Here is a 250,175-nt window from a genome sequence, read left to right as displayed (position 1 = left end):
AGCAAAACATCTTGAAAACCAGTCAAAAAGTCATTTCTGTCTCTTTTTTCTTTACCCAAAATATACCAAAAATATATTTGACACAAAATAATTGAAAAAAAAAATGAAAACTCACCGTTTTGCAGATCCACTGTAATTAACTAAATTTCTGAGAATCAATGAGGCCGTCAGGCGGATGCTTTTGGTCACTGGACCTTCATTATCATCCTGAAAATTGTAAAAAGGATATTTTTTTCTTACAATCGATCTGATAAGGGTAAAGTGTTTTTGGGACTCACCATAAGTTCCTTGGGATTGACAAATTCCATCGAATGATGTCGTTTAATCGCTTGCATTGCTGCACTTCCTGCTACACTTGGCAGAGCAGAGGTCAAGGAACTGGAAGACGATGTCGAGAGGGCAGGAGAAGCAGTTCCGCCATCTCCACTTGCAGAAGCTGCCGATGAGACGGTATTGGGGCTTCCGGTGTTCTTTATCAGAGTCACCGGATGTGTTTGATGTGTCCCACTATTCTGAACGCCGCATGTTAATCGTCTCTGTACGGCCATTTTGAAGGACTAAGTAAAAAGAATTCCGTTAAGATTCAAAATGGATCTAAATCGGAAAAAATTGTCAATGACAATTGAGGTTATGAGCAATAATTTCTTTTTGATTTCATATTAATTTAATACAGTAGACTCTCGCTCAATAGGCTCTTTTTCAATCGAGCGAAAAATTTTGTTGACAATTTTGACGTTCAATTATGAAGCTAATTTGCTCAAATTCGCTGTAGTTCTTCCTATTTCATCGTGATTCTTTATAATTGAGCGCTTTTTGTGGAATTTACAAAGGCTTTGATGCCCAAATCTATCGATAAACCGGATGACATTTTGCCCCAAATGCCCAATTGAGAGACAGTCTACTGTAATTGAAAATAAACATCTCAATAAAATAAAATTAAGTGAAATCCGGACAAGTTAATCACTCATTCCCTTGTTCGGATAAAAAAAATATTTCTGAAATTGAGGTTATGGACTTAACCTTAATTAACTAATTAAACTTAATATTGGCTATTTTAATGTTAAAATTACCCATTTAACAGGTTATTTACAGAGTTCTTGGTAATAAAAACTTGGAAAGAAACACTTTAAACTGAACACTTGTGACATTAATGTAAATCTTCGTATTATTTAGGTTAGTTCCAATATAACCTCAAGCTTTATTTAAAGTAATCTCTCTGCAAAATAATGTAATGAAAAAATAAGAAAGCACAAACGAAGGACAAATCAAATACTTATTATATTTTCATTATTAAGACATAACTTATTGGAAATAAATAAGAGTGAAGATTTATTAGGTTATGATTTAGGCTTTTAGGACCGCTCGACACATCAGGTTATTTCATCACAATTAATATATCTTCAAATTTAAAGGTTAGACCTAACGTAATCTGAAATTTATTGAATTAATTTATAGTATAATGGCTCCCATTGATCTTTTTTTTTGTAATTTATGTATTTGTGGTTATGTCGAATTATGATTATGTTTGAATTTTGTGGTTAACCTCAAAAATTTAGTTTTAAACAAGAATTCTAAAAATCACAGTGCAAATGTGATTTTTTTTAAAAAATTTTTTACACATTTCACAATTAGGGCAGAATCACATTGACAGTAAAATGCTCACCGTATTTCGTTAATTTACGCATTTTCATTGCAATTCTTACGCAAATTCTCGATTACCGTATTACCTTACCTCATACTCTGTGGCACTAGGTGAAAATAATATAAGAAAATTGAAGAAATAAAACGAAAATTCGATAAACGGTGAACAAAAAAACTAAGAGAAATTAATCGTAGTTTTTTTTTGCTCACCGTTTATCGCATTTTCGTTTCATTTCTTCAATTTTCTTATATTATTTTCACCTAGTGCCACCAAGTATGAGATAAGGTAATACGGTAATGGAAAATTTGCATAAGAATTGCAATGAAAATGCGTAAATTAACGAAATACGGTGAGGCTACGGCGAGCATTTGATTGTCAATATGATTCTGCCCTTAACCAAATTCTAAACCAACCAAAGTCTAACCACAATCAATAAGGAAAAATTGTAAAATAATGAAATTCGAATTCCTAACCTACAAAAAATTGAACAAAACTTCATTTTGTAAACTTTTTGTTAGAACTTTACTCTCAGACAGAATTTTTGATGAAAATGAAAGGACATCTGCTATACAATATTTTTTCTAATTTTTTTTAGGTTATGTTTAAGATAACCAGAATTGACCTTACAATGGCTGGAGCCGTGCAGCTCTTAAAGAAAAAAGAGTATAACCTGAATTTTACAATTAATTTGGTTCTTGATAGTAAACGTCTGAACAGTTCACTCTCAGAAAGAGACAAGTTCATTAGTGGGCCCAGAAGTTAGTCAAAGACTAACCATAATCAAAACAGAGAGAATTGTAAAATAATAAAATTCTAACTAGAAGAATTGATAAAACTTCATTCTGAAAATGTTTTTCACCCAGAATTTTGCGTCCAGCTTTAATTTTTGGTGAGAATGGACGGACATCTGCTGTACAATATTTCTTCTAACTTTTTTTTGAGGTTATGTTTAAATTAAAGGCTTCTACACAAAAATTGAAAATTAAATTGACTTTTTAAAGGAATAGTCTGCAGTCTGCACTGCTGTCGGTAAAATCGTCAAAATTCTATCAAAAATGTTGTTTTTGACGAAAATTACTCCCAATGTGTAGTGACCTTAAGTTAACCTGAATTTTAAAATTAATCTGTCATTTGATAGCGAAAGCAACATCCAAGCAGTTCATTCTTAGGAAGGGAAAGTTCATTAGTCTTCCCAGAAACCAACCAAAGACTAAAAACAATCGAAAACCAATAACGAAAGATTTTTGAAATAATGAAATTGTAATTCTAACCTAAAAAAGTGGTAAAACTTCATCCCGGAAACTTTTTCAGTCAGAACTTTTGTTTTGAGCGATATTTTTAATGAAAATGTAAGGAAATTATTGTCGTACAATATATGGTTCCTTCATTTTTTAAGGTTAAGTTTGAGGCAACCTAAAATGCCAAATAATTTCTTTTGGCATTTAAAAAGGAATTTTGTAGGTTTTTATTTCAATTTATTGAGGTTACATAAACGAAACCAATTTAATTTAACTCATTTTCAAGTTCGTACAATAATTCTAATAAATAATAAAGAAACCATAAAAACTGAGGTTAGATAGTACTGAAAATAAATAATAAGATTTTTAACTTTAACGAAAAAATCTTATAAGATTTATATAATTGATCTTTTGTAGAACTTTTTAAAAAATTCCATTCAAATTTAATTAGAGAGTACCAAAAAAGTGTTGTTTAAAAATGGTTTTTAAGGTTATGTAAACCTTGGATTATTAAAATTTTTAAAATTTTAGGAATATCACGATGAACTTGTAATGAAAAAATATTATAATCAATTTAAAAAAATATGAGATCCTAAAATTCCTGAATAATTAAAATAAATTAATAATAAAGAGTTTTGGAGGTTATGTCAAAAGAACAACCCAGCGAACACAGTTAGCTAAAAAAAAAGGCAGCGTTTTCAGCATATTTTTGCTGAAAACGCAGCTTTTTTTAGCTTACTCACTGAGAAAAAAGAGGGTGCGATTAACATTTTTTCCTCATAACTTTAACACTTTTTAGGTGTAAAAATATATCAACATTTTTTAATGTTAATTTTACACCTTTTTAAGGGTAAAATTAACATGAAGAAGGGTACCTTTAACCCCTAATACACCTAAAAAGGGTAATATTTACACCGATTTCGGATCAATAATGCAGGGTAAAATTAACATTTCCGGAATGTTATTTTAACTTTTTCGGATTTCTCTCAGGGTGTGCTCAATGGGAAAAAGAATTAATTCAACTTACCTCAGTTGTGCAGTGACGATCGAAGAGGTGTGTCATGAGGGAAAATCTCTTCCTAGGCAGATTGTCGCAGAGATTTGGCCCAGGACCCCATTGACAGTAGATCTCGGCAGTTGGATCGAGGCCATTGGGGCAGTGTGCATTGCATGCATGAATGTATACTTCATTGGCTGATCTGAACTTCTTCCTGGGACATCCTCGCCAATCACACACCCAAAGCCAACTGGCTTCAACCTCTTCCTGCTCCGGCTTGACTGATGTGGCAGTTTCCGCAGGCTTGGTCGGTTGGGCAGCTGGTGTGGTGGTTTGTGGGGTGGGAGACGGTCCTTTAGATCCTGCGGAGAGCTGTGGACTTGGCGATTGAGGCGGATTCGCTGGATTCTGCACAGAATTCTGTTGAATATTCGTCGTCACCTGAACCGTCACTTTTCCAGCCTCCTTTGTGGTCACAATTGTGGCCTGAGATTGCGTCGGGGCTGTCGAAACTGGAGCCGGACTCTCAGCCTCAGTCGTCGCTGCCTTCTGTACAATTGTCACATTTGCAGTGTTTGTAGTTGGAGGAGAAGCAATTGCTGAACTCACAGCTGCCAGCGCCGGCTGCTGAGTTGTTACAATGATCTGCTGTGGCGCCTTCTTCTCCACGACAACCCCGGCGGAGGCGCCAGATGGTTGGGCATTGGAGACGACAGTGTTGAGCGTGACACTGGGCTGAATTGTCGGAGTACTCGTAATACTTGTGGTCTGATTGTTGGGCAGTTGATTGACAATGACATGATGCTGCACCGGTCGCTGCATTTGAGTCACCACCATTTGCTGCCCTTGCTGTGTCATGATAATCTTCTGCGGAGTACCAGTGGTCACTGCACCACCTCCTGCTCCACTCGGTTGTTGCAGAATTATGATGGTTTTTGTTCCTGTTCCTGGAGCAAACAGAAATTTTGCGGATTGTTACAAAAACAAAGGGAAACCGTCTGACCGTGTAGAAGAAGTTTGATGTACCAAGAGGACCATTTAAACCAGGACTTTTTTTTGCAAACCGACGACATTACAAGATAATCTTACAGTGAGATTTGCGCAAAATATTGATCTCACTTTTCTATTCCTCTTCAAATTTTCAATATTATTAAATAACATTAAATTTTTTTTTTTAGCCAAGACACAGTCAGGAGATTATAATAGACGGCAAGATTTTATTTCAGAATTGAACCACTAGAAAAGGTTCTTAAAGACTACCCACTGCAGTTTAGAACAGTAAGGATATAGGTATCCTTATTAATTTAACAGCTCCTTAAAGTCTGAAAATCGGCTTAATACGAACATCAGATCTCATTACATTTTGAAAAACCATTAAATTGCATGTTATTTAAGATTTCCAGACACTTGGGAACTGGACTAAAACTTCAATCTGAAAGAATGCGTTCAAGTGAGATCAAGTGCGCTAATCTGGGCGCTTCGCTATGTCAGTCGTTTATGACGTTTTGCGGAATCTTTTGTTTTTTCCATTTTGTTTTTTACAGTTTTGTTTTTCCCAGTTTGTTTTTGGAATCTTTGTCTTCGGTAATTTTCGTTTTTTTTTTGGAAACTTTGTCTTTGAAAATCTTGTCTTTCATATATTTCAAACAAGTATATTTTATTAATTAAAATAATGAAATTACAATGGTGTTTTTTGAAGGTTTAGTTTCGTCCTTCAGGGCAAGGGGAAATTTTCTGTGTCTTGGGAATGTTTTAAGTTTCGTCCTTTGGGCAAAGGGAAATTCTCTGTGTTTTGGGAAGTTTTTAGTTTCGTCCTTTTGGGGCAAATGGAAATTTTCTGAGAAAAGGGAAATTTTTGGAAAGTTATAAAATATACTTGTGCAAAATATGTGACAGACAAAATTTCCGATAATTGTGCAAAATGTATGAAAGAAGATTTCCAAAGACAAAGTTTCCAAAAAACAAAAATTACCGAAGACAAAGATTCCAAAGACAAACTGGGAAAAACAAAAGTGTAAAAAACAAAATAGAAAAAACTAAGATTTCCGATCCCTCTGAAACCATTCCGTGAGATATTCAGCAGTAAACACAGCCCTTTTCAATGAGAAGAACTTTGGCTTGCGCATGCTGAGCTGTGGATGGCTCTCGTTTTAATATGCTTGTAAATTGAGTGATCCAATTAAAAGACCATTTGACCCAATTAGCGAAGAGGCGATCCACTTAGTGAATGCTAACATATTTCATTATTATCATTATTTTATATATTTCCTCTAATATTTTTAATATATTTTTTTTAATATTATGTTTCTGAATGAAACAGTGAATAATTCTATGGATTTAGAAGAAGTAAAAAAGAATTTCATCAGTCCAAAAACAAGCGTTTAAGTAGCACTCTTCGGAAAGCGATCCAATTACCCCACCTTACTATATATTAATCGCTCAATTTAACGGAAACAGATATCGACAAGCGGTTTTCGGCAAAGGTTAAATGTCGATGGGTGGCTAGAAGCAGATGATGTCAGACCCACCATTCATTTTTCTTTTTTATTGCATATAGTAAGGTGAGGTAACTGGATCGTTTTCTAAATCTATAGAATTATTCACTGTTTCAATCAGAAACACAATATAAAAAAAAATTATCAAAAATATTAAAGAAAAAATATAAAATAATGATAATACTGAAATAAGTCAGCATGCTCTAACTGGGTCACCTTTTCGCTAATTCATTTTTAATTAAACCTTTGGATTTAAAATACTTTTTTTCACAAGGAAAAAAAAACAATAAATGTTTTCAATCAACCAGCTGCCATTAGCGAAAATATCACTGCTAGAAAATTTTTAGTGAAAAACCCAGCTGGCACAAGATTAAAATAAGTCGATTACACTCACTTATTTAATGGACAAAAATATAATTTTTGCATTTTCTCAAAATTGAATAGTTATATTATGTTACTGTACTGACTATATTACGGAAATAAAAATAAAAATATTAGCCGTACTCACTATGGCGCTGTTATCTTGTAATATCGTTATCTCGTTATCTCGTTATGTTCTCGTAATGTATTTTATAAATGAAAAATTATAACAAGATAACAGATTACGGAGATTATCCTAGGATATTTTTTGCATGATCCCAATTAACTCCTGAGCTTAGATATTTTTAGTAAAAAATCGTGAATTTTCGATTTTCTGCTTCCTTGCAGATATCCTGACTTTTTTGATATTTCTAGATCAGAATAAGGAAAAACCTCTCGGGGCCAATAAGTATGATAACTAACAATTACAGATTACATAAATACGAAAAACAATTTTTTCTTAAATTTTCAAAAAACTTGTTCAAACTTTATGGGTACTCTCGTCCCCAAAAATCTAGAGGTCAAATGTAAGGTTATCCCGCCAATGCCCGTCATTTGCTTTTTGACACCAACCTTGTAACAAAATTCCAAGCGGGAGTGACATTTTTGCCAATATGGCCGATAATTTTGACATTTGGCATCGCGGGAGATTGCTTTCAGGAAAGTTTTTCCTATTCTTCCTTATTTTGGTGATTTCTTATTATCCAGGAAGTGTCTTTTATGCTTTTGAGAAAGTTTAATGCGTCTACAATAACATCGTGTTGAAAGAAATGTGTTTCAAAGTGTTATGTGTAAAATATTATTAGGAATCTGTTGGCAAGCAGGAATTTGGTGTCTTTTTGACCACTTCCTGGGCATCCCACAAGATACTAGTCAATAATTCTTCTTGTTTTAGTGATCAATATTGCAAAGGAGTCCTTTGACACGCACAAATAGTTTACAAAATCGATAATATTGGCTTTGGGAAAATTGAAGTTTGTATCCTTTGCGTTCTTTTGGGGACGAGAGTACCCATGAGTTTTCCAATTTTCCAGAGGCGGAGAAAATTTTTTCTGTGTAAAAGTATCATATTTGACCACTAGTAAGAGTTACAATAAAGTGAGTTTTACTGAAATTCGTTCGCTGGATATGTTGTGGTCCGGAAAGAGTTAAAACGTTAAAAGGCTCTAGAGAGCGCATTTCTCAACCGAATAGGATCAAGTTTTGGCTCGTTGGAAAAGTCTTGGAATTTCTGATAAAAATGAACCGGTTCCAATCGGTTATGAACCGATAACTATTTTTTCTCTGAAATCAATTTTATTATTCCTGAGCAATTTTTTAGGATCATTTGAGCGATTTCCAAATTGGTTCAAATCGGTTTTGGATCGGTAAACCGTTTAATGATGCGTATGTTCGAGAACTTCGCAAAACATGGGAAAAAATCGATACTAACCTTGCTGTTGGGGCGATTGCAGCAGTAGCGTTTGCAGAGGATGGGATGCTTGAGGAGCTGCCACTACATAGGTCTGCCCCTGTGGATTTGTGGCCAGGACGTACTGCGTCTGTGGCTGAGTAGCCAATTGAACTGGCTGCACCAATTGTCCCGTCTTCGTCAACTGTATCTGATTCGTCCCTCCTGCCGAATGTTGCAGTATCACAGGAACCGTCTGATATCCCGATTCTGTCTTAATCGTCGCCGTCGTTGGAGTGCCCAGACTCGCTGTTCCGCCCTGTGACAGTATCATCTGAGGCTGAGCCCCCGGCGACATAATAATTTGCCTCTGTAGTGGCACCGGAACCGTTATCATTTGCCCCGTAGTCGATGGTCCTTCCACTTTCTTCTCCACAATCACCGTTTTTGTCGGTGCTGCTGGTGTTTGTACTTTAACATCTGCTGCCGTCTCTTCGGTCTGTGGCACAACATCCTCCTCCAAATCTTCATCCTCAAGTGCCGAAGCTGCCAATTCGGCAAATAATTTGGCCGCATTGGCCGACGGGGCAACTGTTACAGCCTCATCTTCTTCCTCATTCGAATCAATTGTAATCACATCACTAGCTGCATTTGTGGAATTTGCCTTTTTAGCTGGCGGTGAAGATTCCTCACTTGAATCCCCACCACCAGAATCTAGTCTCCTCTTTAGGCTATTCTCACCACTGTTGCTATTGCTACCACCACCAAAAAGTGGTGGATCGAGTGATTTTCTCTCCAGCAAATCTGCCAACATTTTATTAGCACTAACAACATGTGATGCCTTATTTAGTGAATCTTTTGAGCTATTTTCATCTTCAGTACTACATGCTGAACTCTGATTATTCTGCACGAGAACCCCTTCGAAACTCGTTAGAGAATTTTCCGCATCATCGACAAAGGCATTCTGATTGATACTCGTGATACTGGATGCCACAGAATTATTACCCGTAGAATCGGAATCATCATCAATCTTCACAGGGGCACTCACAATCACTGCCCGTTGATTCTGAACACCACTTAGTGGTGCTAGAGGCGGAACAGGATCCCAATTATTCATCCCTGCATGATCATCCTGAGGCAATTTCTTCTCCAACAAAATCGGCCCAGAAATCACATTTGTACCAATTGGCCCCTACAAAATCATTTAAATCATTCTCAATCCCTCTCATCCCTAAACCTTTTTCCTACACTGAGAAAAAACGGGGATGCGATTGACTTTTTTTCCTCATAACTTTAACATTTTTTAGGTGTAAAAATCAACATTTTTTAATGTTAATTTTACACCTTTTTAAGGGTAAAATTAACATGAAAAAGGGTAACTTTAACCCCTAATACACCTAAAAAGCATAATATTTACACCGATTTCGGATCAATAGTGCAGGGTCACTGAGAAAAAAGAGGGTGCAATTAACTTTTTTTCCTCATAACTTTGACATTTTTTAGGTGTAAAAATACAATATATCAACATTTTTTAATGTTAACCTTACACCTTTTTAAGGGTAAAATTAACATGAAAAAGGGTAACTTTAACCCCTAATATTCCTAAAAAAACATAATATTTAGGGGAAGGTTTTGAAGGCTCGTATTAAAAAAGGAGTCCAAGATTTAAGATTTTTTACTAAATGCCACACGCACCGAATCAATTATATCACTATATCAAAAAAAATCTCTTACTTATTGGGTTCATAATTCTGCATCACAAAATTCCTGAAATGGGGCAATCATCTTATTGATGAACCCCTAAATATAATTTAAAAAAAAATCCTGGAAGTCCTTGGATTTTCCTCTACTGGAAAATGAAAATGTAGCGGAATTTTTTACGAAGGTGCCCTGGTTAACTCAGCTTCGTACCAATTTTTCCCACCTCTGTAGGCCTCATTTTCCCCGAAAACATTGCACCAGACACAAAAATTTCGGCATCACTACTTAGATGGAACTTGCATCTACCTGTTTTCACCATTTGTAGGAGGTATCACGCATTAAAAATCAATTTTAAGCTATTTTTCTAACACATGTTTTTTGACACTCGGAAAACCATTTTTTTTTCTGCAATCTGACACTCAGTTAAAAGCTTGGTTAGGTATGATTCTCTCATAATCACACTTAATGTAATCCTCAGCTAACACCTACAATGGGTCTTACAGAACATATTTTGGACGTTAGGGTGGAGTAACCACTTATCGCCACTTTTAGGTAAAAGTGAAATTGATTGTATTATAACTTTTGACCCCTTCTTATCAGATAACTCAAATTTGACAAAAAGTTACTTAAATATATTGGCTCTAGATTCGTCAAAACAATTGTCCTACAATTTAACGCGGGAGTACCAAAAAATTTGATTTTTATTAACAATGCAAAAATAACCACTTCGTCGCCACTTTTTACCACTTTTCGCCAGTTTTGTAACCATTTCTCGCCACCCTCTTGAAAACGTCCAAACTCGATTATTTTGAGCAATATTATGCAAAGAATACATTTAGAATTTCCTTTTCCTCATGTTCACCTTATTATTATTCTTATTAAATGATTTTTCTTCACTTTTATTTGAGAAATCAAATTATTAGACTATTGCAGAGAGTAAACAAAGTAGATTTGACAACTGAGAATGTATGAAGTGAAGTTAGCGTCGCCTGTTGAAAAGCAATGGCGACAGGTGGTGAATCAATTTTAAAATATTACCACTTTCCGCCATGGCTCATTTTTACATAAATATAACATAAAATGAAATATTAACTAATTAAATACAAATTTTATGTATTCGCCGAATGTAATTAATGTTCAATAGGCAAATTATTTATTCAAAAATTAAATTTTGTTCGATCAAAGTTTCATGACACTTATTATATTTGGTAAGAAATATTGGATTCGATGCACTTGCTTAAAATATTCCTCTAAAAAATGCTCAAACATTCAAATTCAAAACAAAAAATTAGTGTTTTTCGACTTTATACGTAGCAGCAATAAAAATACAAGTAACTTTGCGGCTCATTTATTTCATAAATCGTGAAAAATAGCGATTTCAATATAAGTGGCGAGAAGTGGGGCACTGGCGAGAAGTGGTTATTCCACCCTACTGATTTTAAAAATGACCAGCCACCAATTTAAAGTGAAATGAAGGGAAGTTCCACTTTAAAAGAAGGAAAATTGAATGAGAAATACTCAAAATACATAGAAGTGGAAATTAAAGAATCACATCTACCATAAGCAGTCTAGTTTCATCACTGCACAAATCAGAAAGTAGTAATCACACCTATTGTAATCCTTATTTTTTTTTTCTAACGTCTTGAATCTGTCTTACAGAACATTTTTTGAAGATCAGTGATTTTTAGAATCACCAGTGATTAATTAAAAGTAAAATGTGAAAAATTCCGCTTGAAAACAAAGCAAATTGGATGAAAAATTCTCAAAACGCACCGCATGGGCAATGAAAGAATCACACCTACCATAAGCAGATTCAGGCTTAATGTTTAATTTGACAGAAGTAAAATAAAAACATCTGATGAAGTCTCATTTTGATGGGAAGTGCGTGTTTTCCTTCGAGATTTTAGTGAAAATTGTTTAATATCTTAAAATTTTCTGGTGAATTTATTCAGTGGAACCTCTGATGAGTAAAATATCCCGAGCGGCGTGCACAGTGTGACCCAAAACAGTGAGGAATTCTCAAAGTCGGTGGCCAATAATTTTGACAGATGTTTTTACGAAGCTGCAGAATTCAATGTTCCTGAGCTGCAAGGGTGGTAATTTTTATGAATTTTCCTCCACCCACAAAAACGACCCCTTCAAGCAAAAGATTTTCACGGTAAATATTAACCCTAATAAACCCTCTATAACTTGGAATAATTGCTTTTTCGCAAAAAACCCTTGCAGTGTGCAAAAATGCATAAAATATTACACATCAGAATTACGATTTTATGCCCATTTTTTATTTTTGCCTTTTGGATCCAAGAAAAAAGGCCTAGACTTCCAAGTTTGTCAGGAAATGTGAGATGTAGAACTAGCTTTTAGATTATATGTCCATGGATGAAATTCATTTAGTAACTCGGAAAAAAATCAACTTTTACGAAGCTGTAACATTACGAAGATGCAAAACCTTCCCCAACACCGATTACGGATCAATAGTGCAGGGTAAAATTAACATTTCCGGAATGGTATTTTAACTTTTTCGGATTTTTCTCAGTGTTTTTTTTTTACATATACAAACTTACCTTAACCGTGATGTTGGCCTTTATCGGTGTCACCGTTGCATTTGAACCTTGATTGATGACAGTTGTTGGAAGTGCTCCATTTCCCGTCTGTTTCTGCTGTGCCAGCTCCTTCTGCTTCTGCAAATGCTGTCGCTGTGCAACCTATTGTTATTCAAATTCAATGCATTTCTTTACAAATTTAATCCTCACATTTAAAAAAATATATTATTTTAATGTTAGACGACACACTTTGCATTATAATCGTGCATGATCTCAGCAAAAACGAGAAATTACTATTGGATTGTTTTTTAAAACAGTATTTTACTCTGGTTGAAATACTTTGGTAATAGAATGTCGAAGTGAACCTTATCAGAATTGGAAAAATGTGAAATAATTATTCAGAGACTTCATTTCTTTCCTTCATTGTTATAGGTAATTATGAAAATACAATTTTACTGTTTATCTTTATTTTTACTGTTTTCTCTATAAAATAAATCTTCTACAATGATCCACAAAAAATAGAAATAAATTTGCTGAATATTTTCAATTTTTCACTGTGGCTTTTCCAATGCAGGTTATTTATTTGGAAATTTATACGAAAAAATGAATAGAAACTGAGGCCTTCGAATAGTATTCTTGATTGAATTTGGCCTAAGTTTTTGACTGAAGCTTCAATAACTTATTTTCTAATTCATAAACAGGAATTAGTAAAATTCAGTAATGATAACCTAGGATAATTATCTCTTAATATTTTGAAAATTTAGAAATACAGTGGGACCTCGATATAGTCAACCCCCGATAGAGTCAATCTCCAATAGAGTCAACAGTTATTTTTTTGCTCTACGGACTCCGATAGAGTCAACTTGGACCAAAATTGACTCCTATAGAGTCAATTTTTCCATTATTACACTATGCAACACGATTTTTGGCACACGGATCTCATATGGTACGTTTGGTAGAGTCGAGTTCCCTGATCAAGAGTCTGTTCTTGGTTTTTCTCCTATACGTCACAATTTTCTTTAATTATTATTTTTTGTTTTTGCTGTTTTGTCACATATTACCAATTATTCCTCCGGTTCTAGTGTACAGAACTTAACAAATGGGCATCCGTTGGAAAGGTAAGTAGTTGTGCTTCAACTTGAAAATTATGTGATATTTTTTCAAAAAATCCTAGGGAGCGGAAAAACAAAATCAAACCAAAATTTCTCAAAAATGACCTAAGAAAGCAACTTTTGAAAAATCATATAAACTAAACTAAACTAAATATCAATGTACTCTCTTCAGCACACAATATATTTCACTTAGGATTACATTTTTACCATAGAAGACATCCTGCTCCGATACCTCTAAATGCCGGGACATTTATATCTATATTTCGTTCAAACATAATTTTTTTGCTCAGATTATGCCATCTGCCCGATTTGGTCGTTTTAGTGTAACAAAAATGATTTTTTTCCCATATTAAAGCTGCGAAAGTGCGCAGCAGCTAATATGACCGCTTTTACTCGGCTAGGGTAAATGTCCTAATTCAAAACTATTTTCAGACGCTTTAACTTTGACAGAAGATTCAACATATTAAGTTCATATTTTTTCTGAAGAGAATTACATAAATTTGCTCCTTGACTCTTCTAAAATGTTACTGTTTAGTGAAAATTCTTTAGATATAATTTGAAAACTTCTTAAATACAAGAAAAATACGCAAGCGTAAAATGCTTCTATTGGAAACATAAATATTAATCCAAATGGAGACAAGGGAAAGTTTCTAATTGGAGACAAACAGTGTAAGTGAAACCGCGACGAAAGGCTTCCAAAACCTTGTTGAGTTGTTCCTGAGCACAGGATTTGTTCTTATTCCTGGTCTTTTCTCCTTTCCCATCTAAAACAATAAGATAAGAGATAAGATTTTGCCAGGGGTCAGTTCTCCATTTCGGATATTCCGATGCATCCAAGCCACCAATTGGGCCCCTTATGCTTCCCCAATCCTATTCCATCTTATCCCCCGATACGGGTAGCCGCTCAATATCGCAGCTCTGTGAGCAGTCAGTGCCGTTACTATATCACAGCATCCCTTCTCGGTGTGTGTTTGGGATCAGTGACAGCGAATATTTGTATCGACTGAGTACCACTTTCATGTCGAAACTCGTTTTCGTACCAGCCTCTATTGTTTAGGCGGTTCACTTTTTTTTGCCAATATGCACCATTGACATTACTATTCATTCATTCACTGGACGAATTCAAAGCCGATATGGCATGAGAAATCTTTTTCTGCTGCTGCTCAGCTTTGAACCCCAGACCTCGCAGTCATAGAGCTACTACTCTATCCACTGACCCACTCGAGGCCCTATCTAAAACAATAAGAAAATCTCTCCAAAAAAATCATGTTTCCGGGGTTTCCTATTGAAGCATTTGCAGACACTTCAGAAAAACTCTTTGTTCACGAAATAGGGAATTATTTCATTTGAAAACTTCACGTACCGTTAACAATAATGATTAGCACTGAATTTAACTAAAATTAGCCAGAAATATGACATAAATGTTAAACAAAACGAATAAACAAGTCACTTTATTGTGTTTTTCATTGGAAAACATGGTCGATCGATGAAAAATTCAATGGTGAAAAGGTACACTTTTTAATTTTTCTGAGAAATTAACAAATTAAAATTTGTGAATATGAATGGATTTTCGCTTTATTTGGAGCAAAATTAATTAAATAATAAAACTGTGGTGTAGAAAATATATAAATATAATAATTTAGTACTGTATTTATCGTGAAAACAATGACGTTTCCATTTAGAATAGCGAAAAATTTCCATTTGGAGCAGGTTTTGAATTAGCCTAATTTACCCTACATTATTTAAAATAAATGTTTAAAAGAAAATTCAATCATTCTTTGATATTGTTGTAGTTCGTCCCATGAACAAAAGATCCCCCAATTGAATTATCTCGGCTACCGAACAAGTGATAAGATCAAGTTTTGAGACAAAATTGTAGAGGAAACTCTGGTCTATATTCCATAATCACCTATCTACCAGTTCATTTACATCCTAGATATTTTTATTTAAATAAAAGTTTGCAATTTTTCAGAAATTTGATTCCAAATTGCTGTATAATATAATATCTCTCATCTTCAGTTCCAAATCGAATTTGCATGCACTCTGTGTTTGCTCACGCTAACACTGAGAAAAAAAGAGGCTACGATTAACTTTTTTCGTCATAACTTTAACACTTTTTGGGTGTAAAAATATATCAACATTTTTTAATGTTAATTTTACACCTTTTTAAGGGTAGAAATAACATGAAAAAGGATAATTTTAACCCATAGTACACCTAAAAAGGGTAGTATTTACACCGATTTCGAATCAATATTGCAGGGTAAAATTAACATTTCCGGAATGTTATTTTAACTTTTTCGGATTTCTCTCAGTGAAGGATTTCACCTACAATAAGCTGTATAATACAATAATAATATTGCCACTTCTCAATTTAATAAAATTATCCCACAAATATTTCTTTTTTTTTTCAGAATAATCATTAATTTTCCCAGATAAAATTCACTTCAACAACTTTTACAATTATACAACATCAAATTGACATTATTATTTAGTCTGTTATCATTAGAAAAATATATCAATCTTTAGTTTTTACATCTTTAAGAGCAAATTCCAAAAGAGAAAAACAAGTTTGTTATTAAATAAAAAATATATATAATCAAATACAAAACGAAAACTATTAAAAGAAACACAACATTGAGTTTCTTTTCAGCAATTGAGTTAATATTAAAAGAATAAGGCAGGTTTATGCATGCCAATTAAATAGTTGTTTTCTTTACATGGAGCATTGTTTGAGTGTTTTGCATTGACCCTAAAAAAGTCACGAGACCGCATTGCACTCACTTCTTTTTTTCTGTTTATACTCTTTTCTATATGCAACGCAGTTGATCTAACGCAATATTTTTCTTTAAATTCATTTTAAAATATTATATAAAATTAATTTATTAATAAGAATGTTAGTATATTTTGGGTTACCTGATGCAGATTCACATTCGGAGCAATCAAACAAGTAGAAACACTACTACCAGCGCTTTGGTCGTTAACAGGGGATGTTACCTTATTGGCCAAGAGACTCTTAATTAAACTACTGCTGGACGTTGATGTCGATGGGACAGTCGATGATACAGTTGTCGATGCAATTTGAGGAACAACCGATGATTGATTTGCATTGATTAGCGGCTTTACAATCGCACTATTGACATTTGTTATCTGCTGTGATTGATTGCCACTGACCACAATTACATGATTTTCCGGATGTTGATGGTTTAAGGCGTGCTGTGGCTTTTGCAGAGTTGACTACAAAAAGGATGAGAGAAAAAGAAGCCCAGAACAATGGGGGCTAATTAATATCCCAAATCCTTTTATCTACCACCAAAAAAAAGTTCGAAGCAAAGGCGAAAAATGATTTTAAGAATTATGTTTTTTTGTGTGTTGTGAAAATGTGAATTGCTCAGAGTAAATGATGAAATATCGTTGCTTACGGGCTTCTTATTAATTACAACACTCTTGCTCTGATTGAGCTGAGCTACCAAAATTGATCCCGGCTGTGTCTGTGGCTGCTTATTCACTGTCACCTTCTGTTGTTGCACCGTTGTTTGATTGCAACTTGTCACCTCGGCCGGAGTTGCAGATGCCGTCTGGGATTAGTTAATTGCAATGTTTTAACCATATCTTCTGCTATTTCTTCTTTTTTTTTTCTTTTCTTGCATTGAAAGACTCTGTTACATGATGATTTGAAAAGCACAACAGCACAGACAGAAAAAGAGCATTCACATTTATACTGTGCCCTCCACCGCATGAAGAAAGTTTGTTTTTTTTCAATACACAGAAATAATATTTTGGAAAATTCTTAGTAAATGTATGTGCATTCCCACTGGGGATTTACGAATTACTCATATACTTCGTAAAATCCCCTGAAAAGTTCGTAAAAGTTTGTACCTTTTACAAACATTTACACAGAAAAAAAATTTGTAAAATTGTTCGTAAATGTTTGTGAAATCCTATGGAGGACTTAGGAAATATGCTCGTGAATCGTATAACCCACAAACAAGTTCGTAAAATTTTGTACTTTTTCACAAACCTTGTTCGTAAAATGATCATTTGACGAACATCTTTTGGACCTTTACAAACATTTGTTCGTAAATGTTCGTAAAGGTCCAAAACACACAAAAAAAATTCGTAAAATTTTGTCATTTGGTCGTATTTGTTCGTACATTTTTGTTTGTCTGGCAAAAATTTACGAACGAGTACGAACAAATTACAAAATTTTACGAACATTTTTTTGTGTGAACATTTACAAATGTTTGTAAAAGTTCAAAAAATGTTCGTCAAATGATCATTTTACGAACAATGTGAAAAAAATACAAAATTTTACGAACTTGTTTGTGAGTTATACGATTCACGAGCATTTCGTAAGTCTGCCATAGGATTTCACAAACATTTACGAACAATTTGACAAAATATTTTTTTTTCTGTGTACATAAGCACTCAATGAGCAGTTTTGATTCTTTTACAAACATTTGTTCATACATTATTGTTTGTCTGACACAATTTTACAAACAAATAACAAAATTTTACATAAATTTTTTATGTGTTTATGAACATTTACGAACAAATGTTTGTAAAATAACAAAAAAATGCTTGTCAATTGATCATGTTACGAACAATGTTTATGAGATATTTACAAACATTTACAAACTTTTTATCGGGTTATACGATTTACAACTATTTTGTAAGTCCCCAATAGGAATCGACAAACATTTACGAACAATTTTACGAAATATTTTTTTCTGTGTAGGACATAATTTCTAAATAAATACATAAAGCCTAAGAAGAGACACTTAGCCTTATTTGAATCTTCGCAGGATTAACCAAATCTTAATTTTAAGATATAAGATCGGATTGGAAATATTCCAGATATGCCTGACGCTAATACAATATTCTCATTAATATGTATTCATATTTTAATATTGAAATAAAAACTTTCAAGTTGAAGAACAACAGTTGAAAAACGGAAAAAAAACTGTTCAAATTATACCAAACAACTCCGCTCTTCTCTGCCTTAATAATTTTCAAAACCAATTTTGATGTTGTTTTAGAAAGTCATAAATAAGATTTTGTTTTTCAAATTCATAGCAATTCCTTTACGATTAGAGATAAGCTTAATTATTTTCATACTGCATTGAAGTAGTCACATTATTCTTTTACTTAACTATAAGCTTCCATATTTTTTCAAGATTAGTTGTATTGCCCAGCTTTAGTAAGCTCCGCCTACAAACAATTTTAGGCCACGCCCTTTGGGCAACTAAAGAAAAATAAAAAACTAATTATTTCAAAAGAATGTGATAATGCCATTTTCGAACGATGAAATTCAAATGAATTTATTATTTTCATAGCGGCTGCCGCTGTCTTACCGCTGTCACTAATAATTGCATTAGAAAACCACTCGTTAGCCCAGATAAGCTTATTGCAGTTGAGGTATTTTACAGGCGACCTCAGAGTGCTTGAAGGTAAAGAACAGCGCCAAGCAAACTAATCTCAGCAGCTGAAGCGAATAAAATTGGCTCGACGACGTGAGTGTTTAGCGCATATATACATATACGAGTGACTTTGCACTCTGAGGGTGACTTAGGATAGGACCCGTGATTTTTGTGAGCTTTTCTTTAATTGTAGCCATTCTAGCACTTAACCCTTTAAGGACTATTGGAACACCGGTGTACCATAAAAAAAAAAATTTTCCTGACTATCTAAAGTTATTTTTTCTTATGTCTGTACATATTTGTAAAGTAGAAGGTTGAAGGAATCTAGGATATTTTTTGCAAGTCTCCAGCTATTTGCTATGTAGTAAATACTAAAGCTCAAAAATGACGAATTTTTAAATTCTCATAATGATAATTAATTTTATTTATTATTTTACACAGTAGGACCTCGATAGAGTTAACTAATTATTTCCAGGTCTTCCAGGTTGAAGCGTAATTTTTATGATCTTTTATCATGTACATTTTTTAAAAAAGTAAGATTCCAAGTTCCAAATACCCCGGATTAACCTGTAAAGAATATCATCTTCCCTAGGCTTATCATTGGTCATTTCTAATCTAAATAGTTTGAGTGCAAAGAAAGAGAAAGTTCATTGATAACGGTTAATAATCATTTGTCAATATTTTTTTCGTTCTCTCTATTCTTCTTCGTTTAATCTATTATTTACAGGTATCATATTCGTGATCCACTTGTCTCAAATGTGTACATACATATTTTCAACCTAATCTGGCGAGGTCGGATTTCTCTTCGGACCTCAAAAATATCAGCTAAAATACCAGCGAATTAAATTTTAAATGCTTTTATTTTATTAGTCCAGCTATTATTGAAAGCTCAAGTTGAATCTAAAAGTTGAACACGCCACGCCTACTGGGAATGAGAAGCCACTCCCACTTTTACCGACATAGTGTTCATCTAAAAAACAGTTTTTGGAGTTCTTGTCGAAAAAATCTCAATAGACCTGCTTGGAAGTTCTCAGTTATAAAATTAGTCATAAATAATTGAATTTTAAGTCTGACAATGACTATTGAGCTTTAATTAAACAAAAGTATTAATCTAGCAAAAAATTTGTAAATTATTTTCATATAATTTCTATTTCTTTCGCTTGGGGATTCACTAAACGCAATTTGTAAAAATCTCTAGGAGGCGTGGCCTAATTTTCATGGGCGAATTCCGTACACTGCCTCTTCATATTGAAATAGAAGAAACTATTTATTTTTAATTACCACTAATTAAACATCATTAAGTCTTTAGTATCCAAAAATATTGCTTTCTTTTCCACTGAGGCTTCTGAAAGGGGCGTGACCTAAAGTCATTTAGAGTTGCAACTTACTCAAAGGGAATATTATAAACCTTTCTGAATGGACTCATTAGTGTTTTGACTTTCATAAAAATCAAAACAATATCTTATAATTCTGTAAAGCAAGCTAAAATTATATCCCATTTTCTCTTGATAAACAATTCTTCCCTTTAACTTCAAAGTAAAGCAGACAAGTTGAAGCACAGATGAAGCTGCAAGACAAATAAAAAGGAAAAACTAACAAGAATCTTTCCACTCACCACAATAATCCCCTTGTGAACCACTGGGAGTGGCTTTGCTCGGATCTTGATGCCCTCATAGTAGAATTGTGGACTCTCCGACGGCATCGAGTCCAGCTTCATGGGATTGGGTCCAACAGAACCACCAAACACCGATCGTACGCATCTGGGAAAGTGAACAGGAGATACAACTCCTCGACGGCCCAGCTTTGAGCTTGCCGTGATGTACATTTTATACAATTCTTGCTGTTCAATTCGCGTATTGAGATTGGCAGCGGGCTCAAAAGTTGCTCTCAACCATGCCAGTGCAAATTGTTCATTCTCCTGAAAGAAAAAAAAAGAAATAAATAAAACACCAGAGATTGAGACAAGAGCAATGAAAGATGAAATATTGCTATTGTCTGATGACAAAGAAACATGGAGAATGTAGTAAAAGAAATGATGAAAAGAATATAATAAAACCGCAATTTGTTCTGAACAAAGGTGAGACATTAGCACAATGTGGTGTACATTTGAATTTTTATTAAAAAAAAATATTTCAAATAATATACTCAATTATATCATTTTGAAGATAGATCTATTACGAAAACCTTTAATATCGTAAAAAATAAAATTAGTAAATGAAAATTTTGTACAAAAAAATAGGGTGTTATTTTAGTAAAAATGCTCAGTAAAAAAATCATTTGGTCAAAATATAAAAGAATTTGATTTCTAATGGCGCTGGCACAGATAAGGAAAATTTTATAAAATCAAAATTCACATCTGCTAGCCGACAACTAGATAACTGCTAACCGGTTAGCATATTTCTCAGCAAAAATATGCTGAAAACGCAGTTTTTTTCCAAATAACTGTGCTCGCTGGGAATGTAGTTTCAATTTAATTTTTAAAATTTATTGGATCAAATTCCTTTGGAATATAATTTTAGAAGCACATAATGAACAATAATTGGTAAGGTCAGAAATCAAAGTATTACTTGCGTCCATTGGCGTCTTAGTGTAGGTGACTAAGCTCCGAAAAAAAGAAAAACAGAAAGGTTTCTAATTAAGCCAATTAAAAGAAGAAAAGAAAAAAAAAGAGTTCCGGCTTGAGAGAAAACGTACTGAAAGAATTTGAATTTGAATCATTATTTCCAAAGTTCCTAGTAGGGTAAATTAAGCTAATTCAAAACCTACTCCAAATGGAAATTTTTCGCTAATCTAAATGGAAACGTCATTGTTTTCATCATAATACAGTACTAAATTATTATATTTATATATTTTCTATACCACAGTTTCATTATTTAGTTAATTTTGCTCCAAATAAAGTGAAAATCCATTCATACTCACAAATTTTAATTTGTTAATTTCTCAGAAAAATTAAAAGTGTACCTTTTCACCATCGAATTTTTCATCGATCGATCATGTTTTCCAATGAAAAACATAATAAAGTGACTGTTGTTTATTCGTTTTGTTTAACATTTATGTCATATTTCTGGCTAATTTTAGTTAAATTAAGTGCTAAACTTTTTGTTAACGGTACGTGAAGTTTTCAAATTAAATAATTACTTATTTCGTGAACAAAAAGGGTTTTTTTAAGTGTCTGCAAATCCTTCAATAGGAAACCCCGGTAATATGATTTTTTGGAGAGATTTTCTTATTGTTTTAGATGAGAATGGAGAAAAGACCAAGAATAAGGCCAAATCCTGCACTCAGGAGCAACTCAACAAGGTTTTGGAAGCCTTTCGTCGTGGTTTCACTTACACTGTCTCCAATTAGAAACTTTCCCTTGTCTCCATTTGGATTAATATTTATGTTTCCAATAGAAGCATTTTACATTCGCGTATATTTCTTGTATTTAATAAGTTTTCAAATTATATCTAAAGAATTTTCACTAAACAGTAACATTTTAGAAGAGTCAAGGAGCAAATTTATGTAATTCTCTTCAGAAAAAATATGAATTTAATGTGTTGAATCTTCCGTCAAAGTTAAAGCCTCTGGAAATGGTTTTGAATTAGAACATTTAGCCTAAATAGATTTTTTACTAATTAAATTTGACTTTTTATTGATTGAAATTGTTTTTTTTACTACCGGAATTAGATATTGTACCGACCAATTTTAATCAACAGATTACTTATCGTACTGTACCCAATATTAAGTTCCATTTCCATTAAAAAAAATAATATTAAATTTAATTATTAATGATAGTAATTGAAATTAAGTGTACACCATCATTCTCACTCTCCTCCATCTTGTATTCTCAATAGCAATAAAAATATTTCTCACCTGTATCAATTGTTGTTGAGCATGTTTAGCTGCCACAGTGGGTGAATTCTGCTGTGAAGCCTGCGAATCCATCGAGGCCACCACAACATTAGTTGCGGTGTTGCTATTTGCATTGACAACGGCAACACTTGGGGTGCTATGGGTCATCTTGGGTGAAGACATGCCAACAGGCACGACTGCAGCATTGGATACCACTTGAGATGGCACTGTGGCCTTAATGGGGCTGCTGTTAGCAACCAGTGGAGGAATTGATGTGCATATTTCTGCAAGAATTGCAACAAAGATCTTATATAGCTGACTCAAAAAAATAACTAGTATTTTATGTACTTTGCAAAATTCCTATTTTTTTTTTCAAAATGAAAAATTAAATTGCTATAAAAACCGTAATTTTTTTTAATTAATTTAACCAAGACTGGATTTATTTGAAAGGTTTTGAAATCCCCATCAAATTTAACTCGGTTAAGGGCAGAATCACATTGACAATAAAATCCTCGCCGTAGCCTCACCGTATTTCGTTAATTTACGCATTTTCATTGCAATTCTTACGCAAATTCTCGATTACCGTATTACCTTATCTCATACTTGGTGGCACTAGGTGAAAATAATATAAGAAAATTGAATAAATAAAACAAAAATTCGATAAACGGTGAGCAAAAAAAACGTACGAATAATTTCTCTTAAAGTTTTTTTGCTCACCGTTTATCGAATTTTCGCTTTATTTCTTCAATTTTCTTATATTATTTTCACCTAGTGCCACCGAGTATGAGATAAGGTAATACGGTAATTGAGAATTTGCGTAAGAATTGCAATGAAAAAGCGTAAATTAGCTTAATACGGTGAGCATGGAAAACTGAATTTGTGAACCAATTTAATGGTCTTTTCTTTTTAAAAATTACCATGTTTTTAACACTTCACTGTTCTCAAGTGCTACTGCATTATCGACTTTTCTTGGTGTTGGTTCCTGTCTCGACTGTTTTCCCGAGTCCTCGGCGTTTTCTAAAACCACCAAATAGTCGTGACACGAACCAACACAAAAAAAGTAGATTATGTAGAAGCATGACAATAAAATCCTAAACCACTGATAAGCCTAGATGAGCTTATAGAGGTGCGATTCCTTCATTGCAAATTTGGATTGTGGCAAACTCGAACGATATTTATACATAAATAATGCAATTTTCGTTAAATAATTCTTAAAGAAATGAAAAAAATTGGATGCAAAATACATAAAAGTATCTGAAAATCTTTTAAGTCGATTTTCTCGGAAATTATGAAAAATAGAGGCCTCAAACTTGAAGTTACATTAGAGTCTCCTTTAGGCTTGAGAAATGCAAAATTTCACTTGAAAACGAGGAAAATTGGAAGAGTAATGCATAAAAATGTCTAAAAAAAAACTTTAAAGTCGATTTTCTCAGAAACTATGAGAGATAGAGGTCTTTAACTTGACATCACATTAGAGTTTCATTTAGGCTTAAGAAATGCAAGATCTGCGAACAATTTCGCGACATGCGAAAAATTTCGCAACCCGCGAAAAACCGCTAAAAATTTCGCGAGCCACGAAAATCCGTGAAAAAGTTTACGACCCACGAAAAATTTCGCGACCCGCTAAAATCCGCGAAAAATTTTGTGAGCCGAGAAAATCCGCGAAAAAGTTCACGATCCGCGAAATATAATATATATACAGAGCCTACTCTATATACTACATATACTCTATATATATATACATACAGTCAGGGGCATGACATTTCTTATGTTTCCCAAATGTTTCTAGCGTGCCGAAAAAACTTTTGGGTTTATTAGCAGTTTTCTGTCATTGTATAATGAATTAGCAAAAAATATAAATGCGAAATAAAAGCCAATTTAATAACGAAGAGGCAACCGAAAACCCCAAATTGGCAACCTACTTAGTTTTGAAGGTATCTCGTGAAATGTGTACGAAAACAGGAAGAACTTTACACTAAAACTGGTCGCATTTTGTAGAGACAATGTCACCCCCCTGTATACAGTGGTGGAAATAAGTATAATTCCACCCACTAATCCTAAAAGAAACTCAACAAAAAAAAGAAATGTCGTAAAAAACTCATACGTAGACCATAACGTCCTTTCGTGCCAACATAAAAAATCGACATTTTGATTTTTTATTCTAAGTATTTTTAAAAATATAATAGAATTTTTTTTTAGGGTGGAAATATGTATAATTCCACTAAATAAATTGAGCGCTAGGGTTAATATCTTTTAATAATTTCATTTTTAACTATAATTAGTAAATTAAGTTCCATTTTCTAAAGTTCTGCATTAACTTTGAACCGAAATACCGTTGGAAAAATGTTTAACGAAGAAAAATAAGGGAAAAATTAAAGTCTTGGTGGCGTTGGATCTTAGAAACTAAGAGGAAAGGTTCTAAGATCCATCCTAAGGTTCATCTAAGGTTCTATGAGAAAATTGTCAAATTTGTCAATTTATCCGCCATATATGGCTCTTAATGTACCCCAATGGTCAAAAGTCCTCTGTGGCTAGAGGCCAAAAGAGCTTTTTGCCTCTAACAGTGTTGCTTTTCAGTAGAAAAAAGAACTTTTCCACCGAAATTTGAGTGTAAAACAATGGTTTCTGTCCTGATGCTTTTGTCTCAAAATGGCACTCGTTAGTGACCTCGGGTCATCGTCGCATAAAAACTAAAAATTATTGCAAAAAAGGCTTTTAACAGTTTAATCAACATGACATGTTTTACGCTATTTTAAAGCTTCAAAGTTATTTTTTTGCACAAGAATGAATGATAGATCTTGTTTTCACTTGTTTTTACTCGGAAAAACTAATTTTCAAATAGTTCAAATTTGAATAGGTCAATTTCTAGAAAACCTATAAAAATCGGTTTTAAACTGGTTTAGAACCGGTTTTTCAAAAAAAAAAACTAATAACATAGAAATCGTTGAACGCGCGAGTAGATATACTAAAAAAAATCTATGAGGAATATCTCTTTCCAAGCCGGAGATATTGCGTACTACGGACGGCCGGACGGTCGGCCGGACCCGAAAATGGTGGACTACCATTTTCGGCATCAGGGGTCTTCAAAACATATACCCTGTTAATTTCAGCTCGATCGGAGCACTTTGAGAAAATCCGAGGATTACAATAAGTGTGATTATGAAGGAATCACACCTAAAAATATATTCATTTTCACTGGAATAGCCCATTAAATTTTAAATCGCTTATCGTTAAGAAAACAATGACGAAAATTAAGCTGAAAATTTGCATTTTAGAAGAAAAAACGAAAAGACTTACTCTGAGCTTCCTGCTGACTGAGCGTTGTGAGTGAGTGCGTTGATGATCCAGAACTGGAGTGACTGATGAGATTTCCCTGTTGAAGGTTAACCACGGAACTGCTATTGATGATGTGATGTGATGCCAGTGAGGAGAGATTTGCATTTCCTGGCACAGTTTCAACCACTCGCATCAAAATACATCCATCAGCTCCATAACTCTGAGCCTCTACTGTCACCAGTGATACCAATGTGTCCACAACACCTCGCACCTGCACAATGGCATTGCACGATCGTTCCCCCAGAAGACTCAGGGCATAGATGCACTCCAGTGTATACAGCAAGAGCATAATGTCATTGAGACTGAGATACAGACACACTTGCCGATACACCTTTTTGTCCAAACACTTGTGCAGATGGTCCTCATTGGAGGATTTTTGGCATAGTTTGTATAATACTTCCAGGCAGCTAATAATCACTCCACGATCCTGCGACTCCAGGCCCTCTGTGATCGTCGACAGTAGACACCGTGTCAAGTCATCTGTCGACGGATCACTGAGATCCAATTCTAAGGCTAAATTTCCCAGTATATCCAAACCCATATGATGCAAATTGCTCCAGCGAATATTTGCACTCATCACCAGAAATCTCACCAATGTCCTATTTCTCGCCAAAACACCCACATTGTCCTCAATGAAGCTCAAATTCCGGATAATTGTGGAAATTTGCGTTATTCGCTGTCCAACATATTCATGCGTTCCCAAACCCCGACCAAGGCTCAGAAAATTCAATTCAGCCACTTCGAGGCTACAATCCCTGTCAGCCTCCTCATCTACATCCACCACATAATCCGGACGTATTTGCCGGTGGAGATTCTTACTGAGGATCTCAGCAGCACGCACCAATTTATCGTCAGACGACGTAAAATAGTCATCAAAGGACAACTCGAGTATTTGTGGCTTGTCCTGCAGACAATCATTCCAGAAAGTCTGCAATGAGTGCTTCCGAATCTTTGAATAGTATTCCGTAAAGATTTCCCGCATTGTGTCTGTTGAAAGACATTTTATTTATTTTTTGGATTTTATTGTTCATTGAATAAAGCCAACAATAGGCTGTTTTATAAAGCAATTGCAGTTTTTTTTTATATGGCTAGAATATTCTTGAAATTGAGTGGAAATTCTTGATAAACATCTGTTCAAGATAGGGTAAGTGTACCAAATTCCGGCCAGCTTGCAATTTCGGCCACCTTTTTGTTCCTCGCATTTCTATGAATTTTCAGATTTTACGTACTCTAGAGATTATACAAATCAAAAGAATAACAAAAAATGTAGCTTCGATAAACGAGATCACGTGAAAAAGATATTGGAAGAATTCCCGAAAGGCAAGGAACTATGAGAATGAAGGTGGCCGAAATAGGGCACCAAAGCTATGTCTATATTTTTATTCATTTTAAAATGTATTAAGAATGATTTTAGAATAAATAAAGACGGTAAACCTTTACAAGGTTCCAAGCAACACTCTTTCAGAAGAAAGAATAAAAACAATCAATTTGTGTTTAAAATATTACATTTCAAACTTGAGACTTCGACGCTTGCATGCAACTATGCCGAAATTTGGTACACTTACCCTAAATATGTTTTTTAAACCATTTTATCAAATGAACTTGTTTAATTAGGAATTGAAAAGGGAAGAATTTCAAACTAGAAAATTTTTGAAGAAGTAAATCTATTAAGTAGTAAAAGAAGTAAAAACAAAGAAGTAAAATCAATTAAACCAGCTACAGCGGTAAATAAACGGTTGATTACTGGTTCACAACCGATTTGAACCGATTTATAAATCACTCAAAATGTGTCCCAAAATACACCTCAGGAGTAATTTAAATGAATTTCGTATAAAAAATATTTATCGGTTATGAACCGGTTCAGTACCGATTCAAAACCGATTAGAACCTGTTCAGTTTTGTCAGAAATTCCAAGACCTTTCCAACGAGCCCAAATATGACCCCCTTCGCTTGATAAAATACGCTCTCTAGTGTGTTTTTAACCTTTGACCTTGAAAAATCGTTATTAGGAATGATTCAACGGTTATAATCGTCTAAGGATTAAATGTCCACCTGAGTAATCTCTAAAACATATCCAAAAATGAAAAAAATCGCACGACGCGTTTTCGAGCAATCCCAAAAAAAGCCAGTGATAAGCCTAGATCAGCTTATAGAGGTGCGATTCCTTCATTGCAAATTTGAATTGTGGCAAACTCGAACGATATTTATAAATAAATAATGCAAATTTCGTTTAATAATTCTTAACCCTTTAAGGATTGGGTCCTCCGTGACCCATAGAGAAAATAATTTTTCCTGACTACCTGAAGTTATTTCTTTCTAATGTTTGTACATAATCACGAAGTAGAAAGATGTAGGAATCTAGGATATTTTTTGCAAATCTCCAGCTTATTTGCTATATAAAAAATATTTGAGCTCAAAAATAACGAATTTTCAAATTTTCACGTTGGTACTTGAATTTTAATATTTTTAATATTTCTAATTTTTTTAAGCAAACTCCTCTTGGGACTAGAAACTATAATAACTATATATAATATTTCTCAACAAAGTAAAAATTATAGTTTATTGGTATTTTCAAGAAAGCTTCATAATTTCCATGGGTCATATATGACAAAATCGTCCCTAACGGTAAAAAACACCGAATTTGTCTCTAGTGGATTTTCGAAGATTTGAGGTTAGACTGTTTCATGTTTTTGTGTATGTGTGCGCAAAATAGTTGATTTTTCGTGAAATATTGTGCGATATATCAATTAGCTGAGATTTCCCAGTGCAATACTGACTGAAGAAGGTAATATTTTGATAATTTATAAGATACTTCTGGGTATATGTTGTAAATTCATAACTTTTTACTCTTGTACATGACTTCAAAAGTGGAAAAAAAATTTCATGATCAATGAACCCGAAATCATCCACATATTATGCCCGGAAGATAGCGATGATGCCGACAATCTTCTCCTGAACGAAAGAGACATAATATATTTGGAACAAGACATGGATGAAGTGGACTTTAAAGTCTTCATCGAAAACGCATCAACTCCGGAAGAACTCCCAGATCCACAGCAATGTGCAACTGTACGTCTGAAATTCCCAGAAACAAGCAACATTGCACCTACTGCACCTACCCATTACCATCAAACATGTTTCGAAGAAATCTGAGGTGCACATGGTGCTATCAGAAAAAAAGGGTTATAAGACGAATTGTATTTGTGAGGCATGCGACATTTATCTCTGTGTTACCAGTACTCGCAATTGTTTCGATGAATATCATAAAAATTAAAAATGAAGTAAACAATAATACATTTTTTCATAAAAATTATTGTTTTTGTGTACCAGTCTTCAAGATTCTTTGAGACCAAAAATTGAATGAGGTTTTTTAAAATTAATTTTTGATCGTTTTAATTTTTACTCGTACTCTAAATATTTTTTTTTATTATTACAAATATATTTAAGTTATTTATCTTTCAAAAATAACAGAGCAAACGAGTAAACTAGTCGTCTAGAAAATTTTGTGCTTTTTCACCTTTAAGGACGATTAGGTCATATATCACCCATAGTTTTCCAGGACTCCTAGGGATGGGAAAATTTATATTTAACCGTAAATCTCTTATTTAAGCTAAAATATCGAGGGAAACTTGATTTCCTTGAATTTCGCTCAGCGGAAAGCTTCTCGTCCTTAAAGGGTTAAACTGTATGTAACATATTATCGTTATTAATAAGGAAAATTGAATGAGAAATGCATGAAAGTATCTGAAAATCTTTAAAGTCGATTATCTCGGAAACTATGAGAGATAGAGGCCTCAAACTTTACATCCATTTAGAGCCTTTGTCAGACTTGATATGTGCAAAATTTCACTTCAAAATGAAAATTAGCGACAGGCGAAAGTCCGCAAAATTTTTCGCGGCCCTTGAAAATCCGCGAAAAATTTCGCGAACCGCGAAAATCCGTGAAATTTCTCGCGACCCGCGAAAATCCGCGAAATATTTCACGACCCGTGAAATACATAGAATTTAAAACAAATTCATCAACAAACAGTACTCTTTGGCAAGAGTTCTTCAATAAATGGTTAGAATATTTAAAATTTTTACCTTAACAAAAGAAATTAAAGTTTTATGCTGAAAAATAAGCGTAGTGTCGTCAAATTTCTCGCGTCGCAACCTAGTATACATTCAGGCGTATTTCAAAAATGATTTCATAAATTGACTCCCAAAAGTAAACAAATTTGCATAATTGTATGTGAATAATCTCGTCAGGTGTATAATCCCGAAGTGCATAATGCCGGAACTGAGTGTAGTGGTTTATTGAATATTCCTTTTACGGCAGGCTATAACATCCCACTGTCTAATACCATACGTGGATAATTCTGCCCTGGTCTCCCCTATCTAATTTTTATCCGAAATTCCATTGTATTCCTCCCAAGGTGTATTTTGGGCAAGGTTTTGAGTGATTTATAAATCGTTGTAAATGGATTGTGAACCGGTAATGCTCCGGTTATGACGCGAATAGTATTTTTTATCCGAAAATCAATTTTATTACTCTTAAAACAATTTTGGGGGATTTTTTGAGTGATTTTTGGATCGGTTGAAATCGGTTTAGAACCGGTAAACTGTAAGTAATGCAGAAGTACTTTTGATGTAGGGTAAGTGTGCCAAATTCCGGCCAGCTTGCAATTTCGGCCACCTTTTTTGTTCCTCGAATTTCCATGAAGTTTTAGATTTTACGTACTCTAGAGATTATACAATGCAAAAGAATAACAAGAAATGTAGCTTTGACATACGAGATGTCGTGAAAAAGATATTGGAAGAATTCCCTAAGGGCAAGGAACTATGAGAATGAAGGTGGCCAAAATAGGGCACCAAAGCTATGTCTACATTTTTATTCATTTTAAAATGTATTAAGAATGATTTTAGAGTAAATAAAGACGATAAACTGTCTACAAGGTTCTAAGGAACACTCCTTAAGTAAAAGGAATAAAAAAATCAATTTCTATTAAAGATATTACATTTCAAACTTGAGACTGGCGCTTGCATGCAACTATGCCGAAATTTGGCACACTTACCCTATATCATCTAGGTCACAAGTTCGGGCAATTCACATAACTTGGGACGCTTTGCCACCCCTTTATTTTGAAGACATTTGCATAAAGACGTCTACACATTGGGAGCAATTTTCGTCAAAAATTGGATTTTTGACAAAATTTTGACGTTTCCACCTACATCAATGCAAACAATTTCCTTCAAAAAAGTAGTTTTTGACAAAAATTGTTTCCAATCTGCAGAGGTCTTAAAATAATAAAACCATTCAATTTCACAAAATTAAACCTTATAAATGTCGTAGGATTTTTTTCCAAATAAAAAATATGTTTTTTGACAGTGTTTTTCCTAATTAGCTTTAAGAAATTTTTATCGTATACAAAGGGTTGAAATCTTGAAGAATATTTAAAGAATTATTATCGCATTATTTTTTTTATCTAAATTTATGATGTCTATTTTTAGTTTTTTTCTCATTAATGCCCAACGCACAATAATTTTTGTTTAGTAAACATGTTTTTGACATTTCAATGAGAGCGATTGAGATCTAGATCTAGTCATCTCCCTCTCTCTCATAGGAAATTTTGAAAACATGTTTACAAACAAAAGTTATTGTGTATTGGTCATAAAAGGAAATTTTGAAGAAAAAAAAACATAAAATAAAATTACTCACAGTGCTGAAAGAGTCCTGCATGCGCCAGGAGGATGTCAATGAGCTTTGGGCATCTCTCAATTTTCAACGTGTGCTTTCCCTCGTTGGACATCAAAGTGCAAACATTAATGGCAAAATCCTGCTCATTGGGCAATGGCGACATTAGAGAGAGGAAAAGTTTGTCATATTCCGAACTCTTGTACAGATCCGTGGACAATTTGTGCTGAGCCCTCTGAGAATCTGCAAAATTGAGAAATTTGCATTAGCGTTGGATTTTTAAAAAATTTTTGTGGTTTTATTCTCTTTTTCTCTTAACCACAAACCAACCAAAATATCCGGTTGTGTTTGATTATTTTTTAATTGGGAATTATTTTTGTGGGAAAATTGGTTTTGAATGAAAATTTAAGTTTTACTGTGATTCTTTTGTTAACCACAATTTTTTCTATTATTAAAATAACTGCAGGAGGAAAAATGTATTCATGGCCGTACTAAAGTCACACGATACTCAATGAGCCCTTGAATTTCTCTCTGCAATCAATGCAACTTTCCGGAAGTTGCCGGAAAGGCCTGGAGAGTGAAAATTTTCTTTGGATACGGATATTCCTTCCCAATTGGAATTCATTTGTGAAGGAAATTAGGGTAATGAAGGATTTGTAGAAGTGTTAAAGAGGCTGACTTACCTGAGACTGCGTGCTGATGATAATTGTAGGTATTGGGAACATTGTGAAGGAGCCTGGCATTCCATCGTTTGTGCCTATTCTCATCATCTTCATCATCCGCCCGTTCATTCTCTTCCCCGTGGAAATGGAGCTTTTCATAGCGATCGAGATACCTCAGATAGATATACTTGATGGCTACAGGTGCATTGACAATTGAGTTGGGGAAGCCCACCTCCTCCAGCACCTCATCCCAGTCATTGCGTTGATTGACCTAAAAAGCACACGGATTTGTTAAAATCCACCCAGAGTCACGCACAAACTGCTGCTGTACCTTTAGCCAACCACCACGACTGGTCACTTCAACGTATAACTTGTACAAATCCACTTCTTTCCCGCTTATCTTGGGGAATCTGGCGAATGGCGTCCTACAAAGCAAACAAGTGAGGTTATGTGCAAAATCAATCAACTCTGCACCACCCTGACCACTTTTTCCAACCCCATTTGCCCACATTGCCTCCCAGTAGCACTCCCCATAGTCCCAATTACCCTTTATTCTCATGGGAAATCCGTAATTCCTTCACAAACTCCCTCCGATGTCGCTCTTCGTCGTCGCCAGACTTAACATCATCCCCCTTTGTTGGCGTTTTTTCACTCTTGCTGGTGGCATTGCTCTTTGAATTATCATCACCATTTGTTAACTGCGGTATGCTCGCTTGATTTGTTTCGGTTATGGTCATTTTAGATGAAAGGATTTTAGGTAAAAATTATAAAATATATCCCGACATTTCTCCGCGAACACTTTGACAGCGACAACACCAGCACAGACCCTATAACATCTCTCCCAGGCCATCATACGACAATCCATCAGACAAATCCTACATTACATCGGACTTTTCCTACAGCTTCCACTGTAATTTTCCTCTACTAAATTGCCTTTATTACCTTTATCTAATATTTTAGACAAATTACTCTTCCTAATCACTCTTCCTAATCATATAAAAACCCGTACTTATATTAAAATATTTCACAATGCAGACAACTCCTCTGATTTTATATCAGAAACTCGGAAAAAGCGCTCAAATTCATTTCCACGAATAATTGTTATAGGGTAGATCCTACACCAGAGACTCTGGTGGCAGCGCCTCGAAACTAAAGCATAATTTCGGTGAATTTATATGTCGAAAAAATAGATGGCGCTACGTATCAGTACTATAAAATCGTCGACTTGTCTACAAAATTTCCAAGAAATAACGAATTTTCCATAAAAATAGTCGGAAAGCGGGACAAAATCCCACAAAACATAGGAATGGATTTTGGAGAAACAAGGAATTGTCCTACGAAAATTCCAATTTTGTTAAAGGGTGGAGATGCATTTCATCTTTTCAATCTCGCTCAAGTCTTGAAGAAAAAAACAGAATAATGTAATTAACTGAAAATTATTTACATTTTCCCTTGAATTTTTTTAAACCAATCAATGGGTTTGCGAGAAAACAGAATTATCAGTTTTTCAAAATCATTTGCAAAAATTAAAAATTAAGATCTAAAAGAAATTGTTATAGTATTTTTAATATTCTGTTAAAAAAAATATTTGAGGCATTACCGGCAGTACAGTAGACTCTCGCTAATTCGGTTCTTTTAAGATCGGACTACTTTTTAATTCGGGCGGCAGTTAAATTCGAAAAATGTTTGTTGACACTTTTTAAGATTAATTATGATTATCGAAAGAAGCTAATGTTCTTAAATTTACCATGGTTTGACTTAGTTATGATGTGATTTTGCATTATTAAGAATTTGCAATGCAATTCACAATAAGTATGAGTATCTAAACTTAATATATGCATGCAGATGAACAAAAAATCGGTGCATTTCAAACAATTTGACACCCGAATTTCTCTCTGATTAGGGTGATATTTCGGTCCCAAATGCCCGAATTTGAGAGAGTCAGCTGTATTTTTACTACGTACAAATTGTTATACGATTTTTTCCTATATTTCTAAAGGAAACTGGGTTTTAACATAATGTAATTTGGAGAGACAAAACAATTGCGGATCTAAACAAAATAATTGTAAGGACCAGCTTCATTTACAAATAGACAAAAATTCATATATCAATGTAGCTCCACAGCTCAAAGTAGCCCCACCTCCCCTTATCTAGTATTTTTACATGATAATTAATAGATCTCGTTAAAAGCTCCATTTAAATTTATCTCTTCATCATTTAAATGTTTACCATTTAAAATTATAGGTGTAATTACAAAAATGCTCTCTTCATCGCGTATCGTTTTATGAATATAATCAAGTATCGTGGATCACGCACAACGCACAACTGATCTTGTAAATTAAACGTAAACTTATGCAGTGCATCCTTGTAACAGTTAAAAGGTAAAAAGTAGTGAATAAATCGGCGGTTTCATTCCATACTATTCTATCTCAGAATGACAACATTTCAGGAGAGCCATTTGAAGTTGGCAATTTCCTATGCTGCCCGTGTAATTTTTTTTATTCGAAAAAAATGAATATCTCGTTACCCGAACGCCGGATGACCACCAGATTTTCACCAGTTGTAGATCTCGGTCCCAAGAAGAACATATCTCTCGGAGTAATATAATTCTAAGTCGACTTAAAATAGTATGGAATGGAACCTTCGAAATTATAAAATTATATTTTATTTTGGAACAACCATACGAGAATAACATGAGGGTTCAAGGAACACTAAAGAATATTAAAGTATATTGAATATTTGAATAATATAAGTCCAAAATCGCACAGAAATTACAAGATATACAAATACGTTCTTAGAAATCTGGAAGTCGTAGACATTTTCTCACAAATCACAAGATTCCACGTTTTCTTTCTGAATTACAAGATCACTGAAATTTGGTGAGTTTTATTCAGTGCCGAAAATATCCATAACCTCGGGACCGGGACCGCCTAAAATTAACACACGGGATTCCGGGATTATGCACATTTTCAGGGACCGAAAAAACCGCTCGGAAAGGCATTATGCTCATTATACGTTAACAAAATTCGCAAATCGTCAGGAGATTTCTATTGTTTAAGTTGATACAAGAACATATTCCGCGCGGAGTAAATGTAGTCAAATTCAATTGTTCAAAAAAAAAAAAAACAGTAATAAATATGTAGTACTTTTTCACTTAGTTCTTCGATAAATTCTTAGAATATTCAACAATTTTACCCATTTCACGCATTTCACCTTAATAAAAGAAATTAAAGTTTTTTTTTCTGAAAAATGAGCATAAAGACATAGTACACATTAAGGTGTTATTCAAAAATGATTTCACAAATTGAATCACAAATGGTAGGTAAATATACCCAATTGTATGTGAATAATCCCGAAGTGCATAATACCGAGATTAAAAGTTAACATTGCTATTAAAAGTGAGAAATACTAAAAAAAAAAATAAAATTTTACAATTAACCTAAAATATTTTTAATGTGTTGAAATGGTGTCAAATTGGCAGGCAAGTGCAATCTACATATCTCTAAAGCGCTCCTGTTTTTCTTGGATTTTACTCACACCTATCTGTGTTTTTAAGCCAAATATCGGCAAATTTTTCCAGGTGAGGGGGCTCCACGATTCTTCTTTGTGAAGGGCGATTTCTCGTGGATCTCCTGACCCTAATTTCTGGAAGTTTTCATTTTGGTGTTTGGATCTCATTGCCTTGACATCTGCGCGCCATGAATGACAGCATCAGCAAGGTTAACAACACGGACTCCGGCTGGATAAATGTGGCTGGTAAACGTTACAGACAAAGCCCTCCCCGGGCGAATGGACAACCGGCTAAACAGTCGAAGATTAGTGACTACCTAACATCTGCACTGCCCACGGAAAATAAGTTTTCTGAGCTCGTAGTGGAGGATCTTCCGGAAGACACCCAAACCGACGTGACAGTAGACAATGTCGAACAGTCTGGACACAATCAACCGAGGCCTCCTCCAATCATTGTTCATAATGTGGAACAAATCTCAACACTCACAGCACTTTTGAATTCAAGTGCATCTAACGATTTTTCGTTGAAGACATTGGGTAATAACCAAATTAAAATTCAGGTGAACTCTATCGAGTCGTACAGAAACGTTCTCAAGAGATTGAGAGAAAAAGAAATTCCTTTGCATTCATATCAATATAAAGCTGACAAGCCCTTCCGTGTTGTGTTGAGGCATATGCACTCTTCAGCTGATGTGGAGGAAATAAAAGAGGAACTTGCTTCCAAGGGCCATATTGTGCGGGATATATGGAACACGAAGCATCGAATTTCAAAGAGACCGTTACCTATGTTTAATATTAACCTTGCTCCTAAAAGCAATAATAGTGAAATTTATAAAATTGACGTCTTATTGCACATGAAAATTAAATTTGAAGCTCCAAAACCAAAACGCGAAGTTCCCCAATGTACCCGTTGTCAATCTTACAATCATACCAAGTCATACTGCAATAGAGATCCTAAATGTGTTAAGTGTACAGGACTCCATTTATCTAAGGATTGCCCCAGGAAAGAAAGGGATAATAATGTTCAATGCACTAACTGTCAGGAAAATCACCCAGCAAATTACAAGGGATGCAGAATCTATAAGCAAATCCAGAGCAAAATGTTTCCCTCTCTCCGTGGAAGGCTCCAAACAAGACGCGAGCGGTTGGATCCTCCCCCGAATCATATCGTACCCGGCGCCTCCTCTGAGTCTGGACGTGTTGATCCTCGGTTTTCATATGCTGATGTGGCTCGTCGAGAGAATCAGATAAACCAACAGGCCAGCCGTGCCTCACAGCAGGTTCCAGCTCAAGGTGTATCGCCCTCTGAGGATATGAAGGAGCTCAAGTCAATGATGAAAGATCTGATGTCTCAAGTGAGTAGCATGTTAAATGTTATCAACCTTCTTGTCTCGAAGATTAAGTAATGATGGAACTACTAAAAATTGTATGTTGGAATGCCAATGGTCTATGTAGACACATAGACGAGCTCAAAGCCTTTGTTGCTTTAAACAAGGTTGATTTGTTACTAATATCTGAGACTCACTTCACCCAAAAAAGTTATATAAAAATACCTAGATATAAAATATACTTTTCCAATCATCCAAGTGGTAGGGGGCATGGTGGTTCTGCAATCATTATTCGAGATAATTTGCGACACAGTGAAATTCCGCACATATCTGAAACTCATCTACAAGCCACAAATATCCAATTAGATGATTTTATTGGTAAAATTGTGATATCTGCAGTTTACTTCCCACCTAGGCATAACAATAAAGAAGCTCACTTTTCTCACTTGTTCTCTGTATTGGGACCAAGATTTATTGTGGGTGGTGACTTCAACTCGAAGCACACTGAATGGGGGTCGCGACTGGTTACCTCTAAGGGACGAGAACTGCTAAAATCTATTAGAAACAATGACCTAAAGATTCTTTCAACGGGTGAGCCAACCTATTGGCCCACTGATACAAATAAAATTCCTGATGTCATAGATTTCTTTGTGACTAAAGGTATAGATGTCCGCCGCTCTGTTGTAACCACAACTGCAGAATTATCCTCAGACCACTCTCCTGTCTCTCTGTCTTTATTCGCGGATATCCAGAAGACGATAAAAAATCCTTCTCTGCATAGTCGGAGAACGGATTGGGCTGAATTCAGACGTAGGATTGATGAGTGCTTAATGATGAGCGTTCCTTTGAGGGAGCCTATCGAGTTGGAGTCCGCAGTCGAGAGATTCTCTCATGATATACGGGAGGCGGCTTGGGCATCAACTCCAGACTCTGGAGAGTCTACTATAAAGCTTTCGGTTCCACCCAATATTAGGGACAAGATTGCCGAAAAAAGACATCTCAGAAAACGTTGGCAGCAGTTTAGATCACCTGATATCAAAATGGCCCTTAATAAATGCAGTAGAGAACTTAAAATATTGTTGTCTGATCTGAGAGAGAATTCCCTTCGGGAATATCTCTCGGAGCTCACACCTGGCAGGGATTCGGACTACAGCCTGTGGAAGGCGACCAAGAGAATAACAAGACCCATTGTGCCAGTTCCCCCTATTAAGAGTCCTGCTGGTGATTGGGCGAGAGATCCTCAGGAGAAGGCTGAAGTCTTTTCTAGCCATCTCGCGCAAGTCTTCCAACCGTGGCCGAGTCTAGGTTGTACTGGGGGTGATGACGAGGATGACATGACTCAGTTCTTGGAGTGCCCGCATCAGATGTGCTTGCCTGTGAAGCCATTTACGATTCAGGAAATTGAAGAGACTATCCAGAGTTTGAATCCAAAAAAGGCACCCGGTTTCGACCTTATAACAGCAAAGATTCTTCGTGAGCTTCCCTATAAGGGTATTCTTTTTCTCAGGCTTGTGTTCAATGCCATGCTCCGTTTGGAGTATTTCCCTGTGCAGTTTAAGGTTGCTCAAGTCGCCATGTGCCCTAAACCGGGAAAACCTTTGGAGCACTGTTCGTCTTATCGACCCATCAGCTTGCTCCCAGTGCTGTCTAAAGTTTTTGAGAGACTTCTGATGCTAAGACTGGATCCCATAGTATCTAAACAACACCTGATCCCCGATCACCAATTTGGTTTTAGGCGGCACCATTCAACAATAGAGCAGGTACATCGCGTCGTTGACCACGTTGCGGGTGCAATGGAGGGAGGAAAGTATTGCTCTGCTGTCTTCCTTGATGTGCAACAGGCCTTTGACAAGGTTTGGCACGAGGGTCTTTTGTATAAACTAAAATCATGTCTCCCACATCAGCTCTTCTCGATCTTGAAATCCTATCTTGAGGATAGAACATTCTTTGTTAAATTTGAAGATGTTACGTCTGACTTGTGTCCCGTTATGTCGGGGGTGCCTCAGGGAAGTGTCCTGGCTCCACTACTCTACGCTATCTACACAGCGGATTTACCAGTGGTTGAAAACGTGATCGTGGCCACATATGCAGACGATACCCTTCTCATGTCCTCACACAGTGATCCTTGCATTGCCTCTCGGAGACTTCAATTGGGGCTTTTGGCTTTAGAACCATGGCTCAGGAGGTGGAAAGTGAGAGTCTCCGAAGCCAAATCTAGTCATATCACATTTACAACAAAAAATCAGAACTGTCCACCTGTCTCATTACATGGCGAAGTCCTACCCATTCACAAGGATGTCAAATATCTGGGTATGCATTTAGATAGGCGCTTGACTTGGCAAAAGCACATATTTTCAAAGCGCTGCCAATTGAGCCTCAAACTTCGTAAGATGTTTTGGATGCTGGGAAGAAGATCCAATTTGTCCCTTGAAAGCAAAGTACTACTGTACAAAGTCATGTTAAAACCCATATGGACATATGGTATTCAGTTGTGGGGCTCTGCGTCTCACTCAAACATTGAAATCATCCAAAGATTCCAGAACAAAGTTCTGCGTATCATAGTGGACGCCCCCTGGTATGTTCCCAACGAACTTATCAGACATGATCTTCAGGTACCTTCTGTACAGGAGGAGATCTGTAGGCTCAGGGAAACCTATGGACAAAGATTGGTGGCTCATCCAAATAGCCTGGCAAGGGAGTTACTGGGTCCACGTGCCCCCACAAGGTTCAAGCGATCTCGCTTCCCTATTCTGTGATATGACCAGCTGTGATATTTACATTTTTTTTTTCTTTTCATTTATGTTTTTTTATATTGTGAGTAAATCCATACCAAGTTTACCTTGTAAAAAATTATAATGTGGAATTAGTCATTGGGCTTAATTTCCCCTCATGCCATATTGTCATATTTAAACAAAACATTTGCTGAATGTATCTTATACAGATTGCAATAAATTAGGAGTTATAAAAAGAAAAAAATGTGTTGAAATATTTACTTTAGGTGTCAATTATTATTGAAAATCGTTATAAGTAAAATTAAGGAAAATACTTAAAATACCCAAAAATGAATTCTTGAAGTTGATCGAGGAATCTTTTCAATGTGGATTTTTTTTAATACTCTTCCGATTCTTCTGTTCACATTAAAAAAGTAACGTTGATAACAGAGGCACCAATTTACTCAAGCATATTTTCTATTTGTAGTTTACTGAAGAAATTTATTGAAAAATACAAAAATTATTAAAATTGTTTTACAGTGAAAACTACTAATGTGTAATGTTGTAATTATTCATTATAATGAGTTACTATTAGGGCCTTGACAAACCTGAGGATTAGCCGAGAGACGGCTCAGCGTATTTACATTCAAATTAATGGTTAAACCACATTTCAATCATTTTCCACTAAGCAGTCACTGAACTAAGTCCTATGTGTGTCAAGGACTTTACGGTTTAGTTTTTTCCAGTTTTTTTAGTCATGACGATTTTTTGTCTATATTCTCTAACGAGGATTTAAAATATTTAAATCTCCATATTGATTGGTAAAAAAAATTAGAGATAAAAAATATGTATATTATTTTAAAAAAAAAAACAAAAAAATATTTGTTTTAAATATTTTTATCCATTTACCTATTCAATAGCTAATTAAATTTAATTCTACCCTGGCCTTTGTAGCGTTTGTAGATTGACAGATTATTCGTGTACGTGTACACCTCATCATAAAAGGAAAGAATAACTTTCCCTTGTAGTGGACCATAATCGAGCAATCCGCGAATTCACATTGGCTTTTTCCTCGCCAGCCGCCAAATGTCAGTGACAGTCGCGTAATTTCTGCACAGCCAAAATACTCGGGAGTTTTGGCCAATTCTCGCACTCTGCACCAGCTCGCGATGCCGGAAGGTGGCACGGAGTAGTTGAGGAGTCGTGTGGCGTGGATATCCGGGCAGAAAATCGGGGCGTTGTGCGGAAAAAAGGAGCGGTTCTGGAGCATTGTTTGCCAATCGATTTTTTGTCGTGAGCTCAAAGAAATGATAAACAGTGCAAAGTTTTGTGTTATTGTGGTCCTCCTGGGAATTAGGGAGCTGCCCACAGTGGCTGAGGAGGATTACGAAGAGGGCTACTGTGCTCCTTACAATGGCAAGGTGTGCAAATCCTTCATAGGCAGCAGACAAGTATGGTACAGCCGGGAGGATCCCACTGGAGGATGGGAAAATGAGAAAATCACCACAGGATTGTGGGAGGAGATGATCTCCGAACTTCCAACGACCTGTCGGTCAGCTGCTGAGGTAATGCCTATTGAATTAGCCTAAAGAGCAATATCCTGAATGCGTCTGAACTCTTCCAGAAACTCCTCTGCGCCTACGCCTTTCCACAATGCGTTGTGGAAGATGGGTCCACTATAAAGTTGCCCCTGTGCTATGAGGATTGCGTGGCAACGCATTTGCAGTTCTGCTACAATGACTGGGTGCTAATTGAGGAGAAGAAGCTGAAGAAGCACTATTTCAAGTCTCGAGGGCATTTCAGGCTGCCGGTTTGTGAAGAACTGCCTAGGTACGACAAAGATTCCAAACCACTCACCTGCTCCTATGTCGGCCTCACAGAGATGAACATCAATGAAATCACCTGTGAGTATTTTACTTAGCTAATTGCATCATTTTCTGAGTTTCCAGGAAGAAAGTTCTTTAATTCCAATCACTTGAGAAATCCTTGATGTTTTGTCATTTTTCAAAGATTTTTTTTTAAAACAAGCCTACTGCGATTTATCAACATCCCTTGTTTACTCAGCTTAGCTCACAGCTGCTCCAAACCAAAGTTTTAAGAGTACACTCGGCATAAAATATATAAACACACTTATTTTTAGAATTATAAATAGAGATGTTTCAGTTTAGTTTTTTGGTTTAGAAATTGCAATAAGTTTTTAAAATCGCCTTTCACGATTGTTTTATCAAATTTATTACAGTCCAGTTAAAAAATCCTAATTTGATAGTGATTTTTAATTATTATTATTATTACTTTATTTAATCACAAAAATAGCGTCATTCCTTTTACAATTCTGAAAATAAAAAAAATAAAAACAGAAGAAAAGGAACATAAAAATAGAGAATGACAAGAATTCAAAATTAAGAATGTTTAAGAAAAAAATTAATTCCTTCTAGGATACAGCCTGAAGATAGAAATTACGAATAGCAGCCGCATAAATACGGCAATCACTCGGAAGAGAATTAAACAGAATGACGCATTTTACAAAAAATGACCGGTAGAGGCAGTCATCTTGAACTAAGCCTATAGAAAAATATTTGTCCGCAAATATTTTCTCAAACATGGTTAAATTTTAATGTGGCATTATAGTGCTATTTTAATGAAAAATAAAAAGGGCATGGCGCAAACCTTTCTCCTGAATATTTTTTTAATACAGATTTGTTCCCATGTGCTCCAGCATTATCGACTTTTCTTTTGTATTGGTTACCTATCTCGACTGTTTTTCACTGTCATCGCGGTGTTGTAAAACCAGTAGGAACAGGAACCAATACACAAAAGTAGATGAAATTAGCTCGACGCGATTTTTTAAGGCTCGGGCACACCTTTTAGATCAAGAAAATTTCATGAAGTCGAATTTCGGATCCCTTTCTTTCTCACATGTTTTGCATAAGCCTATCTCATTCTCTCGTACTCTTCTTCTTCTCACTGAGAGAAATCCGAAAAAGTTAAAATAACATTCCGGAAATGTTAATTTTACCCTGCAGTATTGATCCGATATCTGTGTAAATATTACCCTTTTTAGGTGTATTGAGGGTTAAAGTGACCCTTTTTCATGTCAATTTTACCCTTAAAAAGGTGTAAAATTAACATTTAAAAATGTTAATATATTTTTACACCTAAAAAGTGTTAAAGTTATGAGGAAAAAAAGTTAATCGCACCCTCGTTTTTTTCTCAGTGTCTCTTAAACATCACTCCAAATTAAATTTAGCTCAATCGAATTTAGTATGCGAAAGAATGAGACAGTCATATGCAAAACATGTGAGAAAGAAAGGGTTTCGAATTTCGACTTCATGAAATTTTCCTGATATGAAAGGTGTACTGGAGCCATTACCCCCAAAATTCAACTCAGAATCGAATCGAAGTATTTCTAAGTTGCAAAGACCCCGATTTGCAAGCACTTTAAAATCACTTGTAACGAATCTCAGCTACCATAAGCTTTGGGCTTATCACTGATCATTTTCTATTTTAAATAGTCTGAATTCAGAAGGCTAATAAAAGAAGAAAAAAGTTTTTTTTGATATCAGTTAATAAACATTAAAGATAGTGTCCGATCCATTTGGATATACTAAGGGTCGGGGTACAGTGGCTTGGAATAAAGACGGATGGGACCAAGCGTTAGGGCCTTGATAAACCTGAGGATCAACCCAGAGACGGCTTAGTGTAATTATATTAGAAACAATAATCAAACTACATTTCCAACATTTTCCACTAAGCCGTCTCTCGGCTTAAATGGTAAGTGTGTCTAGGGCATTAGAAATGTCTCTATCTTAGGTACAAAATATGCTAAAATTTTATCGAAATCGCTTCATAAACACCTAAAATGCAGTCAGGTCAAGACATTTTTGATTATATTATAGCTCAGGTCAGGGAACATCGAAGGAAGAGTGCGACAAAACGTTGGAAAGGTCTTGACGTCAGTTACAATAGATTTTTCAATTAATCGAGCCTTCGATTAATTGATTAATAAAATTGGAGTGTCAGAAGGGTTGTAGTTGTAGCAATCTACGAGAGCTTTTCAAAACACCAAATTTCTTCAAATTCTGATAATTAGAACTGGAGATTATGGTTATTTGAAATTTCAATTTTTGACCCCTTGTAGCTGGTGTCAGGGGGGTCGGGGGACCCAATTTTTTTAATCGAAAGCTTTTAGGCCGAGCTATAACATACTAAAATTTGAGATCGATGGATACCATATATCGACGGCCCCATTCCATACTATGTTAAGTTGACTTAGCCTTTTATTACTCCGAGAGATATGTTGTTCCCGGGACAGAGATCTACAACTGGTAAAAATTTGGTGGTCATCCGACGTCCGGTAACGATATATTCAATTTTTCCGAAAAAAAATTACACAGGCAGCATAGGAAATTGCCAACTTCAAATGTCTCTCTTGAAAATTCTGACATAGCATAGTATGGAATGGAAGCGTCGATATGGGCTCAAGTCACTGAGAAAACAAAATTTCGGGTTTTCCAAAATAGCGGAAGGGAGGGGGAGGTGGGGAGGTGTGTCTAACATCACCAACTTCTAGCCACCCATCGACATTTAACCTTTGCCGAAAACCGCTTGTCGATATCTCTGTTCTGTATCCAGAAGTGCTTATACGACGAACAGAACGGGACGTCCATGAAAATTGATTTTCCAAACATGTAGAGTAGATCCAAAATTTGGGCAAATAGTCATGGATGTTGACTGACGAGGTCGGATTTCATCTGTGATCACAAAAGCAGAGATTCTAACGGCGTTATCACACTTGCACATTAAAATTTTAATGTGATTCACATTAATTGTCGCTTGTGAGCGTCCAAATATGTTATTTGTGTCTTTGAGTCACTTAATATTTGGGGTTTTTCTATTTATTGATAAAGAAGTGGACTTAGCCTGCAAAAATAAGTTTAAATTTACCTAAAGCATAAATATTTTTCACATTAAAAAATTAAAGAGAAAATCGCATTAATTTTTCGCATTAATGCTATAAATCAATTTATATCAAATTTTGCGGGCCAATTCTACCTTTTTATCAACAAATAGATCAAATTTTGAATAAAAAATGATTCAAACACATAAATTACACATTTAGACTCTCACCAGCGGCAATTAATGTGAATCATATTAAAATTTTAATGTGTAAGTGTGATAACACAGTATAGAAACTCAGATAAATTGCTAAAATCAATCAGAATTCAAAGTCCTGAGTTTCAGGACCTAAATAGTCTGAGGCTGATCTTCTAGAATATTTAGCCTATAAAATTTGGCAGTAAAGGAAATCTATGTAAAGGACTTGTAATCGATGATCCTATGCCCTCAATGCATGACAGTTTGGCATAAATCTTTACTGTCAAATTTTAATTTAAAAGGGGATCAATCTGAGTCTATTTGAGCTGTAACGTAGGAAATTTTTTCGTCGTGTGTCTCGGGAGAGTGTCTCGGATTAAAAGAAAATGGTATGTTGTATAGGGTGAATGGTTTAGAATCTATGGTTAATTTTATATTTTTTAGCAAGTAAATGCTGAATTAAATAGACAGTAATAGATATCCAATTTTATCTAGCTGTTCTTGTAAACTATGAACTTCAAATTTCAGGAAGATTAAAAAAAAACATTTAGATTTTAGACAATAAAAATTTCATGTCAATTCAGAAATAAAAACAAATTGAAAACACAAATAAAAGTTTTTAGTGGCAATGCAATTATTTCCACAACTGTTATTCCAAAGTTTTGTATTAGGTGAGATTCTTAACAATCTCACCTACTATAATCCTAACAAAATTTCATGTCGTCCGATCGACCTCAAATTTGGCCAAAATGTGTTTCAGCACTTCCTGATCACGAATATATATGTGGCTAATTTACGTTCCCGGCCGGCCGGCCGGCCGGCCGGCCGCTCTTTGCAGCTTAATAGCTCCTAAACTAAAAAAGATATCGACTTGCGGTTTTCGGCAAAGGTTATATATCGGGTGAAAATTGCAACTTGGTGCATTGACCCCCCACCCCTCCTTCCGCCATTTTGAAGACCCCCCTTTTTTTGTTTTCTCAATAGCTCCGCCCCTATGGCATTCAGCGGACTCAAATTTTAGTATGTTATAGCTGGGCCTTAGAGCTTTCCATCAATACCAAACTTAAGGTCCCCCGACCCCCCTGACCCGAGCTATAAGGGTCCAAAAAAAATTTCTTAAAATGGCCATAGCTCCGGTTCTAATTGTCAGAATTTAAAAAGTGAGGGCTTTTTGGAAAGCTCTCGTGAAATGCCACTTCCCCTTCTAACATCGCAAGTTCATAAAACCACCGCTAGGGGCGCTTTTTTTAAAAAGAAAATTTTTAAATCTTAAAAGTTAAATAACTCAAAAATTCCATTGTGCATCGGGCTGAAAATTTAGTATGTTGTAGCCGTTGATTATACCTATCAAACAAAAAAAAACCTTAAGTCGATCCATAACCCCTGACCCGAGCTATAAGGGGTCAAAGTTCAAACATTGACCGGCCTCTATCTCCGGTTCTAATTAACATAGCGACCTAAATTTTACCTTTTTGGTTTCGTCTCGATGAGCACTTTCAGATGGAAGTTCAAAAAGTCACCACAGGTGGCGCTGTGATAGCGTCAAAATTCATCGCAATTCAAAGTCACTTTTCTCAAAAACAGCATTGTGCAAGTTAATGAAATTTTAGTATGTTGTAGTCCAGTCTAGGACGTTTCCAAAATGGTGCGTATGCGCGCTGTGGTTAAAACAGAACCGGAGATATGAGGGGTCAAAGTTCACGAAATTCAAAAAATCATATCTCCGGTTCTATGTGACCGATTTTGATGAATGAGGGCTTAAACGAAAGATCTCACCAAATGCTACAACTTTCTAGAATGTTTGAACTTCGTGGGACCAACACCAGGGGCGCCACAGTCGAAAAACCAATTTCAATATCACATAACCTCAATTATCTCGACTGTCGCTGAACCGATTTTGATGATTACTTCAACATAATTGTAGAGCACATTTGTCTCTACATTTCGTCCATACATCATTTTCCGCTCAGACTACGCTATCACTCCGATTTTGCCGTTTAAGTGTGAAAAAATTGATTTTTCCAATAATAACGCTTTGAAATCACTCAGATGCCAATTTGACTGCCTCTACTCCACCAAGACACTTAAAATAGGGGTTTAAATGGAAAGTCCCGCAAAATACAACAATTCTTTGATTTAGTTGAAGTTCAACAAATGAACACTTGGGGCACTCTGGATGAAAAAACGAGTTAAGAAACAAAAAACCTCGCTTATCTTGGCTTCTGAGTAATCGATGAGTTCAAGTTCTACGGCAAAATTATAGAGAACATTCTGGTCTACATTTCACCCATATAACACTTTTCTGTCAGTTCATCCAAATCCTTGACATTTTGGTTTAAATACAAAACTTGTATAATTTCACGAATTTGATTCAAGATAACTGAATGGCGTCTCCCTACTTCAGCATCAAATCGAATTTGCATGCACTCCGAGTTAGCTCACGTTAAGAATCTCACCTACATAAGCCGGTTAGGATTATCTGTCCCTTTAGTTCTGAATGGGATAAAATAACGTATTCGGGATATTCGGGAATAAATTATTGAGACAGATTTATCATTGAATGGCCAATTATTCACATAAATTAGTCCAGAGAACATAAATTCAGCAGCAATGGAATTTTCTGCATCGACAATCTCTGAAATTCCTTGCATTGTTCTGCACAGCAATATCTTACCAATGACTATTTGCTAAAATTTCCCTGGACAACATCCAAATTTATATTCTAGTTTTAGGGAGAAAATGTTAATTATTTCCACATGGTTTTTCTGAACATTTAATTTTCCTGAAAAGCAAAAAAGAACACCAAGCATTTTTTTTCGACAATTTGCATCTGGACAATTTGTTTAAATGGTTTAAATTGACCCACATAAATTGTTACTCTTTTGATTTCATTTTGGCATCATTTTCTTTTTGGTCAAATAAAAAATTCTGGGGAATGCACAAGAGATTTATTGCTGAGGGTGGCAAAAATTCAATTAATTTTGCCTCACTTGAATTACTTCCAAGTCAGCGCTTTTGGGAAAATTGCCGCGCTTGGGAGGCCGAAAAGTTGTTGCACTCTTCAAGTGGAAATGTTAATGGGAAAATTTCTCCTGGAAATTCATCGTTTGAAAATGAAAAGTTCATACTGCACAAACTCTTTCTCTCTTCGGGGAGAAGAAAATTGTCCATCTGTTTGCAATTGAGAAGAAAATATGTTGAACTTTGTGGAACTTGTGACTGTTTGCAGATGATTGTCGCATGAGAAATGGTCGGTACTACTTGGGCACTGTGAATGTGACTCAAGCGGGAATTCCGTGTCAACATTGGGACTCTCAATCGCCTCATACTCACATTCAGCCACCAAATGTGTTTCCTGAGGTGAGAAATGCAGAGAATTTCTGTCGCAATGCCGGAGGAAGTGAACCGTATCCCTGGTGTTACACTAGTGATCCATCCACCAGATGGTCCTACTGCGACGTTCCTCTTTGCCGTGAGTATACCCTAATTTTTTTTTAAACAATTTTAATGCTTTTGTAGCTTTTTTTAACACTTGAATTGACTTGGATTAACTTATGTAATTTAGTATCTATTTACTTAAGAAATTTACAACGATTTTTCAAGTATCAAATTTTCCGATTAAATATAACCGATTTATAAATCACTTAAAATTATCATTTAAAATATTTTCGGAATATAATACAATTGATTTTCAGATAAAAATTGGTTATCGGTTTATAATCGATTGGAATTGGTTCAGATTTATCAGATATACCAAGACTTTTTCAATGAATTCAAATATGTTTCCAATGGGTTGAGAAATACGGTCTCTAGATAAATTTTAAAATTCGGAAAATTGTTATAATAAAAACCAGGGTTTTGAAGGAGAAGTGAAGACGTGGAGGGAAATGTGGTGCATATTAATGATGCCGAAGCCGATTTATGGGGAGTCCCCTGAAGATTTCATGTCTTTATCTCTAACCGTTTGGCCTCTAAGCGTGGTAACGGACAACCAGCGTGATGTCATTTCTCAGAAATCCTCTGTAATGTGAAGTTGAAAACGGTGCCAACCAATTTCCCAAACGCCAAAATTCCGAACCCCAAAATCTTAAAAGCCAAAATCCCGAATGATCAAAATCCTGAACGAAATTATACGAAGGATAGTATGTAGAATAATTTCGTAAAAAAATCTTCAGCAAGCATTTACCTTCAGCAAGCACGGGTGCAATCGTGGAAACTTTCGAAGAATTCGGTATTTTGGCCCTTTCGCATTTTTGTAGGTCAAGATTTTAGCGTTCCGGATTTTCGCTTTCGAGATTTAAAATTTTCGGGATTTTGACCCATTCGGGATTTTGTTTTTTTTTTTGATTCTGTCGTTCGAAATTTTGGCTTTCAGGTTTTTCACGTTCGTGATCTTAGTCCTTTCGAGATTTTAGGTCTTTCAGGATTTTAACCCTTTTGGAATTTTATCGCTTTCGGAATTTTAACCCTATTGGAATTTTGACTTTCAAGATTTTGACGTTCGGGATTTTGGCTTTCGCATTTTGGCTTTCAGGATTTTATTCCTTTCTGGATTTTGGCTTTCGGGATTTTACCTCTTCGTGATTTTGGCTTTCGGGATTTTAACGTTCGAAATCTTGCCTTTCGCGTTTTGACTTTCACGATTTTATCCCTTTCTGGATTTTGGTTTTCGGGATTTTATCCCTTTCTGCATTTTGGCTTTCGGGATTTTGGCTTTCGCGTTTTGGCTTTCAGGATTTTATCCCTTTCTGGATTTTGGCTTTCAGGATTTTAGCTCTTTCGGGATTTTGGCTTTCGGGATTTTGACGTTCGGGATCTTGGCTTGCGAGATTTTAGCTCTTTCGGGATTTTGGCTTTCAGAATTTTATCCCTTTCTGGATTTTGGCTTTCAAGATTTTAGCTCTTTCGGGATTTTGGCTTTCGGAATTTTTACGTTCGGGATTTTGGCTTTCGCGTTTTGGCTTTCAGGATTGTATTCCCTTCTGGATTTTTTTTCGGCATTTTAACCCTATCGGAATTTTGGCTTACGAGATTTTGATGTTCGGGATTTTGGCTTTCACGTTTTGGCATTCGGGATTTTACCCCTTTCTGGATTTTAGCTTTCGGGATTTTGGATTTCGAGATTTTGGCTTTCTCGTTTTGGCTTTCAGTATTTTATCCATTTCTGAATTTTGGCTTTCGGGATGATCGGGACCCATTTGGAAAAGTCGTCCTTAGAAGGTGAAAGGCGGAAATTTTAGAAAGTGAAAAAATCGAGGGATTATATCGACTCTCTCTCTGTCTCCTCGTAGTTTGAGCAATCCAATATCGCGACGTGTTTTCAAGAAATCCCAAAAATATGGTTTTGGAGGAAGGATTGAAAAATGATGGTCATGTCATATTAGTTGCCCTTCGATCAAATAATAGTAAGTTTTCTGGGGGTTCCATGTATTCATATACAACCATTTGGCTTGTAGGCCTAACAGCAACCGGATGGATCCTTTGGCACGGCTAGTGTAACCCTAGGAGCCCTAAAAGCTTCCTTATTAACAAAATAGGCCATTCACCATGAACTATGAATGGTAATTACAGGTAAAAATTACCTGGATTATAAAGGGGTAATTAAAGGCTCCGCTAATTCCCTATCATGTTCATAAGTATTGGCTTATTACTTATGTTGAGGCGGTTTCAAAAGCAGGCCGGGCCCTGAGACTATTCGGTCTATTGTACCCAAAAGTATTGGCTTACTTGTCATGCTAACGCGTATGCGTAGCCCTCCCGAAGTATAGGACTTAAGTGTAAAAATTTGGGGGTGGAATCTGTTATAAATATTTCATTACGCCGAGCCACTTTTTTAGGCAAATTTGTCTCAATACCGGTAATTTATTAATTCATTATCGGTTGGAATTGAAGCAACCGGTTTGGAAATTGCTTTAAAGTAACTTACCTTTGAATTTGAAAAAGTCAAAATGGCGAATTTTCTGGTATAAATGTCTATCTATGGACGAATTGTCTACCTGAACTAGTTCCAAAATAGATCCCTAAATTAAAGAAATCATTAAAGCCCTTTCAAAATCAGTTTTAGAGGATCAGAAGGATATTATGGGTACAGAAAAAAAGTCTGGAGATATCACTTTAGGGGGGGGGTCAGCGGTCATGGGCAGTCACTAGCTCCTATTGTTTGGCCTCCAGACGAATGAAAAATTAAAAAATAAAATTAATTGCAGTTACAATTTTTGTAAAATTATACTTTTTTTTCAAGTATTCTAAAAAAATTGCACTTCTGCAATTTGAGTGGCATCTTGATCACTTTTCGTTTATTACAGAATTAGAGAGTTTTGTGAACTATCAGAATACGGTTTTATCTTCAAAAGTTTGTACTTTGTAAAAGAAATGCCACTAAAATCGCGGAAGTGCGAAATCATAGCTACAATGTGCCTTATGTGCAATGAAGCTTGCAATACTTCAATGTATTTGTGATAAAACTTTCTTATGCTTTGCAAAGCTCTGAAGCTTTCCTCAGCAGAAATATTACTCACACTTTTTTTTTCTTTTTATAATTTTATCTTTTCTATTTTACATTTCTCGGAATTTTTTTGTCTATGACGTTTTGGTTAGAAATTCAATTTGTAAAATTAGAAAATAATAATTATTGGTATTTCAGGTTTAAGTGAGGTGGTTCTGTTCTTGAATTGAATTTTTTTTTGCTAACCAAAAACGTTTATTTATTTTTTTTTTTTGTAAAATTAAACACTGCTCTTTTCGCTTTTCTTTTGCAAAATGCAAAGAGATTTTTTTCGCGGAGATAAAAAAATATGATCGCTTGCTTTCTCTAGCCAATTCAACGGATGACTTCACCAAAGTGGACTCATCTCAGATCTCCATGGAGACTTTCTTTACACCTTCCATGATTTTTCTGCTGTCCGGCATTGGCTTTGTGGGCATTGTAATCCTGCATCTGCTAGTGCTGCTTGCGTATCGCATTGTAAAGCATAAGCACAATCGCCAGGCAGCTGGCCAAAGTGGCTACAATCAGGCAGCTACGCATGATTCCCAGAATATTGATCTCAACAAATTGCCAAGTAATTCGGCATATCATCAAACGAGCGCACAGCTAAATCCGATCCTGGAGAAGCTGGAGTATCCGAGAAATAATATAATTTATATTAAGGATTTGGGTCAGGGAGCTTTTGGGAGGGTATTTCAGGCAAAGGCACCGGGCTTGATTGCTGGGGAAGAGTTTACGTTGGTAGCTGTGAAGATGCTAAAAGATGACGCTAGTCAGGATCTTCAGGTGGACTTTGAGAGGGAAGCATGCCTCCTGGCAGAATTTGATCATCCAAATATTGTCAAATTGCTGGGAGTTTGTGCTCTGGGGCGTCCAATGTGCCTCCTGTTTGAGTTCATGGCACGCGGGGATCTCAATGAATTCCTCCGTTCGTGCTCTCCCTATGTCCTCCAGACGCGCATGGAGACAGCTAGGACAGAACTGAGTTTGGGGGATTTATTGAGTACAGCTCAACAAATTGCTGCTGGAATGGTGTATTTGTCCGAGAGGAAATTTGTTCATCGGGATTTGGCCACAAGAAATTGCCTAATAGATGATCATATGATTGTCAAAATAGCCGACTTTGGCCTCTCGCACAAGATTTACCTGCAGGATTACTACAAGGGCAGCGAAAATGATGCAATACCCATTCGCTGGATGCCCTTGGAGAGTATTCTGTACAACAAATACACCATTGAATCGGATGTCTGGGCCTTTGGGGTTTGTCTGTGGGAGATTTTCTCATTTGCTCTGCAGCCCTACTATGGGATGACCCATGAGGAAGTGGTGAAGTACGTCAAGGAGGGCAATATGCTGGCCTGTCCGGAAAATACTCCACTTGCAGTGTACAATCTTATGAGGAAGTGCTGGAGTAAAAAACCATCAGATCGACCAAGCTTCCATTTTCTCTATCAATCGCTGGAGCAAATTAGGGCGGATTATGAGAACAAAACACTCCGTTAGGATTAGTGAAAAATCGATGGAAGAGAGGAGTGATCCTTTTTTTTTTAAAAAACTGAGTGATTTTTTTCTTATTTAATTAATTTTAAAATTTTACAGAAGATAAATAATTGTGCTAAAAATGGTTTTATTTACGAAAAAAGGGGCGTGGCTAAAAAATCGCCTAAATGTCATCTGCAAAGAATTCTAAAAATACTGCCTGACATTTCAATTATCAAAAACATAAATAATCATTTTCTGGAACAAATAATTACCTTCGAGAAAAGGTCAAAAATATTGCCAAAAACTCGTAAAGAACATAAATATTCACGGAATATTTAGGCATTTGCATTTGACAAGTTTTAAAAGCAATGAAGTTGGAGGGTTTCTCTCATTATTAATTTCTCAGAGAGTAATGAGGTAAGATGTGGTAATTCGGTATCGTGTTTATTATGGAATTTTGGGATTTTCTCAGTGTTTCAAATAGTCAAAGAGGAAAAGAAAACCACGAAGAAGTACACTCAGTCCCGGCATTATGTACTTCGGGATTATGCACCTAACGGAATTATGCACATGCAATCATGCAAGTTTGCCTACCATTAGGAGTTAATTTATGAAATCATTTTTGAAATACGCCTGAATGTAGAACTATGTTTCGACGCAGGAAATTTGAAAACATTGTGCTTCTTTTGCAGAATAAAACCTTAATTAATTTTATTAAGGTAAAATTTTTAAATATTCCAATCATTTTTTGAAGAAATCTTGCTAAAAAGTACTGTTAATGCATTTCTATTAAACAGTTGAATCTTTTTTGTTTTGCCTACTTTTACTCCGCGCGAAATCCATTCTACAGCCGAATTATTCGAAAGAAAACCCCTGCGAGTATGCAAATTTTCTCGATCCATAATGCCATTTCGCGCATTTTTTTCGGTCCCAAAAATGTGCATAATCCCGGGACTGAGTGTACAAGACTTTACATTCGAAAGTATACTTCTTCGTTGTTTTTTCCTTTTTCCATCTAAAACTGTTAGGAAATCTCAAAGTTCCAAATTAGACAAGATTTCAGATTACCCCATGTTACCCTATTCTTCAAAAAAAAAAACTAGTCACTTTCTCAAAAATACTAGAAAAGCGCTGAAAAACAAATTCGGTAGACTTTGCAAAATAAGATTGTACAAAAAAGCAACAAAAAATCTGAACAAAATCGGTCCATAAATACAAATAATAAAAGAAAGATTTTATATGAAAAAAATATGTAGGGGAAAGTCGTCTGCCTTCAAACGAAAAATGGAGTTCCAAATTTAAGATTTTTTTCTGAAGAATCCACAAAATGGATTTTATTTTCTATTACACCAAAAAATTCTCTTGTTCATTCGGCGTATATGATTACCTCATTTAGCACTTGCAAGTCCTCAGTTTTTCCTTCTGAGGAAATTAAAAAAGTGATGTCGATTTGTATGAAGGCAGCTGGCATAGTCTGCCTTCAAACGCGAGGCAGCTGCCTTTAAATGTTTTTTTTTTCACTGAGAATATTGAATCAATAAAACTAAATGGGCTATGATTAGATTGAAGCCTAACGCACTCACTAAAATCATCACTGCAGTCAAAAGACATTAAACAATAACTTTTCTTCACATTTTTCTGAAGCACTGTTTTGCACATGAAAATTTGGAAGAAAAAGCCATTGAAGTTGAAAATTGTCAACTTGAAACATCCCGGCCGGAGCAAGAAAGCAGCTTATAAGTATTTGTATGACGTTCGATAGAGAAAAGTAGGAGTTCGATTTCACATGTTTTGATGTATGGAAAGATAGGATTTAAAGGCACACGACATTAGCATTTAAAGGCTGCTGCAGGGTGATATTTTCAAATTTTTGCCACCCACAAAAATTGTGTCATCTGAACCAAAATGTATTAACAGAAATATTAAGCCTGATTAACCTTCTATGTGTCACAATGGAAGATTTATTTGTAAAATGATTTTTACTATGAAAAATCACATGATTTGTGGAACATCAAAATTACAGTTTAGAGCTCATTTTCATTTTTTTTTGATCTAGCATCTAGGAAATAGGAGCTAGGCTCTCCATTTTTTGATGATTTGTGAGGATGATGGATATCTACCTAATAGTTAATAGAATATAATTTATGCTTTTGAGAACAACGAAAAAATCGCAACATTTGAAGGTTGCTGCATTTAAAGGCAGACGACTTTCCCCTAACCGTCGTTGCGGGTGACTTTACACTCTGCTGTTCGTGAGACTTTCATTCACTGAGAAAAAAAAGAGACTGCGATTAACTTTTTTCCGTCATAACTTTAACACTTTTTGGGTGTAAAAATATATCAACATTTTTTAATGTTAATTTTTTACCTTTTAAGGGTAAAATAAACATGAAAGAAGGGTACCTTTAACCCATAATACACATAAAAAGAGTAATATTTACACCATTATCGGATCAATACTACAGGGCAAAATTAACATTTCCGGAATGCTATTTTAACTTTTTCGGATTTCTCTCAGTGTTAATTCTCTCTCTTGACTTCATCCGTTTACTTTTACCAGTCCTGCTTCCGTGTCTCACAGACCTCTTCAACTTTGCTATCACATCTTCTTCCTTCCCACTTACCTGGAAGAAAGCTGTGGTGGTTCCTATCCCTAAGGTGCCTGCCCCCGCTTCTGCCTCTGATTTTAGACCCATTAGTATTCTGCCTGCGCTGTCGAAGCCTCTCGAGATTATTCTTCTGGACCAGATGACTGCACACCTGGAACGTAATAACCTCCTGTGTGATTTTCAGTCTGGGTTTCGTAAGAATCACAGTACTGTCTCGGCTCTCCTTAGGGTCAATCATGACATTGCATTGGCTTTGGATGGAGCCATGTTTAGCATTCTGGTCCTTTTGGACTTCTCTAAAGCTTTTGACAGCATTTCGCACTCGTTGCTTTGCAACAAACTTCAGAGTCTTTTTGGATTTTCTACGGTCTCTATCCGCCTTTTAAAATCCTACCTTGCTTCCAGATCACAGATTGTAAGAGCTGGCGAATCGGTCTCATCTCCTTTGGACCTTACTCATGGTGTTCCTCAGGGCACTATTTTAGGACCCATCCTCTTCTCGCTTTTCATAAATGATCTCCCGCAAGTACTTAGGTATTGCGCTTATCATTTGTACGCAGATGATCTGCAAATTTATTGTTCCGGGGATCCGTCGAATTCGTCCTACGTGTTCGATGCGGTGAATGATGATCTGGAGAGAATCTCTCTTTGGGCTCACAATAATGGTCTTCTGCTGAATGCTAAGAAGTCTCAGGCACTGTTAGTGCATTCGAGGGGTAGAAACCCTACCCCTTTTCCACTTTTCCTCTCGGACGAAGTAATTCCTCTCTCCTCCAGAGTGAAAAACCTCGGTGTTATCTTTAATGATACACTTACTTGGTCCGATCACGTAGCTGAGATTTGTCGCAAGGTTTTTCTTACGCTGCGTACATTGCGACGATATCAATCTCTTACTCCAAGGGAAACCAGATTGCTTTTAGTTAGAGCGCTAATTGTTCCATTTTTCACCTATGGGTGTGAACTGTTCTTCAGAGCACATTGTGAGGTCCAGGATCGTCTGAGACTGGCGTTCAATTCATGTTTGCGTTATGTCTTCGGACTTCGCAAATATGATCACATCTCCGGATATGTTGACTCCGTACTCGGTCTTCCACTGCCCGGTTATCTCGATACCCGTGTGGTGGATTTCATCTCCAGAATTCTTTCAACTGGTAGGCCGCGGTACCTCGCTGAGCTTGTGGTGGCTGGATCATCTTCAAGGTCTTCGTGTCTCCGTGTGCCTGGTTCAGGGAGTCGTAATTTTCGCAACTCCATTTTTGTGGAGGGTGTTATTCTTTGGAATGCTCTGCCCAGAGAGCGAAAGAGGGGGCTTATCCTGAGTCATGTGGCCTCCATTAACGCCTCGTCCTAGCTTTATGTGTAGGGCCATTTTCTGTACAGAGGACAGTTTGTCCTAATAGTTTTTAATAAATTGAATTGAATTGAATTGAATTAATTCTAGCACATATTGATAGTGTTCGCCGATCCGGCCTACCATGTCAAAGTATATAGGGGTATATGTTATGTACCAAATAAGGTACAATGATCATCAAAAGGATCCTTGTAGTTTCAGTAATAGTCAATGAAATGCTAATATAGGTATTTTGTCAAAAAACGGCTCCGTGAAAAAGTTATCTGAAGGTGCAATACCACAATCGATTTCAGAGTAGTAAATTGCACAAATCTATTCAAAATTTATCTGGCTAGAATAATCCACTTAGATTTTGTTCATTATTTTTATTAAAATACTTTTTTTTCGCTATTATGTTCCTAAAAACGCATGATTTATGTTATAAAATTGCATTTAATGCATTTAATGGTCTTTCTAAAGCGTTATTATAGAAGTATTTGGCTAAAAATTATACAATTTTTTGGTAATTTAAGATAAAATGATCGAGATCTACAAGATGGTATGATTGCCATTTTGATTTGACTTTTCTGTCCGCCATTTTGAATAATTGTCAAAACAAAAATCTCATCCTATTATTGTGCTGAAATTTTAGTATGGTCTAGCTGATGTCAAGACCTTTTCAGAACATATATAAAATACGACCTAGGTCAAGCGATTGTCTGGATACAGGGGCTCCAAGTTCAAAATTTTGACATTTTCATGAATACAGAACTACGGGGAGCTTCTATTATCGAAACCATCACAAAAGAGACAGCGCTATCGTTAGACGATGAGATCTAACAAACAAAGAAAAAGAAAAGTAATGTTTTTGTTTATAATTCCATCCATATATCTTTAAGAGGTTTCAAATGATGATAAAATTACTTTTGGACTTTGTAACTTCGGGAATTTCGTTACAACTTGGATTTTCGAGGTTAAGCCAAATATAACCTCAAATTTTGAAACTACCATCTTTAGCAAACAGAAGAAGAATGAACGAAATCTGCTGTTTAAGGTTCTACAATGTTTTTTTTTATTTAAAATTTCAACTTTATTTGATCTAAAGAACTTTTTTATAATTATTTTTCAAAATAAAATTTTTTTAACTGATTATTAAAAGAATAAAAACATACTTTCTGCAAATTCATTCACTGAGAGAAAAAAGAGGGTGCGATTAACTTTTGTTCCTAGAAACTTCAACACTTTTTAGGTCTAAAAATATATCAACATTTTTAATGTTAATTTTACACTTTTTTAAGGGTAAAATTAACATGAAAAGGGTAACTTTAACCCCTAATTCACCTAAAAAGAGTAATATTTACACCGATTTTGGATCAATACTGCAGGGAAAAATAAGCATTTCCGGAGTGTTATTTTTTCGGATTTCTCTCAATGTTAAAATCGATCAATCTATCAGTTTTTATTATCCTTCTTTAATTTTGCAAATCTTTTGTGTTAAACCGAAATAGGGGAAATTGCCCCTTCTTCGTACGATCCCAAGCTTTGTAAAGACTAAATTTTTCCTTTCTCAATAAATATGATTAATCGCACCGATATTTTAAAAACTAGGGAAAATTGTCCTGTTTTGAAAATATATTGCGGAGTCAGTATTTAGTATTCAGAAACATAGGAAAAATTTTGTCATTATGAAGCTTGAAATCGTACGAAGCATGGGCACTTTCCTCTAATTTGACATTTTTCCATTAAAAAAAATCACTCATACTTGGATTAATCCTCTCTTTCCTGTACGGTTACTTATGAATAAATCTTTTAGAGAGTGTCACAAGTAAAAGGAAAGAACAAAAATACGTATTTAAATGAAAAAAAAAGAAGTATTAAATAATTTCCATTCTTTCAACTTTATCACTAGGAAAATGCAACTCAGGAAGCATTTAAAACGAAAGCAACATTTTGCGACATAATTCATTTCCATCCATGAAATCATTCACTTTAGAACTTAAGTTGGCAATCTGTCCTTAAGCATTATTCACACGCCATTAAATTATTTAATTGCATGAAATATTTCAGTTCAATTGTGTTCTATGATTGGCTGGAGCTTGAAAACTTTCAAAGTTTTAGCCAATCGGAGGATGCGATGAAGATAAAAAAAAATCCAATGTCATTAAATATTTAATTAAATGTCGGTTATGCTTTTTACCATAATTTACAGAGACTAATAATTTATTTTATATAGCTATATGATGAATAAAAACTCCAAGACCAAATAATGCCAAAAGAAAATTTTACCAGCAAAGGTTAACTTTGTAAAAAAAAAATGAAAAATACTTATAAAATTGTAAAAATCAGAGAAAGAATCTCAAAGTTTTAACGCAATATTCCTTGTTTAGTTTTTTAAACGAAAATTGTAAATAAGTGTAATGGAAACCCAATCTCTTTATTAGAGTATTGATGGAAAGGCATATAGGACTAAAAAAACAATCTAATTAATTAAAGGTGTGACTTGATATTTTATAAATAGTAATTATACCACGAGAAAAAAGACATTGTGTCGCTGTTGTATTCAGTGTATATTTATTCCACCGAAAAAAAAGAATATTTCAATTGCGTACTGTTTATTGCCCTCTATATTTAATAATCCCTTATCACTTTGCTATAACTCTTCATTAACCTTACTCTTTCTATGAAAAAAAAAAATATATTTAAAAAAAAACGTGTAAGTAAGAAGTGTGTTAAGCTCTTTTGAGATGCAAAAGTCAACAAAGGAGCTGTCAAAAAGATGAATCTCTGTAAAGAACTGATGAAATGTCGAAATAAAACATCAACTTTTAGATAGCGAAAATTTCTATTTCTTGTGCTATACAGAAAATTGATTTTTAGCGTGTTGATTTGATGCAGTCTTTCTTGTGTTTTCCTGGGATTTGGTTGTCATCTTAATACCAGTAGCGGTACTGGGGATAGATGTAAGTGTTGGGGACGAAGGTGTTGGGGTAGTAGTTGTGCACTGGAAGGGAATAGACTGAAGTAAAAAAGAGAAGGTTTGTTTGAGAATCTCCAAAAAATAAAAGATATTTCAGGAGATAAAAATTTCTATAAATAGAAAAATATGGATTGTGTAGAGACTGGGGCAAAAAGTCACAAATCGAAAAATTCAATATCTTCCAAAGTAAAAAAGATAGCGGCTCAAATTTTTTTCTATAGATAGCCTCCATAGACCTTCAAAGTCGCAAGTTTCTTAGAATTCGAACAAGTAATTTAGAAAATAAAAAATATCGAAATTTTTAGTCCTATTTTTGAAATATTTTCCTTGCAGAAGATAACAATTATTACGTACTTATTTTCCAAAATTGATGCACTGGTGAATATTTTCTAAATAATTTGGATTTTTTGAATACTAATCCGCTATCTATTTTTAGAATTTCACAAAAGTTCTTTTCTCCAGAAATCCTTTTATTAAAAATGGCCACTTGGGGTAAAAAGTAACAAAAGGTATAGAGCAAAAAGTAACAAAAAAGCGAAGCAATTTCTGATGTCTCACAGCGAAAAGAAACGTCATTATCATGTCTCGCCGCTTGTTGTTTGCATTGGTCAAACGATTTTCAGTCCTTTTTGTGTGTTTTTTTCTAAAATAGCTTGAAAAGCGCTCTTCTCGTTTTCTCACTTTTCTCGCTGAGAAAACGATGTTTCACAAAGGTGTAGATAAATAAATTTTCTATGAAAATATGTCCTCTAGGTATTTTTACAAATTTACGGAAGCCTGTAATGAAGCGAATCAAAATATGATACTATCCAATAGGGCGTTTCAACTAGGAAAAAAAATTTTTGGCACTATTCTGAGGGTGCTCTACATGATGAGACAAGAAAGCTTTTCTTCGACGACCATATGATCAGACGCTGTTTAGAGGTGGCTGAACGACCCTATCTGTAGAACAAATTTCTGATTTTACCGGATTTTACACCACAGAGAGGGTCGTTCAGCCACCTCTAAACAGCGTCTGATCATATGGTCGTAGAAGAAAAACTTTCTTGTCTCATCATATAGAGCACCCTCAGAATAGCGCCAAAAAATTTTTTTCCTAGTTGAAACGCTCTACTATCTAATGTCTGGTACTATTTGCCCCAGCATTTTTGAGAATAATCACAAAATTACCTTTTTGGAAATTGGCTCGATAAACGTATTCCCTTACAAAATAGAGGAAAATTACTTTCACAAAGTTGTAAAGCGGTAAATTTCCTATAAAATTAATAGCTCGGGTCAGGGGGGTCGGGGGACCTTAAGTTTGGTATTGATGGAAAGCTCTAAGGTCCAGCTATAACATACTAAAATTTGAGTCCGCTGAATGCCATAGGGGCGGAGCTATTGAGAAAACAAAAAAAGGGGGGTCTTCAAAATGGCGGAAGGAGGGGTGGGGGGTGGGGGGTCTATGCACCAAGTTGCAATTTTCACCCGATATATAACCTTTGCCGAAAACCGCAAGTCGATATCTTTTTTAGTTTAGGAGCTATTAAGCTCCAAAGAGCGGCCGGCCGGGAACGTAACTTAGCCACATATATAATTCGGAATCAGGAAGTGGCGAAACACATTTTGGCCAAATTTGAGGTCGATCGGACGACATGAAATTTTGTTAGGATTATAGTAGGTGAGATTGTTAAGAATCTCACCTAATATCCGTTTTGTGAATTTTTGCCCCAGTCTCCCCTACTTGGAAAAAAAGTTTTGTCTATCAAGAAAAGTTTGTCGAGGCATTATATTCCATACAGAATATGGAAAAAATTTGTCAAATCGGCGACCAACTGAATCTTGTCAAAAGGATTTTTTTTTGAGAAAAAGTTTTGTAAAATCGGTGAACAACATCCTTTTGACAAAATTTTGCCCGTTTAACAAAACTTTTTTCAGAGTAGAGGAAAGTTACTATGTTTTGCACGGTCCCAGACTTATATCATCTGAAAATTTATTAAATTGTCTTTCTAAGTGCATTAGAATCTCAAAATCGCTAAAAAGTAAGTTGACCCCTTGTAATTTCCAAGGAGCAATATATAAGGTAGCGAGTGTGTTGAATGCTATGAAGATACAGTAGACTCTCGCTAATTCAGCTCTTTCAAGATCGGGCTACTTTTTAATTCAGGCGGCAGTTAAATTCGAAAAATGTTTGTTGACATTTTTTAAGTTTGATTTTGATCCATCAAATGAAAAAAAAATATGCTCAAATTTGCCATGGTTGGTCTTAGTTATGATGTGATCTTGCACTATTAGGGGATTTTCATGAAATTTACCATAAATATGAATATGTAAACTTATTATATCAGGAACTGGTCAAAATAGGTCTCATGACCTAAAACCTTGGTAAAGGGGGGTTAGAGAAGGGGAGACAAAGAAAAAACCAAGTTAAATTTAGTGTCAAATTTTGAGATCGAAAGAGTGGGATAGACTTTTGCAAATCTTTTGAGAGAGAGAAAGGACCGAACTAAAAAGGTGTGCCGAAGACATGACTTACTGAAAATTAATTTAAAAAAAATCATTTTCTGTCATGAAAAATTAAACTTCAATTGCATTTTCAATTTCAAATTCAATTTTGATTTGGCAAAATAGAAAATGTTATATATTGGCTCGGGCACACCTTTTAGATCAGGAAAATTTCATTAAGTCGAAATTCGAAACCCTGTCTTTCTCACATATTTTGCATATGACTATCTCATTCTTTCACATATCAAATTCGATTGAGCTAAATTGAATTTGGAGTGATGTTTAAGAGAAGAAGAAGAGTGCGAGAAAATGAGAGAGACATATGCAAAACATGCGAGAAAGAAAGGGATCCGAATCTCAACTTCATGAAATTTTCCTGATCTAAAAGGTGTGCCGGAGCCATATGATTTCAATTTAAAATCAGACCTTGAGTGTTTGAAATAATGACAAAGGGTGTGCCATTACCATTAGCATCGAAGTTGTTATGCAAAATTAATTTAAAAGTCATTTTGTTTTAATAAAAACTGCTTAAAACCTTCTGATATGGCAACCCAAACGATAAATCCGGATTTGGAAAGTATTTGGATAAATTCGTTTGTTAAATCAGCATTTGTCGTAACTTCCTTTTGACAACTTTTCAGGAGACGCAATTTTCAGTTCAGCATTATTTTTCTTAAAAATGAGCCCCGAATGCGATACTTTTGAGTCAAAATAATAAAAATGGCACTAATAAACTGTAAGTTAACTTGAGAAGATCTTTTTAAATTGATTTAAAAGCTGAGCTATTGAGATATATGTTAGAAGAAACACATTAATATTTTATCGTAACTGGTATCGTTTATAAAGCCGTAACTTCTAATGTATAGAGATCTTGGAAGTTATGGCCTCTACACATTGGGAGAAATTTTTGTCAAATTTGCTTTTTTGAAGGAAATTCCCTGCAGCGTTGTAGGGGGAAACGTCAAATTTCTGTCAAAAACGCAATTTTTGACGAAAATTGCTCCCAATGTGTAGACACCTTTACGACAATTTTCAAAAACACATTTATATCAATTTTAATTACTCTAGTGATAATGAGTACCTTTATTTCACTAAATTAGTCAATTAAACTGTGGTCCTTGTCACTAAAAGCTTTTATTTCATAAATTTTATTTAATAAATTTTGTGCGCCACGGTCGCTTGTTTTGTTTTGAATTAATGACAGATGGGCAGGGATTTTTTCTCACTTTTTTCTCACAAATATCGAATTAAAATGAGTTAATGTTGCATTATTCGCACTGTCTTTGGATATTTGGAAGAGTTTGTGAACGTTTTATTGATAAATATTACATTTTTGATGCAAATTACAAGCCACGCAAGCGAGCTAAAAAAATTACGGCAAATACTGATTAGAGCAAATTTTGTATGAAAATTTGTCGTAACTTCCCCAAAAATGGAAGTTACGACAAATTCTGATAAATTTTTATTAATTAAGGGCACTTACGATAATTTTTGTTTAAAATAATTTTTAATGGGCCTATAAATGTTTCTTTTTCTCAAGTGAGTTTAATAAACAAAACTACGCCGATTCTAAATATGAGTATATCCCAAAATCGCAAAAATGAAGTTACGACAAATGCTGATTTAACTGACGAATTGTAACTATGCGGTGAGAAATAATTACAGTATACTCTTTCTCAATCGAGCATATGGGGCAAAATGTCATCAAAATTATCGAGAGATTAGGGTATCAAAATAATTGCAAATTCCACAAAAAGCGCTCAAATATAAAATTTTGCGCCCGATTTAAAAAGAGCTGATTGAGCGAGAGTCTACTGTATGTAGTCTATTTTGCCGAAACGTTCTAAAAACGAGTGACATTTAAGCACATTCAGCGCTCTAATCATTTAGTCAGCAAACAAATTCATTTTGTGGAAATTGTAATTTCACTAAATCTAAGTGGTTTGTTAACAGCTTTACTAAAACTGTTAATAGCTTTACGTAGAATACGAATCGTCTTCTTTTACAAAGTGAGTAAGGTGAGTAAAACATTTTAGTTTCTAAAAAAATGATCCAAGAATTAAAGTTCTGGTCGACAAAAAACAAATTTGGTAGTGGGAAGTGGGGCAACTTTGAAATTGGAATTTTTCACCTTTGTTTAAGTGGAAATGAGCCATATCATAATGTAATTTAGCTTCTCAATCTGTTTGTGCAACTAAATTATATCACGATAAAGCTAAATTTTATTTAAAAATAGGTGAAAAATCTCAATTTCAAAGGTGTCCTACTTTCAAAGGTACCCCACTTCCCCCTAAAGACTTTTTTTTTTTGAAAAAACACAATCCACATTTTCTATAAGTATAATATCTATAATATTATACTCACCGTAAGGTCTGTAGTAAGCATAGGCAAAGGAGGAAGAGTCCTTGAGGTCCTTCTTGCCATCGTCCTTCTTCAGTCCAACAACATCATGCTTCATTGGCAGGACATGCTTCACAACGTCTTCCTTAACATGGACACCCTCACCAACTTCCTCGGGGAAGGGGAAACCGTAGGCAACAGCCACGAAAGCCAAAACAACAATAACCTAATCGAAGTTAAATTAATTATTCCATTCTCAAAATGCTCAGAACCTCAAGATTTACCTTGAACATTTTGAGGAGTTTGAATTTGGTTTCTTGAAGAAGAACTTCACGTAAAGTGCACAGAATTGAGAATTGTCGAATACTGATTCTTCCCAGAGATCTCAGGTCCTTATATACAACTTAAAGAGGGAAAACGTGTTCCAATTGGAAGACAATTGTTCTGGTCAGAATGCAGAATAATAATTGGTCAAGGGCATTTCCATGATGCACAGAAAAACAAGATTTTGGAATGTCTGTGGTGGTCAATGATCTGCTGGATTCTTTTTAGAGGCAGGTTTTCTAATTTTATCAGTCTACCGAGAAATTGCGACATAATTGAAGTCTCACGGAAGTTTCAGGTATATTTATTTTTCAATTTTTATAAATGCACATTGAAGAGAATTTACATGAAAAATAAATGGGAGTGTCGGAGGTCTTTTGAGAAATTGGAATACTGGGCCATTTCATGGGAAAGCAATTTTCGACAAGATGGAAATTTCATTAAAAAAATTTCTATCTAAAATGAATTTGTTTAAGGGCTTCTTGAAAACAAACCTTTTCTGCAGAGGTACTGAAAAATAAAAATTAGAAGAAATCTTTAGTGTATTACTTATCAAACTTTTGGTAGAGTGAACAAAATATGATTTATTTCATTTTTACTTTTGACCTTGTCTTTTTTTTAAATTATTAATTCCAAGAATATTTTTTTAATGAAGGTAGTCTTTGACCTCTTGAAAGATTTACGCCCATAAATCGATCACACCTCTTCTCAGTTAAGTAAAAATTTTGGAATTTTTAATATTTGTGTAGAGAAAGGAGAGACAGTGTAACTTCCCCGGAATATATCCCAACTCATTTTATAACTTTTATCTGGATGTGTGCTCGAAAAGACCCGCCCATAGAAGAATAAGCCACGCCTCTCACATCCTTTCTGATTAAGGAATAACAGGAAGTGGAGCAACAATTTAAATCTTTCTTTATTTTATTATATATACTTCTAAAAACTAGGAATTTAATCATCTTATGATCAAATTAAATAGAGCAATGAATTGTGCGGGAAAAATTCCATTCAGGGGGAAAACGGTTACATTGCATTGTTTACCATCAACTCTTGAAACTCTATAAGAATCATAAGAATAAAATAGAAAAGATAAAAAAAGATATTATTTTACTGTCTATTTTCTTAAGGATTTTGTGGTGTGATACTCCAGCGTTGACACGTGACTCAGAAGGCCCGAAATACTTCTGGTCTGGTTCATTAAGAAACCAGACTTATGTCCCAAAAATTATGAACTATATGCCAAGTTCTAAAAGCCTAGATAAAATATTTTTAAAGTCAGTTAAACATCTAATTCCTTTACGCTCTATACGGTATATACGCTTTAACTCTTTCCGGACTGGAACGCTTACAGCAAGCTAATTTGACGATTTTTGATCAAAACTATCTTAACTAAGGAATTAATTAAATTCCTACATAAAAATATCCTAGGTTTGGACATCCTTACAGTTTGTAATCACCAACAAGAACTAGGTTTTAATCCATTGTAAATAATTAAAAAGATTGTTGTTTTGTAATATACTTATAACTTCTTTTATGTACTTATGTCAGAGTCGTAAGAGATGTGACAGATTAAAGCAAGGACTAAATAGGTATGATTAGAAGGAATCACATCTAATAGGTCTGCTACTCATGACTTATTCGCTGACCCTTGGGTAGATAATAAGGGGCTCAAATAGGGCCTAGGTGTCTGCAAGTCCTCAGATCATGCCATGCTCTCTATATACAATCTATCTATTCGTTGACCCTACTAATTTACTACCTGGGTATGAATTCTGAGATGGTGAGTTTTTCACGTGAGAAATTCACGGCTTTGAGATCATCTTTAGTAAACATTTTGTCAAGCTTTAATAAAAGCTTGCATGGGCCCTACACACTAGGAAAATTTATGTCCATATAGTCATTCGAGGAGAGATGGAACAACTTTTTTATATTCAATATTGCGGTTACGTTTTGAATGCGAAAAACGATGAATCTCACCAATCTCACTGGTTTATCATTTGAAGACTAAATTTAAGATATCAATATTAGAAATGCCTAGATGAAAATAGTCACTTAGAAAAATAAGATTTAAAGAAAAGTTGCATTTTGAGGCACTCAAAAAAAGTGCAGGTGAGATGGAACACCCCTAATTTTAGCAAAATATTTATAGTTTATCTTATTAATTTAGAATAGGAGGGAAGTGATTTTAGACATGAACACTATTTCATTGAATTTATTGGAGTTTATTTTAGTTTTTCGGTATAAATGATTTATTTTGTGGGATATGTGGCTCATATACTTCGATGACAATTTCGCTGGAGTGTATCAAGTCAGTCTTACCAGAAATTTTGGGAAAATAATTTCTAAGATTTACTTGAAAAGATTTTGAAGAACACTGACCAAAATTCACACCGGAAATGTTGCCAAAACTATTAAGTTCCATCTCTCCTCAACCCCCAAATACACGTATTTTTATGGCGAAATAAAATTTTTTGAAACTGATTACAATTTCAACGTAAGTTGATAAATAATTTCGCAGCGAATATTCCAAGTCCATTTTGAAAGAAAAAGAAAAAAAATATGAAAGAGAAGAGTGCTCTAATAGGAAAACTATAAATTTACCTACCCTCTTGGTAATCACAACTATCCTTAATTATTTTCACAGCCAGACTTAAGGGTTTTCTTAACCAGAGTGTATGGTTCTGAGGACCATAAATTTAGCCATTTAACCATTAAGTCTGGTTGTGAAAACAATTAATAATGGTTGTAATTACCAAAAGAGTAATAGGTATTGCATCCGATATAGCTTACCTTTTTCAAATAGTTACCAAAACTAAAAAAAATGGATGGGCCTATATTAACCATTTTTTATGGTTCACATAATCATATCTATAGGTTGTGGTATACTATTTTTTCTAAGAGTGTGTATATTGAAGAGTTTATCCTACACAAGCATAGGGAATTTGCTTCAATATGGACATAAATTTCTCTAGTGTGTAGAGGCCATTATATGCTGTAAGTGTTTCACGTGACACTTTTAGTGAAAGCTTAACAAAACGCTTACAGGAAACAATCTAAAAGCCATGAGTTTCTCACGTGAAAAACTCATACATCTCAGAATTCATACCCTAGTTTTAGAAAGGATTTTTGTCCTTAAAGTTTTTATTAACTCATTTTCGATCAACTTAAATTTACTCCCGTTCCAATCGAATGAATTTTGTTGCCTGAATATAATTTTTTCCTCTATTCCCTAAATTACAAGGCAAAACTCTGGGTGATTGAAATATTTATACTAAACCTTTAGTATTCCCAACTTTCATAATAATAGTCGCTTTCGTCAGTTATTATTTCGACCCTCGTTAAAGGTATTTTATGAGATTGAATGTCAGGATTATTTTTAAACTATTCAAAAGAGTGTTCAATTGCCATAATTGCTACTAAACACAATAAGAAACTATTTATTTAAGGCGATGATTTGACGAAACGGTTTCATTGACTTATCAAAAAATAATATATAGTCCTCTTATTTTCATATTTCATTTATTAATGGAACTGTGATATTTCCTGATCTTAATAATTTTAAATATATAAATACTTCTCAGTTGTACCAAAAAAAAGCAAAAAAAAGATGAATTCCAATAAAAACTTTAGTTATAAAATAAATAGAGATTCGACAAAGTATTTATATATTCCCTGCCTATCAAAGTTATATAATTCAAAGGTTTGACGAACGACCCTCAAGTCCTAGATAAAAAAAAGCTTAAAGATTTTAGTTAAATTTTGTTAATGATTTACAATTCCTGCTTTAAAAACTAAGGTATTTAAGACTCTCCGAAATCCTAAACGAGTTTGATATTTTTATTTCGGTTTAGTAATTGTAAGGCTTTTGTAACATTTTTCGTCAAAGGCTTAATGAAATTTGACATAATAAAATTAAAGATATATCTATATCGTCAAATATGAACTAACGTTTAATTAACGATTTACGTTTAAAGGACGAGGTCCTAACAAGAAAATAGTTCATCTCAGTTTTTTTTAACAATAGGGATAAAGTATTCGATCAAAATAGCGTACATAATGTAATTAAGTTGCTGGCAGCAAAACAGTCTATTCCTTTAAAGGACTTACGAAATGCTCGTAAACCGTGTAACCAAAAAGTTTGTACTTTTTCAAAAATATTATTCGTAACACTATGATTTGACAAGCATTTTTTGCTCTTTTATAAACTTTTGTTCGTAAAGGTTCGTAAACGCACGGTTCGTAAAAGTTTTTGTATAATTTTGTCATTTGTTCGTAAAGTTTAAGTACGAATAAATGTTTATGAAAGAACAGAAAATGCTTCTCAAGTGATCATGCTACGAAAAGATTTATGAAGCAATGCAAACTTTTACGAACTGTTGAGTGGGTTATATGATTCCGGTGGCAACCAAAATCCCGAAAGCCAAAATCCCGAATGTTCAAAATCCTGAAAGGGATGAAATTATGTGGAGGAAAATGTTTAGAATAATTTCCCAAGACACAGAAGATTTCCCTTTGCCTCCAAAAAACGCGGATGCAATCGTTGGAGTAGCTATGAAACTTTTAAGAATTCGGGATTTTTGGCTTTCGGGATTTTGACCGGGACCCATATGATTGATTCATTAGAATTTCGTATGTAAGTCTTCAGTAAGAATTCACAAACATTTACGAACACTTTTATGAAATATTTTTTTCTGTGAATCAATTTCCTTACGTATTAAAATATCCTCTTATTCCTCTAGGCGGATCAATACAGTAGACTCTCTCAAATTCGGGCATTTGGGACCGAAATGTCAACCGAATTAGAGAGAAATTCGGGCGTCAAGTTTTTTGTAATTCAACGATTTTTTGTTTATTTGCATACTCATATTGAGTTTACATGCTCATTGATAATCATAATCGAACCTAAAAAATGTCAACATACTATTTTCGAATTTAACTGCCGCCCGAATTAAAAAGTAGCCCGATCTTAAAAGTGCCGAATTAGCGAGAGTCTACTGTATATAAAATGTGAAAAAAAATTATCTAACAAAGTGGCGCAGCTTTAACACAATTATGTTATTATTAAATTTTATTAAACAAAATGCAGAAAATTATGTGAAAACGGAAGTTTCGTGTATCGCAATCTAATATTATTAATTAATATTTATTTTATTAATGACATTCTTTACTATTACATTTCCTTATCATTTTTTACTAATCTTTTTGTATTTGTTCATATTTCTGACTATAATCATTTTACTTAACTAAGGATTGACTGAATTGTATTACAATCCGTAGGGCACTATACAGGGGTTTTCGGAATTATGCACATTTTTTAATATATAGGGGAGACTGGGGTAAAAAGTCACAAAACGGATGTTTTACTTTTTTACAAGCTGCCCCAGAAATTTGTAATTAGCGCAGTATTATAGGAAATTTACTGCTCTACAATTTTATGAAAGTCATTTTCGTCTATTGTGTAAGAAAATACATTTATCGAGATGTTTTATAAAAGGTAATTTTGTGACCATTCTCAAAAATGCTGGGGCAAATAGTACCAGATATGGGATATTATCATATTTTGATTTGCTTTATTATGGGCTTTCGTAAATTTAAAACAATAGCTATTCTCAAAAAAAAAAAAATGTTTTGTTAAACAAACAAATGGATTTTGTTGAAATTTTGTCAAAAGGATGTTATTTACCAATTTGACAAAACTTTTTCTTGAATTTTATATCGAAAAACACCATTTTGACAAACTTTTAACAAGATCCAGTTGGCCGCCGATTTGACAAAACTTTTCCATATTCTGTATGGAAGAACATCCTTTTTACAAACTTGTGATGTTAATTTGACAAAACATTTTTTTCAGACTAGGTGACATATTCTCATAGGAAATTTATTCCTCTACACCTTTTTAAAACCCAGTTTTCTCTATCTAAACGATAAAAACGCTTTTCAAGCTATTTTAGAAAAAAACACACAAAAGACTGCAAATCGTTTGACCAATGCAAAAAACAAGCGGCGAGACATGATAATAACGTTTCTTTTCGCCGTGAGACATCAGAAATTGCTTCGCTTTTTTGTTACTTTTTGCTCTATACCTTTTGTTACTTTTTACCCCAAGTGGCCATTTGTAATAAAAGGATTTCTGGAGAAAAGAACTTTTGTGAAATTCTAAAATATATATAGCGCATTCGTATTCAAAGAATCCAAGTTATTTAGAAAATATTCACCACTGCATCAATTTTGGAAAATAAGTAGGTAATAATTGTTATCTTCTGCAAGGAAAATACAGTAGACTCTTCGATATCCGGCTGACTGGGGGACAAATGACATTTAGGTTTTTTGAATGATCAACGGTTTTTCTATTTTGTGCAGTGTGAATTTATTTTCTGTCTGACAAAGAAAAAGAGAATTTTCTTCATGGTGTGCTTATGTTTCATTTTTTATCACAATTATGTATTAAAAACTTTGATACAATGTTAATAATACTTTAATTCACTCTGGACAAACTTCATGTTTAGTGAAAATAATTTTGAATATATCAACCGCCAGTGTTTGGCAGCTGTCACCCGGATATCGAAGTGCTGGATATCGAAGAGTCTACTGTATTTCAAAAATAGGGCTAAAAATTGCGATATTTTTTTATTTTCTAAATTTCTTGTTCGAATTCTAAGAAACTTACGACATCGAAGAAGGCCTATGGAGGCTATCTATAGAAAAAATTTTGAGCCGCTATCTCTTTTATCTTGGAAGATATTGAATTTTGAATTTTTCGATTTGTCACTTTTTGCCCCAGTCTCCCCTATATATTAAAACGTACTTCAAAAATGATTTCGCAAATTGGTTCCCAACGGTAGACAAACTTACATAATTTCGTGTGCTGTGTTTGGCCTGAACCCCCTTTAACCCATTCCTTACCATGGTATTATACATCATACGCAAATTGAGTGATTTTAGATGATTTATTTCTAGGCAATTGATATTCGAATTGCTGTCGGGAATGGACTTTTAGTTACTTTAGTCCTTCAATTACTTGGAAAAAATAGCCCGACAGAGATGGAAATACATTTTGTTGTTCTTTTCTCGCTTCGCGTGAAGTCATGCAAAATTTTTTCTCAAAATGGCGGACGGAAAATTCGACATCCCGTCGAATTTGTTAAAATTGGCCTTCATCCTCTTTCCTGATTTGAATTCTGGTTGCCAATTTGTTTTCTTGGATAGTTACTTTATCTAAATCAATAGAGTTTGTAATGAATTAATGTACAGAATTTAAATTCAGTGACCGTTAAGACGCATGTTTGAGGGCGGCTCCCCGCGCCCCCATAATGGATAACAATTTTTTCTTTTCAAAAAATTCATCTATTAATCTGTAGGAAACTAATCCCAAAATATGAACATTATATCTCAAGTATTTCTGGTACATTAACTGAATGGGTTAAACTATTTTTCGATTATTCCTAACGATTCTCATTTACTAATCACATCGTTTTTTTTTTACTAAGTTAGAGCGGTCAGGGCCTTTATCATTTAGTTAAAGAATAAATTGTTTCAATATAAATATTACCTATGATCTATTTTAATAAAATAAACTTCCCTTAGATCTATTTTGAAGCTGTAATTAAATTAAATTTGTGTACTCACCTGAATACTAAAGACTTTCCAGAAATTTAAATAACATCCTATTTTTAATTTCAACATATAGTTTTTTCTATTTCTTTCGCTTTTTTTTGTGTTCAGTGAAATTTTCATGAAGTCAGAAACCCAAAATTTATTATAATTTTACCAGAGAGTTAGGAACATGTGAATGAAGAGAATTTGCTTTTTTTAACGCTCTGATGAATCGATTGGGACTTGGTTCTCATTGTGCCGTCCAAGAGACTAACAGTCTTTGCTCAACTCGTGCCCAAGACACTTGTGGACACAAAAACCAGCCTCAAGAATGGATCAGAGTAACGAAGTGTGGAAAATTGTTGGTATATCTGTGGCAGTGATTGTCTCAGTGATACTACTTTTGCTTCTTCTAAGGTGATATTTTGGTGGTAATTATTTAGGGAATCAGTGTTAGCTAAATTGTTGAAATTCCAGGAGATACATGCAGGGCAGGCAGTTTGGGAAGGAAAATGTTCGAATGGATGGAAAAATCGTTGTGATTACTGGTTCAAATACGGGAATAGGGAAGGAAACAGCCTTGGAAATGGCCAAGAGAGGAGCTAAAGTATATTTGGCATGCAGAAATCCTCAGAGAGCTGAAGATGCTCGTCAGGAAATTGTTGAAAAGTCCAATAATGTAAATGTGTTCGCTGCAGAACTCGATCTTGCATCCATGGAATCCATTAGGAAGTTTGTGGAGAAATTTAAGTCTCAGGAACAACGTCTGGATGTTCTGATAAATAATGCTGGACTCTATTGTCCACTGCAGAGAACTAGAGATGGGTTTGAGATGCAAATTGGGGTAAATCACTTGGGACATTTTCTCCTCACGAACTTGCTGCTGGACATTCTCAAAAGTTCAGCTCCCAGTCGGATTGTTACAGTTTCTAGTTTGCTGCATATGTTTGGTGGGATTAAAAAGTACGATCTGAACAGTGAGAAATCATATAGCGCCTATTCAGCCTATTGTCAGAGCAAACTGGCTAATGTCCTCTTTACGAGGGCTCTGGCTAAGAAATTGGAAGGTACTGGAGTGACTGCGAATTGTCTCCATCCGGGTGTTGTCCGAACAGAATTTGCACGATATGATACTCTATTGAGTTTCCTGCTGAAACCCTTTAGCTGGATCTTACTGAGAACCCCCAAAAGTGGAGCTCAAACGTCCATTACGCTGGCAATTGATCCGGACTTGGAAAAGGTATCCGGGAAATACTTCAGGTTAGTATTTGATTTTTTTAAGATCTTTTGGCCACACCTCCTTAGAATTTATGATAAATTTGAGATTTACATAAGACTTGAATATTTATTTAATTACTTAAACTTTAAATCATATCATAAGCAGAGAAAATTCTGGGATTACTACGACGCTAACAGATAAACCACGCCCTGATTTTCAATCTGAGAAAAATAGACCACGCCCCTGGCGTTTCAAAAGTTTTTAGGGAAGGTGGATGAAACATCCAATTTAGACTTGAGGTAATACGTATAAGATAAATCACAAATTTTCACAGAGAGCACGTTTTCACGTCTCACTCAAGCAACTCCCAAAACAGGTTTTACAAGAAGTGCGTACAAGAACAAGAAACCTACGTACAAGAAGTAGGTGAGTTATCTGATAGGGCGTAGCATTATGACATTTTTCTATGCCCACACTTTGATGAGGGTAGCATTCTTAGAAGATGTAACAATTATCTTTTAATAAGCTGTAAAAATTGAACTGCATTTAACCAAAAGCCACTGAAAGGACGTCGATAAAGAAAATATAGGAGGAGCTTATTCGTATCAAAGAAGAAGAAAGTAAGAAATCTTCGAAGAAAGGTATATAAGAAAATTTGCAGTAAACTAAAGGAGCTATAAATGTTACAGATTGTAGCTAAAAATTGAAACTTTGGTAGGAGGCAACACATTCATTAAGTCGACGAGGACTATTAGTGGGCGTGGTCATATAGTGGACGTAATGTTCTTACATTTTCCCGATACTTTCTATCATTAAAATAAAAAAAAGTAGTTTTATCAGGAGGTGTTATAGGGTAAATTAAGCTAATTCAAAACCTGCTCTAAATGGAACTTTTTGCTACTCCAAATGGAAATGTCATTGTTTTCATGATAAATACAGTACTGAATTACTATATTTATATATTTTCTATACCACAGTTTTATTATTAATTTAATTTTGCTCCAAATAAAGCGAAAATCCATTCATATTCACAAATTATAATTTGTTAATTTCTCAGAAAAATTAAAAGTGTATCTTTTCAACATCGAATTTTTCATCGATCGACCATGTTTTCCAATGAAAAACACAATGAGGTGACCGTTGTTTATTCTTTTTGTTTAATATTTATGTCATATTTCTGGATAATTTTAGTTAAATTAAGTGCTAATCTTTATTGTTAACAGTACGTGAAGTTTTCAAATAAAATAATAACCAATTTCGTGAACAAGAAGGGTGTTTCTGAGGTATCTCCAAATGCTTCAATAGGAAACCCCGGAAATATGCTTTTTTGGAGAGACTATATTGTTTTAGATAAGAAAGATGAAAAGACCAGGGATTAGAACAAATCCTGCACTCAAGAGCTACTAAACAAGGTTTTGAAAGCCTTTCGTCGCGGTTTCACTTACACTGTCTCCAATTAGAAAATTTCCCTTGTCTCCATTTAGATTAATATGTTTCCAATAGCAGCATTTTACACTCGCGTATTTTTTCTTGTATTTAAGAAATTTTCAAATTATATCTAAAGAATTTTCTCTAAACAGTAACATTCTAGAAGAGTCAAGGAGCAAATTTATGTAGTTCTCTTCAGAAAAAATATGAACTTATTGTGTTGAATCTTCTGTCAAAATTAAAGCGTCTGAAAATGGTTTTGAATTAGGACATTTACCCTAATTACTCTTTTATTAAATATTGAAAAATAAAAAAGTCTGAAGTGTATAGCCTATGCTATTGAAGGGGGCGTGGCTAAAAGAAACATTTTAAAGAAATCTTGCAATAGAATAAACAAGATTCACCACAATCTAATCTAAGTGATTAGAATTCTCGTGAGTCTCGAAAAAATCAAGGAATTTTTTTACTGTTCCGAAAGATATTTTATGAGTTCCCCCTTGAATAAGGAGCACTGAATGCTTTCCTCTCCAGAAAATCAATCAATATAAAAATACTTTACATATTCCAGTGACTGCAGAGAAGCAAGTCCAGGAAGGAATGCGAGAGATGACGAGTTAGCTGAATGGCTTTGGACAGAAAGTGCTCGATTAGTTGGCATTGAGGCAGTCCAATAGGTGAGAATTCCGTAAGATTACCACACCAACGTGCAAGTCATCATTCAACATCAACAATCTGGCAGTAATTTTGGAGTCATTAGCTGTGAGTCCAGAAAATATTCACACAAAAAATAACTTAAGTGTTCTTCAAGGCCTCCGAAATTCTCGTGGACCTTTTTTTGCTGTCCAAAAACTATGATTAATTCATATTTCACGTGTCACAAGGCAGCATTAAATAGTTCTAAGTGAGAAAAGTAGGAAAAAGAATTTTCTGCGCACTGATGAAGAATCAATAGAGATTGAAATAGAAAGAAATGAGCTATTAACCATTCTTTGTATTTACCAAATAAAATTAAATTGGAAACTTCCAAAATAGTCGTCTGAAATAGGAATAATTTCAATGGAACTTCATTAAGATTTTACGCTGATCTATTGATTTTTTTTTGAGTTCTTCCAACACTAATAAGCCTAATAAGTCATACAAAAAAAAATTCTGAAAACTTTGTCTCCTAATGGAATTATTTGAAGTAAATAATTCTAAAATTTTCCACAATTGCTGCCCATATTGAAGTTGAGGATGTTTCAATAGACAGAGAAAGGGTCAGTTTGTTTGGGGAGAAGAAAGAAGCAACAGGACATCCAGTGTGATATTTGTTCGAGCGTGACGAAGAATCATTACGAATTTAAGGTGAATTAAAATTTCTATGGAATAGTACAATGAAGAATTAGGACAAGCAATTGGGAACATTGATACTGTTTAAATTTTTGATGAGGTGCTCTCTTTTGCAGGAAAATGTGAGAAAATCATTTAAAAGTTCATTACCACTGATTCGAAGAAAAATTGAATCAGACATTTACTAATCGATTCACATGCCCATTGAAGATTTTAATAAAAACGCTGAAGCATTTTTTTTACTGGATTTCTATGTAATTCAATCAAAAGTTAATGTAATAGTGTTTAACATTACAATTGGATTTGTAGGTTGTTTTTGATGAATTTGAAGTATAATGCTTTATAACTTTATTTGATATAGTTCATGAAATAGAATGAGCAAAGGAAGAACTTCTCATGTCTGTTATATCACAACAAAATCCTTTTTTTTCCTTTATTGTACGGAAAACAATGATTAGGGTAAATTCCCATCAGTTTTCTACTAAACCGCTTTTGGGCTTTAGCTGTAAGTCTGTCTATAGCATAGATGAGATTATTTAATAAATTGGTATAGAAATATTTTATGAAACTCAATAGGAGAGATTGGGGCAGTAATAAACGGGATATGGAAATTTCGTATTTTACATTTCGTATTTTACATGTTCGTATTGCACATTTCGTATTGCGGAAACTTCGTATTCTAGTACATTTCGTATTTTACCATTTCGTATTTCATATTTCGTCTTTCATAAATTTTGTGCTACTGATAACTTTCCAAAGCACAGAAAATTTCTCTTTGTCCCAACAGGCGATACTGATATCTTCCAAAAACACAGAAAATTTCCCTTAGCCTCAAATAGGCAATACTGATAATTAGAGCTTGAAATTCGACTTTAAACTCAGACCCGAGGCTTATAGCGCCCTTAACCCCATAAAACTGCAATTCTATTATTTTATTGTTGGATATGCTTGTGTAAAATGTGTAAAATGAAATGTTCAATTTTTGTACAAAATGCATGAAATACGAAATGGTGAAATACGAAATGCACTAGAATACGAAGTTTTCGCAATACGAAATGTGCAATACGAACATGTAAAATACGAAGTTTCCACAAACCGTAATAAACATGGGGTAGCACGAAACACTGATATTTATGTCGACACTACTTGGACTTTTGTCGACCACTTCATCAGTAGACAAAGATCCCTATTGTAGCCATTAATTCATATAGTTCTCGTCTTTTAGAGTCCAATATCTAATATAAAATATTGCAGTGTTTACTGCTACCCCATGTTTACTTCTGCCCCAATTTCCCCTAACGATACAGCTTATAGGGTGTTGCTTGATGAAGAGATATGGGTATCATTTGTTATACAAAATATTTTTATAGTCGTGCTCTACAAATCATCCTTTGACACCAGAACCCTAGATTATATCGTTAAGATAACACAAGTTTCACAAAATATGTCTACCAATTTCATCGTAAGATAATATCAGAAACTCGACGTAATGAACCATAAGTTTCCTTGGGAGAAATTTTCAGAACACGCTGAGTAACAAGAAATTTACGCTACATTTTTGATCCCACATTCGGCTGTAGTAATGCTATTGGTTTTCCGAATCGGTTGCACTAGATTCGGTACAAGTTTGATAAAAATGATCAGTAAAAAACAGTTTAGTCAATGTATATATTTACATTCATCCAAAATAAACACTAGAAAATCAATTTGGTCAGAAAAGAATATTACAATAATTTTGGCTAATAGTAAAATCAAATTAAAGCGGCGATCAATAATAGACTTTCAAAATTAGCTTAACCCTCTAACGGTGTTTTCTTTAATATGCGAAAAAAAAGTTCTAAAACAATGTTTTCTAGGATAATTATGTTCCAATAAAGTCGAAAAAATCATCCATTCTTTATTATCTTTTTTAGTTTAGCCGCTAGGTGAGAAAATATAAAAATTTTTTGAAACTCTTTTTGCTTCTAAAATTCACATTTTTAGTTTTTTCAAAATTTTTTAAATAAAATATACATAGTAGAATGACATATCTTTCAGTAAAAAATAAATTTATTTTAGTCAGATAACTTTAAATCGGTATTTTTATGGAAATTGAAAATGAGTTTTTTTGCACAAATATTTTTTGTTGCTTTTTCTCTGACCTGTCACACAAAACTGGGAATATCAACAAAACGAAGAGTCAAAATGAGTTCAAACTTTCAAGAAATGTTTATAAGACTATTAACAAGGACAATATAGCACTTTTAAATAAATAAAACCTTTATTGTCGCTGTAAATGTGATTTTTGTAAAGACCGCCTGGAGGCGGTCTTACCCGTTAGAGGGTTAAATTGTAAGAGTTGAATGTATTTGACTTCTTTTACTGAAAAAACTTTAATTTTTTGGTTAAAATTAGTTTAGTGACAGTTCTTAATTTTCTCTTATTCGCCTTTTTAATGACATATGTTTTTTTAATTATATTTTTATTTATTTATTGTGTAAGATTTTTCTACAGACCAAAGTTGCTAAAAGTAGGAGAGGTGGGACTACATTGAACTGATACTACATTTTGAAAACGTTATGTTTTCGCATATTTTTAATGGAAACTGGACTTTAATATAATGTAATATAGACTAAACAACTGTGGATCTTAATTAAATTTTGGCGATTATGGCTCTAGTCCAGCTTCCATTAGATAGCGTTTTCAATGAATCCTCAGATCAATGTAGCCTCACCTTCCTTTACATAATAATAATCAAATTTTATTCATTCTTTTCTAGGTTTATTATAAGTTTGAACTTGAACCTCTCAAGAACGTGTATTTCTCAACTAATTTCGTCTATCTTAGATTTATTCGAAAACTTATTATTTTTTTAATAATTGAACAGTTACACCGATTTAGAAAAATATTCAAACGGAAATTGACAAAATCTTGACGTTTTGTATGGCATTTGAGCAATGAAGAATTACAATAGACTCACGCTTATCCGTGGACTCTTTTTCCGGGTGACATAAAAAAAATCCGTGAGGCAGTTGAATTTTCAAAATTTTGATGACACATTGTTCCCGTTTTGGGTTTTTTTTGTTAAGCAAATGTGCTCTATCTACTGTAATTCTTACTCACTGTAACTTTTTTGGACAGTAAGCATGTTTAGAGAGACTGTCGGATTCAGTCAGATCAGGACTCACTCGATAAATTTTCAATGTAAACAAAAAAATCGTTGGATTTCAAACAATTTAATGGGTATTACTCTCAAAATCCGTATGACATTTTGGTCCCGCTTTCATGGATAAGCGAGACTCTACTGTAATTCGATCAACAAGAAACGAATTTGATCACTACTCATCAAAGGAGAATTTTATGCCTGTGGCATAAGTTTTAAGTCCGGAAATTTTCACGAAATCAAAATTCACATCTCTTTCATTCTCCAACATTTTGCATATGTCTATTCACTCTTCCACACTCGAAATTGGATAGAACTAAATTGAAATTATCGTGATGTCCAATAGAAGAAGAGTGGTAAAGAGTCAGATACACGGTAAAAAAATTCGGCACGTATTTGTTCCAAAAATTAGCTCGTCCACGGACACCATAGTTTTTGGCACAATATTGTTCATTTTACGAGACTCAAAAAGATAATCAATATTGGTAACGAATTTGTTCCAAAACGTAGCTCGTCCACAGACACCGAAAATTTTTGGAATAAATTTGTACCTTCTAGGACAAATAATAAGATACCCAATATTAGTAACGAATTTGTTCCAAAAAATAGCTCGTCTAGTATAAAATCGTATCTCTCCTCTCACTCAGTCAGCTGTCACCAACGAAGCGAAGAGGATGCCAAATCTGTGGCAATTCTCGTGCTACATGGTTTCACATTTTTAATTCGAGATTCCCTTCCTCCTCCTCCATGATTTCGTCATGCACGCGTATGTATAAAACACTCTTAAGTTGATTTATATTTGATGTTCCTTATGAACTTTCGCCACCGAAATCCATCTCGACTGAAGTATAAGCCTTAATTGTAAGACGAAATCACTTACACGAATTTGTTCCCGGCAATGGGAAAAAAATTCCCCATATGAGTAACAATTTCGTTCCAAAAATTACCTCGTATTAATTTTACACCTTTTTAAGGGTAAAATTAACATGAAAAAGGGTAACTTTAACCCCTAATACATCTAAAAAACATGATATTTACACCGATTTCGGATCAATACTGCAGGGTAAAATAAACATTTCCGGAATGTTATTTTAACTTTATCGGATTTCTCTCAGTGAAGGATGTTCCAATATTTTGGTCAGTGTAGAAAAGTTTTTACCGTGAGATTTAGATTTTTTTACTGAAGAAACTGTTTGCTCATTCTACGTGTGATAATAAATCTGACTATCAGATTTTCGCGATAAAAAATACCAGAAATACCTTGTCCAAATGCTAATAACATTTTATGATTCAACAATTCATTAAATATTAAAATTTCACGCATTCTCAAATGATAAGAAATCCCATCAGCATAAAAAAACTGTTCGAGCGCTCATAGTGCATTTCTAATTTATATCAATTTAGTAGATTGGGAATGACTTTATTTAAATGTCACCCGAAACTTTTCCACCAAAATACACAGAAAAATAGTATTAGAGTAGAATATAGAATTGTGTCTGAAATAGAAAATTCAATAAATGAGAAATTCCCACTAGACAAAACATTTCAAGCACTTGTTTCATGATCTTTCCACTCGAAAAAATTCATGAATTATTCTAGAGAGACTTCCCCCCTTCAAAAATGTCCAAAACAGATACGCATATCGTGGAAATTTATCTAATTAGCAGTCACGCTCGGGAAAAGGGTCACAGAAGCCCAAACTCAAGTGTTTGGTCACCAATTTGAGGTGCGTCTGCGGCGTTGAGATAACGAGTCATTGGCTTTTGCACTTGAGTGCAATATTTGGTTACGATGGGAACGCCAAATATTTGCCCACTCTCTTGAACCAATTTCTCGAGAGTACGTGCTGATGGTTTCATTCACAGAAAAAACCGTCTCTTTGAGAATGTTTTATATGTATTTGCGCAGCTTTATAGCAGGTGGGTCTCTTTTTTCAAGGTTACTACACGTAACTACCACAACTTGAAGTATCTGCCGAAAGGTAGGCAAGTCTCAGCTGAAAGAGAATAAATTTTCCCAACAAAAAAGAATCAAAAACCTTCTAAAATAGTGCTTTTATTGTTCTTAACAATAAAAACTATTGAGAAATTGATGCTTTCTCTCATTAACTCTTTTACAAAATTATCTATAATCATCTTCTTGCAATATAATACTATACTTTCTTTTAATGTACTCTGATTTTTTTTGTTTTCACCTAAAAATAAATCCTTTTTCTGCAATTTAATTTCTTTTTTTTTGATTTGGCAAAGTCATTCAAATGATTTTTTTTCCACTTATTATAATGCAACTTTTCAAGTACAACTTATTCACATTTAAGATTTCTCTCTATTGAGAAATTAATCAGAAAAAAAAATTAAAACGGTGGATTTTGCTAAAAAAAGAAACTTCTCTAGTACAAGTTTCACTTCCACTGAGTTAGCACTTTTACAAAACTAAAATTAAACACTGAATTTGTGCCACTGACACTAAAACCAAAACAGAGAACAATGTTAAAAAGTTTTTTTGCTACTTTTCTTTTAAGAAAATAAAATATGAGGAAAAATGTCTCTAAAAAAAAACAAATCACAAGCAGTGAAATTTTCAATTTTCCACAATTTTTCACTTACTTCTGTAGTCGTCCAGCTTCATCCCAATCCAACATCGAGACACATCATCACTAGAAAGCCAAAAATTGTGCCCCACGTTGCAAGAAGTCCATTTCCACTGAAAATAGCATGAAATAAAAATAATTAAAAATATTAAGTGAAAGAATCAGTGAGAAACATCGCCTCAAAGTCTATTTGAAATCAGTTAGATTTATATGTTCGTTACTGTGTTATCACACTTGCACATTAAAATTTTAATATGATTCACATTAATTGTCGCTGGTGAGAGTCCAAATGTGTAATTTGTGTGTTTGAATCCTTTTATATTCAAAATTTGATCTATTTGTTGATAAAAAGGTAGACTTGGTCCGCAAAATTTGATGTAAATTGATTTATGGCATTAATGCGAAAAATTAATGCGATTTTCTCTTTAATCTTTTAATGTGAAAAATATTTATGGTTTAGGTAAATTTAAACTTACTTTTGAGGCCAAGTCCACTTCTTTATCAATAAATAGAAAAACCCCAAATATTAAGTGACTCAAAGACACAAATAACATATTTGGACGCTCACAAGCGACAATTAATGTGAATCACATTAAAATTTTAATGTGCAAGTGTGATAACGCCGTTAGAATAATAAATAATTTGTAAGAAGCATATGCCTCATGTAAGTTTTGAACAATTTGACATCAAACAATAAAATGCTTTTTTGGCGACTCTAGTGACGAGAAAACAAACTTCCAAAGTCCCAGAAAGTTGCAGGGCATAAATCTTTAATTTTTAATCTTAAAAAAAAAAACTTTAATAATTTACTTATCACATTTTATCAAATAATTTTTTTTTCTTCTCAAATTTTTTATCAAAATATAAATTGCAGAGACTGTCCCATATTTTTTGATCATTGAAATTTTGATACAAATTTTTCGAATCGGTTAATTTAGTGTTTGATCTACCAAATTGACCAGCAAAAATTGATTTAATTTGGCTTATTAAATAAATATTCAAATCAACTCAAAGGTTTCAGTGATATTTTACACTCATCTTGACAGTTTTTCCAGAAGTAATTACGGACCTTCTAGATCCCGTTTCAACGATGAGGTATCCGACTTTTCGATTATATTGGATGAGATCATATATTCTGTCACTAGAAGAGGTTGAAAGTTTGGAGTGGTATATCTCAGCTCCTGATGAATATAATTGGATGAGTGAACTATTGTTGGAAAGCTTGGTTCATTAGCTTTTAGAATCTGGTATACTTAATCTGCTATGGATAAACCATGGTCATCCAGAACCATTTATGTCGAAGAAAACACATTTTGCAACGTCTTTTTTGGCCATCTACTGCTGGGACCAGAAGTGACCCACTTTTCTCGGACAAGGATTGCTTGTTAGAGGAACTCAAAAGGTACAATTTGTGGAAGAAACTTATTCTTTGGACATCTTACTTTTTTTTATTCATCCACTTTTGCAAGAATTTTAACATTTTACACGCATAGAAAAAAATGACAGAAATCCTTCTATCTCATTTTCTGGACAAACTAATGAAGATATCGACTTGGAATGTTCTAAGTACTCCCCCATAAGTTGATCCAAGGAATCCAAATATCACATCAATTTCATCCCCACGTCTATCCTTCCCCTCCAGAAACCACTCTTTTAGGATTTCTGTAATTTTTTCCTTGCGTTTAACACTTCAAAATTCTTGCAAAAGTCGATGAATAAAAAAAAGTAATATGTCCAAAAAAAAAGTTTCTACCACAAATTGTACCATTTAAGTTCCTCTAACAAACAGTCCTTGTGCGAGAAAAGTGGGTCACTCCTGGTCCCAGAAGTAGATGGCCAAAAAAGACGTTGCAAAATGTGTTTTCTTCGACATAAATGGTTCTGGATGACCATGGTTTATCCATAGCAGATTAAGTATACCAGATTCTAAAAGCTAATGAACCAAGCTTTCCAACAATAGTTCACTCATCCAATTATGTTCATCAGGAGCTGAGATATACCACTCCAAACTTTCAACCTCTTCTAGTGACAGAATATATATGATCTCATCTAATATATTAAATGCCAGTGATAAGCCTAGATCAGCTGATAAAGTTGTGCTTTTATATTGCAAATTCGATTTGTGGGAAAACTTCAAGGTTTTTCTTTTATTTGGAACTAGTGCTAATTTGGTTCAATTTTCACAAAAGTATGTGAAAACATTAAAGTCGATTATCTCGGAAACTATGAGAAATAAAGTTTTCAAACTTTACACCACATTAGAGCCTCATTTAAGCTCAATATGTGCGAAATTTCACTTGAAAATTAAGAAAATTAGATGAGAAATGCAATGAAATGCAGTCCACAAAAGCCCACAAAATATTCCGCAGTTCGCAAAAATCCGCGAAAAATTCCGCGGTTTGCAAAAATCCGCGGAAAATTCCGCGGTTTGCAATAATCCGCGAAAGATTCCGCGGTTCACAAATATCCGCGAAAAATTCGCGGGAGCGTTTCAGACTTTGCGAAGTGATCATGACTTAGATGCTATACCTCAAAAGTACTTTTACATCATATATCGTTTACCGGTTCTCAATCGATTTGAACCGAAATTTACTCAAAATATTGCCTAAAATACCTCGGGAGTAATATAATTGAATTTCGGATAAAAATTAGTTACCGGTTATACTGTCAAGTGCGCTAATCTAAGCGCTTCGCTATGTCGATCATCTATGACTACGCTATCCTAGATAATCCACTTAAAATATTTTTATTTTTATTTCCGTAATATAGTCAATACAGTAACATAATACAGTGGGAGTCAATCTCCAATAGAGTTAACAGCTATTTTTTACTCTACGGACTCCGATAGTGTCAACTTGGACCCAAATTGACTCCGATAGAGTCAACTTTTCTTGTTATTGCACTAATAATATTATATGATTTTAATATGATCTTTTCGAAATAAAAACCAGTCTTATTGTGTATCAACGTAACACCTTTGAACACAAGAAAAAAATAATTATGTAAGGACATGGTAATTTTGTGATAAAATTCGTAGGTGTATTAACCGTGTAATCTTTTTCGAACAAAATAATTTTCTTTACATGATTTTAAGCTTTTTGACTTGTTGAAAGTTCTCTTGTCTTTTCTCTCTTGTCTTAAGATTTTTTTAATTAGGTCTATAATCACAATGTAAGGAATTTTGAGCCATCATTAATTTGTAAGTGAATAGTGAATTTTTTGAGTATAAGTGAAGAAACCTTTCTAAATTTATTCGAGCTTCCTTGAAAAATGTACATGACAAACAATCATAAAAATTTCGCTTCTAAAGAAAAGGTGTAAATTTATTTTATCTTACATTTTTAATTTAAAATATCACTATCTCAAAAGAAAATTTGAATCAAAAACAAAAATAAGCAACAGAATATTAAAATTTTTAAGCAAAAAATTTTTTAAGCAAATTCATTAAAAAGAAATTGCCTGCGAGTATGTCAATTTTCTTGATGTATAATGCCATTTCGCGCGTTTTTACGGTCCCGAAAATGTGCATAATCCCGGGACTGAGTGTATTTACTAATAATAAAAATATTCTTAAAAATCATTCCTTAATCTCCATCTTTTACCTAAACACACGACTTTTTTGGGCCAGAGGATATAGCATTTATGAATTAATTTAATAAAATATTCTACTATCGTGTTGAATGATCTAGTAAAAACATAAAATAATATCCCTTTATATCTAAATTTCACATTTTAATTGATTTTTTCGGACTCCAATAGAGTCAACGAATCTAATGGAGTCAACAGGCCTGGAAATAAATAGTTGACTCTATCGAGGTCCCACTGTATAACTATTCAACTTTGATAAAAAGCAAAAATAATATTTTTATCCATTAAATAAGTGAGTGTAATTGACTCATTTTAATCTTGTGTCAACTGGGTTCTGTACTAAAAATTTTCTAGCAGTGATATTTTCGCTAATGAAGCTGGTTGATTGAAAACATTTATTGTTTTTTCCTTGCGTAAAAAATATTTTATATCCAAAGGTTTAATTAAAAGTGAAGTGCAATAATTTCCCTACAAGGTGAGTAAATCCATTTTCATGAAATAATAATATTTTATACAGAAATTGGTGACTTTGTGGCTGTTTACATTTTGTTCTAAAATGGGCGCTTCGCAAATCAATATTTCTTTCTGGGAATCGCATTGTTCAACACTGTTTTACTGTTTCAGATGCCGAAAGGAACAAAGGAAAAGATTCCTAAGAACAAGGAAGATCTAAAGAATGCCTTCAAAGTGCCTTTTTCTTGACACCAGAAGATGGAAATGTATTGGCCAGGAAAGGTTCACTTTTTGTGGCAGCGCCAGCTCTTAAAAATTCTGGACAGAAGGAATATGCAACAACACTCTTCATGGTGTATGCTACTGGCTAACTTGTTGTTCCAATGGTTGTTCATAAAACTGATATTACATCAAAGATTGCCCAGAAGAATTTCGGTTCGACAGAATGTAGCAGGAAATAGACGGAGACACTGAACCTTTCTTGATTTTCACAATTTTATTCTCTACGACGTTTCGAGGATGGATGTCCTCTTCATCAGGTATCGAATATGGCAGGGAAAATCACGTACAGGTGGGAGTTGTTACACTGCACTTGAACTTTGATCACAAATTGATCTATGATGTTCACCATTCGACTGACCGACACAGACAGACTGTGTCGGTCAGTCGAATGGTGAACATCATAGATCAATTTGTGATCAAAGTTCAAGTGCAGTGTAACAACTCCCACCTGTACGTGATTTTCCCTGCCATATTCGATACCTGATGAAGAGGACATCCATCCTCGAAACGTCGTAGAGAATAAAATTGTGAAAATCAAGAAAGGTTCAGTGTCTCCGTCTATTTCCTGCTTCAAAGATTGCCGTTAACATTAAATAATTAAATGATATAATCCTATAAAAATTTTAAAAATCTAATAAAAAATTATTTTCTCGTTTTAATATGCTTGCAAATTGAGTGATCCAATTAAAAGATCATTTGACCCAATTAGCGAAGAGGCGATCCACTCAGTGACCGCTAACTTATTTCAGTATTATCATTATTTTATAAATTTTTATTTGTCAAAAATCGTCTGGAAAGCAAAGATTTATTGAAAAAAGTGGAAGGTTGCAATTTTGGGGGGTGAAAAAATCAAAAGATTTATACTACTCTCTCTGTGGACTTCGAGCAGTAAAAATTGGTTATGAAGTTCGAGCTTGTGAATTGCGTGACTATTTGAGCTCAATCGTGTTGGTAATTTCTCGGGCATTTAAAAATAGAAAATTTAACTAAATCGTTTGAAAAATAGGTCACACTATTTTTTGAGTTTTTTGACTTCAAAAAACTCGAAATCTCAAATTTTCCGGTCATAAGTAGGGGAAGGCTTTCAAGGCTTCGCTTACACTCTGGCTTCGAACACTTCATATTTTTTCCATATTCCTTTATTGATTCTGATCAATGGCAATATATTTTAATAGCTAGTTTAAAGTCAGACATATTCTGAAAGAAAAGCTTCTAAAAAAGCTCCAGAAAAGCTCATAAAAAGATAAGCCTTTCAAAATTCTGCTAAGAATCGGTTCCAAGAAAAATTTTTAAAAAATCTGTAAAACTTTTGATGCAATATAATCTCTAAAAATCTCCTTAAGGATATAAAACTTACCTTGCATGTGCTTCTGGTAGAATATCATCGGCCACAATGTAGATCATGGCTCCGGCAGCAAAAGACAGAGCATAGGGCAGGACCGCCGATGCAATAGTCACAGCTACGGCCCCTAGAATTCCAAATATCGGCTCAACCATCCCCGATAGCTGCCCATACCAGAAACTCTTCCACATGCTGAAACCCGTGGCGTGCAGCGGAAGGCTCACGGCCAATCCCTCAGGGAAATTCTGAATGCCAATGCCAATGGCGAGATTGCGTGCTGCCTCAAATGTGGCAGATTCTGTGGTCCCAATTGCCCCAAAGCTCACACCCACAGCCAAGCCCTCGGGGATATTATGCACGGTTATAGCCACAACCAGCAGCATGATACGCTTCCACTGCGAGATGGCACTGTGCGGATCTCGCTCGCATCCTGAAACTGAGTATACTGTATGAGGATCCTTCTCTACGCTCACTTTTCGCCGCCGACGCGAAGATGAACTGTGCTGGACACTGATGCAATCCGAGAAACTGTCCATCCCAATGGCTGTTGAGTGTTCATTGATATTCTTCCCTAAAAACAAAATAACTTCTATCTAGAATGCCCTTTTATCTTTTTTCAACTTGTTAGAAAAATAAAATAAAAAATTTCACGTCCTTTTATCATTTGAACGAAGAAAAATATTAGTTTTATTACTTAAATAAGATAAAAGACAGAAAAAAAGTAAGGAAGCAAATTATTACCTTCTTGATTATAGTCATCATAATATAAGTTTCATTTTCAGTGTCACTTCAATTAATAGATTTCTTATCATGCTTAAAGGTAATTATAGCAATTGAAAACTTTTTTTTTTAATTTAAAGTACTTCTAATATTTAATTGGTTTGATAATAATAATAATAATAAAAAAAATTGTTTAGTTTAATCAATAAAAGTATTAGTTGATTTTTCAAATTGATTTCTATATTGACAATAAATATGGAAATTAAATAATAAAACAAAAAAAATATTTTTTTTGTATCCAATTCATAAGCAAAATAACGCTACTGCGACCGATTATATGAAAGTGTCTTGGCTAGAAAAGTAATATTAGATTTGCTCCCAAAATTTTGCATTCCAGAAGATTTGCAGCCAAAAATTAATTTTCAAAAAGTGTCTCGGCTAAAAGGTACAGTACATAGACTCATTCAATCGGCTCTTTTCATTCGGGCGAAAAATTTTGTTGACAATTTTCACGTTTAATTATGAAGCTAATTTACTCAAATTCGCTGTAGTTCTTCCTATTTTATCGTGATTCTTTATAATTGAGCGTTTTTTGTGAAATTTACAAACGTACAAATTTACATTTAACGCCTAAATCTATCGATAAACCGGATGACATTTCGCTCCGAATGCCCAATTGAGAGAGAGCCTACTGTATAGGGGTTCCGCATTGACTGACATTTTCAGGACCGAAAAAAATTCTGCGAGTTACAGAAATGCCGTAATGTATGCAAATCATTTTCGGCTTCAATATATCGCCCTATTTTTAGAGCCAAATAAGACATAAATTTTAAATTAATCGCATTAATTTTATTTTGCATACATTTAGGGCAGAGGTGTGCAAGAACCGTTGGAAACCGGGTAAACGTCAAAATAAGTTTGTTCTGGTAGCGTTTTGACCATTGACGTGCATGTTTTATTTGACGTTTATTCGATTTTAACGGTTCTTGCACGCCTCTGATTTAGGGGCTTTTCAAATTTGATTTTTAGAAATCATCTCCCAATAGTAGGCAAATTATATTAATGTTTTTGAATTTATTATCAATCAATACGAAGGTCCAGGTAAATCGTTCTATATTGCTATATTTGTAAAAAATGACGTTGTTCGAAAAATACAACAAGAATTTCTAATTTTTATACTATACATTCCCGCAAGGTTTTAAAAATTTCTTAAACAGCACACTAAGAAGTTGTGAAAGGAGTTATGTTGCTATTCTAATGAAAAATGAAAAGGAGAAATCTGAAAAGGGGAAAAATGACTGTTCTCATGTGCTTCTACATTATCGACTTTTCCTTATGTGGGTTCCAATCATAACTGTTGCTCCCAGTAATGGTAGTGTTCCCAAAAGACCAAACAGTCGTGACAGGCACCAACATAAGGAAAAGTCGATTACACAGAAGTACATAAGAACAGTTCTTTTTCCCCTTTTCATTATTCATTGGAATAGCACCAGGAGAAATCTTTCTCCTGAATATTTTTTTAGCACTTTATTGTTCTTAAGTGCTGCATTATCGACTGCGTTGGTTCCTGTTTCGACTGTTTTCCCCGGTCCTCGCCGTTTTCTAAAACCACCAAACAGATAGGAACCAACACAAAAAAATCGATTATGTGAAACCTGTGAAACATTTGAGAACAATATATAGTAAGATGGGGTAACTGGATCGTTTTCCGAAGAGTGCTACTTAAATGCTTGTTTTTGGACTGATGAAATTCTTTTTTACTTCTTCTAACTCCATAGAATTATTCATTGTTTCATTCAGAAACATAATATTAAAAAAATTATCAAAAATATTAAAGAAAATTTATAAAATAATGACAATACTGAAATAAGTCAGCATGCACTAAGTGGGTCACTTTTTCGCTAATTCACTTTTAATTAAACCTTTGGATTTAAAATACTTTTTTCACAATGAAAAAAAAAACAATAAATGTTTTCAATCAACCAGCTGTCTTTAGCGAACATATCACTGCTGGAAAATTTTTAGTGAAAAACCCAACTGGCACAAGATTGAAATGAGTCGATTACACTCACTTATTTAATGGATAAAAATATTATTTTTGCTTTTTCTCAAATTTTAATAGTTATTATTATGTTACTGTAGTGACTATATTACGGAAATAAAATAAAAATATTATTTTAAGTGGATTAGTCATAAACGATCCAGATAGCGAAGCGCCCAGATTAGCACATTTGATTATAGTACTAAAAATTGACATTTTTCATTTGAATGGCAATAGCACCATAACTCAATAATGACGAGGGAAATTGTAATGGAATGTAATGGAAAGGAATACAGAGGATTCCCGGATTATGGCATATCGGGATTATGCAATACGCTTATGCATTTTTGCTTGCCATTAGGAGCTTATTTGTGATATCACTTTCAAATACTTTTAAATGCATCTATTTTCTTTTTGAAGCGATAAATTTTAATTGCATAATTCATGAACAATTAGCGCTGAAAGCCTAAGAAATTTATGTTACTAATATTTTACATATAATTATGGTGTTTCTGTAATTTATTCGAAAGAAAACTCTTACGGGTATGCTAATTGTTGTGTACATAAAGCTATTTTGCGCGTTTTTTCGGTCTCGAAAATATGCATAATCGCAGGAACTCCTGTATTGATTGTTTTTTTTTTCAGAATAAAGTGAAGATTTACAGATTTTGACTCTCGAATCACTTCGAAATTCGAACAAGAACCACTTCATCCAAATCGTGAAAATGATCTAATTTATTTTCCAAGCAAGTAATAATTCGATTAGTTTTAGGAGTTTTAGGAAATATAATTTTACAAAAAAAAATCTCGTTTAGATTAGAATATTTAAGATTTTTCAATTTGAATAGTTCACACATTTGCACCAAATTTCAAAGCACTTCCTACAAAGATACACGATACAATTTTCAAGATACAATTTTCACGTTTAATTATGAAGCAAATTTGCTCAAATTGGCTGTAGTTCCTCTTATTTTATCATGATTCTTTATAATTGAGCGCCTTTTGTGGAATTTACAATAACTTTTACGCCCAAATCTATCAATATCGATAATTTGGATGACATTTTGCCCCATATGCCCGATTGAGAGGAAGTCTACTTCCCAGGATATTTAGGGAAATATTTTGAGTGATTTATAAATCGGTTCAAATCGGTTATGAACCGGTTATGAATCCATAAGCAATTTTTGTCCGAAAATCAATTTTATCGCCCTTAAAACTATTTTGTAGGATCTTATGTGTGACTTATGAATCGGTACAAATCGGTTCAAAGGTACTTTTGAGTAATAGCATTTAAGTCACGTGTTCGAGTATTTCGCAATGCCTGTGACACTTCTACCCCAACTGAGAAAAAAGAGGCTGCGATTAACTTTTTTTCGTCCTAACTTTAACACTTTTGGGTGTAAAAATATATCAACATTTTTTAATGTTAATTTCACACCTTTTAAGGGTAAAATCAACATGAAAGAAGGGTAACTTTAACCCATAATACACCTAAAAAGGGTAGTATTTACACCGTTTTCGGATCAATACTGCAGGGTAAAATTAACATTTCCGGAATGTTATTTTGACTTTTTCGGATTTCTCTCAGTGCCTTTTTTAAAGACAACCAATCTTCTTACATTTTTAAAATTGTAGAATCTTTCTTCGAAAAAAACAAATATTACAAAATGGCCGACTAATGTCTGACAAAAATCCTGAACAAGCCTCAGGGAATAAATGTAATGATTTGAATGAGTTGTGAAACAATTAGTATTGACTGGAAAAAATATAATAAACTAGCCCCTTTCCTTTGCTCAAGCCACTAATGGAGGCTTGAAGACAAATCCGAAAGCTCTGGAATGAGTTGATGGGCTTCTCCTAAGTGAGTTTCTCTACGACTTCCGGAATTCCCTATTAAGGTACTAACTACACGTTCGTTGTTCAATTTTCAGTGTGAAATATTAAAAAAAAAAAAAAAAAACAAAGAAAATTAATGAGAATGTTCTTTGGAAAACTTGTGTTAATTAAGCAACGAAATATATTAAATATTCAACATTAAAATATATTTGCTCGTTAAATATGTTTTTGTAAAATGAGTGATATGAAAATGCCGTGAATAGAATTTCCAGAACCCCGCGACAGAAAAATGGAACACAATAACAGAATAATTACAATGATCTTACCTTTCTAAGAATAAATAAATAAAAAGACTTCCCAGGAAGAAAACAAATCTTTCTAAGAACTAAATTATGTACATAGCATAGAATTGGCATTGAAGATGGATAGAACTTAAACAAATGCACTAAATATCTAGTACAACTAATTAATAAAGCAAATTGACAACATTTTTCCCGGACACAATTAAAAATTGGCCTAATTGCTAAAATATTCATTGTATGATATTATGTATTTAAGTATGTATCTCGAAAGAAGTTTCTCAATTTCTTTTGTGACATTTGCTCCATAAAAAAATCATGTCCCTGGAAACTTTTTTCTCATTAACCTAATAAATTTATTATTTAAAAATAAAGTCAATGCATGGGCCAAGAAATGTTAAATTGCTTTAGCATGCAAAAATTTACTGTGTTCTTGCATAAAACAAAAAAAAACTCATTTTGTTGTGAAAGAATTGCACAATTGTAAATTTCTTTTCTTATCATGCAAAAATAAAGTTAGTATAAAAAAATGTGATGTAAGAATATTCACCATATTGTCCTCTGGCGAACTCTTGATTGTTCTGTGTGTCGTCTAGAGCAATTTCAGCTTTGTCTTTGCTCGAGTGTGTTAATGCTGAAACACAAATAGCGACAGCATTAAAGCACCAATTAGGGTGATAAGACATGAAATCAAAGGTATGTCAAGTCCACACTCTCACTCCACTTCCCCACTCCCAATCAGACTCACCTATCATCATTGACGTGCTATTGATGCCCAAATACGATATGATTTTATCAGTGCCGTAGACAAAAATGGATCCAAGAAAGAATCCAGCGGCAACGGGAACGAAGGCAAATTGACCATTGGCCCCATACGTCCCAGACGCCTCGGCCAGCTCAATGGCCGGTGCCAGAAGGGACCAGAAGGAGGCAGCAATCATAACACCAGCTGCAAAGCCCAGACTCACATCGAGTGACTTTCTCTGCAATATACATATTAATTGGAGAAAATATTTACCCATTTTCTTTGCACTTTACGTTCTTATTTGAACAGAGCGTTTATCAAAATCCGCGTGAGACGATAGGGGCAAAAAAAATCAAACGGTGTGATTTACTACACAGAGACGTTATACGTGATAATTCACATTAAAATTCATATTTGTTCTATTTATTACTGAATGAGCTTTCCGACATTTTTTTCTAAAACTTTCTGCCAACAATTTAAACCATTACATTTTTAAAAATTTAGAAAAAGTAATCATATTCATTTTGTCATTCGTTCTTGAACCACTAAAGTAAAAGGGGTGGCAAAGCGTACCGGGCTTTTCGAAATGCTCGAACTGGAGACTTAGATACTATATCTCAAAAGTATTTTCGTATCATATACCGGTTTTCAAATGATTTGAAACGATTCATCACTCAAATGATCCCCAAAATAGTTTTAAAAGTAATATAACTGATTTTTGGATAAAAAAATTAGTTATAGGCTATTTACCGGTTCATTACCGGTTCAAAACCGATTAGAACCGGTTCATTTTTATAGGAAATTCCAAGACCTTTCTATCGAGCCCAAATATAACCCCAAACCCCATTCGCTTGATAAATGCGCTCTCTAGTGTCTTTTTAACTTTTGACCTTGAAAAACCGTTATTAGGAATGATTCAACGGTATTTTCATCTAAGGACGAAATGTCCGCCTGGATAATCTCTAAAACATACCCAAAAATGAAAAAAATCGCACAACGCGTTTTCGAGAAATCCCAAAAAATATGGTTTTGAAGGGGAAGGGGTTGGGTAGGGGGAAAATGAGGGGCATGTTAACGATCCTTGGGTCGACTTATGGGGGGTCCTCCGAAATTTCCAAGTCGCTATCTCCAACCGTTTGGCTTCTAGAGCTGGCGACAGCCGGACGGACAGAAGGACAAACAGCATGACGCCAAAAAACTCGAAACTTCAGATTTCCAAAATTCCACCAAAAAACGACTATTTGGGGGGTAAGGAGTCGAAATATATATATAACTCAAAATCAAGGGATTACTGCTCTCTCCGTGGAGTTCGAGCAGTAAAAGTTATGTGATTTAAAAAGATAAATAGAATGTTCTACAACTTCTTATTAGAGGATACTCCACTGATGCAAATATCCCGGGTTCTAATCGAATTGTATACAGTGAGATTCATTGTATTGATTCCAGGAAAAGGCCTAGTTCCTCATTTATATAGAATATTGTGCCACCATTATTATTTATTATATTATTAATAATACAATTTCTTAGAACATGTTGTAGTATTCTAAACACCAGCTAAATAAGATCAAAAGATACGGAAGATCCAAAAAAAGACATAAGGGAACTGTACCAAATTTCGGACAAATTGCATAGGCAACATTTTAAATTTAAAGCGATATGTTTTTAATAAAAATTGAAAAGTTTAGTTACTTCCTTTTCAGTAGGGTTATGTAGAACCCTGCATATTAGTTTGTATCATCGTTTTCTTTAAATACGTTTCAGTTTGAATAAAAAACATTGCTTTGTGTGAATTTTCGGACACCTTGTTTGGTATTTCGGACATCGAGTCTCTATCGAAATTTCTTGCTCTTCCAGAAGTCTTAAAACGCTATTTCTAGAGCAACTTCTTCGATAGGTACGTAATGAAAATAAAACTAAAGTACAATTATGGAATTTTCAAGTATTCCGAGTTTTACCACCTGTCGTCATTGCTTTTCAATAGGCGACTTTAACTTCACTTCGTTGATTTTTAGTTGTCAAATCTGCTTTGTTCAATTTCTGCAAAAGTCTAATAATTTTATTTCCCAAATAAAATAGAAGAAAATTCATTTAAAATGAGTAATAAAAATGTGGTCATTGGGAAAAAGAAATGCTGAATGTATTCTTTGCATAATATTGCTCAAAATATTTGAGTTTGGACGTTTTGAAGAAGGTGACGAGAAGTGGTTACAAAACTGGCGAAAGGTGGTAAAAAGTGGCGACGAAGTGGTTATTTTTGCATTGTTAATAAAAATCAGTTTTTTAGTTGCCCAGCGTTAAATTGGAGTACTATTTTTTTGACGAATCTGGAGCCAATACATCTCAATAACTTTGTATCAAATTTGTGGTATCTTATAATAAGGGTTCAAAAGTTATAATCAAATTAATTTCATGTTTTCCTAAAAGTGGCGATAAGTGGTTACTCCACCCTATAATATTCGTGATCTACAAGTATCAAAACGTAGAAATCCAAAATTTGGGCCCGATCTGACGAGGTCGGATTTCACCTAGGACCACAAAACCTGAGATTCTAAAAAATCTCACCTAAAATATTTATTTCCCTACTAAGGAATCCTTAACCCTTTTATTTCCTATTAAAGTTTTGGAGTAATATTCCACGCATCTGCAATAACCACTGGCATCATAAAGTTTGATAAGGATCAAAAGTCATCCGGAAAGAATTCAGGGCTATTTTTATTATTTAGAGCACTTGCCAACTTTGGCTTTTCCATTAGACGTCATTTCTTTTTTATTGCTTCTTTTTATTTAATAACCCTGCGTAAGAATTAAAAACCTTCACAGGTAACTAACCACTAACTCCCTGTTACTAAATTATTAATTGAATCTTAAGTAAAAATCACCGCAATGTCTCACACAAATCAATTGAGGTCAAAGAGGTTTTGATCTTGGATGATTTTCACGGTTATTGTGAATGTGATTTTACACACCTGATTGCCCCGCAGGAAGATGACCATTGCCGCACCAGCAGCTGTAAGTCCCCATGTCAGCAAAGTGCCCAGGAGAGCTTGTGTCACTGGCCCGTACCCTTGAATCATGGCCGGTGTCTCCAAATATCTTCCACTTCAGTCGATAGACGCTGCGAGATTCCCTGGAAATCGAGTGAAAAAAAAACACGAAAATCAATCGATTAATCATCAATTTTAAGTGCTATTGATTGACTATTTAGTAATTTTGTTCGAGGGGTCAATGGTACAGTTTTTGTGCCACTCTTAAAATCCGTTTCGACGGTGCTTTATGGAGCTTACAAATCTACGTAGGTAGTTTTTGTTTCTATTGACCGTGTGTAAATTGCTGAGGAATGTTATGGAAATTTTAAGAATGAATCCTCTTATGGCACAGAACCATTCCCAAAAAATATTTCTCGTGCGACTCTTTTTTCTTGCAACTCAGATAACGATGAGTGATTGTGTTTTTCATGAAGCTGAGAAGAAAAAAAAATACTAAGCATAAACGCAGATAAGAGAATAACTGGATCTGAACTTATCAAAGGCAAAGACTTCTGCAGACGACAATGTTTCTGCCAAAAGTAAAAAGATACAGCAAATACAAGCAGACTCATTGGATTTTTTTGAATAAATAGACGAAATGTCACTCATTGCCCTAAAAGAAGTTGTTTGATTTAAACTCAAATAGATCTTCTTGAGCATACCTAAATAAAAACCAAATTATACGGGACTCACACTTCATTAGGGGAAAGTACTGGAACGTTTATGCCTCCGAATAATGTGAATTTAGTTTAATTTTTTCTAAGGGACTTACACATAATGCCCAACGCACAATAACTTTTGTTTAGTAAACATGTTTTTGACATTTCAATGAAAGTGAGTGAGTTCTAGATCTAGTCATCTCGGTCATTCTCATGGAAAATTCTGAAATATGTTTACAAACAAAAGTTATTGTGTGCTAATCATAATTATCACGTAATTATCAAATTGATGAGAAGCGAACTAATATATAAAAGAAATGTGTAAGTCTCTTAGGAAAAATAAAATAAAATTCACACTGTTCGAAGGCATGAACGTTCAAAGGGAGAGTACTTTCCCATACCGGGAGGTGAAGCGGAAAAATTAATCTTGTTTTTGCCAAAAGGATGTTTACCGATTTTACAAAACTTTATCTTACATTATATTTGGGAAAACCTACTTTTGACAAACTTATCTTGATGATTTAAAAAAGCCTTTTTCAGAACATCTAACTCTGTTCTAAACTCTGAGTGATCATTCGCTGAAACCCCATGATTTAATACTCTTTTTTAGTCACCTCTAAGTCTATGACAAAAATATAATCATAAAATTAAAGAAAAACTACGGAAAAACAGACATTAAAATTTCATAAAAGGCATAAGTCGATAAATTTTTAATTAAATTAATTTTACAAAAAAAACAGCATAAAAAGTTAACAGGAAAACAAAGTAAAGGTGTTAATTTTTCTTTCCCATTTATTTGTAATTAAAAATAGAAAAAAACGTTGTTAGCCATAAAATTTTAGTTTTGTTAGGAAAAAATTATAAGTCAAGAAATTTGGACTAAGACACTATCAACTTTTTACTCATATGATCAATACTTTGATTTTATATTTTGCGATTTACGCTATCTGTGACGGGTTTGATATTGCGTCTCCAGGATACTACCGCCAGTGCTGAACGTAGAAAATTTAAATAAATAATTATTAACAAAAAGTCAAAGTTAAAACATCTGTGCTAACATTACTAACTTAACAATCGTGAATACTTGTATAAGAGCACTAGCATCACTAGCATGCTTTTTACTGAACATACTAAAACTGTTTCACTAATCAAAAAAAAAAAAAAATTTACTAAATAAGGTAATGACTTTTGAAAATGTTAATTTATATTTACGGAAATGTGAAGTTGTTTTTCAATTATTCTTGATAAGTATTGCTAGAATAAAAATTTAAAATATTGTTTAAGAGAAAGTTACAATTTCAATTAAAAGTATAACGTATTACCACTAAGAGAAGTCCGAAAAAATTAAAATAACATTCCAGAAATGTTTATTTTACCCTGCAGTATTGATCCGAAATCAGTGTAAATACGCCCCTGGCAAGTTGCCTGAAATTTGAAGCCACTTTCTCATATTTCTATTTAAATTTATATGGAAATTTTTTTGCACTCGCGACCGTTACGCTAACCTAAGCGTAACCTAAGATACCTTTCCGTATGGAGGGATAAATATACTAAATTTTTGTTTAAATACATTTTTTCCTCGGAGCACCGTAAGCTGAGTCCGAGATCAATTTAGGAAATTGGCTTCAAATAGCTCCATATAAAAAAATTAACTTTCCACATGCTTGGGTGTAAATATTATGCTTTTTATGTGTATTAGGGATTAAAGTTACCCTTTTTCATGTTAATTTTACCCTTAAAAAGGTGTAAAATTAACATTAAAAAATGTTGTTTTACACCTAAAAAGTGTTAAAATTATGAGGAAAAAAAGTTAATCACACCCTCTTTTTTTTCTCAGTGAAGTATTTTTAGATCAGCCTTTATTTTATTTACTGACCAAAATTGTTTTTTTGACTGGCCATTTTGATTTATTTAAGCCTCCGGCACATCTTTTAGGTCGAGAAAATTTCATTAAATTGAAATTAACAGCCCTTTAATTCTCAAAAGTTTTGCAAGTATCTACCTGACTCTTTTGCACTCAAAATTCGATTAAACTAAATTTAATTTGATGTAATGTTCATAAGAAGAAAAAGAATCCGAAAGACTGGGATAGATATATGCGAAATGTTTGAGAAATTGAACTTATAATTTTACAGTCGTTTTTCAAAAGTCGACTTATTCTCCGATAGAGATCTCTGATTTTACGTATTAATTTTCCTCCTGCCTTCGATAAAAAGAGAAAATTCTTATACTTATGTTTACACTTCTTTAAGTCCTTATTTTTAATTTAAAAATTTGTTGCAATGGAATCCGGTCAAAATCCTGAATGCCAAAATCCTGAACACCAAAATTCCGAAAAGGCCTGAAATTCTGAAAGCCAAAATTCCGCTTTGGTACAGTGGGGTCTCGCTCAATCGGGCGAAAAATTTTGTAAATTTTAACGTTTAATTTTGAACCAAATTTGCTCAAATTGGCTGGAGTTCCTCTTATTTTATCATGATTCTTAATAATTGAGCGCTTTTTGTGGAATTTACAATGACTTTGACGCCCAAATCTATCGATAATTTGAATGACATTTTGCACCATATGACCAATTGAGAGAGAGTTTACTGTAATACGAGTTAATAAAAAAGGGTAATATTAACCACTAATACACCTAAAAAGCGTAATATTTACACCGATTTTGGATCAATACTGCAGGGTAAAATTAACATATTTCCGGAATGTTATTTTAACTTTTTCGGATTTCTCTCAGTGTTTATATCGAACCAAAAATACATGGAGACTTGTTTACTGTTCCTAATTTTCTCTATAGCTAAAAATATTTCACTATTTTTGGACATTTACAATATAATGCTTTGCGTCTGGCAAATTTTATTTTTTTAGACAATTTTTATCAAAATACTGCACAATCTATTACAGCTCCAAATCCAAGGTTAAAGCTAAACAAATTGAAATGTTATTGGCGTTCTAGAAGATTTCTGTCGGATTAACTATACAGCTATATTCAAAAGGCGTAGAAACTAAATAAAAAATTAATTTGCTTCGTAATGCAAATGTCCTGTATTATGCTGTCTACACACTAGAAGCAATTTTCGTAAAAAAAATGCCTTTTTTTAAATGTGACGTTTCTGCCTACAAGGATAGGGGAAATTTTCTTTAAAAAGGCATTTTTTAAAGAAATTTCTATTAGTGTGTATAGGCCATTAGATTTACACGAACCCTCATCCAATAAAAAGGAAAACCTTTCAATTGTATATTTAAAAAAAACTTTCGAACAGTTTTTTACAATTACAGTAGACTCTCTCAAATTCGGGCATATAGGACCGAAATGTCAGCCGAATTCCACAGAAATTCGGGCGACAAAGTTTTTGAAATGCAACGATTTTTTATTCGTGTTCATATAGATATTGATTTTACACACTCATATATAACGTAAATTGCATGAAAATCCCTCAATAATGCAAAATCACATCGAAACTAAGACAAACTATGCCAAATTTGAGCATATTTGATTCATTTGATAATCATAATCAAACTTGAAAAATGACAACAAACTTTTTTCAAATGTAACCGCTGCCCGAATTAAAAAGTAGCCCGATCTTAAAAGAGCCGAATTTGCGAGAGTCTACTGTAATCTTATACTTCACTCGAATTAATTTAACTGTCTTGAAAGGGATGTAATATTCTATAAAAAAAGCACAGAAGAAGCATTAATAAAAGAAGTTGAACCAATATTCGATAGGAATAATTAAATAATAATAGCACATTTTACCTAAACCGTCAGGAATCTGTTTTGTAATTTGAATAAAAAATTATTCGATTATTTCGATTTCTAGCACAATAATTATCACCCATTTAGCAAGTACACCAAGTAATAAACCCCTTGGCTAAATAGCTGTGAGAGCTCACAGAGAAGTCTCTCTGTCTTTTAAACTTTTGCTTCCGCCTCCGAAAACCACTAAAAACGAATTGACGTTCTTGCGTTTTTGTACACTCAATAAAAGGAAGATTTCTCAAAGACAGGCAGCTCAGAGAAAAAATTATGCTGAGCCTCATTCATCACAGGTAGACAATAAATTCGAGATATCGCAAATATGGTTGTTGATTCTTCAGCTGAAGATTACATTTTGCTTCTTTTATGCGTACAGAACCCAAAGTATCAAAAAAAAAAAAAAGCAGAGCAAATAATTCTACGTGACATTTTTCTGTCTTTCCACGGCTTTACCAGTTGAATTAATTATTTCGGTTGTTTTTCAATTTGCACTTCTCTCCAAAAAAGATTTGATTCCCACTTGAGAGAGGCAACTATTGCAACTTGGAGAGAAACTTATTGAGCATTTTGAGACTTGTTGGAATATTGGAGCTTCAGGGATTGGACACTTGGAGCGCTGTCGTTTGACTAATGAGATGTTGTTTTCTATTTGCGATTTTGAATTATTTTGGAAACCCAGCGAGCACAGTTACACAGTAAAAAAAAATTACAAGGATAATCGTTGGTTTGCTCTCTTACCACGATTATTCTTGTAAAGTTACACAAATTATGTATTTCAACAAAACGTGTAATCTGAAAATGTGTAATTTAAATTTTATGTAATTGTAAACCGTGTAATCAACTGGGAATGATTACACAGTTTTGTATATTTTCTTACATATTTCGTGTAAAATTACACAGTTTTCAATTGAAAGATGTACAAATTACACAGTTTTCAGACAAAATGTGTACAAATTACACAAATGTGTATTAGTACACACGATTACATGTTTAATGTAAAATTTACAATGAAAATCATGGTAAAGCAGCCAAAAATTTTTTATTGTGTAGTTGAAAAGTCGTTTTCAGGGTTTTCAGTATATTTTGCTGAGTCGTTCAGCAAAAATATGCTGACCAGTCAGCAGTTCTTGAACAAAAAGTGCTAACCAAATATATGAAAATGACACTGCCTCGTTAGTGTCGTTTTAATTTTCTGCTCGTTGGGATGTTTTTTTTAGGATCAAAACCTTGAAAAAAATCCAATAGCAGCGCCCTTTGCGTCCAATCCTTAAAACAGCACTATCACAGTAAGTTTAAATCTTTCGATTTTTGATTTCTCTACGTTATCAATGCATCCCAATTTTTGCTATATCTTCTTTCTGTGTTAAACATTAGAATCTTATTACTCTTAAAGCTACTCATGTTTACTGACTTTCTATCTCTGAGACTAAAAGAAATAATGACTTGAAATCCCCAAAAGGTGCTGTAAAGTTCTTTTTGGGCCACAAATGGCTGGAATTTTCGCTAAAAGCCAGAAATATGCATATGAGTCAGCTCGACAATTTTTGGCTTAAGATTGAGAAGAAGTCAACGTGTTCCTCTCCAGCTGCGATTTTCTTTATTCCCTATTGGCTTTTTTATCACTGCGTCATCCCGCCTCTTTAACATTCTTTCCCACTCTCCATCAACTCTCATAAAAATTCTTCCGCGTTTTTTCGCCTCTTGCGAGACACTCCAACAAAAAGTCTCAAATGTGCAATTGATGATTGACTCACTGAGAATTAATTAATCCAATTCCAAATGATTTGCAAGAGAATCTCTTAAATGAATTTTTCTGCGGAATATTGTTCCAAGTGTTTTATGATTCTGCGATAAGAAACCGACTGAAAAACAATTCCCTGGCAATTTTCCTCGCACTCAACACAAATGCCTAATCAATGGAACAATCTCTGACCAATGCTATCTGCCCAACAGCAATCCAGAATCCGCAAGAAAAGCAAGATAAATGAATGGGGAATTATGAATGGAAAATTATATCACGGTTTGTGTTTGTACCTTGCAGCTTCGACTTGAGTTGATTTTAGCACAATTTTTAGCCACTTCCGTACTGGACACCTACTCAGCACAACTTGTGATTGATTGACGATTAACTTGATTGCACATTTTGCACGACATTAAACACAGAAACAACCAATATCAATTGATCTTGGGCGATGATAAATGAACAACACAAACCACCGATTTGCCCATCAGACGTCTCACTGACATAACCACTCGCGATGTTTTCGTGCGGGTTCGGCTGGGTTTTATAGCAACTTTTCGGAAAAGACTGAGCCGTTTAGTTGGAGCGGCTAAATTGAAACAATAACCTTACCGAGCTTACCGATAGCCGGCGGATACTATGTTTCCCGCAAAAATCCAAAATGAATTTAAAATAAATCAATTTTCTCTCAATTCGAAATATTTTGTTATAAGAAAGAAAGAAATGAGAAGGTAGGGGTATTTTGAGTTGTAGAGCTACAGTGATATACGATTTTTTCGCATATTTTTAAGGGAAGATAAGCCTAGCCCAGGGCAGAGCATTCTCATGCCATTTTCCGTACAAAAATGTGGTATATTTTTTCTTAAGTGTTTTTTTTTAGGTTTGGTATAAAACCAAATGCAATCATTTTAAAACTTTTACCCCTTTTACCAAATGAAAGAGTATAATGTTATGTTATTAGCACAAAATTTATAATGATTGCACGAGGATAATAGTTCCTAAAACCTTTATAAAAAAAAGACGTAAAATTCGCAATTTTTTGAATTTTTTTGAAAAATTTTCTATCTGTAACACCAGTAAAATTTTAAATTCAATAAAAATATTTTCTCTGTATATGTGTTATCTTTCGTGTTATATTTGTTTTTGCGGGATCTAAAGCTTAAAAATTATAAAGAATTTAAGAAAAATATACCATTTGTGAATTAAAATGCTCCATCCGTTAGTTATCATCCTAGGCCTAGCCTAACTATTATTTTATTTATGTTCCACTATTGTTTTGTCTACTTAAATTGCATTACGTTAAAGCCCAGTTTCCCTTCTTACGGGCCGAGAATCAAAATTTTACCGATAAGCAAAATCAATGAAACGTCTTATATCTCGTCAGTTAAATCAGCATATTTTTGCGATTTTGAGATATAGGGTAAATGTCCTAATTCGAAACCATTTCCAGACACTTTAACTTTGACATAAGATTCAACACATTAAATACATATTTTTTCTGAAGAGAATTACATAAATTTGCTCCTTGACTCTTCTAGAATGTTACTGTTTAGTGAAAATCCTTTAAATATAATTTGAAAACTGCTTAAATACAAGAAAAACACGCGAGTGTAAAATGCTTCTATTGGAAACAAATTAATCCAAATGGAGACAAGGGAAAGTTTCTAATTGGAGACAAACAGTGTAAGTGAAACCGCGACGAAAGGCTTCCAAAACCTTGTTGAGTTGCTCCTGAGTGCAGGATTTGTTCTTATTCCTGGTCTTTTCTCCTTTCCCAACTAAAACAATAAAAAACTCTCTCCAAAAAATCATATTTCCGGGGTTTCCTATTGAAGCATTTGCAGACCCTTCAGAAAAACCCTTTTTGTTCACAAAATAGGTAATTATTTCATTTGAAAATTTCACGTACCGTTAACAATAAAGATAAGCACTTAATTTAACCAAAATTAGCCAGAAATATGGCATAAATGTTGAACAAAACGAATAAACAACAGTCACCTCATTGTGTTTTTCATTGGAAAACATGGTCAATCGATGAAAAGTTCGATGGTGAAAAGGTACACTTTTAAGTTTTCTGAGAAATTAACAAATTAAAATTTGTGAATATGAATGGTTTTTTGCTTTATTTTGAGCAAAATTAACTAAATAATTAAACTGTGGCATAGAAAATTATATTAATAATAATTAGTACTGTATTTATCATGGAAAAAAATGACGTTTCCATTTGGAGTAGCGAAGTTTCCATTTGGAGCAGGTTTTGAATTAGCTTAATTTACCCTATACATATTTGGAATCAGCGTAATTTTGTTTTTTAAACGCACTTGAGAAAAGAAACTTTTTTAAACCCAATAAATATTATTTTGAACAAAAATTATCGTAAGTGCCCTTAATTAATACAAAATTTATCAGAATTTGTCGTAACTTCCATTTTTGGGGAAGTTACGACAAATTTACATACAAAATTTTCAGTATTATCAACATTTGCCGTAACTTTTTTTGCTCGTTTGCGTGGCTTGCAGTTTGCAGCAAAAATGTAATATTTCTCAGTAAAACGTTCACAAAGTCTTCCAAATATCTAAAGGCAGTGCGAATAATGCAATATTAACTCATTTTAATTCAATATTTGTGAGGAAAAAGTAAGAAAAAATCCCTGCCCATCTGTCATTAATTCAAAACAAAACAAGCGACACGGCGCACAAAATTTATTCAATAAAATTTACGAAATAAAAGCTTTTAGTGACAGGGATAACAGTTTAATTGACTAATTTCGTCAAATAAAGGCGCTTATTATCACTATAATAATTCAAATTGATATAATGCATTTTAGAAAATTGTCGTAACTTCCAAGATTTTCATACATTGGAAGTTACGGCTTTATAAACGATGGAAGTTACGATAAAATATTATTGTGTTTCTTCTAACATATATCTCAATATTTCAGCTTTTAAATAATTTTATAAAGATTTTCTCGAGTTAACTTACAGTTTATTAGTGCCACTTTTATTATTTTGTCTCTAAAGTATTGCATTCGGGGCTCATTTTTAAGAAAAATAAAGCTGAACTGATAGTGTCGTGTCTAATGAAAAGTTGTCAAAAGGAAGTTACGACAAATGCTGATTTAACTAACGATCTGACTTTGGAAAATCCAACAGAGTCGGTGCATTTTTTACCTCTATGAGCGATAGGGACAATAATAGACAAAACATTTAAATAATTTTTCTGACTATACCAATGAGAATAATAATGTTGAGTCGTTTGAGTCTAATATAAAATATTACGTTTGAGTATTGTAGTTTCTTTTTCCAATACGGTTTTGCTTAAAAAAATTGGAAGTATAAAAATAATTAAAATAATTTTTCAATATGAGAATTTAAAAATTCGTCATTTTTAAGCTTAAATATTTACTATATAGCACAGGGGCAAGAATTGAGGTATAATTTACATTTGCAAATGGTTTTTTGAGCTAAATTATATTATAGTACACTCTCCAGGCAGCGCGGGACGTGAGACAAAAGGCTCTAACTATCTTCATAGATCTGAAGAAAGCCTTTGACGCCGTCGATCACTACGTTCTCCTGAGTAAACTAGCGGGTTATGGGTTTCTGGGTACCTCAAAGGACTGGATTGCGGACTACCTTGCAAGAAGAAGTCAAATGGGTACTGACAATGGAATTCAGTCAGATGTAGTTGGCTGTGAGGCAGGAGACCCCCAGGGCAGCCGCCTGGGACCCGTCCTCTTTGTCCTTTTTATCAATGACATAGAAGTGATCGGGCTTGAGGGGCATTTGTTTATGTACGCTGATGACGTGTGCCTTATATACACTGGAAATGATCTACTGCTTCTCAGAGACGCTGCTCAAAGGGATCTTCAGAGAATTGATGATTGGGCCAAACAAAGCAAGGTCACTGTGAACGAAAAACGAAATTCATGATATTCGGCGGAAGTGGTGATGGGTGTGACCTGGCAATGAATAACTCGAAGCTGGAAAGGGTTTTTCAATTTAAATATTTGGGTGTCAATATTGACCATAGCCTGAGTTTTGAGCCTCACATTGAGATGCTCTTGGCGCGTCTTTCGGCCCTTACAGGGGTTATGCGTCGCGATAGGGAACGTGTTTCGCCTGTAGGGGTCCGGATATTGGTGTAACATGGACTGTTCGAGTCAGTGATGAGTTATGCAGCGCTTGTGTGGGGAACAGCACCGAAAGACCTTCTGAAAAAGTTCAAGTAGCTCAAAATAGGTTCTTGAGGGTTATTCTTGGATTTCATTCTAGATGCAGTACAAAAGAAATTTATAATAACAAAATTACAAAAATTACAATCTCAATCAAGTACCAAAAAATTCTCCACATTAGAATACGCTAAACCTAATACGACAAAATTTGGCACCCGTGGATTGACGTACTCTTCCATTAAAGCATTCAATGAATTTGTAGCAACAAATACACAAATAACTGAAAGAAACTTTGTTCAACACTTAATGATATCATCTGCCAATCAAACGCTAAATTAATAATATTAAAGTTTAATTAATTTTTATCCTAACTCTGTAGCACTTCCATTTTTTTGTCTTGTTATACATCTGATTGTATGCTTTTTGTTGTAAATATATCTGTCTTTTTATATTAAAAATATATAATATTGTATAGTTCCAACTTGTTGCATTCAACCGGGGCATTAATCACCAAATAAATATTCTAAAATAAATTAGACAAAAAGTATTTTGAGTTTGTTTATTTTAAGATTATTACTCACGGACCACGGTACATATCAAATTATGTAATATTTTATTCTTACGTAAGTTGTTACGAAAATTGTAAATGTAATAAACCAACTATTATTATTTTTTAGTTACTCATAAAAATTATAAACTGTTTTAATTACTTATTAGCTTGTGTTTTAATTTGGAAGATAATTACAGTGCCCGCTTTGAAATCCGGATGATTGGGAGACAAAATGACAGATGCTCGCTTCGTCCGGATGGATTTTTTGAATTTGTTCAACGTCTCGAAAATATAATACAAGTTTTTTTTTGTAAAATTAGAATAAAACTTTTAAATAAGATTCAAAAGATATAATTGGAGAAGTCTATGCTATTATAATTCATTTATTAAACAAAAACATGACTGGAATTCATTTTCATTGCTGAATACACATGCATACATAACCTCAAAAGTATTTTAAATGTAACCGTCGAGAACTTATCCAGATAGATTACGGCGATCCGGATTGGAAAGCGGGCACTGTATCAGTAATTAAATTTTTTAGCTTTTCCCTTATGCTTTCAATTTTCTAAGAAAAACTTTAAATATATATTTTTTTTAAATAATTTAATTAAATCCACAGGTAAGAAGGCTACGAAGAGAATGTTCTGTGGTGCCGCCCCGGCTAAAACATTTGCCGGCTAGCCGCTTAAAAACCGCCACCGGAATATTATTTGGCTCTTCTTCCGGAGATCCTTCTGTGCAGCTGTGAATATTTTGTGTCGAAGTTTTCAGCCCAAATACTCTGTGATAGTCGCTAGATTTCACCAAAATTGTTTGGAGGAGCATGTAAGGTTTCATTAAGTATCTTTTTCCGATAAGATTACCCACTTCACGCTCTCCGCTGTAGGTTGAAAGTGTTCAGTATCAGTGTTGGAATTTTAAGCAGACACTCCTGTTGTTTAGCGCTGGGAATCAGAAGGATGAGCCACAATATCGCCCCAAATAGGTTGTCCGGGAAGGTGGCAGTCGTAACAGCGTCCTCAGATGGGTAATTAGTGAGAAATATTGCAGGAAAACTCGAAATGACTTGACACATTCGCGGCTTTTGCAGTATCGGTTATGCGATTGCGGAGAGATTGGCCCAAGAGGGAGCAAAGGTCGTCGTGAGCAGCCGAAAAGCCCCAAATGTTGAGAGAGCTGTGGCTCAGTTGAAGGCAAAAAATCTTCAGGTGCACGGAATAAAATGCCATGTTGGAAGTGCTGAGGACAGGAAGAAGCTCTTTGCTGAGGCAGAGAAGCAATTTGGAGGAATTGACATTCTTGTGTCCAATGCAGCTGCAAATCCGGAGATGTCCACGCTCTTTGAGTGCTCAGAAGCAGCCTGGGAGAAGATTTTTGAAATCAACGTTAAGTGTTCTTTCCTGCTGACAAAGGAAGTTGTGCCATTTATGAGGAAAAGAGGCGGTGGAAGTATTGTCTACGTATCCTCAATTGCAGGCTTCAACCCCATGCAACTCCTCTCGGCTTATTCTGTGTCCAAAACTGCCCTCTTCGGCCTCACAAAAGCCGCAGCCATCGATGGAGGATCTGAGAATATTCGGGTTAATTGTGTAGCACCCGGAGTCATTGAGACCAAATTTTCTCAACCGGTAAGACTGTCCGGAAAGATTTCTCTAATCAATTCCTGGATAACTTTTCATTGACCCTTCCAGTTGATTGCTGATTCAAGTTCCAAGGAAGTTGCTGAAAATCAAACACTTCTCAGAAGGTAAATTTCTCTTCTAAATCGTAAAGAAGAATTTTCCCAATATTTTCTTCCACAGGATTGGACAGACTCATGAGATTTCGGGAGTGGTCGCCTTTCTGGTTTCAGATGATGCCAGTTACATCACTGGAGAGAATATTGTCGCAGCTGGTGGAATGCACAGTCGTCTCTAGACTCATTTAAATTGTCAATAAAATTGTTTTTGAGGAAAAAGTGATGGGGCAATATCAAAAGGTGTAGGCAAGAAAAAATACATTTTTATTTGTTACTTTTTATTTGCAGAATGGGTAATTAAAAATTATTAAAAAGACCAAAAAATGTGTATTAAATGAAAAGGGGTGGCAAAGCGTCCCAGGCTTTGCGAAATGCTCGAACTCGTGACTTAGATGCTATACCGCAAAAGTACTTTCGCATCATTTTACCGTTTGCCGATTCTCAACCGATTTGAACCGATTCATAAATCACTCAAAAGATTCCCTAAAACAGTTTTAAAAATAATAAAATTAATTTTCTCATAAAAATTAGTTATCGGTTATGAACCGGTCCATTACCGGTTCAAAACCGATTGGAACCGGTTTAGTTTTGTAGGAAATTCCAAGACCTTTCCAACGACCCCAAACATGACCCCATTTCAGTGGCGTACAAAGAGATTTTGGCGCCCGGGGCCAATATCTTAGCGAGCGCTCCTTGCCTCTTCAGCATGAAATATCTACTAAAATTTTACAACTTATCATTTACCTATGTATTAAATGTTTGTCTATTGACAGACACAGGACATATTTTAGAACTATTCCTGATGCCGAAAATGGACAGCTAAATTTTGAATGATTTTCGCTTTTTATTTTTTTTTTAAATATTTTGCAAAATGTGAAAAAAATCGTTTTTTTAAGTTTACCTCGAAATCTATCTCACCGATTTCGTATATTTTAAGCTTATGTTGTAGAAGAGATATTTCAGTGTAGACCACATTAAAAAAAATCTTTAATCCGTAGAGGAAAGTGCTATCCGTTCGAACGTTCATGCCTTCAAATAATGTGAATTTTCTTTTACTTTGCCTAAGTGACTTACACATTTACATTAAATATTGGTTAGCTCATTGTCAATTATTGTTAATTATGTGATAAATATGTGTAAGACTCTTAGGAAAATAAAAGAAAATTCACATTATTCGAAGGCATAAATGTTCGAAGGGAGAGTACTTTCCCCTATATTAGTTTGCGAGATGTTGAAATTTGAAGCAAAAACAAACATTTTTCAAAAATTTTCTGTTTTTTTTTTTATTTTTTTGCAAAAAAACTAAAAAGCTAATTGAATAAACCAATTTAAAAAAATCCATAACGGTACCATCAGAGACGCTGGTCTAGAAGGGAGGTATTACGTCTGGAATACTTTGGGTTGGCTTTAGCAGAGCATTTATTGTTAATAGGCGAGAAATTTGAGAGCTAAACTTAGTCGAAATGTTAGTGTAAATATTATGTTAAGTATACTATATATGTACTCGAGGAATTCTTTGCGGATCTTTGGGACAACCACGGACTTTCGCGAAATTATTCGCGGACTGTATTTTTTGTTCATAGAATTTTCCTTATTCCCAAGAGGAATTACGCACATTGTAAAACCGTTTCCAGACTAAAAGTTTAGCCTAGTTTTCGAAGGTTTCAAAATCCTAAATAACAACCAATTTAAGTTGTTCCTTTGATTCATATTGATTACTTTCCCTTAAAAGTCCATTTCTAAGTCTAAATTTTCCAAAAATTTTCGATTAATAAGAAATTTGAGAAGTTAAGCCTTGTGACTAAGCTTTAAGTTTGAAGCCCGTATAAGCATAATGGGTGCTCCAAACGGATGTAAAATTCTAGGCTTTCATCTCTTATGGTTTCCGACAAAATTGACTATAAAATTCATTGTAGGGTAGAGTCAGTACTTTTCGCCAGCATTAAGCTTTAGGGGCCTCGTAAGGTGTGACATTTTTGTCAGACTAAAATGAATTTTTGTATAAAGATACTCTGAAGCAATATCTATCTATATATCTAGGATACGTCTCGAGAATTTTTTGAGAATATCATTGAAAAATATGCATTTTCTCCAATTATGCTTGTTTCAGTACTTTTCGCCACCTGTTTTAAAACGAATTTCAATTAATTAAGAGACGTAATAACGTATTGGGATATTAGAACAGAACATATTATGAGTGTTGAAATGCTACTTATTCTTAAATGCCTTAAATTAGTTGTTTTATATTAGGTGGCGAAAAAGTACTTACATGGCGAAAAGGGTTGACTCTACCTTATAACACTGTGCAACAAAGTTTTCTCGTGGTCTTTGAAAGGACTGGTATTTTCGTTTTTATTTTTTTTTGGTGTTTCTTGAGAATATCTGTCAGAGAAACTTATGGTCCATCTAGCAGAGTTTCTGAATTAATTAAAGATGAAAATATTTCAGAAATGGATCGCCTACATATTTCAAAGTCTTAAGTTTTCACCGTCTATCTAGGGTAAAGTGTATAATTTGGAATTAGTGTTATAAGTTGGACAATTCGCCGGTACAAGTTGGACATGGCTTTTTTCTTGATAAATACAGTACAAAATTTATTTTGAAGCACAAGGAACCAAATTATAAAACTAAAGCATTAAAAATATACAAATAAAAGTGAAGTACTAAATTTATCAAGACAAAAAGCGCTGTCCAAATTGTACCATTGTCCAACTTGTACCACTCACTGTCCAACTTGTACCACTTTACCCTAATCCAATTTTTTGGCGACCCTAATTTTTTGGCCGCTCTAAATTTAAATGTCCTAATTTTTAAATACCCCTAATTTTTTGCGATTTTTTTTCTATCTAAAATTCTTGGCGCCTATAGGAGCTCTAATTTTCTAAGTGTTTATTTAACGATCCTTAGGTAGACTTATGGGGGCTCCTCCGTAGGTCCCAAGTCTCTATCTCTAACCGTTTGGCCTCTAGAGCTGATGACAGCCGGACGGATAGACGGACAAACAGCGTGATGACATTTCTTAGAAATCGTCTGAAACGTAAAGATTTGTTGATAAAATTGGTTTCCGGGGGGTGGAAGGTGGAAATTTTGGGGGGGTGAAAAAATAGAGGGATTATAACTGCTCTCTCCGTAGAGTTCGAGCAGTAAAACTCCTAACTTTATAAACATAAGAGCAGGAACAGAAAAACACAAACTTACTTTTGAATAAAAAAGCAATAAAGTTTTGTCCAATTAAAATTAACGAAAACAAGATGGTATATAAAGGTAAGTTCCTTTAAAGTTTGCTTTTAGTTTCATTTTAAATTTTCTTAAGATATTTTGTGAGAATCATGGAGCATCGTTGTGAAAGATTTGTTGGAAAAGTAGCTGTTTTATCAGCATCCACGAATGGGTTAGTTAAACTGCAATATACTCTGTGTTTAGACATTTTATCAAAGTAAAACCTGGTAAAACCAATCATAATGATAAGCTTTTTATCTTATGAAAAAAGCGATTGTTAATGAGAATTCATCAAATTATCGCGAATCTGTGATACAGAGAAGAAATTAGATAAATGTGTCAATAAGATTGAATGGAAATTGTTTTGGCGACTATAGCGCCCCTATTATTTGACTAACTAACTTGAAATGTTCTAGAAAGTTTTAGTGCTCCGTCTCATCTTTTTTTGCGCGAATTTATCAAAATTGGTCAATCAGAATCGGAGATAAAGTACTTCCAGTCCCTAATTTCGAATGTTGGGGTGCAGTTAGTAAACTTCATCAAGCTCATCAAGCTTAGGGGGAGGTGGAGCTCCTTTGAGCTATGGGGCCAAATTCGCATCGTTTGAAGGTTCACTGTGTGCGAACCATGCCTACATTCCCTTAACCCCCTTGACCTTCTAATATCAATTCTTTTGAAATGCAAAAAAGCAATGAGATAATTTTTTTCAGTACGAATTGATCCAATAACCTCAGAATAGCCCATTCTTAATTATCTTAATTAACTTAGACGCTAAGTGCGATAATACAAATGCTTTCTGAGTCTATTTCTTCTTCTAAAACTCACTCTTATTTTTTTTTCAAATTTAATAAGTAAGACATATTTTTCAGTAAAAAAAAAAGTATCTCAATCTCCACAAAACTGAAGAGTAACGAAACAAAGAGTCAAAACGAGTTCAAACATTAAAAATAAATTTCAGTAAAATACTATGAATGAGGGTACTAAAGTAATTTTTAATAATCAAAAACTTTATTGATGCAGTAAATCTTATTTTTTGTGACGCTACTCTTGAGGTATCATTCAGTATCAACCGCCTAAATAAAACGACGGAAAAGCTCCTTTGTGGATTTTAAGAAAAGTTTATTTATATTTTCTTTCTAGGATGGGACTAGCAACCGCAAAGAGATTGGGACAGGAAGGGGCCAAAGTGGTTGTGAGTTCTAGAAATATGGATAATGTTAATAAAGCAGTAGAAAGTCTCAAGAAAGAGAATATCGAAGTGGTCGGAGTAAAGTGCCATATTTCTAATCCTGAAGAGAGGACCAATCTTATTCAGGAAGCCGTAAAACACTTTGGAGGAATTGATATTCTTATGATTAATGCTGGAGTCAATCCTCACGTTGGCAATTTGGTTGACTGTCCTGAAAGTGCATTTGATGAAGCTTTTGATGTTAATGTTAAAGGGCCCTTCCTCTTGGCTAAAGAAGTCATTCCTTTGATGAGAAAACGAGGTGGAGGAAGTATACTCTTTATGACTACGATGTCCGTGTACAAAGATGTACCGGTAAGGAGTAGATTTTATTTAGAAAAGAAATCTTATTAATTATTTTAATATTTTATTGCAACTTTTCAGGGATTTGGATTATACGCTACTTCAAAATCCACTTTAGTACGCCTAACTAAACATTTCGCAATGGAATTAGCCCAAGATAACATCAGAGTGAATTGCGTGGCGCCAGGACCAATAGATACTGCATTTATTAGTAAAGTAATTAACATTGATTAAAATGCTAATAGGAGCAGTACAAGAAAAATATTCACATTTTTTTGCTGTATAATTTCAGTTCTCTAAAACAGAATACTTCAAACGAGGCATAGAAAATGATGTACCCGTTCAGAGAATGGGTCGTCCAGAGGAAGTAGCAGGGACTGCAGCATTCCTTCTATCAGATGATGCTAGCTATATTACAGGAGAAACAATTCCAATTGCAGGTGGAATGCAAAGTCGTTTTTGAGAATCAGTCAAAATTATCATAAGTTATTTTTTATTTAAAAAAATGGAATTTCAAAAGAAAAATTATATTATATTATTCAAATATTACAATTAGTAAAATTTTAAAATATCAAACGAAAGAAATGTTGTGAAAGATTTTCCGGAAAATTTGCTGTTTTATCTGCTTCTACGGATGGGTTAGTTTATCTATACAATATTATAAAATTATTTAAAAATAAAACCGAACTAGATTATTCTTTATTTTAGAATCTGTCTTGCAATCGCAAGGAGATTGGGGCAAGAAAAAGCTAAAGCGGTTGTGAGTTCTAGAAATATGGATATTATTAACAGAGCCGTTGCAATTCTCAAAAAGGAGAATTATTGAAGTGATCCTAGCGAGGTACCATATTTCTAACCCTGAAGAAAGGACTAATCTTATTCAGGACGCTGTGAAACACTTTGGAGGAATTGATATTCTTATGATCAATGCTGGAGTCAATCCTTACGTTGGCAATTTGGTTGACTGTCCTGAAAGTGCCTGGGATAAAGCTTGTGAAATCAACAATAAAGACCCTTCCTCTTAGCTAAGGAAGTCATTCCTTTTATGAGAAAACGCGGTGGAGGAAGTATATGCTTTTCATGTCCACTAGGGTGTTTCAAAAAAAAGGCAAAAGTACTTTTGCATCCTTTAAGTTTAGCAGCTCGCAACCAATTTTACCGAATATATAAAACACTCAAAACATTGTACAAAATATCTTAGGAGTAATATAACCGAATTTCAGATAAAAATATATTTTTCTGGTTAATTTATCGATTCATAACCGATTGGAACCGGTTCATTTTTATTCGAAATTCCAAGACCTTTCGAACGAGCCCAAACATGAACCATTCGGACGAGAAAAGCGCTCTCTAAAGCCTTTTTAACCTTTCACCTTGAAAAACCGTTGTTAGGAATGATTCAACGGTATTTTCGTATAAGGACGAAATATCCACCTGGGTAATCTCTAAAACATGTCCGAAAATGTTGTTTATAGACACAGTATGAAACACTAAGCATACGTCGACTTCAGGGTTCCCTCGATATCCTCACCGCTTGCAGCATAAATCCAGGACCTGGCATTCTCCATTGAGAGCACAGGAAATCTCAATGCCATATTATTGACAATGAGTGGAGCCGAAAAATCCACTGATCGCACAAAACCTGTAGATCTTGGTTGGGACACCACACAAAGCACTCGCTTCCTTCCCGCCGCGACCACTTCCTCTAAAGGAGTCATTGTCAACAATATGGCATTTAGATTTGCTGTGCTCTCAATGGAGAATATCAGGTCCTGGATCTATGTTGCAAGCGATGAGGATATCGAGGGAACCCTGAAGTCGACGTATGCTTAGTGTTTCATACTGTATCTATAAACCAGTGTTTTAAACGTTTCAATCCATGTCAATCCACACCATTAAATTAACTTTTACGTGCTATGCAAGAAGCCAAATAGCCTTTATGACTAGGTTTTCTTTAATTTCTCTCTGTGAGCATAACCCTTTTTCCCATGTAATGTGACCTACGTGCTTATATGTACGGTCGCGAAATATACAACCAATGAAGGGACTTTCTATCGTTTCCGTCCTGGAGGTTGGAATCGACGCTAAGACGGCGATGGCCGCATGGGGGGTGGGACAAAAAAACAGAGATGACAATAAACAAATCATCAATCAATTAAATGAAAAAAAATCGAACGACGCGTTTCGGATCGAACCCAAAAAATGTTTTTGGTGGGGTAGAGGAGGGGTAGGGGCAAAAGGATAAGGATTTTAGCGATCCTTGAGTCGACTTATGGAGGGGTCCCCCGAAGGTCCCAAGTCTCTATCTTTAACCGTTTGGCTTCTAGAACCGTCAACGTCCCTGATAGCATCTTCAAGGCCGATGCGGAACCTCTAGTAGACCACGTTGAATAAATTTCATGTCTATGAAGCATTTTCTTGTCTCATCATATAGAACATTTTGAGGGGTCAGGGAATCGAAAAGAAATTTTTTTTGAAACACCCGAAACACCCTATCCACCGTGTCAGTAGGGTCAGTATATACACTGAGAGAAATCCGAAAAAGTTAAAATAACATTCCGGAAATGTTAATTTTACCCTGCAGTATTGATCCGAAATCGGTGTAAATATTACCCTTTTCAGGTGTATTGGAGTTAAAGTTATCCTTTTTTTCATGTTGATTTTACCCTCAGAAGGTGTAAAATTAACATTAAAAATGTTGATATATTTTTACACCTAAAAAGTATTAAAGTTATGAGGAAAAAAAGTTAATCGCACCCTCTTTTTTTTCTCAGTGTACAAAGACGCACCCGTAGGTTTAAAAAGATAATTAAAAATATACTCGGTCCACAATTATGTTATTAATTTTCCAGGGTCTTGGCCTATATGCTATTTCTAAGTTCTGTTTAACACTCCTAACTAAACATTTTGCAATGGAACTGGCGCAAGATAACATCAGAATTAATTGCGTGGCGCTAGGACCAATAGATACTTCATTTATCAGTAAGGTATTTAGAAAAAAAAACAGCATGGGACAATGTATTAAGTAGAAAATTTCCTAAATTAGTTCTTATCGTCACATTTTGCCCCATAGGAAAATAAAATATTCAATATATCTGTTTTGCAAAATTTCAGTGGAGACATACCGAAGTTTTCAAACGAGGCATAAAAAACGAGAAAAGGGGGTGCGATTAACTTTTTTTCTCATAATTTTAACACTTTTTAGGTGTAAAAATATATAAACATTTTTTAATGTTAATTTTACACCTTTCTAAGGGTAAAATTAACATGAAATAGGGTAATTTTAACCCCTAATAACCTAAAAAGCATAATATTTACACCGATTTCGGATCAATACTGCAAGGTAAAATTAATATTTCGGGAATGTTAATTTAACTTTTTCGGATTTCTCTCAGTGTATGAAGAGAGTAGGACGTCCTGAGGAAGTAGCAGGGATTGCAGCATTCCTCCTATCAGATGATGCCAGCTATATTACTGGAGACACAATTCCAATTGCAGGAAGACTGCAGACCCGTTTTTAATTACACAAGTTTGCAACGTCGATGGGGACTATCAATGTTAATTATATATTTAAAAAAATATATAGAAAATAAGTTAAATATATTACACGAAGTACAAAGTAGACAGTCTAAGTGAACATTAGCTGTCAGATGAATAAAAAAATCTACATCATTTTATTGTAACAACTCAGGGAAAGAACAATAAATTACTCGTATTTGATATGTTTGTAATGTCGGTAATATCAATAAATTTATATGATCTTGAACTTGACGAGCTTCTTGAACTAGCGATAATGGCTAAATTGCAAATTTGTAGTCTTGTCAAAATGTATTAATTACATTTCACAATGCAAGTGTATAAAATTGATAAGATCAAAACTCAAAACCATATCAATCAATATAATTAAAATTACGTATGCTCTACCGATGAAGTCTGTGTTGGTTTAATATATGTTTAGCACATTTCGACTTTATGTAATATATAGATTACATATCAGATCATACATTTGTCGAGAATAAAAACAAAAGCGGAGAGATATAAAAAATTAAATTGATTACAAAGAATTAAAGCATAATGCGATAGATTAGACACTTCTAGTCATACTTATGATTATTTGAGTAAATTATCAGTAAGATCCGTAATAAATTATTTTAATTGATTTATGGAGTTGTACTAAAATTTATGGTACAAGTCAGTGGCGGATACAGGGTGAAAGGCCTAGTTGGCAATTGATAAAGGAGGGCCCCAGGACACCAAGAACAAAATTGTTTTTTTTTTTTGTTTCCCCCCTTACTTACCCCCCTTACCAAGGTCTTAGGCCTTGAGGCCTATTTTGACCAAAATCAAATGTTCAGAGAACCGAAATACATTCAACCATGTATTCAAAAATACCAAATCGTCGATCAGTAAAAAAAAAAATTTTTCCTATATCAACTGGTAAAAATAAGTAATTAAATAAATAAATAACAGATATGAATTAGGACCTTACACATCACTAGCCGTGTTAAGAACAAAATTGTATAAACATAGCTTGAGGTCCCCATCATTCAGGATTAATAAGAGGTTCTATTATAGTGTCAAGGGTGTCAAGATTTTAGTAAAAGGAGTTGTCAAATTGGATAATTATCTCCAAACATTTTTTTTCGAACGCAAAAAAGAGCTCTCAAAAATTCGCAAAAACAAGTCCAATTTGTACGAATTTGAGCTTATTTAAAATCCTTAATAAGGACCTTTAGGAAAACGAAATCAACTCATAGGTACTGATATTAGAGGAAACTGTTTTGTATTCCATTTCTGAGCCAATTTTCACGGAGTTAGATAAAGTGGTACCAAACATTCTCATGAATCTGAATAGCTTTTTCTTGGAGAAAATCGCATTTGAAGCTTTTGATAATAATAATGTCCCAAAACCATACTCTTATACAAAATAGGCTTTTAGGCTCTTTATCGACATGAATTTTATTTCAGTCCAATTTTGATGCTTTTAAATGGTTCAAATAGCTCATGAACAGTCTCCAAATAGTTTTTCAAAAGCAAATATTAGCCAGTTTTAGGATTTCTTTTCTGAAACTCCCTTAGGAAGATATATGCAAGTTTTCCGTTTAAAATTCACCATAAATCCATTTCTGTATCGTTGTTTAAGGCCTCAAATTTTGTTTGAAAAAATGAGAACACTTCCACAAAAAATTCTCTGAAACATCCAAAATATTTTCAAAATGAAATTTTTTTCGGATCGATAAAGAAATGTTTTTTTAATGTCTTTGAAATTAAAAATTAATTTAAATTCTATCTTTCGGCGGATTTTTTAAGCTGAAAGCCTGCTAAAGCCACCAAGAAGAAGAAGTTTGCTTATGGAAAATTTATCAAAATTAAATTGGAAAATGCTCTTTACGACTCCAAAAACCGTTATATTTCATTGATTTTTGTCTTTTATCGATTTTTAAACCAAATTAAATGATTTTTTTTGATCTTATGCTTTTATTTATTTACTTTTTTTATTTTTTGAATACCTTGTAGGAACGGCAACGGATCCTCATGATCCTCAATATTAAAGGGGTCGAATGGTAGAATAGATAAAATTAATGAGTTAATTAATAAAATAAAATTAATAATTATGAGAAAGAAAAAAACATACAAAATACTTAAAAAAAAAGATGTTCAGTGGGGCCCGTCAGCACTGTCTTTTTGGTACCCCCTATATTCGCCACTGCACTGGTACAAGTGGGAAAATTTTGAATTTTATGGAACACTTTATATGAATGATTGATGTTTCTTGTTCATCAGTTCTTTTTCAAAGATCCAGTGAAGACAACGTGTTCCAGGAGTTACCATGTATCATTGTTCAAGATTTGCTGGGAAAGTGGCTGTTTTATCAGCATCTTCGGAAGGGTTAGTTCAATTTCAAATCTTCAATGCACTTTGTTTCTTTTTGGCTAACTACCATCCTGCATTCTATTATTAGTCGCGTGATAAATGTTATTATATTAGGTTTCTGAATTTTCTTTAAGGATGGGATTAGCAATCGCAAGGAGATTAGGGCAAGAAAAGGCTAAAGTGGTTGTGAGTTCTAGAAACATGGATAATGTGAATAAAGCAGTAGAAACTCTCAAGAAAGAGAATATCGAAGTGGTTGGAGTAAAGTGCCATATTTCTAATCCTGAAGAAAGGACCAATCTTATTCAGGAAGCCGTAAAACACTTTGGAGGAATTGATGTTCTTATGATCAATGCTGGAATCAATCCTTACGTTGGCAATATGAGTGATTGCCCTGAAAGTGCCTGGGATAAAGCTTTTGATGTTAATGTTAAAGGACCTTTCCTATTGACTAAGGAAGTCATTCCTTTAATGAAGAAACGAGGTGGAGGTAGTATGCTTTTCATGTCTACGGTGGCAGTATACAAGGATGCAGTCGTAAGTTGATAATTACATTCTCCCCAGTTAAAAAATTGATATGTTATTATAAATTTACAGGGTCTTGGTCTATATGCTTCTTCTAAGATCTCTTTATTACGCCTAACTAAACATCTGGCAATGGAATTGGCGCAAGATAATATCAGAGTAAATTGTGTGGCTCCAGGACCAATAGATACAACATTTATAAGTGAAGTAAGCAATATTAATTAAAGTCCTTGTATTAGCAGTGCAACACTTCAAACAAAATATACAAAATAATCGTTTTTTTAATAATTCCAGTACTCTAAAACAGAGTTCTTCAAACGAAGCATTGTAAATGATGTACCCATGCAGAGAATGGGTCGCACTGAGGAAGTAGCAGGGACTGCAGCATTCCTCCTATCAGATGATGCTAACTATATTACTGGAGAAACAATTCCAATTGCAGGAGGATTACAGACTCGTCTTTAAACATCTAAAAAAAAAAAAACGATGTAGGGGAAAGTGACCTGCCTTTGAATGCGGCAGCCTTTGAATGCTTCAATTTTTTTTCTTATTTCCCAAAGCTAAAATTCCATTTTATTAATCGAAGTTAATAGAAAATGGTTAATAGTATTAACTATAGTTCGCAAAATAGAATTTTTGCTTTGAGAAATAAGAGAAAAATTTAAAGTTCAAAGGCTGCCACATTTAAAGGCAGATCACTTTCCCCTATGTAAATTCTTATTTTCCGCAACAATTCTTCATGTAATTTTTTTTAACACGACTCAACATAGCAAATTATGTTGATAAATCATGTCAAGATTATATTCCTTTGTAAATATAAAGCATAAGAAAAATTGTTATATAATATTTCTGTCGCTTTCCTGACGAAGTCGATGAAGATTAGTGTTTGGGATAAATTTTTGAAATAATCTCTTTACCAAGGAAGTAATACTTTTTGGTAAGAAATGAGATCACAGATTACAGGTTTAGTAAGGTTACACCATTAAGTTTTTAAGTAACTTTTTGTTGATGTGAACAGAATAAAAAGAGGTGCTATCTGCTCCAGGCCCGGTTTGAAAGTGCGGCACTTTACAAATTGTCTAATCTGGTGGGCCCGGTTGGATTGGGATATTCAATGCAGAAAAATAATCTTATCAATTCATACAGTGTTATGCCTAAATTGGTATCACAACACCCGTCCCTTTTTAGGAAAATGCAGAGGACATTGGAAAAAAAATTGATACATTTTTTTTACATTGATACCTACGAGAAAGCGCGCTACTTTCGGACAATTTAAGCTTAGCACAATTCAATTTTTTCAATGTGTTATAAATGAATTTGGCTAATTATAACGGCGTTATCACACTTGCATATTAAAATTTTAATGTGATTCACATTAATTGTCGCTGGTGAGAGTCCAAATGTGTAATTTGTGTCTTTGAGTCACTTAATATTTGGGATTTTTCTATTTATTGATAAAGAAGTGGACTTGGCCTGCAAAAATGAGTTTAAATTTACCTAAAGCATACATATTTTTCACATTAAAAATTTAAAGAGAAAATCGCATTAATTTTTCGCATTAATGCTATAAATCAATTTATATCAAATTTTGCAGGCCAAGTCGACCTTTTTATCAACAAATGGATCAAATTTTGAATATAAAATGATTCAAACACACAAATTACACATTTGGACCTTCACCAGCGACAATTAATGTGAATCACATTAAAATTTTAATGTGCAAGTGTGAGAACATAGTATATTATATTTTAATAGCTAATCCGACGACTCAAATTTTTTTAAAAAATGATTTGGGTGAAATCCATGAGGAACATAGAGAAAAACTTGAATTGACCGAAGCTCGAATCGTCCGAAGGTAGCGTGCTTTCCCCTACTTGGACTATTTTACTACTCGAACTCAAAGAGAGAACAGTTATATAATCCACTTTTTCCAACTTGTGACAAAGCTAGAGATCAAACGGTATGAGATATCGACTGCCGGCCTTCGGCGACAATCTCCCCGCCCCCCCCATAAGTCAACATTATCTAGGACCAGGACAGTCTTTTTTCTTCCCCCCCCCTACTTCCTCACCAAAACCATGTTTTTGGTTTATTTCCAAAACGGCTCATTCAATTTCTTTCATTCTCAAATATATTTTAAAGGTACTCAAAATGAATAGTTCGTCCTTGGACACTCGAAAACCATTTCAGTGAATACAGGGAGAGTGAGTTCGAGCACTCCGCAAAGCTAGGACGCTTTGCCATCTTTTTTTTTAATATTTTTCCTCCTTAATTATAAATTCAATATTCTGTTTTAAATTTCATAATTTATCAAAAAGACTTTAATTTTGTTTTCAATATCTTGTTACAATTTTCTTGACTAATCACATAGATTTCAAGGATTTCAATTTTATTAAATTTTCCATAATATTATTAATTTATTTATTAACATTTTATTTATTAAATTTCCCCATTACAATACAAATAATATTTTATTTCAATGTTGTTTTTCTTATCTATTTATGTATTAATTTTCCTTTGTCAATTAACCCTTTTTATATCTTCATCAATAAAGTTAAAAATGTGCAAATCGGTTTGAAGAGAAGTAATCGCGAAATTAAAGAAGTCATATTACAATTACTCGTGCTGTTTCAAAAGGTCGTTGTGGTAAGTCGTCTTTTGTTATTTATTTTGATAGTATGGTCAGGTCAAGGATGTAGCTATTTTAGTTACGGTACATGAACCTTTACGATGTTCAAGTACTTTAGTTTAAACCTTTTTGCAGATTTTGGGCGCGATTTGTCATATCTCATCAAAAATTGTTTTGCATGAAACATGATACTTATTAGGGAAAGTGCTTATAATTTGGGACAGGGTGCATATAAGAACCAATAACGTCCCAACTTTTAAGTACAATATTTCCAAAACCAATTCAAGTTTTTGTTACCTCCATTTCAAAAGTGTTACTTAAACCTTCACAAGCGGTTTATCGTATTTGCTTTTCCCAAAATTAATCTGTTTAAAAAATGTTTAAAATTTAATAAGAATGTGGACATGAATTTGACTATAATTTTGGACACCTTGCTTGACATTCTGGACACTTTGCTTGAAATTTTGAACAGCTAATCCCCACAATAAGATGCTCATTGTTGTCCATATCAAGAACTAAACTTATCAACACTTTCTATATATAAGTCATTAAAGAATGTCGCGGATTCACGCATTCTCTTGCCTTTCCGGGACTCTTTTAAGGCTTTTGCACTACATTTCGTTTGTCTGTTTCTTTAGCCATTTATACAACCTAGTCATTATAAAAGCTACAAGTCTAAAATTGAGAAAAAAGCACCTGTCCAAAATAATAAGTATCACCCCTCTGACTGGTGAATCTCTGACAAAATTATTCATTTTTTCTTCCGAAAAACGTCACAAGGGAAATTCCAATTCAGGTTTAATGAACAAATCACTATTAATGTGAATTAACACTCAATGAATATTTAATAATATGTATCACTTAAAAATATTAAAGAAAATTTAGTAGTACTTCACCACAACTAAATGATGAAGCAAAAATAAAAAAGATCTGTTATATTTCTCGTAAGAAATTGCTCTCACACTGATGTTTCAACAAAAGCATCTTAATTCAAATCATATTTAAAATTCCACGAATTTGGTATTGAAATTTTCTAAAAAGAATAAATATTTAGATATCACTCATTAAATCTTGTAAGAAAATTCCAAATTTTTTAATCGACCTAGTGTCCAATTAGGTGAGATTCTTAACAATCTCACCTACTATAATCCTAACAAAATTTCATGTCGTCCGATCGACCTCAAATTTGGCCAAAATGTGTTTCGCCACTTCCTGATTCCGAATATATATGTGGCTAAGTTACGTTCCCGGCCGGCCGGCCGGCCGGCCGGCCGCTCTTTGGAGCTTAATAGCTCTTAAACTAAAAAAGATATCGACTTGCGGTTTTCGGCAAAGGTTATATATCGGGTGAAAATTGCAACTTGAAGCATAGACCCCCCACCCCCACCCCTCCTTCCGCCATTTTGAAGACCCCCCTTTTTTTTATTTTCTCAATAGCTCCGCCCCTATGGCATTCAGCGGACTCAAATTTTAGTATGTTATAGCTGGGCCTTAGAGCTTTCCATCAATACCAAACTTAAGGTCCCCCGACCCCCCTGACCCGAGCTATAAGGGTCCAAAAAAAATTTCTTAAAATGGCCATTACTCCGGTTCTAATTGTCAGAATTTAAAAAGTGAGAGCTTTTTGGAAAGCTCTCGTGAAATGCCACTTCCCCTTCTAACATCGCAAGTTCATAAAACCACCGCTAGGGGCGCTTTTTTTAAAAAGAAAATTTTTAAATCTTAAAAGTTAAATAACTCAAAAATTCCATTGTGCATCGGGCTGAAAATTTAGTATGTTGTAGCCGTTGATTATACCTATCAAACAAAAAAAACCTTAAGTCGATCCATAACCCCTGACCCGAGCTATAAGGGGTCAAAGTTCGAACATTGACCGGCCTCTATCTCCGGTTCTAATTAACATATCGACATAAATTTTACCTTTTTGGTTTCGTCTCGATGAGCACTTTCAGATGGAAGTTCAAAAAGTCACTACAGGTGGCGCTGTGATAGCGTCAAAATTCATCGAAATTCAAAGTCACTTTTCTCAAAAACGGCATTGTGCAAGTTAATGAAATTTTAGTATGTTGTAGTCCAGTCTAGGACGTTTCCAAAATGGTGCGTATGTGCGCTGTGGTTTCAATAGAACCGGAGATATGAGGGGTCAAAGTTCACAAAATTTAAAAAATCATATCTCCGGTTCTATGTGACCGATTTTGATGAATGAGGGCTTAAACGAAAGATCTCACCAAATACTACAACTTTCTAGAACATTTGAACTTCGTGGGACCAACACCAGGGGCGCCACAGTCAAAAAACGAATTTCAATATCACATAACCTCAATTATCTCGACTGTCGCTGAACCGATTTTGATGATTACTTCGACATAATTGTAGAGGACATTTGTCTCTACATTTCGTCCATACATCATTTTCCGGTCAGACTACGCTATCACTCCGATTTTGCCGTTTAAGTGTGAAAAAATTGATTTTTCCCATAATAACGCTTTGAAATCACTCAGATGCCAATTTGACTGCCTCTACTCCACCAAGACACTTAAAATAGGGTTTTAAATGGAAAGTCCCACAGAATACAACAATTCTTTGATATAGTTGAAGTTCAACAAATGACTACTTGGGGCACTCTGATGGATGAAAAAACGAGTTAAGAAACAAAAAACCTCGATTATCTTGGCTTCTGAGTAATCGATGAGATCATGTTCTATGGAAAAATTATAGAGAACATTCTGGTCTACATTTCACCCATATAACACTTTTCTGTCAGTTCATCCAAATCCTTGATATTTTGGTTTAAATACAAAATTTGTATAATTTCACGAATTTTATTCAAGATAACTGAATGGCGTCTCCCAACTTCAGCTCTAAATCGAATTTGCATGCACTCCGAGTTAGCTCACGTTAAGAATCTCACCTAAATAAGCCGGTTAGGATTATCTGTCCCTTTCCAAAACCAATTCAAGTTTTTGTTACCTTCATTTCAAATGTGTTACTTAAACCTTTACAAGCGGTTTATCGTATTTGCTTTTCCCAAAATTAATCTGTTTAAAAAATGTTTAAAATTTAATAAGAATGTGGTCATGAATTTGACTATAATTTTGGACACCTTGCTTGACATTCTGGACACTTTGCTTGAAATTTTGAACAGCTAATCCCCACAATAAGATGCTCATTGTTGTCCATATCAAGAACTAAACTTATCAACACTTTCTATATATAAGTCATTAAAGAATGTCGCGGATTCACGCATTCTCTTGCCTTTCCGGGACTCTTTTAAGGCTTTTGCACTACATTTCGTTTGTCTGTTTCTTTAGCCATTTATACAACCTAGTCATTATAAAAGCTACAAGTCTAAAATTGAGAAAAAAGCACCTGTCCAAAATAATAAGTATCACCCCTCTGACTGGTGAATCTCTGACAAAATTATTCATTTTTTCTTCCGAAAAACGTCACAAGGGAAATTCCAATTCAGGTTTAATGAACAAATCACTATTAATGTGAATTAACACTCAATGAATATTTAATAATATGTATCACTTAAAAATATTAAAGAAAATTTAGTAGTACTTCACCACAACTAAATGATGAAGCAAAAATAAAAAAGATCTGTTATATTTCTCGTAAGAAATTGCTCTCACACTGATGTTTCAACAAAAGCATCTTAATTCAAATCATATTTAAAATTCCACGAATTTGGTATTGAAATTTTCTAAAAAGAATAAATATTTAGATATCACTCATTAAATCTTGTAAGAAAATTCCATATTTTTTAATCGACCTAGTGTCCAATTTTTTACCCTCTATGTGTCCAAAATTACAAGCTGTCCCTAAATACAAGCAGTTCTCATATATGCTGTGTGAATTGATATAATATGAGTTATCGTAAAGACGTTTTAAAGGTAATTTTAATAATTCTGTGTTATTGTGTACCTGAAGCAATATTTTACATAATATTGCTAGACATACTTTTTATAACGAATTGAGCAAATTATCAGTTTATCATTTAAAGCCTAACGATAATGTTGTGGTCTGCAGATGGAAGAAGATCTGTAATAAAGAATTTTTATTGATTTATGAAGCAGTACTAAATTTTATGGTGCAAACTATGCAAGTCGATTTTTTTTAATTCAATGGCTCAGTATATATATCAGTGATGTTCGTAATTTCTTGTTCTTCAGTTTTTTTCTAACGATCTAGTGAAGACAACGTGTTTCAGGAGTTACCATGTATCATTGTTCAAGATTTGCTGGGAAAGTGGCTGTTTTATCAGCATCTTCGGAAGGGTTAGTTCAATTTCAAATCTTCAATGCACTTGTTTCTTTTTGGCTAACTACCATCCTGCATTCTATTAGTCGCGTGATAAATGTTAATTATATTAGGTTTCTGAATTTTCTTTAAGGATGGGATTAGCAATCGCAAGGAGATTAGGGCAAGAAAAGGCTAAAGTGGTTGTGAGTTCTAGAAACATGGATAATGTGAATAAAGCAGTAGAAACTCTTAAGAAAGAGAATATCGAAGTGGTTGGAGTAAAGTGCCATATTTCTAATCCTGAAGAGAGGACCAATCTTATTCAGGACGCTGTGAAACACTTTGGAGGAATTGATATTCTTATGATCAATGCTGGAGTCAATCCTCACGTTGGCAATTTGGTTGACTGTCCTGAAAGTGCCTGGGATAAAGCTTTTGATGTTAATGTTAAAGGACCTTTCCTTTTGGCTAAGGAAATAATTCCTTTAATGAAGAAACGAGGTGGAGGTAGTATGCTCTTCATGTCCACTGTATCAGTATACAAGGATGCAGTCGTAAGCAATGATTTTTAATAATTAAATACATTCTCCGCAATTAAGAAATTGGCTATGTCATCATAACTTTTTAGGGCCTTGGTCTATATGCTTCTTCTAAGACCTGTTTATTACGCCTAACTAAACATCTTGCAATGGAATTGGCGCAAGATAATATCAGAGTAAATTGTGTGGCTCCAGGACCAATAGATACAACATTTATAAGTGAAGTAAGCAAAATTAATTAAAGTCGTTGTATTAGCAGTGCAACACTTCAAACAAAATATACAAAATAATCATTTTTTTTATAATTCCAGTACTCTAAAACAGAGTTCTTCAAACGAAGCATTGTAAATGATGTACCCATGCAGAGAGTGGGTCGCACTGAGGAAGTAGCAGGGACTGCAGCATTCCTTCTATCAGACGATGCCAGCTATATTACTGGAGAAACAATTCCAATTGCAGGAGGATTGCAGACTCGTCTTTAAACATCTGATAAACCGATGTGAATCCTTATCTTCCGTAATTTATGTATTTCTTCATGTGACTTTACCAACATGACTCTACACACTCAACATATAGAAATCTATGTAGTGCAGATAGTGATAAAATGTATATTAAACTGGACCCATTATAAACTTATTAAAGCACAAACAAATCGTGATTTAACATTTCTATTTCTTTCCTGATGAAGTCGATAAAGGTGAGTGATTGAGATAATTTTTTGATCTTCTTACCAAGAGGGTAATTCTTTTTGATAAGAAATGAGAGAGAAAATATTTACCGAGGAAGACCGGAGTTTTTAAGATTATTACACCAATTAGTTTTGAAATTAACGAGAGTAAAGTTTTCACTGAAACTTTATTGCGAATGATAAGATTATGGGAACTTAGAGTTTCGACAGAGCAGAAGCTTAAGCCTAGAGTCGCATTAGTATAAATTTATGGACATGTAGTTTAACAATTATTTCGATTAATTACACCAATCCGCCTCTAGGCCAATATACAGGTCCCCACGCAGGCTATTACCTCTAGATCAGTATTACATTGTTTTCAAATTCTGTCTCTAAAACTCACAAATCGCAAAGAGCAAAGAAAAATGTTGAGAAAAGTGTACAAATGAGTGAATTATTTTGCTCTTATGGAACAATAATACTAATTTTAGTCAAGTAATAAAGATTGCGATAATTGTTATCTCTCTTATAACTTTGATATTTTGCCAATTTTGTTTTATTACTCCATAAAATGAAGTATTTATACTCAAAAAAGTTATGTAAGTTGTTTTCTAGAGAAGAGTCAATATCGGGACAAGGTGGCTGAAGCAAATGTAGGATCTTGTCTTGGAAAGTCTCGAGTTCTACCTCTAACGTCTTCCTTAAATTAAATAAGTCAGTCACACCATTGAGGTGTCTTCAGACTAGAGGTTTAGCCCAGTTCCCGAAGGTCTCAATATTCTAAACATGAAGCAATTTTATTGGTTCTCTGAGAGAAATCCGAAAAAGTTAAAATAACATTCCGGAAATGTTAATTTTACCCTGCAATATTGATCCGAAATCGGTGTAAATATTATGCTTTTTAGGTGTATTAGGGGTAAAAGTTACCCTTTTTCATATTAATTTTACCCTTAAAAAGGTGTAAAATTAACATTAAAAAATGTTGATATATTTTACACCCAAAAAGTGTTAAAGTTACGAGGAAAAAAAGTTAATCGCACCCCTTTTTCTCAGTGTTGATCAGAATCTAATGGACCATTTACTCTTATTATCCAATCCTAAGTCAAAATTTTCCAAAAAAATCTTGAGTTATACAGAGAGTGGGGTCGTTCTGAGGAAGTAGCGGGAACTGCAGCATTCCTTCTATCAGATGAAGCCAGCTATATTACTGGAGAAACAATTCCAATTGCAGGTGGAATATGGAGTCGTCTTTAAGAAGGGAAAAGCCTGAATTATGAGGTCAAGTAGCTGTTTTTTCACGATTTTCTTTGAATGAGGAGATAAAGATTAAGCTTCATGACATTTTTAGTTATACATGTTTCAAGTGATTAAATTGTTTTATCTCGAAAAAAATATTGCAATGAGAAGTTGCACTAATCCCGAGTTGCACGCATTTTGAGGTTTCCTGTAGAGAATCTCAGCTACCATGAGCTTATCTGGGCTTCTTACCAATTTTGCATTACTGTTTAGGTAAAATGAAGTAATTAAAAAGTTTTTCAAACATTTTATGATTAAAGAACGATCCAAGACCGACAGATTTCCTGTTGCTTGCAGATGTTTACTAAAAGTAATCACAGTGGGACCTCGATAGAGTCAACTCCCAATAAAGTCAATCTGCAACAGAGTCAACAGCCTTTTTTTACTCTACGGACTCCGTTAGAGTCAACGACCTAAATAGAGTCCCGATAGAGTCAACTTTTCCTTTATTATTGAATTAATAATATTATATATTTTATTATGATTTTTTCGAAATTAAAATCAGTGTTTTGGTGTATCAATATAACGTTTTTAACACAAGAAAAACATTTATGTAAATACATGGTAATATTATGATAAAATTCGTGTCTTAACCATGTAATCATTTTCCAACAAAATAATTTTCTTTTCGTGATTTTAAGCTTTTCGACTGATTGAAAATGCTTTTGTCTTTTCCCTCTTATATATTTAAAAGCAATATAAGGAATTTTGAGCCATTATTAGTTTGGAAGTGAATAATATTATTGCACAAACAAAAAATATGAACTTATCTCCCTAATCTCCAAAGAAAATTTGGATCAAAAACAAAAATAAGCAACATAACATTAAAATTTGTAAGGAAAAAATGGTTAAAACTTCCTTTTTTTGTACACTTAAGATTTAAGTGCTGAATGGTTAAAGATATTGACTTGGAGTCTTTGGACAACCCACCATAAGTCAACTAGAGGATTATCAATACATCCCTCATTTCCACCCCATCTCGTTAACAGGCCTGGAAATAATTATTTGACTCTATCGAGGTCCCACTGTAATTACTTGTTAGGAAGTTTTGCGCTGTTGTACATTATTTATTGAACATACATACTCTCAATATTCCTTTTGTGTAATTATAAAGCTTTTATGCCTTAAGAACGAATTTTATTATCAATTTAATTTTATTAAAGCTCGTGTACTAAAATAAATGAGTAATGAAATGAAAGAAGCAGTATACAGTATAGCTTTTCCTCGATATATTATTCTTAGATAAATAATTAGATAATTTCATTTAATTTATTAAAAAAACAATTGTAGAAAGAGTACTTCGCAGATTGTTCGAAATTTGATGTAATGCCGTGAAGTTTGTTTTGTTTTAAATTATTTAGATTTTTATCACACTCATAAGTTCGAGTATTTCGTAAAGTTTTTTCTACTTTACCATTCTTGCTTTTATATTTTAGCTGAAATTCTTTATTAGTTGGGATTCTTTACAATCTCAGCTTTTGTGGTCAAAGTGAAATCCGACCTCGTCAGATCGGGCCACAAATTTTGGATTTACACGTTTTGATACTCATAGATCACACACTCATAGATCTTCAAAAGTGTCCTAATCAAATGTGCCTCACTTTCCTCTAATTGACAATAATTTTTGAACCGATAAATATCACATTTACCTAAAAGGACATAGTAATACCAGTAATAAATACAATCGATTTCTGAAAATAAAATGAATTACTGATTCATTACTAATTTTGAAAAGCAAACAGTTTCACGTCCGAATTTCTTTATAATTCGGATGACATTTCGCCCCAAATGCCCAATTAACCCTTTAAGGACGATAGAGAAAATAATTTTTCCTGACTACCTGAAGTTATTTCTTTCTAATGTTTGTACATAATCACGAAGTTGAAAGATGTAGGAATCTAGGATATTTTTTGAAAATCTCCAGCTACTTGCTATATAAAAAATATTTAAGCTCAAAAATGATGAATTTTCAAATTTTCACATTGGTGCTTGAATTTTAATATTTTTAATATTTCTAATTTTTTTTTAAGCAAAAACCTCTTGGGACTAGAAATTGCAATAACTATACAAAATATATCTAAACAAAGTAAAAATTATAGTTTGATGGTATTTTCAGGAAAGCTTTATAATTTTCATGGGTCATATATGACCCAATCGTCCATAAAGGTAAAAAAAAATACCGAATGGATTTCCAAGTTTTGAGGTCAGAATGTTTCATGTTTTTGTTTATGTGTGCGCAAAATAGTCAATTATTCGTGTAATATTGTGTGATAATATCAATTAGCTGAGATTTCCCAGTGAAATACTGACTGAAGCAGGTAATATTTTGATAATTTATAAAATACTTCTACGTAAATGTTGTAAATTCATAACTTTTTACTCTTGTAAATGGCTTCAAAAATTAAAAAAAAAATTTCAAGATCAATGACCACGAAATCATCCACATAATGCCCAGACGACAATTTTATCCTGAACGAAAGTGACAAATTATACTTTGAACAAGACGTGGATGAAGTGGACTTTGAATTTTTTATCGAGGACGCATCAACGCCGGAAGAACTCCCGGATTCACAACAATGTGCAACTGTACGTCTGAAATTCGCAGAGACAACTAACATTGCACCTACCCATTACCATGAAACCTGTTTTGAAGAAAACTGAGGAAAGGCGCAGGTGCACATGGTGCTATTAGAAAAAAAAAGGATTATAGGGTAAGTGTGTCAAATTCCGGCCAGCTTGCAATTTCGGCCACCTTTTTTGTTCCTCGAATTTCCATGAATTTTTAGTTTTTACATACTTTAGAGATTATACAATGCAAAAGAATAACAAAAAATGTAGCTTCGACAAACTAGATGACGCGAAAAAGGGATTGGAAGAATTCCCGAAGGGCAAGGAACTATGAGAATGAAGGTGGCCGAAATAAGGCACCAAAGCTATGTCTAAATTTTTATTCATTTTTAAATGTATTAAGAATGATTTTGGAGTAAATAAAGACGATAAACTGTCTACAAAGTTCTAAGCAACACTCCTCAAAAAGATGTAATAAAAAAATATCAATTTCTATCAAAGATATTACATTTCAAACTTGAGACTTTGGCGCTTGCATGCAACTATGCCGAAATTTGGCACACTTACCCTAAGACCAATTGTATTTGTGAGGCATGCGACATTTGTCTCTGTGTTACCAGTACTCGAAATGGTTTCGATTAATATCATAAAGATAAAAATGAAGTAAACATTAATACATTTTTATGATAAAAATTATTATTTTTGTGTACCACTCTTCAAGATTCTTTAAGACCAAAAATTTAATGAGATATTTTTTTAAATTAATTTTTGATTGTTTTCATTTTTACTCGTACTCTAAATAACTCTTTTTATTATTACAAATATATTCAAGTTATTCCTCCTATAAAAATAACAAAGCAAACGAGTAAAATAGTCGTCTGGAAAATTTTGTGCGTTTTTACCTTTACGGACGATTGGGTCATATATGACCCATAGTTTTCCAGAACTTCTAGGGATAGGAAAATTTTTTTCTAACCATAAATCTGTTATTTAGGCTAAAATATCGAGGGAAAATTGATTTCATTGAATTTCGCTTAGCGGAAAGCTTCTCGTCCTTAAAGGAGAAAGGATCTACTGTATGGAGCTGTCGTGGAGGGGCGTGAGGGCTTAATGATGATTTTAGGGTCATGCAAAATTGGTTAAACAGGGAGTGCTCTTGCAGATTGCAAGTCAATATCTCTACCCATTTGGCTGCTAATGTGACTATATACACCTCTACAGCTTAAGCCGAGAGACGGCTTAGCCTTAGTTATTAAGAAACTGATGGAAATTTATTCAAATCATTATTTTGACTATAAGTACGTTGAGCTGTCCCTCGGCATAAGTCGTAAGTGTGTCTACCTAGGGCGTCTGTCTAGGGGGGCATAACGATCTGATAGATAAAAATTATTGCGCTGTTACTGCTCGAACTCAAAGAGAGAGTAGTTATATTATTATTAATCGTCTTTTTTCAACTCGTCACCGTTCTGGAGCTTGGTAAGAGACATCGAATTCCAGTCTTCGATGACTCCCAATAAAAAATCAATATTTCTAGACGTTGTTTTTTCCTACTCCCCACTAATTCCCGGTGCGCTCTATCTCGTTAGTTCGAGCATTCCGCAAAGCTGAGACGATTTGCCATATTTTTTTTTTTTGAATGCCGAAGAGATGTGGAAATAAATTTTGGGGAGTCCGTGAAATCAAGAGATTACATTATTACTCTATGGAATTCGAGTAATAATAAAAACTTAATGAAGAATAAAATTTCTTTTTGCGGATTTAGTGTATAAGTTAAGTGCTCTATAAATACGGTTCATCCTTAGGCTCACGCTTTAGTTTTGCTCTTGTGATCGTTTCTCTAGTAAATTCTCATAAGCTTTACGCGAGAAAATAATGCAATATCTTCCAAGATTTGCTGGAAAAGTTGCTGTTTTATCAGCGTCTACGGATGGGTTAGTTATAAAATTAACAATTTATTATAATAATTAAATTAAGTGTTGTCTGGAAAAATACTATCTCTTCAGAATTGGTCTGGCACTCGCTAGGAGACTAGGGCAAGAGAAGGCTAAAGTTGTTGTGAGTTCTAGAAACATGGATAATGTTAATAAAGCAGTAGAAACTCTCAAGAAAGAGAATATTGAAGTGATCGGAGTAAAGTGTCACATTTCTAATCCCGAAGAGAGATCTAATCTTGTCCAGGAAGCTGTTAAAAATTTTGGCGGGATTGATCTCCTAATGATTAATGCTGGAGTTAGTCCATATATTGGAGATCTTATGGATTGCCCAGAAAGTGCTTGGGATAAAGGTTTCGATGTCAATGTTAAGGGACCCTTCCTCTTGACCAAGGAAGTCATTCCCACAATGAGGAAACGAGGTGCAGGAAGCATTCTTTTCATGGCAACTTCTCTTATTTACAAGGATGTTCCTGTAAATATGAACATTAGTACTAAATGGTTTTTTTTTGGTAAAAAAAAATTATCTTTCAGTATATGGGTGTTTATACTTCTTCGAAATCCAGTTTATTGCGATTAACTAAACAATTTGCAATGGAATTGGCAAAGGATAATATTAGGGTGAATTGTGTAGCTCCAGGACCAGTTAATACTGCTTTTCTAACAGAAGTAGGATTATTTAAAAATTGAAATATATTTATCTAATCTTAATGCACTTTTTTCTCCATTTTTAGATCGCTAAAACAGAACTTTGCCAGAATATAGTGGAAAATGAGATACCTATGAAAAGGATAGGACGTCCTGAAGAAATTGCAGCACCTGCGGCTTTTCTTCTCTCAGATGAAGCCAGTTACATAACTGGAGAAACAATTGTAATTGCAGGTGGATTGCAGAGCCGTCTTTAGTATATAATTTTGAACAAGAAAGGAAATTTCAATTTGAGAGCAAAAAAATTGTTCAGAATAATAAACTTTTTTTTTATTTAAGCATTAATCACTTTTAATTAAATTGGTGACAAAAATGTTCTACCCGTTAATTAATAAACTTTTTGCGTGTGGTAAGTCATTGAAGACACGATAATAAAGTCGGTCTATATTGAAGAGTTTTTCTTACACTAGTAAACGGAATTTATTTCAATATGGACATAAATTTCTCTAGTGTGTTGAGGTCATTACGTAATGGATAAAAATATTATTTTTGCTTTTTCTCAAACTTGAATAGTTACATTATGTTACCGTAGTGATTATAATACGGAAATAAAAATAAAAATATTATTTTAAGTGGATTAGTCATAAACGATCCAGATAGCGAAGCGCCCGGATTAACACACTTGACTGTAACTAAATTAATCATGAATGCTATACACTTTAACCTATTCTTAATAGTTTTGAGTACAAAAGGTTAACCAAAGGAAAAAAGTTCATAGGAATCGGTAAATAAACATTAGAATTAGAGATAGGGAATATAAATGGCGGATACAGGGTAAAAAGCCTAGTCAGCAAACTGTTAAAGAGGCCCCAGGATACCAAGAACAAAATTGGGAACGGGGGAAGCACTAAGCGCTACATCTTGTCTTATGTTCAGTATAGATTGAGGTGCCCATCATTCAGGATTGATAAAGATACTCTATTATTAGTGTCAAGGGTGTACCCAGGATTTTATAAAGAAGGGATGGTGGCAGTATTATTCCCAAAAGAATTTTTTTTCAAACACAAAGAACAAGAACTTTCTCGAAAATGTGCAAACAAAATGCCCAATTTTTATGAATTTGATCTTATTTAAAATGATTGAAAACTTTATTAGGACCTTTTGGAAAAAGAAATCCACTTAGGAACTGTTCTTTGAGAAAATTTAATTTTTATTCCACATCTGTGCCGCTTTAGACAGATTTAAATAAAGCGGTACAAAAACGTTCTCATGAATTTGAGTAGTTTTTTAGTAACGGAAATTACATAGCTTAAGAATGATGTCCCAAAAGGATATTCTTAAAACCAAAAAGGCTTTTATACTTTATAAGGCAGGGGTGTGCAAAAACCGTTTGAAACCGAATAAACGTCAAAATTATGTAGGTTTGTTCAATTTTCATTTTGACATTTTTTCGGTTTCAAACGGTTCTTGCACACCTCTGTTATAATTTGATAAATCTTATTTTAGCCCGATTTTGATGACTTAAAGTGGTTCAGGTAGCTTATAAATATTTTTCAATAGTTTTTCATAAATAAATATTAGGTGAGATTGTTAAGAATCTCACCTAATACATATTAGCTCTTCTTTTTGTTTTACGGGAAAAGATCAAAATTAACTTCAGTTTTCTTTTTAAAACTTCCTTGGGAAGATTACAATACACTTTCTGTTTAATATTCATCATAAATCCGTTTATACTTAATTTTTTATTAATTCAAATTATTTGCTAAGAAGAGAGAACACTTTCACAAATAATCTCAAAAACGTTTAAAATATTTCCAAACTGGCTTTTCTTGGGTCGAAATTCCGATAAATAAAACAAAAATGTTCTCTTAAAATTGAAAATTGAATTTAAATTTCGGCTATTTTCATAAGCTGCAAGATGATTGCTAAAGGCTAAAAAGACTTTTCCTTGAAAAAAAAAAAAAATGGCGGGAAATCGATCAAAAAATGGAACAGAAAATGCTCTTTTTTAGAGTCAGTCTCTTATTAGAGTTTATTTGGTTTCATCTTAAAACCTTATTAAAAACTTTTTTCAAAAATTCAATTCAAACTCTATTTTAATTATTTTTGGACCTTCTCTTAAACGCCTATTTTGAAAATTTTAAGAATTAGAGTTTGCTGAATTTTGCACAACACTTTAAATATCATTAAATGATTCTGGTTTTTTTTTTAAATCCATAAGATCCAACAAAAGGCACTTCAAAATATCAAACACGCCTTAGGCGAAAATGTTCTTCAGGTGAGCTAAATCTTAATATTCCTGAATTATTTTTGGTTGTAAGTATACTTCTATTTATTGATTTTTATTTAATACCGTATTTAATATCGGTTCAATTTTAGAATCGAATAGCAAATTCAAACTTTAAAATCTGCAATACTAAAGAGACCGCATGATTAAAATTAAGTGTCTTACCGTGCTATCTTACTAGGATTTTTACAAATTTGTAAATTCAATTTATTTTTCAGATGAATTATTCATATGCATTATTTTGCATTAAAAATCATTTTAATTGATAGATATTCGCTTATTTATTGATATAAACTAATACTTGGCCCACCAAAACATGTTTAAACATGCTAAAATAGAATAAATGTGGTTGCTCAATTAAATTTGAATTCAGCAAATTAAAATGTTAAAATTGCTCAATAATTTCAATTTTATGCAGTTAAACAAGTATCCTTTTGCACCAAATTGTTCTTATTAAATTTATTCGCTCGTAATTAATTATTATTTTTATTAATTTTATTAATTTTATTAATTAGTAATTAATTAAATTTCTCCAAATCGCAGTTGGGATGACTTCATAAGGCTTTTCAACAAAATGTATGAGAGTCTCTTCATGAGCCCCCTTGCCTACAACTCTTTTTTCTGCCTTTGGGGATCCTTCTGCATAATAGATATAAGTGGACTTACAGATAAGTACTATCATACCTTTTTCGGAGTCATTCACAATCAAAAATCTCGCGGCACTATTTAAAATTGAGCAAATTTCTTGCAAAATGTGTCCTGGCTGTGAGAATTTTCAAGTCAATCTAGAAATTTTTTATTGCTCAATTGGCTCAATTGAATTTAAAATTAAATTGTGAAAATCCTAGTGTGATAGCACCGTTATGAGTTAAAAAAAAATATAAAATGTTTAATTCTATGGGGACACTTCCGGTAATCGCCAGTGGAAATTTATTTCACCTCAAGAAGAAAAACAAATTTTCTGTCTTGCCTAGAGCTTTCGATCCGGATGTGGACCTTCTTCAGTGGTCAACTAGACTATGTTTTTTGATTTCCTGAAGTTCGTTATTTTTGGAAAAAATAGAGGATCATCACCAGCAGTAATCAGTAAAGCAGTAAATCTTCCCAAGTGATTACTGCTGATGATGATCCTCTATTTTTCCAAAAATAACGAACTTCAGGAAATCAAAAAACATAGTCTAGTCGACCACTGAAGAAGGTCCACATTCGGACCGAAAGCTCTAGGCAAGACAGAAAATTTGTTTTTCTTTTTGAGGTGAAATAAATTTCCACTGGCGATTACCGGAAGTGTTCATAGAATATCCATTACGCCAGCTCATTATACAACAATAAAATATTTAAATTAACTGTTCAGGAAGGCCCTTTGAGGTAGAGGCTTTGTCAGCATTGCCTCTTTGCTATTCCATGAATTCAAAAGTGCTCCACTTCCCCTTACGGGTTCTCTACCGACTAAGAATGATGTAGTCGAGTTGGAAATTTCAAGACCTTTCAAAAAATCCAATTTTAACCAAATCGGTTGAAAAATAGGCCCTCTACGCCTTGTTAAACTTTGACCTTCGAAAATTCAAGATGGCGATTTTTTTAAGTCAGGTATGTAATGGACGAAATATTCACTTATATTTTGGATCTTTGCCAAACCATATCCAAAAATAAAAAAAAATCGTAGAAGTCGTTTTTGAAATAAACCAAAAAAATGGTTTTGGAGGAAATGAAGGCGGTAGAATGAAAAAAGAAAAACAGCGGAGATATTTTTTTTATTATTCTGAGTCGCTGATATTTATTTTTGTGCAAAAGTTATTGTGCCCAACGCACAATAACTTTTGTTTAGTAAACACATGTTTTGGACATTTCAATGAGAGTGAGTGAGATTTAGATCTAGTCATCTCGCTCTATCTCATGGGAAATTTTGAAAACATGTTTACAAAACAAAAGTTATTGTGCGCTGAGCTTTATGACCAGCGCACAATAACTTTTGTTTGTAAACATATTTTCAAAATTTCCCATGAGAGTGAGCGAGATAACTAGATCTAGATCTCATTCACTCTCATTGAAATGTCAAAAACATGTTTACAAAACAAAAGTTATTGTGCGTTGGGCATTATAAGTTCAATCAGCAAATCAGCAAAGGAACACTCCCAGCGTTTGCTCCTGAAGTTTGAAATCAACCATAAGACGGCGGTGGACTCATAGGGAACGGAATGATTAAAAATTAAAAGAACATAAAATTGGATTTGTCCAATATTAAAAATTAAAAGAAAATAAAATCTAATCCAATCTAAAAAGGAAAAGAAAAATGCAGTGTTAGTGTAAGATATTAATTTAATAAAAAATCGATATTACAATGAAATTGTTTAGATCTTCACCCAACCATTGTTCTTTTTCTTCCCCGGGCCCGGACTTCTTCATACTTAGCCACTGCAGATTCCGAGTTCTTTCGATTCTCCTCCTTATACGCCCTCATAATTGCTGAAAAGAGCTTTGGGGCTCCACTATGAGTGCTTAGAAGAGCCCTCTCTAAAACATAGAGATCGACTCCTTTCGCTTCGTTGTTGTTGTTCCCTTTAGATAAGCCAAAATCTATCATCACCAGTTCCTTCTGACCATCCTCCCTCGGTACCATTAGCATATTTGAAGTTGTGAGATCACCATGTATTAAATTATTCTCGTGCATTTTGCCCAGAATCTTCCCAATATTCATAGCAAGTTCTTCCAATTTCTTCTCTGCTTCCACTGCATCTTCTTCTGAAGAAATCAACCTATTTATATAGTCTTTAGCAGTTTCAGCCTCTTCGAAGTATTCCATATAGATCTTACGATCATTGAGATCATGCCCAAAGACCTTTGGAGTACGAATACCAAGCCCAGCACACTTTCCTATCGCTTTTACTTCAGCTCTGATTCTCTCCTTCGTCAGCTGTGCATCGAGTTCCGGATGCCGGTATTTCTTCTGGAAGCGTTCTTTCACCAAACATTTCTCCCCTTTATACTCTCCAATGTACAATTTACCTTCCGCACCTTGTTTTATCACCTGACACGACATAATTTCACGAATTTTTGGGCAAAAAACCAAAGTTAAAGAAACGTGTTTTTTGTAAACAAACAAAGTGACAATTAAAGGGGAAGGTCGAAATTCCGGAAAAATTTCCTCAATAAAATGTGCTATAAAATTTAAATTTTCATAGAAAAACACGGTTAAATATTTTTTACTTTCAAAAATTCTAATATTTACCTTCTAAATTAATTTTTCACAATTCACAATCTAAGTTCCTTTAATTCACGTCTGAGTTTCTTTTCATGCCTCAACTTGGGATTTTTCTCCTCTTCAAAGCCTTCTGGTTGATTTTCCCTGAATTGCTTGTAAGGATGTTCTCTGAATTTCCTAAGGATTTCCTCTGTACTTTTGTTTTCTAAGCCATGCTTTGCTTTCCAATTCTCGAGCTTCTTCTGGAACAATTTAAAATCCCGTGTGAAGTAACTGATATCCTTGTGAGGGTTCTAAAAAGAAAAAGATCGAAAAAAGCATATTGAGCTTTTTCCCGGCTGGCCAGATGTACATTTCACAGAATTCATTTTTTTCAACTTCTCTTGCATCATCTGTCGTGTCAGTATTTTGTCAGTTCTTTACGTTCTTTACGCAATATCGTCAGTTAAATCAGCTTTTGTCGTAACTTCTTTTGACAACTTTTCAGGAGACGAAATTTTCAGTTCAGCATTATTTTTCTTAAAAATGAGCCCCAAATGCGATACTTTTGAGTTAAAATAATAAAAGTGGCACTAATAAACTGTAAGTTAACTCGAGAAAATCTTTATAAAATAATTTAAAGCTGAGATATTAAGATATATGTTCGATGAAACACAATAAGATTTTATCGTAACTTCCATCGTTTATATAATAATAATAAACATTTATTCATGCCCCAAGCAAAGCATCTTACAATTAAGGGACTATACAAATACAATGATTATTACTTTAAAATACAATCAGAATAAAGATTAACAAATAAATGAAGATATAAAGCCGTATCTTCAATTATATGGAGATCTTGGAAGTTACGACAATTTTCAAAAAATGCATTATATAAATTTCAATGATTTCAGTGATAATAAGCACCTTTATTTGACTAAATTAATTCATTAAACTCTTATCCCTGTCCCTAAAAGCTTCTATTTCATAAATTTTATTGCATAAATTTTGTGCGCCGTGTCGCTTGTTTTGTTTTGAACTAATGACAGATGGGCAGGGATTTTTTCTTACTTTTTTTCTCACAAATATTGAATTAAAATGAGTTAATGTTGCATTATTCGCACTGTCTTTGGATATTTGGAAGAATATGTGAACGTTTTAATGAGAAATATTACATATTTGCTGCAAATTACATGCCACGAAAACGAGCAAAAAAAGTTACGGCAAATGCTGATAAATTTTTCTTAATTAAGGGCACTTACAATAATTTTTCTTTAAAATAATTTTTAATGGGCTTATAAAAGTTTCTTTTTCTTAAGTGCGTTTAATAAACAAAATTACACCGATTCTAAATATGTATATATCCCAAAATCGCAAAAATGAAGTTACGACAAATGCTGATTTAACTGACGATATAAAATTCTAGTTTGAGATTTATTATATATCAATTTGAGCAATGATTTTTTTTGTCTCCTGAAAAAATGTAAAATGAGACTTTTTTATTCAGAATATTAGTATTCTTTTTTTATTTGTTGGGCCTGCGTATAATAATTTTCGTATCAAACCTTGTTATATACAATTTGTGTGCTTATTTAGTTTAAAAATAAATATGTTTTGCTTTATTTAATATTATGAATTTTAAATTAAAATTAAAAAAATCTGTTCAAACTGAAACTTTCAATAAGCCAATTTACATCAATTTATCAGGAATTATTGAAGTCAGGCAAAAACAGCCAAAATCGATTTCAAATAGTCCTCTCAGAATAATAACTAGGTTCCGCTAAGTGCGAGAGGCGGAAGAGGGGACGGGACAAAATTTGGGGAAACGGATATTTTATTATTCTTTCATGAGCTCTCAGTAAACCTAAACAATTAATAATGAGCATATTTTGATGTCAAATTTATTGCTCTACATCTACAACATTACCGAAGACTATTTTCTCTAGCTCAAAAGAAAATGTGCTTTTCGAACTATTTTCAAAAATCGATTTTGTGGAGATTTTCAAATTTGCTGGGACAAATTTTGTCAGATTTGGAATAATTTGTAAGGTTTTACTCTCGCAAATGCAAAATATATCAAATTGAAATATTTTATAAGAAATTTACTCCTCTACAACTTTTTAGAAAACTATTTTTCTCTATCATAACGAGAAATCTACTATTATTAAGATAATCTGTATTGTTATTTTTTGTAAGGCAAATATTTCAAAAAATAGAGCTCAAAAGTTCATTATTTTTATTTTCCATTATGCTTGCTCGAATCCCTTGAAGCTCTGTACATTTAAGAAGGCTCACAAAGGCCATCTATAATGAACATTTCAAGACTCAAACACTTTTATTTTGGAAAATGTTGTATATTGAAATTTTCGATTTGACAAATTTTGCTCCAGTCTCCTCTTTTACTATTGCGAATTATTACTCAGTCTTGGGACTTTAAGTAGGCCGGGAAACCTATCGGGGCACTGAAGAGCTTGAAAATGTACAAAATTGCGGAAAATGTGAACAGCTCAAGGAATCTGATAATCCTTGGAATATAAGGAACCCGACAAATTAATGATAAACCCCAGAAACCCATAGTAAGCCGAGAAACCGGGCAACCCGGGAGGAATCTGGGAAACGCTTGTGTATCCTAGAAAATCATAGATTTTATTCATAGAGAAAATTGTCAGACAGAAGATAAGGATTATGATGCTTATTTGCCCATTCAAACTTTACTCTGCAAAAATATTGGGAGAATTTCTTATTTTTGGATATTTCATTGGCTGTTGCTTTAAGTTTAAATTTTTATTACATACGAGCTACCCCTTGATTTATGATAATCTTTGCCATTTAATAGAGAAATGAATGGCGAATGATTCCTGAATACGAGAAACAATTAAAAAACTCAAACATTTAAACTCACATTAAACATAATTAGAATCGACGTGGATTTGATTAAGCGTTATGAGTCTGAGAAAATTTCAAACAGAGCAATAAATTGAAAAATATTACTTAGGGAAAAAGTGAAGGTTTAGTAATAATTCGGTTGGTGAACAAGCAATGTTAGAGGTGATTATGACCTGAAAAATTAAATGCTTAACAATCATAACATAAATAAAATATATATTGTTTCTTTATTAGAGGAAAGACACCAAAAATAAGATTTTTTTTTGTAAAGATCCTGATTTTCCTTAAATATTTCAGTTTGTGTTAAGGGACGGGTAATGAATGTGCAATCGTCGCAATGGTGGCAATGGTAATTAAGTTACTCACCCCGCGTTTCTTCCAGTGCTTGCATTTCTTTTCAAATTCCAAGAGATGTTTAACAAACTGCTCATTGGGCTTCACCTGTTCCCATTCGCACAAATCCATGATATACATCACGTAGTTGAAATTAGTTTTTGCACATCCTTGACGCAGCATAGCCCCAAGGATGGCGGTATTGAGCCGAATGGCATTGTTCTTCATCACCATTAGCAATTCTTCAGCTTCTGCCTGAGTCTGACATCCCAGAGCCATGACTCCGTACGTAACAATGTCTGGTAGAAGCTTAGCTGCATGAATCATGCTCAATACTTCCTTCGCACCAACATAATCGAATCTCATGCTGCGCTTTTTAATTAATACGTTGAAGAAGTCAACATCCGCTTGAACATTTTCCTGTTTCATGAATCTCAGAAGGAGTTTCTCAGCAGCTGTTGTTGGCGGGATTACTTCAATGAGTTCTGTGAAGGTTTTTATATCTGGTGTAGCTCTACAGATGCGCATTTCTTCGAGAAATCCTGCGATTCCGCCGAGAAGGAGAAGTCTGTCTTCTGGTTTTTTGACCTCTCCCAAAGCCACTAAACTGCCAAGATGAGGTGCAGTGCAGATTAAATTTGGTACACTTCCTGGATTTTCTGATTCAATTGAAAGTTCTGTGGATGTTGAATCTGGCTGAGTTTCATCTTCTGTTGAAAGTTTAGGATTGTTCAATAATTTCTGGTTACGGGCTATTGATTCAGTAAGAATTTGCTTTATGACACTTTCAGTTGTTTCCAGATCTCCCAAGCCACAATCCCTTACACACCTTAGGAGCAGATTGAAAGAAAATGCATCAGGAATGAGTTTTTTACCGCGCATTTTGTGCCAAAGCAGAAGAGCGTGCCGGAAGCCAAATTCCTTGTCTGAGATGCAAGATTGCAGGAGGAAGTTCATGGTAATGACATCGATTTTGAGTTTTTTACTTCTCATCTCATCCACGAGTTGGAAAGCTGTCATGAGATCCCCGCAGCGTCCATAAGCCTTGATCATGGCATTGTAGTTTGTAACATTGGGCTCGTATCCTTTCTGCAGCATCAAATCTCTGAGATGATTGGCCCTGTTGAGGCCATCTTCTGGCCAATAAGATGTTGCACAGGCATTAAATAAGGCCGTGTAGGTCCCTCCGGTTACCTTTAGATCTCTCTGCTTCATCCTGTTGTACAGCTGAAATGCTTTCTTGGTGTATCCGAGCCTTCCGCATGCCCCAATTAAAAGATTGTAGATGTAATTCTCTGGTTTGACTTTGTCTTCCTTGATCATTCTCACTTCTAGAACATCGATAGCTTCCTTGATCCTTTTGTTCTTAATGTGCGATTTTATCATGTCTGCGTACTGCTTTGTAGTGAGTTGCTGTGACCTGCTGGGTTTGTATGTTATTCTCTCGTGTTCAGCTATATCTCCAGGATCTTCGAAGTCCTCGTAAGTCTCAGAGAGTGTGGGAGGACCGAAAGTATCTGGATCAGACTGTTTCACGACAAAATCCCTTTCGGATTCACTTCTGACCAGGAATGTCGTGTGGAAGCAGGCCGGAAGATTTCTTAGGTTTCCAAGAGAACTACCAATTGGCGCTTTGTGGAGGCACTGGGAAATGGTAGCTGGGCTAGAGATGTATCTCCCAGCTGAAAATTGAGCAATTCTTCTAGCGAATTGCAACATTTTTAAGCACAATTCACTCTTTGTTTACAAAATAGACACTTTCCGAAAACTTCCATGCGGGAATCCGGATAGAGCATAGAGGTGTGAGCCTAGAGCGAATTAACCCGGCGGCAGTGAGGTCTTTGTTATAAAACCCCTTCTATGCGCCATAATTTCCCCTTAAATTTGACAGTGTGCTAAAATTTCCGAGAACCAAAATACAAGCATAGTAAATTTTGTGTGAAATATTTCATCAATTTTCACCTAAAATTCCTGTGAGAAAGTCCTTTTTGGTGCCGTTGTTGTGTCTAGCAGTATTATGTGCGTGCAATTGTGCTGTAATTAGGTGAAAATGATTGTCTGAAGTGGGCTAAAAGTGTATTAAAGAAGTTTGTTTGCGAAGGCAGATATACTATTTTTTTTTGTATGAAAGGAGAAAAAAATGGTGCCCTTGCCGCAGCCTTTTGTGGAATACGATTTCTGGTCTCGCACCGGAAATTCCACAGATCCCATCGAATTGACATGCCTGATGCCCACAGGAGTCCTCATACCACTGGTCACCCTGAGGAATTCTACACTGCAAGACATCAAAGAGGTGGGTATTAGTCGTAGGCGCCTTTCGCAATGCTCAAAAGACGTCACTCAGCCTACTTGATTAGTCACTCTGCACTTGTTTTTCACCAAGATTGTTTGTGCCTGTGGCTCGAGGGTTTTGGGTTTCTAGGCCCCCACTGTTTCTCTGACCTATAGAGGGGTTGGGCACCTTTGCCCGGCACAAATCTCGTCGCTTGTATCAGCAATTGTACTAATTACTTCTTAAATAACATTCAAGAGAAATTATATTGCTTATACTCAGGATTTAATACTCTCTTATTCCATTTGTAATACGAACCTACGGTTGTCACATCCTACTAGGGGGTCATTTGCTAATCTGTTTTGTGAACCTGAACCCCAAAGGGAAAGATAGACCTAAAGTTATCTTGAACATTATATGGACCTTTTCAGATCAGGAACTCGTAGGAAGTCCGGGAAACTTTGGGAATAAAGAAGAGTTTTTGGAAATCAATAGAAAACTATGGGGGAAGCTCAGGCAGAATTCTATGTATGGCCTAGTCTTTACATTAATATTGCCCCCTCAAATACCTATCTATTTATTTTTTTTTAAATATTTTTAGAAAAGAAACACTTCTAAAAGATTCAAAACTGGTTAATCCTTCAGTTTAATCAAGGGCCACTCGACATTCATTTTTCCATATTTTTTTGCATAGAGACATTGAAGACTAGGGTAAGTGTGCTAAATTCCGGCCAGCTTGCAATTTCGGCCACCTTTTTTGTTCCTCGAATTTCCATGAACTTTTAGATTTTACGTACTCTAGAGATTATACAATGCAAAAGAATAACAAAAAATGTAGCTTCGACAAACGAGATGACGTGAAAAAGGCATTGGAATAATTCCCGAAGGGCAAGGAACTATGACAATCAAGGTGGCCGAAATAGGGCACCAAAGGTATGTTTACATAATGTTTACAAGGTTCTAAGCAACACTCCTTAAGTAGAAGGAATGAAAAAAATCAATTTCTATTAAAGATATTACATTTCAAACTTGCATGCAAACTATGCCGAAATTTGGCACACTTACCCTAATGGCAAGTTTTTTCCCAAAACGTATTGACTTATCAGTCTGATGTAATTTGAAATTGTGCGTTAAAAGCTATCTATAAATACATATTTCATAATGTTCGCCGAAATAATACGAGAACTATGAGCAAATTTGTTAAAGTCGCGGTGCAATATCTGCAAAATTTTTAAATGAAAAAGTGAAAAATAGCTTCACTTTTTACTAGGCTTGATGGACCCCTGGTTTAACCCTTTAAGGACGATGGGGTCACCGGTGACCCAAAAATGAAATTTTTCCTACGGCCATCCAAAGTCGTGTTTTGCTCTAAAAAGTCGGAAAAAGTGATTTTTTCTGACCCCCAATTATTGACCCTTTCGTCCTTAAAGGGTTAAAGCTCCCATAAAGCGGTCTTCAGTACAGACTCTTCAAGCTCTATCCCAGTTTTCCAAAAATTCACCAATTTTAGTGAATTTAAAAAAAAGTCTCATATCAATCGTTTTTATATTAAAATTTTAAATTTAAATTTTTACAAAAATCTTGGGGTCGAATGATAATTTTTCGATACTATCGAATCAATAGTATCGATAAATCTGTATCCGTTAAATTAAATGAAGGATTGTGGAACGCATTGTTAGGCTATTAATTGTGGCATTCTGAATAGAATATGACAATGGATGTTGATAAATATTTGTATTAGCTACAAAAAGTACAGATATCGTTTGAAATTTTTAGAATCGATAGTCAATCGATACTATCGAAAAAAAGTTATCATGTTACCCTTGATTTTTGAAATTTTATGCAGCAGGTTAACCTTATTGATAAATCCAGAGTCTGAACTCTGCATAAAGGTTTGGGCAGACTTAACCCTTTAAGAACAGTGACGGTGTCCCATAAAGATATTAATTTTTCCTGACTACCTAAAATTATTTTTTTTTCTTATGTCTGTACATAATTGTAAAGTAGAAGGTTGAAAGAATCTAGAATAATTTTTGAAGGTCTCTAGCGTCTCTAGCTATTCGCTATGTAGTAAATATTTAAGCTAAAAAATGACGAATTTTTAAATTCTCAAATTCATCATTGATTTTATTTATTTTTCATACTTCCAATTTTTTTTAAGCTAAACTGTTTTGGCAATAAAAACTACAATACTCATATGTAATATTTTTCATTAAAGCGAAAAATATGTAATATTTTTCATTAAAACGAAAAATATTATTCATTGGTATTGTCAGAAAAATTACTTAAGCTTTTGGGCTATTTCTGTCCCTATCATTCATAGAAGCACAAAATACATCGAATCAGACTCTGTTGGACTTTGAAAGGTTAGATCTAAGACTTATCATTGATTATGTTTCTCAGTTTAATTTTTATTGTTGATTTTCAGTCCGTAAAAAGTGTCTCGTCGTTAAAGGGTTAACGACCGTTCGACCTAAATAGACTCAGGCTGATCGTTGAGAATATTTAGCCTTTAACTTTTTCGCGTCACACTTTTATTCAGCAGATGAATTCATGTAAAATTGAGTTTTTCCTAATGTTTTATGATCAAATATAATAGTTCAGAGAGGAAAAAAATTTTCCATTGCGTGAAAACTCGGAAAAACCCCGGGTCATATCTGACCCTATTGTCCTCAAGGGAAGTGTACATACCATTTTCAAAATCTATATCACGGGCTTTTTAAGAGTTTTTTTTTGCTTGAAGTTATTAATTTGGCCAAAACCATGACAAACTGGATTCTCTTGATGAACACTGTACTCCTGGTGTTCAAGGAATCTTCCTGGTAATCCCTTGAACAATCATTGTCACAATATTTTGAGTTGTATTTGGCAAAAATAAACTTATCCACATATTTATTCACAAACAATACAATTGCACAATATGGGATGCTTGCAGAATACTCTAAAATATTTCAAAATATGTTATAATTCATCAGATATAAGATGAAATGTGCAGGAGCAAGATGTCCCACCTGCATTTCACAAAGAAAAACAATGTCCCAACTACATTTCGCTATAGGTTTGGGACGAAAACACTGTTACTCTTGCGGACAATAGGGTCATATATGACCCGGAAAATTCTACACGCTTTTCTGGAAAATTGAGAGTAGTTTATTATATCAAAATATGCAATATACAATCTTTGGATATTCTATTTTGTGTTTCTAAAGAACTTTTTGCTCAAAAAAATAAATTAATATCAAAAATTTTGAAAAAGAAAAGTCATTTCACAAAGTTCGTAATGAGTGATTTTTGATCTCAAATATTTTCTTTTCCTGAATATCTGGAGTCTTGAGAAAATTAGCCAAGAATCTTACATCCTTCTATTATGATGTCGTGCACAAACGAATAGATTTCAATTAATGTAAACAGTCAAAAAAAATTGTTTTTTCCCCGGGTCATATATGACCCTAATGACGCGAAAGAGTTAAAATTTGTCAGTAAAGATTTATCCCAAACAGTTATATGTCTAAGGCTTCAGATCATCTATTAGAGGTCCTTTCGAGAGTTTTTTTCGGTCCCAAAAATGTGTATAATCCCGAGATTGAGTGTAGTTGCATACATTTAGGGGCATTTCAAAAATATTTTATAAAGGAACTCCTAATAGTAGGTAATTTGTATCAAATTCTTTCAATCCGTTTTCACTTAAACCGGACTTCCCTGTAACTCCTCACTGTCTAATTCTACCCCTGACTAATTCTATCCCGGTTCCCCCTATACAGGCTAGACCACAAACCGCGAGAAGGCTGCCGGTTTAAGACATAGTTCTGAAAGGACAGACCTTTAAGGGGGTGGCCTGAATTATAAGGTCAAAAAATCGTTTTTTTTTATTGTCTCAATTCTAGAAAAACACCAAAACCAATTCAGACGCCAATTTGAAATATTTTTGCAAGATACAGAGACAAAAAAATATTTTTGGAAGATCTAAATTTAAATATACTGAAAGGAATTAGTATTTCCCAGGATGCTTTACGTTTTCATCAAAGCAATTTGATGAAACTGATGTTTTAGTTAAAGTATAATTTTATTGATCAAATTAAAGGATATCGTGCACCGGATGCTTTCAAAGTTCCATCAGTTTGAAAATTCAAAAAAATTGACGTTTAAGCTTATACTTCGGGAGAGAAACCTATAAATAAATAATAAGGATTAAAGTGCAACTAAAGGCATGAGGGCAATTTCCCAGGGAGCCTTCTTTGAGACACAGAGTCATTATTTTTACCTCATAAAGTTAGCTTAGAAAATAATAACTTTTAAAGCTCCATATGACTTGAAGGTATCGTTCGGTGATAAATTTAAAAAGTTCCTTAAGTGATTTGATATAGGCATAGATAATTGATACTTCGAAGGGCCTGAAAGAACCCTTTTATTTATTTTTTAATAAGAGCTTTGAATTGATTCAAACGTCACCAAAAATATCCCTAAATTGAAAGTAAATTTATTCAAATTTTAACTCTTTCGCGTCTTTAGGGTAATGTCATGACTCGGGGAAAAAAGTTTTTTTGGGTATTTACATTAATTGAAATCTATCTGTTCGTGCACGACATCATAATAGAAGGATGTAAGATTCTTGGCTCATTTTCTCAAGACTCCAGTTAGATTTCAATTAATGTAAATAGCCAAAAAGAAACTTTTTTCCCCGGGTCATATATGACCCTAAAGACGCGAAAGAGTTAATGGAGCTTTTTTATTTGAATTACTAGATCTACAAAGTAAGGCTTACTACCAATTCTAACGGTGCTATCACACTAGGATTTTCGCAATTTAATTTTTAAATTCAATTGAGCCAATTGAGCATTAAAAGATTTCTAGAATTGACTTGAAAATTTTCACAGCCAGGACACATTTTGCAAGAAATTTGCTCAATTTTAAATAATGCCGTGAGAGTTTTGATTGTGAATGACTCTGAAAAATGTCTGATAGTTTTTAAAATGTAATATAAGTCACTTATCTGTTATTCAGAAGGATCCACAAAGCCAGAAGAAAGAGTTGTAGGGAATGAAAAGACTCTCAAACAGTCTTATTAAAAATCTGTGTGAAGTCGTACAAACAGCAGATTTCTTGGCACAATAATTTCTTTTGAATGGTTTTGGATAAACTTAGCAATTTGCTCATAATACTGAAGCTTCACTCCCGTACAAATTTATCACTATATCACTATTCTTATCTTATTTTTTGGCCACAAATAATATTAATTACTAGTAAATAAATTTAATAAGAACAATTTTCTCCAAAAGACTACTTGTTTAACTGCAATAAAATCGAAATTAATGAGCAATTTTAACATTTTAATTTGCTAAATTCAAATTTATTTGAGCAACCACATTTATGCTATTTTAACATATTTAAACAGGTTTTTGTGGACCAAGTATTAGTTTATATTAATAAATAAGTAAAGATCTATCAGTTTAATTTGTTTTTAATGCAAAATAACGCATAAGATCAATTCATCTGAAAATTAAATTGAATATACAAATTGAAAAAATCCTAGTGTGATAGCACGGTAAGACCATCCAAACGAATGCAATATTGATAAAGTCGAATAATAAATTCGACAATAATTTTAAAATACCAAAAATTATCTTAGAATAATTGCTGATACAAGCGATGCGTCTTTACACTGAGAGAAATCCGAAAAAGTTAAAATAAGATTCCGAAAATATTAATTTTACCCTGCAGTATTTATTGATCCAAACTCGGTGTAAATATTACCCTTTTTAGGTGTATTAGGGGTTAAAGTTACCCTTCTTTCATGTTATTTTTCACCCTTAAAAAGGTGTAAAATTAACATTAAAAAATGTTGATATATTTTTACACCTAAAAAGTGTTAAAGTTATGAGGAAAAAAAGTTAATTGCACCCCCGTTTTTTCTCAGTGTACATATTTAATATTTTCTTTTCAGGAATTATGGGAAAAGGCAGAAAAATATCCTCTTTTTGGGCATCTGAGGGATAAATCCATGTATGTTCTCTATGCACTGTCGGAATTCTCAAAGCCCGATGAATTATCAGATGAATCCAAGAGGATTTGTGATGTAAAGCCCTACTTCTGTATACTAAAAATATCGGAAAAGCAAATTTCCACCAATAACACTCTCAATAAGAACATTAACTATCTCATTGGCAAAGTTCCTCATGAGTTTTCCATGAAAAATCCCGAACTCAATGACTTTCGCTACAAAATGAGCCTTTTGTGTGATCAAATATCTCAGAAAAGACAGAAAATGACATGGACAGATAAGGTTCTGTATCAATTTCCTCCGCGATTGGCATCAACAAGAGAAATTCCGGAGACTGTTCGGGTGCGTTTTCGCAATGATCACTTTGTTCTTGTGGCAAAATTTGAGAATCAAGAAGCTGAGACATCATTTACGTTTAGTGTGAGATATGACATGACTCCACATAAACTCCTTGATACCATTCTCACAAAAAAAGCCCTTACCACCAATAAGCAACTCAATAGGGATCGTGTTAGTGATTATATACTGAAAGTTTGTGGTCAGGATGAATTTCTCTTTGGGGAATATCCCCTTGTGCAATTTCTCTACATCCAGGATACTCTGTCACGAAATGGAGTTCCTACTGTTGTCACTCAATCCATTAAGAATTTATCTGTGTTCGAGGATATCATCTACCAAGCACCAGAATCCCTAGAACGTATGAATCACAAGACACGACCAACGCTACAGCATCACAATTCCACGACGACTCTGCGCAAAAAGACAAAGTACATCCTTTCGTGGGATATCAATGAGCGCTTCCAATGCACGATAAATCAAATAAAAGATCTCAATTGTGACACAAATCGAACTGTTGAAGTGGGCATACAGGTGGGTCTGTTTCATGGGGGGAAATCACTGTGTGAACCTAAGCAGACCACCGAAAAGATTCTCAATAAGGAGGGCTTTGCGGAGTTTGAGGAAACGCTGACATTTGACATTTTTGTGTACAATATTCCGCGAATGGCCAGGCTGTGCATGGTAGTGTATGAAACGGCCAAGAGTGCAAAGGGGGGTGGGGTGAGATCGAGGAGGATAAAGGACATCAACAGGGATATGTACATCAATCCACTCGTATGGGTCAACACCACAGTATTTGACTACAAGAATCAACTGAAGACGGGTGCAGTGACTCTGTATGCTTGGGCGTACGCTGAGGATTCTCAGTCGGATGATCTACTGCATCCCCTGGGCACGGTAGAGCCCAATCCCAGGAATGACAAGTGTTCAGCCATCACAATGACATTCGACAAGTAAGTTCTTTTTCTCAATTATCCGGGTAAAATTAAGTACTTAATAAGTATTTATTAATAAGTATTTAATAAGTCCTTAACTCAATGACTTAATTTTAAAGAATTGTAGAACTATTTGACCCTTTAAGGACAATTGGGTCACCGGTGACCCAAATGACATTTTTCCTACGGCCATCTAAGGTTTACTAAGAGAAATCCGAAAAAGTTAAAATAACATTCCGGAAATGTTAATTTTACCCCACTTACCCCGAAATCGGTGTAAATATTATGCTTTTTAAGTGTATTATGGGTTAAAGTTCCCCTTTTTCATGTCAATTTTACCCTTTAAAAGGTGTAAAATTAACATTAAAAAATGTTGATATATTTTTGCACCTAAAAAGTGTTGAAGTTCTGAGGAAAAAAAAAGTTAATCGCACCCTCTTTTTCATTCTCAGTATTGGGTTTTGCTCTAAAGTCAGAAAAATATAAGAAAAAGGGAAAGATGTCAGAGCTTTGCGGCGAATATCGAAACTAATATGACATGACTCAGCATTAATACTAAGTACTTAATTAAAGCCTTTGCCGAAGTTCTTAATTAAGCAGTTTGTATTAAGAACATAAAAAGCCTGAAAAGTATTTTCACCTAAGAACCATTGTCTTTTGTGACAAATTCTCGTTGGAGCGACCTTTTTTCTTTAGCGGAATCCAGCACACTGACACTTTGTCAGCCGACACAACTCACTTCAATTTGCATTCGGAAATATTGTTTAAGCAGGGGCCTCTCGACATTTCATTTTTCCATTTCATTTGGAAACATTTGCATAGAGGCACTGAAAACTATTGGCAAGACTTTTCCTAAAGAGAAATGACTTATCAGTCTGATATATTTTGAAATTGTGCTTTAAAAGCTATCTAAAAATACATATTTCATAATGTTCGCCGAAATAATACAAGAACTACGAGCAAATTTGTTTAAGTCGCGGTGCAATATCTGCAAAATTTTTACAAGGAAAAGTAAAAAATAGCTTCACTTTTTATTAGGCTTGATGGACCCCTGGGTTAAGGGAAGGGATAAAAAAAAAGTGCCTGCAGAAATAGCGATCGCAGCGCCATAAAGAGGATACAATAAAGAAAACTGAGTCTTTACAGAACTACTTAGATCCAAAGACAATGCTAAGAACTTAATTAAACACTTTCAAGAAAGTACTTTTTAAGTAGTCACCCTAACGCCTATAAAAGAGTTTTTTTTTTTAATTTCTGAAAGAAAAACCAAAAAAAAACTTCTGCTTAATTGGTAAGATAAACATATAACTACCAACTTTGTTAGGTTGTTCGAGAATGCACTTTTTCTCTAGCTGCAACTGTTGCCGGACGAAATTGTTGTCCTCAAATCCCTCAGTAGAAGTATTTCAGTTAGGTCCAGGTCAAAATCCTGAATGCCAAAATCCCAAAAGTCAAAAACCCGAATCTTAAAATTATTACATATTATCCTCCGTATAATTTCGACCCTGTTAGGACGTTAACCATTAGGGATTTTGGCTCTCTGAATTTTGGCTTTTCGGGATTTTAACTTTCGGGATTTTTGACTTTCTGGATTTTGTGCTTTCGAGATTTTGTCTTTCAGGATTCGGGATTTTGACCCGTTCAAGATTTTAACTTTCAGGATTTCAATCCATCCATTTGACACGAATCCCCGTCAAATTCCCGGAAGCCAAAATTCCGAAAGCCAAATCCCGAATTCTCAAAAGTGTTATAGCTAATCCCACGATAGCACCCGCGCTTGCTGGAGGCAAAGGGAAATTTTCTGTGTCTTGGAAAATTATTTAACACAGTATCCTCCATATAATTTCACCATTAATTATCCTCCATATAATTTTTGAACGTTCAGGATTTTGGTTTTCAGGATTATGGCGTTCGGGATTTTGGCTATCTTCGGTATGAAACATATGTATGCTTCATATCGACGCTTTCATAAATAAATGCCGTATGGATTTTTGAATTCTACAGAGAGAGCAGTACAGTACAGTCTTACAAATTCGAACGCTCGGTGGGTATTTTTGACATTTCTTACCTCGCAAATTCGAACAATATTTTCAAAACTAACGGAATTTATTTGAGATTAAATTATACTTTGAATCAAAGACCCGTATTTTCTCACAAATTTTCCTGGTGCCGAATTTCCTTTTCTTAATTTATGTAAATATACAGAAAGCAGCATAGAAATATGATCGACAACACGTTTTTTTTTTAACATCACCCCACAAATGACATTTTGAATTTAACCGTCGCGTCGTTCGCATTTGAGATATTCTGATTTGAGAGACTCTACTGTAATCCCACAATTTTTTTTAACTTCAAAGATATCTACTTTCTGTCCCCTGCGGGGACCACGTTTCTCAACATCTTTTCGCATTTCGGACGATTTCTGAAAAATTATGTCATTTTGTCCGTCTGTCCGTCCAGCCGTTACTATATTTATCTAAAGTTCAGACGGTTAGAGAAAGAGACTTGTTTGGGCTCGCTGGAAAAGCTAGAATTTTCAATAAAACTGAACCGGTTCTAAACTGGTAATGAACTAGTTCAAAACCGGTAACTAATTTTTGTTCGAATTCAATTATATTATTCCTAGGCTGTATTTTGGGCAATATTTTGAGTGATTTACAAATCGATTCAAACCGATAAACAGTAAATGATGCGAAATTACTTTTGTAATATAGCATCTGAGCAACGAGTTTGAATACTTCGCAAAGTTTGGAACGACGCATTGCCATACCTTTAATTTTGTACTCGAAATTGCTTTTATATATTTTTCACTTTTTTATTTAAATATTTTTCAAAATTGTTTATCTAATGATTTTCTTGTGTCACACTTGTTTTTCTGCAAAGTTCGAGCAATAAAAATTACATAATAGAAGTTTACTGTTGATTTATCTTTTCAGATACTAGAAGTTTAGAAAAAATTCGTTGCATAATGTTAATTTTAGTGTAATTTTCAGTAATTGACTATCTACCGCAGCTCGTTGAAAAAAAAATAGACACAAAAATGACAATATTAAGACATTCGTTCTCCATATTACCATCGCGGCAGGACCACAATATTACTCCTAAACATCTTATGAACAAGAAACGTTACCTGAAATCCAATCTCTAATATTTCCCATGCCTAAAAACTTTTCGAAACAAAATTATTTAGCAAACGTACGACTTTATTCGCAACGGAGCGTGTTAAATATATTATGAGACTTAATAATTTTTAAATTATTAATTCCTTATCATCCTTATAAATATTTGAACTCTTTATGTTGAAATCCAAAATTTGATCTTAATATAACTTCAGTATAATTTATTCGGAAGAGAAATTCAATGAAACATTATAGTCTTAACCGAAAATAATGATTTTCTAAAGGTATTTGCATCTTTTAATAATTCATCACTTACATTCGGGAACGGGTTCATCTTCTCCTTCTTTATAGTCGTCTTGGAGGTATCTTGAAGTGAGATTTAGTGGAGCGTTTCCTGAAGGATTCTCTCTTTTTTTTGGAGTGTTTGGTAGTTGCGCACTTGTCGGAGGGTGCACTTGAGGGTGCACTTGTCGCATTTATTCACTAGAGTTTCTTCAGTTTTCTCAACTTTGCTCCCTTTTACCAACGAAATGAAAAAATGCTTCCGTATCGCAAAAGTTTTACTTACAAAATGAGTTTTGTTCAATAGATTACTGAGCTTTTTACTAAATTTTTAAAATTGCATGTTCCCTTCGATTCTTGCCAGCATATTACAGTAGATTTACTCGATTTACTAGAGCACAAAATAACTTTTATAGTCAAAACTATAAAAGACTAAAATTATTAAAGACTAAAAAATTTATTTTTTGACTATTTTTTATTTTTTATTTTTGGAACACCGGTGTCCCACTCGTCCTTAAAGGGTTAAAAAGGCTCTAATTAGCGAATTTTCTGACCGATATGGATAAGTTCGGTATCATTTTAAAGGTCTTTGGATCTCGGACAGATTTCAATTGGTTTCCTGAAAAAAAAGAGGCTACGATTAATTTTTTTTTCCTCATAACTTTAACACTTTTCGGGTGTAAAAATATATCGACATTTTTTAATGTTAATTTTACACCTTTTGAGGGTAAAATCAACATGAAAAAAGGGTAACTTTAACCCCCAATACACCTAAAAAGGGTAATATTTACACCGTTTTCGGATCAATAATGCAGGGTAAAATTAACATTTTCGGAATGTTATTTTAACTTTTTCGGACTTCTCTCAGTGTTATGAACTGGTAGTGGAGCGGTATTGTTTTTTTTTTTATTATAAGCAGCACGAGCGTTTATAGTTTCTTATCATTAAGTTTGAGTACTTTCTGATTGTACGATTTCAACAGTTTCAATTCTAATCTTTTGATTTTAAGTGGCCATACTTTTAAATCACAAAACCTGAGAAGAAACTGGCATTGCCTTTATTTTTTAATAGCTACAACACGGACAATACGATAATGTATCCGTCGGAAGACAAGATTCTGGAGCATGCATCGCGTCTAGCTAAACAGGATAATTTGAACAGGGATAGTGCTCAGGATACACGGACAATTCGTGAGATTCTGTCGCCGTACCTGAAGAATGATCGTCTGCATGAGATGCATGAGCAAGAGAGGAATGCAATATGGGCCAAACGGTATGATTGTCTCCACGATGAGCCAGAGGGATTACCGTGTTTGCTTTTCTGTGTGGAGTGGAATGATAAGAATGAAATTTGCGAAATCACGAGTCTCTTGAAAAAGTGGAAGTCGGTGTCGGTGGAGCGTGCTCTGGAGCTGCTCGATTATGCGTATGCTGATCAGACAGTCCGGAGATTTGCTGTGAATTGTCTGAGACGAGTGCGAGATGAGGAATTGCTGCTGTATCTTCTGCAATTGGTCCAAGCCATGAAACATGAATCATACTTGCATTCGGATCTCGTGGAATTTCTGCTGGTGCGTGCCCTCAATAATCAGCGCATTGGGCATTTTCTGTTTTGGCATTTGCGATCGGAGATGCAAGTGCCATCTGTACAAATTCGTTTTGGCTTGATACTAGAGGCTTATCTCACGGGGAGTCAGGAGCACATCCCCATTCTGCTCAAGCAGATGCAGTGTCTGGAGAAGCTGAAGGAGGGCTCTGAGTTGGCCAAAAAGGGCAACAGGGAAAAGGGCAGAGCGCTACTGCAGGATTTTTTTGGTGATAATCACGTCTCAAATACCATCTCAAATGTCGTTAGCCCACTCAATCCCAGTTTTCGATGCAAAGCTCTCAGGTGAGTCATTAAGAAATAAACCTATTCTTAAAATTTGATTCCCAATTTTTAACTTAAAGTTTTTGAAATTGCAAAGTAAAAAGTGTAAATTGAAATCAAATTAAAAAAAATGGTGCATTCCTTTGAAAAAATTAAGGTTTCTATCTAACAAAATCATTTTATTTGCTTTATCTTAGTTTGAATTTTTGTTAGAAATGTTTAGAAAGTTAGAAAAAAAATAGAGGAAAGTTTGTTAAAAAAAAAGGTTAAAATAGAAGGCAGAAAAGGACTTTGAGGTTATGAAAGAGAATTTGAGGTTATGTGTGATTTTATTTCGACATTGAGAGTTTTTGTTTCGTGGCAAAAAAATTCCTAGTTCAATAAAATGCAATTTTTTTCTGATAATTACAAAATCACCAGAAAAATATGTTTTCGAAATTATTAATTACTTGAAATTTTTTTTGAAATAACCGTAATTTGTTACGTTTTTGAGGTTAAAATGTTATGCATTTTAAATTTTTTTTTAACAGTTTTTTCCCAGTTATTTATCTAAGTTCTTCCTACCGAAATTTAAATATTCTAATGGCATAAACGGCATAAAAGAATGTCGTGAATGTTTAAGGTTAGGCTTAGCATAACCTCAAAACTTTCGTATCAACCTATTATTGGACAAATTAAAGAATTAAACTTATACCATCCTTGGCACGCCTTATAGAATAAGATACATAAATTCATACATGGCTTAAAAATATTATATATTAAAGTTACAAGTTTCATATATATATTTTTCACATAAATTAATAAGGAATCAGTGATAATACCAGATCAGCTTTAGATGAAGTTCTTTGCAAGTAATCTCGAAGTACTTGCAATTTTTTGATTATGAGTTAAAATTTGTAAATCAAACAAGATTTTCACTGTAAAAATGACATCTTATGTATTAGCAAAGATACAAACCATTTTTCGAATGAGACGAGACACCAACCATTTTCGCGTGGATTTTGTCTCACTTGAGGGCAGTATAAAACTGACTCATCGCGATTCTTTGCACCAAAGGATCTAGGTGTCTTAAGGGGCAAAAGAGTGTGGCCTATCAATGATAAAGTCTCGATTACAACATAAATATGCGATATCGAAATTTCGAAAATCGATTTCTAATAGATATAGCTTATCTCAGGATACATACAGGGAAATGCAACTCATATTTGTGAATTCCTACTGCAGACTTACGAAATGCTATTAAATTGCATAACACACAAACAAGTTCGTAAAAGTTTGTACTTTTTCACAAATATTGATCGTAACATGATCATTTAACAAGCATTTTAGCTGAGATTCTTTAAAATCTCAGCTGTTGTGGTCCAAGGTGAAATTTGACCTCGTCAGATCGAGCACAAATTTTGGATTTAGGGCAGAATCACATTGACAGTAAAATGCTCACCGTCACTGTCAAAGCCATCACCGTATTTAGTTGATTTACGCATTTTCATTGCAATTTTTACGCAAATTTTCCATTACGTTATTATATTACCTTGTCTCATACTCAGTGGCACTAGGTGAAAATAGTATAAGAAAATTGAATAAATAAAACGAAAATGCGATAAACGGTAAGCAAGAAAAAAACTGTAGGATTTTTTGCTACAGTTTTTCGTACAGTTTTTTTGCTCAACGTTTATCGCATTTTCGTTTTATTTCTTCATTTTTGTTATATTATTTTCACCTAGTGCCACCGAGTATGATATAATGTAACACGGTAATTGAGAATTTGCGTAAAAATTACAATGAACATGCGTAAATCAACGAAGTACAGTGAGGGCTTTGACGGTGACGTTGAGCATTTTACTGTCAATGTGATTCTGTCCTTACACGTTTTGGCACTCATAGATCACGAAAATCATATGTTCCAAAAATCGATTTTCGTGGGCGTTCCGTCCCGTCCGGTCCGGAGTGCAAACGCTTCTGGAGAGAGAACGGAATGAGATATCGACGAGCGGTTTTCGGCAAAGGTTAAATGTCGACAGCTGGCTAGAAGTAGGTGATGTCGCCATTTTGGTACACCCCCAAATTTTGTTTCCGCAATAACTCAGTTCCTATGGCATCGATAAATTTCAAATTTTGATAGGTAAGGGCTTAAAAAAATGTTAGGTCCCCGACCCCCTGTCCAGAGCTAGATGGGGTCAAAAATTCAATTTCCAAATGGTGATATCTCTGGTTCTAATTATCAAAAATTGGAAAGACATTGGTGTTTTGGAAAGCTCTCATGGAGTACTATAATAACTCTTAAGACACCCCAATTTTATCCGATTTAATCGAAGGTCCGCTTAATCGAAAAATCAATTTTCGAAAATTAAATTTCGAATATTTCGAAAACTAGACGATGCTTTTTCTTTAAATTTTAGTATGTTGTAGCTGAGGTCGAGACCTTTCCAAAGGTGGGTCGCACTCCTCCCTCGATGTTCCCTGACCCGAGCTATAATCAAAAATGTCTTAACCGGATCATATTTTTGGTGTTTATAAATCGATTTCGATGAAATTAGTAAATAGTCTGTAAAGAATCATAGCTACCATAAGCTTATCTGGGATTATCACTAGTTTTCAGAATGCAATTCCTCGTAATTTAAGAGGCTAAAAGCTTTTAGTCCTTTTAGTAAATGATCCCTTTGATTTAAAATCCAGAACTGACAAGTGCAAAGTGATGGATTCCAAGATGCGTCCACTGTGGATAGTGTTTGAAAATGCAGACACTCATGGAGATGATATTTATGTGATCTTCAAGAATGGTGATGATCTACGGCAGGATATGCTGACGCTACAGATGCTACGGATAATGGATCGAATATGGAAGAGTCATGGGTGAGGGATTACAAGAGGATACATATTTTCCTTTTGCTTTTTTGAGAGTAGGTTTTTTTTTTAAAAAGAGACTTTTATTTCTTTGGGCAGCTATGACTTTAGGATGAATCCTTATAGCTGTATCAGTATGGAAAGGCGTTTGGGAATGATTGAGGTGGTGCTCAATGCTGAGACAATTGCCAATATTCAGAAGGTGAAGGGAATGTTTTCGGCAACGTCACCATTTAAGAAGGGATCTTTGTTGACATGGTTGAGGGAACACAATACGACAGATGAATCTCTTCAGCGAGCAATTACCGAATTTACGTATAGCTGTGCCGGATATTGTGTTGCAACGTATGTTCTTGGTGTGGCGGATCGTCATTCGGACAATATCATGGTTAAGAGGACGGGACAGCTCTTTCATATTGATTTTGGGCATATTCTTGGGCATTTTAAGGAGAAATTTGGCTTTAGGAGAGAAAGAGTTCCATTTGTGCTCACACATGACTTTGTCTATGTTATCAATAATGGACGAACTGATCGGGAAGCTGATGAGTTCAGGACGTTTCAGAATCTTTGTGAGACTGTGAGTTTCTTTTTTTGGGATTTATTTTTTGTTCATTTAACTTTTTGGTTGGGAAAAAATTGATGGAAATCTTGATTTTTTTTACAGGCATTTCTTATATTAAGACAACATGGATGTTTAATACTCTCATTATTTGCAATGATGATCTCAACTGGACTACCAGAATTATCTTCAGAGAAAGATTTAAATTATTTAAGGGAAACACTGGTAAATAAGTCAAGACACAAAAAAGAGAAAAAAATTATCAAAGACACCAACCAAGTGGCTAACTTTAATTTTTGTTTTTTTTTATTATGCAGGTTTTAGATTTACCTGAAAATGAGGCACGTGAGCATTTTAGATCAAAATTTAGTGAAGCTCTGGCAAATTCATGGAAAACCTCCCTCAACTGGGCATCTCACAATTTCTCCAAAAATAATAAGCAGTGACAATATTTTACTCTTTAATCATCTGCCAGCAAAAAGTGAGAGAGAGAGAGAGAGGATGTGTGTGGATAAAAAAAGAAACAAAAGTGTGCAGAGGACGTTTGTGGAGCATAAAAGGTTAAGTTTAAAATAATTTTTAAGAATTTTCACATGGGCATTGAATGCGTTACTAATTCACAACTAATTTAATTTTGTGCGAAAGAGTATGCAAGTGAGAAAAATGGAATAAAATTATTTTCCACTGGACTTTTGGTTTTTTGTTACTGCAGCAAGAAATTGCATTTACAGTAGACTCTCGCTCAATTGGCTCTTTTTCAATCGGGTGAAAAATTTTGTTGACAATTTTCACGTTTAATTATGAAGCTAATTTGTTCAAATTCGCTGTATTTCTTCCTATTTTATCGTTATTCTTTATAATTGAGCGTTTTTTGTGGAATTTACAAAGGCTTTGACTCCCAAATCTGTCGATAAACCGGATGACATTTCGCCCCAAATGCCCAATTGAGAGAGAGTCTACTGTAATAAAAGGAAGTTAATTTGGCTGCGATTGTTGATAGGAAGGATTTTGCTACTAAACGGTCAGTAAACGACATATTTGGTAAGTAGTTTTTTAAAACGATCTTTATTTTTTTTTTAGTAAAATTATGCAAATATCTATTCAAAGGGATTAGGCTATTCTGGATATTTCATTAAGTTTTTACCAAAGAAATATTGTGAGTTATTGAATAGATAGAAGTCTAAAAATATTATTCGACCGGTAGGATTGGTAAAGTATAGTCGGACGAGTAGGGGAATTCTGTAACAATCATGACAATGTCATATGACAAATTTTCGTGGTCTGAAAATCTTTAAATTCGATTATCTCGGAAACTATGAGAGATAGAGGTTTCAACTTTACATGCGTTTAGAACCGCGAAGAAATACACGCCCCGCGAAAACCAGTAGAAAAAAAAACAGCCGAGTGCAACAAATCTGTTATTCTGTTCCAACTTTCAGGAATAAATTTATATAAAATAAAATAAACTCAAATTTGTAGGCATTCCACCGTATCGAAACGGTACCAAAAGAAAACTCTAACAAAATTGTAACTGTATTTCGTAACAAAACAGTAAATAATTTTTTTTTGGATCAAATTATCTTCTCTAGGACAAATTCATTCCAAAAAAAATTGTTCGAAGGAAAACTTGTTCCAATATTTTGGTCAGTGTCCAAAAGTTTTTACTGTGTATCACGAAAATTGCCACAGATTTGGCGTCCTCCTCGCTTCGTTGGTGACAGGTGACTGAGTGTGAGAGGAGGGATACGTTTTATACTAGACGAGCTATTTTTTGGAACAAATTCGTTACTAATATTGATTATCTTTTTGAGTCTCGTAAAATGAACAAGATTGTGCCAAAAATTATGGTGTTCGTGGACGAGCTAATTTTTGGAACAAATACGTACCGAAATTTTTTATCTATTTTTTAACTGTATCTTCTCTAGGTACAAATTGATTTCAAAAAAATTTGTTCGAAGGAAAACTTGTTCCAATATTTTGGTCAGTGTCCGAAAGTTTTGACCGTGAGCAGGGTTGCTATCCCTAAAATGTATGATCAGTGCTTGAGACTTTTTCGCATTTAAGTCAAGACTATTACCTTGCTAAAGGCATAGAAACAAATTCTCTCCAAATCATCATTCACTGATTCTTTTGAAGATCGTCGGCATATAAATGATAACCCAAAGAATCTAAAAGTACAGTAGACTCTGTCAAATTCGGGCATTTGGGACCAAAATGTCACCCGAATTAGAGAGAAATTCGGGAGATAATTTTTTTTAAAATGCAACGATTTTTTATTCATCTGCATTACACATACAGTAGAGTCTCGCTCAATCGGCTCTTTTTCAATCGGGCGTCAAATTTTGTTGACAATTTTCACGCTTAATTATGAAGCTAATTCGCTAAAATTCGCTATAGTTCTTCCTATTTTATCGTGATTCTTTATAATTGAGCGCTTTTTGTAGAATTTACAAAGTCTTTGACGCCCAATTCTATCGCTAAACCGGATGACATTTCGCCCCATATTCCCGATTGAGAGAGAGTCTACTGTATTGAGTTTACAATATTATATTTATTGTAAATTTCATTAAAATCCCAAAATAATGCAAAATCACATGAAAACTAAGACAAACCATGGCAAATTTGAGCATACTTCCTTCATTTGATAATCGTAATCAAATTTGAAAACCGACAACAAACGTTTTTTCAAATGTAACTGCTGCCCGAATTAAAAACTAGCCCGATCTTAAAAGAGCCGAATTAGCGAGAGTCTACTGTATTTGTGGGAGATCATTTAAAGGAAAAACAGAATGAGCTCTAAAATACTGCCCTGAGGAGCCCCGGTAGTGAGATTATGGGGAGACGAATTTGATTCATCAGACCTCACTACTTGTATAAAATCTATCTGAAGCTTGTTACAAAGTAGATCGTGAGGAATGCTATCAAAAGCTTTAAGGCCTCTACACACTAGAGAAATTTATGTCCATAAAAATAATAGTAATAATAATAATAATAATGCTGGCACAACATTCCATGAAGGAACAAGGCCTTCCTGCAAGGGGATTTTTAGACACGCATTATTATTTTTTCTTGTACGGGATGAGGTTGTCAGTACCATGCCCGTGGAATCAAGTGCAGTGTAGCTCACTGAATGCAATCCGAACACCTTTAACGCCAGAAAAATTCCTGGTAACCTAAAGGGGATTCGAAGCTGGGACACTTGCATCGTAGAGCGAGTGCTCTACCACTTGACCCATTGAGTGCCCTCCGAAAAAATTATAAATTATAAATAAGCCATATTGAAGCAAATTCCCTACGCTTGTGTAGAAAAAACTCTTCAATATGGATATAAATTTCTCTAGTGTGTAGGGCCCATTAGAAAAAACTTAGGACCAAAATGGCTTTATCCAAGGCCAAATCAGTGTAATGTGAATAATTCCATCAGATGCATAATCCCGAAGTGATCCGAAAGATACTGATCGTTGATCAAAAGCTTCTTTCTGTAACTCTTTCCGAACTTATCTGAGGAGCTTTTTTTACCATAGTTTTTCCAGAGATAGGACCACTTTAAAGGTCTTTCGGTTGTATCGATTTCAATCGACAATGATTAATTAATTCTTTTGAATTTATCGTATTTATATTTTCATCCTAGGGGATGAGGTTAAATATATAAGATTATAGGGGAGACTGGGGCAAAAAGTCACAAAACGGATATTTTATTTTTTTTACAAGCTACTCGAGCGCTTCAAAAATTGCTAATTAACGCAGTTTTATAGGAAATTTACCGCTCTACAACTTTGTAAAAGTAATATTCCTCTATTTTGTAAGGATATACATACATTCATCGAGCCAATTTCTAAACTAAAAGGTAATTTTGTGACTATTCTAAAAAATTCTGGGGCAAATAGTTTTGATTCGCTTCATTACAGGCTTCCGTAAATTTGAAAAAATACCTAGAGGACATATTTCTATAGAAAATTTATTCATCTACCTACACCTTTGTAAAACATCGTTTTCTCTGCGAGAAAAGTGAGAAATCGAGAAAAGCGCTTTTCAAGCTATTTTAGAAAAAAGCACACAAAAGACTGCAAATCGTTCGACCAATGCAAACAACAAGCGGCGAGATGCGGAAATGGCGTTTCTTCTCACCGTGAGACATCAGAAATTGCTTCGCTTTTTTGTTACTTTTTGCTCTATACCTTTTGTTACTTTTTACCCCAAGTGGCCATTTTTAATAAAAGGATTTCTGGAGAAAAGAACTTTTGTGAAATTCTAAAATAGATAGCGGATTCGTATTCAAAAAATCCAAATTATTTAGAAAATATTCACCAGTGCATCAATTTTGGAAACTAAGTAGCTAATAGTTGAAATCTTCTGCAAGGAAAATATTTCAAAAATAGGACTAAAAATTTCGATATTTTTTATTTTCTAAATTCCTTATTCGAATTCTAAGAAAATTACGACATTGATGAAGATCTATGGAGGCTATCTATAGAAAAAAATTTGAGCCGCTATCTTTTTTACCTTTGGAAGATATTGAATTTTGAATTTTTCGATTTTTGACTTTTTGCCCCAGTCTCCCCTACTAATTAAAAAAAATCAAGTGTTAAAAATTTCTTGTAGGGTTTGCAGGATTTATATTATAATCTTAATAAATGAGGTGAAAATTTAATTTTTATTTGCTCTATGTGATGTCTACGAGATTTTTTTTCAATATTTGCAGACCTAATAACCGATAATAAGAAGAAAAGAAATACGCTATCTCTGTCTCTTTTACCGCCAAAAGCATTGAAATTCACCTCTCTTCAGTCGTGAGGAAACCTTCAAGTGGTGAAGTGTGCTAAAAGAAAATACATCTCATATGATTTAGCATCGTATCTCAGTGATAAGATTGCCCAAAAGAATTTTCCTTTTTTGTGATACGAATTACGACAAAGTGAGAGTTTCAAGTGAGATTTTTTCTTTAGGGATTCTCATTCATTGTCGAGATTTAGAAGAAATAGCAGTAGAATTTTTAGTGAAAATGACGATTGGTTTTGAGGAGAATGAACCTCTTCTCAATGTAGATACACAGAATAAAACCTCATTTTCGGTAAGTGAATTGGATAATTAATAACAAATTTTGGTTTTTCCTTTGCAAAAATCAATAAATTCATGTTAATGCAAAAATTGTATCGGAAGAAAAGTGATTAAGAAGTGTCTCAAGAGTGAATTCCGAACCTATCGGATTTCTTCCCGCGATTTTCTATGGTTTCCCTCACAATTCTACTATGGACAAAATTCAAGAATGCAGAAGGGAATATTTCAGAGACGTGATGCAATAATTCATATTGGATAAAACTGACGTGATCTAAATATTTACATGCTTTGGTCTTATCATCTTGGGAAGTTTTGTTGCAAAAGCTCTACATATAAGATACATTTTTACAGTTCTCTGTGTAAATTCATTTTAAATTAAATTATATTTTCTGTGATTGTACTAAAAGTAACTGATTTAAAAGACTGTCGGTATTATTCAGAAGTGAAGATTGCAAATAGTGCAAATATGATTAATTTTAACAGTTCATTTTAAAGTGACTATATTTTAATTAAATTGAATACTTTACAAAGGGAGGTGGGGCTACTTTGAGCTGCTGTTCTTACTTGATATGCGATCTTTTTACATATTTTCGAAGAAAAATTGAGCTACAACGCGCAATGTAGTTTAGCTCCAAAATATAATTGTAAAGTTAAATAAAATAATCATAAAACACAGATTTCATTTAGAAATATGAAAAATTTGTATATCAAAGTAATCACACAGCTCAAAATATCCCCATTTCCCCCTATTTGTTGCCGTTCTAAAAAGGGGCATTATACAACTTTATTTTTATTCTTAAGTCTCTTTACTTTGCTTATCGATTTTTGTGGTTTATAGTAAAATTAAGTACATCAGGAACTCATAATGAAAATGCAAGGTATTGAATACTTTTAGCACAAAATATGTTCTATCTTCATTCTGAGCTTCATGTTGGTCGCACTTTGAGCAAGAATAGGCTATTTAATGAGTAAATGCTTATACAATAGGTTCCATTTGCTCTAGGTGTTTCTAATGTCCAAAAATCTACTTCGGATTAGAAGGTTTATTCTACCATCCACAGTATAGCTTAAAAATCTCATATAGGATAGGGGAAGGTGAGGCAGGTTTCATGAATCTGACTTTTTTCCAGGACACATTTGCTAAACGAATACGAACCATATTAAAAATAACTATATATCGTTAGTTTCTATTGTGTATTGACTATCTCAAAATATACAGGACAATTTCTAAATATTATTTTTTGTCCTAAAAATCTTTATTTTCAAAAGTAATGAATGCGTGAATGTACTCGACAATACCCTGTAGTGAGTGATTTAGATTAAACTGATTCCAGATGAAATTCGGGGAAACTGCAAGTTCTTAATCATTGCTTTCAAATTTTTGAAATCTTATACAGTACGACTCCGATAATGTCAACCCCTAAAAATTTTAAACACTATTAACAAATTTTAAAAATTCCAGGGTTTATCAAACTTTTAAACTATATAAGAATCTGAGATATATTTTAACGAGTGAAATAGTAACTAGAACAATTAATAACTTAAAATTTTGCAAAAATATAAGAATAAAATTTGTTGACTCTATGGGAGTCGCACTGTACAAACTTTTTTGAAACCTATGAATTTTGATATAATCTGATAACAATTTAGTAATTATACTGTTGCAGTAGGGGAAACCGTGCTACCTTAACCCTCTAACGGGTAAGACCGTCTCAATATGGTCTTCACAAAAATCACATTTACAGCGACAATAAAGGTTTTATTTATTTAAAAGTGCTATAGTGTCCTCGGTAATAGTCTTATAAACATTTCTTGAAAGTTTGAACTTATTTTGTTGCTATTCCCAGTTTTGTGAGAAAAAGCAACAAAAAATATTAGTGCAAAAAACTAATTTCTAATTTTCATAAAAATACCGATTTAAAGTCATCTGACTAAAATAAATTTACTTTTTACTGAAAGATACGTCATTTACTTTGTATATTTTATTTAAAAAATTTGAAAAAACTAAAAATGTGAATTTTAGAAGCAAAAAGAGTTTCAAAAATTTTTTATATTTCCTCACCTAGCGCCTAAAATAAAAGAGATAATGAAGAATGGATGGTTTTTTCGACTTTATTGGATCATAATTATCCTAGAAAACATTGTTTTAGAACTTTTTCCCGCATATTAAAGAAAACACCATTAGAGGGTTAAGACGGCTCATGATTCAGGATAACTTAATATTTTTGGATTTGATCCAAAGCTCTTTTCAGGAAATTTGATGTATTGGACTAGACTAGACTAGTTATTAAAATATAACATTATAAATAGGTCAAATTAATTAAAATCATATCGAAAAAGAGAATTTTTCAAAGCTAGAGTCGTCCGAAGGTAGCACGCTTTCCCCTGCTTTGATGGAAATTATTTAACTAATTCTTTATCAAGTTTTAAAGTTGAACGATACTTAAAGTGATTTATCTGGAATTTTGCGTTGTTTGAAATCCCAAAGGAGAATGCTCAAATCCGGTCCCGGAATCGCCACGAACGGGACCTATGTCATTGGATAGACATTAGTATAGGTAACAACTTTTGTTCTGGGACCAATGTTCTAAACCATGGAGGAACAGTTCTAGAGCATAAAAACTATTTCTTAGAAGAAAGAATAGTCAAAAGTATATATGGGCACCGATTCATCTTTATCCAGAGATGAGAGTAGGCGCATTTTGCAGATACTGGTATAAGACTAAAAAAAATCTCGGGACCCAGGACGATAAGCGCTGGGAGTCCTTGTAAAAAGGCCTCTATCCTTCCGATAAATCGCTGTTTTGACAATGAATTACGAAAGAACTCCTAAAGCGATTTTGATGAAATTCGGTATAGGGTCAGTGTATGACTTAAACTTTTTATCCATGCATACCACCCCCTCCCCCCACCCTCCATTCTGATAGCCCCCATACAAAATGGGGGCACTTTACCTTCTAACTCCTTTCTAAGAGGAGGTAGAAAGCTGAAATTCGATAAAGGAACAAAGCTTAGGGGAGACTTTTCAACCATGAATGTTAATTCCCTCCTCCATCACCCCTTCTGGTACTCCCATACAAAATAAGAGCATTTTAACCTCCTTTCTGAGAAAAAGTAGTTGTTTTGTAAAAAAAATAAAAAAAAATAAATAAAAAATAACGTTATCAATAATTTTCTAGATTTTTAGATGCATCTATAGACAGCTTTTTTTATATATTCATTTTCGTCTCGTTAAGATCTGTTGATCCGTGAAAGAAAAAAACTTATCCTCGTTGTCTAATCTAACTAATTGGCATAAGTTGTGAATTTTTTGATATTGTATAATCAAGTTTTTGGAGTTGCTACTAAATTTATTGTCTACAGAAGTTGTACTCATGTGCAATTCAGTGCATTAATAACAATTTGTGCAAAGGAATTCATTTTATATTAGGAGTATGAAACTATCAAATTATCAGACGGGTTGGTGGGGGAGGGGGTGGAATGCATAGTTAAAGAGTCCTTCCTAAGCTTTGTTCCCATGTCGAATTACTGCTTTCTGCCTCCTCCTAGAAAGGTATAAGGTAAAATGGTTTCATTTTGTATGGTGACTACCAGAAGGAGTGATGTACGAAGGGTTTGGTATGTATGATTAAAAAGTCTTTTTTAAGCCTTGTTCCCATGCGGTATTTCAATTTTCTACCTCTTCTCAGAAAAAAGTTATAAGGTGAAATGCTCTCATTTTGTATCAGGGCTACAAGAAAGGGGGGCAGAGAAGGGGGTTATTATGCATGGTTTAACAGTCTTACCTTAGCTTTGTTCCTTTATCGAATTTCAGCTTTCTACCTCCTCTTAGAAAGGAGTTATAAGGTAAAGTGCCCCCATTTTGTATGGGAGCTACCAGAATGGGAGGTGGTGGTATGAATAAATAAAAAGTTTAAGTCATACACTGACCCAATACCGAATTTCGTCACGATCACTTTAGCAGTTCTTTCGTAATTCATTGTCAAAACAGCGATTTATCGGAAGGATAAAGGCTTTTTTACAAGGACTCCCAGCGGATATCGTTCTGGGTACCCGCATTTTTTTAATCTTATATCAATACCTACAAAATGCACCTACTCTCGTTTGTGACGACTCCGGGACCAGCGCCCATATAGTTTTGACCATTCTCCTTTTATCATACATAATTTTATAATACTGAGTGTTCTTGTTCTTAGCAAAGTTTTGTGCTATATAATTATGAGTAAAACTTAAAAATAAATTAAATATATTCAAAAATAATGCAGTAAATCAAATAAAGAATCAAATCAAAAAAGAATCTCAGCGATCATGTAAATATCTGTACAATAATTATAAAATCGTCGCTTGAGTAAGAATACTTCATATTTTTCCCATTCCTTTATAATCCTTAATGAATCAGACCTACAAGCAATACATATTTTTCAAGCCACTCCTAAGTCACACATTTCCTGAAAAAAAAATGGGTCACATTCATTAAAAGAATGTGGAAAAAAGATTAAATGTTCTAATCTAAGTTATAGTGTGTGCAAAGCCTGATAGTCTACCTAATACCTATAATTAATTAAATTATTAATTAATTTACGTTGAATAATACAATTTTATAACTGGAGTTTAATAAATATCAAATGACTGATAAAAAGGTCTAAAGGACGATGGGCAAAAATGTATGGGAGTTGGTCTTGTGGCGTCCACAGATGGGACTAGGCGCATTTTATAGGTAATGATCGTAATGATAAAGGACGAAAAACTGTCCACTCAGAAAGATATTCGCTGGGAGTCTTTGTAAAAACGCCTTTATTCTTTCGAAAAAATACTATTTTGATATTGAATTACTGTCAACGTGTGATTTTTTTCAAAACTTCTTTCTTTGTTTAGTTTTTTTTAAGAATTAGGGGGAAATGAAGCACCTTTGAAACTGGGGCACCTTTGAAATTGGGATTTTTTACCTATTTTTAAATAAAATTGAGCATTATCGTGATACAATTTAGCTGCACAAACAGATTGAGAAGCTAAATTACATTATGACAGCTCAATTACATTTAAAAATAGAAGAAAAATCCCAATTTTCAAAGGTGTCCCACTTCCCCCTATGGGGTGGAATTATACTTATTTCCACCACTATATATGGTCATCTGATGTAGTACAAATTTACCAATTAATTTCAAGTAAAGAAGTAAAAATAAAAGATCATTAACCCTCTTCCTATCTCAGATAATCTGTACATTATGTTCAAATTTGATTACATATGCGGATTGTAAAGGATTTCGAGTCTTTTTTCTAGAAAATAAAAAAAAATATTAGAAGCCTCTCTAAGCAATAAAGACGGAAAAGCCATGTCCAAAGAAAAAAGAAAAGAAATAACAAATTAAACATCAAATTCCTTATCACGCATTATCATCTTTGAGCAAATAATCTGAGACAGCAATTTTTGGGATTTACTTTCCACTCAACAGTACCCAGATCTCTCAGAGAGCAATGGCCGCAAAGCTTCTTACGGAGCAGTCAAGATCACAGTTCCGCGGGACACATCACGAGATATCATCTACACATGGGAGGGAATTGATGTGTTCGGTGAGGTGGCTTCACAGAAAGGGAATGGAGTTTTCTCGCGGATACGCCAATGTTTTAGGGGTAAATCTCATACTCCCATGCGAACAAGAAAGCATCTGCTGAAGAATGTCTCGGGATTCGCTCGAGGCGGGGAACTTTTGGCCATTTTGGGCAGTTCTGGAGCTGGAAAGACAACTCTTCTGAACACATTGGCTTTCAGGTCACCCTCTGGCATTCATATATCTTCAAATGCTGTTAGGGCACTCAATGGAGTTCCTCTAACAGCTCCTGATCTCAGGGCTAGATGTGCCTATGTGCAACAGGATGATCTTTTCATAGGCTCCCTCACGGCCAGGGAACATTTGATATTTCAAGCTTTGCTGCGAATGGATAAGAATATTCCCTACAAACAGAAGCTGATGCGCGTGGATGAAGTCATCACAGAGGTGACACTGAATATCCTTTAGTCCTAAATACTTATATAAAAAGTTTGGCTCTTTCAGTTGTCACTGGTAAACTGCCAGAATACGGTTATTGGAATTCCTGGAAGGATCAAGGGACTTTCAGGTGGCGAGAAGAAGCGACTGTCTTTTGCCTCAGAGGCTCTAATGGATCCACCTTTGCTTCTCTGTGATGAACCAACTTCCGGATTGGACTCATTCATAGCTCATACAGTCATGCAGGTGCTGAAGAATCTTGTTGAGAAGGGCAAAACTGTTATCCTGACAATCCATCAGCCTTCGTCGGAACTCTACAGCATGTTCGATAAGCTGCTTCTCATGGCTGATGGTCGAGTAGCTTTCTTCGGAACTCCTTCTCAAGCTACCCAGTTCTTTACAAGGTAGGATCGAATGAACACCTCTCTTCGACAGGGAACCCCTATTAACACTTTTGTCAAGATGTTGAAATTTTATTTAATGTAATCTAATAAAATGTAAGTTATATTGCTTTTAATCATAACAACGTTTTTCGATAAGGATAAGTGTTCAAATTTTGTATTCCAAATGGTCAAGGGCGTACCCAGAATTTCAGTTAGGGGGGGGGACTAAGTCTTAAATTTTGTTGACGCGGGGAGGGGGTACATAATTTTTATTTTGAAGAAAAAAACATAAAAAATAAAATGAGATAAAAAGTATCTATCTATACAAACTGGTCCTACTTTTCACGAGAAATTAGCCTATGCCCATTTTGTAGGTATTGATTAAGGAACGATCATCAGTAGAGCTGGCCAAAATATGCAAAAAAAAAATCTTCGAAATATGCGACATAAAAATGCACGAAAAATCATAAAATATGCAAGAAAAATATGCATTTATTTAATTTATTTTTTAGCCAAATAAGAGTGTTTTGTAGAACTTTGACATAAAAATCTTTATCTATTGGAAACTTACTTTTTATTAGGATCTGACTCCAGTAATCATTTCACGTATTTTATTTCTTAGAAAGAATTTTCGAGTTGCTTAATAGTAGTACCTTTTAAAAATTGCTTAAATATTGCTTAAAGCAATATTTTTGAAAAATATACAAAATGACAGCTGTAATAAACCGAACTCGCAGTATGGCAAGATAGCTTCAATAAGACTCCAAACGCGTTTTCTCACAAATTGCTTTCTAGATTAGGATTTTGGATTTACTTAAAATAAATTTAGTATGTTTTTATTTTGAGCCAATAATAGATAAATATAAAACCAGTCGACGGATTGAATACGATTTAAAGAGAAATTAAACAATGTCTGTTAATTTTGAACTGGTGGCATACAACATTTAATAACAACCAATCTTATTTCAGTATTTGAAATTTAAAAATATGCTCTTTTAATTTTTCACTCCCTTTGTAAAATGTGACAAGTGATATTTTACATTTTATGACATTTTTATGATCCAAATCTTTCCCTGATATAAGAAAGTAATACTTAAAGCTATCTATAAGTGCTGCCTGAGTTCCAGTACATTTGGGATTGATTTTAGAAATTGTACGATTGTTTATGAAAATTTTACAGAATCAAATCAAGAGACCTTCTGGATTGATTTTAGAAACTTAAGTAAACTTAACTAAAATTAAGAAGCTTTGCAGGACTAATTATATAAACTTTTCCGGTTAGTTTTAGACACAGAACCCTTAAGCTTATATTTTCACAGATCGATTTTAGAAAACGCGCACACCTTAAGCATAAAGAAAAAGGTTAATATTATATATCAAATCCCAACTGCCTCAGCATGAACGACCTTAGTTGTATGTAAAATACCACACACAGACCAATCACAAAACTGTTTAGATTGTGCTTAAAAACACGAACGGCCTAAAAAACAAACTGTTCAGATTACTCTTAAAATCACGCACAGATTAATCGTAAACGGTTGAGATTGTGCTTAAAATCACGCACAGCTCAATCATAAAACGGACGATACACTTAAAATTACGCACAGCTCAATCATAAAACGGACGATACGCTTAAAATTACGCACAGCTCAATTATAAAACGGATAATGCGCTTAAAATCACGCACAGCTCAATCATTAAAACGGTTAATACGCTTGAAATCACGCACAGCTCAATCATAAAACGGTTAATGCGCTTCAAATCATGCACAGCTCAATCAAAGCATTTGTTTTTTTGAAAATCACTCCCAAGAGGCCCTAAGACATCTTAAAAACTTGTCGTGATAGGCCTCTAATTTCCTCGGGGCATATGCTTAGAAAAAGCACCAAGGACTCCGAAAGTTTATTTGAAGCCATCATATGGAGCTGTCAGACGTGAAATTTAAGAAAATGTACACTGAGAAAAAACGGGAGTGCGATTAACTTTTTTTCCTCATAACTTTAACACTTTTTAGGTGTATAAATATATCAACATTTTTTAATGTTAATTTTACACCTTTTTAAAAGTAAAATTAACATGAAAAAGGGTAACTTTAACCCCTAATACACCTAAAAAGGGTAATATTTACACCGATTTCGGATCAATAATGCAGGGTAAAATTAACATTTCCGGAATGTTATTTTAACTTTTTCGGATTTCTCTCAGTGAATAGCTACTACTTAAGCTATAATAAATTTTAGCGTTATTTACTCCGAATTATTATCATAACCGAACTTGTAAAATGTTAAAAAAAAACTTTTTCGGCCACTCGAATTTAAAATCTGAACTAAAAGTAACGTACAGTCTGCAAAATTCGGAATTAGACAGAGATGACTTTATTTTCGGACACTCCCACTTCCAAAGACTTCCAAGCACTTCATTTTCAGATGTACACCACTTCTGACCCTAATATATCTCCCCCTTGATTCTAACACTTTATTTTTACTTTTTCTGTGGATTTTTAGGCTTTCGTTATAAATTCTTAAATATCCTTTAAATATGTGAAAAAATTACGTGACAACTTCCTTCTTTTCGAAAAATATATTACTGAATAAATTTATTACTGGAATTACGTTAGAAAAAGAAGGCAAAAATAGTTACGAAATATTTGCCCATTTTTACACTTTTTTTTTAATTCTTGAATGTAATACAGTACGGACAAGAGCCTTGTTCTGCCCCCCCCCCCTATTGGGCTTTTAATAGTTTTTGAGTTTTTATAAGTTCATTTTTGTATTGACCCTCTACAAATGAGCAGTAAAACATCAAATTTGAGAAGTGACTAAATTTATAACTTTAAAAGCAATAGAATTTTCATGAAAGTTTCGATTTTATGAATTAAAAAATTAGGCCCATTTTTGGAAAGATTTGGATTTTGTTACTGGTCAAAATAATTTTTTTTGCTGAATAAATGTAGGATTTGGGAAAGGGGGATATCGAGGGAAAACTCTCCTTTTAATTTAATAAATGGTTTAATTCAGTAAACTTCAGTACGTCTCCTCCCATGAACAGAACTCTATAATATTATTTGTTCTACTGATCGGGTACTACGTTCCCAGTGAAATCCTTCCAAATTCCAAATTCATTCCCACATAAATATTTTTTTTTACTTTTCACTTGTTTTTGAATTTTTTTGACGCTTCTTCTTTCCCCCCTGTCCCTAGCTGGGTACGCCCATGCAAATGATACACAGTAGGGTGTCAATAGGTCCTGACACGAGTTCTTAAAGTGTCAACAGGTGTTCCTTTTACCCTTTAAAGTTGGAGAATTGTTAAGAAAGCTAATATGTTAACAAATGAATTTCTTTCAGTATCGGAAGACCCTGCCCACCGAACTACAATCCTGCTGATCATTTCATTCAAGTACTGGCCATTTGTACGTGCAACGAGGCTGAAAGTCGGGAAGCAATCAATAAAATTTGTGATGCTTTTGAGCGTGATGATATTGCTGCGGAAGTTAAGACAACCATAAAAGACCTCACGTGCAGTGATGGTCTTCCTGCGGTCATGAATTCTGACAGTGAACGCTACCGTGCACCTTGGATTATTCAAATCAGAGCAATTCTCTGGCGCTCATGGATAAGCATGATGAAAGAACCACTACTCATCAAAGTTCGTTTTATTCAAACATTGGTGAGTTAAGCTCAGAAATCCCTTAATTAATAATTCAAAATTAAAGACAAATCTACACGGTAAAAAATTTCGGCACGTATTTGTTCCAAAAATTAGCTTGTCCACGGACACCATAATTTTTGGCATAATCTTGTTCATTTTATGAGACTCAAAAAGATACCCAATATTAGTAACGAATTTGTTCCAAATTGTAGCTCGTCCACGGACACCACAATTTTTGGAACAAATGTATACCTTCTAGGAGGAACAAAAAGATACCCAATATTAGTAATGAATTTGTTCCAATAAATTGCTCGTCTAGTATAAAAGCGTATCCCTCCTCTCACACTCAGTCACCCGTCAACGAAGTAAAAAGGACGCCAAATCTGTGGTAATTTTCGTGCTACATGGTTTCACTTTTTTAATTCGCGATTCCCTTCCCCTCTTGCTGCCAACACTCGCATATGATTTCGTCATGCACGCGTCTGTATAAAACACTCTTAAGTTGATTCTTATTTGATGTTCCTCATGAACTTTCGCCACCTAAATCCATCTCGACTGAAGTATAGGCCTTAACTGTAAGACGAAATCACTTACACGGATTTGTTCTCAACAATGGGAACAAAAAGATTCCCCATATGAGTAACAATTTCGTTCCAAAAATTGCCTCGTCCACGGACATCGAAAATTTTTGGAACAAATATGTTACAAATGTAGGAATGATATTGTTATAAAAAATATGTACCAATTTGTTCCTGACAGTGGGAACAAAACAGCCGAGTGCAACAAATTCTGTTCCAAATTTCGGGAACAAATTTGGATAAAACGAAATCTACTCGAATTTGTAGACATTCCACTGTATCAAAACGGTTCCAAAAAAAAACTCTAACAAAATTGTAACTGTATTTTGTAACGAAACTGTAAAGAAAACATTTTGGAATAAACAAATATCTTCTCTAGGTACAAATTGATTCCAAAAAAAATTGTTCCAAGGAAAACTTGTTCCAATATTTTGGTCAGTGTCCAAAAGTTTTTACCGTGTAGTTGGTTGGTTCTATTGAAAAGGGCGTGGTCTAAATTTCTTGCGGATTAATGATAATTCTCATCTGTTTTTTCAGATGGTGGCCTTTCTGGTGGGACTGATCTTCTTCCAGCAAAAGTTAGATCAAAATGGCGTAATGAACATTAATGGAGCTATTTTTCTCTTCCTCACCAGCATGACTTTCCAGAATGTTTTTGCTGTTATTCATGTCTTTTGCGCCGAACTCCCAGTATTTTTGCGAGAAACAAGGAGTCATCTCTATCGAACAGATACATTTTTCCTAGGCAAGACTTTGTCCGAACTCCCGCTTTTCATAATCTTCCCCATTATTTTTACCTCAATTGCCTATCCTATGGTCGGTCTCTTGGCGGGATTCGATCACTATGCCCTAGCAGTACTCATCATGGCTCTTGTGTCCAATGTGGCTATTTCCTTTGGTTACCTCATCTCTAGCCTCAGCTCCTCTACTTCCATGGCACTGTCCATAGGGCCTCCAGTTATTATACCTTTCCTTCTCTTTGGCGGTTTCTTCCTAAATTCCGCTTCTGTACCCTTCTACTTTGAATGGTTCTCCTACTTGTCATGGTTCAGATACGGCAATGAAGCTCTCCTCATAAACCAATGGGCTTCTGTACAGACCGGAGAAATTGCCTGCACTCGCGCCAATATCACATGTCCAGCTTCAGGAGCTATCGTTCTCGAAACACTCAACTTTAAAGCGGTAATGTTCATGATCTTCTATATTTGTTTTTTACCCTTATCACACTAAGTTTACTTTTGCAGGAGGACTTTCTTTTCGACATCATCGGATTATGTTTTCTTATTGTGTTCTTCAGAGTCATGGCATTTATATCGCTTTATTTGAAAGCGAGAAGCCGAGAGTAGATTATTTTAAATTTTCTTAGCAATTAAATGTGAAAATTTTGCTTTTTCATCATAAAGTTTCATAGAGCAATAAAATATTTTTAATCGTGACGTAAAATGTTTTCAATGTTCACGCGCTTGTTCCAATTTGGAAATCCAGTTGAAGCCAGTGACCAAGTTCAGCTTATTCGGTGAGATTCTTTAACATGACAAACCCTAAGTAGAGGAATTAATTTAAATCAAGAGGCAATTGTCAGCTCTTGTGTGATCCTAGGTCTAGGTGAAATCAGGAGTGATATGATACTATTGACTGTCGATTCTGAAAAATTTCAACGTTAGCTGTACTTCCTATAACTAATATAGATATTTATCAACAGTCACATTCTTTTAGAAGGATAATTTTTATGATTATTTATAATGGACATTTTTTAAAGAAGTATGTTCTTTAAACAATTTGAATATATTTATAAAAGTTTCTTCACTAGGTTATACTAGAAAAAATTTAGCATCCTATACGTTTTTCTTTTTGTAATTGAGTTCATATTTTTTTTTATTTGTGCCACAATATTATTCACTTCCAAATTAATGACGGCTCAAAATTCTTTACATTGCGATCATAGGCTTAATCAAAAAATCTTAAGACAAGAGAGAAAAGGCAAGAGAATTTTCAATCGGTCAACACGCTTAAAATCACGAAAAGAAAATTATTTTGTCGAAAATTGATTACAGTTAATATAGGAATTTTATCGTAATATTACCATGTGCTTCATAAATGTTTTTCTTGTGTTAAAAGCTTTACATTGATACACCAAAACACTGATTTTAATTTCGAGAAAGTCATATAATATTGTTAGTTCAATAATAATGGAAAAGTTGACTCCATTCGAGTCAATTTGGGTCCAAGTTGACTCTATCGGAGTTCCTAGCATAGACTAAAGGCGTCTATACATTGGAAGCAATTTTCGTCAAAAATTGCGTTTTTGACAGAAATTTGACGTTTCCCCCTACAACGCTGCAGGGAATTTCCTTCAAAAAAGCAATTTTTGACAAAAATTGCTCCCAATGTGTAGAGGCCATAAAAAAATAGCTTAAAACAAATTCCCTACGCTTGTGTAGGAAAAACTTTTTAATATGGACATAAATTTCTCTAGTGTGTAGAGGCCATTAAGGATGAGTATATTTTCAAAAATTTGAAAAGTAAAAGGAAAAGTTTGCCCCCCAATGAGCAAAATTAGTTCCTACGCCCCTGATTCGACATAATGGTTAACTCTTTCACGTCATTAGGGTCATATATGACCCGGGTAAAAAAAATTATTTTTTGACTATTTACATTAATTGAAATCTAGCTGTTTGTGCACGACATCATAATAGAAGGATGTAAGATTCTTGGCTAATTTTCTCAAGACTCCAGATATTCAGGAAAAGAAAATATTTGAGATCAAAAATCACGAATTTCGAATTTTGTGAAATGACTTTTCTTTTTCAAAATTTTTTATATTAATTTATTTTTTTCAGCAAAAAGTTCTTTAGAAACACAAAATAGAATATCCAAAGATTGTATATTGCATATTTTGATATACAGTAGAGTCTCTCAAATCTGAATCTCTCAAATTCGAACGCCGTTTGGATTCAAAATGTCAATTGTGAGGTTATGTTAGAAGGTCCGTATTCTAGATGAATGAAAATCATATTTATGTGCTTCTTCCTGAATGTTTACATACATTATAGTCGTGTAAAATGAAAAGGAAGTATGTTACCACAAAAACTTGCGAGAAAGTACGAGAATTTGATTCGAAGTACAATTTAATCTCACACAAATTTCGTTAGTTTTGAAAAAATCGTTCGAATTTGGGAGGTGAGAAATGTCAAAAATACCCCCCGAGCGTTCGAATTTAGAAGACTCTGCTGTAATAAACTACTCTCAATTTTCCAGAAAAGCGTGTAGAATTTTCCGTGTCATATATGACCCTATTGTCCCCAAGGGTAAAAGTTTATGAAAGTGTTTTCGTGCCAACAATGTAGTTGGGACAGTTGGGACATTGTTTTTCTTTGTGAAATCCAGAAGGAAAATATCTTTCTCCTGGACATTTCATCTTATCTGATGAATTATAACATATTTTGCAATATTTTAGAGCAGAGGTGTGCAAGAAACTGTTGAAACCGAATTAACGTCAAATGAAACATGTACGTCAATGGTCAAAATCAAAACGCTACTATAACAAACTTACACAGAATTCGATACTAGAACGGAAAATGGCGTTGGAGTTATTCAAATGTCTCGTTGCAAGACCGATTGTAACCCCCTAGTGGCAAGACAAATAAACTCACATGCCACAGTGTCCACCTGGTGGCACGTTTTGGGAACATATTTAGACAGTGGCGCTTTTAACGGCAATTCGTGTAAACTTTTTAAATTTGATTCTTAACATTTTTTTATTCAAAAAATTGTATAAAATTATAAAAAATGTGTTTAATGTCTTCTTAGAGATTGTGTTAATGTGTTATTGACGAAAAATAATTTTCTCTATAAGTAAGTAAACAAATACTATACAAATGGTGTAAATTGTGATAAATTTGTTATTTTGTAGAAGAATAGAAGACAATAACCAGTGGCAATGCAGTTGGATCTACCTTCCAGGGCAATTCTGAAGAATTTTAATTAAACAAATGATATAAAATATCATCAAGATTTCACTATTCTGAGAATGTTGTTCGAATAGTGAATCAGAACAGCTGCTGGCAGTAGTGTTACAAAACAGGAACGGTGAAGAATAGTAATCTGATCTAGACTTCAGTTTTTTCAGGATCTTCTGCTTGTCTCCAGTCAGATGCCACTAGGAACCTAAAGCATAAAACTCTGTATTCCATATCCCATAAGACTTTTATTTAAATCAGATAATAAAGAGAAACAGAAATAAAGAAGTTTTTATTCAATAATTATTACAAACGTGATTACAAGTTTGCAAGTTTTTAAAAATATTTAATATAATAATATAAAAATATAAAAAGAAAAATCAGAATAAATAATTTAAAAAAAAATAGAAAATAGATTTAAAGTTCAAAAAAAGAATTTTGAATTATATATTTGTCGCTCTAACTCGGACGATCATTCTTCACCATGTACGTTTAGCAATTAATTACGTTTATTCGCGAACACCTTCAACAGTCACATCTGAAAAAATAAAAAATAAAACAATAAATAAATAAATAAATAAATAATAGTAGGTGAATAATTTGTCCAAAATTAATACAGTACGACTGCAGTAGAGTCAACAAATTATTTTCAGACCCTTTGACGCTATTGGGGTCCGAAATCAATTAAAGTAGGGAAATTCTGAGAAAAATGCGTATTTTATTTGTTTGTTTTAGATTTTAGATCATTGATAATTTCACCAGAAATAGTAGAATACGTTATCCAATTAACTTACAAACTCTATATGAACAATATAAAAAAGATCAATATAAAAGTCGTCCATTTTTGGGCTTTCATTTATCTAAGTTCAGGAGATACGAATATAATGATTATCAAATAATACTGAGTAATAGTTTAATTTTGTTGAGTTCTACAAATGGGTATAAAAAACTAAATATATCAACTAAATATATCAACTTAGAGCTTTTAGATCAGGAAAATTTTATGAAATAAAAATTTGCATCCCTTTCGTTTTTCTCAAAAGTTTTGCATATGTATATCTTATTCTTACGCACTCTAAATTAGGTGGAGCTAAATTGAATTTGTTGTGATGTTTAAAAGAATAAGAAGAGTGTGGAAAAGTGAGACAGGCATATGCAATAGGAGAAAGAAAGAGATGGGAATTTTGACTTCATGAAATTCTAATCCCTTTCTTTCTCACACGCTTTGCATATGTCTATCTCATTTTTTCGCATTCTTTTTCTTTTAAACAACACGCCAAATTAAATTTAGTTCCATGTAATTTGCAGTGCAAAAGAATGAAATGGACACATGGAAAACGTGTAAGAAGGAAAAGGATGTGAATTTAGATTTTATGAAATTATCCTGATTTAAAAGGTGTGCTACCGCCATTAAAATCTGCAGCCATAATAGAGGTTAGTTACATAAATTAACACCATTTTTGCGAAGACTTAGGATTAATTTAATAAAAAATAATTTTCTGAGAGAAGATACTACGGACGGACGGAAAGATGGGACGGGACGTCTACGAAAATCGATTTTTGGCGTATATGATATTCGTGATCTATGAGTTGCAAAACGTGTATATCCAAAATTTGGGCCCGATCTGACGAAGTCGCATTTCACCTGTGACCACAAAAGCTGAGATTGTAAAGAATCTCAGCTAAAAAACAAATTTCATTTACTCAATAAACCTTCCAAAATTCATATTATTTGAATCTATTTGAGCATATTTGTGAAAAGTCGATTTATTCATTGTTAATTGTCCTATAATATAAATTATTTATAAAACCGAAAAATGGACCCTCAGCATTGAATTGAAACTAATTAATTTACAGTTTTTATGACTAATTTATTTAGTAAAAAAATGAACCGAAAAATTTAAAAATCAACTGGAGGGAAATGTGAATTTATTGAACCACGATACTGGCACAGTGGGCAACAAACTAACTTCATATAAGAATATTTTAGAGAAAGATAAATGATAGTCTTGCGCAAGAACTAAAATCTTCAAACATAAAACAATTTTTTAGACCACATATTCAATTTTAGATAAAATCGAATTTTCAGAGGAAAGCTCCGTCCGGATACGGTAACACAATTTGTGAAGTCAAATCGATAGCGATCAAAAACTTAACTCTTATCGAGAGCTTTAGACCATGCTCCATGTCTTCCTCAATGGTCGAGTGCGTGGAGAATCTTACAATCTCTCCGGGGATACCAGGATGCTCACACAAAGATCTTGGAGACAGCACTAGTCAATTTCCAGCATTTCCAGTTATGAGGAGACAACTGAAATTTGGAGAACAATTTTGATTTTCTCCTTTGATTTGATTCTCCAAACTTCATTTGTTTCGGGATGATTGGAGAGTGACTGGTGCTGTATCTTCGAGATCTTTGCATAAGAATCCTGGAACCCCCCGCTAGGATTGTAAGATTCTCTATTTAATGAAACCCAGTGGTCTTTGACATCACTTGACCACTGAGGAGGACACAAAGAGTATCGAAAACTCTGAAGACAATTTAAGTTTTTGATAAAACTATCGGATTAAAGGCTCCACTTGCGTTGCCATGTCCGGATAGAGATTCCCTTCGAAAATTCCACTGAAGCTGAACGACAATTTCCCCCACGATTTACGATAAATTTAGAATTTTGTCGAAGAAAAACGAACAATGCATTCCCTGTCAGGTTCCGGAAAGCATTTTGGGACAATTTTTTAAGAGAATTTAGATATAACTGTAGATTATTAAATATGGGAATTTAAATAGTAATACTCACGGTTTCTTGCTTAGCGACTGTGGATTGTGGGATTGGTTGCCAGGAAGGATCCGGGGAATGGCCGTGTTTTTCAGGCACTTCCTGACGCCTCCGGGAAGAAAATTCTCCTGTTTAAAATGTGTTCCGCAGATTCTCGCAGAGATCTTGTCTAGATGTTGTCCACTTCCTTCTTGGATGTGATGAATCTAATGAATCCAATATTGGTGTACCATGGGGCCCAGAGGAAAACTAAAATTACAAAAATTGCATTAAAATGGAAAACAAAGTCATTCGATTATGCTGTTTTTTTCTCGAAGAATTTATGCTTGCCAGTGGAAGGAAACCCCACATTGTCTCGTCTGGTTCAGGCGACAGCTCTCCACAACACATTTCACTCCCATTAAATATTCAAAAATGTTTTTAATTGTATTTTTATTCACTTTTTCACTAAATATCAAAATATTGTAACCATAAAACGCAAATGGCGGTGGCGACGTCGTGAAAGTTCTCTAAAATTTTTGGAGATGGCGCTCGGGCCACAAAAATATTTTCGAAGAAGAAGAAGAAAGTAGGTGGCGCTATTATCATTCTTGCAACCAACGGACATCCAACACCCTTTTATATGGGATTCTCATTCCAATTCCGTTCTAGTATAGAATTCTGTGCAAACTTATTTTGACGTTAATTCGGTTTCAACGGTTTCTTGCACACCTCTGTTTTAGAGTATTCTGCAAGCGTCTCATATTGTGCAATTGTGTTGTGTGTGAATAAATATGTAGATAATTTTATTTTTGCCAAATACCACTCAAAATATTGTGACAGTGACTGTTGAAGGGATTACCAGGAAGATTCCTTGAACACCAGGAGTACAGTGTTCATCAAGACAATCCAGTTTGCCATGGTTTTGGCCAAATTAATAACTTCAAGTAAAAAAAACTCTTAAAAAGCCCGTAATATAGATTTTGAAAATGGTACGTCGTACACTTCTCTTGAGGACAATAGGGTCACATATGACCCAGGGTTTTTCCGAGTCTTCACGCAATGGAAATTTTTTTCCTCTCAGAACTATTATATTTGATCATTAGAGCATTAGGAAAAACTCAATTTTACATGAATTCATCTGCTGAATAAAAGTGTGACGCGAAAGAGTTAAGTGTGTGTAGGGCATAACGAACAAGGGATCTGATCCTTTTAGCGAGGGTTTGACTAGGGGCCTCTTTACTATGTATAATTTATATATTTTGCTATATAGTACATAATGTTTTTTAAAACTAAATGTTGCGCACAAAACAGGGCAAATAGTAAATGAGATAATGAGAAAAAAGTACATAATGTTAACAGTCGGTTTTTGGCATTTTTGAGCCTGCCAAGGGGCCAAAACAAAGTTTGTCAAAAAAAAAGTGACAGATGGAACTACCACTGTCCGCCTGCAGGAGAGAGTGCACTGAGTAGTGTAAGTAGAGCAACCCCTATTGATAATATGGCGACACCAACAAAGGCAACCATTCGGGCATCGGCCAGAGCAATAGAACTCAGATACTTGAGCTCACAGCGTTCCCCCATAAAGCCCTCGGGGCATTGGCAGGCCGGCAAATGGAGATGCCCAATTGTATAGTTGAAGCATCTTCCACCATTGAGGCAGTAAACACTGCTGTAGATTGTACTGCAATCACTGAATATCGTAGGTGGCGCTGTTGGTGATCGCACAGGGTTTACAGATGAATTTTTTCTTCTCTGTTGACTCGAACAGGTGTCTGTGGGATTGTGCAAGTGAGATGGAAAGAGTTAAAGTGTATCAAAAATCTATCGTGTATTAAAAACAAATCAATTTTACCGATAACTGGAAAGACAGCTGACAGTACTGCTACAAAGAGAACAATTCTCTGATTAAATTTCATATCTTTTAAAGTTAAAACAAAAAAATCCCTTCAAAAACAACAAAAATCGGCTTCTCTAGCTCCCACTACCGTCCAATGCACACTCTGGTTGTTTGTAATGTCAAGTGTCAATGACCCCTTCAATGTCAGTGTCATTGAACCCTACCCAGTAACGAAAAGATCCGCGGTTTAAAGGGCCCGACGATGGCGGCCCCCAATTTGTTCTTTGTGTAAAAAAAATTCATTAGAATTTTGTGAGGGGTTTAAAAACTTTTCCCAAGATTCTGCGAGGAAAATTTGTGCAGGTGAGTATCAAGTGTGTTTTCCAAGTGTTTCTTTTTCGAAGAGTGTGTTTAGAAATGTCCAATAAATTGAAGTAATGTGTACCATCACTATAAAGTGATCCTTTTTGCGCCTCAATCCGCTGGGGCCCCCAAGAAAAGTTTTTGTTCAGAACTTCGAGGGACCCTTTTTCATGTGGAAAATATCTTGAAAGGAAAAAAACACTCGTATACTGTGAGGTTAAGTACAAAGTTCTCATATTCTTTCCCTAAAATACTCTTGGAACACTCTCCGGAAATGACTTTGGGGCACCCAGACCGCATTTTGACACAGATTAATGTGTTTCCTCTGTAGTAGTGAAAGTGATTATTAGTTGCAATGAATGATAATTTTCACTTTAATAAAAAACATTATGTAGGGCAAAGTACTCTCCCTTCGAACGTTTATAATGCCTTCGAATAATGTGAATTTTTTTATTTTTAAGAGACTTTTACATAATTATTAATAATTGATAATAAGCTAACTAATATTTATTGTGTCAGTTTTTTAGAAAATATAAAAGAAAATTCACATTATTATTCGAAGGCATGAGCGTTCGAAGGGAGAGTACTTTCCCCTATGAGTATTCTACTTACTATTCCCAAAAGTATTTTGCTTAAAAAAATTGGAAACTTAAAAAATAATGGCAAAGTGTCCCAGGCTTTGCGAAATGCTTGAACTCGTGACTTAGATGCTATACCTCAAAAGTAGTTTCGCATCATTTACTGTCTACCGGTTCTCAACTGATTTGTAAATTATTCGAAAGATCTCGCAAAATAATTTTAAGAGTACCTAATAAAATTTATTTTCGGACCAAAAGTCTTTATCGGTTCATAACCGGTTCATAACCGGTTCATAACCGGTTCATTACCAGTTCACAACCGATTTGAAAGGATTTATAATTCACTCAATAAATTAGGATTAATATAATTGAATTTCGAAAAAAAAATAGTTATCGGTTATGAACCGGTTCAGTTTTGTCGGGAATTCCAAGACTTTTCCAACAAGCCCAAATATGACTCCATTTGCCTGACAAATGCGATCTTCTTGGGCCTTTTTTAACCTTTGACCTTAAAAAGCGTTATTACACTGAGAGAAATCCGAAAAAGTTAAAATAACATTCCGGAAATGTTAATTTAAACCTGCAGTATTGATCCGAAATCGGTGTAAATATTATGCTTTTTAGGTGTATTAGGGGTTAAAGTTACCCTTTTTCAAAAATGGTGATATATTTTTAAACCTAAAAAATGTTAAAGTTATGAGCAAAAAAAATTAATCACACCCCTGTTTTTTTCTCAGTGTAGGAATGATTCAACGGTATTGTTACGCATGGTCAATTGTCCGCCTGGGTAATCTCTAAAACATTTCCAAAATTGGAAAAAAAAATCGCACGACGTATTTTCAAGAAATTCTAAAAAAAAAACATGGTTTTGGATGGGAAGGAGAGGGGTGGGGAAAAATGAGGGGCATGTTAACGATCCTTGGATAGACTTATGGAGGAGCCCCCCTTAAGTCCCAAGTTTGCTATTACTAACCGTTTGGCCTCTAGAGCTGGTGACAGCCGGACGGACAGACGGACAGGCGGACAAACAGAAGAACGACATTTCTCAGAAATTGTCTGAAACGCGAAGATTTGTTGATAAATTGGTCTCCGGAGGTGGAAATTTGGGGGGGGGGGGAAATCGAGGGATTATACTGCCCTCTCCGTGGAGTTTGAGCAGTAAAATCATTTATCAACGCGGTCATTTGAAAATTCGTCACTTTTGAGATTAAATCTTTACTATATAGCAAATAAGTTGAAGACATGCAGAAAAGAGATGGCAAAACGTCACAGCTTTGCGAAATGATCGAACTCACGAGAAAGTCCTCTCTGTTAGCATATTTTTTGTAAGCGGATAGGGTTACTGCTGATTTAATCTTGTTTAGGGGAGACTGGGGCACATGTAACCATTTTCGATAGATGCGAATTTGAGGTAATTTTCCAAGGACACCGTGATTTTTTGGAAAATATTTCTTAGCTCATGTTTTACCCTTGGGTATAGGCAATTCGTCGAGGGTAATGCGGATGCTGGAAAACAATTGAGTTTTCCATAAAAATAAAATTTGTGTCACTGTGCATTTTTCTCTTTTCACAAAATACCTGGGGTAGAAGTAACCACTTTCTGGGGAGGATGTAAACACCTTTTTTCCCACTCTTGGAATTAACTTTGCACCACTCTCGATTATTTTAATTACTTAAGAGATATATAAAGACTGTATATTTTTCAAAAAATCATGACACTTTTTAGAAAGAATAATTAAAATAGCAAAAAAACTAAAAGCATGCATATCAAAGACATTTTTCAATGGATTTTCCCCATATTTTGACATCATGTGACTTTTTATTTAACACAGCGCCACCAATTTTTTTCGTAATCTATGAATTATAGATATTTCGCATGAAGGTCAATTTCCCGCTCTTTTACCTACTCATTTTGTGAAATTGAAATTGCCTGGTTACATCTACCCCAAATGCTGTTTTCTGTCCAATTATTAATTCTTTTGAAATAATGAGAATCTCAATTTCTCTAGTAAATGCATTAATATAATCCTAAAAGATGTAGAAAAGAACTGGTATTGCTACATTTCGATTATTTTACACAGTTTTTAATTTCCAGGTGGAAATCCAAATGACCAAAATAATCGAAATATCAACATTTTCAGGAAAAATGATTTTTATTTTTAAAGTATTAGGATTTTATTGACCAATTCTTCTGTGGACATACATCCCCATGGTATCTATGAATGCTTATGGGTTTTATCCTCTGGAGTCTTAAAATTAATGAAAAAAATCACAGTGTTTACAACTACCCCAGATTACTACTGCCCCAGTTCCCCCTATAAACAATGAGAAAGCCATTAAGAAATTATTAAAAATTATAGGAGATGTAAAATTATTCCAAAATCGGATGCAGTCGGTTTCGAAATTTTAATACCTTTCCAAAAAATCCAAATTTAACCAAATCGGTTGAAAAATGGGCCCTCCAAAGTGGTTGACCTTTGACCTTCAATAATTCAAAATGGCGAATTTTCCGGTCATAGGCATGGTGGGCTAAATATGTTCACCTGGACTACCTCTAAAACATATCCGAAAATGATTTGAAAAAGCTTGGGTTAATTTTAAGAAGAACCGAAAAAAACTGGTTTTTAGGGTACGGAAGGGGAATAGTGGAAAAAGGAGAAAAACGTCTAGATGTAGAGATATTGTTTTTCTATTGGGGGTCATCGAAGACCGGAAGTCGATATCTCTTACCGTTTGACCTCTAGCTCGAGAACAAATTTAAGGTTAAGTAAGAAAATTTTATGAAAGAAATTATTTAAAATCGGTAGGGGAGACAGGGGTAGAATTAGCCAGCAAATGAAGCTTTCGTTTTCACACATAATTTGTAATAAAATGGTAAAGTCTGCGTAATGTTTTTATACCCCATAAGTTACACTCGGATATTGGCTTTAGGAGATTGTGTAGTTCAGACCTGTAGTTTCCTTAATTTTCCTTCGAGAAGAAAATTAAAAAATTAAGGCACTTTGGCTAAATGTTCCCCGGTTCGGGGAACATATAGCCAATTTCGGGGCAAATGTAGCCACGAATTTTTTCAACACTACATTTACATTGGATGTACCAAATACTATTCCGCTTGATACTCGGAAGCTCACTAATGTTGCGCGAATCACTTAAATTTGTAAGAAATTACTTGAAATAACTATTCCACATCATTTTGTAATCGAGTCACAATTGATTGCAAAATTCGCAAAGGAAATCCATTTCACCACTTTGCTGACATATGGTAACACTAGAAGGAGTGGTGAATAAGATTTTATGAACTTTCTCACCTAAAAATTATTTAGCGGTAAATTGCGAAAAATGAAAAAAAAATAAATATGATAAATAAACAACAAATGATAATCATGTTTCCTCTTTAATTCCATTTATTCCTTTTCTTTTTTAATGATAGGAATGGTAGGGAGATTCTCCTTCTCCACTTTAACTTTCCTTTTCGGGTTTTTATTCTGAGGTTTTTTCTTTTCCTTTTCTTCCTTTATCTGCATTTTCTGGTGATCTTCCTTCTTCTGGAGTTCCTCCTTCTTCTTCTGAAGTTTCTCCTTCTTCTTCTGAAGTTCCTCCTTCCTTGTCTTTTCTGGACTGCCGGTTATAATAGTGGACTTTTGTCCCCTTTTCCCCACACTGGTTAATGGTTTAGGGATTGGACGTATGTCCTCTAGACTTGCGCAAGAGCCTGAGTGAAGGACTGAGAGTGAAGTTGTTGATGCAGAAGACTCTGTAGATAGTATTCTATCAGTGTTTGAATGATCCACGTCTGACTCCGTAATTGTACTCTTATTCTGGCTCAATAAATTGTACTCTTGGTATAGCGAGGAGCGGTCAAAGGGATAAATTCCACTTTTAATAAATCCGGAACAAATGTCTTTTCTTGCTGCAAGCGCTTTTTATAGCATCTGACGACACTCGGACAATGGTGATCCTTTTGTCCGGATTGGCACTCATCCACCCATTGAAGAGATTCTTGCATCGTGTCTTAAACGGACCAAAGACACTAATGTCCAAGGGTTGAACACGATAGGGTTCGAAGAGATATGGTGGATCTATTGATTCCGTAGTACTTCGAGGCTTGCCGGATACTTTTCTTCCCCTTCCGGATGTCTTCGATTGCATCTCTCATTTTTTCCTCCGAAATTACGACTCGGTCGGTTTTTCTTGTGTAGGTTCTGATTTTTGACTGGAATAGAAATCAACGGCAATAGAATAAAAAAACACCCACGACCGAAACAGTTTTCTTTTCTTAATTCTGCAAATTTTTTGTTTGTAATTTTTGCACTACCCATAAAGTGAGGTTAGGTTACAACACAAAAATACTGTAAACACTTTTCATACAAATGTACGTACATGCATAAATTATATTATTGGACAATTACAAAGACCTAAAAGAAGTAAAAATCTTTTAAAATAGTACTTACAGAGTCACTTTTTAATAAATTTCCAATCACGAAGCTCACAGTAAAAAACACCTCAAATCGTTTTGACAACCGGTTTTTCACCACTAGTAATTAGAGGTGCCCTCTGTTATTCCCCATATTGGTGTTGCCAGTGTGACATGTTACATCTGCCCCGAAAGTCTGGCTATATCTTCCCCGAGGACTGTTTAAGTGATAATAATTATACATATAAAAGGAGGTTTGGATCCTCAAAGTCAAAAATATCTGATAATTACCCCTAATGAACCAAGAACAAGATAATGCCTCAATATATAATTTAACAATTCAGATGTTCAATTGCCAAGGCAAAAATATACGCAACAAAATTACAGTTTTAGGTCGATTTTATAAAAATGCTTATAAATTGAAATATAGGAGACCTAAGCTGATAAATATTTTAGAGAATATAGGAATAAGCGTCTAAATTGATTTAGCAATAGTTTTCATAACATTCTGTTTAAGATAGACTAGAAAATTGCACTGTCTATTTCTACCCCTGGCTATTTCTACCCCGGTCTCCCCTACTTAACCGGTTCATAACCGATGAAGACCGATACAGCCGGATTCAGAATTTCCATATCTTTCCAAAATATCCAAATTTAACCAAATCGCTTGAAAAATGAGCCTTCTAAAGTGGTTGACCTGTGACCTTCAATAATTCAAAATGACGAATTTTCCGGTCATAGGTATGTTTGGGTGAAATGTTCGCCTGGACTACCTCTAAAATATATCCGAAAATCATTGAAAAAGATTGTGCCAATTTTGAGAAAAACCGAAAAAATATGGTTTTGGCGGGGATAGAGGGGGTAGGGATAAAAAACGTCGAGAAATCGTCGGTTGGCTCAGCAAATATCCTAAATTCCTACAACATTACTTAACGATTACGCACAAACATTAGAAAGAAATTATTTTAGGTAGCCAGAAAAAATTATTTTCTCTATGGGTCTACGGGTGATCCAATCGTCCTTAAAGGGTTCCAGTTTAAACCTGGGTAGAGGCAGGAATTTTTTCCTGTCTCTATTTTGGTTAAATTTGTGGGTTGGGCATCACTAGTTCAGATTGTTGCTCTTTGTGCACAAACACAAAATTTCTTGGGAGTACGTACCAAGTGAACAGAAGAAGTCTGTTCAATCACTTTCACAATAAATTAATTCTCCAGGGAAAACATGGGCTGCTGGTTCAATTTTACGCATGATATCGTTTCTCAGGGCTCGTAATGAGTCGAAAACGAGTTGAAGTGCACATGACAATTGGTTGACATTTAGTGGCAAAAGCAATCAGAGCCAGTTAATAATTTTTAAATTTTCTAATAATTTTATTGAAGAACTCTGGACAAAAATACTGTTTCTTAATGAATTTCTTTTAAACAGGGTTGAAACTTTTCGTTCTGACTACTTTTACTCCAAAAAAAAAACTCTTTTTCAAAAAAGACATATTTCAAAAAGAAATTTGCATACCTGAGGGTATGTATATTTTCTCGATACGTAGTGCCATTTCGCGCGTTTTTTACGGTCTCGAAAATGTACATAATCCCGGGCGGGACTGAGTGAATTCAAAAGAAATCTTCTGCGGGCCCTGTGGGCCCTGCAGGTTTGCAATCTAGATGTCATTTCTCGCGTTTTTTCGATCCCGAAAATGTACATAATTCCGAGACCGAGTGTATAACTTATTTTATTGCTAAAAATTGGTTAATTTTATTCATTGGGGAAGGTAATAACAGTTTTAACTTTAACCATTTAAGGACGAGAAGGTCAAAAATTGAAGGTTAGAAAACATAACTTTTTCTGACTATAAGCAAAACACAACTTTAGATGGCCGTAGCAAAAATTTCATTTTTGGGTCACCGGTGCGGTGACCCAAACGGCCTTAAAAGGTTACACCCGTTACACCCCAGCGAGCACACTTAGCTCAAAAAGTTGAATACCCTTCTTGATATTTTTGCGTTCAATTTGTAGCTTTTAAGGACGGTGAAAACTGTTTTCCAATTATTCACTGGACGCGCTTCGATCAGGGATCGAAGCGAGGTCCTCTGCGTCACAAAGCCAACACTTTGCCCATTGAGCTACCGAGATCCCCGAATCTATCAGCACACATGTTCTGACCGATCAGCAGTTGCCGAACAAAAAGTGCTAACCAAATATATGGAATGGCACTGTTTAGAGAATTAGGTGAGATTCTTAACAATCTCACCTACTATAATCCTAACAAAATTTCATGTCCTCCGATCGCGCTCAAACTTGGCCAAAATGTGTTTCGCCACTTCCTGATCACGAATATATGGGGGGCTAAGTTACGTTCCCGGCCGGCCAGCCGGCCGGCCGGGAACGTAAAATAGCCACATATATATTCGTGATCAGGAAGTGCTGAAACACATTTTGGCCAAGTTTGAGGTCGATCGGACGACATGAAATTTTGTTAGGATTATAGTAGGTGAGATTGTTAAGAATCTCACCTAATAGGTGCTTAACATTTGGTGCTCGCTGGGACCAAAAAAAAAGTCGTTAAAATTGGATTTTTTTTTAAAGTTATGATCGCTACGATCGAGTACGATCTCGGCGGGCCAGGCCCATCAGGGCTGACAACATGAAAGTTTGGTTATGTTGCATCTGAACATGCGTTGATATTATGATTTTTAGTTAAAAAAAATTGAGTTAAAATGAATACAGAAGAATTTCCTGTAAATAGTGTAAAGGAGCTCTGCGCTGTGGGACTCAATTCTTCGGAAATCGAGCAAAAGAATGTAGAAAAAAGTGAGATAAGTCTTGAAGGTCTTGAGGAGATTGTACCAAAACAGGAATCTGTTTTGAGGAACTTCTTTCATGATTGTAAGACTGAACCAGGCAAAGTTGTAGTAAAGGTTGAGCAGGGAAAGAACGGGCTTCAATGTCAGCTGTGTGATAAAGTCGTCCAATCTCATGGACACTTCAAAGAACACATTAATTCTATTCACAGCATCAATGGGATGATCAAATGTACTCATTGCCCCCGGACATTCAAGTACTTGTGGATACTGAAGAGGCATTTGGTGACACATCCAGAAGAGAAACCAATGCCTTGCAGCATCTGCCAGACGACATTTAGGAATGCTGATGACCTGAAAAATCATTTCAAAGGGCATTTTGTTCCTAAATGCTACTCTTGTTCAGATTGTGATATCAAATTCCAGGACAAGAAGAAATTTAAGATCCATATTCAGGAGGTTCACACGAGGTAAGTCTGGGAAGCCTCTATTACTGTCTTTCATGGACTCTAGCTCTAGGGCATTCGCAATAATCCTTCCAGAAACAAAAGCCAAGCTATGAAGGAGAATGAAAAGGATCCGTACACTTGTCCTCAGTGTGGCAAGATTACATGGGAATTTGATTTTTATCAGAAGCATTTAGCCACTCATAGCAATAAACGTCCCTTTAAATGCACAATCTGCTCCCAGTCATACAAGCATTCGGACAGCTTCAAGAGACACATCGGTGTCCACTGCAAACAGAAGCTCTTCACTTGCAAAGTCTGCAGTGTTTATTTTGCAAAGAAAGACTTACTTGTAATTCACATGAAGACTCATGAGAACACCATTAAATGTCCGTATTGTGATATGGCATATAGCAAGAAAGGGTATCTTGAGTGGCATCTAGAGACCATCCACAAAGGTCTCCCAGGCTCCATTGAAAAATAAAAAAAAAATCACAGAAAGTAATTCCATTAGAAAGGAAGATATGGAGTGTAAAGATTTGGGGCAAGATAATACAGTGATAACTAAAGGATTTAGTAGTCACATCTTCAAGTAAAAATTCTTCATTCAAGCTAAATGAATAATATTTCTAGTTCAAGCTATTTCCCTTCCAGAAAAAAATGAAGTCAACTGGAATCTGCAAATTATGATTTTTCTCTGAATTTCCTCAGAAGGATTTTCAAGTTATAATTTATTGACGTCGTGAATTAAAAGAATTATATGAAGCAGGTATGTTTTTGGTAAAATCTCCTTACCACTTGTCTGCAGGAGCTTGGATTTATTTAGAAAGAAGCAATTGGTCTGGCAAACGTGTTGGTACGCGAAAGAAAGAAGCATTTCCTCTTTGTATAACCCTTTAAGGACGAAAAGCTTTCCACTGAGCGAAATTCAACGAAATCAAGTTTTCCTCGATATTTTAGCCTAAATAAGAGATTTAGACTTAAAAAGAAATTTTCCCATTCCTAGGATTCCTGGAAAACTATGGGTCAAATATGACCCAATTGTCCTTAAAGGTAAAAAAAGCACAAAATTTTCCAGACGACCAGTTTACTCGTTTGCTCTGTTATTTTTGTAATAATAAAAAAAAATATTTAGAGTACGAGTAAAAATTAAAACGATCAAAAATTAATTTTAAAAAGTCTCATTCAATTTTTGGTCTCAAAGAATCTTGAAGACTTGTACATAAAAACAATATTTTTTATGAAAAAATGTATGATTTACTTCATTTTTAATTTTTATGATATTCATCGAAACAAATTTCACATACTGGTAAGGTAACACAGAGATAAATGTCGCATGCCTCATAAATACAATTGGTCTTATAATCCTTTTTTCCTGATAGCACCATGTGCACCTCAGTTTTCTTCGAAACATGTTTGATGGTAATGGGTAGGTGCAATGTTGTTTGTCTCTGGGAATTTAAGACGTACAGTTGCACATTGCTGTGGATCCGGGAGTTCTTCCGGAGTTGATGCGTTTTCGATGAAGACATCAAAGTCCACTTCATCCACGTCTTGTTCCAAATATATTATGTCGCTTTCGTTCAGGACAAGATTGTCGGCATCATCGCTATGTTCCGGGCATAATATATGGATGTTTTCGGGTTCATTGATCATGAATTTTTTTTTAAATTTTTGAAGTATGTACAAGAGTAAAAAGTTATGAATTTACAACATATACGCAGAAGTATCTTATAAATTATCAAAATATTACCTTCTTCAGTCAGTATTTCACTGGGGAATCTCAGCTAATTCATATATCACACAATAATACACGAATAATTAACTATTTCGCGCACACATACACAAAAACATGAAACATTCTGACCTCAAAACTTGGGAAATCCACTAGACAGATCCGGTCTTTTTTTTACCTTTATGGACGATTGGGTCATATATGTCCCATGAAAATTATGAAGCTTTCCTGAAAATACCAATAAACTATAATTTTTACTTTGTTGAGAAATATTATGTATAGTTATTATAGTTTCTAGTTCAAAGAGGTTTTTCCTTAAAAAAAATTAAAAAGGGACAGATAATCCTAACCGGCTTATGTAGGTGAGATTCTTAATGTGAGCTAACTCGGAATGTATGCAAATTCGATTTAGAGCTGAAGTTGGGGGACGCCATTCAGTTATCTTGAATCAAATTCGTGAAATTATACAAATTTTGTATTAAAACCAAAATATCAAAGATTTGGATGGAGTGACAGAAAAGTGATATATGGCTGAAATGTAGACCAGAATGTTCTCTATAATTTTGCCATAGAACTTGATCTCATTGATTAATCAGAAACCGAGATAATCGACGTTGTTTGTTTCTGAACTCGTTTTTTCATGTGTTCATTTGATGAACTTCAACTATTTCAAAGAATTGTTGTATTTTGCGGGACTTTCCATTTAAAACCCTATTTTAAGTATCTTGGTCGAGTAGAGGCAGTCAAATTGGCATTTGAGTGGTTTCAAAGCGGTATTATGGGAAAAATATTTTTTTTTACACTTAAATGGCAAAATTGGGTATAGCGTACTGAGCGGAAAATATTATATGGACGAAATGTAGACACAAATGTCCTCTACAATTATGTCGAAGTAATCATCAAAATCAGTTCAGCGACAGTCGAGATAATCGAGGTTATGTGATATTGAAATTGGTTTTTCGACTGTGGCGCCCCTGGCGTTAGTCCCACGAAGTTCATATGTTCTAGAAAGTTGTAGCATTTTGTGAGATCTTTCATTTGTGCCCTCACTCATCAAAATCGGTCAAATAGAACTGGAGGTATGGCGTTTTGAATTTCGTGAACTTTGACTCCTAATATCTCCGGTTCTATTGAAACCACAGCGAACCTACGCCACTTTTTGGAAACTTTACAACTTAGACTTTAGAACAAACTTTAATTTGATTAACTTGCACATAGGTGTTTTTGGGAAAAATGAGTTTGAATTTTGATGAATTTGGACGCTATCGCAGTGCCACCTGTGGTGACTTTTTGAACTTCCATCTGAAAGTGCTCATCGAGACGAAACCAAAAACCCAAAATTTAGCTCAAAATGTTAATTAGAACCGGAGATAGAGGGGGGTCAATTTTCTAACTTTGAACCCTTATAAGTTCGGGTCAGGGGTTTTTTGTTTGATAGGTACAATCTTCGGATACAACATACTAAAATTTCAGCCAGATGCACAAAGGAATTTTTGAGATATTTAACTTAGAAAATTGAAAATTTTTCTTTTTAATAGTTTTCTTTAGTTTTATGAACTTGCGATGTTAGAAGGGGAAATGGCATTTTACAATTGGCAGTATCTCTATTTTAAAAAGATTGAATATTTTAAAGAAAAACACTTTTAATTAAATATTCCAAAATAATTCCATAGTAATATTATTCAATTTAGTTGCACTGATATGCCCAGCGCACAATAACTTTTGTTTTGTTAACGTGTTTTTGATATTTCAATAAGAGTGAATGAAACCGAGATCTAGTTATCTCGCTCTCGCTCATAGGGAATTTTAAAAATATGGTTACAAACAAAAGTTATTGTGCGTTGGGCAATACTTCACTTTGAAATGTCGCCTCGACAGTAATTTTAATTACTGTTGCGTCTTGTCAAAACCTCAAATATTTGTTTACCATTGAGTGGAAGTATTAAAAACAGCAACATTATTTTTTAAAATTTTATTCTCAACCACACAAATGTATAATAAAGATCCAAATCACACTTAAAGTAAAATTATTCTATAAAAATTACTCTAAAAATATATCATTTCTATGATAGTAATAAAATGTTCGTAAAATACACTCTAACCCTATAAAAATTTCACATTATATACTTCGTGCAATTTTTCAAAAAATGCACACCTTACATAAAAAATTTCTTTTAAATAAAGAGAAGCACTTAATAGAAAAATATATGTTTTTAGGGGGCAAGGTCCTTTAGTCCTTTTTTTCTTTCTTTTCATTTCGACACACAAAAATTGCACGAAAAGAGACAATTTAAACAATTCGGCAAAATATTTTCGCTGCTTCTTGTTCACACGTATACAACTCGGATACATCGGAGTATTAATTAAATATAATTAATAGTACAATTAGTTTAATGAATTTCAACACTCACACAAGCAAAATCACACAAAAAAACATTTTTTTTTATAATAAAAATTCTCTCATACCTTTGCTTTGTCTTTCTTATAAAATTTTCTTTTAATAAAATTTACAATTCAATTTTCAAACTTCAAAACCCTTTATGTATTACATTTTTTTAAATTGATTTCTATAAAATTTCGTAAATTTTGAGGTATAATTGCGCTTGAAAAAAGAAATCGTAATTGCCAACAATTCACAAAAAAAAACATTTTATTTAACCCTTTTCATTCACGATTAAATGATAAAATGTGAAATTGATAAATATCACAGAATTTCACTTCATAATTATATTAATCCGTAACTGAAAATCAGAAAAGAATTTTATATTGACGTGAGTTGAAAAAAGAAAATGCTTATATTCCAGAGAAAGTTACTGAGAGAAAAAGTCTCACAAGCGCAATTCCTGTGAGTCACACGTAATTACTAAAATTGAATTAATTTTTTCAGTTGAGAAGAGCTTATGCCCTTCGCACAATCCTCAACGTGTAATATCACAATTTTTTTTTTGTAATTTGGAACAATTCTTTTTTTAATAACATGGATTCTTGAGCAATTTCATTAGGCTCTGAATAATTTTTTGTGTCATTTTAAATTTTTGTTTTTATTATAATTGCATCTCTAAAATAATACAGACTATCAGACATTTTATATACAAAAATGTTAAGGAAAAATTGCAGATAATTGGCATTGTAAAGTTGATTTTTAGAAAATAAAGTTGAAAAATTATTTAAGAAATATTGATTTTTAAGATGCAATTTTAAAATATTGCTTTTCCTTAAAATTGTTTTAAATAATTTATTGGATTACTGGCTCTGTGACTGTGTTCAATTTTTCTATACCTTATCAGATCATTTGCAAAACTTTATTTTAAAAACCATTTTTGACTATAAGAAATTACATATGGGATTTCCTTCCTTTTAAATATTAAAAATTAAATAAATTTTTATATTATTTGATATATATATAGGGTAAAGCACTATGAGAATGAAGGCGGCTGGAAGAGGCCACCAATGCTATGTCTACATTTTTACTCATTTTAAAATATGTTAAGAATGATTTTAGAGAAAATGAAGACGTTAAACTGTCTACAATATTCTAAGCAGCAATCCTTAAAAAGGGCATTGAATAAATGAGCAGTAAAAAGTTAAAATTGATCAGTAACAAAAAAATTTGAAACAGTGAAATTATCGTCCAAATTTTGGCAAAGGGAAAATAAAGGGCTTTTCATTCTATCTGCAACAATTTTAAATGTTAAATATATAAATTAGGCCCATTTTTGTAAAGATTTAAGTTTTTTACTGACCATAATTAGATATTTTACTGCTCATTTTTAATTTTTTACTGCCCATTTAGAATTTTTTACTGCTCGTTTGTTTTTTGCCCTTAAAAAGAAGTAAGAAAAAATTCAATTTGTATTAGACTGATGCTCAGAAGCCCAGGGAAAACTGACTTGTTTCAGGACAAGAGGATAGAAAAGAATGTGCTTGAGCTTTTCGAGAAGCAGCTTAATCTTTCCTTGCAAGATGTTGGTAAAAAGATGGGAATACCTTGGAACTTAGTCCATAAAATGAAGAAAAGGAATGGCTTGATAACCTACAAAGCTTAGGCTGCTCTCCATCTGGCCGAATAACAGCGTCAAAGTACTAAAACAAGGTCGCGGAAACCTAACGATCATCTTCTCACTCAGAGAATTCCAAGGCGGTGGGAAAGATGTTCAACTCATCCTGTACCACGGAAATTCGTACGATTGAGAAATACTGGGGAATTATGAAGACTGATCTCAGGAAGAAGGCTCAGTCAACTGAAGACTTGCCGGATCTCAAAAGGTAGTGGAAAAAACAGGATGTGTTTGCAAGAAGTACTATTATAGCACTTTAAATTGAGAAAAAATTGAATAAAGCACGTTATTAGGTGAGATTCTTAACAATCTCACCTACTTTAATTTAAAGATGCCTACATTGAACTATCGGAAATCACCTGTTAAAATTGGTTAAAATATTTCAGAATTAGTGATTTCGAAGAACAGGACAAAAAGACCAAAAACAATTAATAGAGCCGATCTGCATGAGAGATAGGGGAAGTGTGTCAAATTTCGGCCAGCTTCTAATTTCGGCCATGGAAATAAATAAATTAAAATTATGAATGTTATCTTCGAATAGTCAATGAATTCATTTTGCTTTTAAATATTTATTCATTTTAGGATGTATTAACACAAAGACCGTTCAATTTTAGGTAAAATTTGAATTTAAATTGCGTTGTAAAAACTCAGTGTGGAAAGAGCCTTATAAAAAATGTGACAGATCGATTGTGTTTCTAGCAGTCTTACGATTTGTGGTGAATTGCAAGGGGTTTTCCTTCGGAGTTTTTCATGAAAATTGATTAGTTTGCATTAAATATTGTTTCTGTTTATGTTAACCCATTCAGTCAATGTACCAGAAATACTTGAGATAGAATGTTCCTATTTTATGATTAGTTTCCTACAGATTAATAGATGAATTTTTTGAAAAGAAAAAAAATTATCTATTATGGGGGCGCGGGGATGCGCCCTGAAACACACTTCTTAACGGTCACTGAATTTAAATTCTGTGCATTAATTCATTACAAACTCTATTGCTTTAGATAGAGTAACTACCCAAGAAAACAAATTGGCAACTAGAATTCAAATCAGGAAAGAGGAAAGAGGCCAATTTTAACAAATTCGACAGAATGTCGCATTTTCCGTCCTCCATTTTGAGCAAAAATGTTGCATGACCTTCCGCGAAGCAAGAAAACAATAACAAAATGTATTACAACCTCTGCCGCACTATTTTTCTCAAGAAATTGAACAACTAAAATTACTAAAAATCCATTCCCGACAGCAATTCGGATTAAAATTGCCCGGGAATAAATCATCTAAAATCATTCAATTTGCGTATGATGTATAATACCATGGTAAGGAATGGGTTAATAGTGAATCAATCTTTAAATTTCTGGTAAAATTTTTCAGCTGGATCCTGTATTTCGCGTAAAAAAGTCTATACTTTGTGAGCGTCTCTTCGATGAGGTAATGTTGCCTATTCCGGCAACATCTTTTGCTTTCCTAAATTTCTTATTCATTTTGTGTTTTTTTTTCAATTTCTGAGTTCTACAGTGTCCAGAGAAAAAAAGCATCGCCTCTATGAAAAAGATGATGTGGAAAAGGCATTGGAAGAGTTCAGGAAGGGCAAATTGCTACGGGAATCTGCGCGTAAATTTGAGATGCTACACTTCAAGTCTTCAGGACAAATTACACGGAAGATCTCAGGGCTTGTGGGTCATATAAACGTATTAAACTAAATATTAAACTCGTTCCGTTTGACGTTTTGAAATTTTCTATCCGTTGCGTCACAAAAGGTGGTCAGAAAAAAGGTGGCCGGTATTTCACTCAAAGTGGCCCGAATACTACCCAAAGCAATGTCCATATTATTATTCATTTTTCAGTATTTTAGGAAGTGATTTAAAGAAAACAAAGATGATAAACTAGATTTCAAGGCTCCACACAACCTTCCCGAAAAGGAAGCAACAAAAAATATCAATATGAATTAAAAATATTGCATTTCAAACTTAGGACTTCGGTGCTTATATGCAACAATGCCGAAATTTGGCACACTTACTTATGGCGAAATTACCTTTCGGAGCCATTAACTTTGACTCACTAAAGTATTTTCAAAGGTCTAAATGAATGAGCAGAAATCAAAATGAAGGAAAATGGGTGCCACATGAGTTGACTGAAAGACAAAAATTTAAAAGTCCGTTTCCAAAATTGTTCTTTTTGGGAATGAAAGAAATAATTTCCGTAATAATAATAATAAACGTATAGTAATTGGCGCATAAAATGTTCTATTTAAATGGGAGAATTATTTTAAGGTCGAAAAAACATAGAAAAATGCACAATTTTGGGTTCACTTTTTCAAATAATCTTAAAAAAATATACTTTATTTTCATCGTAGGTTCTTGATATGTTCACAAGAGTTATAGAGGATGAAATTACGCATAATTTTAGCTTTATGTGACTACCACCAGATAAAAGTAGGTGAGATTGTTAAGAATCTCACCTAATAGGACCGGAGATATAAATTTTTGAATTTTAGAAAACAGCAAAAAACTAAAAATGCATATTTCAAAAAATCTAGATGTGACCCGGACAAACGGATTTCAGATTTGAGACCCATAAATGACCCTCTGACAAGTTTTGGCACTCTCGTCAAAGACGAATGATGATGAAGAATTAGACGTTTCCCAACAAACTTAAGACAAAAGTCACATTATAATTTGAACATTTCAATGACCAGCGTGGAGCATCACGCACTAGCGTTTGTGATAGTTTCAGCTGCTGTAACGGCTTACGGTCGCTCTCCACAGGTATTTTTGGATCGTAGCGTCAATGTTCTGATGCCGTGAGTAACACAAACATTTTAGTGAGAAGGAGTGGACGTTCCAACAGGACTAGTCATTATCAAATAAATCGCTCGTCAACCAAAATTGACTAAGGAACATCAAAAGGAGCATTTTGCAGTCTAAGGGTAACACTAAAAAATACCAAAGTGAGAAATTGCTGAAAAAAAGCCTTTTGCTGTTATTCGTCTCGTATATCGAAAGACTAGGGTAAGTGTGCCAAATTTCGGCCAGCTTGCAATTTCGGCCGCCTTTTTTGTTCCTCGAATTTCCATGAACTTTTATATTTTACGTACTCTAGAGATTATACAATGCAAAAGAATAACAAGAAATGTAGCTTCGACAAACGAGATGACGTGAAAAAGATATTGGAAGAATTCCCGAAGGGCAAGGAACTATGAGAATGAAGGTGGACGAAATAGGGCACCAAAGCTATGTCTATATTTTTATTCATTTTAAAATGTATTAAGAATGATTTTAGAATAAATAAAGACGGTAAACTTTTTACAAGGTTCCAAGCAACACTCTTTCAGAAGAAAGAATAAAAACAATCAATTTGTGTTTAAAATATTACATTTCAAACTTGAGACTTTGACGCTTGCATGCAACTATGCCGAAATTTGGCACACTTACCCTACGTTCGGACAGTTTTCAATTTATTGGCACGCCAATAAAAACCATTTTAAAAGTGTTTTGGAAAAAGTGCAGTTTCATTCCGGTCATGTAAAGGTTTTATAAAGTGAAGAAGAGTTGCAAACGATCTGTCATAATTCATATTAGCTCTTTGACAACCAACTTTCTTACTGAAAACACAATGTTTTGTCTGATTTAGAGACTTACGTTACTCATACTCAAATTTCTGCAACAATTCCATTATTTTCGACTTTACAATGCCTTTGACATTTTTTTTTATAATTAATAAACAGCATCGTTTAAAAATGAAACACAAGACTGAGAATAAAATGTTGGCACTTGACTGTACGATATTGATGCGTAACTAATTACAATACTCTGTTAATGTAAAAATAAAAATCCGTTGATATTGAGCAAAAAGGACGCAGTCAAATGATTTTAAAATAAATGAAAAACTATTAGTTTTGCTATTTAAATTCACTCATTAAAAAAAAACATGGCTGATATATTGTCATTTCGACTACTGGGAACTCTATCTACTACTTCAACCATTTCTTTTTCCTACCTAATCATTCTTCTCCGATTTCTCTTCATCTGTTACATTGTCCGAGGCAGGAGGAGTGATGTCAATTGATGTAGACTGAGGGGGCTGACTATTGGGAATATTGCTGACTTTGGGGAGATTAGTCTCCTTTGGAGGACTCAAACTATTCGCCATGCGATGATAATGAGCCTTAAATGAACTGCCTGGACGTGCATAGTCCAGATGATCATATTCCTTTTCTAATTGACAAAATTTGTAAAATTAATAAATCAAACACTTCCTGCAAATTAAAAAAAAATAAAATAAAATAAAATCTCTACTCACCGATATCCTTGTACTCTTCCTTATGCTTGATCTCATCATAAACATGATCCTCCTTCGTTGGATCTTCGATGCTGTGATAAATATTGGGATTCGTGAGATCAGCATTGAAGTTCTTCTGAGACATATCCGAGGCATAATTGATGGAATATGCTCCAGCACGACTTCCATTGCTAATTGTTGAATCAGTTTCGTTGCACCGATTGACACTCGATGGTTTCACCAGATTATTCAGCAATCGAATATTATCTTGTGGCCCTTGGAAAGCATAAACAGGATTGTCAAAATGATGCCGATCCGGAAAAGCCTGTGGATCAGTTGAATACTGAACAGCCATAATTTCTGTTCGTAAATTCGCCAAACGACGTCTGTAGTACAGCAACAGCAGAATAAATACCAAAACAATGAGGCTGCAGGCACCGACAATTCCAAAAACTAAACTTGCCGAAGCTGAAAGGAATTTAATTGTAGCACAAAATTAAAGTAAAGTATACATTTTCAGTGCTATACTTCAACTATATTGATTTTATCAAAATTAATTCCCTCAATTCAACTCAATGAAATATTCATTAAAACGCGTTTATTCTATTCACAAATTTTCACGTTCATGATTCACCTGATTCATCATTAATTATTTCATTTGTGAGCGTTTCTCATTTAGAATAGTCATTATCATTAGCTTTAAAATTTAATTAGGCAACACTTGAGTCATTGGTGTCCAATTAAGGGCAGATGGGATGTAATATAAGGAAAATATACGTATTATCACAAATAAAATGTTTGAAAAAATGTTGGAACGACGTAATATTTGTATAAAAGCTAGTGATAAACCTAGATCAGCTTATTATAGGTGAGATTCTTAACGTGAGCAAACTCAGAGTGCATGCAAATTCGATTTGGAACTGAAGATGAGAGATATTATACAGCAATTTGGAATCAAATTTCTCAAAAATTGCAAACTTTTTATTTAAATAAAAATATCCAGGATGTAAATGAACTGATAGATGATTATGGAATATAGACCAGAGTCTCCTCTACAATTTTGCCCCAAAACTTGATCTTATCGGTTACAAGGTAGCCGAGATAATTCAATTAATGTGTTTTGGAACACGTTTCTTAACCACAGCGGGTATTTTGTCCATGTGATGAATTACGATAATATCAAAGAATTATTGAATTTTGTAAGGATTTTCTTTTAAACCTTATTTTAAATAACGTAGGGTAAATGTCCTAATTCAAAACCATTTTCAGATGCTTTAACTTTGACAGAAGATTCAACACATTAAGTTCATATTTTTTCTGAAGAGAAATACATAAATTTGCTCCTTGACTCTTCTAGAATGTTACTGTTTAGTGAAAATTCTTTAAATATAATTTGAAAACTTCTTAAATACAAGAAAAATATGCGAGTGTAAAATGCTTTTATTGGAAACATTATTAATCCAAATGGAGACAAGGGAAAGTTTCTAATTGGAGACAAACAGTGTAAGTGAAACCGTGGCGAAAGGCTTCCACAAAACCTTGTTGAGTTGCTCTAGAGTGCAGGATTCTTTTCTTAATCCTGTTCCTTTCTCCTTTCCCATCTAAAACAATAGGAAAATCTCTTCAAAAAACATATTTCCGGGGTTTCCTATTGAATCATTTGCAGACACTTCAGAAAAACGTTTTTTGTTCACGAAATAGGTAATTATTTCATTTGAAAACTTCACGTACCGTTAACAAAAAAGATTAGCACTTAATTTAACTAAAATTAGCCAGAAATATGACATAAATATTAAACAAAAAGAATAAACAACAATCACCTCATTGTGTTTTTCATTGGAAAACATGGTCAATCGATGAAAAATTCGATGGTGAAAAGGTACACTTTTAATTTTTCTGAGAAATTAACAAATTAAAATTTGTTAGCATGAATGGATTTTCGCTTCATTTTGAGAAAAATTAACTAAATAATGAAACTGTGGTATAGAAAATATATAAATATAATAATTTAGTACTGTATTTATCATGAAAACAATAACGTTTCCATTTGGAGTAGCGAAAAATTTCCATTTGGAGCAGCTTTTGAATTACCTTAATTTACCCTATGACTTAAGCTTTCAATAAATATTTTTAGATTTTTCCTCTGACTGGTCTATCTCGTAGCTCCTATACAAACTTGTCGTCTTTTAAAGCCATTGCGCATTACAGAGCAACAAAAGGAAAACCACCTGTATTTTCGGAGTCCTTGGTGTATCTTGAACATATCTCCTGAAGAAACTTATAGTCCATCACGCCAAGTTTCTAAGATATCTTAAAGTGAGTGTTTTAAAGACATGGGTAAAATTATTTTATGAAATTTGCTTTTTTTCTCGATAATGGTGTATCATAATCGTAAGTTGTTAGTGCCAAAGAATGATTTTGAAAATAGATCTTACGGAACCTTTTCTTCGAAGAAATCGTACCCATATCTCTCCATTTTCCTTGTAATTATCCAGATTTTCCTCAAAATAAGGTAAAATGCCCTCGAGTCGACCGGTTCCTCGACTCGACCGGGTGGTCAATATTTGAATGTTTGATGGTGAATTTATATAAAATTGTCACAGATTCGTATTTATTTATGAAATAATTGACCTATTAATGTTAGATCATACGCCAAATATTAGTAGGGGAAAGTGGTCTGCCTTTGAATGCGGCAACCTTTCAATGTTTCAATTTTTCTCTTATTTCTCAAAACAAAAATTCTATTTTGTGAAATATAGTTAATACTATTAACTATTTTCTATTAACTTCGATTAACAAAATGGAATTTTAACTTTGGGAAATAAGAGAAAAATTAAAGCATTCAAAGGCTGCCGCATTCAAAGGCAGACTACTTTCCCCTACAAATATAAATAAATTGAATAAATAATTCTATCGGTCGAATTGAGGAACCGGTCGACTTGAAGGCACTTTACCTTATCCTCGAATATCCTTTAAGTTCATTAAAAGTGGTACGTTCCTTTGTATCCTCTACAGAAATACCCTCTTTAAAAAATGATCTAGTATTGCTAAAGATCATAGGGTTGAAAAGGTACCGTTATCAAGAGAATTTTAACTAAAAGTTCATAGTATAATTCCTTAATTATTAAGATATTTTTACTCTTAACTATTTATTTAAAGTATTTGAATAACGGTATCTGTTAGGACCCTGCGATCTTAAGAGGCTTTAACTCTTTTCTCAAGGAGAATATTTCTGCAAAGGAGACACTTCGCAATATACAATCCTTTTTTAATGATCTTAAAAGATGTTCAAAGATTTATTGGGAAGATCTAGAAAATGACAGCGGTATTGCGAAAAAAAAAACATTTTCTTTCCACTAAAACGACAAAATATGACAGATGGCATTGTCTGAACAAAAAAAAAGATGTATGAGCCAAATACAGATATAAATATCCTTTACAATAATGCCGAAATATTCATCAAAATCGGTTGAGAAAGAGTTGAGATAACTGAGGTTATGTGTTCAGAAAACTGGGTTTTCGACTGTGGCGCCCCTAGCATTGATCCTACGAAGTTAAAATGTTCTAGAAAGTTTGTAAGGCTTTGCGAGTCCTTTAATTTGCGCCCTCGCTCGTCAAAATCGGTCACATAGAACCGGAGATATGATTTTTTAAATTTCGTGAACTTTGACCCCTCATATCTCCGGTTCTATTTTAACCACAGCGAATTCACGCTACTTCTCGGAAACTTCATAGCCTAGGCTACAACATTCTGAAATTTGATCAAAATGCACAATGGCGTTTTTGATAAAAATAGTTTGAATTTTGATGAATTTTGACGCTATCGCAGCGCCACCTGTGGTGACTTTTTGAACTTCCATCTGAAAGTGCTTATCGAGACGAAACCAAAAACCTAAAATTTAGTTTAAAATGTTAATTAGAACCGGAGATAGAGGCCGGTCAATATTCGAACTTTGACCCCTTATAGCTCGGGTCAGGGGTAATGTTTCGACTTAAGTATTTTTTGTTTGATAGGTATAATCAGCGGCTACAATATACTAAAATTTCAGCCCGATGCACAAAGGAGTTTTTGAGTTATGTAACTTTAAAATTTTAAAATTTTTCTTTTTAATAATAGCGCACCTAGCGGTAGTTTTATAAAGTTTAGATTTTAGAATAGGAAGTGGATTTTTACGAGAACTTTTCAAATCTGAGAATTTTTTAAATTCTGATAATTAGAACCGGAGTTATGGCCATATTAAGATTTTTTTTTGAACCCTTATAGATCGAGTCATGGAATTCATGGGACTTTAAGTTTGGTACTGATCGAAAGCTCTAAGGCCCAGAGTAGGGGAATTCTGTAATAGTATGACATTGTCATATGAGAATTTTTTATATTCGAATAACGTGAAAGCGCAGTAAGAATTGAATGGTCATTGCAAAAATCTCTATGAAGCTCTTAGTAACTAATATGAATCGAATTTTTGATAAGTTCTTTCGAATTTACCGCACAAAAACTTTTAAATTTGTCATATGACATTGTCATACTGTTACAGAATTCCCCTACAGGTATAACATACTTAAATTTGAGCCCGATCGATGCCATAGAGGCGGATCTATTGAGAAAACAAAAAAATGGGGGTCTTCAAAATGGCGGAAGGAGGGGTGGGGGGTGGGGGGTCAATGCACCTAGTTGCAATTTTCACCCGATATGTAACCTTTGCTGAAAACCGCAAGTTGATATCTTTCTTAGTTAGGGACCTATTAAGATTCAAAAAGCCGGGAACGTAACTTAGCTCCCCATATATTCGTGATCAGGAAGTGGAGAAACACATTTTGGCAAAGTTTGGGCCTGATCGGAATTTTCAAGGGTTTTCAAGGTCAAAGGTTAAAAAGGCTCTAGAAAGCGTATCTCTCCACGGAGTGGGGTCATATTTGGGGTTGTTGGAAAGGTCTTGGAATTTCTGAAAAAAACTGAACCGGTTCCAATCAGTTATGAACCGGTAGTGAACCGATTATAAACTTATAAGTAACTTTTATCAGAAAATCAGTTCTAAGAATTCGAGCACTTGGCAAAGCCGTGGACGCTTTGACACACTTTTTTTTTAATAATTCGTAAGGAAATAATATATATACTTATACATTGAATAGTTCTTAGTTTTATTTAAAAAAAAAAATAAAAAGGGACGCATTTTTAGGAAAATATTGAAAAATTGTGCAAAATTACAGAACCAACCTCTTAAAGTAAAGAAGTATTCAGATAAAATTTACAAAATTAAACAAATCCATTTAATAAACCCAAATAAGGATAAAAAAATAAATTAAATATCGTAAAACATAAAATTTCTTTCTTTTACATTAGAATAAAATTTTCTCAAGTTAAGAAAAAATTTTAAAATATGCAAATAGAATTGTAAAAATTTGTGGAATTTAATTAAATTGTACAAACAAAATATTTAAAATAAAAAAAATGGACTTACTTGTCTCTTCTGCCCTTATGGTTTCTGGTCCAGCAATGATGGGAATATCGCAGTTGGTTCCTTTGAAATTAGACCGACAGACGCATCCATGGGCGGCGTGACAGACAAATTTATCAGACTTGCAATTGCATAGCTCCATGCAGTGCGTTCCATAGAATCCTTCGGGACAGAGATCTTCGCACCTGGCTCCCATAAATCCAGGATCACAGATGCAAGTCCCATCATTTTTACGACACTTGGACTTATTGCTGCACTTGCACTGGAAGGCACAATTGCTGCCGTAGTAGTTGTCTGGACACGGCTCATTGCAATTGGATCCTGTCCAGCCAGGTACACACTGACACTGCCCTGTAACGTGTGAACATTCAGCACCATGGAAGCAATTGCACTTGAGGCTACACTGAGGTCCGTAGGAGCCCACAGGACAAGGATGTTCGCACATCAAACCCATATAGCCCGGACGACATTTGTACTCCCCTGTAATGTGATCACAAGTCGCATTGCCATGCAGTGAAGTTGGACACTTCTCTTTGCATCCCAATCCATAGAAACCCTGTGGACAGGGTTCCCGGCACTCAAAACCCGTCCAACCTCTGGAACAGACACATTCTCCAGTTTCTGGATCACATGAGGAATTATTCATGCAGGTACAGCTGAACTGACATTGCTCACCGAATGTTCCCATTGGACATTGTGTTTCGCAGTGAACACCTAAGAATTGAATTAGTCATTTAGGAAAGACATTAAGATAGTTGCTCTACTGCAAAAGAATGTTTCAACCGGAACAAATATTAGAGCAGATCAATTAATTGAAACGTTTTCAATTTGTTTTCTTGTGTATTTTTTATTACTCATTGAAGAATTTCATAATCGAAATAATCTAAACGGAAAAAATGATGAAAGGGACAGATAATCCTAACCGGCTTATGTAGGTGAGATTCTTAACGTGAGCTAACTCGGAGTGCATGCAAATTCGATTTAGAGCTGAAGTAGGGAGACGCCATTCAGTTATCTTGAATCAAATTCGTGAAATTAGACAAGTTTTGTATTTGAACCAAAATGTCAAGGATTTGGATGAACTGACAGAAAAGTGTTATATGGGTGAAATGTAGACCAGAATGTTCTCTATAATTTTGCCGTATAACTTGAACTCATCGACTACTCAGAAGCCAAGATAAGCGAGGTTTTTTGTTTCTTAACTCGTTTTTTCATCCAGAGTCCCCAAGTAGTCATTTGTTGAACTTCAACTATATCAAAGAATTGTTGTATTTTGTGGGACTTTCCATTTAAAACCCTATTTTAAGTGTCTTGGTGGAGTAGAGGCAGTCAAATTGGCATCTGAGTGATTTCAAAGCGTTATTATGGGAAAAATCAATTTTTTCACACTTAAACGGCAAAATCGGAGTGATAGCGTAGTCTGAGCGGAAAATGATGTATGGACGAAATGTAGAGACAAATGTCCTCTACAATTATGTCGAAGTAATCATCAAAATCAGTTCAGCGACAGTTGAGATAATCGAGGTTATGTGATATTGAAATTGGTTTTTCGACTGTGGCGCCCCTGGTGTTGGTCCCACGAAGTTCAAATATTCTAGAAAGTTGTAGCATTTGGTGAGATCTTTCGTTTAAGCCCTCATTCATCAAAATCGGTCACATAGAACCGGAGATATGATTTTTTGAATTTCGTGAACTTTGACCCCTCATATCTCCGGTTCTATTGAAACCACAGCGCACATACGCACCATTTTGGAAACGTCCTAGACTGGACTACAACATACTAAAATTTCATTAACTTGCACAATGCCGTTTTTGAGAAAAGTGACTTTGAATTTCGATGAATTTTGACGCTATCACAGCGCCACCTGTGGTGACTTTTTGAACTTCCATCTGAAAGTGATCATCGAGACGAAACCAAAAAGGTAAAATTTAGGTCGCTATGTTAATTAGAACCGGAGATAGAGGCCGGTCAATGTTCGAACTTTGACCCCTTATAGCTCGGGTCAGGGGTTTTAGATCGACTTAAGGTTTTTTTTGTTTGATAGGTATAATCAACGGCTACAACATACTAAATTTTCAGCCCGATGCACAATGGAATTTTTGAGTTATTTAACTTTTAAGATTTAAAAATTTTCTTTTTAAAAAAAGCGCCCCTAGCGGTGGCTTTATGAACTTGCGATGTTAGAAAGGGAAGTGGCATTTCACGAGAGCTTTCCAAAAAGCCCTCACTTTATAAATTCTGATAATTAGAACCGGAGTTATGGCCATTTTAAGAAATTTTTTTTGGACCCTTATAGCTCGGGTCAGGGGGGTCGGGGGACCTTAAGTTTGGTATTGATGGAAAGCTCTAAGGCCTAGCTATAACATACTAAAATTTGAGTCCGCTGAATGCCATAGGGGCGGAGCTATTGAGAAAACAAAAAAAGGGGGGTCTTCAAAGTGGCGGAAGGAGGGGTGGGGGGTGGGGGGTCTATGCACCAAGTTGCAATTTTCACCCGATATATAACCTTTGCCGAAAACCGCAAGTCGATATCTTTTTTAGTTTAGGAGCTATTAAGCTCCAAAGAGCGGCCGGCCGGCCGGGAACGTAACTTAGCCACATATATATTCGGAATCAGGAAGTGGCGAAACACATTTTGGCCAAATTTGAGGTCGATCGGACGACATGAAATTTTGTTAGGATTATAGTAGGTGAGATTGTTAAGAATCTCACCTAATATTACATTAACAGTGCAAAAATGACAGAAAATAAATAGGATTTATTTTAAATTAGATTATTTTCATTTTATAAACATTTTCCAAAATTTATGGTAATAATTAATTTACGACGGTACCCAAGCGAAATCTTTAAAAAATCAGTAGAGGAGCCTGGGGCAAAAAGTCACAAATAGAAAAATTCATAAAAAAAAGATAACGGCTCAAATTTTTTTCTTCAATGTCGTAAGTTTCTTAGAATTCGAACAAGGAATTTAGAAAATAAAAAAAAATATCGAAATTTTTAGCCCTATTTTTGAAATATTTTCCTTGCAGAAGATAACAATTATTACCTACTTATTTTCCAAAATTGTTGCACTGGTGAATATTTTCTAAATAATTTGGATTTTTTTGAATACGAATCCGCTATCTATTTTAGAATTTCACAAAAGTTCTTTTCTCCAGAAATCCTTTTATTAAAAATGGGCACTTGGGGTAAAAAGTAACAAAAGGTATAGAGCAAAAAGTAACAAAAAAGCGAAGCAATTTCTGATGTCTCACTGCGAAAAGAAACGTCATCTCGCCGCTTGTTGTTTGCATTGGTCAAACGATTTGCAGTCTTTTGTGTGTTTTTTTCTAAAATAGCTTGAAAAGCGCTTTTCTCGTTTTCTCACTTTTCTCGCAGAGAAAATGGTGTTTTACGAAGGTGTAGATGAATAAATTTTCTATGAAAATATGTCCTCTAGGAATTTTTTCAAATTTACGAAAGCCCGTAATGAAGCAAATCAAAATATGATAATACCCAATGTCTGGTACTATTTGCCCCAGCATTTTTGAGAATTTTCACAAAATTACCTTTTAGAAATCGGCTCGATGAACGTATTTCCTTATAAAATAGAGGAATATTACTTTCACAAAGTTGTAGACCGGTAAATTTCCTATAAAACTGAGCTAATTAGAAATTTCTGAAGCGCTCGAGTAGCTTGTAAAAAAAATAAAATATCCGTTTTGTGACTTTTTGCCCCAGTCTCCTCTATAAGTTTTAATCCTTATCAAACTAGAAACATTCTCTCCACTCAAGTTTAAGCAACAGACCTAGAGGCGTTGCTCTACAATTGAGCTATATAAGAAGACCTTCTTTGATCTAGTAAACCTGACACAACTTAAAGCTTTTATGTTATTAAAGCCGCCTTTATCCTCTGTATAATTATAAAATCACTAAATTCGAAAACCTACTTATTAGTAAAAGCTATCAATTTCTAGTCTTCGGTGACCGCCAATAAAAACATTTCTTCCTGATGTTTCTTCTTTCCACCTTCACAAAAACAATTTCGACAATTTCTCTTTAAAATTTTTTTTTTGGCTTATTCCGAAAACGGATCTTATGAAAAACGGTGTCGAAAACGCCTCAATTTTGAATTTTTGAAGATCATAATTTAATCACTCTGGAAGGCTTATTTTAAAACCGATTTAGTTAAATTTGGATTTTTTTGGAAAGGTCTTGAAATTTACAACCCGGCTGTATCGGTTTTAATTGGTAATGTGCCCGTAAACGACTTATGTTTTTTTTTTAATTTTCTTCTTTTAGTCCATAAGCTCGTTACTGAATTAGGGCGGAATCACATTGACAGTAAAATGCTCACCGTATTTCGTTAATTTACGCATTTTCATTGCAATTCTTACACAAATTCTCAATTACCGTATTATCTTGTTTCATACTCGGTGGCACTAGGTGAAAATAATATAAGAAAATTTAAGAAATATAACGAAAATACGATAAACGGTGAGCAAAAAAACTGTAAGAGAAATTAATCGTACAGTTTTTTGCTCACTGTTTATCAAATTTTCGTTTTATTTCTTCAGTTTTTTATATTATTTTCACCTAGTGCCACCGAGTATGAGATAAGGTAATACGGTAATCGAGAATTTGCGTAAGAATTGCAATGAAAATGCGTAAATTAACGAAATACGGTGAGGCTACGGCGAACATTTTATTGTCAATGTGATTCTACCCTAATTCAGGAATTGGCTAAGAATCCGTAAATAAGTTATCTACCTACAATTTACTTTTTTATTTGTCGTACGTTTGTAGCTCATGTCAAAATATTCTAAAATGCGCACTACTTTCTCAATTCTCAATTTTATAACCGCGGTTATGATTTCCAAAAAAATTTAATCAGAACTCAGAACTAAACCAGTAACCATCCAAATACCATATGAAAAGGTTATTCACAGAGACCACTATCTCGTGAGCCATCTATTTTTTTTTACAAAGTTGCATCTTAATGATTTTTACGAAATTTCTTATTTTCAAACATTTCTGAATTTTGTAGTGCAGAAGTTTTCAAAAAACTTTAAGTTTTTTTACCCTTTCAGAACGAGTGAATCACCGGGTCTAGTTTTTTTTTCTCTTAGACACAACATGCTCTAAAATTCTATTTTAGTGCAAAACTTCTTGAAAGCAAATTTGGAAAATACAGATTTTATATGAAATCATGTCTTAGTAATAACAGCCTAATGAGTTTATGTTTCAGTAATGAGAGACCAAACCTGAAAAAAATATGAACTTCTGATCTTCGGGCGATCCCCTCATAAGTCTACCCAAGGACCATTAGCATGATATTCATTTTCCCCAACCCCTCCATCTTCAAAAACCATGATTTTTGTCTATCATGATCTTGGAAATGTTTTACGAATTGTCAAGATGAAATATTCTCTCTACGCTTTGAATTAAAAATCGCCATTTTAAATTTTTGAAGGTTAAACTTTAACTACACCTGAGGGCTAATTTTTTTTAACAAATTTGATTAAATTTAAATTTTTTGGAAAGGTCTTGAAATTGGTAATGAATTGGCTAAGAATCCGTAAATAAGTTATCTACCTACAATTTACTTTTTTATTTGTCGTACGTTTGTAGCTCATGTCAAAATATTCTAAAATGCGCACTACTTTCTCAATTCTCAATTTTATAACCGCGGTTATGATTTCCAAAAAAATTTAATCAGAACTCAGAACTAAACCAGTAACCATCCAAATACCATATGAAAAGGTTATTCACAGAGACCACTATCTCGTGAGCCATCTATTTTTTTTTACAAAGTTGCATCTTAATGATTTTTACGAAATTTCTTATTTTCAAACATTTCTGAATTTTGTAGTGCAGAAGTTTTCAAAAAACTTTAAGTTTTTTTACCCTTTCAGAACGAGTGAATCACCGGGTCTAGTTTTTTTTTCTCTTAGACACAACATGCTCTAAAATTCTATTTTAGTGCAAAACTTCTTGAAAGCAAATTTGGAAAATACAGATTTTATATGAAATCATGTCTTAGTAATAACAGCCACCGCCGTCTTAGCGTTGATAACCAACCTCCAATTGAAAGGAAGGAAATTTTTCTCCTGATTATTTTTTTAGCTCTTTACTGTTTTCAAATGCTTTTGCATTATCGACTTTTCTTTTTGTTGGGTTTCGACTGTTTTCCCCAGTTCTCATCGTATTCCAAAACCACCAAACACTCATGACACGAACCAACACAAAGAAAAGTCGATTATGTAGAACCACTTGAGAACAGTAAAAGTTCTTAAAAATATTGAAGAGAAAGATTTCCTTTCATCATTTTAAAATTAATTTTTTCTTTGCAAATATAATTTCAATTAGTATAGTAAGGTGGGGTAATTGGATCGCCTTCCGAAGAGTGCTACTTAAACGCTTGTTTTTGGACTGATGAAATTCTTTTTTACTTCTTCTAAATCCATAGAATTATTCACTGTTTCATTCAGAAACATAATATAAAAAAAATTATCAAAAACATTAAAGAAAATTTATAAAATAATAATAATACTGAAATAAGTCAGCATGCACTAACTGGGTCGCCTTTTCGCTAATTCACTTTTAATTAAACCTTTGGATTTATAATACTTTTTTCATAAGGAAAAAAACAATAAATGTTTTCAATTAACCAGCTGCCATTAGCGAAAATATCACTGCTAGACAATTTTTTGTGAAGAAACCAGTTGGCACAAGATTGAAATGAGTCGATTACACTCACTTATTTAATGGATAAAAATATTATTTTTGCTTTTTCTCAAACTTGAATAGTTGTTACTGTAGTGACTATATTACAGAAATAAAAATAAAAATATTATTTTAAGTTGATTAGTCAGGGGCTCATCAAGCATAATAAAAAGTGAAGCTATTTTCACTTTTTCTTGTTAAAATTTTGCAGATATTACACCGCGCCTTAAACAAATTTGCTCGTAGTTCTTGTATTATTTCGGCGAGCAGTATGAAATATGTATTTTTAGATAGCTTTTAATGTACGATTTCGAAATATATCAGACTGATAAGTCAATTCTCTTTAGGAAAAAACTTGCCAATAGTCTTCAGTGCCTCTATGCAAAAACGTATGAAAAAATGAAATGTCGAGAGGCCCCTGGGATTAGCCATAAACGATCCAGATAGCGAAGTACCCGGATTAGCACACTTGACTGTATTTCAAAAATGCATTTAACCTATAAATTAATAAATAAAAAGAAAAAGTATTTTTTTCTGTCAAGACTATCAAGATAAAACTTGACATGCAAAGACTAAGGAGGAAATATTCATAAAGTTAAAGAGATATCAAAATTACTTCATGTTGATAAATTTCTAAACAAACTCCCAGACACTCTCTAAAAGAAAAAAAATACTACAGAAATGTCACTCACCTCCCCAGTCAGGCTTGCAGACACATTTTCCAGTCTCTGCTTCACAATTCCTCGTGTTGGCCAACACACATTCGCACTTTTGTTCGCAATCCTGCCCAAAAAATCCATTGTCGCACTTCTTCTCGCAATTATCACCTTCCCATCCAGGGCTACAGGTGCACGTGCCATTTTGAGGATTGCAAGCACCCCCATTGCGACAATCGCACTTTTTATTGCAACCCTCGCCGTAGAAATAGGTGAGGACATTATTGATCTCCCGCGGTGTACAGGGTCGATCACAGGCATGACCCTGCCATCCGTCTGTACAGGAACATTGACCAGTCTCCGAGTTACATTTCGCCCCATTCTGACATACACACTTTTGTGCACAGTCCTGCCCATAAAACCCTTCTGGACAGGATTCTTCACAGTGCTCACCGCGGAATCCAGCCGCACAGGAGCACGTGCCATTGATATTGGAACACTGACCGCTATTTTTGCAGTCGCAGGATAATTGGCAGTTGCGTCCGTAGGTCAAAAGGGGACACGGACGATCACAGAATTCACCACTCCAACCAGGCTTGCAATCACACTTTCCTGTCCATGGATGGCAACTAAGCAAAGAATACATTAATGATTTTCCATTAAGTGAAATGCCATGAAATTCTTTGGACTTTTAACGCCATTGGATAGATCTCGTTAACCCTTTAAGGACGACTGGGTCACCCGTAGAGAAAATAATTTTTCCTGACTACCTGAAGTTATTTCTTTCTAATGTTTGTACCTAATCACAAAGTGAAAAGATGTAGGAATCTAGGATATTTTTTGCAAATCTCCAGCTACTTGCTATATAAAAAATATTTGAGCTCAAAAATAACGAATTTTCAAATTTTCACATTGGTGCTTGAATTTTAATATTTTTAATATTTCTAATTTTTTTTAAGCAAAAACCTCTTGGGACTAGAAATCGTAATAACTATACATAATATTTCTCAAAAAAAGTAAAAATTATAGTTTATTGATATTTTCAGGAAAGCTTTATAATTTTCATGGGTCATATATGACCCAATCGTCCATAAAGGTAAAAAAATACCGAATGGATTTTTCAAGTTTTGAGGTCAAAATGTTTCATGTTTTTGTTTATGTGTGCGCAAAATAGTCAATTATTCGTGTAATATTGTGTGATAATATCATTCAGCTGAGATTTCCCAGTGAAATACTGACTGAAGCAGGTAATATTTTGATAATTTATAAAATACTTCTACGTAAATGTTGTAAATTCATAACTTTTTGCTCTTGTAGATGACTTCAAAAATGAAAAAAAAAATTTCAAGATCAATGACCACGAAATCATCCACATAATGCCCAGACGACAATTTCATCCTGAATGAAAGCGACATAATATGTTTGGAACAAGACGTGGATGAAATGGACTTTGAAGTTTCATCAAGAACGCATCAACGCCAGAAGAACTCCCGGATTCACAGCAATGTGCAACTACGTCTGAAATTCGCAGAGACAACTAACATTGCACCTACCCATTATGAAACATGTTTTGAAGAAAACTGAGGAAAGGCGCACGTGCACATGTTGCTATTAGAAAAAAAGGATTATAAGACCAATTATATTTGTGAGGCATGCGACATTTATCTCTGTGTTACCAGTACTCGAAATTGTTTCGATTAATATCATAAAAATAAAAAATGAAGTAAACATTAATTACATTTTTATGATAAAAATTATTGTTTTTGTGTACCCACTCTTCAAGATTCTTTGAGACCAAAAATTGAATGAAATTTTTTTTTTAAATTAATTTTTGATCGTTTTAATTTTTACTCGTACTCTAAATAACTCTTTTTATTATCACAAATATATTCAAGTTATTCCTGGAAAGTTAAGTCTGGAAAATTTTGTGCTTTTTTAACTTTATGGACGATTGGGTCATATATGACCAAGAGTTTTCCAGGACTTCTAGCGATAGGAATTTTTTTTCTAACCATAAATCTGTTATTTAAGCTAAAATATCGAGGGAAAATTGATTTTATTGAATTTCGCTCAGCGGAAAGCTTCTCGTCCTTAAAGGGTTAAACCTTAAATTTTTGCTAAACATACCATAGTTCTGGGACTAACAGAAGAGGGCGCTAATGTCAAAAATCCAAAATAACACGAAAACTTGAAATTTCTCACGTTGATCTAATTAACTAAATCGGATTACTTTCAACGCTTTTCTATAAAATATCGCAAATTATCCAATTATCCATTTTTTTTATAAAAGTGAGGTTATACTGTACATAACCTCATGATGATAGCTTGAAATTTCTTTCTTCTTGGTCAATTTATTAGGAAAGATAATTAAGGGTTTTTGAGAGCTCTGTTGCAGATTTTCAAAAAACTTGTATGATAAACTGCATGAAATTTTGAGGTTATGCTTTATATAAACTCACATTTTAAAGTACTGCAGAATCATAAAGTCTCTCTTACATAAAAAGAACACTTTGAAAGTATTTTGTATGCTTTAAACTAAAAGAGATAAATCTTTCTTTTTTTTAAGGTAAATCTTAAGTGTTTTTCAAGTGAAATAAACAAAATAAAACAGTTTAAAAAAGTATTAGATATAGATCAGAATTTACGTTTATTCTTTTAAATTGAATATATAATAAAAATTGCATTAAAATTGAGAATTTAAAATTCAACTAGCTTTTTAAGGTTAAGTTCATCATAACCTCAAATCACAAAAAGCATCCCTTCAGCAAAAAACTAAAGACACTTTTACTTACATTTCTGTATTGTGTTTATGACAGTCGCATGTATGTGTGCAGTTCTCTCCGTACTTATTCTCTTCACATATCCTCTCCTCACAATCTACTCCAGTCCAACCCTGAGTACAGCTACAGTGTCCATCAGAAGGATCACACTGTGCTCCATTCTTACAATGGCAATCTTCAGCACAATTAATACCATATCGATGACTAGGACATGGGTCTAAGCACTAATTATAAAATTGAAGAAATAATGAGTAATTGCGCTCTATATAAAGACTAATTTTTAACCACATACCTTGGTGCCCATAAAACCAGGAGCGCACTCACACTCCCCAGTAATATGATGGCACGAAGCACCATTGAAGCATTCACAGTTCTGGGAGCAATTGGCGCCAAAAGTTCCCGGAGGACAACGATTGGCACAGACGCTACCAACCCAACCAGGCGGACAGTCACATTTCCCATCAGTGGGATTGCATTTTCCATCATTTTGACATCGACACTCCTGCTTACACTGATTACCATGCATTCCTTCTGGACAAGGTTCGTCACAGCTTTAGGTAAAAAAAATATGTGGGAAAACTTATAAGTGACATAGAATTGCCTCAAGAAACAAAAAATAAAAAAAAAAATAAAAAAGAATACAAAAAATTATAATTTCACGATGCTCATCTCATGTCAAAGATTTTTTTTTCAATATTTCTAACGTTTCTAACAATAAAAAAAATATATAAAGAAAAGGTGTTTTCAAATTTATTAATTAAAATTTCAAATTTTAAATCATTCCATAAATCAATAAAAAGAGGAAATTCATTTGTTCGCTATATAGGGGAAAGTGGTCTGCCTTTGAATGCGGCAGCCTTTGAATGTTTAAATTTTTCTCTTATTTTCTAAAGCAAAAATTCTACTTTATGAACAATAGTTAATAGTATTAACTATTGTTCTTGTAAGCTAAATTTAATGGAATTTTAGCTTTGGGAAATAAGAGAAAAATTGAAGCATTCAAAGGCTGCCGCATTCAAAGGCATGCCACTTTCTCCTACTACTTAATATGATTTTAACCTAAAATATAAATTTTAGAAGGTTTATGTTGAAAAGTGAGGTTATGTAATACATTCCGTGGCTGCGAGTAATTTTGCACTCCTAAATAAATACTAAAAAGGCAGCGATATCTAATAATAATCAACAATGAAGGTCTTAAGATCTAAGTGTGCTCGAGATTCACAAGATGGCGTGGTCGCTATCATGATTTGACAATTCGGTTCGCCATATTTAAAAACTGTCAGAACCTGAAACTAATTCGATTTTGCTGAAATTTTAGTATATTGTAGTTGATGGCAAGACCTTTTCAAAAATCATCTATATTCCGGTTTAGATCAAGCAATTACCCAGATACAGACACTCAAAATTTCAAATTTTATAATAATTATACTTCCGCCATTTCCTCAATCTTTATAATTTTCTCTTAAATATATTGGACTTTAGTGAAACGTCTCAATAAGCACTAAAAAAAGTTAAGCCTTCTATTTTATTTACTTTTACAACATAAAAAGAGATGGCAAAGCGTCCCAGTTTTGCGGAATGCTTGAACTCACGAGATAGAGCTCACCGTGAATTAGTTTCTTTGCATAATCTTTTGGTATTACTGATCTACTAGAAATCTTGAAATATATTCGAAATTTCAATACCTTTCCAAAAAATTCAAATTTATATTATAGGTTGAAAAATGAGCATTCCAAAGTGCTTGACCTTTGACCTCCAATAATTCAAAATGGCGAATATTCTGGTCATAGGTATGTTTGGGCGAAATGTTCGCCTGGACTAGCTCTAAAACATATCCGAAAATTATTGAAAAAGTTTGGGTCAATTTTGAGAAAAACCGAAAAAACATGTTTTTAGGGGAGGGAAGGGGAATAGGGGAAAAAGGAGAAAAACGTCTAGGGAAATTGTTTTTTTTATAGGGTGTCATCGAAGACCGGAAGTCGATATCTCTTACCGTTTGACCTTTAGCTCGAGAACAATTTAATGTCAAGTAAAAAAAATTTCCAAAAAAAATTATTCACAATCGGTACTTAACCGGTTCATTACCGATAAGGACCGATACATCTAGGGTTCAGAATTTCAATACCTTTCCAAAAAATCCAAATTTAACCAAATCGGTTGAAAAATGGGCCTGCCAAAGTAGTTGACCCTTGACCTTCAATAATTCAAAATGGCGAATTTTCCGGTCAGAAGTATGTTTATGCGAAATGTTCGCCTGGACTACTTCTAAAACATATCCGAAAATTATTGAAAAAGCTTGGGCCAATTTTGAGAAAAACCGAAAAATATGGTTTTGGAGGGAATAGAGGTGGGGGAGGGAAAAAAACGACGAGATATTGTTTTTTATTGGGGGTCATCGAAGACTGGAAGTCGATATCTCTTACCGTTTAAGCTCCAGAACAGTAAAAAGTTGAAAAAAGACGATTATATAACTGCTTTTTCTTTGAGTTCGAGCAGTAAAATAAATAAAAGCATAATTTACTTTTCTATTTTTCATCTTCGTAAAAACATTTTTTTTTTTCAGATTCTAAAGTAAACATGGTATTATTCTTTTTATTTGCTAGATCATAAGACTTTTGAATACTATTGTCTTTTTTATAATGATTTAAATAACGAAAGCGCACCATAGTAAACTGATAATAAGGATGTCAAAATTTTCAACTTGCAACCACGTTCTCTAGGCAATCACTTGATCTAGGTCGGATTTCATGGGTATTATGAAAAGGTCCTGGCATGAGCTACAAAATATTAAAATTTCAGCTGAATCGGCTGAGTTTATATTCTTGACATTTATTCAAAATGGCGGATAGAAACGTCCAACCAAGATATCCACCACGTAATCCTAACGTAATTTTAACAAAAGTGCCTGAAATTTCTTTGAAAAAGTTTTAAATATTAAAATATTCAAAGACGAATTACTTTTAAATAAGTAATCAGGTTTCTAGACGAACAATTAGGTGATAATTGTTAAGGATCTCACCTAATACAACTTTATAGGTTAAGCAAAAGACTATATCGCACTTTTTAAATTAATAATTCGTTTATGATTTATTTGAATCACATTATATAATATTTTTCCAGTTCTAATTTTAAGAACCAAATGACAAAGTGATTCATAAGTTTCATTTCTTTCAAGCAAAAATAAACCAAATTGTTTTTAGGTTAAGGGTTTTTTTAACCTCACATTTCTGGAAATTTGATAGTTTGAATACAGTAGACTCTTCGATATCCAGCACTTCGATATCCGGGTGACAGCTGCCAAACACTGGCGGTTGATATATTCAAAATTATTTTCACTAAACATGAAGTTTGTCCAGAGTGATTTAAAGTATTATTAACATTGTATCGAAGTTTTTAATACATAATTGTGATAAAAAATGAAACAAGCACACCATGAAAAAAATTCTCTTTTTCTTTGTCAGACAGAAAATAAATTCACACTGCACAAAATAGAAAAACCGTTGATCATTCAAAAAACCTAAATGTCATTTTGTCCCCCAGTCAGCCGGATATCGAAGAGTCTACTGTAATTTTAATGGATGACGCATATTTCGCATCAGATATTTTAAAAAGAATAAAATGGCAAAAACAAGTCATACTCCGTAAAATTTATTTAAAAAAAATAATTATTTCCAAGCTGAAAATCTCGTGGTAAAGCTAAAAGCTTTTCCTTTGACTAATATTTCTTTTACTGCTTCTTGAACTGAATATCCATTTTAATCCAATTTAATCATCTTATGGAAAACAAAGACATTTTTTGATGCTCATTTTCCATTCACATTCGAGATTATTTTCTTCCGTGTCTCTCATTTCCTTCTTCTGATCCAATCCATTTAGCTTTCTTTTTCAGATGAAATGGATATTCTACCGCAAATTGAAAATGTTACCCCATTAAATATTGGAGAGATTAGGGCATTAGGGGGTGGTAAATCCTATTTGGATTGTGTCAATCTCAGTCAACATCATGTAAACATTTATATTTAGCCATAGGGCAAAAGCTTCTATTGTAATTTCAGGGACATTTCACAAAGGATTCCATTAATGATTCTTCATAGATAATATGTAACTGATGGAAAAATCAATACGACAGCAATATTTGATTGAAAATTAATTTATGCAGAAAGATAAAATAGTGAAAAAGATGAAACTTACAGTGGTCCTGTCCATCCTGGCTGACAAATACATTCTCCGGATATATGATCACAATCTCCTTCATTTTCACATCGGCACACTTCACTGCATCCCTCACCGTACTTCCCTTGGGGACACTTTTCCTCACATCGTGTCCCAAGGAAACCCTTCCCACACTTGCACTTCCCATTGTAGGGATCACACGTTGCACCACTTTCACAATCACACTTTTTGGAACAATCCCTGCCCCATGTCATGGGTGGACAGCTGATATCACATGCTGGACCACCATATCCTGGTTCGCATTTGCAAACATCTGGCGCCAGACAAACGCCAAACTTGCACTCATTCGTGCAGGTTGGAATACACCTATTTCCGGCCACATTTACTCCATAACCCTCTGCAAACAGAAAATTTGTGGAGAAAATAGAACTGGATCAGTCACTGGATTATTTTTGTTTAAAGTGCGGCTTCAATTTCTTCAACCGGAAATTTTTTAAGAGTTAATACATTGATTACGCTATCACAATAAACGGAAAACTTTCGCATGAAATTTTGAGAAGGAAAGTTATTCTGCTGAACTACTTTATGCTGAGAGTGAACTTAAATAAGAGTAGGTTAAAACAAGCGAGCTTTTCCCCTAGAGCTTTCAATTCCAACTCTAATCCTTTGATATAAAATTTAGAATATTTTAGCTTTTAAATTTGTGATACATCCTGGTCTAGAGCAAAGGGATTATAGAGAACTGAATTTTAAAATTGTGCTCTTGAATATTGAGAAATAAAATTCTTTGTGTGAGCTCTAGGAACAATTGAGGAGATCAGAACAAAAAAACGCTATTTTAATAGGGAAATGCATACGACTTAAGAGTTTTTTTGCTCTGAGTGCCTCAATGGATAAAGAATTTGAATTCTAATGGCTCCGGCACACCTTTTAGATGAGGAAAATTTCATGAAGTCGAAATTCGGTTCCCTTTCTTTCTCACATGTTTTGCATTCTCTCGCACTCTTCTTCTTCTCTTAAACATCACTCCAAATTCAATTTAGTACAATCAAATTTGGTATGCGAAAGAATGAGATATTCATATGCAAAACATGTGAGAAAGACCGGGTTTCGAATTTAGACTTCATGAAATTTTTCTCATCTAAAAGGTGTGCCAGAGCCATAAATAAGAACAATAAGGAAGACTCAGAATTCGAATAAGGAGAAACAAATTTTTCCTCTTCCTTCTCAGATATTCCCCAGATCTTTATCATTTAGAATCACTCAACTAAAAATATTTCAAAATAATTTTATATTTTGCCTATTTTAAAGTTGTGGTTAACCTGGAAGACTTTTCTTGAAAAAAGTCCCAGAAAATTATTAAAGAAATAAATGAAAATGCTCTTTATACGAGCTTCAGACCTAAGGTTTATCCATCTGGCTTAAGTTCTCTAATTCCTTATCAGGCACAATATTTTAAAAAAAAATTGTTTAGGATTGGATATTACTGACAAATACTGCATCAGATTTAGCAAAATCAATAAAATTGCTTGTTACTTAGAGTTTTAAGACCTTCGGAAACTGGGCTAAGCTCCCAGTCTGAAGCCGGCATTAGGGTTTCAAAAGCTTTTTTTACTGCAGTTCTTTTTTCAAAAATTCGCCAAAAATGCAATGCCAAACCGATTTCAATTAATTTTAGGCAAATGTGAAAGTTTGATAGATTCCTTAAAAAAGCTCTTCTAGGACAAAATTGCTTTTTTTTTAAGAAGAACTAATCAAAGGCTTCGCCAAAAGTCATCCTTTAAGGCCGGATGGGATTCAGGTGCCCCAAAAAAAAACTATTTTTTCGGACTAGGAGGAAGCGCGCTACCTTCGGACGACTCAAGCTTCGGACAATGCAATTTTTCTCTATGTTCCTTATGGATTTCACCCATACCCCTTTTCTGAAAATTTGAGACATTGGACTAGCTATTAAAATATAATATTATAATGGACCAAATTAATTAATAACACATTGAAAAAAATTATTTGTGCGAAGTATAAATCTTTCGAATGTACCGCGCTTTTCCCTATTTAGAGGACAAAATAATTTTCTATAATCAAAAAATCATTTTTGATTTTGGGACACCGGTGTCCCACTTGTTCTTAAAGGATTAAAAAATATATTAAAAGTTCTTTTAGTAGTACATGTTATCCAATGTTTCTTTACAGAAATTCATCATAAATCTATTTTTAATTTGAAGAATCAAAATAATTGAATGATTTTGTGCTTTTTAAAAAACTCATTAAATTAACAAAAGACCTTTCAAGCGAATAAAGGCCTGAATGCCATTTTCCTAAAAGGGCTAAAATCCCGAAAGCCAAAATCTTGAATTCTTAAAACTGTCATATCTAATCCCACAATTATATCCGCGTTTGCTGGAAGCAAAGGGATTTTTTTTTTGGAAATTATTTAACGCATTATCCTCTGTATAATTTCGTTCCTTTCACAGTTTTGATCGTTTTGACCATTCGATATTTTTATCTTTCAGAATTTTGTCGTTCTGGATTTTTGACTTTTTGTGGTTTCACTCTGACCACAATTAATTATTTCTTATTAACACTTGCGATCTAGTAATAAGGAAGGCGACTTCGCATCCTATACTATCCAAGCGCGAAATGTAACGCTCTCTACCTCATCACTTTTCACTTCTACATTCTAGCACAGTCACCGAGAGGATGATCGAGCTCTCTCACAAAATCTACCCCTAAGTGACAAAGTGCTCGAATAGCCGGATCCGACGGAGAAGGGCACCACTGGTACCAATTCGAATGGGATTCCTATGAGGGGTTATTTAACGATGCCAGAGAGTAATTCCACAGTTTATGTTTTTGGCTTTCAGGATTTTGGCTTTCGAGATTTTGACTTTCGAGATTTGGGATTTCAGGATTTAGTGTATCCGGGATTTTGTGTTTTCGGAATTTTGGCTTTCAGGATTTTGGTCGGGCTTTTGAAGTTTGGAATTTTGGTCCATTCGCGATTTTGACTATTCGAGATTTTAGCCCATTCGGGATTTTGGCTTTTCATGATTTCGACTTATTTGAGATTTTGGTTTTCGAGATTTCGACTCATTCGGGATTTTGGTTTTTTAGGATTTCGTTTCTTCGAGAATTAGGCTTTTCGGGATTTTGGGGTTCAGGATTGTGGCTCTCAAGATATTGGCTTTCGGGATTTTGGTACGTATCGTTTCGAATTGTCTTCTAATAGCGTTTTTGATTTCTTTGATACGATCGCTACACATTCTAAGAAAATTTTTCGAGGAAATACAGCGCTTTGATGAAAATCTTTAATCTTTTACTTTAAGTATCATTTTTTTTTTAGTTTTGAAGCAAAACTGTATTTGAATAATCTCAAATGGAAAAATCAAAGTTTTCCAAGTTATTTTTAATGTTAAAGCTTGTCGTTATGATCTCTTCAGCATTTAAATATTTAAAATTTTGAGCGGAACCTAAATAAAATGCTAATTGCCGTTAACCTTTAACTCTTTCGCATTTTTTGGGACTCTGAAAATCCAAAGAAAAAGTGGATATATTGGGAAACCATTTTTTAAATTTATTTTCAGGATCGATAAAAAACAATTCTTGTGGATGACTACAAACTACAAGGATGTTCAAATGTAAGATATTTTTTTCCAGAACTTTATTTAATTTCTGAGTTAAGATATTTTTGATCAAAAAATCCTGAAATTGGCTTGCTGCATATGTTGCGGTTCCGAAACAGGGGTCCCGGTCAAAATCCCGAAAGCCAAAATCCCGAAAGCCAAAATCCCGAACGCCAAAATCCCGAAAGCCAAAATCCCGAATTGGCCAAAATCCCGAAAGCCAAAATCCCGAATTCTTAAAAATGTCACAGCTACTCCCACGATTGTACCCGCGCTTGCTGGAGGCAAAGGGAAATCTTCTGTGTCTTAGGAAATTATTCTAAACACTTTCCTCCATATAATTTCATCCCTTTCAAGATTTTGAAAATTCGGGATTTTGGCTTTCGGGATTTTGGCGTTCGGGATTTTTGCTTTCGGGATTTTGGCTGCCACCGCCGAAACAGATAACTCAGAATAGTTTTTTTTATTATTGTTTCAGTGAGATACCATTTTTCATTGATTAAAAACCAAGTTACATATCAATTTTAAATGAAAAGTTAAAAAAATAGAAAATAATAATTCCACATAAATCTACTTCAATTAACCTTCAACAGTTAATATCCATAATGCTTTGTATTGTGATATGAACCATTAAAGACTAATAATACAAATAAATAAAAGAATATGATATTTGCATTGTACTTACTGCAACACTCCTTAACAATTTTCTTCTTGACAATTGGCTGTGTTTTATTAACATCCCGGAATTTTATTTTGTATTTTGAACATCTCGGTGGAACATTCCAGCACCACTCATTAACCATTTCTTGATATGCCTGCTTTTCAACAGTCGTGATATAAATAACATCACTGAAAAGACACAGAAAAAAAACACCTATTGAAAAAAATTGTAGCGAGAAAAAAAGGAAGTAATTAAAACATCTGCTATCAACTTTATAGTATATTTGGTGTTTCTAGATATAAACCAGAGTGCTTAAAACTGCAAAAATCAACTGATGATTCATTGTAAATTTTCTCATTCTACAGCTGAACTAAATAAATTTCCAGATTAGTAAGTATATATGATAGTTTATTAATCATTCCCAGATATTTAGTGTGAGTGTGAAGAAATGATTGTATAAACATTTTTCTTCTTGAGAAATCGATCAACAATTTTCGACTAAAATATTCATGTAGGTCAAAAAATTAGTGCTTTACTTTCCGTAATCTATTTTTATCAGTCAGCTTGGTCGGCTTGGTCTATACTCAATATGTTCTTCAATTTCTATCAAATTTCTTCCAAGAAAATCCTATAAAATCAACTTTCCAGGCACTTCAAAATTGATAAGAAATGTTTTTATCTCGTGTTTATTTTGCTTTCTTTCTAAATTGTAAATGACCGACGTAATATTATTTAAGATCTAGAAATAATTTAAAAACAAATTGATGGTTTTGAATGATTGTTGCGGGTTTATCTCTCTAGCTATTTGACTTTTCACATTTTCCCTCTGAGTCATCAAATATTGAACAACACTACAGAAAAGCTATTTGAATATAAATATTTGAGAATTAAAGTGGTATAATATTTCAGTTTTATCGTTACTAACTGAAATCAACCACTAAAACCTACCCATTATTGTTGTGACGAATAGAGAGTAGGAAGGAAGTCAATTAAATATTGACGAAATAATTTGAGAGTGCCGGCAATATAATTTAGAAATTCCCCTAAAATCAATGACTGTGATAAGAAATCTGAGAGATAAATTGCAGGGGGCAGATTTACTGTTTTCATCATCAGAGACTTTCATCTTTGCAATTATCGTATTAGATAACGAAGCATAATCTTTTACGTGCTCAATTACTTTGAAAATTGCAAAATACGGAGAAAACTGCTAGGTACAATGATTGTCAACTCCAAACTAACAATGGAATATTTTATTAAGCGAAAAATATAGTACAAATATTGCACAACAAAGACATAAGGTTTTGCATTACTGAACAACGTATGTGTCATAATTAAATTGTTCTACGTCAGCCAAATTTTGGTATTTTGCTTACATTAGAGTCAATTTATCCATCTTATTGTTTGTCTCTCTTACTCATTCATTTTCGATACACCCAAATGGTTCCTTCAAATAGTGGATGTTTACAATCAACATCACGGTACTCTGCGAATGATCTCATCGATCATTTAATAAACAAAAGTTTTATATAGAGAAAGCATGAAGAGAAGTAATAAATTAATTGAGTGAAAAGAAATGGAGTAAAATCTATGCCTTTCTCAGTTAATTTTTCTGTGAGTATTTTCACAAGAAATTACAATTTAATCAAGTTGAATTAAAGTGTGGATTATTTAAATAACTTCCTTCCTTTTGGATCACTCATCAACAGAGAATGCATTGTTATTAGAAGCACATAGGCTTGTAAGGCTTCTAAACACTTGTGATTCATAAGATGTCAATTGAGGAGACATCAGCAATAGAGCTTTATTCTTTTATTTATAATTTACTATATAAATTATGATATATTTTAAGTTAATACTTCTCTACAATACATCTTATTTATGATAAAAATAAATTATTTGTTAAAAATAAAAATAACAGTAAACTACCTACTTCTTAGACTAATTGCGTTATACTCACTGTGGTGTAACATATAAGATTAATATTAATATTAAGAAAAGCCGAAAAGAGAGCTATATAGTATGCAAAATTTCAAATGGAAAATCACGTGTGTTAGAAAGAGTACACTCTAGTGGAGTAATACGATGAGTAAGATATTACTATTCGTATTAATTGCTTTCTGAATCGTATTAATGGCCATTCGAGCAATTTTCCACGCGTGCCAACTGTGATTCGGTCAGTTTTCGAGCGAAACACAAGAGAGAGGCAGGATAAAACACTTGCTATCTTTTTTTGGCATTCTCGCAGTTCAGAAAGTACTAATCTTAATATTAATCTTATATGTGACATGGTCATCATGACTCATGAGCTCATGACTCTTATGGTCCTAAAGAGGGTTTGTTAGAATGTGAGGTTAAGTTACATCTAACCTAAAAGTTTTACTAAATCCATCGTCTGAATGTGAATTTTATAGCAATGTTTGTTTAATAAGAAACAACTCGATCTCTTTAGAATAATTTTAAATTGATTTAAAAATTAATTGCATTTCTTATGTGCATCTAATGATAACCTAAAAAATTATACAAATAACCCCAATCTTGTAGCAAAAAGACTTGTAAGAATTCAAGGTCCAATATTTTAACTAAAAAAAGCTTACACAACCATTGAGCATTTTGTATAATGCAGCTGAATTTGGAGCTTGATTTTTAATTTATAAACCATGAATGTGTAAACCATAATCTCAATTTTGAGTTCGAGCAGTAAAACGTATAATCGCGAGAAAATTTTGTAATATTAAACTTTATCAATTCACACTGCACTTGCGTGATTCTAAAAATTCTATTTATAATATTTTTTAATTATTACACCGAAAAATTAAGTTTTAGACAAAATAATTTAAATTGTTATGGCTAGTAAAATTGTAATACAAAATTACGTTGTTTACTTTTCAAATTAAAGAAAAATCTTTTTTAGATTAGAAGATATGGCAAAGCGTTCCAGCGTTGTGGAGTGCTCGAACTCACGAGTAAGAGTTATCCGCGTCTATTAACATTAAAAAAGTCATTAGTCATTAGTCTATTTTAATTAAAAAAAAACATTCCAAAATAAGAAATTTCTTAAGAAAAGTAGGTTTCAAAATATTTTAGCATGAGTAATAAGTTTTCGAACTATTAAAAAAGTAAATACGAGAAAGGAAAATCTTGGTACTACTATACCGACTCATGACCGAGTAAGTCCGATGCAGTTGGGTTAGAAATTTCAATATCTTTGAAACACATAGGTTGAAAACTAGGCCCTCCAAAGTGGTTAAACTTTCATCTTCGAAAATTTTATATTGAAATGGTTTTCGAATACAGGTGTCTAAGGACGAAATATTCGTCTCGACTACCTCTAAAACACATTCGAAAATGAAAGAAATCGTAGGATCCGTTTTCGAAATAAACCAAAAACAATTTTTTTGGAGGCGAAGGAGAAGGTGGGAGAAAGAGAAAAAATACTGTCCTAGATAATGTTGACTTATGGGGGGTCGTCGAAGACCGGAAGTCGATATCTCTTCCCGTTTGGCCTGGAGCCGTGTCAGAAGTGAAAAAGTAGATTATATAACTGCTCTCTCTAAGAGTTCGAGTAGTAAAATAGCCCGAGTAGGTATTAATGTAAAAAAAATGTATCAATTTTTTTCCGATGTCCTCTGCATTTTCCCATAATTTAACGCAATTTCCGTTATTTTTGAAAATATCGTTTGAATTTGTAAGGTGAAAAATGACATTCATACCGTCTAAATAAATACCGTTAACTAAAATTATTGAGAAAATGTTAACTATGAAAGAAAAATTGGAGTTCGTGTCATATAAATATACCCATTTTTGAGGTTAGATTCTACATAATCCTACATTTAAAAATAACCTCTAAAACAATAACAATTTTTCCATACAGTAGACTCTCTCTCAATTGGGTATTTGGGGAAAAATGTCATCCGGTTTATCGATAGATTTGGGCGTCAAAGCCTTTGTAAATTCTGCAAAAATCGCTCAATTATAAAGAATCATAATAAAATAGAAAGAACTACAGCGAATTTGAGCAAATTAGCTTCATAATTAAACGTGAAAATTGTCAACAAAATTTTCGCCCGATTGAGAAAGAGCCGATTGAGTAAGAGTCTACTGTACTTTTAAGTAATGCAATGAAATTAATATTCAATTAATAAAAAATCATTATGTAGTCACTGTAACACTAATTAATTTTTTATTATTTATTTGTATTCAATATTACCGGCGTAATTAATTTAAATTTATTTAATTTTTGAATGAAAACAATATCTGTGTATTGGAGATAAACAATAGCAACAATTGCAATATTCTCTCTAAAATTTAAACCACATTTAATTTAATTTATCCACTTCCTAGCAGAAATTACTCATTTACAATCTCTCTAGTGATACAGCAAAAATTGAAAAAATTTCCTCATCATCAGATTCACCAGGTAAACAGCAAAAGTTGTAATTTAGTACAAGAGAAAAAAAATTACCATTGAAATATCACATGAAATCTGAAATTATTATGTAAGATAAAATGCAAATTTATAGTACATAGAGGAAAAAAGACTTGGGGTATATAATGTGATAATTTGCCAGTTGGCTGAATAGGAACATTTTATTAAAATATTCTCAGAGACACAGTGCCTGAAAAAAATCACAAACATTACAATATTAATATTGTAATTCAAAATTTGTGGCACGTTCCCTCCGTAAATTTTTCTTTGACTAACATCTTCCCCTTCCAATTCATAAGTCGCGCTCCAAGCATGAACAACATTCTCAAACGCCTCTCAATTTTCAAGTACTTGCGGTCACAACAGGTGGTTTTTACGTATAAATATACTAAGAGAGCAAATAAACTCAAGAGATATGCACTTTTCTACACCTAGATTGAAGGCATTGAGAGACACGTTGAGCAATGCATAAAAAATTCCGATATTGCAAAAAGTTATATGACTCCAGATATACGCGAATTCTCAAGCGGAAAATAAAGAAATTGTCGCATATTGTGATTAAAAAAAATGTATTTAAAAGTTTCTGCTTCCTTCAATTGATAACAATTTTTTCCATTGAAAATATATGACGGAATAAAAACTATTGCTTTTATAGATGTTTACTTCAATATTGAAAAAACTATTTTACAAAAGTTCTGACTTTTAAGCATTAACTTGAAAATGGTTATACAGTGATGATAAGTCATGAAATGTACATAATTATTCTGACCTCACAAGCATTGTGTATACGTGACTTTTCAAATAAAAACATTATTTTCAATTGATTGTGTCAAATTTCTTAGAACATGATTTTTCAAATATTAGTTCCGGTTTATTAAGCAACAAAAAAAACGAATACTTAAGGTTTTTCCTTTCATTTATTATGAAATAGTCACTAAATCACGATAACTCATTAATCTATAACAGGAGAAAACACTTAAAAAGAAGCACTTAAAAATCCTAATACGAGCTTCAGAACCTAAGGTGTTCAGTCATATGGCTTAACTTTTCTAAATTCTTATCAGTCAAGATTTTTCTGAAAATTTCAATTTAAAATTGAATACCAAATGCATAAATGGATCATTAGATCTCCAAAAACCAATAAACTTTCTTATTATTTAGGTATTTAGGATTTTGAGCCCTTCAGAAATGGGCTGACCCTATTGCATAGACCTGCGCAACACGGTTTTGCTAACGGAGATCTCACATGGTACGTTTGATAGAGTCAAGTCCCCTGATTAAGAATCTGACCTTGGTTTTGTTCCATTACGTAACAATGTTTTTTTATTAATACTTTTATATTTTTTTCTGATTTGCCTTACATTATCTGTTATATCTCAGGTTCTAGTGAACAGAACTTAAAAAGTGTGGGTCCGTTAGAAAGCTCATTAGCTGTGCTTCAATTTTGACGATTACAAAAAGCTTTGTAAAACCACTCCTTCAGGGTGTAAAATTAAAGTTACTCTAAAAATTACCAAAAAACTGATCTTAAAGTGAGGTTTTAAAAATTTATATAAAATAAACTAAACAAAATATTAAAAATCCATTGACGCCAGACGATTGGCACCACTTGGACTACAATTTTGTTCATGTAAGACATCGCGCTCCGATCACTCTAAATGCCTCATTTGTTGGTTTTTGTCATTTTCCAAAAATATGAAGTAGGGGAAAGCCTCATAATTATGTCCAGTTTCTTATTTTGGACACTTTGAGGATAAAATTGGACAATAAAATCAAATTAATTAAAATTATAGATTTTTATTCCAATATTTGATGAATAATGAATTCTATCTAAATATTTGTTCTTTTTGGAAGATTTTAACACTAAGTACGTTAAATTTTGAATATGATTTGAGTTGAAATTGCTTTGTTGAAAATTCAGTGTGAGCAATTGCTTACGAGAAATATGACAGAACTTTGTGTTTACTTCAGTCTTATTTAGCTGTGATGAAGTACTAACAATGTTTCTTGGCCTTTTTAAGTGATATTATTAAATATTCATTGAATATTGTGTTGATTCATATTAATGGTGATTTGTACATTTGACCCGAAGTGAGATTTGCCTTGTGAATTACGTTTTTCGTGTGAAAAATGGGCAATTTTTTAAGAGGTTCTCCAGTGAGGTAATAATCCTTATATTGGACAGGTGTTTTTCTCTGGAAATTTCGTGAAGTTTCAGCTTCTGTGATGACTAGGTTGGACAAATGCCTGGAGAAACAAAGGAGCATCATCTCTACGAATGAGATGTAGCGAGAAAAGCCTTGAAAGGCTCCTGGAAAAGTTAAGGAATTCGCTAATCCGCACATACTTGGAGTACCAAAGTCAACTCAGTTTAATGAATGATATGGAAAGTTTCCAGGCTTCTAGTGATATTTTACGTTTCCCTTACATGAACAGGAAGAGGACTTGGTCAGATTGGTTCATGAAATGAAGAACAATGGGCAGCCTGTTGAGGCGGATTATCTGTCCAAATTTACAGCCAAGTTGTCCAAATTAATAACCAAGTTGTCCAAAATAAGAGCTAAATTCACCTCTACATATAAATTAATTTTTAAACGTATTAAAACTAATTTTAGTAAAAACAAAGACAATAAATCCTTGCCAAGTTTTTAAACAACCCTTTTGAAAAGAGAGTAACAAAAAAACTCAATTAGTATTGAAAATATCGCACTTCAAACATGGAACATCGATGCTTATAAGCAGACTGTCCAAAATTATGAGCCCTTACCCTACCTATTTTAGAGCAAATTTTCTAAAGATTTTTGAGAAAATATCTTTTAAAACTTATGTAAAACATATATAAATGTTGAGATTCTTCTTTAAATCGATCGGGGAACCATCAACATAATTTTCATTAACATACCCCAAGTAAAAAGTTAAATGAGGAAAAAAAGTTAATCATTCCTAATAATGGTTTTTTAAGGTAAAAGGTTTAAAATGCTCTAGAGAGCGAACAGGGTGTTTCGCTTTGAAGGAATTTCTCGAGACCGAAAAAAATCCCGCGAAGTAACTCCAGTGACATAGTAAAATTGCAAATCTGCAAAAGATTTGGAATAAGTCATGGAAACGCCGTTATGTACGCAAGACTTTTTTGGCGCAAATTATTCAGCCTACTTTCAGCACCAACGATTCATAAGAAGTGCATATCAAATTCGCCGCGTGAAAAAAAATGCATACATTTAGGAGCACTTTGAAAATTATTTTATAAATGAGCTCCCAATAGTTCTTTCAGTCCGTTTCCTCTTAAGGCGGAACTTCCTGTATATCTCAAATGAATGGGTTCATGGTAAGGTTCGTTGAAAAGATCTTGGAAATTCTGACGAGTCTAAGACCGGCTTCAGACCTAATACTTAGTCATATGTCTTAACTGCTCTAATTTCTTATCAATCACAATTTTCAGATATTTAGGAACTGGACTAAACTTCTAGTCTGAAGACCGCTTAAACCGGTTATAAGCGATTATAAGCCTACACAGTAAAAAAATTTTGGCTGCTTTACCATGATTTTCATTGTAAATTTTACATTAAACATGTAATCGTGTGTACTAATACACATTTGTGTAATTTGTACACATTTTGTCTGAAAACTGTGTAATTTTACACGAAATATGTATGAAAATATACAAAACTGTGTAATCATTCCCAGTTGATTACACGGTTTACAATTACATAAATTTTAAATTACACATTTTCAGATTACACGTTTTGTTGAAATACATAATTTGTGTAACTTTACAAGAATAATCGTGGTAAAAAAGCAAACCAATGGTTATCCTTGTAAATTTTTTTTTTACTGTGTATAACTAACTTTATTCCGGGAGTCAATTGTTTTACTTCTAATCTACTTAGAGCGATATTCTAAGTGATTTATGAATCGGTTCAAATCAGTTGTGAACCGGTAAAGGATAAATAATGCAAAAGTAATTTTGAGGTATATGATCTAAGTCATGAGTTCGCGTATTATGCAAGTATACGACGCTTCATTACATTTTTTATTTTTAGATTTCTAAGTCCATTAATTTTTACCAATTTGAATGTTTGTTTGATCTATCATTGTTCCGGGTAAATTAAATGTGAGATCTTTCCCAATTATCAAAAAAAAAAAACAATTCATGCGAAATTCTGCGGGTATATTATTGGTTAAGAACGTTTGCTAATATGGGTAATTTAACAGTTTGTCCAATCCAATAGCCATGATTTACTCTCACAAAGAGATGCTATAGATGAGAAGAACAACAAAAATTTCAGTGGTGGAATATTTAAATATCAGGAAGTAGGAAGAAAAATATTGCAGAATCTGTCGGTAATTTAGCCTTTAATTTTTTATGTCTACGTACACTGGACTTTACTTCAACGCCAAATTTTTATAAGTTTCCGAAATTTAATGCAAGTGGCAAGAATTTGGATTAAAGAGAAATCACCCTCTGGAAAATAAACCACAAAAATAAACATTTTTTACTACAATTTGACCTCATAATCTCAAATTCATATAGCGTTAAATTTCCAATATTGAAACACTTTTGCCAATCACGCAGGGACAACATGCAATAAGTATTAATAAATGAAATTTTAATATATTGTGTTCTTACTCTTTTTCTATCTTGCAGACATTAGGTCCCTCCAGTTCCGTAGCCAGTACGTGAACACATACACTAATGACTCCAATTATTACCAATATCGAGGCCATGGTGTCACAAAGTCGAAATCTCTGTTCTCGTAGCATTTCGACTTGCACACAAAATCACTTTTTTTCTGTTACACTTTATGAATTTCTCCTCTCTAAATTATCATTGCAGCAACTCACTGATAAAATTTTCCTCTTTGTATATCACAATAAAACCTCAAGAAAGAACTATTTCTTTTAAAGTTAGAAAAAAATAAAACACTTTTAAATGCAGAGACAAGTAAAAAAAAACTATGTCACTTCAAGTCGATTCGAGGTGTTTGATCGTGAAATGAGAATCAGCAAAGTCGTATAATTTTCTCTCTTTTTTTTCGTCGCACTTCTTCGCGAAAACACGGTTCAAGACAGAATGAGTGTTTATAAAAATTATTCCACTTCTTACTCTGACTCTTCTACACTTCGTTCTCATATAAAATGGATGAAGAAAGAAAAAGAACACAAGAATCCCAATGTAGGGTGAATCACATTCACTTGCACTTTTATGTCTAATCAATTTTCTCCATCCGGTGTTCGAGTCAATTGAAAGAAAGTTCTGATTCTGAACCGTTTTCTTCTCTTCCAAGCCACAGGCCAAATGTTCACCACCCACTTATGTTTATTTGGCTGACTCACTACTTTTCCGTCTGGTACATCTTCACCTCCTTTACCGCAAGTTTAGTTCAAGTCACAAGTTGTGTCTGTGAAGGAGAACAAACCATCACATTATATAAATTTTATATTGATGCTTTTAGAGAAGAGCAAATAATCACAAACTTTGGAGAGAATTGAAGAAGAAAAAAAAAGTCTTGTGAACAGAATCTCCCGGAAAAGTTCACTTGATGAAGAAATGAAAACCACTGAGGAAATTCTTCCATCTGCCCCAACAATTGGTTGTTGAATAGAAAAAAAAAAACACAGTGGTTCAATTGAATGCCATTGAGTGGCTAAACCACAACTAAAACCCGCATTACGTGTTGACTCTCGGCGTTCACACACTCAATTATTGGGAGGGAGTCTCTCTCACTAGTTGTATGCCTAGGAGAATTGACTCTTTATTATTTTACTTTCAACTCGCTTTTGCTTTTTGTAAGTATTGGAATAATGTAATTATTTGATTTTTAAAACTCTCTTAAGATAAGGGAATACTTTGCAAATGATACTGAATAAAAGCATAAGTTCCATGCAAAATGTGCAAAAGGATCTAAGATAAATATGATTTTTAGCGCCACTAGCGTAAATCAGATGAACTTCACATATTATACAAATTATTATTAGGAACAATGATATCCAAGGAAGGATATCATTGTAGGTTTCGTAGGTTATATACAGTGAATACAGTTAAATACAGTGAATGCTAAGGGCCTTGACAGACCTGAGAATTAGCCGAGAGACGGCTTAGCGTAATTATATTAGAGATAATGGTCAAACTACATTTCCATCATTTTCCACTAAGTCGTCTCTCGGCTTAAGTCGTAAGTGTGTCTAGGGCATAACGTCGTTTGTAGTGTGTCAGGAACTGACTTGGCTATGAACGACCTCTCTGGATTTTAGTCATAACTCATAAGTGTGTCCAGCACCTAACGATTAAGGGCAGAATCACATTGACAATAAAATGCTCGCCGTAGACTCAACGTATTTCGTTAATTTACGCATTTTCATTGCAATTCTTACGCAAATTCTCGATTATCGTATTACCTTATCTCATACTCGGTGGCACTAGATGAAAATAATATAAGAAAATTGAAGAAATAAAACGAAAGTGCGATAAACGGTGAGCAAAATAAACTCTACGATTAATTTCTCTTACAGTTTTTTTTTGCTCACCGTTTATCGCATTTTCGTTTTATTTCTTCAATTTCTTTTAATATTATTTTCACATAGTGCCACCGAGTATGAAATAAGGTAATACGGTAATGAAAAAGAATTGCAATGAAAATGCGTAAAATAACGAAATACGGTGAGCATTTTATTGTCAATGTGATTCTGCCCTAAGCCTGGAGACGACTTAGGGCAGAATCACATTGACAGTAAAATACTCACCGTCACCGTCAAAGCCCTCACCGTATTTCGTTGATTTACGCATTTTCATTGCAATTCTTACGCAAATTCTCAATTATCGTGTTACATTATCTCATACTCGTTGGCCCTAGGTGAAAATAGTATAAGAAAATTGAATAAATAAAGCGAAAATGCGATAAACGGTGAGCAAAAAAACTGTACGAAAAACGGTAGCAAAAAAATCTTACAGTTTTTTTTTGCTTACCGTTTATCGCATTTTCGCTTTATTTATTCAATTTTCTTATACTATTTTCACCTAGTGCCACCGAGTATGAGACAAGGTAATATCGTAATGGAAAATTTGAGTAAGAATTGCAATGAAAATGCGTAAATCAACGAAATACGGTGAGGGTTTGGACGGTGACGGTGAGCATTTTACTGTCAATGTGATTCTGCCCTTAACGTAATTATAATCAAAATAATGATCAGTAGGGGAATTCTGTAATACAGTAGACTCTCGTTCAATTGGCTCTTTTTCATTCGGGCGAAGAATTTTGTTGACAATTTTCAGGTTTGATTTTGAAGCAAATTTGCTCAAATTCGCTGTTGTTCCTCTTGTTTTATCGTGATTCTCTATGATTGAGCGCTTTTTGTGAAATTTACAATGACTTTGACGTCATAATCTTTTGATAATTTGGATGACATTTTGCCCCATATGCCCGATTGAGAGAGAATCTACTGTACTCTGGGAATGCCATATGACAATTTACGTTCGAATCTTAGAAGATCTTTTTCGAAAATGTGATTTGTAGCCGTGACATTGCTATTCCAGTTCACGTGACATTGTCAGAAGTTACAAATTTTTGGGGTTTCTGAAAATTCAAATGATAATGGTATTTTCTTTAACAGTATTTGCAAATTTTTACAAAGTAATTTCATAAAAAAAAATCAAAAATCGTATTTTCGAACTCATGTGATATGACAGGAAAGCTCGATTGTCATTGTCAGGTTCCGAACTCACGTTTAACAATTCCAGAAAAATTACAGAATTCACATAAAGATTACATTTACACGAGTTTCTTACAAATCCGTCTCTTGGCTTAAGCCGAGAAACGGCTTATGCCCTGGACACACATACGGCTAAAGTCCAGAGACGACTAAGCACATTTATAGCCAAATAAGTTCGTGACACACTACAAACGAGGCTTAGCATTGATTGGTATCCAAAAAACACAGCTTTTGTGGGTTTTTATGTAGATATTTTTATTGCAATGTACATGTACTCTATTTAAAATAAAACGATTTGTAAATTTATATCTCAGTTAACGTGCAATAATTATTGTTGATTACAATTATTTGTGAGGTGGAAGCTGTCTCGCGACTTAAGCCAATTTAGGCAATTCAAGTGAATAATTCTTCTTGTTATTCGTGAATTGTGAAATAAATTTACAAGTAGTTTCATTTTCAAATGAGTATTAGAGCATTTCAGTAGAAATATCTGCATAAAAACCCACGAAAGTTATGTTTTGTGGATACTAGTGAATGCTAATCCTCATTTGTAGTGTGTCAGGAACTGATTTGGCTGTAAATGTGCTTAGTCGGCTCTGGACTTTTGTCGTAAGTGTGTCCAGGGCATTAGATAGTGGGCAACCGGTGGTAATTTAGTCAAACTATTATTTTGATTATAATTACGTTAAGCCGTGTCTCGGTTTAAATCGTAAATGTGTATAGAATCTATATTAAAAATTTCAAAATCTTTTTTGTTGTTTTAGAGGACTTTAGAGTAGTTTTTGTTTAAATTTCCTCAAAAGCGACAATGTTGTCCTAGAAAAGCTCTTAGGGAATCTCTCAAGCTTTCAACATCTGGCCTCAAAATAATTAAAATCTGTGCAGTATATTTTTTTGTGAAAACTTACAAAAAAAAATCCTTGAAAGCGTAAAGAGTATTTTTCCATTCAATTTTTGATCATTTTTTTCAGCATTTTCTTTAAGATAAAGTTTTCTTGATATGTCGAAACCCACAAGGTTTTATCAAGATTAAGTTCAAATTAAGTTTTAGAACAGGCAAAAAAACTTTTGTTTATCAACATTTGCAAAGAAAAAAGTTTTCTGAAGATCTTTAAAAAAAAATTAACAGCTATCCGAATCATTTTAAATAATCAAAATCAGGTTGAAATTAGATTTAATGACGATTTTTTTAAAGTTAAGTAAAAGGCCTTTATAATCTAAGAATATTTTTTCTCTTGGTATACTATTCTCAAGGTAAAAACACAACTCCAAGATGAACTCCAAGAAAAGCTACTCTGAATCCATGTGAACGATTTTGTACCTTTGTCTAAATTCGTCAAAATCAGTGCAGATATCGATGAATAAAAGAACACAATTTCCCCATAAAAATTAAAGATCATAGAAAAGGATTTTATTGATTTTTCTATAAGATGAAATTCTTTAAGGGTTTGAATAAATGGTAGATTAAAACACGTTTTTTGGGAGATTTTTCAAGAAAACTCTCTTTCTTTACGTTCAAAAAACGTTTTTTTTTTGGGTATCATCTTACTAAAAATGTACTCTTGATATACCAACTGATGTAATTTCAAATTTGGTCCATTCTTATTAAAATCCTTACTCAGTAAACTTGCATCATAAAAAGAGCACCTTATGCTTGACCTTATACGGACTTTATCCCTATAAGATTAAGCCATATGGCTTATTTTTTATTCAAAGTTTTTTGGGAAAATATGACTTAAGGATTGAATATTATGGGTAAATGATCTGGTTAATTCTGAAAAATCAATAAAATTGGTTACTATTTTGAAATTTGAGACTTTCGGGAACTGGGCTAAATCTCAGGCCTGAAGAATGAACATTAGAACGAACAAATTAGAAGTTCAGACTTTAATAATTTAGTAAAATTGGGTAATTATAAAATTTTAGAGTTATTCTGAAAATTGCATATTTGTTTTTTTTTATTAAGTTTAAACCCCAAGGACGATTGGAAAATCCATAAAGAAAATGATTTGTTCTAAAATTCTAAAGTTTATACATATGCCTTAAGTGATTTACCTGCAGACAAATTCAAAATAATATTAGAGGTGCTATTAGAATCCAGTTCGGAACACAAGATATTCTTCTCTTTAAAGTCTACATTCTTTATTGAATTTGAATTATGACCTATTTAACGAACTTGTCTTTTCTCTACTGTTTCAGAGCTAACTGTATACTTTAATTTAATTTTATATTTTTAATGACTACTTGAATTTAGAATATTTTACGAATCTCCAGCTTTTTACAAGCTTAAAAGTGAGGAATTTTCAAATTATCGTATTGAATTTAAATATTTTTTTTACACAGAAACCTCTTGGTACTAAAAATTACATTAACAATAATAAAGAAAATAAAAATAATCGTCAAATTATCATTCATTGATATTCTTAGGAAAATTTCTTAAGGCAATTATCCATCCTCTGAATTGTTTTTATTTTTTGCATTAAAAATTTTACCCTAGGGTAAATGTCCTATTTCAAAACCATTTCCAGACGCTTTAACTTTGACAGAAGATTCAACACATTAAGTTAATATTTTTTCTGAAGAGAATTACATAAATTTGCTCCTTGACTCATCTAGAATATTACTGCTTAGTGAAAATTCTTTAGACATAATTTGAAAACTTCTTAAATGCAAGAAAAATACTCGAATGTAAAATGCTTCTATTGGAAACATATTAATCCAAATGGAGACAAGGGAAAGTTTCTAATTGGAGACAAACAGTGTAAGTGAAACCTCGACGAAAGGCTTCCAAAACCTTGTTGAGTTGCTCCTGAGTGCAGGATTTGTTCTTATTCCTGGTCTTTTCTGCTTTTTCATCTAAAATAATAAGAAAATCTTTCCAAAAAAATTATATTTCCGGGGTTTCCTTTTGAAGAATTTGCAGACACTTCAGAAAAACCCTTTTTATTCACGAAATGGGTAATTTTTTCATTTGAAAACTTCACGTACCGTTAACAATAAAGATTAGCACTTAATTTAACTAAAATTAGCCAGAAATATGACATTAAATGTTAAACAAAACGAATAAACAACAGTAACCTCATTGTGTTTTTCATTGAAAAACATAGTCGATCGATGAAAAATTCGATGGTCAAAAGGTACACTTTTAATTTTTCTGAGAAATTAGCAAATTAAAATTTGTGAATATGAATAAATTTTCGCTTTATTTGGAGCAAAATTATCTAAATAATGAAATTGTGGTATAGAAAATATATAAATATAATAAATTTAGTATTGTATTTATCATGAAAACAATGACGCTTCCATTTAGAGTAGCGGAAAATTTCCAGTTGGAGCAGGTTTTGAATTAGCTTAATTTACCCTATTCTCAAGTGCAGTGAAGCTCACTGGATGCAATTCGAACACTTTTAAAGCCAGAAAAATTCCTGGTGACATAACAGGGATTGGAACCCGGGACCACTGCATCATGGAGCGAGTGCTGTACCACTTGACCCATTGAGTGCCCTATACAAATCTGTCATTTATTTTTATCAATTTTCTCACAACAATTTCGTGTATTCTGCCGTAACATATTGCCTTGTACCTATGTCATTCATCAATCAGCCTCTATAAGCAATCAATAGATTGTCTCTGAAGTGCTTCTCAGAATTTTTCACAATGCGATGTTTTACCCCTAACAGACGATTATTTCACAGTTAAGTATCTTCTCTCTTTTTTATTGATTTTCTTTTTATCTATAGATCGCTTTCAGATGATTAGCATTTCAACACGACAGAATTTATATTGATTTATAAAATAAACTGTGAGAAATAAATGCTAAAGAGAATTGAATAACTTTCCTCGTTGAATTCTTATCAACATTTCCCAGTGAATGATTTTCGGGGAATCACGGAAAAGTTATTTTCCATAGAATATGCAGCATAATTTTGTCGCTCAACAAACAATTCCACAATCTTCCGCCTAAAATGGGTTTATGATAAGACCACAAAGAAAAGACGATATTCTTTTTTTCTCCCTTTTTCTTCTTGAATACACTCAAAATGGCATGTGGGAGGAATTTCTGTGGGCGACTTTAAGAGTTTTCCCAAGGACTGGAGTTGATTGTTCCCCATGTAAAATATTTATTAATGTAATTGTGTGACAAATAGAAAAATTTTAAATCGTCTTTGATTACTTTACGGTAAATAAATTTCAATTAAATATTCCTACAATCCATATTGGGATACTCAATATCTGAGAACAAATACTGAGTATAGTCGAGAATGCTCAGTATAAGCAGAGAACAATTTCTTTTGGCTAGCAGACGTTTGTTATACAGCAAGGTCATTTGGTGGTTAGTTTGTTTTCTTTTTTGCAATTTGTAAAAAAATGTTTGTTGTGCTGTATATGGGATGCATGGGATGTATCCATTCTCTTTTATTATTTATGTATAAAATTGTCCCGTTAATATGTAAATTTTCGCACTATTGATTTTGATGCTTTTTATAGCAGCAATTGAAGAGAAATCTCTATCTAGAAAGTGGAATACATTGATTTTACACATCATTTATGATATAATACATATTTGCTCAAACTCGATATACTTTCCGAGAAAAGAAGTGAAAATCCGATAACAATACGTAACTCTTAAATTTCCAGATAGATTTATTGTTATGTAGAAGTTTTTTTTGTTTTGATTTCTAAAAATTCTCTCAATTGTATTCAACGTTTTATGATTAGTAGCTCTTCTCATTGACTATTTAGTGTCATAATTTGTTAGTTGAATTTGTTTATGTTTATTTTGATATTGAATTTAATATAATCATTTCCAAAGAATTTCGTCATGAAACAAGATTCGTATAACACGCAAAATATGGTAAAGGAAGTTTATATTTATAATGCTATAAGATACGTTTTATCTCTGTTTAAAAAAATTAATAAATAATAAATTCTGATGATAATGATTTATCAGAATTATTATCAATCGAGCAACTCTTTATTCTAAATTTATTTTTCGAACCTCAAACAAAAAAGACAAAATGTCATAATCCTGTTTTTATATTTTTAACCAAACATTTAAAAGAAAATCTTAATAACCCTTAATTTTCTGAATTTTGGTCTAGAAAATGGTAAAAAAATTGAATATTAAAAAAAGATTTTAAAAAAATTTCCACTAAGTAAGAGCCAAAAGTATAACTCCAAAACGAATTCGAATCAGATCACTATGAATTTTACCTATTACAAACTGAAACATTCTTATCACTGCTTTTTTGCCATGTTTGTACTACATTACTATTAAAAAATCATTCCTGCTATTGTGGTTTTAGTGTAATTTGTCAGAATTGCAGAGCAGTTAGCGAGATAATGATTATTGTTTTCAAATTCCGGAAGTTGAGTGAACCAAAAAAAAAAAAGACGTCATGTTCCTCAAGGTCAGTTATATCCAAGATCAACAGGCTAATTCTAGATATATTCGGTTTCATATAAAATATAAATAATATTACGTTAATTTATTAATCTGCTAATTGATCAAACGAGTTTTTGAGCTAAAAAACAGAAGCGTATTATTTCCAACCCTTTCATGACGAACGGAATAGATTGGGAAACTGTTTTGCGAAAAGAAAATCGTACTTGAACTATACTGAAATACAGCATCCTAAATCCAAATATCTTTTATTTTGATTAACTTGTTAGGAAGTTCAAGGATTTCAGTTCCGAGATTCGTTTAATCGTGATGATTCGTTTTAAGACGTATAATTATGTTCTTTACAAGTCTTCTAAACATGCCATGGACTTAAGATGAAAATAAAGGACACTTTTTGAAAGTGGTCGCCCTTATGTTTATTTTTCTGGATTTCAAAATGCTGGGGCTTTACCCATTGGGAAGAATCTTGTCGTAACAAGATGATTATAAAAGAATATGTTTTTCAAAATCCTTCAAAGATTTACACCATTACAACATTAATAGTTTTGCATTGTTTCCTGCTACCTAAATCGCAAAAATTAGAGGAACCGTGGGCAAAATGTGACAGATAACAATTTTAATTTTTAAGATAAAGATATACACATAGTTTCATTTTTTTACCACTGAAGATCTTCATTAATCTCCTTAAACGCTTTTATGCTCTGTCTTTAAAATTTTAAAATGCAGTTATCTCAGGACCGGGATTAGAGGGAACTGGGGCAGTAGTAAACATGGGGCGGAATAGTTGTAAACACTGTGATTTTTTAAATTAGATATTAGACTTCATAAGAAGAGAGCTATATGAGTCGCCTAGCCCCTGACTAAAGGTTTTTTTTCATATGGAAATGTTTGAGGCCAACTCATAAATTGCGAGATACGAAAAACTTTTAGATGGAAATATAGAACCCTCTTTACAAGGCACAGAGTTCTGTGTACAAGGCACATCTCAATTGTGACATAATCATGTAACGGTCACGAGTGTAGAAAAATTTGTATGTGAATGTGAGAAAGTGGCTTCAACTTTGAAGAAGATCACTTGCCAGGGGGGTAATATGAATTCATAGATACTACAGGGATCCTTGTCCACTGAAGAAATAGTACTATGCACATAATAGGATTATGCAAATACACTAAGTCCCGGCATTATGCACATACAATTATGCAAGTTTGCCTACCATTGGGAGTTAATTTATGAAATAATTTTTAACATAGCCTGAATGTATAGGAGAGACTGGGGCAAAAAGTCACAAAACGGACATTTTTTTTACAAGCTACTCGAGCGCTTCAAAATTTTCTAATTAGCGCAGTTTTATAGGAAATTTGCCGCTCTACAACTTTGTGAAAGTAATATTCCTCTATTTTGTAAAGAAATACGTTTATCGAGCCCATTTCTAAAAGGTAATTTTGTGACTATTCTCAAAAATGCTGGGGCAAATAGTACCAGACATTGGGTATTATCATATTTTGATTCGCTTCATTATGGGCTTCCGTAAATTTGAAAAAATACCTAGAGGACATATTTTCATAGAAAATTTATTCATCTACATCTTTGTAAAACACCGTTTTCTCTGCGAGGAAAGTGAGAAAACGAGAAAAGCGCTTTTCAAGCTATTTTAGAAAAAAAACACACAAAAAACTGCAAATCGTTTGACCAATGCAAACAACAAGCGGCGAGACATCATAATGACGTTTCTTTTCGCCGTGAGACAATCAGAAATTGCTTCGCTTTTTTGTTACTTTTTGCTCTATACCCTTTGTTACTTTTTACCCCAAGTGGCCATTTTTAATAAAAGGATTTCTGGAGAAAAGAACTTTTGTGAAATTCTAAAATAGATAGCGGATTCGTATTCAAAAAATCCAAATTATTTAGAAAATATTCACCAGTGCATCACTTTTGGAAAATAAGTAGGTAATAATTGTTATTTTCTGGAAGGAAAATATTTCAAAAATAGGAATAAAAATTTCGATATTTTTTATTTTCTAAATTCCTTGTTCGAATTCTAAGGAAATTACGACATTGAAGAAGGTCTATGGAGGCTATCTATAGAAAAAAATTGAGCCGCTATCTTTTTTACCTTGGAAGATATTGAATTTTGTATTTTTCGATTTGTGACTTTTTGCCCCAGTCTCCCCTATAGATAGCCTTCATGAACCTTCTTAAACTTACAAAGTTTCAAGGGATTCGAGAAAGGATTATGTAAAATAAAAAATAATAAAATTTTGAGCCCTATTTTTGGAATATTTGGCTTACAGAAAATATCAATACTAATTAGCTCAATTTAAGCACATTTCTCGTTAAGATAGAGAAAAATTATCTTCGACAAAGTTGTAGAGGAATAAATTTCCTATAAAAATATGTCTACTTGATATTTTTAACGTTTGCGAGAGTAAAACGTCACAAATTATCTGAAGACTGATAAAATTTGCCCCAGCAATTTTGAGAATCTCCACAAAATTGGCTTTTAGAAAATGATTCGAAAATCACATTTCTTTCAAGATAGAGGAAAATAGTCTTCTTTAATGTTGTAGAGCAGTAAATTTCCTATAAGAATATGCTCATTATAAAACGTTAACCTCTTTCGTTTCCTTTGGGACTCTGGGTACCCATGGAAAAAAAGAATTTTTTTGGACTATTTAGAATCGATAAAAATCCGATTCTTGTGGATGATTACAAACTATAAGGATGTCCAAATCTAGGATATTTTTTGCGTGATCCCAATTAACTCCTGAGCTTAGATATTTTTGGTCAAAAATCGTGAATTTTCGATTTTCTGCTTCCTGGCAGATATTGTGACTTTTTTGATATTTCTAGACCAGAATAAGGAAAAACTTCTCGGGGCCAATAAGTATAATAACTAACAATTACAGATTGCATAAAATCGAAAAACAATTTTTTCTTAAATTTTCAAAAAACTTGTTCAAACTTTTTGGGTACGCTCGTCCCCAAAAATCTAGAGGTCAAATGTAAGGTTATCCCGCTAATGCCCGCCACTGATATTTGTAAAAAAAATCCTGAGTGCCAGAAAAAGAAATCTCAAAAAATCACATTTAGTGAGGAACGTTTGAAAAATCTATAAACTAAACTAAACTAAATATTATTGTACTGTCTTCAGCATACAACATTGTCTACAGTTCGCTTTTTCTGTCTTTACAAGACTACAGAAGATTCTTTTTAAATAAAAAAAACAAACAAAATAAACAATTTATAAAATTTTGACTTTTTAATAAATTATTCAAAAGCAAATTTTTCTTCTATAACACTATGCAACACGATTTTTGGTACACGGATCGCACATGCCACATGGTACGTTTGATAGGGTCGAGTCTCCTGATCAAGAATCTGTTTTTCGTTTTGTTCCTAGACGTCTCAATTTTTGTTAATTATTTTTTTTTATATTTTCTCTGCTTTGCCTTATATTATCCGTTATATCGCGAGTCCTAGTGAACATAAATTAATAAATTTAGGTCCGTTGGAAAGGTAATTAGTTGTGCTTCAACTTTGTAATGTACTTGATTTTTGTAGAAAAATTCCTTGGGTGCGAAAAAATCAAGTCTATCTAAAAATTCCGAAAAAAAAACCTTAGACGGGCATTTTAAAAAATCATATAAATTAACTAAACTAAATATCAATGTACTCTCTTCAGCACACTCCCTAAACTCCCTAAAACATTTCCTAAACTGAAAGTCATCGATTGTTTAGTTCTTCAGATATTCCCAAAAGAATGGTTTCTGGAGGATAAGAAAATTCATGTAGAGGAAAT

The 250,175-nt window shown here is 33.8% G+C and overlaps 16 protein-coding genes and 1 long non-coding RNA gene across 26 annotated transcripts; 11 read left to right on the top strand and 6 right to left on the bottom strand.

Annotated features, from left to right (window-relative positions):
- Window positions 1–2: 2 nt before the first annotated feature.
- LOC129804300 (SWI/SNF nucleosome remodeling complex component) lies at window positions 3–33,244 on the bottom strand. Of its 4 annotated transcripts, none has more exons than XM_055851463.1 (14): window positions 32,948–33,244; window positions 32,733–32,826; window positions 32,423–32,672; window positions 31,764–31,982; window positions 26,027–27,052; window positions 22,751–23,013; window positions 20,511–20,813; window positions 16,898–17,053; window positions 16,392–16,712; window positions 12,388–12,528; window positions 8,165–9,314; window positions 3,908–4,824; window positions 279–557; window positions 3–207 (listed from the first exon to the last, which is right to left on the bottom strand). In XM_055851463.1, the coding sequence occupies exons 1-14, from the start codon at window positions 33,136–33,138 to the stop codon at window positions 112–114; spliced, it is 5,406 nt and encodes a 1,801-aa protein (XP_055707438.1). In that variant the 5' UTR covers window positions 33,139–33,244; the 3' UTR covers window positions 3–111. The 4 variants fall into 4 exon arrangements, with proteins under 4 accessions (XP_055707438.1, XP_055707439.1, XP_055707440.1 ...); XM_055851464.1 differs by having other exon boundaries at window positions 16,473–16,712; XM_055851465.1 differs by lacking the exon at window positions 16,898–17,053.
- Window positions 33,245–41,022: 7,778 nt separating this feature from the next.
- LOC129804320 (tyrosine-protein kinase transmembrane receptor Ror2) lies at window positions 41,023–59,791 on the top strand. 3 transcript variants are annotated; one of them, XM_055851508.1, is made up of 5 exons: window positions 41,023–41,515; window positions 41,575–41,854; window positions 48,274–48,516; window positions 51,860–53,029; window positions 58,862–59,791. In XM_055851508.1, the coding sequence occupies exons 1-5, from the start codon at window positions 41,258–41,260 to the stop codon at window positions 58,885–58,887; spliced, it is 1,977 nt and encodes a 658-aa protein (XP_055707483.1). In that variant the 5' UTR covers window positions 41,023–41,257; the 3' UTR covers window positions 58,888–59,791. The 3 variants fall into 3 exon arrangements, with proteins under 3 accessions (XP_055707483.1, XP_055707481.1, XP_055707484.1); XM_055851506.1 differs by having other exon boundaries at window positions 58,766–59,791; XM_055851509.1 differs by having other exon boundaries at window positions 59,186–59,565.
- A 13,077-nt stretch (window positions 59,792–72,868) lies between these two features.
- On the top strand, window positions 72,869–76,346 carry LOC129804353 (retinol dehydrogenase 13-like). Its single transcript, XM_055851602.1, has 3 exons — window positions 72,869–73,087; window positions 73,148–73,930; window positions 75,886–76,346. The coding sequence occupies exons 1-3, from the start codon at window positions 73,002–73,004 to the stop codon at window positions 75,989–75,991; spliced, it is 975 nt and encodes a 324-aa protein (XP_055707577.1). The 5' UTR covers window positions 72,869–73,001; the 3' UTR covers window positions 75,992–76,346.
- A 5,477-nt stretch (window positions 76,347–81,823) lies between these two features.
- Window positions 81,824–103,382, bottom strand: LOC129804351 (zinc transporter ZIP11). 5 transcript variants are annotated; one of them, XM_055851598.1, is made up of 7 exons: window positions 103,158–103,382; window positions 96,651–96,811; window positions 93,688–93,922; window positions 93,490–93,573; window positions 88,059–88,614; window positions 82,395–82,491; window positions 81,824–82,253 (listed from the first exon to the last, which is right to left on the bottom strand). In XM_055851598.1, exons 2-6 carry the CDS (start codon window positions 96,756–96,758, stop codon window positions 82,413–82,415), a joined length of 1,062 nt encoding a protein of 353 aa, XP_055707573.1. In that variant the 5' UTR covers window positions 96,759–96,811; window positions 103,158–103,382; the 3' UTR covers window positions 81,824–82,253; window positions 82,395–82,412. The 5 variants fall into 5 exon arrangements, with proteins under 5 accessions (XP_055707573.1, XP_055707570.1, XP_055707572.1 ...); XM_055851595.1 differs by having other exon boundaries at window positions 81,824–82,335; window positions 103,158–103,367; XM_055851597.1 differs by having other exon boundaries at window positions 81,824–82,491.
- Window positions 103,383–108,303: 4,921 nt separating this feature from the next.
- On the top strand, window positions 108,304–109,653 carry LOC129804358 (dehydrogenase/reductase SDR family member 4-like). The gene is made up of 5 exons (XM_055851607.1): window positions 108,304–108,416; window positions 108,478–108,618; window positions 108,682–109,219; window positions 109,283–109,338; window positions 109,394–109,653. Coding segments are annotated over exons 1-5 (852 nt in total). The 5' UTR covers window positions 108,304–108,414; the 3' UTR covers window positions 109,509–109,653.
- Window positions 109,654–113,689: 4,036 nt separating this feature from the next.
- On the top strand, window positions 113,690–114,550 carry LOC129801033 (dehydrogenase/reductase SDR family member 4-like). Its single transcript, XM_055845790.1, has 3 exons — window positions 113,690–114,091; window positions 114,161–114,295; window positions 114,372–114,550. The coding sequence occupies exons 1-3, from the start codon at window positions 113,690–113,692 to the stop codon at window positions 114,540–114,542; spliced, it is 708 nt and encodes a 235-aa protein (XP_055701765.1). The 3' UTR covers window positions 114,543–114,550.
- A 5,706-nt stretch (window positions 114,551–120,256) lies between these two features.
- On the top strand, window positions 120,257–120,943 carry LOC129801032 (dehydrogenase/reductase SDR family member 4-like; the record flags this gene model as incomplete). The annotated part of the gene is made up of 3 exons (XM_055845789.1): window positions 120,257–120,490; window positions 120,551–120,685; window positions 120,773–120,943. Coding segments are annotated over 3 exons (540 nt in total), but the record flags the coding sequence as incomplete, so codon positions are not given.
- Window positions 120,944–127,273: 6,330 nt separating this feature from the next.
- Window positions 127,274–128,546, top strand: LOC129804359 (dehydrogenase/reductase SDR family member 4-like). The gene is made up of 4 exons (XM_055851608.1): window positions 127,274–127,387; window positions 127,504–127,906; window positions 127,981–128,115; window positions 128,203–128,546. Exons 1-4 carry the CDS (start codon window positions 127,329–127,331, stop codon window positions 128,371–128,373), a joined length of 768 nt encoding a protein of 255 aa, XP_055707583.1. The 5' UTR covers window positions 127,274–127,328; the 3' UTR covers window positions 128,374–128,546.
- A 5,748-nt stretch (window positions 128,547–134,294) lies between these two features.
- Window positions 134,295–135,258, top strand: LOC129801031 (dehydrogenase/reductase SDR family member 4-like). The gene is made up of 4 exons (XM_055845788.1): window positions 134,295–134,353; window positions 134,426–134,828; window positions 134,888–135,022; window positions 135,088–135,258. The coding sequence occupies exons 1-4, from the start codon at window positions 134,295–134,297 to the stop codon at window positions 135,256–135,258; spliced, it is 768 nt and encodes a 255-aa protein (XP_055701763.1).
- A 4,333-nt stretch (window positions 135,259–139,591) lies between these two features.
- LOC129804366 (EKC/KEOPS complex subunit bud32) lies at window positions 139,592–140,393 on the bottom strand. The gene has a single exon (XM_055851618.1). It carries the CDS (start codon window positions 140,326–140,328, stop codon window positions 139,648–139,650), a length of 681 nt encoding a protein of 226 aa, XP_055707593.1. The 5' UTR covers window positions 140,329–140,393; the 3' UTR covers window positions 139,592–139,647.
- A 136-nt stretch (window positions 140,394–140,529) lies between these two features.
- Window positions 140,530–145,595, bottom strand: LOC129804325 (pentatricopeptide repeat-containing protein 1, mitochondrial). The gene is made up of 2 exons (XM_055851515.1): window positions 143,725–145,595; window positions 140,530–140,783 (listed from the first exon to the last, which is right to left on the bottom strand). Exons 1-2 carry the CDS (start codon window positions 145,408–145,410, stop codon window positions 140,541–140,543), a joined length of 1,929 nt encoding a protein of 642 aa, XP_055707490.1. The 5' UTR covers window positions 145,411–145,595; the 3' UTR covers window positions 140,530–140,540.
- A 236-nt stretch (window positions 145,596–145,831) lies between these two features.
- On the top strand, window positions 145,832–162,597 carry LOC129804305 (phosphatidylinositol 4,5-bisphosphate 3-kinase catalytic subunit beta isoform). Its single transcript, XM_055851473.1, has 7 exons — window positions 145,832–145,984; window positions 151,905–153,253; window positions 157,708–158,526; window positions 161,182–161,358; window positions 161,449–161,926; window positions 162,014–162,133; window positions 162,226–162,597. The coding sequence occupies exons 1-7, from the start codon at window positions 145,832–145,834 to the stop codon at window positions 162,352–162,354; spliced, it is 3,225 nt and encodes a 1,074-aa protein (XP_055707448.1). The 3' UTR covers window positions 162,355–162,597.
- Window positions 162,598–166,694: 4,097 nt separating this feature from the next.
- Window positions 166,695–179,000, top strand: LOC129804319 (protein white). Its single transcript, XM_055851505.1, has 6 exons — window positions 166,695–166,979; window positions 172,420–172,962; window positions 173,020–173,357; window positions 176,683–177,004; window positions 178,102–178,746; window positions 178,809–179,000. Exons 1-6 carry the CDS (start codon window positions 166,911–166,913, stop codon window positions 178,908–178,910), a joined length of 2,019 nt encoding a protein of 672 aa, XP_055707480.1. The 5' UTR covers window positions 166,695–166,910; the 3' UTR covers window positions 178,911–179,000.
- Window positions 179,001–185,519: 6,519 nt separating this feature from the next.
- On the bottom strand, window positions 185,520–186,198 carry LOC129804376 (U18-myrmicitoxin-Mri1a-like). Its single transcript, XM_055851630.1, has 2 exons — window positions 186,135–186,198; window positions 185,520–186,054 (listed from the first exon to the last, which is right to left on the bottom strand). Exons 1-2 carry the CDS (start codon window positions 186,196–186,198, stop codon window positions 185,714–185,716), a joined length of 405 nt encoding a protein of 134 aa, XP_055707605.1. The 3' UTR covers window positions 185,520–185,713.
- Window positions 186,199–186,280: 82 nt separating this feature from the next.
- LOC129804389 (uncharacterized) lies at window positions 186,281–211,049 on the top strand. Its single transcript, XR_008751979.1, has 2 exons — window positions 186,281–186,482; window positions 210,276–211,049. It is a non-coding gene; the product is annotated as an uncharacterized LOC129804389 (long non-coding RNA).
- Window positions 194,099–195,471, top strand: LOC129804354 (oocyte zinc finger protein XlCOF19-like). Its single transcript, XM_055851603.1, has 2 exons — window positions 194,099–194,739; window positions 194,812–195,471. The coding sequence occupies exons 1-2, from the start codon at window positions 194,186–194,188 to the stop codon at window positions 195,197–195,199; spliced, it is 942 nt and encodes a 313-aa protein (XP_055707578.1). The 5' UTR covers window positions 194,099–194,185; the 3' UTR covers window positions 195,200–195,471.
- On the bottom strand, window positions 198,408–238,967 carry LOC129804306 (protein draper). Its single transcript, XM_055851474.1, has 10 exons — window positions 238,740–238,967; window positions 237,892–238,663; window positions 228,860–229,023; window positions 224,573–224,951; window positions 220,674–220,932; window positions 220,394–220,605; window positions 217,638–218,230; window positions 210,243–210,953; window positions 204,805–205,251; window positions 198,408–204,719 (listed from the first exon to the last, which is right to left on the bottom strand). Exons 2-10 carry the CDS (start codon window positions 238,023–238,025, stop codon window positions 204,502–204,504), a joined length of 3,117 nt encoding a protein of 1,038 aa, XP_055707449.1. The 5' UTR covers window positions 238,026–238,663; window positions 238,740–238,967; the 3' UTR covers window positions 198,408–204,501.
- Between the last annotated feature and the right edge of the window lie 11,208 nt (window positions 238,968–250,175).

The sequence above is a fragment of the Phlebotomus papatasi genome, chromosome 2 (assembly GCF_024763615.1).
Source record: "Phlebotomus papatasi isolate M1 chromosome 2, Ppap_2.1, whole genome shotgun sequence".
NCBI classification, from domain to species: domain Eukaryota; kingdom Metazoa; phylum Arthropoda; class Insecta; order Diptera; family Psychodidae; genus Phlebotomus; species Phlebotomus papatasi.
This window is presented reverse-complemented; position numbering and strand designations above follow the sequence as displayed.

Excerpts from the sequence above, each read along its gene's own strand:
- LOC129804300 (XM_055851463.1), bottom strand. The coding sequence starts at position 33,138 with ATGACCATAACCGAAACAAATCAAGCGAGCATACCGCAGTTAACAAAT. Across the intron at positions 32,827-32,947 it reads ATTTCCCATGAGAATAAAGG|GACGCCATTCGCCAGATTCC; the intron begins GTAATTGGGACT and ends TTTGCTTTGTAG. Across the intron at positions 12,529-16,391 it reads CGAATGTGAATCTGCATCAG|GTTGCACAGCGACAGCATTT; the intron begins GTAACCCAAAAT and ends GAATAACAATAG.
- LOC129804320 (XM_055851506.1), top strand. The coding sequence starts at position 41,258 with ATGATAAACAGTGCAAAGTTTTGTGTTATTGTGGTCCTCCTGGGAATT. Across the intron at positions 41,855-48,273 it reads GAACATCAATGAAATCACCT|ATGATTGTCGCATGAGAAAT; the intron begins GTGAGTATTTTA and ends GACTGTTTGCAG. Across the intron at positions 53,030-58,765 it reads TTATGAGAACAAAACACTCC|AGAGTGTCACAAGTAAAAGG; the intron begins GTTAGGATTAGT and ends TAAATCTTTTAG.
- LOC129804353 (XM_055851602.1), top strand. The coding sequence starts at position 73,002 with ATGGATCAGAGTAACGAAGTGTGGAAAATTGTTGGTATATCTGTGGCA. Across the intron at positions 73,088-73,147 it reads CTACTTTTGCTTCTTCTAAG|GAGATACATGCAGGGCAGGC; the intron begins GTGATATTTTGG and ends TTGAAATTCCAG. Across the intron at positions 73,931-75,885 it reads GTATCCGGGAAATACTTCAG|TGACTGCAGAGAAGCAAGTC; the intron begins GTTAGTATTTGA and ends TACATATTCCAG.
- LOC129804351 (XM_055851597.1), bottom strand. The coding sequence starts at position 96,758 with ATGATTCAAGGGTACGGGCCAGTGACACAAGCTCTCCTGGGCACTTTG. Across the intron at positions 93,923-96,650 it reads TCTTCCTGCGGGGCAATCAG|AGAAAGTCACTCGATGTGAG; the intron begins GTGTGTAAAATC and ends TGTATATTGCAG. Across the intron at positions 82,492-88,058 it reads CTACCAGAAGCACATGCAAG|TGGAAATGGACTTCTTGCAA; the intron begins GTAAGTTTTATA and ends TGCTATTTTCAG.
- LOC129804358 (XM_055851607.1), top strand. Across the intron at positions 108,619-108,681 it reads GTAACAGCGTCCTCAGATGG|TATCGGTTATGCGATTGCGG; the intron begins GTAATTAGTGAG and ends CGGCTTTTGCAG. Across the intron at positions 109,339-109,393 it reads AATCAAACACTTCTCAGAAG|GATTGGACAGACTCATGAGA; the intron begins GTAAATTTCTCT and ends TTTCTTCCACAG.
- LOC129801033 (XM_055845790.1), top strand. The coding sequence starts at position 113,690 with ATGGGACTAGCAACCGCAAAGAGATTGGGACAGGAAGGGGCCAAAGTG. Across the intron at positions 114,092-114,160 it reads CCGTGTACAAAGATGTACCG|GGATTTGGATTATACGCTAC; the intron begins GTAAGGAGTAGA and ends GCAACTTTTCAG. Across the intron at positions 114,296-114,371 it reads ATACTGCATTTATTAGTAAA|TTCTCTAAAACAGAATACTT; the intron begins GTAATTAACATT and ends GTATAATTTCAG.
- LOC129804359 (XM_055851608.1), top strand. The coding sequence starts at position 127,329 with ATGTATCATTGTTCAAGATTTGCTGGGAAAGTGGCTGTTTTATCAGCA. Across the intron at positions 127,388-127,503 it reads TTATCAGCATCTTCGGAAGG|GATGGGATTAGCAATCGCAA; the intron begins GTTAGTTCAATT and ends ATTTTCTTTAAG. Across the intron at positions 127,907-127,980 it reads CAGTATACAAGGATGCAGTC|GGCCTTGGTCTATATGCTTC; the intron begins GTAAGCAATGAT and ends ATAACTTTTTAG.
- LOC129801031 (XM_055845788.1), top strand. The coding sequence starts at position 134,295 with ATGCAATATCTTCCAAGATTTGCTGGAAAAGTTGCTGTTTTATCAGCG. Across the intron at positions 134,829-134,887 it reads TTATTTACAAGGATGTTCCT|TATATGGGTGTTTATACTTC; the intron begins GTAAATATGAAC and ends ATTATCTTTCAG. Across the intron at positions 135,023-135,087 it reads ATACTGCTTTTCTAACAGAA|ATCGCTAAAACAGAACTTTG; the intron begins GTAGGATTATTT and ends CTCCATTTTTAG.
- LOC129804366 (XM_055851618.1), bottom strand. The coding sequence starts at position 140,328 with ATGTCGTGTCAGGTGATAAAACAAGGTGCGGAAGGTAAATTGTACATT.
- LOC129804325 (XM_055851515.1), bottom strand. The coding sequence starts at position 145,410 with ATGTTGCAATTCGCTAGAAGAATTGCTCAATTTTCAGCTGGGAGATAC. Across the intron at positions 140,784-143,724 it reads AGCACTGGAAGAAACGCGGG|AACCCTCACAAGGATATCAG; the intron begins GTGAGTAACTTA and ends TTTTCTTTTTAG.
- LOC129804305 (XM_055851473.1), top strand. The coding sequence starts at position 145,832 with ATGGTGCCCTTGCCGCAGCCTTTTGTGGAATACGATTTCTGGTCTCGC. Across the intron at positions 145,985-151,904 it reads CACTGCAAGACATCAAAGAG|GAATTATGGGAAAAGGCAGA; the intron begins GTGGGTATTAGT and ends TTTTCTTTTCAG. Across the intron at positions 162,134-162,225 it reads ATTATTTAAGGGAAACACTG|GTTTTAGATTTACCTGAAAA; the intron begins GTAAATAAGTCA and ends TTTATTATGCAG.
- LOC129804319 (XM_055851505.1), top strand. The coding sequence starts at position 166,911 with ATGACGATTGGTTTTGAGGAGAATGAACCTCTTCTCAATGTAGATACA. Across the intron at positions 166,980-172,419 it reads AGAATAAAACCTCATTTTCG|TACCCAGATCTCTCAGAGAG; the intron begins GTAAGTGAATTG and ends TCCACTCAACAG. Across the intron at positions 178,747-178,808 it reads AAACACTCAACTTTAAAGCG|GAGGACTTTCTTTTCGACAT; the intron begins GTAATGTTCATG and ends TTACTTTTGCAG.
- LOC129804376 (XM_055851630.1), bottom strand. The coding sequence starts at position 186,198 with ATGAAATTTAATCAGAGAATTGTTCTCTTTGTAGCAGTACTGTCAGCT. Across the intron at positions 186,055-186,134 it reads AGCTGTCTTTCCAGTTATCG|ACACCTGTTCGAGTCAACAG; the intron begins GTAAAATTGATT and ends ACAATCCCACAG.
- LOC129804354 (XM_055851603.1), top strand. The coding sequence starts at position 194,186 with ATGAATACAGAAGAATTTCCTGTAAATAGTGTAAAGGAGCTCTGCGCT. Across the intron at positions 194,740-194,811 it reads ATTCAGGAGGTTCACACGAG|AAACAAAAGCCAAGCTATGA; the intron begins GTAAGTCTGGGA and ends TAATCCTTCCAG.
- LOC129804306 (XM_055851474.1), bottom strand. The coding sequence starts at position 238,025 with ATGCTACGAGAACAGAGATTTCGACTTTGTGACACCATGGCCTCGATA. Across the intron at positions 224,952-228,859 it reads AATTGTTAAGGAGTGTTGCA|AGGGTTATGGAGTAAATGTG; the intron begins GTAAGTACAATG and ends TTCTGTTTGCAG. Across the intron at positions 220,606-220,673 it reads CTGGTTTTATGGGCACCAAG|TGCTTAGACCCATGTCCTAG; the intron begins GTATGTGGTTAA and ends TTTTATAATTAG.